General features: G+C 37.1%; 12 protein-coding genes across 17 annotated transcripts; 6 read left to right on the top strand and 6 right to left on the bottom strand.

Moving 5' to 3' along the window:
- Positions 1-5,997: 5,997 nt before the first annotated feature.
- Positions 5,998-28,963, top strand: LOC137387889 (uncharacterized). The gene is made up of 16 exons (XM_068074402.1): positions 5,998-6,142; positions 9,312-9,461; positions 13,499-13,604; positions 15,105-15,237; positions 17,332-17,464; positions 17,636-17,730; positions 17,989-18,929; positions 19,847-20,458; positions 21,128-21,279; positions 21,385-21,522; positions 24,466-24,660; positions 24,882-25,063; positions 25,318-25,524; positions 26,042-26,148; positions 28,066-28,204; positions 28,414-28,963. The coding sequence occupies exons 1-16, from the start codon at positions 6,105-6,107 to the stop codon at positions 28,605-28,607; spliced, it is 3,522 nt and encodes a 1,173-aa protein (XP_067930503.1). The 5' UTR covers positions 5,998-6,104; the 3' UTR covers positions 28,608-28,963.
- An 897-nt stretch (positions 28,964-29,860) lies between these two features.
- LOC137387890 (PR domain zinc finger protein 14-like) lies at positions 29,861-37,480 on the bottom strand. Its single transcript, XM_068074403.1, has 10 exons — positions 37,243-37,480; positions 37,013-37,093; positions 36,543-36,700; positions 36,300-36,416; positions 35,787-35,949; positions 35,479-35,611; positions 35,205-35,331; positions 31,644-31,754; positions 30,747-30,915; positions 29,861-30,066 (listed from the first exon to the last, which is right to left on the bottom strand). Exons 1-10 carry the CDS (start codon positions 37,478-37,480, stop codon positions 29,861-29,863), a joined length of 1,503 nt encoding a protein of 500 aa, XP_067930504.1.
- A 1,446-nt stretch (positions 37,481-38,926) lies between these two features.
- On the bottom strand, positions 38,927-47,940 carry LOC137388846 (protein SPMIP7-like). The gene is made up of 9 exons (XM_068075308.1): positions 47,512-47,940; positions 46,852-47,035; positions 43,016-43,056; positions 42,739-42,815; positions 42,229-42,438; positions 41,202-41,243; positions 40,842-40,949; positions 40,165-40,311; positions 38,927-39,523 (listed from the first exon to the last, which is right to left on the bottom strand). The coding sequence occupies exons 1-9, from the start codon at positions 47,854-47,856 to the stop codon at positions 39,394-39,396; spliced, it is 1,284 nt and encodes a 427-aa protein (XP_067931409.1). The 5' UTR covers positions 47,857-47,940; the 3' UTR covers positions 38,927-39,393.
- LOC137388848 (RWD domain-containing protein 4-like) lies at positions 41,980-187,005 on the top strand. Of its 2 annotated transcripts, XM_068075310.1 has the most exons (7): positions 178,325-178,436; positions 183,600-183,665; positions 183,781-183,861; positions 184,093-184,202; positions 184,596-184,641; positions 185,696-185,788; positions 186,320-187,005. In XM_068075310.1, exons 2-7 carry the CDS (start codon positions 183,642-183,644, stop codon positions 186,533-186,535), a joined length of 570 nt encoding a protein of 189 aa, XP_067931411.1. In that variant the 5' UTR covers positions 178,325-178,436; positions 183,600-183,641; the 3' UTR covers positions 186,536-187,005. The 2 variants fall into 2 exon arrangements, with proteins under 2 accessions (XP_067931412.1, XP_067931411.1); XM_068075311.1 differs by lacking the exons at positions 178,325-178,436; positions 183,600-183,665 and adding an exon at positions 41,980-42,038 and having other exon boundaries at positions 183,785-183,861.
- LOC137388620 (6-pyruvoyl tetrahydrobiopterin synthase-like) lies at positions 50,011-55,542 on the bottom strand. The gene is made up of 5 exons (XM_068075096.1): positions 55,450-55,542; positions 53,303-53,382; positions 51,562-51,641; positions 51,024-51,091; positions 50,011-50,499 (listed from the first exon to the last, which is right to left on the bottom strand). Exons 1-5 carry the CDS (start codon positions 55,527-55,529, stop codon positions 50,370-50,372), a joined length of 438 nt encoding a protein of 145 aa, XP_067931197.1. The 5' UTR covers positions 55,530-55,542; the 3' UTR covers positions 50,011-50,369.
- Positions 80,920-87,723, top strand: LOC137387651 (protein UXT homolog). The gene is made up of 4 exons (XM_068074132.1): positions 80,920-81,049; positions 83,610-83,765; positions 86,088-86,259; positions 87,160-87,723. The coding sequence occupies exons 1-4, from the start codon at positions 80,985-80,987 to the stop codon at positions 87,220-87,222; spliced, it is 456 nt and encodes a 151-aa protein (XP_067930233.1). The 5' UTR covers positions 80,920-80,984; the 3' UTR covers positions 87,223-87,723.
- Positions 112,539-116,037, top strand: LOC137387690 (50 kDa hatching enzyme-like). Of its 2 annotated transcripts, none has more exons than XM_068074178.1 (7): positions 112,539-112,594; positions 113,286-113,520; positions 113,922-114,048; positions 114,239-114,465; positions 114,568-114,772; positions 114,890-115,062; positions 115,226-116,037. In XM_068074178.1, exons 2-7 carry the CDS (start codon positions 113,287-113,289, stop codon positions 115,634-115,636), a joined length of 1,377 nt encoding a protein of 458 aa, XP_067930279.1. In that variant the 5' UTR covers positions 112,539-112,594; position 113,286; the 3' UTR covers positions 115,637-116,037. The 2 variants fall into 2 exon arrangements, with proteins under 2 accessions (XP_067930279.1, XP_067930278.1); XM_068074177.1 differs by lacking the exon at positions 112,539-112,594 and adding an exon at positions 112,954-113,092.
- Positions 120,059-157,856, bottom strand: LOC137386896 (replication factor C subunit 2-like). 2 transcript variants are annotated; one of them, XM_068073098.1, is made up of 7 exons: positions 157,734-157,856; positions 152,512-152,623; positions 150,266-150,372; positions 144,279-144,481; positions 139,933-140,090; positions 134,926-135,186; positions 120,059-120,463 (listed from the first exon to the last, which is right to left on the bottom strand). In XM_068073098.1, the coding sequence occupies exons 1-7, from the start codon at positions 157,787-157,789 to the stop codon at positions 120,362-120,364; spliced, it is 999 nt and encodes a 332-aa protein (XP_067929199.1). In that variant the 5' UTR covers positions 157,790-157,856; the 3' UTR covers positions 120,059-120,361. The 2 variants fall into 2 exon arrangements, with proteins under 2 accessions (XP_067929199.1, XP_067929200.1); XM_068073099.1 differs by having other exon boundaries at positions 157,747-157,849.
- On the bottom strand, positions 158,874-177,625 carry LOC137387325 (RUN domain-containing protein 3B-like). Of its 2 annotated transcripts, XM_068073705.1 has the most exons (11): positions 177,476-177,625; positions 176,556-176,671; positions 175,268-175,392; positions 173,812-173,897; positions 170,029-170,118; positions 166,471-166,551; positions 165,896-166,106; positions 164,930-165,087; positions 164,727-164,813; positions 161,607-161,758; positions 158,874-159,355 (listed from the first exon to the last, which is right to left on the bottom strand). In XM_068073705.1, exons 1-11 carry the CDS (start codon positions 177,541-177,543, stop codon positions 159,192-159,194), a joined length of 1,338 nt encoding a protein of 445 aa, XP_067929806.1. In that variant the 5' UTR covers positions 177,544-177,625; the 3' UTR covers positions 158,874-159,191. The 2 variants fall into 2 exon arrangements, with proteins under 2 accessions (XP_067929806.1, XP_067929807.1); XM_068073706.1 differs by lacking the exon at positions 161,607-161,758 and having other exon boundaries at positions 159,209-159,355.
- On the top strand, positions 178,327-215,846 carry LOC137388845 (nucleolar complex protein 2 homolog). 2 transcript variants are annotated; one of them, XM_068075306.1, is made up of 18 exons: positions 178,327-178,443; positions 194,589-194,834; positions 197,133-197,298; positions 197,656-197,841; positions 198,229-198,328; positions 199,254-199,411; positions 200,482-200,592; positions 201,209-201,322; positions 201,400-201,588; positions 203,580-203,719; positions 204,695-204,806; positions 210,048-210,161; positions 210,409-210,510; positions 211,552-211,695; positions 212,312-212,425; positions 213,185-213,315; positions 214,525-214,599; positions 214,769-215,846. In XM_068075306.1, exons 2-18 carry the CDS (start codon positions 194,596-194,598, stop codon positions 214,956-214,958), a joined length of 2,385 nt encoding a protein of 794 aa, XP_067931407.1. In that variant the 5' UTR covers positions 178,327-178,443; positions 194,589-194,595; the 3' UTR covers positions 214,959-215,846. The 2 variants fall into 2 exon arrangements, with proteins under 2 accessions (XP_067931407.1, XP_067931406.1); XM_068075305.1 differs by lacking the exon at positions 178,327-178,443 and adding an exon at positions 187,524-187,648.
- LOC137388847 (enkurin-like) lies at positions 187,177-189,010 on the bottom strand. The gene is made up of 5 exons (XM_068075309.1): positions 188,882-189,010; positions 188,524-188,669; positions 188,053-188,285; positions 187,793-187,892; positions 187,177-187,517 (listed from the first exon to the last, which is right to left on the bottom strand). Exons 1-5 carry the CDS (start codon positions 188,956-188,958, stop codon positions 187,300-187,302), a joined length of 774 nt encoding a protein of 257 aa, XP_067931410.1. The 5' UTR covers positions 188,959-189,010; the 3' UTR covers positions 187,177-187,299.
- A 9,035-nt stretch (positions 215,847-224,881) lies between the features above and the next one.
- On the top strand, positions 224,882-242,285 carry LOC137388706 (uncharacterized). The gene is made up of 10 exons (XM_068075161.1): positions 224,882-225,031; positions 226,117-226,173; positions 229,429-229,494; positions 230,729-230,865; positions 232,599-232,713; positions 234,006-234,108; positions 240,672-240,804; positions 241,004-241,199; positions 241,389-241,496; positions 242,000-242,285. Exons 1-10 carry the CDS (start codon positions 224,927-224,929, stop codon positions 242,258-242,260), a joined length of 1,281 nt encoding a protein of 426 aa, XP_067931262.1. The 5' UTR covers positions 224,882-224,926; the 3' UTR covers positions 242,261-242,285.
- Positions 242,286-288,358: the final 46,073 nt, after the last annotated feature.

Genomic DNA, 288,358 nt, shown 5'->3' on the forward strand with positions numbered 1-288,358 from the left:
CTACCTTACAATAATCATATTAATTTAATACAACTTACTCAATGCCCCGATCACGTGATGTGGCGAAAAAGATCCTATACTTGAGAGTGTTTGTACGATCTCTAGTACATTACAATCTTTATTGTATGCCAATTTCAAACCAAAAGCTGCAACCTTTCAAGAAATACTTTGGGTGGTGTGGAAATAGCACCCACATACTTCTACATTGGGTCCTGCTGCTTTTATTGCTTCGTGCAGACTGATCTCAAAGTCGCAAACAACCTCAAAGGCACTGAATTCTTCAGTGCCGTTTACTACCTTGAGCATCTACAAATGTATACAGTAAAGCCTTAATGCTTTATTATTTTTACTTGCCTTTTTATTTTAATTTGCAAAAAGAGAATGTTTTGAAAAACTCGACCTCATGTAATGTCATTACTTTGTGTGTTGAGACAAACACTTACTAAAAATTTCATGGTATGTTAAAGATATTGTACATAGCGGTGATGATAAACCTTATCTATGTAAAAACATTATTTTAAGAACTTAAACTTCTGACTTAAATTATTAAGTCAGACAATCAAACGGAGCAAATGTTTACGACTACATGTATATAAATGTGGCTGCAATAAGACACTTTTCTGACATACCCTCCAATAGCCTTAATTTTTATGAACACAAATAATAATGTCACAACATAACTTATGCTCAACTGCTGCTGGGCACAAGGAAAACTAAAAAAGTGAATAACAATTCTCAGGTTGATAAGCTGGCAGTTGTCAGTCCTGAATTAGTGCCCATATTCCCCCATAAGCCTGTTTTATTCTGCTGGCTACGTGTTCAGTGGGATGATTAGTATAGGTGCTTTTATAAAAACACCATAGGCATAAGAAAACGGCTATCTACAGCCATCTCCTTTCTCGGCGGTCCCTGATGATCAGACTCAGAGTTACAGAGCCTGAGTGAGTATGAGTTGGCTGAAACATACGACATATTTATTGTTGCTGCGAGCATAACCTTCTGATGTGAAATATGATCTTTCAGCTTTATGAACACCACCCAGGGAGCCTGCATAAGCAAAGTTGAATTAGAGTAGAATGACAAACAGGACTCCCTGAATAACTTACATTTATAATAGGCCTAACATCACATAAGCATAGGCCCCAAACATACTTGCTGGTAGTTGTAAGATAAACTGCACCTCTTTGGTCAGTTGCAAATTTTTCCAAAGCTGCTTAAAATGCGCTGTTGCTGGCTTGGTAGCAAGTAAACACAAATACATTATACATCGCTAAATTCAAAATTTCATCATTACTTGGAATACCTCATCACGCTATGGTTAGAATGCAATAAGATTGAATTTCCTGAACGTTCCCGAACCCAAGTTCCCAAAAGTTATTGATTAACTTGAGCATCATAAGGTTTCACCACAGGTTTCTGTATTCTAAAAGGAAAGAGTGTAAATGTATTACTCCAAAATTTGAGTCTTGAGGTCATTTATAAAGGCATGTTTTGTATAATGCCAGAAAAAAGGTTTTTTTTTGTATACAGTATACATAACTGAATTGTCAGTTTCAGCATGGCTCACCCCAGTGAGCAACAGCGAGTTGTTTTACGCGAGAACAAGCAAGAAAAATCCGACTGGGCAGAGCCAAACATAGGGTCACACACATAGGCAATTTTTTTTTACTTTTTTGTGATCATAATTTTCTGTCAATTAGTGAGTAAACATGTTCAGACATACAGAAACAAGAAAGTTTTTATAATGAAATAATCTCTCATGATGATATGGGGTATGCAAGTAGATTTTTCTGGTATGGTGTGTGACGGGCGGCACAATAGGTCATCTTTCTTAAAATTTTGCTATTCGTTCTGAAATAAATTTTGCTTTTCTTTTATAATCAATACAAAAGTAGATTTTTAGCTTAGGTGTTTTTTCCTAACAAATGCAACTTTTTTTTACCATTCGCGTGAGCAAAGAATAGCTTGTTCCGCGTGTCACAATTTTAGTGCATTTAGTTGCAGCCTGTTCTTCCTAAGCTATCTGAGGTAAAAATCTTTTATCTATAAAACGAGATTTGGCGAGAATTGGCGAGTTTGACCAGCCAAACTTGCTAATTAGCTGAAAATATAGCTAGTTTCGGTTTTATGGGCACATGGAAGTATTTGTGACACGCCGAACAATTTTAATAATATGACGATGTCTGCCTTTGTTTGAGATTTCATTTTGATACCTTGCATGGGAAAACATCGCTGGATATTCCAAGGCAAAAAAGCCAGTTTCTTTGAGAGAAATAAAAAATTAGAATTAATTTACGATGTTTCGAACTCAAAACATGGAGTTGGTCAATATTACCCTACTGATACAAACACTTGGCGTGATGCCCGTCAAATTGTGAGGTAATCTTTGAACTGAATGTGTGTTTTTAATGTATGATTACAAAAATCACATCGCATGGCGAAGGTGTAATAGATGGTATTGAGGAAAAGCATCAAACAACAGGTGCTAATGGCAGTGTACCGGAAAAAAGTATGTCGTAAACTCTGCAGTCATTTGCGAAAGCTGCAACAACAATAACTTCCAAATCAGCGAAACCAATAAAGATATTCTCTATCTCAAAAGATAAGATTACTGAAACTGCGCAAATGTGCAAAGAACCCTGGTCTATGGTGCCTTTAATTCATGGCATTTGCTCGTGCCATCACATTGCAATTAAAAAATAGTTATGTTGCTCTGATTGATTGATCCCACCTGGCAGCCAATTCCACACACACAGAGCAGCGAACATAATCAAGAAGTTACCACAAGAGATACTTCACAAACATTAATGGAGTTTTCACCACAAATGCTGGTCGCATTGGCCTATGACTCTGAAGTCAACACGGGAGAAATTCTCATTGCAAAGGCCAATGAAAGTAGCTGAACTATAAAGTACATGCACAGTGCACGCAAGAAGTTCATGCAGCCAAACCCCAACGACAAAAGAACCACCCAGATGAACTTTCCTCTTAAAGTATCTCCAGTTATTGTACCAGGGGTAACTATCAGGTCACTGTGGTACTTTTTACTAAAAAATGAGAAAATGATAACGGCAGAATATGACGATTTTAAGAAAAAATTGTTTACTGCATAAAAGTCTCACAATCTTTGAATCGTATGTGTCTTATAATTCACGGTTAAATAAAATAAGTATAATATATACTAATTTTAAATTATTAGTTGGTTGACCACATGTATATGGGTAGATGTTGTGACTCCAAATCATGACAATTTGTTGTCTAAATACTACAAAACGTAGAGAAATTCTGGATTTTTCGTAGTGTTATTTTTGTCCCACGCGTCACGGTACCGAGCGTCACAGTTCCGCACGTCACAGGTGGTAGTCTTCTTTCAAACCTCACAGAATCATTAAACTTGGTCATAAAAAACAAAACAGTACATATTTTAGTAGAAGGGTAGTAGAGATATGAGCTTGCTGAACAATAATGTCATGTGTCAAAAACTTCAGAAGATTTTTGCAATTGATCACAAATCAGTTTTTGATGTCAAATTATGGTTATCACACCAGGTTTGATATTTAATAATTTTTCAATCCATTACATGACAAGGATGAAACCTCATTCAGTGATAGTTGGTGCCAAGTGCTGCCTAAAGCAGCATAAATGATAGCAAAAGTTCACATCTAGGCTGTAAAGTATGCGAGGGAGCATTCCAATGTGCTGCGCCTCACAATCATGCCAAAAATGGCCGTGTCTGACTTTATGAGATCTTAAGAGCTTTATATGATCTAGCAAGACTAGCATGCAATATCAAGGAAAAACCTCGGCCATATGACTATTCATGATATAACAAAATGAAGAACACAGATCCTACTGATTGTATTTATATCAGGATTGAGTGACTAACATAGCCTCTTTGAGCATGTTCCGCATTACCAATTGAGGATTATAAGCCCAAACAATCGAGTGAGAAACCTAAGCCCAAGGGAGTATATTGCCCAATATGAAGTGAGGAATATAGGCCCTTTGAGTATATTGCGCAATCTTGAGTGAGGAACATAGACCCAAGTGAGTATAACATGCTCATTATGAAGTGAGGAGTATAGGCCCTTTGATTATATTGCGCAATCTTGAGTGAGGAACATAGACCCAAGCAAATGAAATATGCTCATTATGAAGTGAGGAATATAGGCCCTTTAATTATATTGCCCAATTTCGAGTGAGGAACATAGACCCAAGGGATTATAATATGCTCATTATGAAGTGAGGAGTATAGGCCCTTTGAGTATATTGCGCAATCTTGAGTGAGGAGCATAGACCCAAGCAAGTGTAGTATGCTCGTTATGGAGTTAGGAATTTAGGCCCTAGTGAATACCTATATCGTAATATCTCGAGTGAGGAACATAGGCTCAAGCGAGTACGTTGTACAATATCGAGTGAGGAACATAAGCCCTCATGATTATAATTATATTATAATTGAGTGAGGAACATAGGCCCTCATTATTATATTTATAATAAAATAGAGTGAGAAACAGAGACCTTCATGATTATATTTATATTATAATAGAATGAGGGACATATTATATTTATAATATAAATAACTATATATAGTTATGAGTGAGTAACTATATACGTAACTAGTAATAATATAACTAATTTAGGTAATAAAATATTAAAAATATAATATTGTTATAGTTATAATAAAATAGAGTGAGGAACATAGTCTTTCATTATTGTATTTATATTATAATTGAGCAAGGAACATAGGCCTTCATTATTATATTTATAACATGATGGAGTGAGGAACAGAGACCCTCATGATTACATTTATAATATAATAAAATGAAGAACATATTATTTTATAATATACATAACTATATACAGCTGATAATATAAATAATTTAGCTAATAAAATATATATAATACAACATTGTTACATTTATAATAAAATAGAGTGACGAACAAAAACTCTCATGATTATGTTTATATTATAATAAAATGAGAAACATATTATGTTTATAATATACGTAACTATACATAGCTAATAATATAAATAATTTAACTAATAAAATATTTATAATATAACATAATTATATTTATAATAAAGTATAGTGAGGAACATAGGCCTTTCACGGTTTTTATTTTTATGCTAATAGAATGAAGGACACAGGCCATCAGAGTTATCTTTATAACAGAGTGTAGACCATAGGCCATCACGATTATATTTATAATATATTAGGGTGATGAACATAGGCCCTCATGATTATATTTATAATATAATAGAGTTAAGAATATAGGCCCTTATTACTATATTTATAATATAATCGAATGAGAAACTTTGGCCCTAATGATTTTATTTATAATATAGTTGAGTGAGGAGTATAAACCTCATGATTATATTTATACAGTATTATAATTGAGTGAGGAACATAGCCTCATGATTATGTTTATTTACTATATCATTTAGTGTAGAGCATCGGTTTTCTTGGCATACAATATCATATGGTGGAACATTACGCCTAGAAGAAAAATTGTATAATATTACAGAGTACGTAACATAGGCTTACATGATTATGTTAATATTGTTATGGAGTGAGATATATAGAGTTTATGGCTTTTATAATTAGAAATGTAGGCTTACATGAACGCTTGTCTATAATTAAATAAAAAAAATGAAGTAGCCTTTGAATTTATCTATATTACTTTAAAATAAAAATGACTGAAAAAGATGGTTTTTTTTGCGTATTCTAATTTGATAATTCGTGTATTATCACTACTAATTTTTAGTGAACGTTCATTCGTCAGATCTTTTTATTTTCTCTCAAGTTCAGCAGAGCGGTTTGTATTTTCCCAACGGCGTGATTTCACAACGACGGTTTAAATTTAAACAGCAATAATTGCATTTGCTTTAGAAGTTGTCTGTCCTTTTCAGAAATTTTATCCGATTTTGCGGAAAAGTGCGGAACATAGGGCCTTGCGGAACATAGGGCGTGCGGAACATAGACCTGTCACCACCGCCACAGGTTGTGGGCGAGAGCAAATGTTTTTTAATTATCAAATGTTTTTGTTCAACATTTGAAAGGTTATTTTGTCAAAAAAAGTTATGCCTTGCAGATGTTAAGCGCATGTCTTTACTCACAGCCTTAAAATCGGGGGACCACGGGTAAGCTAAAAAGCTCCTTTAATACTTAAAACTAACCGCTGCTGTTGTTTTCAACTTGCATGTCATTTTGTCTATGTAACATGGACGAAATGACATGCAGGTTGAAAACAACAGCAGCGGTAACTTGGACCATGCCACCGTCTCATCATTAAAGGTTAAGGTGTGCAGTTTACATTATTTCAAATATTTTAGCGTAATGTGTGAAATGTGTTATGTCACATAACTTATGTACATTACTTGGCTAGTCAAAACAGTGATCAGAGTGTGAGAATCTGAAAACGAGGGGGTGTTGCGTTTCCATCTGTAGGCCTACCAAAATTTTATTTGTTAACCATAGCAAATAAAGTTTTATACAAAAGAGTAAGTTTAATTAAAAGATTATATCATTGTTTACTTTTTCTCAGAATTGTAGTAAAACATATTGGCCTAATATTATATTGTAAAGTAGTGATATGTATTACAATTATGCTCGCCTAAGTAGCTATGCTTTTTCAGATTGAATGGGGTTTTCTGTGGCAGCTTTTAATGTGGGCATATTATTTTTAAATGTTTTTATATGTGAACCTATTACACGTTTTCATAACTAGAAATATGTTGTCATGGATATGCATAACTATTTTCTCAGAGCTTTTATTTGTCCACTTTTTGTTTAAACAATACTCATATCAATCCTCAAGCTTGCTTTTTACATATTTTATGCATTCATTTCCAACATTATTATATTAGTTACACTATTCACTAGTTTTTTAATTAGATTATAGTTTCTTTGCATTTTTCTTTTTAATTTTTTGTTGTACACTGCTTGTTAGTTAGTTTACTTGTTGTGGTACCTTGTGGAAAACATGTTGTAAAATATGACTATTGATTACCACAATAAAGAGTGCTCATATATAACCTACTGTTGATTTTTTACGAAACTTTAAAATCTAGTTCTTTCGGCCTAATCACGTTACCAATGCTTTTGGCAGATTATCGCATCAATACCTAAACGTTTGTATTGCTAATAATAAAACGGGAGTAATTTAAGCTAGTGAGTTCTTAATACACTTACATTGTTTAAAATGGCAGAAGATTTATTTTCAGGCTTTGTTGTTCCGCAGTTCGAGGGCTGTTGTCGTATCATGCAAACAGTCTAAAAACTATGAACTTGCTTGTCACACAAAATAGACTGAACCTTGAGCATGAAGAGTAGTTAACGAACTGTTAAAAGCTAGCATGAAACTCGTGTTATGTACTGTAGCTAACTCGTGTTATGTACTGTAGCTAACTCGTGTTATGTACTGTAGCTAACTCGTGTTATGTACTGTAGCTAACTCGCGTTATGTACTGTAGCTAACTCGTGTTATGTACTGTAGCTAACTCGTGTTATGTACTGTAGCTAACTCGTGTTATGTACTGTAGCTAAAACATGGGCTAGCTTCAAAAGCCAAATCAGTATTAGCAAAGACTCCAATTATAGCCTATGTGGCTTTAATTGGACTCTTAACACTAAGTATTTTACTGTAAAGGCTTGAAAAACAGCATTTGTGTTCTTCCTCGGACTTTATTTTAGGTGACTACATGTATCGATAAACATAGTAATCTTAAACAGTTCTAATCTAATGTCCTTTTTACAAAAGAAGCCTATGTTCTTACATTGAGAGCGGGGTTTTTTCCACCTGCTGGCTAAAATTGAGTCTGTTACCCTGTTACTTTGTTGAGAAAATAAAATGGAAATTTTAGCTAATACTTAAAGGTTGACTTGCAACAAAATTCACATTACAGTTATTTGGTATCATAAGATTCACCGTGTTTTACTCTGTTGTATTGTAAGTGCAAAATATATGGGAATGTGATTACAAGCTCTTAAAAGCAAAAACGAACGTTTAATCGCATCCACATGAGACCGCCGTAGTTTGGATTCGCTTTCCAAAACGGCTCAAATGGGATGTAGTTATTACAGGATGGTTTCTGTTTACATTTTCATGCAACCTCATTCGTCGAAATAGTTTCACAAATATACTTCACGCATTCAATAAAATTATGTCTATTGTTTTTACGCGTCTATTTTATCGTCATTGTAATGCTGTCACTTTTAGCACTGATATCTTATAACTTACCGTGAAAAATCGTCAAACTTTTTAACCTTAGCTCGAAGGAGTACATATCATTGTCTGATAATCATGACGAGCCTGTTGGTCACCTGTGATAATCGAAAAGTGCTGCAAAACTTATTTGCGAAGTATTGGGTCACATGATCAGATTACGACTTGATGATTGAATAATGCCGAAACAAAACTGTAAAGTAGCAAGCATCTATATTTGATACGGAGTCTTCAGTAAAACCTGAAGTGTTTGTCATAAACAAGTGCTACGAGAAGTTTATACTGAGCTTTTTATTGGCCTTTCAATTCACGTGAGAACATCATGTGACAACACGATAACCAAACTGTAATGAATACGTCAGAAAAATAAAGAGATTCCAATCTATGGCTGCTTTTCGTTTTTGAGCTTTTAAGAGCTTGTAATCACCTTTCCACATATTTGGCACCTACAACAGAGTAAGACATAGTGAATCTTTTGATACCAAATAACTGTAATGTGAATTTTGTTGCAAGTCAACCTTTAAAATCTGAAATGTTTTAAGCATTTGTAGAAGGAACCAGTCAGGCGTCGCAAGGTAACAATATTACTTATACTAGTCAAAACTCTGTTACAATTGTCATTCAATGGGACTTGAAATCCTTTGTAATAAATTAATAATACAATAAATCTTAAATTAGCTGAAACCATGGCACTCGCCTACACAGGCTCCTCAGTATAGATAGAAAGATGTTATATGCATTCATTTGGCTCTTATCATGACTAGAAGCGTTATATGTAAATACCACCTAAGATAGATTAGCCTTATGACATACAGGTATGGACTAGTGGTAGTTGAAGACTTCAAGTTACCCTATGCAGTAGCAAAAATGTTCATTTGTTTACTTGTTCAAAACCTATATCCATCTCATTTTATAATATCTGAGAAGCTCAACTTGTTCATGCAGCCACCTGGTTAATGCGTGTGAAAGCAAAGGAAGGTGATTTGTATTAGGTGTTTTTTCTGAGAAAGGTAATTTTGTGAGAAGATCTATGCGAGTGTGGCGAGTTGGTTTATCTATAGTGATTAGTGACTATTCGATTGTAGACTCGTAGAGACGATTTGTGCGAGTGGGGCGAGTCCTAATGAGCTGGAAGATGGAGCCTCTCCCATGCACATCGTCGTTGGCTTGCACAGGAGTTACGCCAAGCAGTTGACTAAGATACTCCTTCAATATGGTGGCGATCCTAATGTCGAGTGAGTTTATGTGATAAGAATCATTTTGGGTCACAGTTTTTCCTCAGACAAATGAGCTCACTAATTTATTGTAATCGAATGCTGTTTTTCATTGCTATGTTATAATGAAGTGTGGCATTGCTTACAGTAACTGGTTATTTATTAGGCTGTTAAAATGAAGAGAAAATACAAGCATTGAAATCAGCATTGAAGCTCATAAACTCTGTAATCTTATGTATTTTTATTGTAATGTATTTGTAAGTTTTATAAAAACCTTTACCACTCCCAGTGGTAATGGCATCACATGGTTGGTTGTTATTATTTGCTCCCAACAGGCATGCATTTTATGGCAGCACTTGCACAATCAAATGTGATATTCTTTATATTGACAATATCGAAAATGGCTTTTTTGATCTAACAGCATTTATGCAATGATAGGGTTTCCTAGAGATAGCAACCGAAGGTCAGCCAAAGGTCAGTCTAAGCAATAAAGACTGTCCAGAGAGTTTGTTAGGCTTTAGTATTGCAACCATTGCATTGGCCTAGACAAGTGATATGTGTTGCGCGATTGGTCTACTTTTGGTCTTTGTGGTAGAATGAAGTATATATAATTCTATTATATTCTGTATAAATTTATATATTATGTAATAATATTATATAATAATATTATAATGTAATATATAATAATATTATATAATACTATTATCCAATTCTATATTGAACAGTTTTAAATAAACTGCAGTACTGGCAGGCTGAAATGGCTATGCAATAACATACCGTAAAACCTCTAATTGAACGCCATGGTGCTCTATTTTTTAACCTTTCCTCTATAATAGTGGCGATCAATTGGAGGCGGCGTTGAAATAGAGGCTGGCGGTCTATTTTTCAAATGGCTCGTCGGATATTTTGGAAGATAAATTTAGCCCTATTGTGGGCGAAGCGAATGTCGCCTATATTTTGCTCTTTTTTCGGTTGAGCAATATAAAACCTTTAGGGAGGCAGTAAATCTGCTAACTTTCCTCTAACTTGTCAAAAATCTCTTAATAAATGTGCATCGAGAAACCGAGAAATGTCTCTACCAGTTGATATCTATTGCTTGCAATTGACCTGCCTGCCAATATAATAGCCTGCGTCCTTCTTTGCAATTTGTTGACATTTTCAATATTTAATTCATTCTAAATTTGAAGACATATTTTTATTTTATATCTATATTTAATATTGTTGAATAAAGGCTCATTGCATTCACTGATATGTTTGCTACAGTTTATAGCCAAAACTAGCTTTTTATGTGCAAGAGAAGTGGAGTTATGAGCATAGATCCATTGTATGCCGTGTTAAGATAGCCGCAAAGATGCTATTAAATAACATGCTATAAATCTGCATATTTATAAGTCTATTTATAAGTCTGCACAATGATAATCTATTAAATGATACAAATATATATTGTTAGTTTACATGAACAAGTGACATAAACAAACTATACTTATATTACACGCAGAAATAAAAATGAACGTTTTAAAAGAAAAATATTTTCATCGTTTTCTCGGATAGCTGCGTTCTGATTGTTGCTTTCGATGGAACGAACATCTTCTAGTTGTCCAATATCTTCCACAAAATCTTCTGGCTTCAACTTTTCTTCTGCACTGCTAAACTAGTCGATATTAGCATCCAAGCAATTTTTGGCAGAGCAAAACCTTTACGCGCTGCATTTAGCACAATAAAAAAAGTAGGCTCTGTAAACGTCACCTTTGGTTCAAAACTTACGAACCAGTTTTTATATGCATCTCCTTCGAAGAATTAGGACCACATAAACAAGGAACTGCTATTAGCCTGAGACAGTTAGTAGTTATTTCTATGGCGTTGCTTTCAAAGTTCCATCTACCATCGTAAATTTAAACAGTTTTTATATATGTACATGTACTTCGAAGTATCAGAACCACATTAAACAAGCCGTTTTTTATATATGTATTCTACATCGAAGTAGAAAGACCTACTAGTAGAGAACTACTACTAGCCTGAGACTGTTATTGATTATTGCTATGGTGTTGCATTCGAAGTTTTAATGAAAAAAACAGAAAGCTCTGGAATTGGAGGAGAGAATTTATTGTTATTGAGGTAAACGATTCATTGTTAATACGATTTTGTGGACACGTTTCTACTGACTAGTTGATATTATGGGCTTGTAAAGATCAAATAATGTCAAAGTGGCTGTCAAATGGAGGTGGTGTTCAATTGGAGAGTGGCGGTCTATTTTTCAACCCTTCTCTAAGGGTGGTGGTCAGTTTAAAGTGGCGTTCAAATAGAGGTGGCGTTCAATTAGAGGTTTTATGGTATTAGAAGTAGATAGTTGTCAGAAAGCATTCATGGTTGCTATTGGTTATGTGATCAGCAGTACATGGCTTCACCTAGCGCGGGCTGATTCTTGGTGATTCTCTCGCATGCAGTCAGCTCAACTCAGTTTGTGTTTACACATTTAGTATTGTATCCATTAAGTTTTTTTTTGTGAAATCAACTCTTGTATTGTAATCTCCGATTGGTTGATGAACTTGATTTGCTGGGAAAGTTCATAGAAAGCTAATAAATAAGCTTATAATATTTCATCGACAGCTTGCAGCAGCATTACTTTGTTACACATTAGTGTTTACATTCATCGATGACAAGGGTTTCATAACGTCTCCTGCAGAGTACAAATTGCCTACTTTAAAATTTCTCCCACTCGATGAACAATCTTTGTCTTAAGAGGCTACTTTGACTAATTTACTAATTCCAACCGTCTGCTATTACACAAGTTTTTTTTATAACTATCAGTAAACCTGGCATTGCCCTAGGTTTCATTTGTCTTCAGATAGCCTGCAGGTGGTTGTTTAAAGGGCTGGTTCTCAGGAACCAGGTGGAATTTTGAAACCAAACATGTTTGGCGGCCTGACAGAAGGCACGGAGCGAGTTTAGGACAAAATCGGCCACAAAATGAGGAAATGCATAGCGATTACGCAGGCTAACAGACTCGTGCACACATAATTACGCAGGCCAACAGACTCGTGCACACATAATTACGCAGGCTAACAGACTCGTGCACACATACATGTAGTTACGCAGGCCAACAGACTCGTGCACACATAATTACAAAGTGCAGTTTATTGCTATTAATAATTGCTAATACTCTCAAGGCAAAAATGCATTGTATATACATATATACAGTATATCCTCAATGACATTGTATATACATATGTACAGTATATCTTCAACGACATCGTATCCATCATTTTTTTGATGTCATCACCCTGTTTGCACATGCGTTCGTCCACGAAAAAGCCGCCATCTTTGTAGAAAACGATCGTCATTCTCTTGATTTTTTGTACTTTTCGCTGTTGTTTTGATACTAAAATAAAAAATTTGCAAACAAAAGCAGTTTGCAATAATTAATTGCAGAAGCTTCGTGTTTTTAACGATAAAAGTTGTCCATAAAGATGGCAGACAGCAATAGAATGGTGTCACGAAAAAACGAAGGATATACATATGTACAGTATAGCCTCAACCACATTGTATATGCATATGTACAGCATATCCTCAATGACATTGTATATACATATGTACAGTATATCTTCAATGACATTGTATATACATATGTACAGTATATCCTCAATGACATTGTATATACATATATACAGTATATCCTCAATGACATTGTATATACATATGTACAGTATATCTTCAATGACATCGTATATACATTTGTACAGTATATCCTCAGCGACATTGTATATACATATGTACAGTATATCCTCAATGATATTTCATGGATGGAGGTAAAAATGAAAACTTCTCAAGGATTTTCAACAGTTGCACAAAACAGCGCTTGTACTCATCATAGTAAAGTTGAATTGAGTGAACTCAGCGCATGGTTAGCTGTTCTTAGGATTGCGTATTTTGTTATATTTGAATATATCTATAAAACCAGGCTTGTCAACTTCCAGGTCTCAGAAATTACCAGCATTCTCAGGTCTTAAACGAGGTTGAGATTCATCGTCTAGTTAAATGACAGTATTACTGTTCTGTAGGGATGAGGAAGGTCTTACGCCAGTGCATGTGAGTGTAATCAGAGGCAATGGCAGCATTCTTCACCTCCTCTTGAGGAATGGGGGAGACGCATCTAAGAGAGATGAGGTGATCTTGAGATATATATGGTCTATACATTGGGTATATAAGTAGATATAATCAGACCTCTGTATGCAAAGTTAATCCAATCCATTTCAAGAGTTTTCCATATTTCCAATTGTCGTATTTTGAACCAAATATTCACAGGATGCACTGTATTGCATTAAGTTGTCGAGCTAAAAATCTTAATTATACATATTATAGGTAATTGAATATAAATATTAAAGCCAATGCATTAAATTGAACCTATGCATGAAGCATAATGTAACAAATAAATTAGTTTATGTAAAAAAAACTAAGTTGATAAAGTAACGATCAATAAAAGCAGGTTTTATTGTGACTGTGCGCCAAGGACAGGCGAACGAATATGCAGCTTTGGTAATACAGGAGATGGAACTACTAGTTGTCCCTTGGTAATACAGGAGATGGAACTACTAGTTGTCGATTTAGTCAAGAGCCATAAGTTATATATTAAATTAATCCTCATATTGTTTCAAATATGTAAACCAAACAACTTTTGAATGATTGTGTACTTTTGAATGATTATGGCGCCTAAATTCTGAACACCTCAATTTTAATGGTTGAAGAGAAAAACCGTTACAGATATGATCCCATCACATGCACTTTTATTTGCCTATTTCAAGTCATATGCATGTATATGACTTGATTCCAGCAAATAACGATATAATAACCAAATATAACCAATTTTAGTTTTCCAACAAAGGGTCCAGTTTATTTTGTTCACCATTGTGTACTGGTTTACAAAAACGCACTGTTTTGAAAAACTTGAGGCATGTGTTGGTAATTACTTCTCATGTTTAGACAAACGTGCATTTATATTTAACACCGTACATGAAACAGTTGGTATGTTAAGATGTTCATAAGTTTGACTGTAGATCTGTATGCTACTCGCTCAGCCGCTATATAGTCCTAGTTATTCTACATGATGGTGCTTGTCCAATGTACACCGTGTAAATATATTGTATATGAGCTTAGGCACAGTTCAACAGGTTCACTTACCTAATTTATTGCCAATAATTACATAACACTATTGTTATAGTACTGGGCATTGTGAAGGCTCTACATACAGTATTTCATAGATTAGTGATAAATACCACTACTGAGTAGTCTGGTTAGTGACAGCGAGTGTGGGTGTCATCAGCGAGCGAGGCTGTCAGCGAGCGGCACTGTCAGTGGGTGGGCTATCAGTGAGCATGAATGCTAAAAAGAAGGATTTGCCTTCCTGCTCTTAGCGTATATTGACCATTTACCGGTAGCTTGCACAGTAATGACCGAATTATGAGTGAAAAATTGTGTTGTCATTATACAGCATGCTGTCACAGGGTCAGCGGGCTACATCCATTTGTGTAGGTATCACATTGACTCCAATGGTTATATTTGTGAAAGTTATGTGCCTGGTCCTTTGGCAGTTGATATTATGTTGCTGTTATGCAGGAGGGCAGGGATGCCTGGTCCTTAAGCAGTTGTTGTTATGTTGCTGTTACGCAGGAGGGCAGGGATGCCTGGGACTATGCCCTTAAATATGCTCGGAGGAGCTGTCAGCGGGTACTAAGGGAGTGCGCTGATGACACTACAGTGCACGAAACTGACAATGATCATGACAAATATGTCAGCATATTCCGTAAGTTTTTTTTAAAGATAAGTATTAATAGTTCTACTGTTGTATATTGAATTCGTATATGGATAACTCTGTGTGTGGCTTATAAGACTGCTCAAGTCTACTTGGGTGGTCTCGATAAGTGAATATGTCTGTTTAGTGGTGCACTGAGTCTGTCATAGAGATCAGAGTTTGGTCTTTTTTTACACTACCTATTGCTTTTACGCTGGATAGGTTAAGAAAAAATATTTTTAGAAGATGTGTATTCTTTTAGGCTATGTAAACCACCCAGATTATGAGGAAGTTGTCTTCTCTTCATTTATGTAATTTTTTATGGTAATATGAAGATTTGACGCGTCGACAATTGGGGTTTACTTTAATTGAATTCACATTCTTTAAAGATTGACTTGCAAAAAAATTCACATTACAGTTATTTGGTATCAAAAGATTCACTATGTCTTACTCTGCTGTGTTGTAGGTGCAAAATATGTGGGAATGTGATTACAAGCTCTTAAAAGCTAAAAATCGAACAGTTAATTGCGGCCACACGAGACCGCCGTAGTTTGGATTCTCTTTCCAAAGCGGCTCAAATGGGACGTAGTTGTACAAGATGGCTTCTGTTTACACTTTCACGCAACCTCATTCGTCGAAATATTTTCACAAATATACTTCACGCATTCAATAAAACCATGTCTATTGCCCTTATGCGTCTATTTCATCATCATTGTAATGCTGTCACTTTCAGCACTGATATATCTTATAACCTACCGTGAAACTTTTTTAATTTTTGAACCTTAGCTCGAAGAAGTGCATATCATCCTCTGATAAACATGACGAGCCTGTTGGTCACCTGTGATAATCAAAAAATGCTGCACAAATTATTCGCGCTGCTTGGCAGGAGGTACGGGTCACATGGTCAGATTACGACTAGACGATTAGACCAAGTCGAAACAAAACTGTAAACTAGAAAGCATCTATATTTGATACGGCTCTTCGGTAAAACCCGAAGTGTTCGTCATAAACTAGTGCTACGAGAAGTTTTATATTGAGCCTTTTATTTTACGTGAGAACATCACAAGTCAAAACAATAACCAAATGTAATGACTACGTCAGAGAAATAAACTGATTTCAATCTACGGTGGGTTTCATGATGGCGGCGATTAACTGTTCGTTTTTGAGCTTCTAAGAGCTTGTAATCACATTTCCACATATTTTGCACCTACAGCACAACAGAGTAAAACATGGTGAATCTTTTGATACCAAATAACTGTAATGTGAATTTTGTTGCGAGTCAACCTTTCACTGCATCAAAAATCACACTTACAGCAGCAGAATGACTTAGCTCTACAATGTGTACTTATTAATGTGACGGGTGTATCAAGTGTATATCATGCTACTTCATGTATTAAGGTATATCAGGTTACTTCATGTATGTACTTCATGACTTGTGTAAAAGCTGCAATGTCAATAACATCTGCCTGTTTGATGGTTTCATGGTAGTCGTCCCTCTTGTTTACCGCATTGGCTCTAGTCATAACCTTTAACTCTATTATCATTGCAATGAGCTATGCTGATAGGCCGTACTGCGATTTTAAATGATACTATAGTAGCTCTCTTTGTAAGTGGTCCCTACCATGGGTTTTATAGAATATGCTTAGACTGTGTGTAAAGCAACGGAATTCCAGAACTCTCAACTTTATTAGGGACAATGCTTCTTTTTCAGTGACTCACGCACGAGCTGCTGAAAATTAATTTTATTATAGTTATAATTCTTTTTGTGGAATAAAATCAAATATATTTTAGTGCCCTAAGACATCTGTTTTTGTTATAATCCTCTACCTAATGTTTAGCCATGTGTTGTAGATGCCATGTTTTCCTATTTGCACTTATCCATTGTTGGATTGATTTTAGCCAGATATCCTGTGAGAAAGCCGCTTGGGGTTTTTCAAATGGGTTTAACAGACTAGCCTGATTTACTGCAGGAGCGATTGCGGTTGGGTGGCCTTCCTGACACACCTATGATGCTTGTGCGACTCAGGCCACACACCTACTAATAATATGTCAGCACTTTGACCACTGAACTACGGCTGCTCCTTCTTACCTTTGCTCATATTGTAGATAAAGATATTCCACTGGCGGAGAAAGACGACTCTTTGTTGAGTAATAGAAGCAGTGAGCTAAACCGAGGCTTTATTCGGAGCTCATTCGGTTCAACTGAAGCTAGCACTAGGGCTAGTCCTAGCATTCTCAGGCATGTTATTCTTGCACATCTCTTCCAACATTCAATCATCTCTTAGCTCTCCCGTTTATCTTTTTTCATTTGCATTTTCATTTTAATTCGGTTTGTTGCCTTCTCTTACATGCACTCTGTTCTCCTGTAGCTTCATCTCATCATTATCATTGCGCATATTCTTTGTTGCAGTCCGGAAGATCTGCTACCGGAGAAGAGTCATCCCTTGGTCAATGCACCTCATCCCCAACCACCCCCTAGAAGGAGCAAATCAGTCAAATCTTCCTGTAGGTTATTCACTCTATTCTAGATAGCTCGCTCTTTAATATAGCTCAGCCATCAAACCAGCTCATATTACTGTGCCTACACTACACACTCCTTACTAGTACTCATTACCCACTATACTACACACTCCTTACTAGTACTTATTACCCGCTATACTACACACTCCTTACTAGTTCTTATTACCCTTATACTACACACTCCTTACTAGTACTCATTACCCGCTATACTACACACTCCTAGTTTGTGTTGGGATTTTTTAGATACGGGACAGTTTCCTCGTAGTATCAGTTTCTGCACCTCTGACCTACCGAAGCAAGAGTATTATTCACACCGCCCCATGTCATTGCCGACAGAAAGCAAACGTCGTAAGAATCTCTTCTCTGCCATTAGAAAATCTCTCTCACCCAGCAGTAAAACGAAAAGTTCACATCCACGTTCCCAGCACCATAGTCCTGTAACTGAACCAAAATCTCAATCGCCTCTGGCGTCTCTCCTCAAACCCTCCAGCAAGTACTCGCCTGGAGCTCGTGGTACCTCCTCCTTTAGCTCAGGGAATGTCAGATTTGATGTAGGCGATAGTCCGATGTACCATCGTTCCCAGTCAGTTTCTTGTAATCGGACAGAGTCAGATGAGAACTCGCTATATTATGATAGACCAGCATATATTGATGCTACGAGTCCTGACCACTGCATCATCTCTACTGAGAGAGTTTTTAGTTCAAGAAAGTGTCTAGACTTGGGCACAACTGGGAATGCTGCTAGCAAATACAGTCCTTCTAATTATAGCCAAACAGTTGTTAAGCCTGAAAAAGAGAAACGACTTGGCTCACCATTTGAGCAAAAGCACCGCAGGAAGAGCAGTAAAAGCCTATTTAAGAGGCTTGTTGGGTCTTCGAGCCCAAGCTGTTCCGCTGACACAGGGGCTTTGAATCTGGGAGTGGGCCAGACGATAAGGCTGAGCGAATGGAATCCGAATGACTCTGTTAGTCAGCTTAGTCTAGATGTTACAGCACCGAGTCGCTTGCCACCTGAAGGTCAGCGTACCCCATCGTCTAGTCATACGACTGTAATAAACTCAAAGGAGATGGCCGCTATAGAAGCTGGTAGAAAGGTATTTGATGTGACGAGCCCCGATCATTGTAAAGTAGTGGAGGTAGATCGTACCCTCTCAAGCCCTCTTGAAAGGACCGTAGTCTATGAGGTTTGTATGCCGAACCTAAGTCTGGGTATTTAGCGTCGAGTTCTGTTTTTGTAATATGTGCTAATACACATGTCTATCATATTTTTACATGCATATCAGGTGTGTTTCTAATATATGATAGAAACGCCTAATATCATATATTTTAGCTGTCTATCATATATATATGTATATATATTATATATATATATTATATATATATATGTGTGTGTGTGTGAAGTGGATATGAGTAGTCTGCTTGTAATGAGTATATATTAGTACATACAGCAAACATACAACAGACATACAGCAAACATACAGTAGACATACAGCAGACATACAGTAGATATACAGTAAACATACAGTGGAAGTACAGTAAACATACAGTAGACATACAGCAGACATACAGTAGATATACAGTAGACATACAGCAGACATACAGTAGACATACAGTAAACATACAGTAGACATACAGTAGACATACAGCAGACATACAGTAAATATACAGTAGACATACAGTAGACATACAGCAGACATACAGTAAATATACAGTAGACATACAGTAGACATACAGCAGACATACAGTAAACATACAATAAACACAGTAAACATACAATAAACACAAGGTCCGTCAACATGAGCGAGCATTAAGGAAGCCACATCAGCCAGGCTTTTTCTCAGAGCCTAAACAGATCTGGAAGTACAACTGTAACTGTCACTCTAGGTATTTTGATAAAATGATGTGATTGCTGCTGGTTGTGATTATGCATAGACTGTGATGTTGTCAATTGTAACTTACTTCAGAGAACTAAATTATGTGTTTAACAAAGTCTTCAGTGCAGCCAAGTAACAGTATCTCACTCTGGTTTTATCTAATGCAAACATTCAGCAGTTCGGCATGAGCGGATCACTTCTACTTTATTAGCCTTCTTATGTTATAGAGTCCTCCACCCAAACCTCAACGGCTCTTCCTAAAAGACTCGCCTTCTGAAGGTAGTTTAAGAGGTGACTCACGTCCAGGTCTCTCATCAGATGAACACAACTCCATCAATATGGCAGATTCACTTAGGAATAGCGCCGGAACCGGAGTGCTGCAGAAGGCTGGTCCTAGCAATCCACAGAGATACTCGGCCACCACAAGTGCTAGTACTTCTAGCGAACTTGTAACTACTAGTAGAGAGCGAGTGATGGAATTGAGAGGGAGTCTTACAGCGGAACTCGAGCACAAGTTCAAGACTATGCAAATGCCATTGACATCTCCAGAAACTAATGAGAGTGTGCCAAATGGTAGTTCTCTAAATCACAGATGGTCTGGCAAGGGCAAAGGGAAGCTAGTGAGACAACGTGGTACAGAGCCGATTCTTGCAGCTGACACCGATGTACGAGTCGTATTGTCAGATGAACCTGGATTTCAGGGTGACCATGTAGATGGTGTTTCCAAACTACAAGATGACAATTCGTACTCTCGTCCACTCGTAGAAGAGCAAAACAGACAACTCTCAGTCTCCCATTCTCCTAAGTCTGTCAGAATCCTTACTGATGATTCACGAGAGGTATGTTTTCTGCGTGTTTAGCACTAAAGGCTATCATTGCCTTGCAATATTATCGCACTTACTAACTTACAGTCTCAAACCTTTCTTTATGTTCCGTAGCATGAAACATTTTAGTCCTTTTTTCAGCATGTAAAGAAAACCATCATATTGTTGATGATTAGCGATGCCAATAAAAAGTTATACATTAGTTTGTTCATAATTATTGCCTTCATATTTGGGTAATTGTTTTTTTTCCATTATTTATTTCACAATGTGGGCATTTGAAATTATGGAGCTTGTAGTCTGATATATTATATTCACACTATCGGTAAGTTTGTAGTCTTGAAGGTCATGTTCTATGTAGTTGCTGGTGGCTACCTGGTTGCTGGTTTTATTTCACTTCCATTATAACTCCTACCCTTGAGATGATTTTAGCCAGGTTTTGCAGGATAACTGGCAGCGCTGTGCGCATGTCCATGAGATTAGAATTTGCATATACTAATTGGCTATCATCAGCCTGATAAAAAAAGTGCATAGATGTCACAAAACACATTGGAAATAAAATCTTTAATGCTGGAACCCTTGTGAAGTTACATTACGACTAATGCGGATGCACGCCCAGCTTCATGGTTAGGACTTTTTATATTATTGCCATCAGTTGGAAGTGCTTTAGGAACTCTTATGTTTTAGATTGTGACTGATCAATCAGCTCCTCGGGTAAGCGTTAGCAAAGACTCTGGGATTGAAAGCGCAGTGACATCACAAGTTAGAGGTCAAATGAGGGTCAGTGAGAGTGAAGACTCCTTTCACACTTGTCAAAGCGGACAACCACTTACTGAAAGGTGCTTTTTAATAATTTTCAGTCAGCTCTTCCTTTTCTGGTATTTTGCCAACACTGACCTCACACTTACACACTTCATTTTTTCCATTGTAAGCTTTATTTGCAGTGTTGAACTATCATCTTTGCTACCAACTGAGATGGATAGCCTGCAATCCAAGGTTCTGCGCATGAACCTTGATGAATTTACCCCTATTCATTCCGACAATGATTCTCACTCTACAGGAGACCTCAGCCAGTCTAAATAGTAAGTTGTGTTTTTATTTAAAACAGTGTATTAGATGGTCTCTTCTGTTGACTAGCACACAGAGTATCACAAGTATAACCTCGTCAGAGTAACAACTCATCACCAGACCGTTCGCATATCTCATATTCTCAATGTTCGCATCAGTGTTCCCGCAATTCTCCATGAAGCGATGTTAAGCCAAAGATACAGTACATGTCACGAAATAGTCAGTTCTCTGAATATTGTTCTCTTGACGTTATCATAGTTCTTTGATTGAGGTGTGACAATGAACTGAGGAAACTCGCTGATCAGATGAATCATAGTTCTTTGATTGAGGTGTGACAATGAACTGAGGAAACTCGCTGATCAGATGAACAAAGGGATATAAAAGAGATTTTCAAATGAACTTGTTAGCTCAACGATGGCCAAAATTGCCAGCCAGAGCTTCAAGGTCATAAATTAGTTTTTCCATTGGCCAAATTAAGTGACATGTTAACAAAAAGAATACCAGTAACTTATTGAGTTCTAATTGTAACCTTGAAGCATTGAAAGTTAGTAGAGACCTGTTATAAACAACTTAACAATCTAATTTAACATAAAAAATATGATTAAGGTTGCTCATATTTTGGTATAATATCTAGCATTGATTTAATGGAAAGCCTTGCCTACTTCCATTTTAAACCTATTATAATAATACTACTCATGCTAATTTATAGCAGTACAAAGCACAGATTAATACTATTCATAGAATAGGCCATAGAACCGGAATATGTGAAGGGAACCACATACATTATTCAAGCTTACAAAACTGTACTGTTTTCAAAAACTTCTGCCATCATAGTCTTGAAGCTGCTTGAATGTTAAAAACAAATATTCACTTAGATTTACCACTGAAACCACTCCACTGTCCATGAAACCACTCCACTGTCCATGAAACCACTCCACTGTCCATGAAACAACTCCACTGTCCATGAAACAACTCCACTGTCCATAAAACAACTCATAGGTTAGGGCGATCATTAGTCTGACTGTATGTCTATGCGCTACTCACTCAGATACAGTATATTCTAATTAAAGCAAATGAGTCCTTTTCACCAAGATGTACTAAGTGCCATAGACGAGCGATGTCAGCGATCTCACTAAAGCAACCATCGAAACAGTCTTTACCAACAAGGACTAACAAATATAACAGTTTCAGTTAATTCAATTCAGCTAAAAGTATTCTCATAGAGTAAAAGAACACTTCAGTGTTATATAGAATGAATGTGTGTAGATGTTATAGAGTTATCTTCCTTTCATTCTCACCAGCTTTTTATGTAACAAGAATAGTTAGAGCTTAACGAAAGACATCGAAATATCTGAATAGCAAATTTTGTCATAATGATTGCGGCCACGGCACGTTTGTGTTTAAACAATTCATAAACTTTTTGTGATGTATTTTTATATATGTTAATTGTGTTGTAGTATACCTTTAAAAGTTGGAAGAATTGTGGCCTTATAATAGTTTTTATGAAACTCTCACAATTGAAATATATTTTTCAACCATATTTTTGTGTGTTATTTGGCAAATTGAAATTTTATAAATTAAAAAAATTTTTGAAAAGATTATTAAGAAATATTTTTAAAAACTGCAACATAACCTTAAGGTATTTTGAAGCAGTATTCTCGAAGCTATTTAATAAAAGTGCTGCTTCTTTAAGTCACTGAATCTCTTATGGCAGCAGAAACCATTGTAATGGCAGTTCTCTTGTGGGATATGCCATGCTCTATAATGCACATCTAGTTGAAACTTTCATCGTACCAATCACCTGACACGTTTCTGCCATGCATGGGTCATTAGTGTGTGCAAACTTGTACTGGTTGACATCATGGCATGACCTAATCATTGACTTATAGTGGCCTCAAGAACATTTAAAGTGGACAACCCTTGGATGGTCTACAGTACACCCTTGTCATAGAGTAGACAACCCTTGGTTGTTCCATACCAGCTACTGTAGACACCAATTAACTCTAATTCGTGTTTTACCCATATTTATTGATATTATTTCCGTGAAATATATAATTCGCTGTAATATAATATCACCGTGAATTATTTTGGATAGTAAGTATTACAGTAATATATACAATATATATATAATTAATAATATTCACAGTAAATATATAAATTATTTTGTTTAACCTTACCATCTGTGTCACGTATTGTAGAAAATTGTACACTACGGTAGAGTTGCCTTCTCTCCCTTCCTCCATCCATTTTACAGCTCATCAATCGCCCATGATCTCTTTGCCTCTACCTTGCACTATCATTTACTGTAAACTAACAATCATACAGCTGCTATATCAATGGACTGTTTTAGTGCTGTTTTATGCAGTATGTATACAATACCATTCAAAACTGTCTTTATCAATAAGACAGTATGGCATCCTTTTCAACTGCCATTTCTCTTGCTCACATACAAATATAACTAGTGATGGGTAAGATTTACTGCGCTGTTCACCTTTGTTCTTCACACAGTACTACGGTGCTGTGTGAATAACAAAGGGTTGCTATTTCAACCTGGGGCAATCTGGTGCTGGCTGGTGTCATCTTGTCTCCTACTTGGTTTGATTTTAATTCTGTCAGTGGTTCACTTTAATTGTATCCTTTCTCAAGTCGTTACCTTTTCATTTCACTTCTAAATTGACGCAACAATCCTATTCTATCTAGAATGTCATATTCTAAACTAATCAGCAGCTAGAAAATTTATCAAAAACCTGTGAGCCTCTTTCTTTGTAACTCACAGCTCCCCCGTTATTGCTCTGCTTCAGTGAGTGCATGTATTAATCATCATTAGTGTGTGTTCTGCCCATTTCCGCCAGCATCGCAAGCAAAGATGCTAAGGTAAGCATGCCCGGTATGGCAAATATAATGCTCTATCTCCATCAAATACACTGGACACTATCTCTTACATTGCATCGTTTTAGTGTGACCGTGATGCCGGCATCGATATGTGCGAGTGATGGCTCCATAGCCGAGTACTTGCACACAGATTTAGACACGAATGTAACGCTGACTGAAGCCAGATGGCCAATAACTTGCGCAGCTACCAACCATTCTCGTCACAGCATAGACTGGAAAACTTTCAGCGAGCTCTCTGTATGCAGCACAATTAGTGCAAGGTTGGTTGTCTGCTGCTCTATGTGTAAAGTATTACGCTGAGTCATTTGATGGGATATATTCATGGGATCAGTACTGAAAGTATTTCGTTGACTGTCTGTATATATGAGCTCTTAAGTTCATGTATTGTCAGCAAGTGACATCACATTATAACATTATTCTACCATCTGATATGCTTTTTGTGTGGTTGTTCTTTGCAAAAAGATTAAGGGATTTTTTGTAGCGAACCTCCAGTGGTTGTTCCAAGAGATATTCATGATTTATCTGATACCTGTTTGCTGAGAGAGTTGCGAGACCTCGGCGACGTTCCAGGGCCTATAACAACATCGACCAGACGTATCTATCAACTGCGATTATTGAAACTCCGGAATAATCCACACCTTTGCACTCCTAATAAACTCTCTGGTCAGTTTCTTTGCAATGTTTCGTCTTCTCAGCCTTAATTCTGATAATGTAGCTGACGGCGATTGGTCACATTACTTACCATAAGATGCTTTCTTATATAACAGGCTAATGTACACTTGCGCTAGTTTGTGTTTCCCAGTCAACACTTCAATGCTGGGGAAAGATCATTAGTTGAAATTTATCAATCACTGTTTCTCATCGACCAATCGAACACTTCAGCTGATGATACATTCTGTGCTTTGTATATGCTCTAGGTTTCTCTCGAGAACTCCAACAGTACATGGCCTGTCACAGTAGCGTCTCATTGGTTGAGATCAACCAATTGGAACAAGAGATGATTAATCAGTTTGACGCTGGTAGTGGAAGAAAATGGAGAGAAGGCAACTCCAAGATGTCCTTTACTTATCTCCTTTTAGATCCCCGAACTACTAAAAACCTTCCGGCGAGACATCATTTGTTGGGTAGGGAATTATATGTGCTTCTGATATCCCCCGTGAACTTTGAAATGTATTTTGTTCTAAAAGCAGTATAAAAGGATTATTAGTGTAAATGTTCATGCTCCTAAATCGTATTATCTTACTTTGTGTCATATCATTAGACATTTTTGTTTGTCTGGTGGGCTGAATGCTGGAGAGCTGCAGGTAGCAGATGGTTTGATAGGCTATAGTATGCCAATTGAGGTAACAGATGTAGACGTTTCGAACAACTCCTTTAGGCAAAGACTGGTTCACCCTCACAAGCTCCATCCTATTGCGGGTTCATTTTGTTGTCTTGAAGTTTGATGATAGATCAATCTTTCAAAAAGGTTTGCACTTTTTAAAAGGTGAATTTCAATTGCTAGCTAATAGATTGGTGATTACCACCACTTTGCTAAGCTTTCACAGGATTGTCTTATCCGTTAATTCAGGCGAGTAACTGATACATAATCACCTGACTGATGTAACTATATATATGGTTGGTCAGTGATCTGCATTTTAGACTCAGATGAGAATGGTGAGGCCTTTAGAGTTTTTATATCATCAGTGTTCTACGTGGGAAAGGGAAAGAAAACCCGACCATATCAGCATTTCATCGATGCGATAAGAGTGAGTTGACGATGCTAGTCATATGTTATAAGATATGTTTATGCGCACTTTAAAGCACATAAATTACTTTTTTTTTATTATATATTTCAATACATCAAAGTCTTGGCTTTCGAATGAGCCTATATTCAATACACAAAGAATAATAGAACTATGAAAAACAGGGTGTCAAAAGTATGTCCTGCAAAAAAAAACACTTAGTTCAGGTTCTCAAAATGTGATGTCACAATTATTATTTAGCCTTAGGTAGTCGATCCCTTTCGCTGCCATTGAGGCTGCGCTTTTCTGTGACAATCGGTGCTGTTAAACCCAGAAAGCGCTAATAATAAACTAGGATTCTAGATAATCAACAATGAACGGGATCGTGCTAACGCCTGACCAATACAAACACATGTTCTGGGTTAATTAATTATGCTTCAATAAATGTACTGTCGTTGATGAAGGTAATGAAATCACATCGATTAAATTGTGGCCTGCGGTTGCGTAGCCCTAGGATTATATGTCAATCGCACTTTCGCGAGATCACGCAATGCTCGAAACTAATTAGTTTCAGTCGCGACCCTCAACATCGTAATAAAATGAGAGGGCTAGTGCATAATGTCATCGGGAAAGCATAGTATGGTGCTTGGAATCTGAGTTGTTTATCATAGAAATAAGCTGTACATGGAGAACTAATGACGCTGATTCCTTTGTCATCTTCATTGGTTCTCTGTAGTTGTCCTATCTTCGCCTGACACTAGCGTCATTATCGTAGTTGATAAATATAAGCGGTAAGCAATAAAATAGGCGGTAAGAGCACACAACACCGCATAAGAAAATTGTGACGTCACACTTTCCGAGACTATGCCAGTAAACATTTCTGCGGTAGAGCTCTGGGGAAATCCTTTAAACACCAGCCAATGTCTGTCTCACCATGGCAAACAATAGCTCATTCGAAAGCCAAGACTCTGATGTATTGAAATATACAATAAAAAAATTATGTAATTTATGTGCTTTAAGTACTTGAAGAGAAGTATGTTGACGATGCTAGTCATATGTTATAAGATATGTTTATGCGCACTTTAAGTACTTAGGGAGAAGTATGTTGACGATGCTAGTCATATGTTATAAAATATGTTTATGTGCACTTAAGTACTTGAAGAGAAGTATGTTGACGATGCTAGTCATATGTTATAAGATATGTTTATGCGCACTTTAAGTACTTGAAGAGAAGTATGTTGACGATGCTAGTCATATGTTATAAGATATGTTTATGCGCTTTAAGTACTTAGGGAGAAGTATGTTGACGATGCTAGTCATATGTTATAAGATATGTTTATGCGCACTTTAAGTACTTGAAGAGAAGTATGTTGACGATGCTAGTCATATGTTATAAGATATGTTTATGCGCTTTAAGTACTTAGGGAGAAGTATGTTGACGATGCTAGTCATATGTTATAAAATATGTTTATGCGCACTTTAAGTACTTAGGGAGAAGTATGTTGACGATGCTAGTCATATGTTATAAGATATGTTTATGCGCACTTTAAGTACTTAGGGAGAAGTATGTTGACGATGCTAGTCATATGTTATAAGATATGTTTATGCGCACTTTAAGTGCTTAGGGAGAAGTATGTCAATCTCTTTATTGAATAATGTGTTTGCCTTGCTGCCTGCACTCCTGATATCTTCTCTCGATATTAATCTCTCTGTATATTGTATTAATCTCTCTATATATTGTATTAATCTTTCTGTATAATTATTGTATTAGTCTCTCTGTATATTGTATTAATCTCTCTATATATTGTATTAATCTTTCTGTATATTGTATTAATCTCTCTGTATATTGTATTAATCTATCTATATATTGTATTAATCTTTCTGTATATTGTATTAATCTCTCTGTATATTGTATTAATCTCTTTGTGTGTTGCGCTCTAGAACAAGAATACTTCTAATAAAACAAAGCAGATTGTTGATATCTGGAAATCTGGACTTGGAGTTGTCTCCTTGCACTTATTTCATAACATCCTGGCCGTCGAGGCTTATACAAGGGAAGCCTGCATGGTGGATGCCATCGGTGAGCGGATGTCACTTTACTTTTGATAAATCTGAGATGTTCATCCGTTAATTCAATATGTGATATCCACTAGGAGACGCTGTGTACATCTTCATCGTAGGCACTAGGATTAATAATCGTAGAGTAACCCTTATAGACACAATAGTTGTGTCTAGTTATGTGGGTATATTTATTAGCTTATTCCCCTGTGCTTGATTCTTTCTTGGCAGGCCTGAAGAACCTGACAAATGTAGCAAAATGCAACTACTATGGGGTTGCCTCCACTTGGAACTCGAGAAAAAAGAGGCTGGTAGGTGCTGATCTACTACACAAGGCCTATAGTATCCTCCTAGTGGAGGGCGAACGTCAGATCAGACCTGCTGACATACGTGATGAGTCGGAGCTCCCAAGCTTTTTAGTCTAATATTTCTGTTCCTTCTTTAATATACCAATGATGGAGACTATCATTTGCCATGTATTGGCAACTCCCAAAATTTATTAATAGCTTTTTTGTAGCATAAATTTAATACTACGATGTTAATTCTTTTTAACTTTTTTAAATGGCAAAAATTGTTTTTATGCAACTTATGCATATATATTACAATATACTCAGTTTTTAGCTTTTTTATGAAACTATAAGTGTATTTCAAATACATCATATGGTTAACTTCTATTGGATGAAGGGCTTTACTCATTTTCCTTACATTCATTTTGTTAGACTAACTTACACTATTTGTACTTTCGTTTTTATTGTTGTCACATTTTTTGTAACAAGATTATTCCAATACACAAGTTGTTAACAATGTTTATTGTGTTTATTATTGTTTTGTCTCAGCGGATCGAGATAAAACAATGCAATAATTTCCAGCAGCCAAGTAGTCGAGTCAGTGTCCTCCCTGCAGGAGGTAGCTAAGTACAGCAATGTGAGGCATAATGATGCTTATAAAATGTTGTACTGTTAGCGCAAATGATTTGCATCAAGGTTTCTTTTATAGAAATTGGATTTGTTTTCTCACTCATAGTTCAAGTTGACTCATCGAAAATATTATTAATGATCATTCATATATTTCAATAGTTGTGGTTGATTAGTTTGTGTTTATTATTTATAGTATTGGTACGAGACTGCAGGCATCACTATTCTTATTGGAGTCATTTATCTTCGTTCAACCTTTGACGGAGTTATTTTTATTGGTTCAATTTTAGCTAGAATCATATCTAGCGGTTGACTTCTTATTGAGGTCATTTGCATGAGCTCTGACTATGTATGAGTTGTTTTTATTGGTTCAATGTCTGAGTTTTAAACTTCAAGTCGTGAGGCGAAGGCTGTTTTGCTGTCTAAGAGAGGGTGTGCGTGCTGATTTCAATGCATATGGCAAAAACATGAGCACAGTTTTATTACATAATTCTATATTTATATGTCTACTAGATGAGTGGGGTTTAAATAAACTAAATATAACAGTAGTTAACTGAAGAATTAGTGAACATCATCTCATATATAATGTTTTATGCTGTCAGCTATTTACACAGAAAAATAATATATATAAACTAAAACAAAATCATAGTTGACAATAATTTATAGAGAAAAAACTTAACAAAAACTGATTTCAAACATGCATGTAAGTACAAAGTTTAAATTTGAAAACCGTCTATTAAAAAAGATAATTAAGTCATGCAGGCTTATCCAACTACGTCAATCTCTTCCTTTTTAGCTGGAAACTGTCCTAGCTGTCCTAGAAAACATTCATCATCTGTAAGAGTTGAGTGGAAACTGCTATCGGGAGAAGCTTGTTGCGGAGAGGCCAAACAGAAGGTGCTGTGCAGATAGAGATCATACTGCGTGCTGAAGCACGAGCCACACACATCACACTCGACACAATGTTTGTCTGCAAGCAAAAAAATATAAACTTATGAAAATCATAATAAAAGTAAATAAAGTGATAATAAATAGAAAGTGTGCTTTAATTAAATAACACATATTCAACTTAGCGGGTGAATTCCTAACCAGCAGCAGTATTACAAACAGTTTGAAATAGATAAGATGAAACTGGGCTTGTTGTCTGCATGCAAGTAGGTCACAGCATCATCGTATTGCATCTAAACTGGTTTTTGTCTGCATGCAAGTAGGTCACAACAGCCGTGTACTGCATCTAAACTGGTTTGTTCTGCATGCAAGTAGGTCACAACAGTTCTTGTATTGCATCTAAACTGGCCTTTGTCTACATGCAAGTAGGTCACAACAGTTCTTGTATTCCATCTAAACTGAGCTGTCCAAATCAGCAAACTTATGATAAAGTTGAATAACATTTTTTTATTCATTCATTTGAATAGTTAAAAATAGTCAAATCTTCAAGGATTAAATGCTGTCTGATTGTAAAGGGTTTGTGAATGTCAGTCGTTTGGCGCATTATAAATTATGAGTATTTTTCATGGATATACATCACCATCTAAACAGTTAGACCTTGTGTAAGCTTTGTGACTCAGAATTACAAAATGCCATTTGTGACCTGAGGACCTGGCAACTGCTCATTTAGCATGATGTTCATAGTTTGAGTCTAGTTACTACCTTTGTGCTGTGACGTCATATGATAGGACAACTCCGCTCCCTTGTTAAAGGTCTGAGGGCAGAGTTTACACGTGAGAGAGTCCATGTCTGCCTTGTCCTTAGCATGTGTTCTCCTCACATGGCTATCATGAGCAGCATGGGACGCAAAAGCTTTCCCACAAAATTTACACTAAAATAGACATTGCAACAAAGTTAAAAAAGAATTTAAATAAATCCTAAAGCTGTTGTCTAGTTGCTATATACCTTGCTGTATAGTTGCTCTATACCTTGCTGTATAGCTGCTGTATATTTTGTTGTATAGTTGCTATATACCTTGCTGTATAGCTGCTGTATATTTTGTTGTATAGCTGCTATGTATCTTGCTGTATAGTTGCTATATAGTTTGCTGTATATTGCTATATAGCTTGTTGTATAGTTGCTATATACATTGCTGTATAGCTGCTGTATAGCTTGTTGTAGAGTTGCTATGTATCTTGCTGTATAGTTGCTATATAGCTTGCTGTTATAGCTATATAGCTTGCTGTATATTGTTATATTTGAATTGTTTATAAAACTTTTTACGTTGATAATAACTAATGCATGTACCTCCAAGAAACTCCCTTTTAGTTCAGCCCTTAAAGATGAGCATGATTGTTGAGGCAACTCCTTATTGATTTAAGCACTTTTAAATTTCCTGTTTTCTTTTGTTTTTTAGATGTTTCTAAGCTCTCTAACTTATTTCCCACTCAATAAACAAACTACTACTATTTGTTAATTTAAGCAAAGTTGGGTCTCACCCCTACCAAACCTGAATAAACCATCACACTAACCGGAATGCGCTACAGGAAGTGCCACGGCAGGTTGTCATAGATAAACTCTAAGATAACAACTCCAAAGTTTAGGAATAGGTAGACAAACCTTGAAAGGTTTTTCCCCTGAGTGTTGTCGGATATGAGTGCGGAGAATGCTTGATGCCGTGAATGCTTTATTACAGTAAACGCACTTGTAAGGTCTTTCTCCACTGTGAACCTGCAACACAACCATCGCATGCTACCCACCATATCTATGAACCTGCAACACAACCATCGCATGCTACCCACCATATCTATGAACCTGCAACACAACCATCGCATGCTACCCACCATATCTATGAACCTGCAGCACAACCATCACATGCTACCCACCATATCTATGAACCTGCAGCACAACCATCACATGCTACCCACCATATCTATGAACCTGCAACACAACCATCGCATGCTACCCACCATATCTATGAACCTGCAACACAACCATCGCATGCTACCCACCATATCTATGAACCTGCAACACAACCATCGCATGCTACCCACCATATCTATGAGCGAGACTGATTTTGTAAATTGTTTCAACCTTAAAGACCTTCACCGAAGATCACAGTGTATTGTTTAAAAGTTAAATTAGGTATCTTGTGTAAATTTCTGCCACTTATATCAAATTAAAACGTCTAAATTAAGATTGTATCAGTACACATGGTTTTGCATATTTTTTGAACTTAACAAGTCAAAATACTAACGAAGGCCAACGTAAAAACAATCACGTTTGTTTGATCAGCTAAGTTTCATCATAGATGACAATATCATCTATGACTTTGTCATAACATACATTAAATTTACCAGAAGCGATCATCTTCAGAACACATAACATCATATATATTCTATAGCTAAGTTGTTAGGTACTATAGAGCTGACTTATTTACGGCTAGTTACCAAAGACATCTTCAATTTTTTTTGAGTGAAATATTAATAAACCAACGCATTCCATCGTTCTGTAGATACTAATCTCTAATGGCATATTGATTCTCTATTTGTTGAAAAATCTTTAGACATGCTTTTTTTCTTAGCAAGCGATTCCATTCATGTAAGCAAAATTAGCTAGCTTGTTAGCAAATATAGCTAAATGTTTACAAGTGAGTCAATACAAGTTTATGATGAAGTTTGTACTGCACTCAGGAAGCCAAAGTGGTTTGTCTTAATGCATTTATCAAGATCCTTTGCAGCGTCTACCAAGAGTTCCTTGCATGTTACACATCCGCTGGTTTCAGAAAGGGGGAAAATAACAAGTAGTGGGGTTTTGAGCTACTAATTATTATGACACCAAAGTATGGCACAGTGTTTGACACCACCTTGCAAAGTATGTCACAGCATGCAAAAAGTGTCAAGAAAAGAGGCAATCAGATAAAAAATTTGTTTGACAAAAATGAGCAAGTGTCAGCAATGATCAAATACCTAGAGAGGAGATGTTTAATACCTATCACGTTATATTTATGCTGATATCATAAAAACAAAAAAAGGTGTTTTAAATATTATATGTAAAATCATTTATTTGACTTAATTGACTAACCGTTGCTCTTTTTTATTTTATGATTCTTGTAGGGCACAATTTATAAAACATTTCAGTTTGAAATGCAATTATTACCATAAAGCAATAGTATATACATATATGTATATCAAGTAATGCTCTAAAATTTATACCTGACCTGTTTTAATACCATTTTTAATGCAACAGAGTTTCTCGAAGATAAACCAGCTCTGTCATTCAAGTGATGATTATACAGTCTGCTCATTTATGCTAACACATGAGTTTAGTGTGCAGCTACAGAACAAGGCAAATGACTAGTTATCGCTATTTAGTTTATGACCATTTTTAACCTGCTATAATTACATAGAGCCACTTTTAGGCTAATTTAATACATCTACATATTATATTCAGAGTTATCTCTGCCTGCTATAAAGTAGGCTACGGATTGCTGATGTTCAAAAATTATGTCCATGAAATGTGACTTGTTCAAGATAATAAAACTGTTTTAAGTGAGACTTACAAATTTTCTACTTGCTAATGATTTAGTTGCGCAAGAGTAGTTATAACGGTAGCCCTAGTTTCCCCTCAGTTATAACGGTAGCCCTAGCTGCCCCTCAGTTATAACGGTAGCCCTAGCTGCCCCTCAGTTATTAGTGTCTTGCAGTTTGAGAGAATTACACAGAATATCACTCTATTCTTCAGGTAGACACCGCTCTACTGAGTGTGAATTTGTTAGATTCAATTCAAAATTATTCTAACGGAAAACTGCTAGGACGTCTGCCAACCAATTTGAAACAACAACAAAGCAGTACAAAAAACCAATGCTTTTCTAAACAAATTAACTTGTAATGCTACATGCTTAGCTAATACCGTGTGAAACAGTGAATGGCGCATATAGACACATACATCTGTACAGCGTGTAAGTAAATACACTAAGGTTTGTAGTAACAACTTCATCGAGGGTCTAAACAAACAAACACTGTTACCTCAAGTTAAGAAGAGATAGGTTAGGCGCCTGCTGCTTGAAGTTGGAACTTTAACAAAATGGGATGTTGAGAAAGTTGTCACACAATCCCAATTAAATGCTAACAATGCAGAATATTTTGAAGTTTGTCTTACAAACAATTAGCTTTTAAGACAATAATTTTTTAATTGTTACATTTGTTATTTTTATAAAATTATATATTAATAACAAAAAATGTTAATCAACAAATCCGCAAAACATTTTTAAGTAGCAAAAAAGTAGGGAAGGCAAGGGTATATTAGATAAAATACAGTAGCTAAAAAAAGGCTCATCTGTCTCTCACGAGCACAAGCCTCCTTCTATTATGCAGCAATGCTTAGTGCACCATTGTAAGCGGTGCTTCTTTGTGAGGCTCTTCACATGATGATATCGATTAACTTTGTTATTCTTTCACATAAAGCATAAACGTTAAACATGTACTTCTATTGAACAGCTTGTTATTTACACAAATAATATGCTGCTTCAGTCATTGACAACGGACCCTACGAAGGCCCACTAATCACAAACATAAAGACTTGTACATACAAACACAAGTTGCTAATGAAAAGGCTTGCTACATGGAAAATAATCTATTGTTATGACCTGTTAATTAATAATTTGTACCGGAGAACGGCATTCCGAGTGTATTATTATTTCCAGTGGCTAATTGTCATTATGACAGAGGATACCGTTAAACCGTTGTTCTCGAACAGTGTGCAAGTGTGCCGATATTTTCTTTCTGACATATGTCTGTTTATCTTTCTAGCAAATGTCTAATTACCCATAACAGATAAAAACATGACAGCCGGTAAGTGCGAATGCTCTATGGGGCGATTTTTTCAGGTGAGTCCAAATCAAATGTCACTGAATAGAATAATGATAACGGTAAATGTTACCAATCTTTATATTATACCTAAACCATGAATATCTGCATCAAATTTGGCAAGATTTATAATTGCAGACGATATTAAACTATTTGAGTTAATTTGCTGCTGTTTATACTTTGTGTATCACCGTGGTAACTGCGATAACTGCACACAGAGTTAATTATAGAATTATATAACCAGCTAAATAAATTGAAACATTGAGATGTCTGATGAAATTTCATGGCTCGTTACAATACTGCATTCACTCACCCGCATGTGCTTGTTGAGGCTGGAACTCTGGCTAAAGCATTTGTTACAGACACTGCATTTATGTGGCCTGTGTTTCTCGTGCACATGAAGGATATGAATTCTAAGTCTATCTCGTTTTTCAAACGATCTACAATACGCAAAACTTCCTGTAAACAAAAATGCAGCAAAGACTTTCAGAGTATATTTGGTTCTAATTTTAGCAAGATCTCAAGCTAATTCTTTAGCATGAGATCCTATCGTACAGCATTATACATATCGCATTGCAGAAGTTTACCTGGAGCAGAGGGTGCAGGGGAACTTCCGATCTCCCTGGTCTACACAACGCGTGTATTTAAGATGCTTATCTTTGTAGTATTTGTAGGCAAACACCTTGCCACATCTTTCACACGAGTAGCCATTTGAGTCATCTAAAACAGTCGTGAAAAATTGATACAAGTGCTTCATTATCACAAAACCTCACTTCTTTGGACAAGTCCTAAAACATGCCACGCTCAAATCACATGAGGTTGTTCATTAGGTATCTTGTTGGAGGGAGTAGATAACCTAAGCATCTAGGGTTGTTGAGACTGAGGTCCAACTTACTTGCGGCAGGGGTGCTGTTTAGCTTGAGTTCAGCGCTGTCTGGCTCTGACTTGAGAGAAACGGGTATGCCCATAAACAAGTTATATGTATCACCATACCAGACCAGCAACTCCTTCCCTTCTGCAATGTCTTTACTCGTTTGATAGTAGATCTCTTCACCAACCTGTAAGTACAGATGGGCTGACATCTGTTAGAAAGCTTAATATAAGCAATAACCTGGTCACCTCTGTAATAGATCTTTATAGACAAGGAAAATATGTGAAATTTTCTATTGCCAAAACTTAACAGCCAAAAAATGACATGTTCTATTGCAAAAGCTTCATAGACAAGCTAAATATATAACACATTCTATTGCCAGAACATTGTAGAGTTTTCAACTTCCTTATGCTTTGTAGCAGAGTTTCATGATAATTGGACTGGTTAGTGCTTTTGCAGATTTATTTAAGCTTCAATTGATTTCTTATTGTTACCAAGCAATACCGCATCTAATTACAGGAAGGCCCAACCACCCACCTGCACAGCGTTGAGATTCTGTTCCTGAGAATAGCGGGCGCAGTTGACATATGTCATCCAGTTGCCAGCGGAGCCTCGTCCATCGATAAAATACTTCAACTTGTTGTCTTTGAAAATCTAATAAAATAACAAATCATATAAACAGATAGATCAATGTATAATAGAAAATTAAAAGAAACACGAAGACTCCACGTTGTCGCTTATTGTGTGTCATGAAAGATAGAAATAGAAATCTCGACTGACCTCCCACATAGACGAGTTGCCGTCATTAGTCTTGATCTCACTTGTGTAGACAGGTTTCCCTTGAAATGGTCCAAACATGTGACCTTTCTCAAACAGACGGGTGGTGAAAGCGCTGGAGTGCTGAATACCCGCGAATGTGACTTGCTGTATTATCACCCCTGCAGTCAGATGGGATATTGAATTCTTAGCAACTAAATTAAATTTGTGTAAAATACATTAAAATAAAACAATATTTACCCTCTAAGCGCTCGCACTTAGAATTAACTAATATTCCTCAGCGCTGACTAATTTCCAATGCCAAGTTGACAAACATGATTAATTGATACACCGTGATGTACGCTAATTCTTTAAGAATATCTAAACAGAAAAAACTAAACACAAAGTTTTTTTGTGTACATTATTAAATAACAACAGAAATATAATTCAGTGAGTTGTTACTTCATTTCATGTATTGCTCTTAACAGGCGAACCTTCAGGAAGTGAGCTATCTTCGATCACAGTATTCTGATGTCGGCTTGACGCTTTGTTCATGTTCCCGATTTTTTCAAGTCCTACAATAAGGCCAAATCAAGGATATTAGAATACGATTAATAAGGTGATGGCCTACACAGTCTAGTTACACAGTCTGTAGGTAAAATGATGACCTGCAACGTGTAATTACACTTTAGGCTGGTCAACAATCATTTGTTACGTCTCCTACCACTTTTGGAATCGATGAGGTTGAGGCCAGAGAGAGCATGGCTTGAGCCAGGTATCCTGGACTTAGCGTAGCCGTAGAGCAGCATGTCCAGCTCTGATTGGCTATAGTGAGGGGCGTCTAACGACTTGGGTGCGAGAAATGTTGGGTTGGTAACAAGGCCGTCAAAGCCACCAATTTGCATGCCTGGAAACACTGGCAGTCCGGCATATATGGGAAACCTGTTACCCCCCGGAGCCATCATGGCTGGAAAACTACAAATCAGCAGTTCATATTTAAAAAGGATCTTGAAATATTTAACACGAGTTGTGAGCATGTTCATGGTGTTTCCAGTAACCCTTGAGTAGTCCTTTCACACTTATTATACATACTATATTTTGCAATATTGTTATCATATCATAAAATAAAGTCACAATAAATTGATTAAAATATACAGTTGATTTATAAAAAAAATATAGATACACTATACTCGGTATAGATATAATACATTCGGATATAGAATACACTAAGTTTATAAAATATAGATACACTATACTCGGTATAGATATAATACATTCGGATATAGAATACACTAAGAAAAATATAGATACACTATACTCGGTATAGATATAATACATTCGGATATAGAATACACTAAGTTTATAAAAATGCTACAAGCTAAGCAAGGCTAACGACCTCTAAAAAGCTCAACACAGCTATGCATATTTAATTAAATAATATTTTTGATAAATTGTTTGAAATATTGATTTTGCTGCCTTTATTATTTTGGGTTAAAATTTTAAAAATAAAATGCTTACCTGGGGATAGGCAGATTAGGGAATGCCTGTGGAAATGTTGACATGACGAATAGCAATGCTAAACTTGGTGAGAAAGAGAGCTGGAGAGAACGTTAATCGAAATGATGGTGCACTTAACCTCACTGTGAAATAAATAGCAACTCTTCATTGTCCATAGACATAAATGAAACAATCTAGATAGGGACAATTTGGTTATTCGTGCTTAACAACACGGTATTGACTAATACTGCGCAAGCTCATTTATCGGAGACCCGCGTATGATGAGTCCCATTGTCTCAGCAACAATAGATGCGAAGGAAGGGGGTACGAGTGACTGTAGATCATTTGTTCTATTATAATTGGGGAGTCTAGCAAGCTCTTAGCCATCATAATGTTAGGAAAAAATGTATGGACCAATCGATAGTTTTCATGATCGCGTCAAATAAAATAGCGAGAGGAATAGAGTTCATAACCTTTTGGAATGATCAGCAGGATGGTATTAATGATTTTTTGCTAGCAATTAGATGGTAGCCTTGACAGATCGATACGGCATTGTTAGCGGTGCAGTAATATAACAGCCATGTATCTAGCTAGAAGAATGATCGCATTGCAGCTGGCAAATTCTGCCCTCTCTATACTACTAATCTTTGGTAGGTTTATACGGACAGTGAGAGGAATGTTAGGTTTGAGCAGCATCATTCCAGCTATCAGCAACGCAGTTGACAAGCAGACACCAGGTTTTTAAACAAATCATAAATTATGTGATGAGAATAAGACAAGCCCCAGAGCTCTAACAGAGGAAGGGTAGGAAATGGTCTGTTGAAGTTATAGGAACTCCCATAATGCATCATTGAAACTTGATTAACTTATTAACTTTATTAGCTGAAACTTGTGAAACATTCTAGAACATTCTAGATAAACAAAAAGAGGTTTGCAGTAAACAATTGTGTTGTATTATACATAGCTGAGAGTAAGACACATGAAAAGTGTATAGAATAGCTAAGGCTTGAGCAGGTGAATTGCAGGAGCTAGCACAAACGCATTTAGTCTGATACAATCTCTTAGTGTACAAACAAGCTCTAGCTCTGTTAAGAGACTCTAAAAACACACATAATAAAGAAAGGGCATAGACTGACAATCATGACATGCATGCAATGAGACAAACCGAGATTAATTTGCTAAAAATAGTTGTTATAAAACTGCTAGGGTAGTAATTAATAGAGATAATCATATGTGCTAGAAAGCAGCTTTCAATATGATGATTCTAAAAAACTGCAACATTCCGTGCAATATTTAAGGAAAGAATTTAAATATTTTGGAGTCTTTATGCTGGAGAAAACAACTTTCTCTAACAACAGAAGACAACTCCTAATAATAACTAGACCTTCAGTTTTTGAGGCATTTTATCAATTTTATTGAAAGGGTTGCACGGAGGTACTGTAGTGATCATCTTAGACATGGTAGCATCCCTCTTGTGTGCCGCTGAAAAGGCATCAGCTGGCAGTGACCTAAAAGCAACAAATATGTTATGGTTTTTTCCTACCTGTCGAAAGTATATACCGGGTTACTACTACAAGCACCCGGTAACTTGAGATTGAAAAATTGCACAAGAATAAAATGAGGTCAATAAGCAAACTCCTAAGAAATGAGTGCTTACAAGGTCACTATGATCAAATATGATAAAAATCAAATATGATCATCCAATCGTAGCAGAGTTTACTAGTTGTTAATAAACTATAGAATAAAAAGGTGTTATGAGATACATGGAAATATTTGGAAAGTATCTAGTCAAAATTCTTTTGCATGCGAGCAAATCAGTGGTGGATAGCGACTGAAACAGCTGAGACCAGTAATACATAAAAGGTGTAACATCCGAGAATTAAGAAAACCTAAAAAGTTCTCTATTAACACCAGAGATATAGAAATGGCCTGAAAGGTTCTCTATTAACACCAGAGATATAGAAATGGCCTAAAAAGTTCTTTATTAACACCAGAGAGATAGAAATGGCCTAAAAAGTTCTCTATTAACACCAGAGAGATAGAAATGGCTTTCAAATCCTTAATCTAAATACAATGGCAATAGTTTCTCATATTATTACAAAATTCAAAGTTGTTGAATAACATAATATAATAGTCATCATCCACTTACTGGTGAACAGTGCCTGTTGTAGTCTGTGCTTTAGGTGTTGAGCTTTTTTCAGGGGTGTCACTAAATCTGACAGATGGTGCAGGTGCTGCTCCCATAGTTTTGCTTCTGTATAATGTACATCCGGCATAGCCAGGAATGTTGGGGCGGCTAAAAATATTGTCACTTTTATGAGCAATGATGATTGAAGTGCATTAAAAATATTGTTAAAGAAGCACCTGAGGCTATGTACATAATTAGCATAGAGTTAAATCTTTTTGAACCACATGCCTGACAAGATTATAACTATTGTCAACATAGATAATTAGCATAGAGTTAAATCTTTTTGAACCACATGCCTGACAAGATTGTAACTATTGTCAACATAAATTTTAAGTTGAAGATACTATATCTCCTTATCAGAAATCAGAAACAACTTCATGTCAAACGTTGTGGTGCTTTTGTGCCTAAATTTGACAAACTCAATGCTACATGTTAAGATAACTCCAAACCTAATGTGTTTTCCCACTACTGTGAATTCTGAACTTGATGTGTATTAAACGCTGTCAAACAAAGGTTAAAAACTAAAAAGTTTCAAATCAATTCCAGACAACAGTTACAAACCACATAAAAAAATAATACTTGGCCATCAAGCAGGCAGTCTACACTTGCATTAAATTTGCAACTAAAAATCAACTTACTGAGATGTTTCTGCCTCTCTAGGAATGTTAACTCTCTTTACAGTGTAAGGGTCAAACTTTACAGCCTGGTTGTCTATTCCATCCAAGTTGTCTGCACCTACACACCCGCTATAACAAGAGAACAACTCCAAATTAGCTAAAATGAATTTGGTTTACAATGGGCGTAAAAGGTTGACCAAGTGGAATAAATGAAACATATTCCGCCACTATAGGGTAAGGGTTGAAAAATCTAGCACCATGGTGCTCAAATAGAGGTTTTACGGTATTTATGTAATGCCTTGTACAAGTTTAAGGCTAAAAAAAGATGAAAAAGACTAGTAACTTAGTCACAGGAAGCATAAGGAAAAGCTAACAACTCACCCATATAGAGGGATATGCTGGGCACGAGGGCATGGACTTGTGCTGAAGTAGAAGAAGGAATGGTCTCAGATTCAACTGATGTACATTTCAATAAACACTATAAAATGCTGCTGAACATGTGAAACTTACTAAAATCTTGAAACCATAACTGCCATGAACAACTTTTATCGTATTTACTAGGTAAATCAGACACGCTGATTCTGATTTTGTAATCAAAATAAAGATTAGGCTACTAACTTTCAGAGTAATAAAGGATTTTTTATAGCGTTTTAATATCAGCCTCGAAAACAACACGATCGGCATAACAAGCTGCGCCCATAAATACTTGACGTAACCTAGCTTTTTAGGAACAGAAGTTACGTAGGGATGTTTAGACCGATTTAGAATAATGGAGATGGGTGTTTTAAAATCCATTAATATCTAAATTCAGCCTTAAAAATAATATCAGTCATTTCTGAAAGGTAGAAAAGCTATTTAGCATTGCATATTTAAAAAGCGCGATAACAACGCTAGCTCGTGATAAAACCGCGCTTTTTGAGCTCATTTTTCTCGGCGTCCAGCCCATTTAAAGTCATGTAACAAGCTGCGAGCAATTTTAAATAGTTTATATACTTTTCATAAAAAACTGAAACTATTTTACAGGCTGGATTTAGATAATAATGGGTTTTAAGACACCCATATCTATTATTCTAAATCGGACTAAACATTCCTAACTTCCGTTTCTGAAAAAGCTAGGTTTCGTCACATATTTATGGGCGGAGCTTGTAATACCGATTGTGTTGTTTTCGAAACGGATATTGAAACGCTTTAAAAAAGCCTAAATGACTTTGAAGATTAGTGGACTAATCTTTATTTTGAGTACAAAATCGGAATCAGCGTGTCTGATTTACCTAGTAAACACGATAAAAGTTGTTCGTGACAGTTATGGTTTAAATTTCACTAGAGCTCAAGAGAAGGTAACCGACGCTATCAGTATGCAGGCAGATGGACAGAGGTTACAGGGTGACTGAACCTGGGCGTAACTTACTAGTCAATCCACTGGGGATTCTTATAATATCCATTCCTAGTTTGGAACCAGTCCCAAGATCTGCCAACAAGCTGGTGTTCCTCTGATGTCGGTACATATCGCTTTAGTCGGTATCTCTGGTCTACCTGGTCTGGTTTCGGTTCCATAGTAGACACCGCAGAATTGATCTTAGGAGCCAACATGTTGTCCCATGGTACATCATGGTACTGTCTATCGTAAATGATCATACGAGTGTATAATATATATACAAAGAACTATTTTATCCGGACACAAGCATAACAGATTTAATCAATACAAGATTGGAGTTGTTTTGTCCATACGACAGCAAGTGTGAACAACTCCTCAAGAATATGTATGTCCGCTGCATCCTACATGGTTTCTAAAGCGGCTGTAACTAAAAAGGAGCACTTGGCTATGATGGTGTCCGAATGACTTTGAATCATAATTAACCGTAAGTAGAAACCTTCATAGCTGCTGATTGCAAGATTCCTGAGAATGTATTTAACTTACTGCTCTGTAGAAGACTTGTACATGTACTTCAGTGCCAATTTGTCCCTCAGTCCTTTGTCAACTGAGCCAGATTTGTTCTGCAATTAATCATGTGGCTTGCAGCATAAAAACGGTAATAACTTGCAATTTTGTTAAAACAACTCTTAAGCATTTTACATGTTGCTATCGTCAAACGGAAGGCTTATAATTTTTCGTCTATGCTGGTGATTTTTTAGAAGTTGAGTAAACAGCGCCGAAGAGGACTTTTCAACGTTATACTATTTAGTACTATACTTACAGCTTCCTCAGCTTTCCTTGGGTCTTCATCGCTTGTCCAGCCTAAAATGATGCCAACAATCTGTGTGTTTGTAAACAGCTAACTTGACAAATAAAACACTAGAACTGCCTTAACAAGACATTTTAAGAATTAGAAGATTTATTAATACTAATATTAATAATATATATATATACTAATATTAATATTTAATAATACTAATGTTATTGTAGCAGACATTACTTTGCTTATTACTGCTTATACTTCTCTCAGACAACCAACAAGTATCAAATTGGAGTCATCCATTCAAGATTGATACTGTTAAACAGACAACCATGTTTATCAACCATGAAGCTACTTTGACTGATATCTATTATTTAGCAGCAGACCTGAAGAGATAAATTAATAAGTTATTGAATTCCAATTATTATCTTGTTTTCAATTCGACATTGATTGGTCTTTACGTACCTCTTCTCTTAAAGAAACAAACGCCTTAAACAAAGTAGTTCAGCTGTTGTCTTATAGACACTCTGGTATTTTATGTAACTATCAGCGTTAAATGAGTTTATCATAAAGGAAATGCAGACAAAAAATGACCCCATCTCACTTGTTTCCCACTGCAAGATTGGTGAACCATGCATGATATAGCTGCAAAATATTTATATTCTGCATAAATGTGACATCTTTGTACCGGTGGTCTTCCTTAATTGTGGCTCTCCATTTTTTCCAAGAATAATAAATAACTCAAATTAAAAAATAAACTAAAAAAGTCATGTTGTTACAGATAATTGATATCTTACTGAAGAGAAGAAGTTACAAGCAAAACTCAAAAGAGTACTTCAAGTGGTGAGAACAACTGAGTCTTAAAGGGAAACCAGATTTTAGGGCTTCAGATGAACAGAAGGAAAACTTATGTTGTCAGAACTGATATAGTAGATAATATTATTTATAACAGATAAAATCTAATTTCGGAACCAACTATATGAACTGTAGAGACAACTATATGAACTGTAGAACCAACTATATGAACTGTAGGCACAACTATATGAACTGTAGAACCAACTATATGAACTGTAGAAACAACTATATGAACTGTAGAACAACTATATGAACTGTCGAAACAACTATATGAACTGTAGAACCAACCATATGAACTGTAGAAACAACTATATGAACTGTAGAAACAACTATATGAACTGTAGAAATGACTATATGAACTGTAGAAACAACTATATGAACTGTAGAACCAACTATATTAACTGTAGGCACAACTATATGAACTGTAGAACCAACTATATGAACTGTAGACACAACTATATGAACTGTAGAAACAACTATATGAACTGTCGAAACGACTATATGAACTGTCGAAACAACTATATGAACTGTAGAACCAACTATATGAACTGTCGAAACGACTATATGAACTGTCGAAACAACTATATGAACTGTAGAAACAACTATATGAACTGTAGAAACAACTATATGAACTGTAGAAACAACTATATGAACTGTAGAAACAACTATATGAACTGTCGAAACAACTATATGAACTGTAGAACCAACTATATGAACTGTAGACACAACTATATGAACTGTAGAAACAACTATATGAACTGTAGAAACAACTATATGAACTGTCGAAACAACTATATGAACTGTAGAACCAACTATATGAACTGTAGACACAACTATATGAACTGTAGAAACAACTATATGAACTGTAGAAACAACTATATGAACTGTAGAAACAATTATATGAACTGTAGAAACAACTATATGAACTGTAGAAACAATTATATGAACTGTAGAAACAATTATATGAACTGTAGAAACAACTATATGAACTGTAGAAACAACTATATGAACTGTAGAAACAACTATATGAACTGTAGAACCAACTATATGAACTGTAGAAACAACTATATGAACTGTAGAACCAACTATATGAACTGTACAAACAATTATATTAACTGTAGAAACAACCATATGAACTGTAGGCACAACCATATGAACTGTAGAAACAACTATATGAACTGTAGAAACAATTATATGAACTGTAGAAACAATTATATTAACTGTAGAAACAACTATATGAACTGTAGAAACAACTATATGAACTGTAGAAACCACTATATGAACTGTAGAACAACTACATGTTGTGTCCAGGAAGTGGAGCCTGATTGAAAATAATTTCCATTATGTTTAGCCTGATCTCTAACTGCAACAGAAAGAGATGGGTCACTCTGATATTGCACCATCTTAATCAGATAATGCTGGTGAGACAAGACTCACGGTCTAATTGAAGAGTATAATATTAATACATGTAAAATATCTCTCAATGTAAAACTTCATAGAGAGAATGATCGACAGCTGGGTTTCTATTGTATAATGGAATCCACAGAATTAGAAAGACACGGAATAAAAAGACTAGTAAATGAAACTTGTATAGCGTTAACTGTGGCCAACTCTCACGGTTAAAGACAAGTCTAATCAATATTCCTATTAACTCAGTGAGCCCCAGCGCTGGATCACATAATTAAATAGGATATTGTATCCGTGATTGTCCGGTGTTGACATGTGGAGTAAATAAAATCAGCAATGGAAAAGCACTGACACCGGCTGTCAGGCGCTCTACATCAGCCATTACTAGCTTCAAGTAGCCCGAAGAGATTTGATAGATTTGAGATATATTTAGAAGTTAGTGAAATATAGCATTATTGTGGCCTGATAACATCACTGTTACTGCTCTATTGTGGCCTTACACCACCACTGTTACTGCTCTATTGTGGCCTTACACCACCACTGTTACTGGTCTATTGTGGCCTGACAACATCACTGTTACTGCTCTATTGTGGCCTTACACCACCACTGTTACTGCTCTATTGTGGCCTTACACCACCACTGTTACTGCTCTATTGTGGCCTTACACCACCACTGTTACTGGTCTATTGTGGCCTGACAACATCACTGTTACTGCTCTATTGTGGCCTTACACCACCACTGTTACTGCTCTATTGTGGCCTTACACCACCACTGTTACTGGTCTATTGTGGCCTGACAACATCACTGTACTCTTTCATTTGGGTTATTATATTAATCAATGCTAAACAGGCAGCTACTTACAAGTGTTGGCAGCTACTTACAAGTGTTGGCAGCTACTTACAAGTGTTGGCAGCCACTTACAAGTGTTGGCAGGTAGATTCAGTCATTACTGACAGTTTAAACATTCATTTCTCAGAAGAGCATTTAGTATAAAAATATTGACATTTAAGAATGCTTAGCAATGTAAGCGCCGGAGTATTGTTTTCAATTATTAGTAAATAAGAAAAACAGACAGAGGAGAGTCTGAGTATTAAAATGATACCAAGCTTTCGTACTCTCGTCCTTTTTTAAAACAATTTACAGCTGGTTATGTGTCACAAAAAGTACTAAATTATTGCAGGCAGTCTAATCATACTTTTGCACATGACTGTACATGTGTTGGCTCAGCAATACATTTTAAGTATGCTCTGAAAGTAGAAGTGCAACTCAATATTACATAATTAACAACATCTACTACTTGCTGATAAATTTTTCTCTACATCTGTAATAATTTTGATGCCAGCTTTAGAAGCAGTTGTATATCATTCCGTAGATACTGATTGTATGATATTAGTTATTGTACAAATACTAGTTTTGGTGATTTCATTTCGACTGTCAGAGTGTATATATTAGACACCAAGACACTATTACAAGACAGGTAATCCGACATCGCGAAGGGTTAGACAATTCTATAAAGTTACCTTCGTGACAGTTTTTTGATGTCATGTCTCGAATGTCTAAAAATCAGGCCAACAGAGCTTTTGAAAGAAACTCACCTCCGACCTTCGCTCGGGTAGAGATATCCAATGTCTTTCTACTATTCCACAATGAAGGTGGAACATTGGCTTGCTTAGTTTCCCTTTGAAGCTCCTGTGGGGCTGAAGCAGCCATCCTGATAGATGTCCTCTGACGAGGCACATGGTGCTGGGGATTTTCTGACACGTGTATAAAGTTCTTCAGCTACAGTAGACAAACACCCCATAATCAGCAATGGTTTGATTAACCGAAGACACCTACCAACCATAGCAGCACTAAGCTGTAAGCTGAAGTCGGGAGGTTCACCCTATGTATCCATACCAGCCATAAATTCTGATGTTACACTGCATTAAACTTGATAAAGAAGATATGAGTCCTATACAGATTAGCAAACAGAGTTTTAAAAGTTAATTTCAACAGAGCAGGGAAGTGTGCCTGTCATATGAGATCTTTTATGTCAGACAAAAATACGGAGTATTACGCTATGAACTAATACAAAATTAAAAAATGTATTAACAAAAAATATAAAGCCTATGACATCAGGTACTAGTATCCCAACTACTAGGACATTATTAAAACTGCTATGAAATATGTGAAGGAATTGCTGCAGGCACATGGTTTCCAATTTTTTCAACTCCGACACACGCAGGAAGAATATGTAAAGGTAACAGACTACTGACCTTGGTAACTCCAGTATTTCTATGCACATCAGCCCCAGCGCTAAGGAATCCAGAAACAGGGTCAATTAAGTTGCCATAAAACCTGCTTGGTCCGGTAGACCGGTGATCTCCCTCATCGTTCCATTTAATAAAGCCAGGATCTGTGAGAGGTTTTTCCAAGCTCTTTGGCGTCTTTTGTCCACTCATAGAAGGAAACTTCAACTGACGAGCTCTGCGCTTGGCTTCAATCGCCTCAACCGCATCCAGCCCAGCATTTTGATCAGTTTGTATGTAAGACTTGAAGTGTGGTCTAGTCTTGAATGTAGAATCTGATAACGTTGGTCCTAACGAAACTATTTGAGCCATGGCTAGGCACTCAAGTGGTTATTAGTGACTCTTTATGCACGATTATAGACTACTAGCCTCATACAGAGTACGATTCGTAAATAGAAAAACTTGTAATCAAATAAAGAGCACCTGCCTACTTGTGGCCATTGTTGCCATGGTGAGCAGGAAACACCTGCACAGACTGGTCAATGAGGCCTTTAAATATATAGGCGCAATGAATGATTGATAACCCACGAACAAAGAATGCGGCGCGGCTTCATTGTGTGCATAATACGGCGGTTTATTGAAAGCATTATAAGAAGTATAGTTGAATACGGCCAGACAGTGAATAGGAACGCTAACGCTTTCAAAAGGCTACTGAAAAGATAACAGCAGTGGATGACAAAATTTACTCTTAAATCCCATGATAGATATTCTGCCAGACATATGTATCTAACAACATCAACAGTGTATAAAAATACAAAATAGAGAGATCTTTGCTGCCTATAGCAAAAAACTGTTTTAAAATATTTATCTATCATTATGTTGGCAAGACAGTCTAAATTTCAACAAAGCTATTATCTTCCTTTGAACCTACATCTGAAAGAAAAGACGACTCATAAAACTGTTTATCGCTTCTCTACTCTTAACATATCGTAACAAAAAGCTAACAATGAGATATTTGAAGCTAATTCTTTTGTGTCATTATTAGAGTAACAATTGCTATCAAAGGTAAAGTGTAACATCTATAATAGGTTGGCTCATCAGATTTGTAAGATTACAATCATAGAGAATGTCAGCGCTGACAAAGGCTGTAACCCAGTATGCAGTACTTGCTAATCAAGCTAGTAAGTTACAGACACAGTCAGTATGTCAGGGTTCAGTAGACTTGAGAGTGGTCTACTAATCAATGTTATCAGAACATTTGGCATTAGTTACATTTATATAGTGTCATCACCTGTATGCATTTAGAGCAAGGAAGCCTATTGCGACAGTGATGACCAAGGTGCATTAAGTCTACTAATAGTTGCTTGTGAAAGTTTGTCTAAACCTATGATCTCAGTCTAAGTAGACCGTAACCAGTTGGGCCTATAACTTAATGGTAGCTTGGGTCGAGTGAATGAAGCAATGCTTAAAGGTTGATTTGCAACAAAATTCACATTACAGTTATTTGGTATCAAGATTCACCATGTCTTACTCTGCTGTGTTGTATGTGCAAAATATGTGGAAATGTGATTACAAGCTCCTAAAAGCTCAAAAACGAACAGTTAATCGCAGCCACACGAGACCGCCGTAGGTTGGAATCCTTTTATTTCGATGACGTACTCAACTCAACGTAGTTATTGTTTTGACACGTGATGTTATCACGTGAAATTAAAGACCAATAAAAGGCTCAATACAAAATGTCTCGTAGTACTAGTTTATGACAAACACTTCGGGTTCTACCGGAAAGCCCTGATCAAATATAGATGCTCACTGGTCACTTCCGTCTGGTCTAATCATCTAGTCGTAATCTGATCATGTGGCCTATACTTTCTACCAAATGGCGCGAACAATTTTTGCAGCATTTTTCGACTATTACAGGGGACCAACAGGCTCCTCACGTTTATCAGAAGATGATATGCACTGGCGCTAAGGTTAAAAAATTACACAAATTTTTATGGTAGGTTTTGAGATGTCAGTGCTCAAAATGACAGCATTACAATGATAATGAAATAGATGCGTAAGGACAATAAACATGGTTTTATTGAATGCGTGAAGTATATTTGTGAAAATATTTTAACCAATGAGGTGGCATAAAAGTGTAAACAGAAGCCATCGTGTTCAACTACGTCTCACTTGAGCAGTTTTGAAAAGGGATTCCAACCTACTGCATTTTCGTGATGGCTGCGATTAACTGTTCGTTTTTGAGCTTCTAAGAGCTTGTAATCACATTTCCACATATTTTGCACCTACAACACAGCAGAGTAAGACATGGTAAATCTTTTGATACCAAATAACTGTAATGTGAATTTTGTTGCAAGGCAACCTTTAACATGCATCTTAGAACCACAGTGAACGCCCACGTATGCCTGAACAGTGTGAGTCATATGGTTAGCATATAGCTGTAGGATATGCTAAATGTCTTTCTAATAGCATCTGATAAAGAAAGCTTTTAATATCTCACGCCTCTATGGTGTATTATAACCTCTGAATGCAGGTATCTGTATTCTAGCAGTTATAAGCAATGAACACATAACATGAAAACAGGTTAAAAGTACAATGAAGAGGACTTTTATAACTGTAGGGTTGTATAGAATTACAATAAAAAATATCCCATTACAGTAGATAAAATTGCTGAAAAGTACAATAACAATGGTTTACTATAAATTAACTATAAAATACTATAAAATAACTACAAATACACAATAAAAATGTGGCGATTGCCTAACAACGCGAGCAGCTAGAAAACTATTGGAATGCAATGGTTGTCTTGAGATACAACATTCAACAAAGGCTTAGACAATACGAAATGCAAACGACACTCCACATATGTAATATCATTTTCAACTCTAGCCTCTATAGCTGGCCATGCTTAGCTCTGTCTCCCATACCTTGACCTTGTAAAGCAGCGAGTTATCGTGTAGCATTTCTGTCTCCTTTAGCCTCATCCACAAGTACATTGCGATATTCTCCACCGAGCTAGAATAGTGTACTGACAATCTGAGAACATAAGTGTTTGACTGACAGGTGGAGACAAGTGTATGACCGACAAGTGAGACACGTTTATGACTGACATGTGAAGACTCGTGTATGACTGGCATGTGAGACACATGTATGACTGGCAGGTGACACTCACATGTGACTGATAAGTGAAGACAATTGTTTGACTGGCAGGTGAGACACATGAATGACTGACAGACAGAGACACGTGTTTGACTGGCAGGTGAGACACATGAATGACTGACAGACAGAGACACGTGTTTGACTAGCAGGTGAAACACGTATGACTGAAAGGTGAGCCACTTGTATGACTGACAAGGAAGAAACATCTATGACTGACAGGTGGGGACGAGTATATGCCTGGCAGGTAGAGATGAGTGTATACCTGGCAGGTAGAGATGAGTGTATGCCTGGCAGGTGAAGACACATGTATGACAGGCCGGTGAGACATGTGTCTGACTGGCAGTTGAATAATTAAATACAGTTAACAAACGAAACAGTACCTGACTGCATCCTGAAAGTAGGCGATGTCCATATCAAGATTCTTATGATCTAGTTCTTCTAGAATAGTCTACAAATATGATTTACATGCTGTAAAAGTCAGAGACTGAAGGCCAACAACAAGTGTAAACAACCATGATAGATTTAGTAAGGCACTCAAGAAATTCCTTTTAATCATCATGGAGCAGACCTTCACAACCTACACTTTATATAACGGAATAGACATAGTGACGTACACTCTCAGAGATTAGAGCATTCTGCCACGAATAATGCCCTAACTTTTTATATATAAATTGTTTACGACTAAATGTGGCGAAAGAAATGAATATATTTTTCTTTGTGAAAATATATTGTAAATGTATATTTTAACACGTTACCAATATATTCTAACACAAATAAAACATTTCTATGTTATTTTGTTTTACCTGATTTTGAGATAATCTGATATGAGTTAATCATATCAGATTATGACCTAAGCTATTACTACAGCCGATAGCCTGAGGCTTCTAGGAGAGTGCATCGCAAGGAGCTATAGATTACCTTTAAGAGAACCTTCAGATCCGTAAGATTCGCAACCAGCCCTGTAGTGGGACTAACAGGTCCCTGCAAGGTGACCTTTACTGCAAAGGTAGAAATAGTGGCACTAGTTTTGTCTCGCTCTCCTTTTGTCATATTCTAGTTTGTACTCAAGAAGCTTGCCATTTGGACTGCTATTAGAAACTGTCAGACACTCGCATAGTTTAAAGTAAATTAACATTATATTAACTTTAATCAAGCAGTTATTGAGGAGTTTATCAATTATATACATGAATATACACATGTGTATATACATGTTTATACACATGTGTATACACATGTGTATATACATGTTTATACACATGTGTATACACATGTGTATATACATGTTTATACACATGTGTATAAACATATATATACACATGTGTATACACATGTGTATATACATGTATATATACATGTATATTCACATGTGTGTATATACATGTATATACACATGTGTATACGCATGTATATTCATGTGTATATACATGTATATATACATGAATATACACATGTGTATATACATGTATATACACATGTGTATACACATGTATATATACATGTGTGTACACATGTGTATACACATGTGTATATACATGTGTATACACATGTATATACACATGTGTATACACATGTTAATGCACATGTATATACACATGTATATATACATGAGTATATACACATGTGTATATACCTGTATATACACATGAATATACACATGTATATACGCATGTATATACCTGTGTATACACATGTGTATATACATGTATATACACATGTGTATACACACGTGTATACACATGTATATACACATGTGTATATACATGTATATACACATGTGTATATACATGTGTATACACATGTATATACACATGTGTATACACATGTGTATATACATGTGTATACACATGTATATACACATGTGTATACACATGTTTATGCACATGTATATACATGTATATACACATGTGTATGTACATGTGTATACACATGTATATACACATGTATATACACATGTGTATATACATGTATATACACATGTGTATATACATGTGTATACACATGTATATACACATGTGTATACACATGTTTATGCACATGTATATACACATGTATATATATACATGTGTATATACACATGTGTATATACCTGTATATACACATGAATATACACATGTATATACATGCGTATACACATGTGTATATACATGTATATACACATGTATATATACATGTATATATACATGTGTATACACATGTATATACACATGTATATACACTTACTGTTTCCTGTGATTATCCAATCCCACGGCACAATGAATATTCAACCTGAATATTGCATCTGACTATTAAATTAAAAACATACAAATAAGGATGTTTGGCACAACGACTACTAAATAAAAGAAATTTGCACAAAAAGAACAATTACTTTGGTAAATTTTAATGAGCAAATACAAGAGTTGGTAGCGAGCAACTGGCTTGTAAAAACAACCATTTTAATAAATAGAAAAATGTGAGCCTGTAAAAATTAAACAAAGCATTTTTCAGTTTAATAAAATAACAATAGTCACAAAGGGAATTCCTACAAGGTGATGATTTTACCTCAAGGTACAAAGTACAAATGTATCGAGCATTGAGTTTGGCTAGTAAAATGTCTACCTACTTTAATAGTTCTATACAAAAGTCTGTGAGTTGAATAAGGTCACCACTGACCTTATTGTACCTTTATAGTTGTGACCATGTCCATTGATACGATTACATTTTCCATATAATTCTTTGTTCTCTTCTTCAGAGAGATGTTTGCTATTAAAATAATAGATTAGACAGTAAAGTTAATAATAAAACGACTCACAGCGCTCTCTCCATTCTACAAAAGCTTAGCAGATAAGGGTACCTGTGATAAGGGTTATATGTAGGGCATCTGTGATAAGGGTTATATGTAGGGTACCTGTGATAAGGGTTATATGTAGGGCACCTGTGATAAGGGTTATATGTAGGGTACATGTGATAAGGGTTATATGTAGGGTACATGTGATAAGGGTTATATGTAGGGTACATGTGATAAGGGTTATATGTAGGGTACCTGTGATAAGGGTTATATGTAGGGTACCTGTGATAAGGGTTATATGTAGGGCACATGTACTAAGGGTTATATGTAGAGCACCTGTGATGAGGGTTATACGTAAGGTACCTGTGATAAGGGTTATATGTAGGGCACATGTAATAAGGGTTTTATGTAGGGCACCTGTGATAAGGGTTATATGTAGGGCACATGTAATAAGGGTTATATGTAGAGCACATGTGATGAGGGTTATACGTAAGGTACCTGTGATAAGGGTTATATGTAGGGTACCTGTGATAAGGGTCATATGTAGGGCACCTGTGATAAGGGTTATATGTAGGGTACCTGTGATGAAGGGTTATATGTAGGGTACCTGTGATAAGGGTTATATGTAGGGCATATGTAATAAGGGTTATATGTAGGGTATCTGTGATAAGGGTTATATGTAGGGTAACTGTGATAAGGGTTATATGTAGGGTACATGTGATAAGGGTTATATGTAGGGTACATGTGATAAGGGTTATATGTAGGGTACCTGTGATAAGGGTTATATGTAGGGCACATGTACTAAGGGTTATATGTAGAGCACCTGTGATGAGGGTTATACGTAAGGTACCTGTGATAAGGGTTATATGTAGGGCACATGTAATAAGGGTTTTATGTAGGGCACCTGTGATAAGGGTTATATGTAGGGCACATGTAATAAGGGTTATATGTAGAGCACCTGTGATGAGGGTTATACGTAAGGTACCTGTGATAAGGGTTATATGTAGGGTACCTGTGATAAGGGTTATATGTAGGGCATATGTAATAAGGGTTATATGTAGGGTACCTGTGATAAGGGTTATATGTAGGGCATATGTAATAAGGGTTATATGTAGGGTATCTGTGATGAAGGGTTATATGTAGGGCATATGTGATAAGGGTTATATGTAGGGCACATGTGATAAGGGTTATATGTAGGGTACCTGTGATGAAGGGTTATATGTAGGGTACCTGTGATGAAGGGTTATATGTAGGGTACTTGTGATAAGGGTTATATGTAGGGTACATGTGATAAGGGTTATATGTAGGGTACATGTGATAAGGGTTATATGTAGGGTACCTGTGATAAGGGTTATATGTAGGGCATATGTAATAAGGGTTATATGTAGGGTATCTGTGATGAAGGGTTATATGTAGGGCATATGTGATAAGGGTTATATGTAGGGCACATGTGATAAGGGTTATATGTAGGGTACCTGTGATAAGGGTTATATGTAGGGTAACTGTGATGAGGGTTATATGTAGGGTACCTGTAATAAGGGTTATATGTAGGGTACATATGATAAGGGCTATATGTAAGGTACCTGTGATAAGGGTTATATGTAGGGCACCTGTGATAAGGGTTATATGTAGGGCACATGTACTAAGGGTTATATGTAGAGCACCTGTGATGAGGGTTATACGTAAGGTACCTGTGATAAGGGTTATATGTAGGGCACATGTAATAAGGGTTTTATGTAGGGCACCTGTGATAAGGGTTATATGTAGGGCACATGTAATAAGGGTTATATGTAGAGCACCTGTGATGAGGGTTATACGTAAGGTACCTGTGATAAGGGCTATATGTAGGGTATATGTGATAAGGGTTATATGTAGGGCACCTGTGATAAGGGTTATATGTAGGGCACATGTAATAAGGGTTATATGTAGAGCACCTGTGATGAGGGTTATACGTAAGGTACCTGTGATAAGGGTTATATGTAGGGTACATGTGATAAGGGTTATATGTAGGGTACATGTGATAAGGGTTATATGTAAGGCACCTGTGAAGCCTGTGAGCAGCATTAAATGTCACAATCCGACTGATCCGCATGAGAGCGTCTGATGTAATCTTTTTCTCCATGTTTGGTAAAAATAAAACCTGCAAAACAAACCAAATCTGTATACTAAAAGGCAGACTAAACAGAGTTGCAATAAGTGCATCACTTTATGTGTTACAAAGGGCTAAAATTTGCACACTTTAGATTTTTATGCACTTTAGACTTACAAAATTTTATGCACTCTGATTTGTGCATAAAATGCCACTATTTTGTAGCAAAAAATACAAGGCAGTGACAGGCATGTTATCAGTATATTACTGTGTGATAACTTGAAACTTTTTGTGTTACAATACAATTACAGTAGACGTACAATTATAGCATAACGTATTACTTCCTATAACGTAAATTCCACATAACGTAAAAAATTTATGCAAAGTTTTTGCTTCGTACATCGTAAATTTTTTTATGTAACATGAAGTGTGAAGTCAGTGCAAGTTGTCGATTTTAATAACGAGTTTCTCGTATTTAAAATCGACTTGCTTTCCCTCTTGTCGCAGTTGAGAGAGGAAACCACGTATAGGTTTATCTCTATATACGGTATACTAGTACTCTGTCAGTCTAGTTCGACTATTCGGTGTAAGCGTTAGAGTAACGGTCTACTGATCTAACTATCATGAGTGGGAGTATCGTCAAACTCTATCTTTTATCATAACCTTGAACCTTGTCGATGAATAGACACCACTCTTATTTTAGTAAAGTTATATTTTTGTTTTACTTTATTTTAGACGCATAAAATATTTTTATTGCTTTCCTTTTACAAAACAAACTTTGATGTTTAGAATAAAAGAGAAACTCGAGGTAAATTGATTTCCTCAACTTATTGTAAAATTACTGCAATCATGAAACGAGTGAAAGTAATAAGAAAAAAGAGAAAAGTTGTGGAAACGAACCAAGAATAATACAGTTATGGTAAGTCATTACATAATAAGTTAAGTCTAATCTTTTTTTCTCTTTGAAGGACTAAAGAGTGAGTTTGGAAAGACCTTTGAACGGATTAGGCAATTTGCATGTATTTTACAGTAGCTATAACGTAAACTTTCCTGAAACGGATTGTTTACATTGTAGGAGCATCCACTGTAACGAAATTCAAGTCTCTAGAAGCAAAATGAGTAGATTTTGGGAACAAAATGGTAATTGCATTGACGGTTAGATATACACTGCTTTCATGATAAAAAATTGGTAGGAATGAATCCACCAGAGAACACTACACTTTAGAAGTTGAGAACCTTAACAAATTTGTTGAATCTGTATAAAACTGTTTTAATCATATGGGCTTGGTTATTATTAGTTGTTAGTCCATTTATGGTTAACTGGGTGCCAGGATCAGACCAGCTAAGTTACAATTGCTCCAGATCACATGAGAAAACAAAATTTCTTTTCTGTATATAATTACTATGAATTACATCACAATTGGATAAAAATCACCTATGTTCAACAGCGTAAATTATTCAACTCAAATTCCTCGGAGATATCCCAAGTCCACAGCATTAGTCTGAAACACATACTACACATACTAACAACACTCTTTATTGATATTAACGAGGCTTTACGTGCAAGCATCATTAGATTATCTACAAGCTATGGAGTTTCCACTATCAAGTATTATTCCCTGTGTGCATTTCACTACACTTACTGTTCACTACACTTACTGTAGGTGAGAGAAAAAGGAAGTAAATACATTGAACTCAAGTAAAAATAAGTCTGATATGTTCAGTTATGCTCCAATGTTCAGTTGCTAAGAAACATACAATATCGGAACTAAAACTAGAGATCACTGAAAATTTTTTTGTAACATCAGTTTAAGGGTTGTGTCATCCACAATCCTTGCGGATGACACAGGAGTGGATCACACACAATTGTGGGTGACCCTTGGTCACCCCCAATTGATTAAACGCTAAGCTGATTGTGACAGCCTAGTGCTTGGCACATGCTGATCTTAGCAAGTCATAAATGTATTTTATCTTTAAAACTCCTCTCATAAATTAACAAAATCTTGGCTTGAGTTGTTGCGCTTACATGATCTAGCTATGCACTAACTTAAAAACTTTTCCAACCAAAAGAGAGGTGAAACAAATAAATAAAAATTGCAAAAACAACCATAACAACTTCATTTATAAACAGTTACATCTATTTAAACCACTACTTATTGAGTAGGTCTGCAGGGATTAGTTACTGATGAAAATGCTTTTCTCAGCATTCACTTTACTGTAGAGTCTAGTGCAATCATGTTGTGCTCAGCTCGTTGAACAGATCCATATTCTACTATCAATTTTATATTTTTTTAAATACTTTCACTGTTATTTATGAACAAACTTGAAATCAAAACAAGATTGGTAGGTATATTTTTATAACAGATTATCACGAACGCTAAATTGGAGTTGCTCACTCACCCTACATTGTAACTATTACACCAATAAATTTACAGAAAAAAATTTATTTCATTCGATTATGATTTGCAAATCATACCATAGAACAGAATATTGCTTATACATATGAGTGATTGAGCATTGACACATTGATGTTGTGTCACTATTGGTTTCCTGCAAACATAATGGTCTGTCATAATGGTCATAACACCTGTTTTGTTTCGGACCACACCCTAAAGCCCAGTCACAATACAAGCTTGGCACATCACATGTTCCATGGGTAGAAAACACCATATATTCTGCAACAAGATCTACACTTTGACCAACACTTTGACATAAAAACTGAGAAAGCTAGTAAAACCTTAGGGCAATCAAATATATGCTTGGTGGCGCACTCAAAAACAGCCAACCGCTCGCATGCACCAGCCTATGTAGACTCATCATAGAGTATGCGAATACAATATGGGATCCTACCAACAAAGCTACGATAAACTCAATAGAAAGCGTACAGAGGAGAGCTATTAAAATCGTGAGCAGTCTAAAAATTCATAACAGTATCATCAAAGCATGGGAAAAGTTAGGTCTTCCGATTCTATCCAGGCAAAGGCAAAACCATAGGTTAGCTTTACTCACAAAAATCATCCAAGATGGGGATCAACAAAGTGTTCTCTCATCCAGTTATGGTATGGTAAAATACTCAAAAACAGATATAAAACAACAGTAGTCCTACGCACAGCTGCAAGGTTGTCCTACGCAAGGCCTGCACAGTTGGCAGGCCTGCTGCCAACCCAAGAGTGGGGCAATGCTTGAGATTAGGTTTGGGGCAATTGATGTATCAATGATAGTATATATAAAATTGTGAAAATTGGAGCAAAAAACTCACGCATTTCTCACTCATTTTCATTTTTTTTTGTGAGATTGCGTGAGTGTTGGCAGGCCTGTAATCTGGCATATAACAACTGGAGCACCGATGAGAGAATATCAAGTATGAAAAATCTGCTGAGTAGAATTACTTCGACAATTATAATATAAAAATGAATATACTAAAAAATCGTGGCTCACAAAAAATTACAGAAAATATTCTGTCTGCAAATAACTTCAAACGTTTCAATAAAGCAGCAGTTTAAGATCGCTGTCTACAAGTTATAGCTAATTAAAAATTTTGTTCTATAAATGCAGTAAACTGGATGGCTGTGTATAACCAACAGTTCGCGACTGCTTGCGGGTCTATTTTTGCAGCTCTCGTAATTTGATAGCGCGGAAAAAAGAATATCGCTATCGTTTCCAGTCTGGCGAAAAACACCATGCGCCGAATTTGAGACTGTACATTTGCTATCGCCGTAGTTTATTTTAAAAGTTGGTTCACAAATTAATAAATTTTCAGTATGCTATATGCTTGAACAATAATTTTGAGTACTTTACCAATGCGTCTAAAAATGCTTTCCCAGTAGTCAAATATATGTCCTAAGCGTCATTTGTTAAACTGAAAAGCTTCTTTTAGATAGAGATTCTTAAACTGGTTTATGCATTGTTGAAATTATTGGAGCTTTATATTGATTGCTTTATAGGGTCAATGCTTATTGAAACAGTTTAGCGCACGTTAAGGTCCGCCTAAATTGTTGTTTTAAGTTATGGAAGTCAGCGCTGACTAGCCACTTGCAAGCAGGCCTGCCAACCCAAGTGTGGGGCAATGCGTGAGATTTGGTTTTGGGGCAATTGATGTATCAATGCTAGTATATATAAAATTGTGGAAATTGGGGCAAAAATCTCACGCATTTTCATTTTTTCTTTGGGGTGATTGCGTGAGTCTCACGCCCAATGCGTGAGAGTTGGCAGGTATGCTTGCAAGTGGGTTCTGCGTACAGGTTGTCTTATACCGAATGAGTAGTAGTTCTCATGCACAACTGTATTTGTTGCAAGCAAGGTGATTGGTGAATGAGTATGGCTCTTTATTCACACAAGCTCTATAAGCATGAAAAGACAGAGCAATTAGATACAATTCACTGCAATCAAGCGTAATGCTGAATTGAGTTCACAAATAATAAATACTCAAACAGTTACTATTGTAAATGTAAGAATGTCAAGGCATATGTGTATACACAAAGCTGCACAGAGATAAGTTAATGTTACTATGCTGTTCTTAATGATTCGTAACTTTTCGTAATCCTCAGTCCTTCGTTTTGTCGTTTGTAGTCTGTATCACTTGCTCTGTGCTCTTTGTTCTCCCTCACTCAGGTATCTTCTCTTGTTGCATATCCTTACTCCTCCTGCTTAACACTGGAGCACCTTTGCTTATATAGCAAGGGCTGGGCGTTAATCCATGGGCTTTCTGCGCAAGCTGGCTTTTGGGCTAATCCGAGAATAGTTGAACAGTTATGATAATTAGAAAAAGCTCAGCTCAGTGAATTCATCACAGATAGCACCTCTGTGCCTAAAAACGCTTTTTTACGGATCGTGTCGGTCAAAGATCTAGATAGCTCTATTTTGGACCGTGATAGAAACTTGCCATGTAGCATCAAGCTAGTTATGTATATGATATGCAGTTTGTTATTTTTTTCATAAGCTCATTTTGACGGTGTCAAAGTTAGTATGTACAAGATGGCTCACATTTCTTGCCTTATCAGGACGATTATCATTGCCAAGTGGTCATTGTTAATTTATACAGGCAGATACAGTTAGGCTAATGGTGGATTAGAATTCACAACGTTTATTACGGCACAAAAAGTCTAATAGTGCCCTTCCACCGAAAGTCACATCTGTAGTATAAGCTTAACCTTAAAGGTTGGCTTGCAACAAAATTCACATTACAGTTATTTGGTATCAAAAAATTCACCATGTCTTACTCTGCTGGGTTGTAGGTGCAAAATATGTGGAAATGTGATTACATCTTAAAAGCTCAAAAACGAAAAGCCGCCGTAGATTGAAATCAGTTTATTTCTCTGACGTTGTTATTACATTTGGTTATTGTTTTGTCACGTGATGTTCTCACGTGAATTAAAAGGCCAATCAAAGGCTCAATATAAAACTTCTCATAGCACTAGTTTATGACAAACACTTCAGGTTTTACCGAAGACCCCGTATCAAATATAGATGCTCGCTACTTCACAGTTTTGTTTTGACTTGGTCTAACTGTCTAGTCGCTAGTCGTAATCTGATCATGTGACCCAATACTTGGCAAATAATTTCTGCAGCGATTTTCAATTATCACAAGTGACCAACAGGCTCGTCATGTTTATCAGACAATGATATGTACTTCTTCGAGCTAAGGTCAAGAAATTAAACGAATTTTTACGCCAAGTTATAAGATATCAGTGCTAAAAGTGACAGCATTACAATGACGATAAAATAGACGCGTAAGAACAATAGACATGGTTTTATTGAATGCGTGAAGTATATTTATGAAAATATTTCGACGAATGAGGTTGCGTGAAAGTGTAAACAAAAGTCATCTTGTACAACTACATCCCATTTGAGCCGTTTTGGAAAGAGATTCTAATCTACTGCGGCTTTGTGATGACGGCGATTAACTGTTCGTTTTTGAGCTTTTAGGAGCTTGTAATCGCATTTCCACATATTTTGCACCTACAACACAGCAGAGTAAGACATGGTGAATTTTTTGATACCAAATAACTGTAATGTGAATTTTGTTGCAAGTCAACCTTTAAGCTATATCTTAAATAGTAGAAGTCTTGTATAAGCCTACAAAGCACGTCTAGCAGACTCACCATCCTAGGCAAGAAATGCTTCGATATCTCCGTCAGTTATCGTCTAGCTTGGCCAGTACTTCGTGGCTTTTCGTTAGGGTCAATGCTGTTCTTACTATATCCTACACCTCCCTTTTAAGCCTCTTTCCAGGGTGCCATCACACCCTCTCTACAGCATAAATACAAACCCCCAGCAGTAACTTCTTTTTTATCTATATGTATATGTACAGCTCTATTTAGATGAACCTCCTCCTTGATCTTCCCATATTAATTACGTTCACTTTTCTTATTTCTCTGGCCCAGTCTCTCGTTATATATCTCGTTAGGTGAATACCATCCCTCAGCAGTTGTGGTTTGAATCCATATGTGTGGTTCCTTCTAGTGAAAATCCTATGCATATAGGGGGTTGCCATATTTCTAGCCATATTGAAATCAATGATTAGTCTGTTCTCAACCACAACCATTCTAGTATCCCGTTCATTGTCATTTCTTACACTTCTGTTCCTACCCCTTGCCCTTAAAGCTAGATGATTGTTATAACTGGCAAAGTCCATGGGATAGGTTGTACAAATAACTATAGTAATGTCATTTCTGAACATTCGTATCCTATAAGGTTCATATATCTCATCCAGAGTACCATTATTGGGTCTATCTAAATTACATTGTCGTAAACTACCCGAACAATTAATCCTACTGAACCTTGCAGGCCCTACATGAACATAGATAATAGAACTGCGAGACCTTCCAAAGTCTGATGTTATATATTGTAACGCCTCGCTCCACATCGGGCTGGGTATTGATATAGCCTCAAACGAGGAGTCCTCAAACTCCCTCACAATAGAGTTTCCTAGAACAAAAGTTTTCATGACTACAACAAATTATATCAGTTATATAACAACGCATTTACAACAATTTTTAAAACTCGAGGAACTATCAGGATAAACAGAAAATCAGATAACTATAAATCCAACTGCTCTGGAGGTTTCGATTGCCTTCCTGATTTTGTGACATATACTGGTTTGGGATCACTCTGTCGTTTACTAGATCTTCTTCCTCTAGTTGATGACTGTGTTTGGTGTTGTGGTTCCTTCTTTTCTTGCGGAGCTTGTTGTATCTGAAAAATTGGACTCTGCTGTCTTGATGTGCATCTATTTACTGGACTGTTTTGTGTCGGTAACTCATTATCCCGCCTGTTCTCACTAGTATATGCACTCGTTGTCCCCTGAGTAATTTTTCCATCATCCTCCTGTCTCCTTTTGTATGTTCTTTATGTACTGTCCTTGACTCATTGGGGCATCGTGCTTCTGTTTGCCCCCTTTCTTTGGGCAGTTCTGGAGAAGCCTGTACTTCTTTTGACTTCGTATTCACTTCACCTCTTCCTACTACATAAGCCCAATTCTCCCTAAAAAGTGTATCATTAGAACTTCTAGCTACTACTTTCCTTCCTCTAGTAGCAAGTACTCGAGCTGGAACGCTCCGACCTCCTGGATTATTTACAACCACTGGCTGATTTATAGTTAAATCTGATCATGGTTTTGTCACATATCATTTGTTATACCACGGGTTTCTTTTGGCTAAAATCTGTGCCTCTTTATTCTTCAGCATTTTCAAGTCAATTCTCTCTTCGGGCATAATGCCCATCGAATTCATCGATCTGTTGAACAATAACTGTGCTGGTGGATAACCATTTGACAGTGGTGTGTCTCTATACATACACAACGTTGCTTGCAAGTTGGTATTCTTGTTCATCAGAATTTTTACTGTTCTTACTGCCTTTTCGGCTTCGCCATTGCTTCGAGGATAACGTGGCGCACTCGTAATGTGTTCAATGTCCCATTTTCTGAATTTTTTTTCGTTTCTTCCAAAACAAACTGTAGGCCATTGTCACTGACCATGGTGTTCGGAATCCCTATGGTACAAAATAGTTTTTTCTGAATCGTTATGACTACAGATGAGCTGAACGAGTCCTTCAACTCGTGCACTGTAACCAATCTGCTAAAATAATCTATCACCAACATTTATTCTTTTTCATTCTTTTCAAATACATTCATTGCCAATCTCCACCAGGGTTCCTCTGGTTTCGGAGTAGTTACCAATGGCTCCTTTGGTTTCAACCGAAACTGTTTGCATTTGTCACAATTCTCGACCATTGTTCTGATTTCTGCTGTCATACTCGGCCACCAGACTATCTCTGTTGATCTTCTGATGCTTTTTGTTTCTCTTTGATGTCCCTTATGTATATTTTCTAACACTGCCTTTCTAGCAATGGAATAAATAAGTGATTGTTGTATAAAACCATACCATCAACGTATGTCAGAAAATCCCTAAACGTGTAACACTTTAGCTACTTCCGGCAATCTTATCAAGTTTAACCATCCATCTGCGATGTATTTACGTAACAGCACTCCTAATTCATCTTCTAGTAGTGTTGCTTTGATTCAGTTTAATCTGTTCGCGGCAGTTGGGATTGCTGCTATCATTTCTAATACCATCTCCGAGTCCTTCAACTCGTCTACATCTTTTCCTATCTCTTCCACTGGTGCCCTTGACAATGCATCAGCCAACACTAACTTTTTACCAGGTGTATATATAATCGAGTACCTATATGCCATCATTCGTAGTCGGAAATGCTGTACTCTAACTGGTAGCTTGGCCAGTTCCTTGTTACCTAGTACTGCTAGTAGTGGCTTGTGATCAGTTTTTTTGTAAAATCTTTTCCCATCACATAGTAGTTAAACTTGTCGCACACCCAGGCTATAACCAGGGCTTCCTTTTCTATTTGTGCAGTGTTTTTCTGCCGAAGTGAGGGACCCTCGAAGCATAAGTTACTGGTCTCCACTCTTCACCGACCTTTTGTAATACTGCTGTGCCCAATTCATAGGACGACGAGTCAGCACTGATAATTGTGTCAGCAGACAGAGAGTACGGAACCAATACTGGGGTATTTGTTAAAATCTCTGACATTTTTAAACTGTTCATCTTGTAGTTCTCCCCACACCCAATCACAGTCTTTGCCTAATAGCTGACGTAAATGATGAGTTTTATCTGCTAATAGCAGAGTAAATTTTCCCAAGTAGTTAACTATTCCAGAAAACTGTTTTAATTCTGTTCTATTGGATGGCTTCGGAAAATTTGTGACAGCTTTGGTTTTCTCCGGATCAGCTCCTATTCCCTTTTCATCAAGTATGTGGCCTATAAATTTAGTTTTGTTCACTTCAAACTCATATTTATTCGAATTAAATGTAATGCCTGCTTTTTGCAACCTATCGCGTACTTTCCTCAGTCTCGTATCATGTTCTTCATTAGAGCTGCCATGAATCAAGATGTCATCCATTTGACAAATAACCCATTCAAGACCCATTAATACCTTCTGCATTTTCTTTAGAATATTTTTGGGGCGGAACTTATTCCAAATAGCAATCTCTTACAAAAAATCTGCCGAACAGTGTAATAAATGTTGTCATCTTCTGTGATTCAGGGTGTGATTCTAACTGCCAATCACGATTGGCATCTAATTTCCCAACTTCCTAGCATCTAATTTCCATTCCTAACTCTGCCAGTATCTCCTTTGAAGTTGGAAGTGGGTGGTATTCTCTTCTTACTGCTCTGTTAAGGTTATTTAAATCTATACATACACAAAGCTTTCCATTTTTCTTGGGCACTGCGATGCAAGGGGCGCACCATTCTGTTGGCTTTTCAATTTTCTCAATTACTTCAAGTCATTCCGTCCTTCACAGTTCTTCTTCTAGTGGTTTTCCTTGCGCTGTTGCGACCCATTGAGAGATGCTCTGTATTAATGAGTCAATCTTTTCGTTTATTGATATTTTCACATTAGTGTCTAATGTTCCTAACCCTACAAACAGTTTAGAATACTCCATTTTTCAATCACTTTTACTTCTACTACAGTTCCTCCAAACTGTATTAACCCTAACTTTGTTATTGCTGGCTTTCCCAACAATGGTGAAACTAGATTGTCTACAAAGTACACAGTTTACTCAACTTGTCTACTTCCATTAGACAACTTTGCAACTGCCTGACCAGTAACAACCAATTCATGGTTTCTTGCTCCTCAGTTTTTTATTCGCGCATCTTGTATTTCTCACATATTTTCTAAATTCCAATGGAATGGCTATTACTGCTTTTCTGGTATCTATTTTGAATTTAATTGTTTGGGTATTTACCTTAACCCTTTCGCGGGCAAATTTTCAGGACTATATCAGATCCCCCTGGGCGAATTAATTTATCGGAAAATAAATTTCTCGTAAAAAGTTTATACAATCTTCTGTGCGTTATTATGTGCATATATCTATTTTTAAAGGTGCATGTGTATACATGTATATGTCCATATATATATATATATATATATATATATATATGTATATATATATTATAAAAGAATAAAAAGGTATAACAAAAATATTTATATATATGGATCTATCAAGATAAATATATTGTAAAGGTCTGGCCCCGGTAGCTGAACCAGCTTTACTGCACTAACAGGTGGACGCAGCTTAACTCTGGGTGTCCCCTTTGCTGGGCATGCCTGACACACTCGATGGTCAAATCAGTCCGTGACAACTACCCAATAGTCAGGCCTACTCCGAACCCAATGTAGCCTGCCCCCTGTGTCTCTATCGTTGGCTAGTCTAGGTCCCCGAGTAGCTCGCTCTAGGGCCTGCTCCCTTATGCTATTGCATATCCGATCAGGTCTAGTTAAAGCACAGACCAACCCCTAGCCTTCCTTAGATCCACCCAGGCAGTTCGGTCTGGAGTCAGATCAATCCTTGCCTTCTACCACCTTCAAGCCACCCAGGCAGGCATAAATGCAATCAGTCCTTTTCAGCATTCTTCGCCCTACTATTCGATTCGTGCCCATAAAAGGAGTGCGTAAGGATATTATGTAAAAGTACATAAGCGTATGCATGCGTAAAAGAATATATAAAGGATTATGTAATACAACAAAAAAAGGATATATAGGATTATGTAATACAACAAGAAGATTAGACGATCGTGCTATTCTAAGGATACAATATATATGTGTTGCCAGTAACGCGTGTATAATCTCAGTCCTTCACAATATAGATATTATATATCGCTTTATGATACAAGTGTACATTCAAATAAGCACATTCATATTTGTATGATTCAAGTAAACATTGCACAAGCTAATGCTTTTTATAATTGTCATGTTTACATATGATATTTTTGTACGTAATTAGACAATTTACGTGTGATGTAGGCCTTTGTAAAGCATTCTCCTTTACAAAGGCCTGCATCACAGTCTTTGTACCATGTACTTAATCGTGTCTTTTTGTAGCCATCACGGTGGTGTCTAGGTTTTGCGTACACAGCGCACTTTCGTCTCTTTTCATAGGGGACTTGTGTTAATAAATTGTTGCTGCGTTTTTTTGCTAGAGGAGATGTGACGCTAGGACGTCCCACTTGATTCCTCGGTTCATGGTAATCACCAATCAGTCCTTCCACTAAATGAATAATAAAATTGTAGTGGTCCTGTTTTTTACTTTGATGTTGTGGATTGTTCTTATAGCTGATAAATGCATTTGTAACAGCTCAAGTGAAACACCACATTTTCCTACAACTTTACGGTCCTGAATTCTCCAGAATATTGATCGATCATTTGATCACTAATTTGGTCAACTCCTCCCATTCCATTGTTGCTTGAGAAAAGTTTGACTTGTTTTCTGTCATGCCAGTTGACAGCGAGCAGATTCTGCTTCCTTGTCGCAATTAGATCACCTTTGTTTTTTTCATATCGGGAGAGAGTTGAACCCTGTTTGGCCTGACAGTACTTGTAACGTATGTGCTTTGCAGTAAAAAGTTCTCACAAAGTGGTACACTTGTATAGTAATTTTCAACGATTAGGTGATGGTGTTTACCTTGGTGCGGTGACATTAGCTTAACACAAACTTCATATGGTTGGCCGTGTGCACCTTTCGACATTTCCCTGACGTGGTATATAGTCTGAGAGCAATAACCCGTAGCATAGTCACACATTGTACTCTTTTGGGCCCCATAGATGATTTTTTTTATTTTAATGTAATTCACCAAATCATGCCTGCCTTTAAAGCCAACTATTGACTCATCAATAGAGATAGTGCACCCTAGATTGTATTCTTTTTCCCATGCTTTGTTGAAGTGCTCAAGCACAGGTCTAAACTTGAATATTTGGTCATAATTGCTTGAACCCTTGGCTGGCTCTGTATCCCTATCGCTAACACGGAAAAAGCGCATCAGCAGTTTGAATGTGCTCTGGGTAAACACATTTCTAAACATGGGAAAGTCTTGCGACCAATTAGTGCTGTTCCAGTAAGATGCAATGGTATGCTTTCTATTTATACCCATGTTCAGAAGAACTCCGATAAATGCCTTCATTTGTGGCACAGTAGCATTTTTTAATTGATGCACTTTCGAGTGAGGTTTTAGCAGCAGATTTTTCTTCAAGTAATACTTGTCGTACTTGTTAGTTTCTGTAACAAAGAGCTCCCACAAAGATGCACCTCCTGGATTGACAGACTCCAAAATCTTTTCAAAATACTCTACTGGTTGAGCATCTACTGAAGTAAATACTGGGCCTGTCACTGCTACAAACTGATGAATTGTAGATTTATCTCTCTTCATGTTGGTAATATTTTTTCAGGCGCTGGCATCACCCCACTCATATTCTCATCATTACTGCTATCAGCCTCTTCATTAATATCACTTCCAGATGTAAAAGCATTCCAATCACAATCCGAACCTGATTCACTGTCATCTCTGGCTACTAAATCTAAAAAGTCACTGTCAGCTCTGATTCTCTTAGTAATCCTGGTACTAGTACTTGCTGTATTAGAATAATCTCATGGAGTTCTCTTAGAAGTCGCCATGATGGTTAATAAAATTCAAACTCTCGAAGATTTTCGGTAAATAAAGGCTAAAGCAGAACCAAGAAGAATAAAAGTTGAAAAATTATTTAGAACAATTTTCTAATGTTTTTCGAAATTTTTATCTATTTATCACTGCTTAAAACGATTGTTTTCTTGCAAATAAAAAGTTCATTTTAGAGGCTAACCGAAGCCAACATATCGTAGCTTGCTATTGGTAAAAAAAGTAAACAAAGAACGGCATTTAGCTAACCAGAAACTGCAATAATAAAAATACGATACCGTGGCGACAAAAATGTCGTTCTGCTCATTTGCAGCTGTATCGCAAAGTGGCAAAAACGTCGCTCTGCTCGTAAAAGGGTTCGTATCTGCTAACCAAGCTTTTGACATTTCAGTTAGTGATTCAGACACTTCATCTAGTCATTCGGAGTCGTCCAAAAATTGACCTTCTAGCTCATCACACTCAACTTCTTCAGCTTTATTTTTGTAGCCTTCTTTACAGATCTTGGCCAATGTCCACGAACCTTGCACATGTGACAAATAAAGTTTCGGTTCGGGCATCTATCTTTTGGATGAACTGGTTTATTGCAAAAGTCACACTTGAGGTCTTTCTTTGCTTTTTCATTTTGTCTTTGTCTTTTCTGACTACTAAATCTATCCTGATGATAATCATCACTTGGCCTAGGTTGATATCCTGTCCTATATTGTCTAACAGCATCCAAGCTTTGGGACTGTTTGACTGCATCCAAATTCTCCGTACCCGTCTCCTGACTTGTCATCTTTGATGCCTGAGCATGGTGAGTTACATACTGTTTAGCTTTGGTTATGCATTTGAGGTCTAAGTCCTCTGCATCTATTAAATATTCCCTAGGTTTATCGTCAGCAACTCCTACAACTATCATATCCCTCACCATTTCATCACGAATTGTTCCATAGTCGTAGTTGTCTGCCTGTGACTGTATTTGTGTAATAAACTGATGGATAGGCTGAGTTCCTTGCTTGATACTGTTAAACTTGACTCGTTCAAAAATAACATTATTTATAGGTTCAAAATGCCGATCAAACATGGCTGTTACATTATCTAATGTCTTGGTTTTTCTGTAGCATGAAAGATGAATTGATTATATATCGGAACATTATCAGATCCCATCAAGAGTAGCAAATTGGTAATCTGTTGATCAGCCTCCATTTCTGAATATTTCTTAGCAATTTGCAATATCTCAAATTAAGCTTTAAAACCTTTCCAATTGAGCGCTAACCTTTCACCTTTAAAATTTCTTCTCTACACAAAAAGATCTTCTCTACTTTTAGCCATGTCAATTTTTTGCACAACCCTAATCAATATGATTTATAATTACCAAAGTTCCTACAAACTCTATAATCGAATTCTTACAAATTCACTACTAAGCACTTCAGCAGAAACAGTGGCAGAAACTCAATACAATGTACCAATGATAACAACAAGTTCCTACAAACTTTCTGATTATGATTTGTATCTTAAATATACCACGAATTTCTACAAATTCGCCAACTAGGCTTCTAATAGTTCACTTCTGACACCATGTAGTATAAGCTTAACCTTAAGATATACCTTAAATAGTAGAAGTCTTGTATAAGTCTCCAAAGCATGTCCAGTAGGCTCACCATTTCAGGCAAGACGCGCTTTGGGTATCTCCGTCAGTTATCGTCTAGCTTTTTCAGTACTTCGTGTCTTTCCGTTAGGGTCAATGCCGTTCGTACTATATCCTACAACATCGATATCCGGTTAATACAATAACACAACATCAAAATCTAATGGTTTTTTCATCTTCCCTTCTCGGGAAGATGGAAAAACCAAAAGGATTCAAAACAGTATACAACATTACGAATGATAAAACTATAGTAGCAATGAGTCCAACCCTAAATGTTTGTAAGGTGGAGCAGCTGTTTTACATGTCAAGAATACGATGCGGTTTTAGCTCCCGGCCAAAGCTCGATCGCTTTGGTGAAGCGTTTGATGTGGGGGAGCTCTACTAAATCAGATTGGTTAAGGCGGATAGTTCTGCCGGTATCATCTTGTACAATGAAATATTGTGGGGTACTTGCGGGTGTACGTGTGACTTCTGCATTGTGATGAAGATCTTTCACATAAACGGCAGTACCACATTTGATAAAAGACCTTTCTCTAGCACGGTGTCTAAGATCAAAGTTTATTGCACTTTTTACATGGATTGCTCTCTTCTTAGCAGCAATGTCCTTAGTATCGATAGCTACCGGCTGTAGCACAACGGGTAATCTGTCGGGGCGCCGTCGTACGGATACATCTCCCCATAAGCAGTTCAGAGGGTGACTTCCGTTTTTAAGCGGCAATGATCGGAAGGCCATTAGCCCAAGGTAAGAGTCGAGTTCCTTTTTGAGGATGGATTTTACTGTTTGAACTGCCCCGTTACTCTGTGGGCATTTGGGCAAGCTCGTAATGTGAGTGAGGTTTTAAATTCCTCGCAAGCGTCTTTTTCGGGCGTGTCGTGACAAGAAAATATGCTCTTCATGTGACGGATAACTTCGGCGCTAGCCAGTTCATTGAGCAGCGCTACTTCAATATAATACGAATAGTAATCTACCAGCAGGAAGTATGTTTTACTCTGGAACAGGTCGCTGTCTACTCTTTCATAATGTCTTTCTTGATAGTCCAAACGAAGTAACGGCTACGCATGGGTCTTAGAGAACATCCGACACGAAGTACAATTTTTGACAACATCTGCGGTTTGTTGCGACATTCTAGGCCACCAAACAGATTTTCTAGCTCTTTCGCGACATTTCGCTATGCCTAGGTGATCTTGGTGAACTTGATTCAACATTGTTAGTCGATTAATTTGAGGGATAATGATTTGACTGTCTAGGGCAGGGGTCGGGAACCTATGGCTCGCGAGCTATTTGTGGCTCTTTTGATGGCTGCATATGGCTCTCTCAGTCAAATAAGCAAGCAGTGAAATTGGCCAATCAAAACAAATCTAGCAGTCTTTTAATTTTACTTGCGCTCTCAGCCGCAGCCGCACTCACGAAGGCCTTGACTTCACTGCAGAGCTAGTTATAGACTTAGTCCTTAAAAGCAGTGAGTGTGCTACCCCCCGTGCTCCCATTGTGTTATATATCTAAATAGTTATTATTCGTAGGCAAAACCGGGACAATAAGCTAGTTACTCTTAGCTCCACCTACTAGCTAAAAGGTCAATGTTATTTTGTTGACTGGACAAAGCGTAATCCTGTCACAACTAGGGAAGCACGATTTGAATCTGGGATTTACTAATTGTTTTCGCAGACTTGGCATATGGGTTCAGATGTAAGTTTACAATCATTGTCCTACCTTTGTGTGAGCGACATTTTGCATGTCAATTTATATGTATTATTTATGATATAAAATAATAATAGATTAATTTTGGGCAAAAAAATAATATTGAAAATCTTTCTACAAATAAATCATAATAAAAATAAATTATGAAGAAAGTGACGTTAGACTCCTTTGCGTGTGTGCAAAAGGGTTCACATTATGGCTTGTTGTGGGGTCAAGACTTAAACCTGCCACGTTTTCTGGCGTTGTCAGCTAATTAATAACTTTGAAGCCCTTTTGAGAAGATGGCTAAAAGAAAAACAGGCAAGCAGTATCGTACTTTTCAACAGGAATGGACAGAGCAATTTGCCTTTGTGGAAAGAGCAGGCTCTGCAGTATGTCTAGTATGCAATGATAAAATTGCATCTATGAAACAATCTAATATGAAGCGATACTTTGACACGCATCATACTACATTTGCATTGAAATATCCTGAGGGGGGCAGCAGGAAGAAAGCATGTCAAGACCTATTATCAAGAGTGCAAGCCAGTCAACAGCAACTCTGCGTTTGGACCCAACAAGGTGACTGTAACTCGGCTAGCTTTGCTGGCGCCTTAGCAATTGTGCGAAATGGAAAGCCTTTCGCAGATCAGGAGTATGCCAAAGCATTCATGCTTGATGTTGTAAATGAACTTTTTGACGACTTTTCAGAAAAAGATAAGATAATTAAACGAATAAAAGACATGCCTCTGCCAGCAAGAACTGTTCACGATCGTACCATCATGCTGTCAAATCAAGTTGAAAGCAGAGTGAAAGACGTAAATGCGGCACAATTTTTTTCTCTTGCTGTGGATGAGTTAACAGATGTAAGCAATTTATCCTAGTTCAGCGTGATTGCAAGGTATGTTGTCGGTGGCACGCTGCATGAGGAAAGTCTTGCTGTTTTACTTATGAAAGGGACAACAAGAGGGGGGATTTATTCAAGTCCTTCAATGAGCTCTCTAAAGAAAAAAATTTACCGATGATGAAACTGGTTTCTGTGTGCACTGACGGTGCTCCGTGCAGGGTGGGGAAAATAGAGGATTTGTGACGCTTCTTCGTGAACATGAAAAGAGACGCATTTTAAGTTTTCACTGCATCCTACACCAGGAGGCGCTTTGTGCTCAGATACGTGGCGGGCCGCTTGGTGAGGTGATGTCGCTAGTCATTCAGGTGGTCAACTTTATTGTTGCCCGAGCTTTAAATGATCGCCAGTTTAAAACACTGCTGGATGAAATTGGGAATAATTATCCTGGTTTGCTTCTGCACAGCAACGTGCATTGGTTGTCAAGAGGAAAAATTCTCAGTCATATTGCGGCTTGTCTGAGCGAAATCCAGGCTTGCAATCTTGCAATGAAAAATGTTGAGCATCCTCAGTTAGCGGACACTGAGTGGCTCCTGAAGTTTTACTATCTCGTGGACATGACTGAACATCTAAACCAGCTCAATGTGAAAATGCAAGGCGTTGGAAATCCAATCTTATCTCTGCAACAAGCAGTGTTTGCATTTGAAAACAAGCTGGAAGTTTTCATCAGGGACATTGACACAGGTCGTCTACTACACTTTGAAAAACTAGGAGAATTTAGAGCTGTGTGCACAGCAAGAGATCCTGCTTAACATCTTGATCTTCAGCAGCTAGCAGGTTTTACATCTAATCTTCTGCAGTCATTCAAAGAGCTCTTTAGAGAATTTCGCGAGTGCAGTCATCTTTTTAAGTTCATCACCCATCCACACGAGTGTGCAGTGGACAGCACTGACCTGAGTTACATTCCTGGAGTCTCCGTCAGAGATTTTGAGCTACAAGCAGCTGACCTGAGGGCCTCAGACGTGTGGGTAAATAAGTTCAAGTCACTGAATGAAGATTGGGAAAGACTTGCGCGACATCAAGCAGAGTTGGCGAACCAGCACAAGTGGGCAGAAATGAAAAAACTTCAACCCGCAGACCAGCTGATTGTCAAAACTTGGAACACACTTCCTGTTACATACCACACACTTCATAGCGTTATTATTGCTGTACTGACAATGTTTGGCTCTTCGTATGCATGTGAGCAGTCTTTCTCACATCTAAAGAACATTAAGACCAACCTACGATCGCGTTTGAGGGATGGAAGTCTCAATGCCTGCATGAAGCTTAACCTCACTACATATAAACCAGACTACAAAGCCATCTGCAAATCCATGCAGCACCAAAAATCGCATTAATGTTGAGAAATACTCATTAGCAACATTATAGCAATATTATTAAACAGAATCCAGTGACATATTGTACTTTAAGGGTTGAAATTAATTAAAACGCACAATTTATTTGTGTTTTTAGTTGTAAACATATTGTATGGCTCTCACAATATTATATTTCAAAATATATGGTTTTTATGGCTCTCTCAGTCCAAAAGGTTCTTGACCCCTGGTCTAGGGCCAGCATCTTTTCTATCACAGACAGCTTTTCCTGATTCTCAAAGTACGGATGGAGGAGGATCTCGGTTGACGGAAAGTAAGCAGGCCACCCATTTTTAATACAGTGTATGACTCTTGCTAAGACATCATCTGCTGAAGTACGCTTAGATTGTGGAGGCGAGCAGCAGAAGCAGTCTAGTGTATTGCAGAAATAGCATGAAGTTCTACATCAGCAGTGAACGCATGATCCTCGTCAGAGGCAACAGCACAGGAATGGCAATGCGTCTGCAATTATATTATATTTCCCAGGGATATAGTCGATGTGATAATCAAACCTCATGAGTCTCATGCAAAATCTTTGGATGTGAGCAGGAAACTTATTTATCTCAATATTATTCAGGAGTGGTGTGAGAGGCTTGTGGTCAGTTTTAGTGTTACCTTAAGGCCTATTACATACTGCTTGAACGTTTTGCAAGCCCAGACGACCCCTAATGTCTCCTGCTCAGTTGCTGCGTAACGCTTCTTGGTGTCGCTCAATGCTCGGGAAGCGGCGCTTACCAGTCTCAAACTGCCATCATCTTGTTTCTGCAATAGAGCAGCTCCTATGCCTTCACAACACGCATCAGTCTGAATTATTGTTTCCTGACCCGGGTTGTATATGGCCAGTTTTACAGATTTCCGTAGCTCCTTGATTTGCTTAAATGACTGTTCTCGCAATTCGCCCTAGTACCATATGCAGTTTTTACGCAACAGCTTTTGTAGGGGAGGTACTAATACTTCCAAGCTGAGTCAAAAATTTACTAAGCTGGTTGCACATGCCGAGAAAGCTACAGACGTTTCTAGTGCATGTAGGCATGGCAAAACGTTTGATGCCTTGAAACGAATCTGGATTAGCTCGTATGCAAGTGGATGATATCACATGCCCTAAAAATGCTATCTAGCTACAGGAAAACTCACATTTAGAGGTGTTAAGGATCATGTTTGCGTTTGACATTCTTTCCAGCACTGCACGAACTCGGGCGTCGTGTTCTTCTACATCTTTTCCCCAAATACAAACATCGTCCATGTGACAGATAACTCCCTCCAAGCCATTTAGGACTTGGGAAACAATTTTGGAGTAAATTTCCGGGCTGGGTTGCAAGCCGAAAGGTAGGCGGTTGAACGCAGACCTCCTGAATTAGGTCAAGAATGTAGTCAGATACTTATTCTGCTCTTTGAGGGGAATTTGATAAATTCCCGAGTTGGCATCGAGTTTGGTGAAGATAGCGCCTGTACCCAACTTAGCTAAACTAGATTGAATGTGAGCCACTGGGTACACTTCCGGTCTCACTCGCTTGTTCAGTTCTGCAAATTCAACACAGATTCTAACTTTTTTGTTCTTTTTAGGTACTACTACCATAGGCGCGAACCAATCAGTTGGTTGATTTACGGGAAAGATAACTTTGTTAGAGATCATGTTCTATAACTCTGATTTAACGCTGTCCATTAGCGGATATGGGAATGTATGAGGTGTGTGAATGGCCAACGGTTTAGAGTTGTCACTCAACTCAATACATACACTATGCTCCATTTTACCTAGCCCTACAAAAAGCTTGGGAAATTCATGCTGAGAATGCGAATGTCTCGGGTTCGGGCCCCGTACTGGCCACCATATTAGTTTATACAGGCAGATACAGTTAGGTTAATGATGGATTAAAATTTACAACATTTATTATGGCACAAAAAGTCCCTGAGTGCCCTTCCGCCAAAAGTCACATTTATATCTGGTTAATATAATAACACAACAGTCATGTGATAATCAAGCTGACAAAAATGAAACATGATAGCTAATGTATATTATGCTGCAGTTGTATCTTTAGGTCTGCACCCAATTAAAATTTATTTTATAGGCAGTAGAAAACCCCATTTTTCACAACCACCTTCGGAGGCAATTTAAGACAGTGGGTACGTAGAATTCTAAAGGCCATAGCAGCCCGAGACATAACCTTTACTCTCTTTTGGCTTTTCTGTCTCATACATTTCTTAAGGAGGTATACAACCATTCTTTGCCTTGCTTTCTGGACCAATATTGGATTCACTCTCAGCATGTATTACTGCCACTACACGGGAGATCTAGGCTACCTTTTCCCGTGTTAAGATCATAATGACTGTAGCCTTTATTTTAGTTCTTGAAGTGTTGAAGATGGTGCTTTTTTAAGGCTCAACTGTCTCCAGCTGTGTCGCTTGCCTAATGAGGTCCAGTAACCTAAGCGTTCTCTATTGCTAGGTCTAGAAACGGCTCCCCCTCACTCCCTGTATCTAAAGATTTTAGCTTTTGCCATTATGCCATACTTTCTCTGAGGTCTCAATGAAATTATCCTCTCTTATGATATCACAAGTAACTCAGTATCAGCCTCACTTTTTTCTCAAACCAAAGCTGTTGGACTTTCCAACATTCTCTTTTCATCAAAAACACTAGACTCATTGATTGCCTTCTTGTGGAATCATGGTAGCTAGTTGTATCTCCCTCACTGTCACCTCTGCTGCAACTTAGTTTCTTTGGCCACAATCCTGGCAACAAAAAATTACAGCCAATAGTCAAGCTAAAAAAAGCAGCTTATTATCCTTGATTCAGTTGCTTTAATATGACTGTATGATTCATTTCCTTTTCTCTAGCTAGTTGAAACACTAAAATAAATTTTCTCATTTTCACCAAAGTGTTTCTTCAGCATAACCTTCAGCCCCTAAAAATTTGAAAGCATCGTCAAACTCTCTCCGCTTCCCATCTAAGCTTTCAGCATACAGGAAATCTCGTTCAGGCTGCTCGTCGTCGACTTTTGCTAGAGCATTTTAACTTTAGGAGGAAGCTGCCCTTCAAGCTCAGACAACCATAATTTCATTGGAAAAACTTGTCCATCTCTCACTATCAAACATCTTGACCATCGTGCAGTATAGGAAATCTTTCAATTGCAAAATTGCCAAGTACATAAGGGTTGTCCATTTTCAAAATTTAGCGGGTCAGTAATTTTCACCCCTTGTGTAGTTTGAACTCGTTTGAACATGTAATTGTTATTTTGTGCAGGGTTGTGCTCTCATTGTAAAGTTGAAAATAGTAATTAATTAAAAATTATTGCTTTCAAGACATAATCAGCTGGTTTAAAAATTTGCTTCAGTTATTGTTTGTACTGCTAACAGCTTTGAGCAACGAATGAAAGTTATTTTTTAAACTCCAATGCAATTACATATTCCTGTATGAATAGAATCTTAACTACATTTTGTACATCTAGACACTACATAGTCACTGTTGATAGCGGTACCCCAACATTTGCACTCTTTGCTTCAACAAAACTACACAATAAAAATGCAACACGCATAAATATTTTAAAATGCTCATCTCAGAATGGTTTTTTGCAACAAGATAAGTTTCGTCTCTAGAATATTCTATACTTTTTTTCTCATTTCTGATTAGCACACAAAATTTTCTTGCTCTCTGCACTAAGCAATCCTTTGTCCAAGCTTTAGTTGCTCTCAGCTCTTTTCTCTCCCTCCCTGCTTTCTTTTTTCCCCTACAGTAAAGGTTCCTATAACATACACTTCCCATAATGTAAATTTCACATAACTTAAAGAATTTATGTAGTTTTCAAGTTAAAATTCCACGTAACTTGAATTTTAGAGTCGGCGCAAGCTTTCAGATTCAATTTAACTCAAATTCAATTTAATATTCAGAGAATCTCAGTTACCCTTAAAATATCGCTCTCCCTCCCTCTCCCCCCCCCCCCTCTCCCCCCTCTCCTCCCTCTCCCCCCTCTCTCCCCTCTCCCCCCTCTCTCCCCCTCTCTCCCCCCTCTCTCCCCCCCTCTCCCCCCTCTCTCTTTCTTGCCACTTTTTAATAGAGAAAATGACTCATAGGCACATCTTTATTATATATACATTATATTATATACATTAGTACCCTGGTATATACAGTGAGTGCAGTGTACCCTTGGGTTACAATTTTAATCTGTTCTAGGGTTGGCATCGTATGGCAAAAAATCGAATGGAGGGTTATAGAAACCATAGTACAGTAGGTGGTCCTACAACGTAAATAATCCGTTCAAGGAACGATTGCGTTGTAGGGAATTTACGTTATAAAAACAGTAAAATACATGTAAATTGCCTAATTCCTTCCAAGATCTTTCCAAACTCACCCCTTCGACCATGGAAAAACAAAAACTTGACTTAACTCTTCTAGTTTGTAGGCTGTACTGTAACTTCAGTATTATTGGTTTGTATCAACAACTTTTCTCCTTTTTCTGATCAATCTCACTAGTTTTGTAGGCCATAATTGTTGTAGTGTTTACAATAAGGGGAACGCACATCTTCAACGTTCATTTACAACAATTTGCTTATTTTTTACAAACAGTTAAGTCTATTTTGCAAAGTAAAACTAATAACAAATATTTCATATGTCTACAATAAAGCAAAGCAACAAAATATTTTACTGTAAAAAGCGGTACCACCTGTTCATCGTCTATCTGTACCCAGAGGTCAAGGTTAGGATGAAAGAGAACTTTTGACGATACTCCAACTTGTCACATTTAGATTGGTAGACCGGTGCTGTAACACTTGCTCCAATCGCCTTTGTATTTTTGAACAATTGCGTAGCAACTGTTCTCTGTTTTGTCGAGACATCGGACGATCTTTCACGACGAAATAGAATGTTAGGAAAGTTTTATATATAATAGATATCACTCTATACGCAGCTAGCACTCTATCACTCTATATATCGTTTTTTATTTATCATTCATTTTTCGCAAGTGCGGCGAGATAGAGTAACATTCAAATCGAATTTGAGAACTCGCCTGACTTGGCACTTTATGTTATATAGAATTTTTTACGTAGTACTTGAAGCACATAAGTTACATAATTTTTTTATTATATATTTCAATACATCAGAGTTTTGGCTTTCGAATGAGCCTATATTCAATACACAAAGAATAACCGAACTATGAAAAACGGGATGTCAAAAGTACGTCCTGCAAGAATAAAAAACTTGGTTTAGGTACTCAAAATGTGGCGTCATAATTCTCATTTAGCCTTAGGTCGTGGATCCCTTTCGCTGCCATTGAGGCTGTGCTTTTCTGTGACATCCGGTGCTGTTAAACCCGGAGAGCGCTAATAATAAACTAAGATTCTAGATAATCAACAATGCCTGGGATCGTGCTAACGCCTGACCATTACAAACACATGTTCTGGGTTAATTAATTATGCTTCAATAAATGTGCTGTCGTTGATAAAGGTAATGAAATCACATCGATTAAATTGTGACCTGCGGTTGCGTGGCCCTAGGACTAAATGCCAATCGCACTTTCGTGAGATCACGCAATTCTTGAAATTAATTAGTCTCAGTCGTCACCCGTAACACCGTAACATCGCATTAAAAATAAAGAGCTAGTGCATAATATCATCGGGAAAATATAGTATGGTTCTTGGAGTCTGAGGTACTTAGCATAGAAATAATATGTACATAGAGAACTAATGACACCGATTCCTTTGTCATTTTCATTGGTTCTCTGGAGTTGTCCTACCTTCGCCTGCCACTAGCGTCATTATCGTCACTTTCGTAGTTGATAAATAAGCGGTAAGAGCACACAACAACGAATATGAGTATTGTGACGTCACAATTTTCGAGACTTTGCCAGTGAACATTTTCGCGGTAGAGCTCTGGGGAAATCCTATAAACTCCAACCAATGTCTGTCTCACCATGGCAAACAGTAGCTCATTCGAAAGCCAAGACTCTGATGTATTAAAATATACAATAAAAAATTATGTAATTTATGTGCTTTAAGACGCAAAAACCTCACAGAAATATTTTACGTTATTTGGAATTTACGTTATAGGAGGTATACATTATAGGTCTACTGTAATTATATAATGCAGACATTCTCTGGTAAAAATCATCAAAATTTTATATAAGTACTATACATATTAAAAATTAGTAACAAAATAGTACGTTAACCTTAGTAACTATAGTTACCTACAGCAACTTTAGTGTATTTATTGGTTATGATCTGCATTAAAATGTAACATGACAATGTGCTATGTTCAGTATGTACTGTAAAGAGTTCTTACCTTGGAGACAGAATTAAAATCGAATGACGAAAGTCCACTGTACTTTATTGCTTTAGCAATCTTTGCCTATAATTTAGTAGAATATTAAACAAGTTACAATGTATCTCCAACCTCCAGCTTTAATATATGAAGCAGACTCCGTAACGAGTCAATGTCCTATGTAGAGGTTCGAATATGCGCGCGAATGTATTATGATTGCTTCTATGACATTTTAATGCATGTACATGCAGCCTAGAATGTGTGCCTAATATTTATTCTTGGACTAAGTTCTAGAGTCAGTTTTATGTTAAACGCAATACCAGAGGAATCAGAAGCGCGTCACAGTCAATGGAGTTTTTTTAAGTTGGTGCCCCACTTGTGCTTCCATTGTCACTGACTATGATGCCCGAGGGGAAGATTATCAAGGGGTGTATAACCAAGCGCGCTTCATGACCTTGTCCACATTATGTCTTGTTTCTTCTTACACACCTGGTTACCTAGTTGAGTGCTTGTGAAGGGGGTAAACCCTTTTGTTAAGAGGATTTTTAAAAAAATAGTTTTTATGTGAAGATCAGGGCAGTCAGTATTTTACCAAAATTCAGGGTCTCCCTATATTGACATGTCCTGTTTATTTGTGGTCTTTTTCTCTCATAGCATTGCTCAAGCTAAAGCGACCTCTTCAAAAAGTGGTCATATATAGAAAGTCACCTCTCTCATAATGGCAGCAGATAAAATCAGAAAATTCGAGGAGTTTGTGAATGAGCGGCTGCGAGTAGACCTGGTGTATGTATAAATTTCATCTCATTTGTTGTTATAGTTTGTTTTACATCTACATTGTTACTGTGTTTCCATGCTGCGAATGTGTTCGGAGTCGCTTTCACTCTGAATCATAGAAATGGTAAACTCCGAATGAATTCAACGCCGTTTTGCTTCGTTAAATTAGTGTGAAGGCATTCGGTGTGAGAGTACTTTGACATCATAAGAACGCTCACTACTGATGAATTCATATTGATAATGCTCGGCTAAGATCACCCCAGCAATGGTAAAATATTTTTTGCACACTTCAGCACCCAACCGTGCGGGTTTTTTCTATGACAAAATTCTACTGCTAGTCACTACTGTTTCTGTTGGACTCTTTGCATTGACATTAACATTAGCAAACCAAGGATGTGTTGCTCCTTGCAACTTGACTGCGCATGAATTGAAAAGTGACAGTGACCCAAAAGCAAGTGGACTTTCGCAAGTTTTATTTTGAGGGATGCGTCGCGATTCTTGGAAAGATCTATAGTGTGACTCCAGATCATTGAATCATTATTGAATCTAATTCATCGGCAGCTGGCAACTCATTCCCTTACGAACCCATTCGAAGCATGGAAACGCAGTGATTGCTCTGTTGGATGAACGCTATGGAGGTATTTGCTTCATATGCTAATTTATGTTTATTTCCTCTGCTCTTGTTGTATATGGTATTTGTATCTCACTCTGTTCCTGGCAGTAACTTGCACAGTTTACAACTTTGTGTAGTATTCGCCTCTTGTTTGTATTTGGTACAAATGTTAAGTCATGCCTCTATAAAACTGACCAGTCACTGGCTTGGAAAAAACTGTTCGAGAATTTTTCTGCTAAACTTCTGTAATACAGCACGGGAAGTATTGGCGAGAATCATTGTAGCATATGTCAGCTGGTGTGATTTGTGTGTACAGTAGTTGCTCCTACAACATAAATAATCTATTCCAGGAACGTTTACATTATATAGGGATTTTATGTTATACAAACAGTAAAGTACATGTAAATTGCCTAATCTTTCCTATATCTCTCTAAACTCCCATCTTTGGTCATTCAAAAATGAAAAAACTAGACTCAATTTTTTAATTTAATGACTGTGCAGCATAGACCTATTAACTATTACTATTAACTATACTATTAACTATCAAGTATAGTTAATAGGTCTATGCTGTGCAGTGACTGTAGTATTATTGCTTTGTATTGACAAATTTTCTCTTTTTTCCTTTTACTTTCACTTGGTTTATGGTCTATGACTACAGTGATTTTGCAATAAACTTGTTAAGATGAGTGCTCACCATCAGTGTCAGTTCAAATCAATCTTATCTTTTTTTCTATTCTGGAAAGCATAAATATTAAAGAATATTTTATACGTCTAAAATAGAGTAAAACAAAAATATATCTTTTTTATATGTAATAAAATTGGTGTCTGCCTGACCGTCCATCTATCCTTCGTCAGGATTCGTGGTTAGGCTAAAAGATGCCTTTCGACGAGACTCCAACTCATGTCATTCAGCTTGGTACACCGACCCTCTAGCACCTGCACCAATCAATCGCTTTTAAGTACTTTTGAATAACTGCACAGCTACTGATTCTCTACACCTTATTCAAAATTACATTCCCAGGGTACTAGTACATGTATATATAACAGAGTCATTTTTATATGTCCCCCTATGTCATTATTCCTCTCGAGTGCGGCAAGAGGGAAAGCGATATTTTCAAGGCTAACTACGAGATTCTCCTTATTCAAATCAAATTTGAGAACTTTCACTGACTTGACACTTTACGTTATATGGAATTCTTTACATAATATGAAGCAAAAACACTACATAAATTCTCTAAAGATATGTTATAGGAGGTTCAAGTTACAGGAGCGCTACTGTATCCGTTACTGTATCCGTTACTGTATCCGTTACTGTATCCGTTACTGTATCCGTTACTGTATCCGTTACTGTATCCGTTACTGTATCCGTTACTGTATCCGTTACTGTATCCGTTACTGTATCCGTTACTGTATCCGCTACTGTATCCGTTACTGTATCCGTTACTGTATCCGTTACTGTATCCGTTACTGTATCCGTTACTGTATCCGTTACTGTATCCGTTACTGTATCCGTTACTGTATCCGTTACTGTATCCGCTACTGTATCCGTTACTGTATCCGTTACTGTATCCGTTACTGTATCCGTTACTGTATCCGTTACTGTATCCGTTACTGTATCCGCTACTGTATCCGTTACTGTATCCGCTACTGCATCCGTTACTGCATCCGTTACTGCATCCGTTACTGCATCCGTTACTGCATCCGTTACTGCATCCGTTACTGCATCCGTTACTGCATCCGTTACTGCATCCGTTACTGCATCCGTTACTGTATCCGATACTGTATCCGTTACTGTATCCGTTACTGTATCCGTATTTGTACTGTATTAATACTCATTGTTTATGATGTACAGCGTGTCTCTGCCTGATCTTGATGTCACGCACCCGATTGTCTTTGCTTCATCTGACCATTTGATTAGACACGCTAGCAGTCTATGTCTCTAAGCATTTGATGTAGAAAGGTGATGGAGTCGAGGGAGAAGGTGGCAGAGCAGCTGGCCCACTACCTTCAGTTAGAGGCTCTCATTGAACAGCTACAGATAAGCAATGTGCCTGGAGAGCCCCTTCGTACGCAGGTTGATCTTGGCTGTAACTTCTACGCACAGGCTAAGGTGTAAGTTGACCAATCACGCTATGAGCTTCAGTTTGGCTCCCGCCAGTATTAGCAAACTCCCAAGTACTTCTACAAGCCCTGTTCATGCATGCGAGGTGTTGTTTATGCGTATAGCGAGCATCTGACACCTTCTGACCGAAGACAATGCTTAAAGCAATTCTAAGGTAAAAAAGTTTCTTTTTTGTATCAATCGAATCACATAACAACCGTAGTGTTAGCCATCAGTTTTATAAGATGTTATAAGATGCAGGAAGCGCATGATCGCTCTTAGGGCTGTGAGATGTTCTTTTTATTGGAAGTTGAATATAACAACTATTAATGCTAGTGGTTTGAGTGTTAGCTACAGTTCGTGAAGTACGTAAGTCCTCATGCTCAAGCCGCGTGGCTTGTCGTTGGGCGCGGCTTTTTGTTCAAGGTCATAGACCGCGGCTTACGGCCATTCTTTTAAAACTTACGTGGGGCTTAGGGCGGCTTCTCGATAAATGCGGTCTCTGCTCAGCTCCCGCGCTATAACCATAGAATCGCATTCATGATACACTTTTATGTACGGGGGTTTTGGCGACCTACTCGTTTATTTTCAAGGTCATGTTTATGGAATACTTTAGACTAAAGAAGAATTTATCGCTCTAAGTCGAGATGAATTCGTGACACGAGTGAGAGACAAGTGGTTGGGAGCATGTTAATACCTGCTGACATCGAAGCAAAAACTATGGATCAAACTGACTGCAAAACAGTTTTTCTTATTCAAGAGGACGAGGGTATAGCGAAACCCGTCTCAACACTCTTGCTCCCGAAGGGGTCAAGGATGACAAAACCTCAGTCATTAGCCGCGGTCTGTGGGCATATGTGGCTTGTTGGTAAGGGCGGCTAGATACCACAGACGGCTTATTAGAGGGTTTTTTCCTTCGTGAGTCATCTGTTTGTGAGCACAAGCCGCGCGGCTTGAGCACGAGGACTTACGGTAAAGCCATTTCTTTGTATCATCATTTCAAGCAATACTTCATCTTTATGAACTAAAAGCAATTTAACTCTGTGCTGACTTTGGCAGGCAGCGCTTGACTTCTGGAGATTCTAGACCGCCGTATGTCGTAGCTTTCATCAACAAATCACACTCTATTCTTTATGAAATCAATAATACGCAAATCATAAATCACAAATCAATAAGTTGTTAATTTTAGTAATTAGTGTTTAGCTTGTCTGCCTTAGGCTAGCAGCGAGGGGACTGTTCCTCAAAAGTGAGATTTGCATCGTCACAAGCCCAGGAAATGAACAAAGCTGTCCAGTTTAACATACGTAATCGTTTGAACAGCAAATTCTATTGGATTGACCATGCTAGAAATTGCAGCTTTGAGTCACACCACACTTCTTGTAAAATAGCCAAAAACGCTATCATTTATGGTGAGCCTTGGGTGGTTGTCTTGTCTATGTGCCGACAACTCTAGTGCTGTACATAGGGTAGTTGATCCTCGATACTATATCAGTTGATACAATGTTTGAAGCAACATTTTTCCAACCTAAATTTATACAATCCAAAATATACAGAAATCTCCCTGCAGCGTAATATGGATGTAGGACCACACACATAGCAGTGCCAAAACAATCAGCAGTCTGCAAGGATGTATATTCTCATTGTAGTTCAAATTAATCATAAACTATTACACAGCAATTGTGCTGGCTTCATCGTTAATTATAAGATGGACTCTGCTCATAGTGGTCTCTAAAATCCAGAACTTTTGTGCCGGTAATGTCTAATCTAGCTTTATATCCTACTCATTTCCATTTACTTCCTTCACTTACCTGATTTGTTGAATTAGCAAATTTCAACAAATCACAACATTGAACAGCTAGCTGCAAATATTCTATTGTGTATATTTCACTGGCATCATTTTTATTTTGGCGCACGAGTCGCCTTAATGATGATAAACTAGCATTTCAAGGTGAAGCTTTATATTTATGGAGTTATGTTATCTTGCGTGGTCGCCATATTTCTTCCATTTAGCTTATCGTTTTATTCATTTGATCGTCTAAATAAATGAATAGATATGTTAATGTACACACTTCTTTAGATACGTGACGCAAAGACTAGTTAGTAGGGTTCCTCGCAGTTATAGGTATGTTTATAGGCTGGTTGCTGCTTACACCCGTACTCCTTTTTCCAGAATATGACCAAGTGTAGTTTATATAATGCTTACTAAGTATTATATAAACTACACCAGTTGAACCAATAAAAGGGTTTTATCTCATTTTCACTAGTCCCAGTCTTCAAGATTATGCATATGCGAGGTGGGCTGCTACTAACAGAGTTGCCTCACCTTTTTACAGGTCAGATCCTTCAAGAATATGCATATGCATAGGTATGGGCTACTACGTGGAGTTTACCCTGGCAGAGGCGCTCTTGCATATTGCACGGCGCAGGAAATCACTCAATCAGGCTGCGGATAAACTTGCGATGGAATCTGCGAAAATAAAGGCCCATATAAAGACAGTACTCGAGGTAGAGACCTACCTAACTAAATTATGGGTTTAGTAGAAGCATGAATTTACTTGTTCTATTTATAACCACTGATCATTTCGCGCTAGGTGCTGCCTACTGACATAAAAGTAGTTTTTCATTAACTCACCACTTTTTCAAATATCGATAATTGATGATTCCGAACATATGCATCGACATAATTTGTAGTGCCAACAGTTCCTATTTTTGATCAGGCAGGACTTCCATGTTTTCAAACTTGAAATTCTACAAGACGGGTGAATGTTATAATACGTTGTTTTTAAAAAACAGGTAACTGACATAATATACTATAATAACAAGACGAGTAACTGATATAATATACTATAGTAATAAGACATGTAACTGATATAATATACTATAATAATAAAACTTGTAACCGATATAATATACTATAATAATAAGACTTGTAACTGATATAATATACTATAATAATAAGACTTGTAACTGATATAATATACTATAGTAATAAGACTTGTAACTGATATAATATACTATAATAATAAGACATGTAACTGATATAATCTACTATAATAATAAGACTTGTAACTGATATAATATACTATAATAATAAGACATGTAACTGATATAATAGACTATAATAATAAGACTTGTAACTGATGTAATATACTATAATAATAAGACATGTAACTGATATAATATACTATAATTATAAGACATGTAACTGATATAATATACTATAATAATAAGACTTGTAACTGATATAATATACTATAATAATAAGACTTGTAACTGATATAATATACTATAATAATAAGACTTGTAACTGATATAATATACTATAATAATAAGACAAGTAACTGATATAATTATATAATATACTATAATGGTAAGTCAGGTTACCATACGTTGGTTTTGTTGCAGGGCTTAAGGGAAATGCAGAATATCAAATCTGAAGAACCTCAAGCTCACAGGTCCATCTGGTGACTCTCGCTTTTTCGCTCTGAAGGTTATCTTCTCTTGCTATGCCTTTCCTTGATCTCTGTCATGGACTATGGAATTTAACCAGCCCACCTATAAGTTGCTCAGTGATTGCCAGCCTCAGACTCGCAACCAGCCGATTGACTTGAAAATTTTGGACCAAAATTTATCAAGGGATTTAGATTTTTTGGATCACGGTCTTTTCTAAATTCTCTATAGTGGCACCATCCATTGTCACACAACCATCGTTATATCGATGATAAGGTACTCGTGTTTACATGCCTGTCATTAATGTCAAATTCTTTAATGGATCAAATGAACAGGTGATCATTATTGATAGGCTTTGAGAGGAAATATAAACATTCTTATCGGTGAGTGAGCTCGCTGGTCTAACAGATGTGTCCGGAGGAGCCGGCAACTACAGCCATTAAACAGCCAGTTAGGTTACGTGATAAGCTATAGGTGACAGCTGGACAAATGTAATCATTACATTTACCTGCCACTATTCTAACCATCCATGATAAATGTTGTCGCTCTGTGAAACATTTAGATGAAACAAATAAAATACCTTTGGAGTAATTTCCATCTCATTCAGCCCACAGTGTCTGAGTAATTGCCAACGATGGCATTGCATGGAATGATTGAACTTTTTTACGTCGTGGGAGGTGAAAATTAGAGCATGGCCTAGCCTTTGATCGGTTGAGAGAAGGAAAGTTAGGAACCAGTGATCGAGCTAATTGGAAGAGCATTATAAGAGTGTTAATTATGAATGCCTGTTAACGATATCTCAAAAGCCTCTGTTAGGATTTGGAGAACCCTAATAATACATTTTTTTTAAATAAATTCAACTGTCTGTGCAAAAGTGATTACATTTTCTGTAATCCACTGCACTATGCAACGTATTATGCATTGAATCATGCTCTCCTCTGCACACTTCTGTTACTGTCTTTACATACTTCAACTGTCCTCAAACCTTAATGTTTAGATTGAAAGGCATGAAGGGAAGGAGGTAGGGAGAGCCTTGATGGAATGGTTTATCAGCAGCGCCACGTCAGCGCGATGTCATCTAACCTGGTTGAGGGTCAAGAATGCATGGTTCTGAAGGTGTTTTTACATTTCCTCACAATGCTAGGAGCTGTTGCAGTCTCATAATATGTAGCAGAAACAATTTGCTGAGTCAGAGGGAGAGCAGCAAATGTGCAGCTGTCAATCACTCTGATGACTAGTTGTGGCGAGTGCTCCTGATTGCTCCGACGTATATCACATTGTATATCATTGGCTTATGCTATGAGGATGAGTCATTGACAAGTTAATGACGTGCAGTTTAATACCTCTAAACAACTAGACTGTGGTTGCTGATGTCTTCCTTGTTCAGCTTGGCATCTTCAGGAACGATGTTCTCTTAATCTACCTTGGAAGATTATCTTCCCAATGTTATCTCGGCGCTTATGCTAATTGGATACTTAGTGCACTCATAGTTGATTGTTCTGCACCTTGATGCTCTGCTATAATGCTTACTGTTGCTATCAAGAATTTTTGAAAAATTGTGTCTATGTAATGGATACCTCTTTCTCAGAGCTGCATGTATTGGGGGATGACTTCTATGGCCTCAGTAGATGCGTTTATGACAGTATTCGGTATAAGGTCAACCTGTTTGCCAAGACTAAATGCACAGCGCAGATTCGTACAAAAATATTGCGAAGGCTTAGCATTTTAAACTCTTTTGAGTTGAGTGTTCTAGTTTATGGCCAAGTACAACCACGAGCTATCAAAATTGTAATTTTGCACTACTAGTATCTTTTTTGTAGGAACACGTCCAACTAATGCCAATATCGGCGATTCTCACTTCTAGATATGGCTCTCAAATCTTGAAACTTAACCGTAAGACACTGTGTCCATAAGGAAACCATTAGATGGCGTGAAGGGCCATTTAAAGGTGATTATTAGATTTGGCAGACGGTTGCCAAGCAGGCTCTAGCCTACAAACGCATCGAACAATCGCGGCTGGCGATCCGGATCAAATACCACTTTCCTCCGTCAATTAAAATTAACTGGGTATAAGCCTTTCAAATACAGTCGTTTGATGAAATGGCGACCTTCCAGATCAGTTTCACATCATCGGCAGGCACAGTTGCTGCATAAAAGAGGAGTTTGCAAAAACCATATTCGGTACATGTATTCAGTGTTTTTAACTGCTGTGAACGTGATGATGATTAGTGGTTGCGAAGGATCGTTTGGCAGTGAGGGAAAGGATTATTGCTAGAGTTAACGTCATTCATAGCTATTTATGATTTATTATCGCTCTAGGACATGGGATTAATGTGAACTGCTGGCATCAAACCTCTCAAACACGTGTTTCACCTCATTACTCCGCGAGTATGTTCGTGTGTTCATCTATCAAATAATGCATTTATTATGTAACAATTAACATCGACGAGTTTGTTGAAACAACGATCTGTGTCTTTTGTCGTATGTATGTTAGCTTGGGTATCAAGCATGATATTCTTGTTTTGCTTAGGACAAACAAAGCCTAAGAACATATGTATGTGATAAGCATGTTTACTTGCGTCTCCGTCGAGTTGTGCCATTTCTGAGATGTGCAGTCTTTCTGTTTTTGATCTGATAAAGACAATATAAGAGCTTTGTACCTGGCATGGCAGGAAGGCACAGTTATGTATGGAGCAATAGAAGAACTCAGTCAATGAGTGCACGACTCCTGTGCTAATTTCTGAGCTGTTCGGGATAAAAATATGCATACCTGAGCTCCAAACATAGAGTATGTTACATCGTATATGCCTTGATTTTGCATGACTGGCCAAAAGGTTCCATGAGAAGACGATCGCCTGCTGTAAAAATCTTGCAGCGACCACCCTTCCTTAATTTGACAGACTGGAAATGTCTGATAATACCAAACCATTAAAAACTTGTTGCCAATGTTTTATTCTATGGTGCTGTCTATCCAATGTTAACAATTATTATTCATGATTTTGTATGAGATTCTCTACGATAAATACAATTATTTATGTAATATGGTCTGCTACAATGATTAAGGTTGCTATACAGCTGCAATTACGTTTGCACATTAGAGATTTGTGTCTGAATTATTGCCACAGTGGCAAGTTCTGCCCTACACAGGTTTTAATGAAAGCATGCTCTCACATACTAGTACTAAAGTCACTGAGCTTTTACTGGTGGAGACTGCTATTCTCAATAGAGGACAAGGCTGATAAATTACACACATCTAAAGTGTACTACTAGAAATGTCACTACTCCCAGCAGCCCTACCATCTTATCTTCAGCCGTACAGCCTACTCACTATGACATCTCCATACCACCAGGTGCTATAACAATTATTCCATCCCACTCAGCACTGCAGTGTCAGCCATTGTTTTAACTAATGAACTTTGCTTTGCGCTAGTTATATGAAGTAAAGAACGGTCTTTGATCACCACACAAGTACCATAACTTGATAGAGTACAGCTTTCAGATGATAACGATGGAGCAAAAGCCCAGCTTAGAACAGACTAGCTATCACATTTTACCAGAAAAAAAAATGATTACAGAAAAAAACACATAAAAAATGAGAAAACGGGAAAGCCTCCAACTTTTAATCATCTTCAACTACTGTGTCGATATACCTTCAATCAAACTTTAACTTACAGGTAAGTCTATCATAAAATGCTTTATTGTTTGTAGGACAAGTACAGAATGCAGTAGAACAGTCAGTACTTTCACTTTACCACCTCTCAGTGATAGTAAGTGTGTCCCCTGCCTGACACTTTAACCGATAAGCTCTGGGGAGCTGTCTCGCTTTATCTGCAATCATGTCATTGACACCAAATCCTCTCATCCTCATCAACTTCAGTATTACAATTACATCAATTGAAAAACAGAATGATGACCTCTACTCTTCATAATAAAATCGAAATAAACATCGCCTGAACAATGCTCTCTTAACATGGGAAACCTGATAGTGTGACTCCACATCAACCAACCTGAGCATATTGATCACTACTGATAATGCTTTCAGTTAAGTTTCATCCCTTGTCACTGAGCCGATCACTCGATTAAAACATGTTGATTTTGTCTGGTTGCTGATGCTAACAACAAGGCTTTGGTTAACCACCTTAGCAAATATCGTAGCTATTTTGGCTTTATATTTGAATGCGTCTACAGTTTGTATACTTTTGAATGTAAGAAGTCTGTACACTTGGACAGAATTATAATTACGCACGCTAACAGAATAACGTGTCATCAGCGGATTATGCAAAACAAGTTCCTTAATAATTACATGCTAGCTGTCTAGTGTTTTAACCAGAGAAAAAAATAAATGATGTAAATTTGTTACGCAATTTATCAAGGGAAGCTTTTTTGTGTTCTTTAGACAAACCTGTTGAGGTTTACCCTTGGCTACCATTTACCATACTTTGTCCTGCACTGGCTGGTTTTCACCATATGAGTGTGCTACCAGTCTGCCAGAAAACGAAGTGCTTTTGTCTACACCTATCAGTACAGCTAGCCTCAGAATTTCTGTCATCTGTACACCTAGTACAGCTCTCACCAAGCCTTAGCATCTCACTGGGCTTTTTATTTTAAAGCTGTCTTCTTATATTTTATTTGTTTTTGCGGAAAACTTGCGAAAGGTTTTTCTTTTCATTAGGTAATTGCTCCTCTGTCAAATTGGCTTTTCATCCGCTCACAGATACCTCATGAGTTGTCTTCCCTCGCGTTCACAAGCTAGCACCAACCACATTATGTCTAGAAGCAACATTTAAGCAAGCCTGACAACTGGAAATCATACAACAGAACAATGGTGCCATACCAAATAGTCATTTGGGAACCTTTTATCATGTTCGTGAGTTTTGGCAGACTAAACCAAATCTGTTTTATTGCAACATTCAGAGGCGACATGATGGTCTACGCGTTTCTTCAAACGAAATTGTTTCACCGTTATCCCGAGATAGCTTACATAAGTAACGAGTGTGAATGCCAACTCTATAACTTCAGAAATCTGTAAACTTGAGCCAACAGATCTTCCTTCAAGAGACGCGCTGAAAAAAACGCGCAGATGAAACACTTTTCGTGCATTTTTTTCAGCACGCCTGCTGTCTTGTATTTGTAGAGTTACTATTTTACGTTATTTATAAACCTGAGGATACGATGATTAGCTTGTTGCTCCGGTGCTTATAGTTTCTCATTGGACAAGATGGCTGACAGGAAGGCAGGACATTTATATGAGCCGTAAAACGTCTTGAGATAAGAAGAAGAAACAAGCAGGATATCGAAAGAGTTCTTGAAAGTAATTTCATAGCGATAAACATCAAAACCAAGTCGTGTTGAGCTACGCATTCATACAAACGCTATTTGATGTTTTTGGCAAAGGATTATCATGCAACAATCTACAGTATTAATCCTAGTTAATGGGTGTTACAACACAAGCGTTGTCTATCTGCACTCAATCTTTGGCTCTTTAGTCTTAAAAGGTAATAATGAGCTTATATCAATGGAAAAGCTATATGTAGCACTTTTGGTACCACCAAGTGTCTTGCACATATTTTCATAGTATAATTCTGATACTGGCAATACAACTACTGCAACTCCATAAGTAGACCAAGTTTTCTCCCTGCTTATGGTGAACTTTTTTATAAGCATTTAGTTTTAGAAAGAAATGGTCTACTAGGATTCCCTGTACTGAGGAGTACTCTTTTCTAGTAACTAGATCAGATGGCAAACCTGCCAATTGTCCTTGGCATTAGTATGAGAGAGATGAGGAGTACAGGTATGTTGATGAAGCTATATGATCAGCCATCTCTACTTGGGTTGTAAGAAGATGCAGATACAGCTACAGGTACAGATACAAGTACAGCAGATGCAGGCCATATGGTAGCCTATGCGTATCTACCATATGTTATATCTACCAAATAGCATATGGTAGATATGCTATTTGGTATATGGTATATCTACCATGTACTTATGAGCATATGAACGTATGAACTGCTTGAGAGCTTCTTTAAATCAATTTTAGAGCATTTATAAGTTAGACAATCAATTAATTAATAAAGTAATTATTTTATTCAAACTGACCCAATGAATAAATATTACTGTTTTTGTTTTAGTAGGCAGCTCGCTACACACCGCTGTAGAACAAAAATACTGAGGCTATCTGAAAACGTTCCCACTAAAATATAAAGATCCCTACTACTACTGACTGCTAACCCCTGCCTAGTAGTCAGTAGTAGCAGGAAACGTGCGACAAAGAAGAGGGAGAACAATGAGAAGTAACGGCTTAATAATCACTTTTTATGTTGCAGTATATAACAAGTATATCGTAAATGCATTTATGATAAGGATGCCTCCAGAAGAGTGGTAGGGTTATCATAAGGCAATTGGTTTTGTTGAATGGTTTTAAATGAACAACAGATACCTCCCTTTTACGTAGTGGCAATAAGAGGATGCTAGCAGTTGGGCAGAGAGGATGTGGGATCTGTCACAACCTCGACGGTTAACGTTTACCGCTCTTCGGCCTTGCGTCCTCCCACCCCTTCCTGCACACTTCAAGGAAGTTAGACTGACGAGTTGACACGACTCCGAGTGACTCCGGAATATCGTGATTTATATTTATAAGTTAGCTAAACACTTTCACATTAATAATATTTTGGCTGAAGTACAGAATTTGTTGCTAATTATAAACTTTCCATTTTGAACAACTTGACATGGTTTTTAGGTACTTCAGAAACTCCGGTTGAAGTGGCAATAAAGAAGAGTGTCCGGAAGAGCAACAAATACAAAGCGTAACAACTTTCATTGGCCAACTTTTAACCTCACGTCAAGAATTTCTTACAATCTTTACTATAATGAGAGCCGCGACCATCCAAAACCATAATTGAAAAAAAATTGCTTTCAACAGAATTTACACTCGCAACTTTCAACTTTGTTGACTGACTGTCTGCAAAACCGACTTGCCATATTGTGGAATAATTGTGCATTTAGTTATTACCCCTGATCATCTCCCATGGCGCAATAGACTGCCAGGGTACTAGTGTAGGACAAAACGCCCTTTCACAAAATGAGAGCTAGTAGAAAATCTATCGAAGAAACGTTTGAAGACAACAAAATTCATAGAGTTGATGAGCAGTGTTAAAGGACGTAAAGATTTTGTAAATATATCTAACGCAGAAATGGTTTGTCCTTGAATAAAAAAAATCGTTTTAAATGGTCGACTTTCATACGATTTTATACGATCAACATCCGAGTAAGGTTCTTATAGTTGTCCACAATCGAGGGTAAATGTAGCCTCATCTCCGGTAATCTCAATTGATCTCTTTAAGGACAGCAGGAATTACTGAAGATGATGAGTCAGACAGATTCGATATACTAACTCTTTGATTGCGGGTCTGAGAGAGCATCACATAGCCAGCAGTATTAGTCATTCCAATCAACGGGTTTGCATGCTTTTTGCAGTCCTATTAAACCTATTAGCTATGGCAATAAATTATTTCATCATTAGCAGATTTGCTCTGAGCTAAACTACAATATAAATTATATTTTTTGTTTTCTGTGACTATTATCTATAGTTGATGAGATTCCGGCTTCACAGCGTATGCCGTTGGCAGTGATGAGCCGGTGACATAATTATAATTGATAATAAGATTGTGACGTGAGTACATACGATTACACTGAATGACAGTTTTCAGTAGATTAGAGGTGCTTTAGTTATAAATAAAATTAATTTAAACTGATTTCAACTGTCTTTATTAAAGTTGGCTATAATCGGCCTATTTGAATATTTAATTATCTTATCGTCATTTTCTGCATATTTACTTATACATGCTTACCTACCCAGTTATATAATGAATCTTTACAGACAGTCATGCTTTGTAAGTTTATTCAGCATCATGTATGCATCTGTCCTGTACGCTGTATTTGCTACCAAAACAACCTCTCTGAATAAATGCCTGGCCCCCCAGGGTACTCTTGCCCCAGGGTAGTCCTGCTTCCAGGGTACTCTGGGTGCCAGTGTACACTCTTACCTGTCAGGATGGTTGCAGACCACACAGGTAGTGCAGCAATTCTGCCCGCTACCTGCTTGCATAACTGATAAGTCATAGCAAGTTCTCTCATAACTGCAGCAAAGAAATTGAGGCCTTTTAAGATATACGATATGTGTGCGCAGAATCACATTCTGGAACATAGTAAATGATAATTTGAAAATTTTGCAGCAAGACAAACAAGGGCTGTCCAAGTCAAGCGAGTTGAATATTCCTTTGTCTCTTCAAGTGTAGTACCTGCTCACCTTCGTCAAGTACCTCACGCTTGATATCAGCCGGTAGAGAGCTCTTTATCTCTTTCCGTGCACTCAACAGACTCAAGGTCAACTCTTGCAAACATTCTTTACTGAATATTATGTTAGCAGAGTGCCATCGTACGAGCATGAAAGGTGCAACTTTTTTATTACTGATGAAATTAGCGACAGGAAGTAAAAACCATTGTAGTTTACATTACCAGGGATGATCTCAAATAGGAAATGTCATTACATTATGTATGCACATAAACTATCTAAGCTATGACTTGTACAACTTATGTACACTTGTACTTGTGGGCACATTCAGCAGATACAGACTCCCTCCCTTGTTGACTAGAAATCGTCACGGAGACATCGATATCTTTTCTACCATTGGTGCTACCCTTCCCCTGTCTTGACCAGCAAATACCAGCGGATGCACCATTCTGCTTCACCAGACCGGCTTCCCACCAGACCTGCTGCTTCACCAGACCTGCTGCCCTGCTAACCTGCTGACCTGCTGCCCCGCTGACCTGCTGCTCTTGGTGCAGCAAAAATACAGATGATGAGCAAACAAACAGCAGACAACAACTTTTTTTACGTGCATATTTTCTACTTTTTAAATTTTGTGTTTTGCGGTAATTTGTAGTTTTGGTTTCAAAAATGTATCCTGTGTAATGCATTTTCCTTTTTTACCCGTTTTATTAACTTATTACCTGACTATTTAGTACAAAGAGATAATTAGCACATTCAAAAGTTATTGGATATTAAGGGTACATTAAGGGTACAAACGCAACATTTGAGCTGGATTTACACCCTACATCTCCTGTCCTTGAGTATACACCTGCAATGGCTAGTCAAAACTGATATAGATTGTAACTCGGACAGTGAGTGTACATGTATAAGTATACAATATACTAATATATATCTATATACTAGTTACGAAAAATAGTTGCACTTATCTGTACAGCTACTGGTAGTTTCATGACTCTGTCAATCTTCAGGCTGCCACTAAAATTCAAGATGGTGGCTTGAATTTTACGAGCAGCCTGAAGATTGACAGAGGAAGTCATGAACCTGCCAGTAGCTGCAAAGATAAGGGCAACTATTTTCCATAACTATTGCTATTTGCCCCAATTCCTTGTGGAGCTCTTCAATTTTAGTATTGTTTTACTGTATTATTTAATTATATATCTATATATATATTTCTCAAAGTTTGTGGGTCATTGTGTATGTCTAGCTATAGCTATTAAACTTAAAATTTAAAATTCCGCGCTATGATGAATTTGATCTCCCGAAGATTGCAACTGCAAAATTTCAATCCGCGGCGCATTACCACTACCACTGAGCTACGCAAGGCGTAGTGATCAAAGGCACTATCATATACGGTATACCGAATGCGCACGCTAAATGACGTATTATTTGAAGCTCTATTAATTCTATGAAACACGATGCTTTTTCGTGTTTTCTTGAACTTCTATTTTTGGTTTTTTGTAAAGTTCTATTGCTATATGAGCGGTCAAGGAAAATTCTTTTCACGTGTACAATTTTAGTATCTCCATAATAATAGCCTAAGGAGAATGATGCTAAATCGCGGTGAAGGTCAATACCTTTTACGGGGACTATTGTATTATCTCGAGTAGGAATGGCCTCTACATTCTCTCACCGCTCAGTCAGACAAAGACAGTACAATATCTCATTTTTACATTTGTACCAGTATCAAGAGGTACCAGTATCATCGTATTCAAAGTTTTGATGGATAGCTTCTTGTGGAACAGTAACATTTTTTTATACACACTTCTATGCAAGAATTGTTATTACTAGTTCAACATATTCAGAATTTTTATTTCGTTTTCTCAGTTCATATTAATTGTATCATTACCGAATCATATTTCATTGTAATTGCAGCAAAACAGATTTAATTTAGCTTTTACTTGCTAATTATTTCACATTTACATCTAAACCCTTTTATAATTGTTTTTTTTTAAAAATTCATTTGACCTGCACAAAACATTTTCCTCACGATATGAAGTTTGAAAGTTACAGTTGTTTGACAAAGTTTGAAAGTACAGTATATACAGTATATATATAATAGCTTAGCTGTACTACCCGGCGTTGCCTGGGTAATAAAAAAGTCTTTGGACAGAAAATTTATTTGTATTTCACATATAACAACATTTGCCATTCTAACGTTCAAACTACATATCATGAGAAAATTGTTTTCTGTAGTTGAAACAAATCAAGAGAAAAAATAAAAACAACTGTAATTGTTTTTAAACTTTGTCAAACAACTGTAACTTTTAAACTTCATATCACGAGGAAAAGTTTTTGTGCAGGTCAGAAAATTCAAAAAAATAAAACAACTATAAAAGGGTTTAGATGCAAATGGGAAATAATTAGCAAGTAGTAGCTAAATTAAGTCGGTTTTGCTACAATTACAATAAAATATGGTTCGGTAATGATACAATTAATACGAATTGAGAAAACAAAATAAAGATCTTGAATATGTTGAATTAATAATAACGATTTTTGCATAGAAATGTGTGTGTATAAAAAATGTTACTGTTCCACCAAAAGCTACCCATCAAAACTTTGATTACGACGATACTGGTACCTCGCGACACTGGTACAAATGTAAAAATGAATTATCGTAGTGTCTTTGACTGAATGGTGAGAAAATGTAGAGGCTTTTTTACGGAGATAATACAACTGTACGCATGAAAAGAATCGGCCTTGACCACGATTTAGCAATTGAACTTTACAAAAACCAAAAATAGAAATTGAAAAAAACACGAAAATCTTTGTGTTTCACAGAGTTAATAGAATTCATGGAGTTTCTAATAGTACGTAATTTAGCATGGGCGTAGTATGACAACTTCCATAGTATGACAACTTCCATAGTATGACAACTTCCATAGTATAACAACTTCCATCATTGCTCCTTGTATGGCTCAGAGCTAGAGCACTTAGATTTTAAACTTGCGGTAGCAATTTCCGTGGGTTCAGATCTATCAGAATGCAAAATTTTAATTCCAAGATTTTAATAGTTATAGATGCACATTACAACGACAGATACACGAATACACATACAGACGAGTTTTAAGTAATATATATTTAGATAAAAACCTGATTAGGATAAATCTCATTCAAAACTTTTTAAGATAATTTTTACAGAAAATTTCGTTTAAAATACTGAACACCGTAACCTAATAACAATGGGCCAATCTGTTTTATAGCGTGTTTTCGCTGTAGTCTATTCCTTCCATCTCTACAGATGAGCTGAGATAACAAAATATTTGTGTTTCAGTTCGGTATGAGAATCAATTAGCGACTTGGCAGGAGGTTCAAAACTGTTGCATTTATATGATGTTCCTGAATGTGCCTGACGGTAGCGATTCGGCAAATCAAAGAACCTTAAACGAGCTCTTTGTTGTCAGAGAGCAAATGGTGAATGCACGGAGTTAGTATGAGCATTGCAACTGGTGTCAGTCTTTGTTCTTTAGTATTTCACCTTCATAAACATTTAAGATCAATATCTTGAAACTCATAAAGATCTGCACTTGAAACTTTTTCTGTGGCCAGTTACGACGGATTTGTATGGATTAGTAATCCGGATTTCTTGAACCTTACAAGAAAAACACGGCAGGCTAATCGTATTGCATACGCATGTCCTACTTCAACTACATGGCAACATTATACATCAAATACATATGTACTAAGAATAACACTATATGATAAGACTCCTGTGTATAGTAACACAATATGATAAGACTACTGTGTATAGTAACACAACATGATAAGGCTACCTTGTATAGTAACACAATATGATAAGACTACTGTGTATAGTAGCACAATATGATAAGACTACTGTGTATAGTAACACAATATGATCAGACTACTGTGTATGGTAACACAATATGATCAGACTATTGTGTATAGTAACACAATATTATAAGACTACTGTGTATAGTAACACAACATGATAAGACTACTGTGTATGGTAACAAGCTATGCCATAAAAGAACATGAAAAAATTACAAGGCATCCCATTATTATGATCCCAGTGTTGGTAGAGGTTGCTGTTACAGAGTTCTTCAACAGAGCATATTTATCAGTAAAAGATAATTCGTGTTTATGTACCTGCATGCTGTTTAATCCTGTTATGTATTGACGGGTTTATATATCCATAATATATGCGTATGTTACCAAAACACACACACGTATATTCACTAGTGTAATAGGCTGTGTTTAGGCTAGTGAAGTTTATTTTCCCACAGAATGTGCTGACAGGCTGCTATATTATCAGCTATGAATAAACATTTGAACTTACCTTCATTACTGTATTATAAAACTACAATTCTTGTCTTACATCCCAACAAATTATAAATTAGTTGAATAGCATTATTTAAAGTTTAAGCAACATTCCAAAATTAATTATCTTCGTTTTATGATTCTATTTTATAAACTATTCTTATCCGATCTCTTTCATAAGAGAGAGGGAGATGAGAAGGTGAATTTAACACTGACAACTGTTTATCTTTCTCAACCATTCATAAAATTATATTTAGCAAGAAATATGTGTGCATATAAATCTATTTTCAAATTTTAAATTTTCAAAATGCTGTTACACTAAAATGTAGTTGGTAAGCATAAGAATTTCACTGAAACAACTTTGTCATACTAAATACAAAGTTGTTAACTGGATTCATGTTGCAGTATATTGAATATTAATGCATAATATTTATTAATCGACGAGGTACAGGCACACCCTCTAGTGCATGTTTGTTGTTTTACAGATGAAAGTAAAACAGACAAAAGGCTAACAACCTTTTAATGGAGGCTTGATTGTGTCGTAACTAATTAGTTTATGACATTGAGTTACGATGGCAAGTGTCAACAGGTAAACCTTTAAAAGGAAACAGATAATGACCGGGCACTGAGCTGAATTTCAAAGTTCACCTTTAAGCGCATCATAGTGTTTTTAATCCACTTAAAGTAAAACAAATTTAAGCCTGGCGGCTCGCCAACTTGGTAGGATATGACTAGAATTAGTGCAGTGAGTCAGCCACTAATCCTTAATACCTCCTACTACAGAGAGCTTAAACGAGTAAAGATTATAAGGCAGCTTTATCAACCGCCAACAAGATCTGTGTTTCCTTATTTTTATGCGTTAATAGACTTCACTGGTCACCAATCCTCACAAAATATTATGGCATAACACTTAGGTTATCAAATGCGTTCCTCGAATGGAGCCAGGAAACCCTCGGTTCAAGTATTAAGTGTACTGACATCAAGCTGTTCCTTCGGTATATTAAGTATATTAAGAGTAAAGCAAGAGCAGATAATCTCTTCTGAGACCTATTAATTAGTTTGTTAACAACGGTCATAACATCAATACTTCCTATTCAAAATGTTTATTCGTGAGAAATTATAATTTCAACATGAAACAACGATTAGCATGAGCAGATTGGCCTGTTTGAAAAGCATTCTCAAATGAAGTGTAAATAAGGGTCAGAGAGGCATCCTTACCTATAAATCACATTACCAAATTGAAAATAATTGATTACCAAATACAAAATAATTGATTACAAAATACAAAATAATTGATTACAAAATACAACATTTGTAGGTCTTGTCATCTATTGGCATGCAGTAAGAGGCACGTAGAGGTATACACTCTATAGAGGCACATACTGTATCTCACTATTGGATGGCATCTCTATGCTTGTTAGTAGTTGTTTTTGAAGAATTATGGCATTTTTGCTGCATTTTCAAAACTGAATTTTGTTACACTTATAGAAATATTGCTTAAAATTATTCTGAGCCCACCAACATGTTCAATATTAGTAATATGTGAATTTCGCCTCTTGCTGTTGATGTGCTACATAATAAAATAATTGTGGATATAGAGCGCATTAGAATAAAGAAGATACAATATCCCAACCGCTGTTGTACCTTGTATAGAAACAATAGCCCAACCGCTGTTGTACCTGGTATAGAAACAAGGTACAACAGCTGTTGTACCTTGTATAGAAACAATTCATATGAAATGGGGCTTTGTTTTTGTTAAGCAGGTTTTTAGATTTCTGATTTTTGCATCGTAAACAAGAAAATTTTACAACTTTTTGCAAGTATAAAATATACAGAGGATACCTCTTCTTCTATTCATAATAGGCTGCTTCTCATATCCATACATACATGTACATGTACATCTGAATCTATGTCTTTGGCTACACCTAAGACTAAACATATATTAATATGCATATCTATGTATCATATCAATGCGTAGTATATATACCCGTATTTGTGGTGACTTTAAACTAGCATTTTTTCCACATCTTACATTATTATTATTACTATTATTATACTCCACAAAAATTCTTTTTAGTACAGTTTGCTTTAGTAAGTGTTCAAGTATGTATGTACATACATATATACATGTGTATGTATATGTATGTATATAAATACCTGTACATATACATGTATGTAGATTTATATGTAATTATATATATTTATATATATATATGTAAATATATGTATATATATATATATATATATATACATATACATATATATATATATATATATATACATATATATATATATATATATATATATATATATATATATATATATATATATATATATATATATGTATATACATATATTTACATATATTTACATATATATATATATATATATATATATATCTATATATACATATATTTACATATATATACATATATATCTATATATATACATGTATGTATATATACCTGTATATATGTATATAAATACATTTATTGATATGTATGTATATAACTAGATACATTTATGTATACATAGGTACAATATGTATAAATAGGTAGTGTATGTATAAAATAAGTATACTGTATATAAATACATGTATAGATACATGTGTGTATATGTATGTATATATATACACATGTATATGCATGTATATACATGTATATATATGTACATATACACATGTGCATATGCATATATATACATGAAAATTTATGTATCTATACATGTATATATGCGTGTGTGTGGGTGTTTATGTACATATCTATATACCCACACCTGTATCTATACCTTTACCAATATAACAATATGCATCTATGACAGCGGGCGCTTGTTCACAGCTATGATGATTGCAGGCAGACATCTACTTTGCATAAACATTTATACCAAACTTCTGATTTGTGTGTGGCTGTGCTATCAAAATTGTTAGCATTTCAGCTTGTTTGCAAGCTATCTGTTGAGAAATGACAACTCCAAAAATGAGGCTCAACACCTAAAGTTTCAAGGTCTGTTTGAAATGTGTAAACAGTCTGATAGAATCACCTACAGCCATGAATCTTTGAATCAATTCCGTGAATTGAAAGGCCAATAAAAGGCTCAATATAAAACATCTCGTAGCACTAGTTTATGACAAACACTTCGGGTTTTACCGAAGAGCCTGTATCAAATATAGATGCACGCTACTTTCCAGTTTTGTTTCGGCTTAGTCTAATCGACTAGTTGTAATCTGATCATGTGACCCGTACTTCCTGTCAAACAGCGTGAACAATTTCTGCAGCATTTTTCGATTATCACAGGTGACCAACAAGCTCGTCAAGTTTATCAAATAATTATATATACTCCTTGGAGCTAAGGTTAAAAAATTAAACGAATTTTCACTGTAGGTTATAGGACATCAGTGCTGAAAGTGGCAGCATTACAATGACGATGAAATAGACACGTAAGAACAATAGACATGGTTTTATTGAATGCGCGAAGTATATTTGCGAAATTATTTCGACGAATGAGGTTGCATGAAAGTGTAAACAGAAGCCATCGTGTTCAACTACGTCCCATTTGAGCTGTTTTGGAGAGGGATTTCAACTTACTGTGTTTTCGTGATGGCTGCAATTAAATGTTTGTTTTTAAGCTTTTAAAAGTTCGTAATCACATTTCCACTTATTTTGCACCTACAACACAGCAGAGTAAAACATGGTGAATCTTTTGATACCAAATAACTGTAATATGAATTATGTTGCAAGTCAACCTTTAAGCCTTTTGAAGATGTGTCATCATCTACACGTTTGACTTTTGGGTGGAACTGTGAAGCCCTTACTATTCAGTTGCTGGCTCGGTTTCGATGGTTAAGTAATTACATACACTGGACACTGGTAATAGCAAGAGACTTTGGCAATGCATACACAAGACCCACGTCAAACCATTGTTCAGTCAAAACAACTTTGACATAAGCATGACCGAGACTCTATCCATAATTGCTAATGACTAATCAATAGGATTATTGAAAGGAAAATGCGCAATTTATTTAATTTACTGTAAATGTCAGTACAGCTGGCAGTCTTGGCACACGTCTCACCACACTTCCTGCAGCGGAACTACCAGATTCCAGTGGCTAATTACTTGACGACTCTATTGCAGCGGATTGAAAAACCTCCTGCCTCATTAGCTAGAGCAAACAGTTGCTGGCACCTCATTTGTCATCGCTAGGAATCCTTGGCTAAAGATCAGCAGGTGCAGAGACATTTTGTGAATATAATCCCTCTTTTTGAAATTCGTTTCTCACTGGTATTTTCTGTCATTTAATTTTGGGTCAGCGAATGTGGTTGAGCTCAGCTATGTTTGGGTAGCAGCAGATAAACGGCGATAAATCTTCAAAATTATTGTCTGATACACATAGGTCTTCCTTGTTTCGTGAGAGCTCATTAATATGACTTCACAATTGATGCTCTCGGCAGAGAAGATAACTCCATAGTTTAAAGATAGCTGACTTTTATCTAGACCGGGTTTTTGAAAATTTCTCGTTGTGCAGCACGATTAAAAACAAATACTCAACTCTATGTTTCTTATCGCAAGAAAATGAAAGTAGAAGAACGCAGCAGATGACTTAATGCTTTTCCTGAATTGTGAACTCAAGATGTGCATGGCAGCGTCTTTGGTACAATGATCAGCAACTTATCTGCTCTGTAAAAGCAGTCATGACAAAGCGCGCAAGATAACACCTTGTTGATGTTGCTGTATCGAATTACATGTAGACGGAAATCACAGAATTGGCATGATTTCTTCTAAAAGTGATTGCTCGTGTGCCAACACTTGAGTACTCTTTTAGAACATTGTTAAAAATACTGCGCGACTCGACGGTAGCCCTATTCTAGAATTAATCCACTAAAGAATTTACCCTTTTAAACAATCTTCAAAGCATAATTTCAAAGTTTTGAATTGTATTGGGCGTAGTTGGGTGTACCCAGATATATATATATATATATATAGCTTGTCACAGTTCCGTTGAGACCGATGGTCTGAAGATCCACTGGTGAGAAGTTGACACAACCGAGTGAGCTGATAGGTCATTGAGAGGGTACACCGAGTGCCTAAAGCTTACTCAGGCACTCTGTCTACGCTATCAAAGGCTAGCATATGCATTGCTTGAAACTAGTGATAATGCAGACCAACACACCATGTGGTGACATAATTTTTTAAAGACAAGAAAGTCTGTGCATGGCGAGGATGAGCAGGCGATAACTCTAACAGAAGTAGAACTTTCAAAAGATTTATAACGCAGACGTTTTAATTGCTGTTTTTTAATTCTAAAACTTATTACTAAGTTAAACTTACTACAAATAACACATATCATGAAATGTATTTTACTCCAGGCACTTGTCCATTGGTCTGCTATATATAATTTTTATACCTTGCTAGATAGCTGAACTGCATACCTTGTAACTTTGGCTTTACCAGGAAGGTGAGCTGATAACATCCAATTCCTAAACGCTAAGTCATCCACCGGTAAGACTTCCTACTTTCAATATGGATTATTGAACACACCATTAAGTTACAACTATGTGCTGTTGATCATGAGACTCATTCCTATCAAGTTGTTAGAGGGGTGGGGGGAAGTGGTGAGGAGAGAAAGAGGGAAAATGGAGGTGGAAAAGGTGAGGAAACGAGGGTAGGAAGGAAGAGGACATTCTGATTGTCTGTAAACCCCTATGATATAAGTCCTAAAATAACCTTCCTTTTTAAGTGTCAGCATCTCGGCATACTCTGCCAATCCTCTTCGCTTCACACTATCTTTATAAGCTACCGCACAGACTGCACTCTGTAGTTCTGAAAGTCATGCCTAGATCTGCCTACACTGAGTATAATGTAGGCCTGTAGCTTGTAACCCTTAGTTAAGTGAAACCATTGATACTTATGTTGTATATATACATGTAGCTTTATTAAGGGCTTCATTGCCTCATGCACTGCTAGTTGGAAATCCAACACAAAACATCAGCTGGAGGAGTTGTCAGGCACCAACTTGTAAGAAAGAAATATTTTCAAACATTGAGCTCAATGAAAATGACCATGGATTACACGAATCATTGCTCTTTTTAGAATTGGCAAAGGTGACAATTTTGTGGGCGACCTCGGATGCTTAACTTTCCGACTCATCAAATTTGGTGAAGGCTGACGTAAGACATTTGGAAAGGAGCCTTAGCCACTACAATGAGTGGATAATATGAATGGCTAGGAGGACAAAGAGAGCAGCCCTATATTGATGATGGATAGCTCTTACTCATCAGACATCCTCCCACTTATTCAACAGTCTGTTGTGTTTGAAGAAAGGTCTGGGCTCAAAGCTGCATCATGTCACATCACATCGCTCACTAAATACTAACACGCTGTTGCAGCATGTCTCAACAAGCATGTGTTTTTGATTTATTTTGTGATGACCAGAGAAAAGATGCTAGTAGTGAAAGTCACTTTTCCTTCAGCCCTGTTTAGTTGTAGCTGTCAGATGTTGAAGTCTAATAACTTCCTCATCTCTGGTCATTTGTTCTATAGTGTTATAGTTCCCTGGTCGTAGTCAAAGTGCACTCAGTGTTGATCATCTCTGGTCAATAGTCCTATAGTGTTATAGCTCCCTGGTCGTAGTCAAAGTGCACTCAGTGTTGATCATCTCTGGTCATTAGTCCTACAGTGTTATAGCTCCCTGGTCGTAGTCAAAGTGCACTCAGTGTTGATCATCTCTGGTCATTAGTCCTATAGTGTTATAGTTCTCTGGTCACTGTCAGAGTGCACGAAGTGTTGATCATCTCTGGTCATTAGTCCTATAGTGGTATAGTTTCCTGGTCGTAGTCAGAGTGCACGCAGTGTTGATCATCTCTGGTCATTAGTCCTATAGTGGTATAGTTCCCTGGTCACTGTCAGAGTGCACTCAGTGTTGATCAAGTTTAATTATACAGCTTATACATTTCTCCTTGCCAAAGGCCACTTATCATATTGTGCAAAATTAATCCATTAATCTAATATTATTCCAGTATTTAATGTAACTACATGTAACATTGTTGTTAAAATATAATTGATTAGCATTAGCCTTTTGTTTTGAACACTGCATATGATTGCTAGCAGTAAGTCTCAAGGGCGCTGGTTTGTGGCCAGAGTTAGATCAGATATGAGCCAGTAACCTGAGTGAATTGTAGAATGGCAAAACTGTTTCTTGCAAAACCACCTTTCTCAAAACCACCTTTTTCATAACTAACTTCATTTGTGTTAGATTATATCAAAAACTATATAACAGCTTTAACCAATTTCTTGAATTTTTAAATAAAATATTTTGTATAGATTTTGAGATGAGTGGTTTACAACGGGGCGTTTGTGCACAGATCAAATATTCCTACTATTATAGTAACAAGTGGAAATGCGCAAACACAGGCTAACTGAACACCTCTAGACCCAAATGCTATGTTACTATGTTACTAGACCTGAATGCTATTTTACTATGTTACTAAACCTGAATGCGATTACTTTGGGTGCCAGCAGCCAATTACAAATGGATTTGAAAACTATATGTAGAATTAAAAATGCCGTTACATGACCTCTGTAGCTTGTTGTGATGCAGAGCAAGCTATATTGCATTAGTTACTTATACGTCTATGATGTAGAGCAAGCTATATTGCATATATCTTCTAAAATCAGCCTAAACAGAACTACAAAAACTCAGAACTTACATTAATATTGAGAAGCTCAGATGAAGAGACCACAATATTTGTGTCAAATACAATGCTCCAAGACAGCAGATCATTTAAAATAATTATAACGATAATAACAATAATAATAATAATAACAATAATAACAATAATAACAATAATAATAATAATAACAATAATAATAATAATAATAATAACAATAATAACAATAATAAAAATAATAACAATAATAATAATAACAATAATAATAATAATAATAATAATAATAACAATAATAACAATAATAATAATAATAACAATAATAATAATAATAATAATAATAACAATAATAACAATAATAAAAATAATAACAATAATAATAATAACAATAATAATAATAACAATAATAACAATAATAATAATAATAACAATAATAATAACAATAATAATAACAATAATAACAATAATAACAATAATAATAATAACAATAATAATAACAATAATAACAATAATAATAATAACAATAATAATAATAATAATAATAACAATAATAATAATAACAATAATAACAATAATAATAATAACAATAATAATAACAATAATAATAATAACAATAATAACAATAATAACAATAATAATAATAACAATAATAATAACAATAATAACAATAATAATAATAACAATAATAATAATAATAACAATAATGATATGGTCCCCAATGAGTGGGGAACCATATCATACGCTTTTCTGTAGTCAATCCAGAAATTGACTACAGGATGGATTGACTACAGAAAAGCGTATGATATGGTTTCTCACTCATGGATAATCAAAGTAATGGATATGTTAGGGATCTCAGAAAACATCAAGAGGTTCATGACAGCAGGTATGAAACAATGGAAAACAGAGCTGGAAAGTGGAGGGAAAGAACTAGGAAAAGTATCGATCAGCCGAGGTATCTTTCAGGGGGACAGTCTTTCTCCTTTGATGTTTGTGATGTCAATGATACCCCTGACAACTGTACTGCGCAAAGTTAAACCAGCGTACCATCTCAAAAACAAATGTGCAGTTAACCATCTACTGTATATGGACGACCTGAAACTGTATGGGAAGAACAAGAATGAGATTGAGACACTGATACACACAGTGAGAATCTTCAGTGATGACATCGGTATGAAGTTTGGATTAGATAAGTGTGCTACCATCACCATGATAAGAGGGAAATTAACTGGCAGAGGAAATATCATGCTACCAAATGAAACAGAAATCCATGAACTAGAAGATAATGAAAGCTACAAATATTTAGGAGTTATGGAGGCAGATGATATAAAACAATCTGAAATGAAAGCTAAGATCAAGAAGGAATACATTCACAGGCTTATGAAAGTGCTGAAATCAAAGCTGACTGCTGGAAATCTCATTACCGCTATCAATACATGGGCTGTGTCCTTGTACAGATACGGAGCAGGGATTATTCAGTGGACGAAGGCTGAGTTACAGCAACTGGATAGAAGGACGCGGAAACTGATGACAATGCATAAAGGTCTTCATCCCAGATCTGATGTAGATAGAGTATATGTTGAAAGAGACCAAGGAGGAAGAGGATTAATGAGTGTTGAGGAAACTGTGAATTACGAATGTCACAGTCTGAAAAAGTACACAGAAGGCAGCCCAGTCGAATTTATAAGAATAGCCGGTAAGATCATAAATACCAACAGTGAAGATGGACGACAAGAGTATAGAAACCATCAGAAAACTGAACGAAAGCAAAACTGGCATGATAAGCCAATGAACGGACAACATCTAAGACAGACAGAAGATCAAGCAGCAAAGGAGACATGGCAATGGATGAAGAGGGGGTGTTTCAAACGAGAGACTGAAAGCCTGATCATTGCTGCCCAGGATCAAGCATTAAGAACCAACTATAGGAAGGCCAAGATAGAAAAGTCAACAAACGATCCAAAATGCAGATTGTGCAAACAGAAAGATGAAACAGTGTCCCACATAGTCAGCGAATGCAGTAAGATCGCACAGACAGAATATAAAAGGCGGCATGACAAAGTGGCAAGTGCAGTGCGCTGGAGCATATGCAAGAAACATGAGTTGCCCCACACAGAAAAATTGTACGACCACCGTGCAGAAGCTGTATTGGAGAACGAGAAAGTGAAGCTGCTATGGGACTTCAATGTGCAGACAGACAAGGTTATTGAAGCTAGAAGACCAGACCTGATACTAATAAATAAAGAAACCAAACAGTGTCAGGTCATAGACATAGCAATACCTGGAGACACAAGGGTAGTACAGAAGGAAGATGAGAAGATTGGTAAATACAAAGAGCTTGGGTTCAAGATAAACAGACTGTAGAAGGTGAAGACTGAAGTGATACCAATAGTAATTGGTGCACTCGAAACAATATCAATGAGGCATATAGCATACTTGGCGGAGGTGGGAGTGAACATGTCTTTTGAGACTATACAAAAGACGGCCATCTTAGGAACAGCTCACATATTGAGGAAGGTCCTCTCTTAGTGGAATTGAGGAAGATGTTGGATCCTTTGGCCTTTTGTTAAGACCCGGACTCAACATACTCTACAACCAGTCACCTACCACCACACGACTGTGAAGAAAAACTTTTACAACAATAGGAATAATAATAATAATAGTAATAATAATAATAATCTATTCAAAAATGAGTTAAAGTGAGAAGTAATGCTGATGGTCAGTGATAAAGTCTGTTGAACTTTTATAGATGTAAAGGTTTTCATGTTTTATCTCTTTTCAGCGCCATTATATTTACGTTCAAGTGATTTTCCTAAATAATAAATTTACCTTATCAATATGTGCGTCAATTAACTTGTAAATGGGGTCAAAAACTGGCAGGTCCATAAAACACCCATCACACGTTGTCAAAGTTCAATGGAAAGCTAACTAGGTTATATCTCAACTCCCTTCATAAATGTAACGGTAGTGATTAGGTCCATATGTAATAGTGGTACTTGGGCTCACATATAATAGTGTTGATTAGGTCTGCATAGAATGGTGGTGTATAGACCTTTATTCAATAGATACATGTATTTGTAAACACAACTATAAACTTGATTAGCAAAAGATACCACAGCCGATTCTATAACTAGCTTTGCCTCAGTAGGCCTACAGTACAAAATTGCAAAGCTAGGATAATATGACAACCGTAAAACTAAAATGCAGAAAGTTCATAAATACATAGAAAACAGATTATATACATGTATAATATAATTCAGTAGAAAAAATTAATTGCCAATGCAATAGATGAATATCATTTGTCACTGAGTACGATCCTTACTTTTGAATAATGATGTGCCACTTTACAGGCAGTTTGACCTATGACCTGCCTTCAGAACCATTCGACAGTGATTCGTAATATGTCTGTGATGAAGTACAGGGGTAGGTCCTGTTACTGCCATATATCATGTGACAACTGGGTTCCTGGTTTAGCTACTCTAAACGCTGGGTCTGGTAAAGATATCTTGTCAGAATATAGCAAAGGTCATACTAAGAGAATGGCAGCCAAGAGTGCAAACAGAATAAACTTCATAGCAGGTGAGTAGAAACTTAAATAATCTGAGATAGATTTTCCTGAATAAAATTGCTATGACAAAAACACTGCAAGTGTAAGCAGCATTGCTGTTCACGTGCTATGCTGAGCACCCCTAGAATAGTTGCAGCATCATATCTGTGCAACGAGTTGACCAATAGCAGACAGCAATTGCATTTTTCTCATTTTTAAGAGTTAGCTGTTAGAATTACGTTTACTTGTATTTTGGCTCATTAAAAACAAGGAGTAATTTAATATTATGATTGGGTGTTCAGTAATGAATCTTATTGGCTGACACCGCAGAAAAACAAACTATACAGTATAAACTACTGGCATGAATAGATGAATTGTAGCCAACTCAGATTGTAATTTAATTACAAAAATCATACATTCCACTCTTCGCCGGCGATGAGTTAACAAATAATGAGTCAAGTATGTTGATTTACTGGGTAATTCACAAACCCAAATCAGCAACTAAAATAATCACATAAACTTATATAAAAAGTGATTATCACCAGCAATCCACCTGCGTTGAGGTGAAGCAAACTCACCAACCGATTAACTAAATGCCGCAGAATTTAAACAGTTGAACATTTTGTTAGTTTCTTCTGCTTGAATGACCTCAAGTCATCATAGGTAAATTCTAAAGGAGCGATATGCAACCCTTGAGAGCATTGGAAGCTCCATATTGAACTCTGGCCAATAGTAAAAGTATGATATCAAATCGTCGACACTCACTCGTGAAATCTTACCAACTAGAAAAGCGATTTTCACAAATAATGCTTTGACAGAAACTGCCATGATGTTTGAAGCCATTGAAGAGTTGAACAGTTTGACAGCTCCAAACTTCCAAACGATGTCTTCGGTTTACTGTGCACCTAGTCAATAAGTAATTGCCAAGATAGGACAATGCTAACTTACGGCGACATAGAATGAACTAGCCTTTAGAAAGTGTTGTAGATCTACTGCTAGCTTCTTTATGGCTGACTAAATATCTCCTCATTATGAATGGATTGTCGAGTTTTCATACTTGTTCTGTTTGCTTATAAACCAGACCAGCTTACGGATGAAAATTTCCCGTAAGACTACCATAATAAAATGGGTTGCTATACATAAGGCTAGACAATGAGCTTGCAAAAGAGAAACAATATATTGACTAACCAATAGGACCTGCTTGCTAAACACAAACTTTCTGAACTATTTGAACTCTGCAGAACCGGTGAGGAAATTCTGGCACTTCGCCTCCTTCGAACTTCATGCCATCTGCTCATGAGATTTGTATCAATGAATGACATTTTCTAGTGTGACGCAGGGTTTTGATTACCTATTAGAAAAATGGTGTGTTGGTGTCTTGGCAGGAACCCTCTATCATTGACAATGGAGATGCGGTTGAATGAGTCAATGATTCAGAGTTGTGACTTGTATATAAAGGGAACTAAACATCTGCTGCGACAGAACAAGGTATTCAGTTTCACCGACTGCAGACCTGTTCCATACAGCGGACTACAGCAACTCGCACAACTGGAAATATCATTACACTGTATAAAAAAATAAGTATGTCTATTTACTATTTGTCAGTAGACAAAGGTTTGTAGTTGTACATTCGGGAGTAGTTAGTTATGCAATAATCCTCATTAAGAGAACTCTTATTTCAAAACTGAGTTGTAAATCATGTTTAAAATTGAGGGATGACATTTGATGAGCTTGTATTAATTGCTAAAATCGGGAGCTTCTGACGAGAGCTGATTAGCGAACAGGAGATATGATTGTGCCATAATTCGCTAATCTTGTGGAAGCACTTTTTTTAATCCCATCCGTCTTTAGGACCGGTTGCTTAGCTGCTGGAACCTCGAGCTATAGCCAAGGATTACAGATATATTTTATAGCAGAGGGTCTATCCCCTCAGTTCTCAACTCAACCTCGACGTGCGAACGTGTATGTGGTATTGGCACTGAGTCACTTTGACTTACCTAGACCATAGACACAATCACCTTCTTTAAAACACAATTTAGTTCAACTTTTAATTCTGTATCTTTCTTCAAAGACTCGAAGGTATGAAATTATTTTGAGCAGTTCATCACAGCTGTACATAATTGTATATATTGTAATTTAAGTATGTAGTATATATAATTCTTATGTAAGTATATACTTTACAAAATTATATACTTACATTTTAGCTCTATTATAAAGTGATAAGGACTTATAATGCTCAGATTGTCTTTGATGATATACATTTATATTTCAGCATGGCTGCCATCAAGTACAGTCCTGCAGCTATAGTACTACTTCTAATTGGACAAATATCTGCTGCTGTCATACTTCCGAGAGTTATTGAGCAAGAATCTGCCGAAACACAACCAACCAGCGTTACTTCTCCTGCTACAGACCTGCCAACTAATAAACTATTCGCAGAAGACAATAAAGTCAGCCGCTACCAAGAGGCCGTCAAATGGCTACGAGTATATAAATACATGCCACAAGTAATTATTTCCTTTTCTATTATTTTAGTGTAGATTATTATTATTCTAATTGGTCTGTTCTATTATTCAATTATATTATTTTATTCTATCATTTATATTCTGGATGCTTGAAGATCCTTTATAAAAATGATTATGATTAATTTTACATAGCTAACCTACTGAATAGAGTTGCAGTCTGTTTTTATATACAAACCTTTCATCTATTAAATACGCATCCGGTATATACAGAATTTAGCAAAAAAATTATGGTTACATTTAATATTTTACCTAATGAGGGGAAACGAATTTTTAACAATTTAGATACATACAAGTCAGAAAAGGTTAATATGCAATATTTTGTTGAAGGTTTTTGTTGCTTTACAAAAAAATTTTGTACAATTTTGCTTCTGCTCTTTGCGTAGGAAATTGATCACGGCTGCGAGAGTTGCCCTCCTGAGGAATGCCAAACAGATTGTTTAGAGATTCTACAAGAACTGGCACACGATGCGCTTATGGAGTTTCAAAAATTCTATAAGTTTGAGCAAACAGGTAAGCCGAAAGTCTTTAATCACTTTTTTACGTCAATGACAAGAGCTTTGTGAGCACTGACCATAATCCTTGATTAAGCTTGGTCTCTGTGTCTAGTGGCAATTAAATGAGACGGCCGTGTGAGGATTAATCCATCTTTCGAGCATGCTCATTGTGCGTCATAACTCATCAATTTATCTCTGCAATGCAGGACTCCTTAGTCTTGATGAGATCGTCCAAATGCGAAAACCTCGATGCGGTGATACTGATGAAAAACCAGATGCGGACTCGAAAACTGGTAGCAGATCAAAACGATGGGCGAAGCTAGGCAGCAATTTGTGGCCATCTGATATGATGCCTTTACAAATCAGCGTAGACAGAGGAATCCCTGGGTTTGATAAAACAACTGTTGAGAACATCGCTTTAGAGTGCGCAAAGGTGAGTCTCCATCAAAAAATTAAGTTATTGTTTAACATATTTAGCTAGTGTTTGTACACTTGGCTCTATGTTAGATGATCATAAATTTTTGTTTGTTTTTAGCTGTGGGCAGAGCCTACCAGCTTGTACTTCCAACTCGCTGCATTTGGGGTCAAGGGCAACATCGATATCACTTTTGAATACATTGATGGACAATGGGGAACTGTTGGTCTCGGGCTATCTCCGATTGTCTGGGGTGATCAATCGTCGTATCTCAAACTGGACACCCATGAGACCTGGAAACGAAATAGCAAAGAGAGTGGATTTGGTGAGTCTTTGGCTTGAGTCAATAACCAACTTCCTCAACAAGGTCAAATTCTGATTAACACTGCTTTTGACACTTCACTCAGCAATATCTTTTATTATAAGACAATGGGTGTTTCAGGAGTCTCCATGAAGTGGGCGATCTGTCATGAGATGGGACACAACCTTGGCCTCAGCCACTCTTCTGACAAGAATGCGATCATGTATCCATCTGGTATCGGACAAAATGAAGAAACTCTACCACGAGATGATTTCCGAGGAATCACGACCCTCTACCCTGGAAGGAATGGAAAGGTGCAGATAAAAATACATATGCATTTGAAATCATACAAATTTTGAATAATTTACATTTAAAAAAAAGGTTAGAAAATCAAAAAAAGTTATAAACATAGTTGATTGTTTAAATTTGCTCAACAACAATTGCACAGACACTCACACCTTTGTCTTCTGTTGATAGACTGTATTTGCACGAGGTGGAAGGCCCAGCCCAACTTCAAGACCTGCGCCACCAACAAGACGACCTACCGCAAGACGCTCCCCACCTACTAGGCGACCTACTACAAGACGACCAACTACCCAGTCACGAACAAGAGCTACAACTCAAGCTCCTTGGAGGAGACAGCGAACTAGACCAACAACGCGTGCCCCTCCTTCTCCTACAAGAGATTCAACGCCATATCGACGTTATAAACCGAATGGAACCAACTTCGCTCCACCTGGTCACCAGCCACGCTACAGGCCCACTAATTTGCAGCCTGTGCGCTTTGCTCACCCCCCAGCAACTCGAGCACCCGAACCGACGACGACGGCTGCTAACTACTGGTACTTTGACGCGTCGGAGAATCGATGGATCTATGGCACGGAGTAGATGAGCTTCATTTATTCTATGCGAATCTGCTCTTGTAAATTCTCAGGACAACTGCCGGTCGTCATGGCTTGCCCCTACCGATCCTTCATAGACAATACTTTATAATTTGTTTTACATACTGCCATTTGGCAAAATATATTTGGTGCTAAACATTGTTTTAATCATGGGCAGCGACAGTCAGCAAGCATACTGGTCTAAATTTTTAGCATGGCTGATAAACCGCTCTCTTTTCTTTTCCACATACATCATATCCTGTCTGATATTAATCATTTAATCTTTTATTCTTCTCTTGATACAAGCGAAATTATTTATTTACGTTCCAGTTGTGTTCGTAGTAAACGGAGTGATACCGCTACTCGTCTACCCATATTTAATGTAAAGAGATATTTTTCTACTCTAAACTATACACTCTGTATATTGTATTACAATAGATGTCAATGTGAAGAAGGTCCATTCAAATATTTTAACAGTGTCACAAACTGTAGCTTCAAGCATGATGGTCGCTCGCCCATGAGAGGGCTATTTATGAATGATAAGGCGGTGTCACCTGACGCAAAGGTATTTAGGTGTAGAGGCAATTACGAAGGGTGTGACTCATTCTCTGAGGAGATCAAGACTTCTCATAACAATTAAGAAGCCTGAGTGGTAAAAAATGATAAAGTAAGCCGTGCTAATCGCCCGATGCTGGTTGCTTGAGAAGAATTTGTTGAACTAAGCTCAAAATAATTTTTAAATCCACATTATCCTAAATTGCTTAAAGAGCAGCAGCCCTCTGTCTGGTGAAACCGCAGTATGTGAAGGTGAAAGCTCTGAGGCTATAGAAAAAGTGTATGGCTTGTTCTATAAAATAACACACTAAACTGAAAAGTTGATAAGCTAGCTCTCTGGTTATTTTGCACCCATTTGCTGAGCATAAAAGCCTTGGGAACTATAACTGCACGCTGCATTATGACCATAGCAGAGTGGCAACACGAATATAGCTTACTCTGTACTACAGGCAGAGAGCATAAAAATGAAACAGACAAGTTTTTGTTTTAAAAGATTATTAAAAAATTTATTTTTAGTTTGAAACTTCAAAAAAAATCTCAAAATAAACTAATTTTAATATTTATGTCTTTACTAATATTGATTATTTAATCACCGTACCTCCACCCTTCATTCCTTTCTTGTAAGTTCAAACTACATGTACTTAACTTTCACTCCGCTAACCTTTTAAGCACAAACAACAAACGAGTGTTAATCACGACATCAACTTTGTGGATAAACTTGGCTATTACTTGCCACATAAGCCCTGCCAGTCCATCTCTTCTACTCGCATCCCAACCCCTTGGCCCACTTTTATAAAACTAATTCCACTTTCATAGAACTAATCCAACACAGCTAAACCCCCACATTCATCTACCTAGCTAATATAGATCTGCAGCATTATACAGACAAAAAGGGAAAAAACCGTGTTGTAATATCAAGATTTATTTTCAGCGTAATCAGCTGTTGCTAGGCAATGTTGTCAGACTGTTAGTTTATCAGATGCCGATTTGAAACCTTTTAGCTGGACTTTAACTTCTTAATCATTTTATTCCTATTAGAGTCATGCTAGCCATATATCTCTGCGGGTTGAATTAGTGTTTTGACAAACACACATTGTCGGTTTCACAGTGAGATCTATTGGTCAATAAACAGCAATAAACAGATCCCCACAGTATAAACCACTTGTGTGAATAATTGAACCACAGGCTAACTTCAATAACAATGTTTTCAAAAAACTTGACTGCAAAAATCAGATCTCCAGTTTTACCCAAGATTTTACCCAACGCGATCATGAGAAATGTGTGAACCGATTATTTGGTGGAAAATCGAGATATCTCGAATCATTAGGGAGAAATGAGCCACGGCAGACATGCGTATCGCATACGCAGCAAACAGCCCTCTAAGTACTATTGTTTCGAAATAGCAACTCTAATCTGCTTTCTTTAACAGAAACCATAAAACGTTACATTTGATTGTATGTCATACACTTAAGACAAGATAATTATTATACATGCTGAGTGCGAATTGTATATTCAATAGTTGAATGTGACCATCTTCAAAGCTTCAAACTTGTTATATTTACTAAGGATGCCTTCCTCTATTGCTCCTAGTAGCCCAGTTGATATGATCAGCTTTCTTATAAAAAGTTGAGAAGTCCATTTTTAAATTTCTAATACCTTTAATATAATTTGCTGAGTTTATTTACATGCATGGTTATTATTTCACAAATAGCCAACTTTAGGTAGCCAGAAACATTTATAAGTAGCAATTTTTCTTATAAAAACATCATTTTAGTACCCAGTCTGAAAACAATAAAATGAAACAGTCTTTTTTATGAATATTTAACTTGCAGTTGTCAGCAACAGTGCTAGCCTGTGGTCTAACATTGTTTCAAGTGACCAGTTTATAACTGAGGAGAAATAAGGTGAAATCGCAAAAATTTTTTAGGTTGTTTTAAGAAACATTTAATGTTGTAAGTGCGTGAGCAGATGTCAGAACGGTTAATATTTTGTGAGTATTTAAAATTATTAGTGTAGTCAGCATAGTGAGGTCTTCCAGTTGCAGTAAACTATGTAATACCTGTTGAAGTGAAATAATGAAAATGTTCTGTAAGGATTCTCTATAAAAGGTCTGTTAAGTGAAGCCAATGAATTTTCTAAAAAGAGGCTAACCTGAGAGTCGGCCTCAAAGAACCCTGATGTTTGGGTTGTAGAGTTTCAATTGATGCGGTCGAAAGGCATAGCTGGAGAATCAATGGCGCAATTTAACAGCAGTTACTCATCAACTACCAATATGGCGGCGGAGAGACATTCTGTTGGAGAGCCTCCAGTTTGTATCAACTCATATGAGTTACATTTTGGAACAAGTAAAACACTGTTTTACTCGTATGTAATGTTGTAGCTTTCCTGAACCAGCTAATTCATGCCGTGTAGAATGACCTATCCCTTTTAGAAGAGCAGGCTCTGAAAAGGGTCAAACAATACAAAGGATACGCTACAGCAGCCCGGTGCCATGGGAGGGGGTGCCATGCACTTTCCTACTGATGCCTCTATCTTGACTCCTGTTTTCAAATTATTATCATTACATTATTAACATACCTATTCCTGTCATTGAAAAGTTGAAACATGTTTTAAAACTAATAAAAGTTGAGATTGCTAATTGTGATGCCACCGCCTTCCAATAGCAGCATTTTACCATCCACTATGTTTCTGGGAAAATAAAATAACAACAAAGGCTGTGGTCATTGCTGTAAAATGTTTCCTGCCAAACATGGATAAACCAAATGGATCACCTCGCCCAGACTTGATTGATCATTTCCCACTTGTGTTCAGAATGCCCCATTTATTCAATTTCTCAAAAGCTGGTAATAGTTGAAAACCAAATTTATAAAAGCCTGTTAGTTTGTTTGTAATGAATCGATTTATAATATTTTAGCGGTAGACTAAAGAGACCACCAGAGCTTATCCTAGCTAAGGAAATGGGGTCGCCATTGCCATAGACAGCCTATAAAAGACCAAACATAAATGTGGACTTCAATGTTTGATCTATAACGATAATGTTTGTAGAAGGTTCCAGCATAAAGATAGGTTTAAAGGAGCGGGAAGAAAAGAATGCTGGCGAGAGGTTAACATCTTGGCTAGTGAGCTATGCTGTAATAAGATTATACTTATTCGAAGTACAAAGCATACACATGGCACGATAATCTCCGGATACATTTGTCAAGATTTTACAAATTTAATGGCGTATAATTCATTGAAGATGTCAGAAAGTTTTCAATATAATTTAATGCGTGCGGAAAATATGTTAAGGCATCTAAGTGTGAGAGATTGAGACAGCTGTTTCATGCTTTCCATAGTTTGTCATGATGGACAGCTGCTATCCACTTAATTGCCGAGTTGTCAGCTCTACAACAATACTCCAGCATTTTATTATCCATTTAAGAACATTACTACGGACTGCTTGAAAAAATATAGCTAAGCCGATTGGAAAAAAATGAGGTTTTCTGCAAATCTGCTAAAATGACTATCATAATATCCATTGGCAGTTTCTGATGAAACAAACTTGATTCTTAACAACACAAAGATGGTGAGTATTGGTTTCAAATAGTGTGATACTTATGACATGAAAAAATTCAACATAGTTACAATAACTTGTTTAGATGCAAGTAATTATAACATTTAATTAAAATCACAAGACCTAGAAACAACTTAGTCATCATGAAAGCTACTCTCGCATTAACCAAACTTTGCAGCTCAAAGCTACAACCATGAAAAATAATTTTTTGAGTTTGCAGTCACAAAATGCTAATCATTAGGACGATGCTGAATTAATGGACTCGAATACACGATACAGGAGATGGTAAGCAGCAGAGTACCATCAAACATCACAGTTGCCTCTAGGTCAAATAACGACATTTATATCCATAAAATACAAAAAGACTCTTCATATGAAAATGATGCATTTATCAGACTGAAGCTTGCAGTGATAAGAAAAATGGATGACATACAAAACTTGTCAGCATCATTTAAAAAAAAACTTTGCAGTCAGGCGGGCCGACAAAACAGAAAAACTAACTTTCGGTAGAAATATGGCTATACGTAGAAGAATTCTTGTTGAAGAATAATGAAACGCTAACAGGACTGGAAGTAAGACCGAGATAAGGTCAAGGGCGAAGGTCAAGGTCAACACGTAAGCTCTCTACTCCAATATAGTCTTCCTACAGAGCCTGGCCAGCAGTCCGGAAAGTTGCAGCAATGTTGTGAGGCCGTCGAGGATTCTCATCTGCGTAAAGCCGATCTCCTGTCAGATGAAAAGAAACGCCAGGTGATGTTTGACAAGATGAGGAAAGACACTGTGTTGCAACAAAAGCGAGTTGTTATCCCCTAAGCACATTACGATTCACGCGATGAAACGTGTCATGAAATAAGGAAAGCAAAGAAAATAACAACAATCAATGGTAACTTAAGCTGGATCAGAGAGGAAAAAGATCGGCGGGTTTGAATATAAAGAGAGATGATTATGATAATCCGGGCCACAAGACAGCGTGTAGTCAAAACAGACATTCAATCAGACTAGAAATACCGGCGTTCCTTGACCCACAAAATACTGCCAGAGCCTGTAACAACGCTTAGCTAATGTTTTAAAGATACATTGAATTGTTAAACGCCGCGTCAACCTAATTAGCCTCCCATACTTGTCTCGGAGAAAATACCCATCAGTTGAAGAGCTATTTCCCTTTTAGTTGTGCCCTGCGGGTAGAGAAGGCGGAGACCGAGTTAAGTAACTCCGGTACATTGGGCTAAGATGTGGATTAGGAGCTAAACACAGCACTAAATCTTCAGCTCATCCAAAGAGAATTAGCGTCAGTTAATTATCTGTCAGGGGAAGAGAAATACAGATATGTTTTGTTTTCCTGGGAATATATAAACTGTAAAACGTCCTGCAGATAGTTTTTTTAATAATTAAAATGGGGAAATATTTTAACAGGTGTTTATACTATAAACAGCGAGAGGCATATTATTGTCTATCGATTAATACTTAATGATACAAGTATGGCAATACATCAAAGTGCTGCCTTAGAGTTAATGATAGGCCGATTACCAAGAAGCAAAGGTAAAAACATTGTTACAAATTTCAAAAACAGCTTTTGACGCAAGCGATGAAAGACACATCTGGCTGGTTTACAGAGAAGACCACTCAATACGCAGTAAGGGCATGTCTATCACATGATGCCCCTCACATGACACCTGTCACGCGATGACTGATACACAGACCAGGTGTTTGATGACTGTCACCTGTCGCGGGACATGAAAAGAAACCATTGGTTTTGACAAACTTTCTCGCCTTGCTTGACCCTGTGAACTTTTACGACATCACAATAGCATTTTGTAGGCATGGTTACATTGCAGTTACTAACCTACAATGAATGTTACAGTCAAACCTCAGTTTTTAACCAAAATCTGCTCCAAAAGGCTGTTTGAAAAGAGATTTGTTTAAAATCAAAAACTTTTTTATTATAGTTAATGTAAATAAATTTTATCTGTTCCAAGTTTAAAAACTACTTTTAAAGTCTTGTTTTGCTATTTTACACCATAAACTGTATACACATGTAATAAGAATGGAGGTAATGGGTAAAATACAGTGATTATCTTATAGAAATCTAATAATAGACTAGGTTAGGGAATGTACTGTACTGCTGTATCTGTAGCAAATCGCATCTAAGTAGTTTACTCAGAGTCTCGTGTACCGTGTGCTATACATACATAAAGTGTAAAAACAGACTGTGTTTTATTTTAATAAAACACATCCATCAAAATTCATGTTTCCCATGTTTTATTTTGACCAATTTTAACATAACAGTAAAGTAGCGAAGTTTAGCTTATGCTAAGGTTACAATCTCATAACGAAAGATACTATGAAAGATTGTGTAAAAAAGTGGCACACCAAAAACCTTTCTTATTCTTACCGATTACAATTGTAGTCCAGTAGTAACAGAGAGAAAGGTTAACTTTAACTTGGCTTCTTTCCATTTGGTCGAAAGCTGAATTTTTAGTCGAAGTCTGAGGCGTAAAAAACCATAAATTTTCTGGTCGAGTTCAAAAAAGTTTGAGAGCAAAGTTATGACTGTATTCTAAAGCTCAAATATATATGTACCTACAAAATGCGGTGAATATTTTATAAATTTAAATATTTTTATCTCTCGGTCTACCAAAACTTCACTGACTATGCCAAATGTTTAAAAGCACAGTACTATTGGTAAGGAGGTACATCTGACAAATTAGTATTCATATTGATCTAAAAATATCGCTCCATCGAATGATACAATCTACCTAGCTGTTTCTTATACACCATATATACCATTAAGTCATATATACCATATACAGTGCAGCCCCGAGTTATGGCGTCCCTGTTTTACGGTTTTTCGCCTTACAATGTGGAGCACGATGTTTTTCCATCACCTCGTTATGGCATCTTTTCGCCATACGACGTCAATAAAAATGTCTGCCTAAATTCAAATTCGGCAGTCGATGTGCTGCATACACCGGAGTCATGAATTAGAGTTTAGTAAAATACATACTAAAACCTAGCTTTAAGTATGTGTTTAGTAAGTTAAATTTATTTAAGTTAAATTCAACGTTTATGTTATATGTCTGTCTCGAAGGTAAGAACTCCGTTGCTATACATGTTACATTTTATTGCAGATCATAACCACTAAACAAACTAAAATTACTGTAGGTAACTATAGTTACTAAGGTTAATATACTTATTTGTTACTAATTTTAAAATGTACAGTACGAACATAAAATTTTAATGTTTTTCGCCAGGTGGTGTTTGCATTAAATAATTGCAATGGGTTTCCATACCCCTTTACATGACATTTTCGCCTCATGATGCCAACACTAAAACGAATTAATGTTGTATGGTGGGTCCACTGTATAGCATTACACCATATATACAATATATACCACAATACAATATATATACAATATTGTTAAGGTCAAGCGCCTTCCCTTAACTGGCTACTGCAATCTACCCCTGTTTCAGGCAGAGAAAGAGTGTATGAGTTCAAAGTGAATAAGTTTGTATTTGACTGTAAGCGCCACAATCAATGTACAACAGAGGCATTCACAACTCCCCTGAGAGCCTGGCCCATCTTGCCAAGTCACCCAATTTACTACCATATAAAAGGAAGGTGGATATGTACAAAAACAAGTAAAAACATAGCACACGGTCGAAACTGAATATAATAATAATATAAAAAGAAGTATAAGTATGATTAAATAATTATTGGCGTCGCCGATTAAAAACGTACAGAGTAATAAGAAATAAGCATATACAACAGACAGGGGAGACGAATCACGATATTTAAAAGGACAAGACAGTATAAGGCATATAGGAGTAAATAAAGTAAATGCAACGTCCGCCACAATATATACTGTAATACAATACATATATATATACATATACCACTATACGATATGTACCACGATATGATATATACCACTATACGGTATATACCACTATACAATATATACCACTATACGATATACACCATTATACTATATACATCACCATATAAAGTCATACCTCGACATACGAACTTAATGCGCTCCAGGACTAAGCTCATATGTCAAATCTCTCTCATCTTCAATTACCTTTTCCAATTTAAAATAGCTAAATACGAATTAATCCATTCTCATCCTTTAAAAACAAAACACCTAAAACAGAATATTACAATGAAAAAACATGTTTTCAATTGTTGCAATTCACTAACTACGCTCACAAAGTAACAACAATGATATACAGCCCAAAAGGATAGCCGACGGCTATCATATGGGCGTGGTTTAATTATGGAGCTCTATTAGGATTGTGCTAGCCTGGGTTTCAAAGCAAACACAACTCTCGCGGGGCGGTCGCGTTGCCTTGTTAGGTTTTAGAAAACACGAATCGCTGTTATCGTTTCATTAGATTATTCAGCCAGTAGACCCCGCGGGTCACAATAGCAAACATTGAATTTCTGCAATGTAGGGGTAATACCTAACCAAAATAATGTATCTAATCAAAATAAAACATTTCAAATTACCTATTTTTAGTAAATTTAAAATTAGTAAAGGTCGTAGTATATGCCTAAAGTTGAATATAATTACCCGAACAACGGCATTTTTTTTCTAGTTTTTGATTAATATTTTGCCACCCCTAATATAAAATGACAAAGTCTTTCATCGGTTTCACATTGTTTTACCTTGCCAATAAGATGGGACAGCAGGCAAAGCTGTGCAGTGTAGTTTTCATACTCAAAATCTAAATGCAAAACCGAATTTGAGCTATTTTACGATTGTGACTATTAATATCACGAATGCTTGTGAATGGCAACTGACTGATCATAACGGTGACAATATTGGGATACTATATTTATTTGACAACAAAATGAATTCAACAGATAAGTAAAATAACCACTATAGTTCATAATATTCGTAAATTTACAAGGTGCTTTATTCAGCATATTTGTTTGTTCGGGTGCCGTGTCCGGGTTAATCCTAACAGAGCTTCATAATTAAACCCCGCCCATATGAGCGCCGTCGGCTATCCTTTGGGGCTGTATATCATTGGTAACAAATACTTATTTAGTGGTTATGATTGGCAATAAAATGTAACATTATTATGTATAGTAACGGAGTTCTGTATGGTGTGAGAGTGACTTGATGGCAACACGTTTGGTTCGCTATACGTTTGGTTCGCTATACGTTTGGTTCGCTATACGTTTGGTTCGCTATACGTTTGGTTCGCTATACGTTTGGTTCGCTATACGTTTGGTTCGCTATACGTTTGGTTCGCTATACGTTTGGTTCGCTATACGTTTGGTTCGCTATACGTTTGGTTCGCTATACGTTTGTTCGCTATACGTTTGGTTCGCTATACGTTTGGTTCGCTATACGTTTGTTCGCTATACGTTTGGTTCGCTATACGTTTGGTTCGCTATACGTTTGGTTCGCTATACGTTTGTTCGCTATACGTTTGGTTCGCTATACGTTTGGTTCGCTATACGTTTGGTTCGCTATACGTTTGGTTCGCTATATGTTTGTTCGCTATACGTTTGGTTCGCTATACGTTTGGTTCGCTATACGTTTGGTTCGCTATACGTTTGTGGCACCAAGTAACATGGCATAAAATTTAACTTACATCAACTTAGCTCACTATAGAGACGTTAAAAATCAGTTTTAATCTTATTTTACACTGTTATTTAATTTTAATTTACTTTTTTTCTTAGGTTTGGCTCTTTGTGGCTCACTTTTTAACTCACTTTTACCTTGACCTTTTTAAAATTGATTCGGTGAGAAAGACCGAGTGATGCTGTTCCCATAAGCGACCTCTCGCATAATTCATAATTGGCCCCTCGCATATTCGGCCAGTTCACAGCCGCACCGAGAACCATGCTGTAGGCTCGTATCTAAAATTTGTATCGTACAATAAATGCTCCTATAACATAAATTCCAAATAACGTTAAGAATTTATGTAAAGTTTTTGCTTCGTACTACGTAAAAAATTTCATATAACGTAATGTGTCAAATCGGGCGAGTTTTCAAATTCAACTTGAACGGTAATCTATCTCGCCACACTTGCGAAAAACCGACGTGCGTATAGCGTTATAGCTCTTACATATGCATACAACTTTTGCAACATTCTAGTACGTCGTGATAGATTGTCAGATGTGTCGACAAAACAGAGAATAGGGTAGCTATTGTTAATAGGTGCAGATGTTACAGCGTTGGTCCAACAATCCGGATGTCACGAGTTGGAGTATCGTCAAGTTTTCTTTTGTTCCAACCTTGACCCCTGGATAGAGATAGATGACAAACAAGTGGGATCGCTTTTTTGTCAAATATTTTGTTGTTTTGCTCTTTTGTTGACGTATAAAATATTTGTTATTAGTTTTACTTTGCAGAATACACTTTGAGGTTTAGAAAAAAAAACAAATAGTTGTAAATGAACGTTGAAGATGTACGCTCTCCATCAACTTATTACCGCAATCATGGTCTATAAAACCAGTGAGATTGAGCAGAAAAAGGGGAAAAGTTGTGGTTGCCAACTAAAAATGCTACAGTTACGGTACAGCTCACAAATTAAAAAAGCCAATCAAGTTTTTCCTTTTTGTATGCCCAAAGGGGTGAGTTTGGAAAAATCTTGGACTGGATTAGGCAATTTACATGTATTTGTATTTACATGTATAAAATCCCTATAATGTTCCTGTAACGGATTATTTATGTTGTAGGAGCACCTCCTGTATCTCAAAGCAAAAACTTTCATGGAATTTTTTTCACATCTCAAAGTTAGATCGGGACACTAGTACGTATGTCTGTATGGAATGAAAATGTAAGTTATGTTTGTCAATTGAACATTTATGAATTTCAAACGATGAACCATTGGAAAGTTTTTCATCTAACAAATCTTGCGTTAACCCTGAGTTAAGGCGAAGTTTAAACTAGAGCTAAGACTTAGTAGTCACAAAAGGAACCTATGAGAATATGTAATTGTAACTTATAAATCGCAACAAAAATTTCTTGTCAAAATGCTTGAGACAGTTTTAACAATGCTCCTCCCTCTCATACAAAAGAACTTTGAGAGAATAACAGTGGCAGTGCATTTTACGGCCACATTTCCTTGCAGTGGCGTCAACCTTGAAAGTTACTTCATGTCACCATACTAATCTCAAGGGACCAAGGTTATCATAGCTAAAGCAATTTGGTGCCTTGGTAAATCTTAGTGAAACTGTACCCTATTGCCATGTAGACCCTATAATGTAGTGCAGCTATAGCGGCACACATGAACAAGATCAGTACATGAATGTTTAGTAATTTATACTTTTGCGAAAAATAATCCATCTGAAAAAAGCCACATGACAGAAAATTTTAAATGACAATTTTTGAACTATGATTAGAAACGAACATATTATTGTTGTGAGTACTTTGAACCGGCATATTAAATGCTACACGAGCAACAAATACAAAAATATGTTTCCTTTTATTTTTAGATGAAAAGTTGCTATGCGGTTTATAAGAAAACTTGTCATACATCATATGAAACAAAGTAATATATTATCACGACGCGCTGTCAGTTGATAAAATATGAATGATACACAATAAGCACCTAGATGATAAGATCTTTAAATAATCCAGTAATAACTAAGAAACTGAGATAACAATAACCTTTAAATAACCTTCAAAGGTCGACACGCGACTTAAATATGTCAATTGCACATCCTTTCGGTCTGTCATTATTTATTATCTTGTCCCATGTTAATAATATAGAGTAACTATTTAATCTAAGTGCATCATCTTCACCCCTGCCCTGGAAGACTGATGAAGCTTTCAGCTCTGATCGTGAGAAGCTGCCGAAGGTGTAACTAAGCGGTGCTTTTATCGCTGACCCATTGATCAAGGATATGAACGATAAAGAAATAAAAGTAACAAACAATTTGGCAATCTGTGATGCAAAGGGGTTCACTTTTGCGGAGGTCTGTGAATGAACTGTGGATTTAGAAGCATATATATTAGTTACATATGAAATGCTCACTCACTGGCCCTTTACAAGGTTCATAAAAACTTTTTAGCACACGCATACATTGGTAGCACATGAACACATTGGTAGCGCACGCATGCATTGGTCCCACTCGCACGCACTGGTAGCATGTGAAGACGCTGTATATTAAGTGCAAAGAACTCAAGGTATCACAGCTGTAGACCCGATTTGCTGTAATCACTAGTATTGTGTGGTCGAAGCCTTGACTAGCTGTGCCAGCTATGTGGGGAGGTTGGGGGGGGGGGGGGGGACAATATTCAGTCATATCCGCTATAAATATTTTTTATGATGGATTCAATAATTTTTCAACCTTGAGATTATTTGCGTACAGATATTAGCTCAGCTATTGCACAAAATAGACGCACAATTTTTGAAATCACTAATGAACGAAGATTTCATAATTTGATAAGCTATACCCTTGGAAATTTACGAAAGAACTCCTTGATCCATTATAATGCTACTTTTACACAGATGTGTTTTAAATAAATTATATATTTAGTAAAACACAAAAAACTGACCAAATAACTCAATAAACAAAAAATGACAACGCTTGAAAACTTTGCTTACACAAGCAAAAGTTTAACAACTTTCCACCTACGTGTATAACGTTTACAAACTTTGAGACTACCATAAACACTGCTATAGATAACAACATTATAATATAAAGGTTGTCGGTGTCGATGTCTAAAGGTACGGCCACACGTAACGATTTTTTCGTTCATTTTGACCAAAATCACAAAATTAACGAAAAATAAAAAATTATTCGGCCGAAATTCACAGAATTGTCTGAGCTGTGCATGCACACCGAAATCGTCGATGAAACGCTTTTAATTGGCTAAACATATTATTAGCGAGCACAGTTCTAGCAACTTTAATAATTTCTATAGTCCAAGAGACACAGTAAAAGTACCAGCGCACTTCTACATAGTACATACGATGCAACTGCCTAGATCGCGCTATTGTTGATTCTTTATCGTTCGGACACTATGGCTACAAATCGTTTTTTTTTAAATAATAACAATTTCTTTTTAGCAGCAAAAGTTGTGTTGTAGAAAAAGTTGCCATCTTTAGCGCAATCAAGTCCGTTGCATCATATTTACTATGGCGAATCGCGTTAGTAATTTATTGCGTGTCGCGTTATGTGTCTCGAACTAAATAAATTGTAAAAGCTGCTAGAATCGTGCTTGCTAATAATTTGTTTAGCCAATTAAAAGCGTTTCGTTGACGAATTCAGTTTGCATGCACAGCTCAGACGATTCTGTGATATTCGGCTGAATAATTCTGTGTTTTTCGTTCATTTCATGATTTCGGTCAGAATGAACGAAAAAATCGTTACATGTGGCCGTACCTTTAGGGACTATGTAAGCTGGGTACTAACTATGGTGGTCCTATTCTCACTGGTGGTAGACTGGTTGATTTAGTTACTTTCAAAGCTCAACTTTTTCAACTTTAGTTGCAAAAACAATTATGTATCTTGCAATCACTTGAAAAAATAAGAAAAATGTGGTCAATGATAACGGAATTAGCCAACAAGGTAAGATAAAGAGATAGCCTAAGGTCCTCCTGACAGTGATACCAGAACATATATACTAAACATGTGGCTGCTAAAAGAATCTAGTAAGTTGGTTTTGTAGAAAACTTAAAAACACTCTATTGTAACGATCTTTTATGGCTGAGGTAGATTTCCTTGGTTAACTCATCACTAATTTGTTTAATCCCTTCGAGTTACTTTGGATTTTATAAATCAGTCTGTGGTTTGTTATTGGTATAAGCTTTGTATAATAACATGTAACTGCATATGTTAGCATTATCTGCAATACCAGAGCTGTGGTAGTTTTTTACAAGCTCATTAGCAGAGCTTGGCCAGCATTAGAGACTAAATTAGTTTAGTTGTCTGGTCAAAATCTACGGTAATGTTCTTACCTAGATTTAGCTTTCAATCTTTTAATACCTAAAATGGACTGGTGGGAGTTTAGAAAACATGAGAATGTTTTCCAAGCAGCTCAGCATATCACCCGGAAGCTCTCTCTCTACGCTGTGACAACGATAAATGGTACGACCAACTTGTACTGCCATTGTATCAACTCATAGCGTACAACATCATAGTATTACTGCGATGTTGGCAAGACCAAATGAACGATACAGTAACATGTGTCAGAGGCGTTATAAAGACCGTAAAATGGTGAATAAGCAACAGCAGCGATAAGAAAACTGAAGGCGAGACAATTCCAGTTAAAACTACCACGGATCATTTCATATCTCAGCACATGGATATGTTCTGAAACCTTATCAAGATCTGAGGTAGTTTAGCTGTGATACCTAAATCTTAACAAGAAACTGTATGAAACCTTCACCAAGACCTCCATATTAGGGTTATAGAGTTGAAAGTCACTGGGTGATGGAAGGTTAAATAGTGTTGACAGTCACTGGGTGATGGAAGGTTATAGAGTCACTGGGTGATGGAAGGTTATAGAGTTGACAGTCACTGGGTGATGGAAGGTTATAGAGCCACTGGGTGATGGAAAGTTATAGAGTTGGCAGTCACTGGGTGGTGACACAGAGCAATAATGTTCAGACTTTGATAAGTTATTTATATAATATGACTGCAGTGGATACAAGAGCTTCAGTGCTATTCCTTACACCAAATAACTGATTAAACTTGTCAATAAAAGCAATTATTAATCTCAATGTAAGGAATCTAACTATGTTGCAAGGCTTCATAAAAAAAGAAAATTAAAAAACAAGATATTCACAATTAAAAGTTGACAATTGGGTGACATTTAACCGTTATTGGAGACAAACCACGATGAGATAGCGTTTATTCCTTATTATAGTTGGGACTCACTTTTGTGTTTATCAACTTAAACCACAACTTCAACAAGCTGCATGTATGTCTCGCCTTCAACAACACAATGCTTTAAAACACACCGAGGGAACATGTATAACATCCCTCTACGGATAAGAGATAATGCTGACACGCTTGAGTCGTCGTTTATTGACAAAAGCTATTACTATTTGGTAACCTAGATTGAAAAACGATGACAGAAATAGAACAAACTACGTTTCAGCAAATGAGCGAAGCAATGAAGAATTATGAAGTAAAACATCTGAAGGTGATCTGTACATCATCATAAGCACTGATGGCTTTAATGATGGTAAATGGTAGACTCAGAGATGAACAAAACAGGCGACTGAGGCTAAAGAAAAGGCAAATCATGATACAAATGTTTCCTTTTTACAGAAAATCTCAAATTAAGAACTACCTCAACCTTTCATTTTAATTCATTCTAAAGGGAAGAGATACATGTACATGTATACACACATGTATATACAATGGTACCCTGAGATAGGGACCACCGAAGGTACAATTTTTTTGCAATCCAAGACTGAACTTGAGCTGAAAATTTGTTTTAAAATTGAGCCAATTTCAAAACGCCAGCTTGACTCGCACGGAGGTTCAGAATTTACCCTCTACGTTACATAGACATTAGAAAGATAAAGCTGTATCTTTCTCGATTGATTTATGTTTATGAGCATCATTTGTTAATTGTACTCTACAATTGATCTAATATATAGAAAAGTCTTTGTGCCTGCAACGCTGGCCCCCAGGGCTGATACTATGAAAAAAACACCCACCTGGATAGGCCCAGACTTGGACATTGTACCCCCAATCACCTGGTTTTGTCAATTTGAATTTGGATATTGTACCCCCAATCACCTGGTTTTGTCAATTTGAATTTGGATATTGTACCCCCAATCACCTGGTTGATCAATTTGAAATACACCCCCTAAACACTGGGAGTTCCCTAGAGGGCGCCCAGGTTCCACGCCCCGCTAAACATCCAATATGATTCATGCATTAATAAAGAAAAAAAAGCTACGAACAAAATTTTCAACTTTATTTAAATACGTTTTTATTTTGGATTTTTCATTTGTTTAGTATTGCAAAAACGATCGTTTTTTCTTCTGCAAACGACTTATTTTTTTGTTGCTAACAGAGACAAACATATTGTAGTTGACTGTTGGTAAAAAAATTAAACAAAAAAGGCAATTAGCTAACCATAAATCAATTTATATAAACCGTTCGTGTGGCGACATAATAATTGCTCTGCCCACTAACGTCAGTATCGCAAAACGACAAAATGTCGCTATGCCTGCAAAAGGGTTAATAAAACTGATTCCAAACAACCATCAGATCATCATTTTCATTTACAAAGAAAAACATAATGAATATCAATGAAATAAATATCATTCATTCTGAATATATTGCTAAAGGGTTGCTAAGATGATGCAGTGTCGACTGTCTCTTTTCCCTTCCTTTCCTGTTAGCACGCAAGCAGCAGCAATCTGCTTTAAAATGAAGACTGGAATTTCGGTGCAATTTCTTGGTATTACTTTGGCTGAATAAAACCTTAATGAGCATGGGCCCTTTTACTGGCTTGCTTGTGGAAACACCCCCTAAAGTAGCAAATTCACTGACAGTGCCCCATGGTCTGAAAACCCCCTAAAACGTGATTTTGGGCCGAACCTAATGGGCCTTTTAGGGGGGAGTATCAGCCCTGGGCGCTGGCCCATATGATGGTTGACCTGTGATACTTGTCAATGATACTTGCCGGTTGCATTTCTGTAATATCCTAAAGAGCAGGCAAATGCAAAGCTTCTTGGATAAGATTTCTATTTGGATACTGATCATGAGTTAAAGCTCCGATGTCGATGATCTGGTCAAAAAGGAAAGTACTGTTCCGTTTTGGTTTTATCAACAAGCTCATTTATGAGTTATGATAATGAAGTGCAACTATAACTTTATTTTATAAATTGCAAATATAGCGCATAGCGTATAGAGAGCCGTTAGGCCTATGCCTAAATTTGTTATCGTCAATTACTCTTGCCTTCGGTCTTTCCTCCTCCACCATTCGTCAGCAAGCATAGTACGTAAGAATACATTATTTATTTTAGATTGTATTAGTGACTTATTTGTACTATTTCAGATGATAGTTACAAGTGCGCTTCACATTCAAATATACTGTACTGTGAGTACATAGACGTATAATAGTGATAGGAATTGTTATAAGAGAGAGGGGGAGTTAGGAGAGTTTTAAAGGGTTGGAACGGAGTAAGTTTATTCCTTTTAATTTAAACGGGAGACAATTATTACGAAAAGGAGTGTTTTTGGATTCCAACCTTGAGTCATGAATTAGACTCATATTTTAAGGTACCACTGCATGTATATACAGTGAAACACGGATAACTCAAACTTCAAGGGACCGAGCAAGAGTGTTCGAGTTATTAGAGCGTTCAAGTTATCAGGACAGTCTTAAGTGCATGTATTTATCAGTAGATACATGTACATATACAAACTATATATCAATCAAAAGCATAGATTGCTTGTTGCAAGTTAAAGGGTCTCTCGTGTGAAGTTTTAAATATTTTTAATCAGAAAGTAGCCTCTAGATATTTTTCTATCACTTGAGATTTGTTTGTTGCTTTAGGTGATGTGACTGCCAGGATGTTCTCAGATTAAAATTGGCAAAACTTGATCGCGGTTAAACCGCTCAGAAAAAATACATACGTATTTTTCTACCGAGCGTTTTAAGCAAGATCAATTTTGCAGTAAGTCAGTTATTACAAAACTGCTTTACTATTAAAAACCCATTATCAATTTTGCCGATATTACTTTAAAGTTATCCAAATTTTACCTCGCTTTTCTTGCTTTCGGAGGGCTTATCGCTAAACGGATGTTTGGTAAAATTTGATTTTTGCAAACCTTTAGAAAACTCGTTAATGAAAATGTTTGCCGATGTTGGTAATAACGAGGCCTAAGAACTACTAAAAGTCGATGTTTATTTCTATGGCTTGGAATAAAGTGATATTCTAAAGCGATAGTAACAACCGTCTCGGTAGCCGTTTGGCAAAAAACTGTTCGAGTTAATGGAGTTTCGGTCGAGTTATCTAATGCCATTTATCATTGTGTGGGAACGGAACAAGCAAATCCATTCGAGTTAACCATGTGTTCGATATATCCGAGGGCGATTTATCCGAGTTTCACTGTATATATATGTAGATATACCTCAAGTATATATACACCCAAACTATATACTATAGATGAATATGTATACTTGCAGTATATATATATATATATATATATATATATTGATGTGTTTGTATTTTTGAATATAATCTCATGTAATTTTCCCAGGCATTCCAGTGGCCAAGGTCAAGGAACAGGTAGGCGTATTTAACATGTACTTCTGAGACACGATTACTGCTAGAATACATAAAGTTCCCACAATAGAATTACTGTTACTTCGAAAGACACATATAGTTAGCAAATGTGCACTGCCTTAAAAATTCTATTACTTTAAAATAATTAATTTACTGCACCAGAAATTTATTAGCAAATGACTTTAATGTTCATGAGCTATGCTGGGAACTCTGTATGCGCCAACATCAATTATTCAAAACTGCTTTGGTAAGATTCTAATGAATTTCATAGATTTTAGCCAGTGTCAGACTCCAAATTATATAATCTACTTATAAATGAAAAAGTAAATAACCTATCGACTTAAAGTGTAAAAAATAACTATACAATACCCATTTACAGATGTAACAACTAACTGTACATAGTGTAAGTATGTAAGTGTAACAAATGAAAATAATTCATCTACATATAGATGCAACAAATTAATATATACTTCGACGGAATGAAAAAATACATATTACCATATAAACAGAGATAATAAATAACTATTTAAATCTATTTAGGTGTGAAAACTTGCTTTTTCTGGAAAAACCAGGTAAACTGAAACAATAAATAAAGGACTGTCGGCCCAATTTCTTAAGAGTCAGCTTGTACGGTCGTGGACAGAGAGAGTTGGCTTGTACAGTCGTGGACAGAAAGAGTCGACTTGTACAGTTGTGGACAGAAAGAGTCGGCTTGTACAGTTGTGGACAGAAAGAAATATTTTCATAAAGACCAATTAAATTTCAATGTAAAAAAGCACTAATGCAAGCGAGCCTTTGCTACAGAAAGGATCATTTATACAGTGTGTGATAAACGGAGCGCTAAACTAAACTTTCATATAGTAAACATAACGACAAAGAGCAGGTGGTGCAAGTTGAGATAGGAATATTATTTTTAGGCTCATAACCAGAAAGACATTCGCGGTGCGGTCAAGGAAACCAACCTGTATAAACTCGAGTCTCAAATACTCTGGCATCTCATGAATTTTAGTTATCCTGAATATAATGCCAATGATGTCTTCAGCGGCGTAACCGAGTCCCCATAGTTGGCTGATGATGGCGTAAGCTTTATCAAAGTCTTTGGCAATGCAGTGGTCGAGCATATCTTTGATGAGAAGAGGATGAGGTTCATCGCATACCTTGAAGACATTCTCGGAGGTGACATTCTGGAAGCCTTGAAATGTCGACTGCAGATTGTTCAGACCCTGAAAAGCATAAAAAGGAATGTCATTGATAACAGCAACCCTACAGAACTACAGCCCTACAAACCACAGGCTCCGGTAGTTATGATATAAGCTGGCACAGTCTTGGGAATGTGACTAACAGGGAAACAATAGAATAGAGTTTTTGACCAAACACGTCAATGAAGCTGCTTTCACTCAACAGGACAATAAAATCTTGGAAATGAGAATTCCCTGAGCATCAGTCTTGGTCAATCAGCTGAAAAGGAAACCAAAGAGTTTTGCAAAGGTTGGTGAGTAACGCATCCCTATGACGACAGTGTAACCTTTGGCTAGTGAGTCATTAGGTGATACGAGATTAACGCAGCGTCTATTGTTCTGCGCTGTGAGAAGTTTACCTAAATCCACTATGATGTTCGTTTCCACACAGATCTGTACCTCTTTGTACCAACAACGCCGTTGCAAGGAACATGCAATTAGGATTAACAGCAGTGGACTTATAAGCTAGGAAAAGACCATGGATGAGTATTGACTGCCAACTTCAATAAATCAGGCTCTGATGCAATAGTCCTTTGTTCCAAATAAGGCTACCTGGATTTCCTGAAATTTCACCAAGAACAAAATAAGCTGCCAATTAAGCTGTTTTCTCCAGAGGTGTTATTTGTTGCATCACAGAGGAGTGCTGAATGAACCAGCAAACAAACCATAAGCAATTGTCAAATCAGCCTTGACTGCATGAGTAATGCTCAACTGTTAACAGCCCCACTTTATTTAATGACTACCTGGTGTATTAACAACACAGAATCTGGAGTGTACGCTTCATCCGGCAGAAAAAACATGTGGCCAAAAAGAAGCCAAAGAAGATAACTAAACATCCGGTCTTAAGCCAATGATTATCTCAGGTAATCAGAGAAAAGAAAAAATGGAAACGAACTATCGGTTTTTGGAGCAGACAAGATTTGAGTAAAACGCCAAATACGAAACTGAGTCTAATTTGAAACAGATTTTTGATTTTGGCTACCCTTGACCCTTTGACCAACACGCGAGTTTATAGTTTAATAAACTCTTTTAGAATAAGCTACAGGTTATAGCATTAGCTCTTTGCCCATCACTACGAGCAATAATACATCGCTATGACAAAAGTACAAAAACCAGCAAACTTAAATTTTTGTTATATTCTCATCAAACTTGTATATTATAAAACAATGCTTACACAATCTCTAACTTTTACCTTAGCTGAAAATATAAAATTGGATCTTTTTTAAATTATCAGCTACAAATATAACAAGTGTTGACTAGTGTTATCAGGTGTTGCATAGATAACAGTGAAAATGCTTAGCCTGCAGCATCCGAGCCCACCACTATTTATAGCGGAGCCAGGGAGGCAACCATGGTAATTTGATTTTAAAATTTGAAACGGTTGTGTAAAGTTCTTGAAACACACTTCCTTTCAAGGTTAACTGAGAGCACCAACTTTATTGCGTTAACAGTAACAGCTAACATTGAAGGTTGGTGTTTGAATAAAATTTTTGTGGAATTTTAACCAAATACCAGGTTTTATTAACATTTTATGTCACAACAATGAACAGAAGATTCCTGATCGTTGCAAAATATCGCCCGGAAACCCTATACAATGATATTAAAATAACTCATTTTTTGAACTAAATTATCTAAAATTGACCATTCAAAATCCTCGATCGTAAAAACAAAGCGTGCGTTAACAGATCTTAAACATGACTTTTGAAAATAGCTAAATTTGAGGAACAATTTTTTTGATTTGCTGTTTGTGTGAAGGATTTCTTGCTAGCTTACCTCCACGTGATCTACGCACAAGCCCACTGGTGTAATTCTATAACCACCAGTCGAAAGTTAACGCGGGATGCCTAAATATGATGAAGACTTTCTCAGAATTTATGGAATCTGCTTTGACCTTGTGTTATATTTATTTTCTATTTTTGGTAACTGCAACACGCAGCGCAGTGACTACACGAGTAAATGTATTAGAATGGTGGCCAACAGAATCACTTTGTTTTGTGTTCATATATTGGCTAATCGTCGGCACTGACATCATATATCATACATCTATCTTTGGTTGAAAAAATGACCTTGTCACAGCTTGGAGCTTGCATCCATTCTTGCATCTGGATTTTTATTCTTCTAACATGAAAAATCATTGCTGACAAATTAACCATCATGATTACATTGGTATATATAAATAGATGCAATTCTAAAATGCTGTCAGTTAACATTTAAAGGTTGACTTGCAACAAAATTCACATTACAGTTATCTGGTATCAAAAGATTCACCATGTCTTACTCTGTTGTGTTGTAAGTGCCAAATATGTGGAAATGTGATAACAAGCTCTTAAAAGCTCAAAAATGAAAAGCGGCCATAGATTGGAATCTCTTTATTTCTGGTTATCGTCTTGTCACGTATGTTCTCACGTGAATTGAAAGGCCAATACAAAGCTCAATATAAAACTTATCGTAGTACTAGTTTATGACAAACATTTCGGGTTTTACCGAAGACCCCGCATCAAATATAGATGCTCACTACTTTACAGTTTTATTTAGGCGTTATTCAATCGTCAAGTCGTTCTCTGATCATGTGACCCAATACTTCGCAAATAATTTTTGCAGCACTTTTTGATTATCACAGGTGACTAACAAGCTCGTCATGATTACCAGACAATGATATGTACTCCTTCGAGCTAACGTTAAAAAGTTTAACGATTTTTTTACGGTAAGTTATAAGATATCAGTGCTAAAAGTGGCAGCATTACAATGACGATAAAACAGACGCGTAAGAACAATAGACATAGTTTTCTTGAATGCGTGAAGTATATTTGTGAAAATATTTCGACGAATAAGGTTGCAAGAAAGTGTAAACAGAAACCATCTCTCACAACTACATCACATTTGAGCCGTTTTGAAAAGGGAATCCAAACTACGGCGGTCTGGTGTGGCTGCGATTTTCTGTTCGTTTTTGAGCTTTTAAGAGCTTGTAATCACCTTTCCACATATTTTGCACCTACAACACAACAGAGTAAGACATGGTGAATCTTTTCATATCAAATAACGGTAATGTGAATTTTGTTGCAAGTCAACCTTTAAGAGATTACTCGCTAAGATGCTGATGCGGTGACTACACGAGTAAAGGTATTAGAATGGTGGCTAACAGAATCACTTTTGTTTTGTGTTCATGTATTGGCTAATCGTCGGCACTGACATCATATATTATACATCTATCTTTGGTCGAAAAAGTAATCTTGTCACAGCTTGGAGCTTGCATCTCGAGTGTTTTAGTCTCCAAAACTGGATTTTTATTCTTCTAACATGAAAAATCATTGCTGAAAAATTAACCATGATGATTACATCGGTATTTATAAATACAGTAGATGCAATTTTAAAATGCTGTCAGTTAACATTTAAGAGATTACTCGCTGAGATGCTGATGCGTGCTGACAGCATCAGAGCTTGATAAACTAGACATGATTAAACTGCCCCTTTCCAGTTCAGAATAACTCTAACGATGAATAAGTGTTCACATTACGCCTTGGTTCACCTAAGATAACATTGTTGACTCTACAGGTATTATAGAAGATGTGGCTTTTAAAACAGCCACACCTTCTTTAATACACCCAAGCATGCAGTGAATGCTGTGTTTATATGTGCTAATCTCTAAATGACTAAAAAATCTTTACTATAATAAAAGTTGGGTCTGTCCGAAGCCATAGTTGAGGATGGAGAAAAAAGATTTCATCATCTGAGATTTGAACTCGGAACATTCAGCTTGGTGCACCAACATTGTAACTACTGCACCAGTCGACCACTCATTGGCATTCGCGAATAATTTTAGGCCTGATGATCTCTTGCAGCATATTAGACTGGGAGGACACTAGTTCAAATAATATTTAGACAATGTTATTATATCACGAACAATGACTTTGTAAGTAATTGTAAACTTATCTTTACATTATAGTTATTATTATTGACACGGCTTGTCATTTAAAAACTGCATGTTGAACCATGACTTACGACTTTCAGACAAAATTTGAGCTAATATTCGCCATGACATACAAAATAACTTCCAACATATGATGTCCAGAATTTCTCTAAACGTCACATTTTGGAAGCAAAAGTGAAAAAGCTGGTATATATTAACACATCGTAAAAATGAGATATGCAACGTAAATAAAGGGATCCATATCGAGCGTAAGTTGAATAAGTCACTGAGAGCTCACTATCATCAACTTCCGACAACCTCTGCGTATTGCTGAGCTCACACTTTTTCCACAGGTCTCTAAGAAAAAGCAGTGATAAAGACCTCTTTTTACTGATTAATAATTTAGCTTTTACATATAATTTCAGTTTTTAGTACTTTTTACATTTTGTGTCTTACATAGTATTGTATTATACATTTATAATTTTACACGTAATCACTTGAAATATTTATCAGTTTGTTGGGGTCTAGTATGAATTAAACAGGAGACGATACATGTAGTTTTATATATGAATCCTTGCTCCACCTTATGATGGCTTCAATATACGAAGTAAATACCAAAGCTAATCAACTTTGTATTTCATGATTTCACTGCATTCAAACCTTGTCCCACAATACTGATAGATGACAAGTCATACTCTGTATATTTACTAGTGCACTACTGAAGAACAGCAAACATCACAGACCCCAAACCTGCGCTATTTCTAGTAAAACAAACTGGTACTCAGCACTAAATCTCTACCGTCTGCAGCTATCTTACGGCATACCTGTCTCATGTCACCCTCCGCAGTGAATATTATAGCCTCGAGACCGCTGTCATCATATTCCACTTTTTCCGACTCACACACCGACAACAGTCGGTCTAGCACCTCGGCGTCTGTGAGTCTTGTATAGCGGAGCATAGCACATCTCGACTGTATAGGCTCTGTGATATACAAGTTGGAGATGCGATGCAAATACGTAAATATCTTGAGAATATCACCATTCAACGTGTCATTAACTCACAACGTAACCTGCAGTCACGCAGAAGTGCTTGTTACCAATAAAATACAGAAAAATGTTCAAATTTATTATAAATCCTGACTCAAATGACCTTCAAAACAAATTGAAAATTCATTTGACGACATATGGATGAGTGTCCGAGACGAAGAAGGGTGCTTTAGACACTTAGGTTGATCCCGATGTCAATGCTGTACTCTGTGTTAAAAGCCCCAAGTTTTGTAGAACAAAAACGCTAAAACTATGCCGCGCATACGAGTTTTACCTCCAATAGAGAGATAAAACTTGTATTCGACTCGTAAAAACCAAGTCGACAATGTGTACAAAGTTGCCAAAAGCACATCAACCAGCCAACAAACTGGGAATTCATAAAAATGGTAGATGAACGATGATGCAACTGCATCTTTAATGTCTTACTAAACTAACAGATAACTAAAAAAGCGATGGTGATTATTGCTAAACCTGGATGAATTGCTAATTGTAGGTTTGAATATCAGCAGGATGATCAAATCAACTGCCCTTTTTGAAATCCTTCATTGTCTCAAGGTGGGTTTAACCGAATGATAAGATTAATCATTCCCATAATAGTGTCTCTGTTCACGAACAAATTATATAAAATAACTGCTTCGGCAAAAACGATTGTACAATAATGTTGATGAAAACATAACTGCTGATGAAACAACAAGATCAGTTGTCTGTGTGATAAACTACTTCAGAGACAGTGCAGACGGATCACAACCGACTATCACACGAGAAGTCGGATATCTCGAGAAACACTATTGACATCCCGGAATTTAAAAGCAAAGGATTTGAGATGCCCAAAACACAGCCTAGTGTAAGCTGATTGCAGCCATGTGATTTATGATGACAAGTAGTTTGAGAAAAAGATCAATGGGAAGATTTTAAGGCGAATCAAATGTCAAACTGTAGATGGGAAATTTAAGTAGTTTGTAAAGATATAGTGGATTATATTACTATTCACTTCAAATGATTAAATGAAAATAAACAAATTTGAATATTTTATAAAACGCTAATAAATATAAAATACACATTATATGTTCAGAATCATATTTTAAGAACATTAGAATATATTAGTTAGATGGAACTTTTGCGCAGTAAGGCATATCTATGTTAACACAAAACAAACATGTGTGAAGGGGCAGAACCAGACTATGGCTATAACAGCGGATTACCAGCTGGGCGCAGTCAAACCTAACACGACCATAAATAACGATTACGAGTCCAACAGGACATGCCCTCTGTGTAGAATTGTGTTGGCCCTGGTATGCTTGCTCAAACAACATCAACTAACAAGTTGTCAGGCAGTATTTAAAGATAAATTGCAAAACAGATAAACAATTGGCTTTCAGAAGGAATTATGAATAGCTACGTGTTCCGTCATGTAATGACAACTCCCGAATAATGGCTATGCGTGTTGCGATGAAAAATATATTTGACATTCAAAGTCAAGTTGCTATTACTTTTCCAACCACTATCACCTGTAAGGTTGCTGATTTACTGTCTTGCCTTAACGTGCAACTTCAACTATAAGCAAAGCTCTGACTGCTTGCTGATTGATGACTTCTTACAAAACATAATTTAGAAATTAGGCAGTTTGAACAGCTACAAATACGTGTGAAGGTTCGACTAAGGGCTTAGTTGACTCTATTCAAAGAATCTGTAACAATATAGTTAAAGGTAATGCATCGCCTTGTAACACCAACGACTCATCCCTGACGCCACTTCTAGCCATATGAGAGTGGCCTCAGGGATAGTTTACAACTGATAATTTACATCTGTAAACTTGAAAACACCAGTCGATTTACAATGCACTAAAGTCATTACGATGATAGACTTCTATGAGTTGATCTGGCGCTACTGATAATGCGAGGTAATTTTTAGAATGGCTATTTTTATCTCGATGGGTTGCCTTCTCTTGCCCTCTAGTAAACTTAATAATAACTCTGCCAGTGTAGACGTCAAGTTCAATTCTTAATCCCTTAAACTCGGCTACTATGATTAAAATAAAAGTGGAATAGAGTTTCTAAAATGCACAAAATGGCTGATATATCTAAAATAAAAATTGTTTAACCTTTTAAAATGATAAGAATCTTGCCATTTTTAAGTGCATTTTGGTGCGTGAATAGGTCTCAGCATAAAGAACGTTATACAATCTTATCGCTTCACATGAGTACAGAGTTTTTTTTAAAATAAAGAGCCATCCAACAGAGAGAATTGCATCAACATTTTAATTTCAATATAGAGCTAATGTATTAAAGTCGAGCTACCTTTACCTCATTGCTTTTGTTAAACATATAATTGAATTTATATTGAAATTCATAATAAAAAGCATATTAAAATTGGTTTAATATTTGCTATTTCAACAATAGTCAATGCGAGTAGAGCTTCAAAACATACTGCTTATCATCCATCACTTCAAACAAGAATGAAACAACTTATTGAGATCATAAAATGTTTAGGCTTTAACGTGAGTTCTAATGTAACATGTCATGTCAGTGCTATGATTGCGATAGAGTGGAAAGGACAGCGAAGTGCTGCTTCAAGAGTGCTGCTTTTGAAGTGCTGCTTCAGGCCACCGCTGCCTAGCAATACAGCGTATTGAGAGGAAGGATGATTGTTGTTAAAGAGTGTCTGACCCTCTACATCCCCTTTGCTATAACATCATTTTAAAAAAGTGGCTCTAATAGTTTTGAGAATACTTATATTATGAGGATGCACGCTTGAAATAACAGAGGCTAAGCCCTATCGAGCTGCCATGCCAACATAATAACTGTAAATGTACTGAAGTTCCCGTGTGTCTAAATCCAGTAATGTGTAATTTATGTGAGCAGGAAAGTGATGTCTATCACAGGCTCGCTGATAGAGTTCAACTAATATGGGGCCATATTAAGAGGGCCACTAATGGCCTGCTCGACTGCCCAACGAAAGACAGCTTTTAAACCAGCGGTGACAAATGCACCACAACAAATAAGATAATCCATGGAGCATGATAGAGCCATATAGACAACAAAACATTCAGGCTTCTTCTTGCTGAACTTAAACATAGGCAAGCGTCGAACAGAAGAGAATCGGTCAAGAATTGGGACTTGACTTTCAGATTCTTTGTGAAACACAGGTGATACAATGCTGCCTTTAGCGTGAATCTCTTGGCCACTAATTTATGGCTACCCAATCTTAAAGTCCAGAATTGGAAGTTGCCATGAGAATAGAATATTGAAACTACTGTATACCAAATCAGGCCTTTGAATATAACATTAGGACATTTTTGCGTACGTTCTACTTATTCAGACATATAAGGCTCTGTGACTGTTTCGTCGATGAGGTAAGTACAGATATTTGTGCTGTATAAAAGGGAGCGAGTGGTAATATTACTATATTTATCATCCTCTACCCTCACAATGAATCGATAGCAAAGCAATACAGACTATTGAATGTCACTTCATGTGGAAATGAAGGAAACTTTACATTTGGTAACTAGTAGTTTCCAATATATTGTTTACCATACAATTACATGAACGCACTAAAAAGGTGTTTGGTGAAAAAAACCGCACAATTTCCAAATAAGCGCAGAATCTAGAATATCGTTGTCTCAACCCTTACTATATGGCGTGTCCCAACCAGCCCGTTAGACCAGCTAGTAGTGAGACCGAACAACCAAAAACATAAATCTCTGTTGGTGGCTATAGGAAACGTCGAATCATGTGATGTGACAAATATTGTGTGTTATATAAGATGTTGCAGCGAGGTTTGGCCAGTTCACCAATAAGCCAAAGCCTCACTGCAGGTGTTGATTTAATACATTCTAAGCGTGACCTTGACCTTCTTGTAAACTGTAGATTGTCTCTTAAATTATATACATACAAACATCTGGCGAGGCAAACAGCTTTAATTACCAAATGCAGTTTCCTTTCCTCATTTCAGCTCTTTACCAAATTTCATCTCTATGTCAAGAAATAATTTTATGCATAGAATAACATAATTGATGATCATTTATCTGTCTACGGAAGCGAATCACGATCTCAACAACTCATCAAAGCTATAAAATACTACACAAACCGCTATAGAACGTGACTGAACACCTGAGAGAACTTACCAATGATCTTCTCGGAGGTATTACAAGCAAGAGCAAACCGAGTTGTCTTTGAGTAGATCTCCATGATGCGCCGCAAAGCCTGCTGAGCTGACTCTGTCATGCTGTCTGCCTCATCCAGTATAACAATTTTGTGTCGTCCTGCTGGAAGTGTTACTTTTTTTTGAGCAAATGACTTTATCCTATGTCTCACAGCGTCTATCCCCCTGAAGAGTAGTGCAAAATAACAGGTGAAACAGTGATTAAAAAGTTGCTTCCCCTGAATGGCACAACCTAAAAATAACTACAGAGAAGACAACTCTTCAAAAGCACTATGTTAGATAGATGAGACTGGTAAGACACTAGCCTGTCTTGCCAAACTGTTGTTTTTGTAGAGTTAACCCCCGTCCAGTGGGAGAGCAACACAACAGCTTGTCACAAGACGTACTGCACCTGACGCATCAGCTGTACTGAAAGGGAGTTGTTCTCTTCCGTCTATACGGCTTGGCTGCGATGTTATGGCGGTCGCTCCATTGGTAATCATAACGGATTTCGCGCAAAGATTTATGTAGAAAAAAATAAGATTACAACATTTAACCAAAGACCAGTTTCTTTTTAAACTTTAGTAGAACTTAAGAATAAAATAAATTGAAAATAAAATCCATAAGAACAAATAAAACTGACTGATACAAAAATAGAAATAAAACTGACTGAGCGCACAAATAACGACATGTGTAGTCGTTGTTGTTGTCTAAGTTCTCAAGTCCGACTAAAGTTTACCGCAGAGACTGGTCGCTGGTTAAACGTTGTAATCTTATTTTTTCTACATAAATTTTTGCGCGAAATTCGGTATGATTACCAATGGAACGACTGACATAACATCGCAATGAAGCCGCATAGACGGAAGAAAACAACTCCCTATAAGTGCAGCTGATGCATCAGGTGCAGTACGCTTTGTGACAAGCTGTTGTGTTGCTCGCCTGCTCGACGGGGGTACAACTCCGCAAAAACAACAGTTTGTCAAGACAGGCTAGTACAGTGGTTCCCAACTACCTTGGAGCCATGGACCCCCTGAGCTCTTTATCTCAAAGTCATGGACCCCTTTATAAACATCATAATATATGGTGTTTATAACGATGCATTTTAAATTGGCGTACATTATAAATTAGAATAATATACATGTAAGAGTCAATAGATTTGACATGTTTCTCTTTACTTACATAAAGCAATGCTATACTAAATTGCTTTGACTGTTAATTTTCAGTTTGTTAGTGATATAGACGAAAATACTTCTTGTTTTTCACCAAATTCTCAATCGTTGGGGAAATGGTTGACAAAGCGCATCGCGTGTCGTCTTCAAGTCCCAGTCTGTTTCATTGTTTCGATTTGAGAACAACCATGGAGGAGAAAGCTGACTCGCATAAGTATGTAGATACAAATGGGAGCAGAGTTCGAAGGGCGTGTTTGGCTGTCTGTGGATATGGATGAATCATTGAAGGCCAAAATTCTTCAATGGTTTTATCTTCATAAACATTTTTGGTTATTTTAACGATCTGCTGGTTTCATTTTGTTGTCAAATAAATATAGTTGCCAAATATTGTCCCAATTATGATCAGTCAGCTGCCATTAACAAGCATTCATCCCACGACCAAACGAGCGGAGCGAATGTATGAGAGTTTTATGATAAATGCATGTGCACACAACTCACGAAAATTATTCATCAACAACGTCGCAAATTATTGTACCAAAATCTCATCAACAAATTTAACCATTATTTTGTGTAGTCGTTTAAGTATAATAACAATACAAAACACATATAAACCTAGTTAAATATATTACCAAGTCTTTGAAAAGTGTCGACAGTATCTTAAAACTTACCCATCTGAACGGATTATACACAAATAGACAGATTAATTTGGCCGAAAATCGTTATTAAAACTTGCCAAGCCTTACTTTTATCAAAATTAAGACCGGCAATTGAAACGCCGAGCGACAGAGAATAGAACCATTAAGTTGTGCGAATTTCACGAAAAAATAACATGCACATTTCACCAGTCTATAGCATTGTCGTATTGCCGAAGGTTTCTGTAATTAGCGCAGAAGTCCTGAAATATAATCGTTTCTTTTTTGCCGATTTCAAAGTAACTGACATTTTAGACGCTTTTGAGTACTTTGGTATTTTAAGTGATGTCCAACACAGTCAAAGTAAAGGAAATGACGATGATATTTTTTTCTAACGATTCTTATGAGATTATTAAAATATTTAATTATAAGTTTGGATGACTATTGAAGTGTTATAGTCACACTAACAACATCGATGATGGGCAATATGTTACCGTTATTATTTTTTCTAAATAGCTTTGTTAAATAGATTTTCTACAAATATATATAGACATCACAACTTCTTGATATTGTTAGCTATGACGTTTTGAAATGTAAACAAAATTGTGCATTGGTTTTCTATTATTACTGTATTACTATATTACTAATATTGGTTATTCTAATAATATCAGTACATTTTACTTCTAATATTGTATTTCTCCTATTGCAAGGGGAGAGATATAAACATATAATCCTTTCCTTTCATTATTGCTGTTTGTTGTACATAATAACACCCACACCCAGTACGTTACAGCTACCATTGCAGTTATCCTATTGCAATGCAGTGCCATTTGACTGCGAATATATTGCGTTTCTCAACCATCAGTACCCTTTCTTTTTTCCAATATCATTTTGGTCGTGAGCTGTATGACAGGGAAATTTCTAGTGATATTAATAGTCGCCATTGTGAAATGACCCAAATTTGGTTTTACATTTAGATTTTGAGTATGAAAACTAAACTGCGCAGCTTTGCTGCTGTCCCATCTTATTGGCCAGGTCAAACAATGTGACAACGACAAAAAACTTTGCCATTTTATATTATATGTGTAAAAATGTTAATCAAAAACTACGGAAAAAAGGCCGTTGTTTGGACGATTTCGGGTAAATTATATTTAAATTTGAGCATATACTAAGACTCCTACCAATCTAAAAATTGGTAAAAATAAGTAAGTTGAAATGTTTTATTTTCCATGGATCTTAGTATATCGCTGAAATTGAAGAGGGAAAGAGAGAATTATGTGTTTGCTGGTTACAGGTTGTGTTGTTTTGTACTACTAACCGGAAATCAGGTACTATCCAGCGATTGACGCACATAGGTGATGAAAGTCTAGACCCAAAAACCTAACAAGACAACGCGACCACCCCGCGGGAATTGCATTAGCCCGGAAACCCAGGCTAGCACAATCCCAACAGACTTCGATCATTAAACCCCGCCCATATGATAGCCGTCGTCTATCCTTTTAGGGTTTTATATCATTGATCCAACCACTATGACAGAAATAGCTGTAAATATCTAGCTAGAAAAACCATTACTGGCTTCAGCCTGTGGACCCCTCAAAACTTCCTGTGGACCCCTAGGGGTCCATGGACCACCAGTTGGGAACCACTGGGCTAGTAAGACACATGTATAGCCACAGTTGATAAAGCTGCCCTTGAAAACCGATTACTTTCAGTTGTAATGAAGAGCAGTGAGCTGGGACATGAAGGGGGGTAATAATAAGTCTTCTTAGTTAGAGTTGGGCAGAATAACATAATCATAATGCTTACAGGGATAGACAAGTCTTGATGAAGTGCTCATTCTAAAGGAGTAGTGAAATACAATTTGTCTTTAAAATTTTTACCCTAGAATATTACAGTTACAGTGCACCCACACGATACGATTACCCTGATATACAATTTTTTTCACTTTCCGAAGTTGAACAAGATGATCTTTTTTACTTCACCAAATGAACCATATTTTACCATACAAATTCAACCAAATTTTTGCCCGAGTTCAAATTTGGCAGCCGGGGTGCTTATTACGTACGTCAAAATAACAACGACGCCGAAATGCTGCTCGCTGAAAACATTTTCACAACCCCCAAAGAGACACAATGACCAATTTCTCTCAGTTAAGCAATTCTCGTGTGTAAAACGATAATATTTTTCCTTTAGAACCATTAGCAAAGTTGGATTTACAATCCCTTGAAACAAGTCAGTGGTGAGACAACCTCTCGTAACCTGCCAACAAAACTCCACTTTATGACGAACACAGCATCGGTCGGAATTTCTCGCTGAAGTAGGTTGAAAAAGGTTTTAATGAAATCGGCTAAAACTATATTAAGAAAATAAAGCCAGGAACTAATAGGTGATAAAATTTTAGTGAAATTCGTTAAAATAATTAAAAATACATACTAAAACTTCGCTTCAAGTGTGTGTTTAGTAAGCTAAACTTAATTAAAATGAATTCAACGTTTAAGCTATACGCATATACAGCTATACGATATATATAGTACATATATAGATACACATATATAGCTATATATATCTTCTGTCTTCAAGGTAAGAACTCTCTCTGTGGTACGTTCCGCACATAGCATAATGCAACGTTACATTTTAATGCAGATCATAACCATTAAGTTACTGAAGCTAACTATAGTTACTAAGGTTAACATACTATTTTGTTACTAATTTTTAATATGTACAGTACTTGCATAAAATTTTAATGACTTTTACCAGAGAATGTTTGCATTATATAATTACTATGGTTTCTATAGCCTTCCATATGATTTTTTCACCATACGATGCCAACCCTGGAACGGATTAAAATCCTATCTTGAAGGTACAATGTACCAGACAACTAGCTAGTAACCCATGTTGTTTTACCAGCAGAGTTAAGGAAGATCTGCCATTTTATGATGACAATTCAAATTGATGACAGAATGAAATAGCTAGAATAATTCAGTGTTTAAAAGTATTATTTCTATAATATCAATGAAGACTAAACACCTTCACTCTAGCGCTTTATTAATACATATATGTGCTATACTCCTAGCGATTTGCTTAATTCGTCTGTGTCAGGAGTAATGATGCTAGGAGTTACTCTATCAAAGTCATATAGAGGACAACTCCCAATAATCCAACTGGTTGAAAACTGACGACTCTCTGCTTTGGGTGAAGTAGCTGACATTCTTTCTTATTAACTGGAGTAGTTTGTTGGTAAAAAAACTTACTAATAAAAGACACTTTTAAGAACAATCATTTGATTTTTGTGATGTGTAGAAATTACGAATAATTTTTCCAATCAGTAAAAAGCAACAAATAACAAGTAGTGATGGCTTAATTGAATCTCTAACCAGATAAATTCTTGCCGATTGCTGCTACAAACTTCAGGCTACTATTTTTAGAGCTTTGTGAAATCTTAACTTTGCATACAATGTGACACTTTACTGAGGAGTCAACAGAGTATCAGGTACTTCATTACAAAAGCAGAGCTGATCCGATCAGAGACAGCAAGTTTCACAGCATGAATGAAACTAACGAGCTGTGGATATAATTATTCCTATTGTCAGCCGATACAGTTCTCAACCCTGACTAATAAAGCCGACATCAGAGTTACAATACTTGAAGAAAACAACACATACCTGCACCAGCTAATTATAGAAAAGGCATACTTGAACAGGCTGGATGCTCAGACAATTCTATGGAACAGCGAAACAGAATGAATGCCTACATTAGCTGAAGGTAAGGGTAGAGTGGTGGGATGAGTGACAGAACTATCTAACTGAGCAGTACTACTGATAGCTAATAAGTACTCAATGCTTGTACTTGAAACGAGAGCAGTTTAAAAATGGAGACCATAGAGCATGTTTCTATTAGCCAATAGCTAAGGTTCAACAAATGACATCGTGACGTATATCCCTGCAGAACAATGATTTTGATACTCGTCTTTTAACCCATGGGCAACATTTGCAAAGTCTATTTTACTCATAATGCCTAATGCAATTTAATTGAATATGTAAGGCTGTTTCTATGTATAGACACGGAGCGATGCTCTTGCAGAATGCTAAACCTTGATCAAGAAAGAGCTATACCAATAAATGTACCGAGAGACTGAAAGCAAACCAACCGAGTTGGAATATTTCTCTCACCTCTCATTGGATGCATTCAGTTCGAGAACAGCCTCAGGCATGGCATCCCCGAGAAGACTCCGAGCCAGACAAAGGATACTCGTTGTCTTACCTGTTCCTGGGGGACCCTAAAATATCACACAGCCTACTTTAGACACATTATACTGACCCCATTGCTGCCACCAATGTAAATACAGAGATACCATCACTTAAAAATAGACCAGTTGCATTGCATAGTTCTCCTTGGTTATCGCAGCATGTGATCCAACTGAAACAAAGTGTAAAAGTGCTGATGGTACAATAAGTTAACAAATAGCTACAATTTACTGTCAGCACATTTCTACCGCACCAAATGACGATTGTAATAAAATGTACTAGACCATAGTACTGACCTGTATAACTACCACAGACTACAGTACTACCATGTTTTAAACAGGCACTATGACTGCCAACAAAATTCTGCAGACAAAATCATACAAGTTTATGACATGACAGAAAAGCTGACACACCAGCAATATAATGGCTGCTCACCTTCCTCTGCTTCAACAACGTCGATCACTATATTGACTACTAGATGAATGTCAGGCGTTGCATAGGCAATAAAAACAGCTTATAAACAGTGGCAGATAATGTAGTTACCATTGACTAAGTTGACTAATTATCGATGGCAAAATTAGCGAATTGGCTAATTTGAGTAACTTAAGCTAGTAACTTAAGCTTGTCTAAATCTTTACCATAATATGAGCCGTGAGGCCAACAGATTGTAATCATTACATCGTGTCATGATCTCTCATGCAATCATGATCTTTAAGCGGGCTAGTAGTAACCCAGAGCATTTTCGCAAGCGTTTCAAGCATGCGTATTTCAATCTATATAATGAGCGTGTGCACAATTATTCATTAGTATGGTCAGTTGGATACGTAGTCTGTTGAATATGTCTGTTTGCAGAACTGAAGGTGTAATTCCAGTGGAAAGCAGATTTTTTGTTCTTGAAACTTTATCGTTATAACTGGACATACGGATGACAAACATATAGATTTATATATCGTGAAACCTCTAATTGAATGTCATGGCGCTCTATTTTCAACCCTTCCTTTCTAGTGGCGGTCGATTGTAGATGGCGTTCAAATAGAGGCTGGCATTGTTTTTTCAAATGGCTTGACAGAATTTTGGGAAGATAAATTTAGCCCTTTTACGGGCAAAGCTAATGTCACCTATGTTTAGCACTCTTTTTTGGATAGAGATATTAAACCTTTTGGATGTAACAAATCTGCTAACAAACTCCAACTTGTCAACAATCTCTTAATAAATATGCATTGAGAAACCGAGAAATATCTCCACCAGTTGATCTAAATATGAAGACATTGTTATTTTATATCTATATTTAACAATTTTGAATAAAAGCTCATTGCACTTATTGATATGTTTGCTACAGTTTGCAGCCAGAACTGGCTTTTTATATGTAATATAAGAGAAGTTATGAGCGTCAATCTATTGTAAGATCAGATTACACCAATGATGTTATTGAATAATATGCTATAAGTCTGTAAATTGATAAGTTATACAATAATAATCTATCAAATGCTACAAATATATATTCATGATCAAGTGACAAAAACAAATCATACTTATATTACACGCAGAAACAAAAATTCACATTATTAAAACAAAAATATTTGCATCGGTTGCTCAGACAGCTGCGTTTTGATTGCTGCTTTCGATGAAACGAACATTTTCTGGTTGTCCAATACCTAGCACATTGTCTTCTGACCTTGACTCTTCTTCTGTACTGGTGAACTAGTCGCTATTAGTGTCCAAACAGTTTTTTTGGCATAGCAAAACCTTCACGCATTGCATTTAGCAGATGCAATGCGTACAAGCTTTGCTCGCTAAACGCAACCTTGACCCTAAAACTAGTCGTTCATCTATCATCGTAAATGTAAACCGTTTTAATATACGTGTACTTTGAAGTATCAAGACCGCATTAAACAAGGGGCTACTATTAGACGTAGACAGTTAGTAATTATTTCTACGGTGTTGCTTACAAAGTTTTGACGAAAAAATAGCTTTGGAGTTGGACAATGAGAGAATTGATTATTACTGATGTAAACGATTCATTATTAATATGATTTTGTGAACAATTTTCTACTGATCAATTGATATTATATGTTTACAAAGATTGTCAAAGTGGCGGTCAAATTGAGGTGATGTTAAAATAGAGGTGGCAATCAATTAGAGGTTTTACAGTATATATAGATAATACTCACTGCAATGACTATGTTGGGCACATTACCACTCTTTGCGAAAACAGCAAGTCTTTGTACAGTGCTCTGGTTGCCTACTATCTCCTCCATCTTTTGTGGTCTATACTTCTCCACCCTATGATAATTGTAGGCATATTGTTACAACAATAGTGTGTATCTTAAATTTACAATCAGGATACTTTTGAATCCTTTATAGAGCATAGCTAAACCAATCAGTAAATGTTTATAGCAACTATATTGCGATTCCAGAGACCGATGATAATGAGAAATAGACATGGGAAACTTTCATAGGTTTTGAATTAGAAGTCAGGAAATACTATAACGCTGTATTTTTTGTCTGTCTGCTCATGAACCCTTCTATACGACTCTATCTATTTGCCTCTACACTCATTGTTAGAAGTTTCCGGAAGCATCGCCATTGTGTTGGTGAATGTCAAGAAGCTGAAGGAAAAAAATGAAACTGAAAATCTAAAAAATGAAACTAAACAAAGTTAGTTTAACATTTACTCGAAATGCTTTCAAGTTACATAACTCTCTAACTAACTACGTATGAACCGATGATTTGCTGAGCCTAAACTTTCATTTGCATATCTCGAAGGATAAGCCTCTCTTTGCCGACTACTTACTTTTGTTTTATCTTGCTTTACATCTCGCTGCATTGGATTTATTCCATGCGCAATGTTCTGCAGCATTTATTAAGAAACTATCATAATCTTCAGAAGTGAGAAACAAACGACATTTCATGAACGACAGTGCATTTTTATGGAAATACTTCATTTAACATGTGCCTGTTTTAACATACAAATCAGGTTTTAAAACGAATTAAAATCGTATGTAAAAATTTGGCTGCATTTAAGAGTTTAAAACACAAATGACATTTATTAATTTGTGTATTACAATAACATCTGCATGTTGTGTAACAGGTTCATAAGGAACAGGGAAGTTGAGTAACAATTGCCAATTCTTACAAAGACAGGAACCAAGTAATGTGTGGGACTAATGGCTAATGTAGGTATGCGCAAAACCTATGGACGGATACTGTTAAGATTGGTGAAAACCTGTGAAGTTTGGCAAGTTATGAAATCAGGGGGTAACCAATCAGCCAAAAGCAGTGCAGAACTATGTACAAACTCTATGCAGACAGCCCATGGCATAAGTTTGCTGTAGATGTGGTAGGTCTAATGCCAAAGATATATAGGAAAAACGAATGAATCTCGCCGATTAGCAATAACTTTACAAAGTGCCCTTCCTATAAATGATGCCGCAGCTCCTGTAGTTGCAACCACACTAGATGAGAGTCTTCTGTTATTTTGCATTGCTCCAGGAACTACACTTAGATCGAGGGGCCCAACTCGAGTTCAAGCTTATGAAAGAACTGTGCAAATAATGGAAGTTAGATAAAACCAAGTTAAATTTTTTCTATTCACAAAGAAATGGGCTGGTTGAATGAAATAACAGGTCTTGATGTTGAGATTCATGAAGGCTATGAAACTCATGAAATACTCTGTGAAAAACAGATGGAAACCAAAAACAAAGGTAACAAAGAGCCTCCTTGTTTAAGTTTGACAACTTGGTTCTGTTGTCAAAGAAAAGGAGAGAAAGCCTCATAGTCCAGCTCCAATAAGACCATGTAATCACAAAATGCAATACCACCAACACATCAAATAAAGAATCGGACAACTCTCGATGCAGAATGAGCAATGGCTGAAGCTCTAAGACTGTTCTGAGACGGAAGGATGAGCCACAGCCACTAAAGAGCTGGCTACAAGGCCCAACATGCGATGTGCCACCAGAAAACAGAAAGAACCAGATGAAGATCTTATAAAATTGGTACCAACATTAGTATTGTCTAAGGAACAACCTGTTCATATCACCAACAAAAGGGCTGATACAAGACCTGATGGAAAAAATCAATTTGGAAGAAATGAGAAATAACATATAGGATGTGCTGCCTGACCAGCTGAGAAGCAGATTATCTGAACACTACACACGATACAGCAGTACCTGGTAATTACAACATAGCTTTAAGTGTGTGTTCAGCAAGCTAAATTAATTTAAGTTAAATTCAAAGTCTCTGTTACGCTGCATCACAAAAATCTTGTATACTGAACGTGTCGCGGTAAAATTTCTCTACCACCAAGGGTAGCCCCTACGTGCCTTGAAGGTAGGAACTCCATATGGTAGAGGTGGAACGAGACAGGTTTTTTAAGTTCGAGGCAAGACTCGAGACACTGTCTTGTAAAAAATCGAGACTCGAGACACGAAACAGTAAAATAATGTGCATTTGGCGATTTCACTACACAAAGACTAGCGTACTTAATATATAAAATTGATAAACCTCTTTTTAAATTGAATTTTCACCTGGTGTAAACGATTTAAATACAACAATTTAATTGCGATATGCATGTAATTTTTGTAAACAAAAGTGACACAAACAGCTCTAAAATAGCGAAGTTATATATTTCTAAGAATTTTTAGATTGATTGATACTAATTATTATAAACATATTGCTTTGTACATGTGTATTTGTTTTAAGTTTTGTTTGTGTATTAACTGCAGTATGTGAAACATATTTAAATTGTACTCATGAAATTATATGCATTACTGTATATATTCTTATATTGAACTAACGATAATGTCATTGTTACCCGAATACGGACTATGGTCGACACAGCCTTTAGTTTGTTTCTCCGTGTACGGGCAGGTTTTCCCCGCAATTGGTAGTATACAAAAGAGGACCAAATTTTATGAAGGGCAAATGGTTTGGACACGATAAAATGCAGATATTTTACCCGCAACAGTCTTGTTTATTAAATCGGATTATCCGGAGGGTAATTGGATACGACCCGGTATCTGTTTTCAGGACACATATCCGGACTACAATATATTAACAGGGCCGTTGTTCGAACTACATGGTTAGACTCGGCGGCCAACTTAATCAATAACAACAGGTAGTAACGAACCTGGTATAAGCAGTTGCTCGCAATCCATTACAATATATGGAGTTGTTGTTACCGCGAAAGCCATGTTTTAACAGCCATGCGCAGGCACTTTAGTTCTATTTCCTGTCTCGAGTTTGATAATAGTTAGGTCGAGACGAAACCGATATGAGACAGGTTGATACTCGAGATGTCTCGTGTCTCGTTCCACCTCTACCATATGGTACTGCACATAGTAATGCTACATTTTATTGCAGATCATAACCACTAAATAGGTATTTGTTACTTTGTGAGTGTAGGTAGTGACCTACAGCAATTACAAACACATTCTTTCATCCTGATATCCTGCTTTTAGGTAGTTTTTTACAGTATGAAAACAGATTACTCTGTATTTAGTTGATTTATACAGAAAATAGTGCCTTGAGATACAAAAAAATTGACATACGAGTTCAGTTACAGAACGCATCAAACTCGTATGCCGAGGTATGACCATACCTGCCAACTCTCACTCACGCATTGGGCGTGAGACTCACGCATTGGGAGTGAGACTCACGCATTGGGCGTGAGACTCACGCAATCACCCCAAAGAAAAAATGAAAATGCGTGAGAAATGCGTGAGATTTTTGCCTCAATTTCCACAATTTTATATATACTATCATTGATACATCAATTGCCCCAAAACCAAATCTCACGCATTGCCCCACTCTTGGGTTGGCAGGCCTGGGTATGACTGTTGGCCTAATATAAATCATGAATCCAGTCGACTATGTCATTCTAAAGATCTCTGATACCTCTGTTGGACTTTATAGAAACGTGTAAAAATGTACGACAACAGCATGTACACTTGACGACTCCCAGCAATGATATACAGCGCTCAAAGTGGGAGCTGTATATCATTGCGCCCAATCAGTGGCTTCCATGATGTCATGGATACTAGAAGCTGCACAAGATTTACGAGCAGAAATTTGGCTGAGCTGAAGTTTTATCATAGACTAGTTGCAAATGGTAAAGCTGACCAATAGAGTTCTTCGCTCTAACTATTGACCACATCAAAAAACATTTTTTCAACAGCATCTATCGCTCGCTACACAAAAACTCACGATTAATTCATTTCATGGTGCTGTTCTTGGTTCTTCTTGTTCTTGGTCAATCGAACCCTAAGACCTCGATCCCCGAGGAAAAAAAGGGCCATCATGTACGTATCTAGATCTAGTTCAAATGTTTTCAATAAAAGTCAAGTAATATTCGAAGTAAGTAAAATCATGACTATAAAAAGTGCGTTAAAAATTTCCTCGTAGGTCGCGAGAAGTTCTCGGTAAAAAACTGTTATGATAAAATGTTTTGCTGGCTGGAACAGCCCTAGGTACGTCATTGGATACCGATCTGGTATGATGTGAGTGTGTGTCATTGTGTATATTGTTAAAATTATTGATTAAAGACTCATGCACACTGCTGGAGAGAATTTTTATAAGTAAAACCATTCGAGCCGACTTCCGTCTGTTCTTAAGCAATTCCAACCCTAATTTGTCTCTGGCCACAGTTACGCTTTCCACCCCTTTAAGATCCGCAATAAAACGCACAGCGCGCCTCTGGACATTTTCCAGTTGTGTTTCATGTTTTACGAGGTATGGATCCCATACCTCACAAGCGAATTCCAAAACGGGCCTGCACAGACTAAGATATGCAATTTTTTTGACGTTTCTGGGTGCTCCGTGTAATACTCTCCTCAACATCCCTAACCTTTGATATGCTCTAGAGGTAATGTCATCTATGTGTATGTCCCATTTAAAGTCATTAGAGACATTCACTCCCAAGTATTTAAAAGATTCCACAATCTCCAAGTGTACGCCATAAAGGGTATACGATAAATTAACTTGGTTGATTGGTGGCTTCCAGCCAAACAAAACTACCTGGCATTTTTTAACATTAAACTCCATTTTCCATGTGTTAGCCCATCGCTCAAGAGATAAAAGATCTTGCTGAAATAAAAGCGTATCACTAGGCGTTGTAATTGGACAGTATAAGAGAGCATCATCAGCAAAAAGGCTTATAGAAGAATGTTGAAGAGAACTTCCAATATCATTAACATAAACTAAAAACACGAGTATGAACCATCGTTCAGCTGTTCACGAGTATGAACCATCGAATGTGACTATAAATAATCTACGATGTGCATTTAATTAATAAGAGTAATAATAGTCAATAGTATAATCCACTATAATGATTATCTGAGTTCAGTCAACAAGAACTTTCCATTGAGCATATGACTGCATCGACAATACAAACCATGGCTGCTCACGTTGAGTCTTTTGTTGGTTAGTTGACGACGATTCTGCTTCCATAGCCCCAAACCAATGAAGTGGTGAGAAAAAAACACCGATAAAATACAGTTGACGATAAATGAGAAGAAACCAACGTGAAGAAAAACAGCAACATTGAAGCGTGAGAAATCTCCCGCCGCATAAAAAACATCCCCTTTTTGGCGCTACCAAAAGTCCTAGGATAACGATAGTATATAAGACATCACCTTGTCATTAAGTTCGGAGTTACTTACTCCCATAGAGTTATCTCTATGCTGGGGAGATAACTCTATGCTTACTCCTACCAACAAACGTCTCAAAAAATGTAATAGCTACATCGGCCGACACGTAGTAGTACGTGTAATGATAAAATTAGCCTGTAAAACGCAACAAAATAATTCAGCCGAATTTGAATGATGTGTTTGTTGACTTGTTCATTAGAGGCCTTATGGTCCTCTGGACCCTGTACTCATGCCAGCAGTATAAATTCTCCAATGGGTTTATTCAGTCTGAACGCACACTTGCATACATGAACAGAGATGTTAAAAAAAGCTGATAACTTTAGTTTGTCAATTTATTCATAAAATACCAACATATTTAACTCTAATACAGCAAAATTGTTTTGGTGAAACCCTCATATTACTACACTGCACAAAGATGAACGATACTAATAACTACGCACGATTCAATAGCACTAATGACTAAATTTTTTACATTAGGTATGTATCTAGTCTATAGCAAATGAACTAGAGTTGGGCTTTCCTAACACTTGTTAAAGTTGTCACATTAGAGAACAAGCCATACAAATTGCTTTACTTTACAATTAGCTTGGAATCTAAAATATATTGCACAGGCGTAGCTCTACCAAAGTATCAACACAGAAGAATATGGTAGGCAGCAAAGGATGGATAGGAAGAAAAGTATAAGGTGAGCAAGTAACACAGCAGAAAACCAGAAGCGCTAGGATCGAAGGTTCATGCTCTTGAGACAGCTGCGACCAATGGACAAAACCGAGTAGCGGAAACAGGTGTGTGTAAAGAATACACTCAATAAAAAACACAGGTTAAGCTTTAAAGCAGCATAGAGTTCATTTTATAACAGTATAAACCACTAAAAAAAGGTAAGCTATTCAACCACTAAACATTTATTACATATATCACAACAAATTAAAAAAAAGGATATATGCTTTAGATTTAATCATCAACATAAAATAACAAAGATAAAAAATAAATGTCTAGCAATTATAAAACAAAATTTAAATACGAATAAATAGATTGTCAATTTAGAGTTTGGCCACGCAACAACACAATGATGCTGACATAAAACATTTTGGCCATCACTGGGAATGCATAGCCAGTCACGAGTGAATGAGCAAATGGTGTGACTAGATGTGGTAACTAATTCACGTAAATGGCTGAGTTGACGGAAGCTGCAGACATAATTATCAAGTCGATTTATCTTTAGCAACATTGTCAGCCGTTGTGTCCTGACTCAACTCAGAAGAAGCATGCATCCTTCTATGAAACTGACCTAAGGCGTCACCGGATAAATTCCTTGAAGAGGCACTGGGAGACCTTTCTAGAGAACTCAATTCAGCTGGATGAGCACCTGCACACATATGCCATATGGATATAGAGTTCGATGAGTACCTGAACACATATGCCATATGGCTAGCATTGGATGATTACCTGCCCACGAATGCCATATGACTAGAGTTGGAATAGTACATGCACACATAAGACTGACTATCAAGTTTCTGCATATTATATATGAATAGAAAATTTAAATAATATGAATTGGACACAGCAATGTAGACTGGGTCAGTATTTACCCAAATCAGCTACTGCTCTGCTATCATCCATGTGTGCATTATGTTGCCACATGTACACAAACTAATAGGTGTATATGGATGTACGTTTACATGCATATACAAATTCACATATATAGAGAACTGCAAAATCTCTCATGTACCTATGCATACATGCTCACATAGACATGCCACCACCAGTACTTATGCATTCACACCAAAGTGTACATGTAAACTTTGGTGTGAATGCATGTACGTACTGGCGGTGACATGTTCATACGCCTAAGTACCTGATGGGTTTTACAGGTTCTCTATATATGTGAACTTGTATGTACGCGCCTATGAGCCAAGTGCCTTTGTACAAGCAAATCATTCTCAACACATCGACATGGAAATACATCTATACGGAGTTTACTTGCACACATATATGCACAACCATACAAGCACACTTGCTAATGTGCATACATCCACGATTGTTTTTATGTACATATGCACCCAAATGTATACGGTCACCCATATGTATGCAAATACACAACTGAGGGAACACAGTCTAACCTCAGCTGCAAGGGAGGTTAAGAACATTCACTTTTACTAGTGAGTACAATTATTTTGCATCGTATGTTGTGACATTCAAGGTGAATAGAATGATGTGTACTACTTCATCTTTGAATATCTAATGTCAATGAGCTTTTCACCCTTGAATAGCGGAAGCAATAAGATCTTTATCATATATTTAAGCAAGCTTCAACAAAAAGGTTAAAATGGTTCATGCTGACCTACACATCAAGTGTAAGCTTGAAATAGACCATGCTCACTTTTAGTGAGTCCATTAGAGAGCTTTATACATTGTAAGAATAAGACATTCTATCCCAGAGACATATGCATATGATATCTATCATACACATTTACATATTCAGCTAAGTTAATAACAAACATCCTCTTCCTATGCAATGGATGCCATTTCAAATAAAAGCCCCAAATATGAGTAACAAATCACCCGCTAGCAAAAAGGATGAGTTCAACAATCAGGTCAATAGAGGTAGGAAAGGAGATTATATAAATATATAATAATTCATGAGTGTAGTAGTCTTCATTGTTAATGAATATAATTAACCTTTAACCTTTCACTCACAACGACAAAAACTTGCCTTAGACATCACAGTGGATGATTTATTAGGTAATGGATCAGATCTACCTAAACAAATTTACACTAAACATATTGTAACAATAAGGTACAAGAAAACATATGCATGATACAAAAAGAAAATGAAAGGGCCATACAGATGAATATAACAACAAGTTGATGACAAATACAGAAATCTCGGTCATAACCTCGAATACGTAAACAGTTGAGAATTAATGAGCAAATGGTGTGACTAGAAGTGATAACTATTTTGTACTATTGAAGGAGTTTAACCTTACAGAGAAGAGTTCAAAAGGTCATACAACAATGCGACAAGTGAGAAAATCAAAGGGTCATACACCAATGTGAAAAGAGACCAGAGGGTCATAAAACCAGCATTAAAAAAGGGATACCAAAAGGTCATATAACCCATGTGGAAAAAAGGGAGACCAAAGGGTCATATAACCAACACGAGAAAAGGAAGACCAAAGGGTCATATAACCAACACGAAAAAAGGGAGACCAAAGGGTCATATAAGCCATGTGGAAAAAAGGGAGACCAAAGGGTCATATAAGCCATGTGGAAAAAAGGGAGACCAAAGGGTCATATAAGCCATGTGGAAAAAAGGGAAATCAAAGGGTCATATAAGCCATGTGAAAAAAGGGAGACCAAAGGGTCATATAACCCACATGAAAAAAGGGAGATCAAAGGGTCATACAACCCATGTGAGAAAAGGTAAAGCAAATGGTCATATAACCCATTTGAAAAGAGGAAAAGCAAAGGGTTATATAACCCATTTGAAAAAGAAAAAGCAAAGGGTTATCTAACCCATGTGAAAAAAGGGAGTCCAAAGGGTTATATAATCCATGTGAAAAAAGAGTAGAAGGTTTATACAACTGATGATAGTTAATGAAAATCATCACACAAACCTCTCTCATAAGATGCCGTCAGGCTACCAGTATCCGACGCTAGGGAACCAGCCAATGGTTTCAAACTGGAATTGTCGTCCTTGAAGTTGAGATCATCCATAGAAAGGTTATCAGAATACATGCTGCTGCTGTCAGCTCTAGCTATTGCTGCTCTGTGGTAAAAAAAGCAAGTATAAACAGGGCTCAAATCATAGAAGATTTGTCAACCCTAATTATTGTGACGTACTGATACTTGTTCAGGTTGCAGAGGCCACCTGTTAATAAGATGACAGCCGTATTTAGAAGTCATGTGACACCTTATACCAAACAGTTGAACACTCTTTAGGCAACAGACCTGAATAATACTAACTTACACTACCCACAATGTTTACATGAAGGAGTTAACTCGCACATTTGCATCATTCACATTTAATGGAAACGTTAAAAACCTGCAAGTCAAGTGAGTTTTGTTACTTGGAAATTTTTATCCAATATTTCATGCTTGTGAAAGAGAGAAATCACACTTGCAAATGATGCGCGAGAAAAGCTGCACGAGCTAGTCTTTTTCAAGTTTTCCACTCTTCAGTTGTTCCTATTTCAAATGCGTACTAGTAAGTGAGGCAGGAGCCCCGCTATGATCTCTGGTGTAGAATTCCTTCATCATGTAACTCCGCAACACACAGATTTCCATTAAAACACTTACAACACTTACCACACTTATCGCATGGTAACTTAACGTGTGCACAACCCCACATCCGGATTATTCACACAATGGAAACATAGTTATTGCTACTTGAACTGGCATCAAGTGCCAGGTGCTCGTGTTGACTAACAACCGATCTCCTGCATTAAGTTAGAGACACCGTTCAGCTAATCCACTGGGCAAGTTTGCATGATAATTGTGTTCTAAATTTGCAAAACTGTCATGTCTTACAGATGAAGCCTTCGGCCTATAAACTAGATCGAGCCGATGCTCAGTAATGGATACCTTCTGCAACTGCGGGGCTATCCTAGAGATGAGCTGTAATAGTAATTCTTACAATACGCTGAGCAAAAAGGCTTCCAAGACACTCGAGATACAGAGAACTGTTTCAAGTTGAAGCAACTCCAACTCAGCGTAATAGATATATATTTTCGCTAAAGCTAAGCAATTTTATGAAATAACCTGATGACCATTTTATGGCATATACATATATCTATAAATCTCAGTGTGTTTCGTTTATCTGTTGGTGTGTCCAGTTATAGCACTAAAGTTTTAGGAACGAAAAATCCTGCTTTGCACTGGATTTCAGCTCGTAACCTTCAAGCCTACAGACAGGGGTGCTAAACCACAAGACTACATGTTCAATTGGCTGTTGCAATGAATAGTTGTGAACATACTTATGTACCTGACATTCTTTAATGGCTTCAGTAGCACGCTAAAAGATAATGATAGCATGAACTATCATGATGCAATCGTTTTTTTATTGCTGGCTTAGGTTATCTTAAGGACTCATATTGTGGTAAAGTTACTAGCTTGAGTTACTAAAATTTATTGGGTAAAAAAACTTGACCAATTAAAATAAATTTTCTATGCAAAAACCTTTTTACCCACGCAACGGCGGGCAGTCAACTAGTAGTATATAAACCAAAGTATAGAGTGACTAAATTTGCGTGACTTCATTGAGTGATTTTAATTGGGCTACAACATTGTTTCCCTTGGTTCACAATACAAATTAAAAGTACAACTTTGAATTCTACGCAAACCACACTCGTCAGGGGCCAAAACCATACCAAATTTTCTGTTGCATAGATTGGCTGGTAGCTGATCTATGCAACAAAAAGGTTCTACAGATGAAGTATAGATGTGAAAGTAAAGTCATTACGATTAAACTGGTTTTACATAGTATACTGTAAAACCTCTAATTGAACGCCACCTACATTTGACCACCAAGTTGACATTATTTGATCTTTAAAACCCATAATAAACTTTGATCAGTAGAAAAGTGTCTACAAAACTGTATTAAGAATGAATCGTTCACATCGACAACAACTCATTCTCTTGGTGTCTAATTACAAAGCTTTTCATTGTATTTTCGTTCATACTTTGAAAGCAACACTATAGCAATAATTAATAACTGCGAAGTACGTGCATTTAAAAACGGTTTACATTTAGATGGCACAAAGGTTACGTTTAGCAAGCAAAACTTCACACGTTGCGTTTGTGCTAAATCCAACGCGTAAAAGCTTTGCTCTGCCAAAAAGTTGTTTAGCATTATCAACTAGTCCAGTCAGCAATGCAGGGGAAGAGTTGAAGTCAGTAGACATCGTGGGAGGTACTATCAACCAAAAAATGTTCCTTCCATCGAAAGCAACAATCAAAACGCAGCTATCCGAGCAAATGTTGCAAATATTTTTGTTTTAAAGACGTTAATTTTTGTTTCTGCATGTAATATAAGTAGGATTTGTTTTTGTCACTTGATCATGAATACAACGTATATATATTTGTAGCATTTGATCGATTATTATTACATAACTTATGAATTTTCAGATTTATAGCATATTATTTAATAGCATCCTTGCAGTTATCTTAACATGGCTTACAATGGACTAACGCTCATAACTCCTCTTCTATTGCACATAAAAAACTAGTTTTGGTTGCAAACTGTAGCAAAGATATCAATGAGTGCAATGAGCCTTTATTTAACATTGTTAAATATAGATATAAAATAAAAATATGTCTTCAAATTTAGAATGAAATAAAAAATTTAAAGCTCTAATAAATTGCGAAGCAAGGCCGAGGCTATATCATCGCAGATTAATTGCAAGCAATAGATATCAACTGGTAGAGATATATCTCGGCTTCCCAATCCTTATTTTATTTAGAGATCTTTGAGAAGTTCGAGGTAAATTAGCAGATTTATTGCATCTAAAAGGAGTAACATCGCTCCACCAGAAAAAAAAGGCAAAATATAGGTGACATTCGCTTCGCCCGAAAAAGGGCTAAAATTATTTTCCCAAAGTTCTGACAAGAAATTTGAAAAATACAACGCCAGCCTCTACTTGAACGCCACCTCCAATTGACAATAGAAAGGAAGGGTTGAAAAATAAAGCACCATGGCATTCAATTAGAGGTTTCACGGTATATATATATATTCATACCTGTCATTAGCTTCAGTTCCATTCACTCTTTTATATAAGAGGGTTATAAGATTCTGCATCTCCTTGTTGTGACTCTTAGCTCTTGTTCTAGTAAACAGATTCATCGTATGGACAACTTTTAGTTGGAGGGATTAACAAACCAACAAAACACAAATATGTTCAATTTAGATCTCAAGCTTTTCATACAATACTACAGTACTTACAAGTCACCCTGCAACTCCAATACTATGCGCTCTAGCTGCTCTACATCCCCTTCAAGTTTAGAAATTTGTGAATCCTTGTTTTGAAGCATCTTCTCACGGTCAGCTTGTCTAGCAAGGATTTCCAGCTCAGATTTTTTAAGCATCTGCTCTAGATAGCCCTGTATAAGTATGAAAACTATTCAACATCTTTCATTTATTGAACGATTCGGTGACAAAGTTGACTCCAGATAATTCTGCCACTGCAAGAGACACGCGGCATTACAAACTATAATCATGCAACTCTCTTTGCCGACTTTCATCTTTAGAAGGAATGTAACTTTCTCAAATATTGACAACAATCTACATACAGTGAGTTGCAGACAAGCGCATTATTGGGAACGACTGAGATGTCGATGCGAGTGCTCAAACTCGCAGGTCTCTGTAGGCAGTAGACAAGCCTACCCAAGTTAAGTCTAGTGGAGGTTTGGTACAGCGAAAAGGTAGTTAGACTGAATACAGTGGTTGAGGCCAGTCTATAATATTTACTATAATAAGAGCCGTGTTCGTCCAAAAAGTTAAAAAAATTGCTTTCAACAGGATTTGTACCCACGACTTTCAGCCTTGTAGACTGACTGTCCGCCACATTGTGGAATAATTGTGCACGTAGTTTATACCCCTTATTATTATTATTAGAGACACAGAAATATATTACAGATTAATTGTATGTATAGTTATTACACCTAAAGGTATCTCATGGCATGCTAGGTTGCCAGTGTACTAGGGACATAACTAGCTGATGTATTCGCATTGTTCGCACTTCAGTTCACTCGAGTGTAAATAGCTGGACTTATCATGCAGCAGACATAACTAAATAGGAATATCTTTATAATCTTATACAGCCTATCTCTCCTATGAAAGGTCAAAGGTCATATAACAATAAATATAAAATCTAGTCAAAAATCCTTTTAGTGGTATAAGATGGGTGACCTTTTGTTCACTAGTCGTGCGAAATGATCTCTGCAAAGCGGCCAGCCTCTCCTTCACGTCTCTGTCAGCAATGGCTGACATGCTACCCTTGGGGTGCTGGAATGTTGGAGGATGAGGGAATTGACTAGCGGCAGTAGTGTGAACAGAGTTGTTAGGTGAAGTGAGGCCAGACTCCTGTATCTCTTGAAGGTCATTCTCAAGACCTTCTTTACTACAAACACAAAAAGTCAGATAAACTCTCTGCACCCTCGCAGCTATGGCCGTGTTTGAAACTCCCACGGTTGAATATAGACTTAACTATACTATAACGTCTGTCAACTAATGAAAAGTTTACAGAACAGGTTTCTTGTATCTGCAACTGTGAAGTCATACGAACAACATGCAATTAAAAAATGCCTAACTATGAGAACTTTTTTATGCATGTACAACTTTTGTTGTGGGAAGCAAACAAAAATGTAGAAACTGAGCTTCTTAGCATTCAGACATATTTGATTCTAGAGGTGAAATATAAAAAACCTTACACATGACCAGACCTTTCATTTAGAACAAGGTAAGAGGAGACAACTCTAACTTACCAGTGCACAAACTGCAAATATGGTGAGTAGTCGACCAGAATCCGTCCCTCTAGATTCATGTTTTTGCTTCTCAAACAAAAGCTTCAAATAGAATGACATGAAAAGCATTAAAAATGTCTGGTTTGCTCATCAGCATGCAGACTGTACAGCTGCTAAATAGTGTAGCAGTTATAGCTGTGTAGCAACTTCACAATATGTACATATTGTAAAGTACATACACATATACATGCGTATGCATGCATATACATACACATATATTTATGTATATAATTATATATAATGTATATATATTTATGTGTATATATGTATGCATATATAGGCCTACATACATATGTTATATATGTGAATGTATGCATATATACATACATTCATTTATGTGTACAATTATATAAATACATGTATATATACTATATATGTATTGTATGTATTATATACAGTATTATACATGTACTTATGTATTTATATATACAATGAGGGTCCAATGTACATATACGGTTAATACATGTATATATATATATATCTATACCTAGATAATATGCCTACAGATATACCTATATTAATAATATTACATATATTTTGGCCGATTTCATCCAAACTTTACACTAATATCCTCTGTTCCTTCTACCAGATCGCCAGAAATATTTAATTTTAAAACTCCGCTTGATTTCCGAGAACCAGTCACTTAAACAGCCACCTGTAGGATATCTGATTAAAAACAAGAGCTTCTGAGCATCGCTCACAAGGCTTACAGCTAATATGTGTGAATATAGCTTAAAGAATAGCTTGTGTTGAACTTACAGTTACTGTCAGTTTCACAAATGCGGTCTTTAGGATCACAGCCTGATAAGAGTAAGGACATGTATCCTTGAAACTGACAGTCGCTAAAAGCTAAGTACACACTATTCTTCCAACTACTTTTAGACTTGGCTCCATATTTTGTAAGCCGTCCTTATTAGCTAGACTTGGGTAATTATTCTTAAATTATTTTTTACTTCAGTAATATATGTAAGAACAGCTGTAATTCCAGTAATTATTGGAGATTTGGGTGCAATAACACCTGTACATCAAATATGGCTGGCCAAATAGTGGCAACTATCAACATAAGTGAGTTGCAGAAGGGAATTATTGGGAACGACTAAAAATTTGAGACGAGTGCTCAAACTCTCAGGCATCTGCTGAGAGACTCAAGCTTGAGTAGACATTAACACCCACCTAAGGGGTGAGGAAAAATTATACATACAGTAAAACTCGGAGAACTTGCCCTCGGATATCTTGAACACATGGTTAACTTGAACGGATTTGTTAGGTCTGCTCCCACGCGATGATAAATTGCTTTAGATAACTCGACCTTAACTTCGATAACTCGAACAGTTTTTTGCCCAACGGCTACCGAGACGGATGTTACCGCTTTAGAATATCACTTTATCCCAAGCCATAGAGATAAACAACAACTTTTAGTAGTTCTTAGGTGTCATTATTACCACTATCGGCAAAATATTTTCGTTAACGACTTTTCTAAAGGTTTGCAAAAAATCAAATTTTACCAAACATCTGCTTGGGGATAGCCCTCTGCAAGCAAGGAGAACCCAGGTAACCTTCAGATAAACTAAGAAAAATCGGCAAAACTGGTTTTTGTGAAAACGCTCAAAAGAAAAATATGTCTATTTTTTCTGAGAGTTTCAACCGCGATCAGGTTTTGCCTATTTTAATCTGAAAACATCCTGGCAGTCACATCACCTAAAACAAACAAACCTCAAGTAATAAACGGAAAATATTTATACTTTCTGATAACAATTGTTAAAACATTACATGAGAGGTCCCTTAACTTGCAACAAGCAATCAATGCTTTTGATTTATATATAGTTTGTATATGTACTGATAAATACATGCACTTGTGACAGTGTTCTCATAACTTGAACGCTCTGATAACTCAAACACTTTCTCTCGGTCCCGTGAAGGTCGAGTTAGTCGAGTTTCACTGTATCTATATATATATATATAGATATATATATATCTATATATTATACAGAGTCGCTAATCATGGCAGCCCAGGAGCAAGTGCTCCCAACAAGGTAACTCCAAACAAAAATCTATCACACTAGAGCCGATCCTAGATGCAGACTGTGCAAAGATGCACCTGAGACCATCCAACACATCATCCGTGGATGCAGGCAGCTAGCAGGAAACGCATACACTGAGCGGCATAATCATGTCGCAGGTATTGTGTATAGAAGTCTATGTGATGAGTATGGCCTTAATAAACCACAACACTGGTGGGAAGCTCCTGGTAAGGTGAATGAAAATGACCGCGCTAAGATCCTCTGGGACTTCTACATCCAAACTGACAAGCATGTCCTAGCAAACCAACCAGATATAGTGGTGGTAGACAAGGAGAACAAGAAGGCTACTATAATAGATATAGCAGTACCCAATGACTACAATATAGCCAGCAAAGAAAAAGAAAAGGTAGAGAAATATCTCCCTCTTGGAGAAAAAATTGAAAAATGCTGGAATGTAATAACAACTGTAATCCCAGTAGTCATTGGGGCACTGGGCGCAATAACACAGGCGCCTAAAATGTGGCTTGCCCAAATACCAACAACAATCAACTCAGGTGAGTTGCAGAAAAGTGCGCTATTGGGAACAGCTAAGATCTTGAGGCGAGTGCTCAAACTTCCAGGTCTCTGGTAGGAGACCCGAGTTAGAGCAGAATTTACCACCCATACGGGGTATCCGGGGTGAGGAAACAATTTTTTTATATATACATACATACATATATACATGAGTATATGCTCCCTCACTTCGGTTTGGTTGAGCGCTCTGTGAGAGGTGTGGCACTATTAGCCCTTGTGCAAAGCTCATCACTTTTGTGATTTGAGCACTCTGGTGTCAGCACATTGACTTTCTGAAAGTCTGCGAGGCAACTCAGTTGTTTCGTGGCAGGAAGTCAACTCTCATTGGTAATGGGATTTGTGTCCCTTGCCTAAGCTCTGAGCTGCACTGATGAGGCTTCAATAGCCGAAACAGTACTGTCTGTAGCATGTATATACATACATATATATACATACATATATATACACATGTATACACATATATACGCATACACATATATACAAACATATACATACTTATATATACACATATATACACATGTATACATACAAATATATACACATATATACATATACATACACATGTATATACACATATATACATATACATATATGTACATACATATATACTGTTATTAACAGTGAAGCAGTGAGTCGAGCAATCTATTTATAGAAACAAAACAAGAGAGACTTATCAGATGAGCAATGTGACCGAAAGCAGAGCCCCTTGACAAGAAATACACTCGCTGATAGTGCGAAACAATGCAATATCAACATAAGAGTCACTGTTCATTACATATAAACTAGATGTCTACGGAGTAGGGTATCTACAAGTCTCACAGCTATCTGACCAACAGATATTGCGGTAGTGCGCTGGTCATCCATACTCTGGAATACTCTGCAATATAACCAAATTGTCTGATTGATGTATGAAGGAACAACTCACTTGAGATCAACTGCCTCTAGGCCAATGAGGTCTGCAATGAGCAACTGCATCTCTTCACTTAAGATGATAGCACCGTCTGTGTAGTACTTTCTGCAGAAATCAAGACGTGAACTGATAATAGGTTGATTGGCAGTGCATTTATAATATTAAATGAAAGTGTAGTAGTCCTACTCAGCTGTTAATGTTGCAAAGTACTCTATATCTATATATTACAGTGCTGTCAGAAATTATGGGACCTAATAATTAACGCCTGTGTTATTTTGGCGACCTTGCTGGAGCCAAGTTAATCCCTTTAATTACCACATATTGCATTTCATTAGATGCAGAAATTTCTCCTTGTTTTAGTAAAATATAGCAGAGGTCTTTCAGTTTTATTGGATAGCAAATGTGATAGAATTTGTTACATCATGTCATCATCTTAATCCAGCCACTTTACACACTCTAACAGCCCTTTTAACGGCCACCAATTAATGCAAGTGTTGCTCAAATTATGTAACATTAGTATCTCATAATAATGTAGTTGAGAATACAATAAGCAAATAACTAGGCTATTTTTTGATTTGTGTCAAGGTCAATTTTTCATGTATTTTTCTCGAAAATAAATTAATTGCCAATTGCTGCCTAACTGGAGACTCGCACCATAGTAATCGATAGAAAATGCTGCTTCTAATAGTATATGATTTGTGGTGGTTTCTAGCAAACTTAGGCAGTAAATAATCGCTACCAGCAAATGTCTCTTAAAATGGAGGAAAGTGGTTTCATAATTTCTGACGTAACTGTGTGTGCTGAGTGGTACCCGCTATTCCTATCCAGATCTCCCACATTCGTAGAAGCTAAGCCACACCCATTTTATATGTGAAGACATTGCTATGGATTTCCTTTCATGATATGGTTTTAAAGATGGCACAACTTATGCATTTTGAACTAATTTTCTATTATTTATATAATATATGTAAATCTAAATTTGTACAACTTCCTTTTTTAAGAAAGAAAACATATCAAATACACAAGGGTTTCAAAGTGCATAAATGTAAAATGGCCAGCGGTTAACTACCTTGTAACGAAATACTATTATGGACCATCGGGCATGATAGTGTGAAAACACTGTCACTAACAGGTTTAGGCAGCAATCAAGTTGTGACCTGCGTTCCTAGTGGCATCATACATGAAGTGTAACGATATTAGTCTAGTTCTAGTCATACTTAAATAGGTGTAAGAAATTACTTTCTTCAAATTCACTAAAACGCTTTAGTTGACGCGGAGCACAAACTTTGCTATATATTGCGTTACTGGATCATACCGTTCAACTTTCAAACACACATTCCATTAAAGCGTTGAAAAACTGAGTGACAAAGTGATGAGTGCAAGTATTGACCAGAAAGTTTGAAAAGGGATGAGCTTATGAGAAATATACAAAAAGCAAGAATTACCTTCTCTCTACATTTAACTAAAAGATGAAAAATAGTGCCAAAAATTAATTTTTAAGCATTTGATACACAGTGAAACATGGATAACTCGCCCTCGGATATAGCGAACACATGGTTAACTCGAATGGATTTGCTTGGTCCGTTCCCACGCAATGATAAATGGCTCTATATAACTCGAATTCAACACTGCTATAACGAACTGTTTTTTGCCCAACGGCTACCGAAACGGTTGCTATCGCTTTAGAAAATCACTTTATTCCAAGCCATAGAGGTAAACCTCAACCTTTTGTAATTCATAAGCGTCGTTATTACCTCCATCGGCAAAATATTTTTGTCAACGACTTTTCTAAAGGTTTGGTGAAATTTGATTTATACTGCTATACGATGAATAGCACGGACTAGCCGGGTCACGCGCACAAGGATTTTCGCCACGCACATACAAAACAAAATCAGCATGTTGTTTTTGTTTTGTATTTGCGTGGCGAAAATCCTTGAGTGCGTGATCCGGCTAGCCCGTGATGAATAGTTTTCCGACATTGATTCCGTGTTGAATCAACGTCGGAATGTTGAATGTTTAAAACGTCTTAAAAATTGTTATAATTAAACGTATACGTTGTCTTAGCTAAAAAAACTATTCATCATTTGACCTAAACACAGAATACGTGTGTACATGCAATAAGTATCCATTCAAAAAGCGTGAGTGATATACAATGTACCGTAAAACCTCGTAAAACTTTTAATTGAACTGCCTCGGAGTGTTGCTCTTAACGAATCCCAGGTAAAGTAAGGTAATCTTTGCATAAACTTCAAGAAAAATCGGCAAAATTGATCGTGGGTAAAACGCTCAAAAGAAAAAGATGTCTTTTCTTTTGAGCATTTCAGCAACGATCAAGTTTTGCCAATGTCAATCTAAAAAACGTCCTGGCAATAACATCACCTCAAACAACAAACCAATCTCAAGTGATAGAAAAATCTCTATACTTTTTGATAAAAACGTTTTAAACTTTACATTAGAAGCATTTAATTTGAAACAAGCCATTTGTGCTTTTGGTTTATATTATAGTTTGTATATGTACATGTATCTACTAATAAATAAGTAAATACATGGACTTGTGACAGTGCTCTGATAACTTGAACGCTCTGATAATTCGAACACTTTTGCTCGGTCCCTTGAAGTTTGAGTTATCCGAGTTTCACTGTATATTGATAAAACAATGCAATGAATTTGTAACATGAACAATCACACTTGCATTGTTTCCATCATATCATATAATGGTACTAATCAATCATTATTTATGACCAGGATCAAATTACATGTTTTGAGAAAATGCCATCAATAACAACCAACTTCAACCTATCTGCTGAAGACCAAGTCTGAATGAATGACTAATTGCCTGGTTAGAGTTGCCTTCTCACTAAACTCAGTGGTTGGTTAATAGTTTGGTTTGTTTACACTAAATTACAGGTAGGGGTAGTTATCCTGCCTCAACAGGTCAAATGCTATACGTCTTAACTAACCAGTCATAATAGAATTATCAATCGCTTGCTTTACTGACTGAGCGGTTGTGATTGTTCAACGTTCATTGAAAGTTATCAGCAACTTATTTATGTTTTTCCTCAGCATTCAATGAAAAACAGTATGATGTCACCACTTAGTATTACAAAGTTTCCAGATATTGATAGTGTGATGACTCACACCCATATGGCGCTGTATGGAAAGTCGTGTTGCTCTCATTATGTCATGATTCATGGTTCGTGGTTTGGAAGCGTAACAACCCATGCGATGTGCCATTTTTGTACCATTGAAACGACCTTATCGACCAATGGCGCTACACTTGTGTGCGCATAGATCTTGTTTTCCGGTTGCTTCTTATGCCAAAATTTTTGATGTTGAAACGCTCCAACCTATCTGTTTTGCCCTTGACCTTTTAAAGATACAACCTCAACATAAGGCTTCACACAACCATCGCTCTAGAGTAGCGCCTTATGAAAACATGATCTGCTTGTCGGTCCAGAGTAGCGATTCATACTGGGCACCCAGGTGTTGCTACACTATCCCTGTATAGAAACGTAGTATATCTCAGCTATGCTAGGACTGGCCTCTGGTGACTTAGTGACAAATCACAGGCTTCCCTTAAATATTTCTCCAAAGTAGGAGGCAGAAGGAATTAGCAACCTTCACCGCCTGTGCACTTCTTGGTTCTGATTGAATCAAGATCAAATGAAGTGCAGTGTAAACTGAACCTTGCAAATGTTTCAGTTCGAGGTTTTCATCAACAAGACACTTGTTACATAATGTTATATAAACTCATAATAGGAATAACTAAAAGGGTTATGAAAATTCATCTAACCATACTTGAGGAGCTCAGGCTGAGCTATAGAATGCTTGAGGTAGGCGGCTAGCCTCTTCTCCATCAGAGCTAAACGCAGCCAACACCTGCCCTACAAACATTAGCAGCTAGTTCCATTAGCCTAATAAAGCAAATTCATGGGGCTGCATGAAATTGACTGCTAGACAGAAAAAACATCTATTACTGACCAGAGTGTAACAAGATCAAGTTTAGAGTTAACAGATGTTACCATTATCACTCGTGAACCGACAGCTTGATCGAAATACGTATTGCAATAATACTATCCTCTGTTTATAAAGAATAACTGCTGATGGTCCAATTTGCTAAAAGCCTAGTTTGCGCTTTAAAGTTGATCTATTTTGATAACGCAGCAGTCAGGGCGCAGAGGTCAGGGCGAGCCCACTACCTGATTAGAGTAGGATAGGCTGCTACCCTTTTCAACAGAGGCACAAAGAACTCAATAATAGCAAAGAAGCGTAGACCGAAGCCCTCCTCACAACCTAATACTGTATGAATATACACCAAGACATGTTATAAGGTCTCAACACAATACATAGTTACCCCAGCATGTGATGAGGGCTGCCCATATGTCATACCCTTGCATGATGTCAATAGGCGTGATAATATACCATGAAAGACTCATCATGGCATGTGATAAGCACTGATCACAGTGTGTCATGCGCTTTCACTGCATACGTCCATCATTAGCCAAGATGTACTCACCATAGCGTGTGATGAGTAGCCATCATGTGATAAGAATGAGAACGAATTCAAAAACAGAGAGCCTAAAGCCCATTTTTATCAAAGAGAGTTTTGCTAATCATATCTTCGATAACAGGATATCGCATTTACCCGTAAGCCTGGGTCTCTTTTATTTTCAATCAGATAGCCCTCAGGCGGGTGTTTAAAAGGCTGCTTCATGGCAAACAGACAGAGTTTTGAAATCAAATATTTTTAACGACCCGCCAGAAAGCGCAGAGCATATGCTATGAAGTTTAGAATCAACCAAAATATGCGGAACGCATTGCATTTACGCCACTAACGGGAGAGTGGGATTTACTGATCTAGATTCCTAGTCATCAGCTAATAAGTTAAGACATTAGTGAAAAATACATACTTATGACCATTTCAATGTACCAGATAGACTGCATCCAATTAGAAAGCTGTGCACAAATTTGAGCAATGATCTGTTGAAAATATTTAGAAAATAATATCTAAGGAAAAATATTGACTTTGTCTTTAATCTTCTCTTATAACTCGCTATTCGCAGTTAATCCTCCTGCTCTGTACTTCGTGTTGCTATTTCAAGACTTAATCCTTGTAGCAACTGCGCCTTGTTATTAGCAAGCACTTTTGTGTCATCCGATTAGACCAATCCTTCTGATGAAACAATCTATAAACTGCAGATATACACAAGCTACCAGCTGTTACCTAAGAAAACATAGAGAAGAACTAACTTACACGAGCGACACTGCTTTTCAGTGAATTCATCGCATAAACCTTGCTAATGCAGTTTTCAGCCATCTTTGCTGTGGCTTCTCTGATGAAATTCCAGAAGTTTCCATAGCCAGTGTTGAACATTGAAACTTTGCAATAACAAGAAAATACATTGCCACAATACTTTAGCAGTTAACATTTCAAGAAGAGACTAAATTAGTAACTGAATTATTAAAGGGCTACATGATGTCTAACATCCAGATAACATGATGTCTAACAACCAGATAAATTTCAACACTATTGTCATAATTTTTTAAACACATTGGAACAAGCCTCGACAACAACTAGACTACTGTAGCTGTTTTACCTGTCCGTATCTTGATCATACTGATGTCACACAATACCGCTAAACCTGTCTGTATCTTGATCATACTGATGTCACACAACACCGCTAAACCTGTCTGTATCTTGATCATACTGATGTCACACAACACCGCTAAACCTGTCTGTATCTTGATCATACTGATGTCACACAACACCGCTAAACCTGTCTGTATCTTGATCATACTGATGTCACACAACACCGCTAAACCTGTCTGTATCTTGATCATACTGATGTCACACAGCACCGCTAAATTATCATAAAAGTATAATTAATTAATTACTATCGTAAGAACTCCTCCAGACAACAGATTAAAGAAGCAGTATTAATAGTTGGAGAGTCGTTTACATAGTTCTGCTTTGGGTGCACAAAAGTGGTTCCACGATGATGATCTTTCAATGACAAAAATTTTCAAAAAGTTAAACTGGCAGACAGAGTGAATGTGAGACATTTAAACCAAAACTTTAAAGATAAGTGGTGTAGGAGTTGGAAGGGAGAGTTGGAGGGGAGAGCAGGAGAGGAGCTAGAAATGAGAAATGAGTAGTTAACACCCAATCAATTCACCCTTGTCAAATGTAGGAGCTTATTAAATTATTGTAAATCACAAAAATGCCACGAGTTACTTCCGTTTGGTCAGTACAACTTGGTGTACATTAAATATCTTGGCATATATAGTGTCTAGTATGATAAAAACATTATAGAATCAGTAAACTTTAATAAAAAGCTGCAATTATGATTTACAATTTCCCTGAAAACAGGTAACTAAAGATCTTGATAATTTATCCAGAAATAGAAGATGTTAATAAAAGTTAATAATACAGTATGCCTCTTGCAAACACTGATTGCTTTGGATTAGACCTGATGTATCAACTGTTGGTAACGCACTAGCCCCAACTTCTCAGCAATTATGACATTCGGAAACAAGCTCACCTCGAGCACGGTGATTCAGGATATGCTCAATAGTTGCTAGAAAATTCACAAGCTCGGGACAATCTTCTTCGATATCACCGATGCTTGCTTTGTCAATCACTGATTTGATGACAAACCTAGGTAATAGGAATAAGGGTTTTTCCAGAGTAAAAGCAAATGTGGGTAGCTAAGAATTAAAAGCAAGACAAGTGAACAACTAAAAAACAAAATTGACCAAGAAGTAGTGATAAGTTATATCGGCATCATATAGCTGCAAAGATATCTCTCAATTCACTAGTTCCAATGAGTGTTTGGTGACACAAAAGAGGAATTCTCAGACAATTACAAATAGCCTTTTTTGATGTACGTTTTTATGATTTTAAGCACAAAGCATGAGTTAAAATGGTTGGATGCCATGAGCTCAAATGTTTATTGTAGTTTCGAACACTTATCAACAATCTTGGTTTGTGAAGTAGTGAACTGTCTCAGCCCTTAAACATCCAGTAAACCTGATGATTTTTTTTCCAAAACAATAACATGTCAGGCTAATTTGCTAACAATCTACAGAGTGTTTGTGCTGTGCGCGTGTGTGTCCTTTCATGGCAAGCAGTTTAGCAACAAGCCCAACATGCCCAGATGCCTTATCATACGCCAATATGTAATTTTAAGGCTTTAAAGCCTACAAAAGATTTATAGTTCAACAAATTATCGTGTATAACTGCGGAGTAACATAGAGGGACATCAAATTATGGTATATTACGTTTAGTGAATGAAAGCTAAATAATTCCACTAAAGCAGCGCCAGCCGTTTTCATGAATACACATTTCATTTAACGACTGTTATTCTTTTTGCATAAACATAATCGTCGAAAGGCACAACCAGAAAAAGACCGCTAATTACCTATGTAATACATTCCAGAGATAGATTGCTTTGACACTCACCTGCAAACCAGTACAAGATTATGCTTTTCAACATAAAAGTTTCGGCTTTGTAGTGACTCTGAGCCCATTATTTTTAAACAAAGTTATGTTATATTAATTGCAAAAATTATCAGCATTGCTACTTCATATTTAATACGCAATGGCATGACATCTCACAATAATAGGTACACTCGCTAGTGATCCGGACAATGATTTAGTTAATGTTAGCGAGAGATCGTAATCATTCAAACGCTAACTGTTCAGGCACGTATCTGCCGTCTCGTGAAAAAGCGCTAGACCACATTTGACATTGAGACTTCCAGTCTCAATATCTTGATAAAAATTGACGATCCTATTTGTAACGTTTGTTTTAGTGAATACGCGAGTATGTACTGTATATGTAAACCATCGACAAATAATAGCGAGAATGAACGTCGTCAAAATCCAAATGAACGAACGTCGACCAATATCGACATACACGTACGAACTGAATTACTGCGCAGGCCACTTGTAGGTATTTAAATTTGAGAAAGGGTAGACGTTTTTCTCTATATGAAGTCGCCGCACATTTCGCTAACAACTTTGAAAACGCAGTCGGCGTGTTAAACAGTGAGACAAATTAATATATGACAAATGAAAGAGCAATATGTGTTTTAAAAAGACTGATATATGTATTCTGGCAAACAAAAAAATGTTACTAGAACAGTGTCGTAATAGGTCCACGTGTTAGAATACCTTGCTTGCCTTTCGTCTACAACTAACGACAAGTTATAATACACAAGCATTAGGTAATGGCTGGTGGTGAATATGGTTAAGTTAGGCCAGAGAGAACTATTATGCACGCACGATTTTCTTTTTCCCCTCTGACACTGTAAATACAGCTGTGGAAAGTGTACTGTTTCTGGGACAATTTATAATTCTTATGCAGGATATTTATAAACGGTTATTTGAGGCAAAACAGGGATCCCTGGAACGTTATTAGGTTAACAGTAAGCCTAATTACTTGGCCGTGTTGAATCAATAGTCCAAACGGTTAGGAGTTGCAGTGTAACGATAGTGTTCAAATCTATATATACTACATTAATTTGTTTATGACTTGTCATAAAGTGTTTTTAATTGTCTGATGTCCTTGGTATGTAGAGTTGCAACTCCTGTCTATGACTAGCACAAAAAGGCGGCAAGCTCGTTGTGCAAGTTGTTAAAATAGCAATCTTTTGTATGGCAACTCGGTTCAATCTCTATCTACCTCATTTTAATCTTAGCTCTCTCTAGCTCTAGTTTTTTCTCCCTCTTGTCCATTGACTCTCTCATGATGAATGGGAGACAGTTGATGTGTTTAACTGCTACTTGTCAAGACTGTAAATGTTACAGCTGTCAGAAAGCTTAACTACTATATCTTGGTCTGCAAATCTGCATCATTTATTCTTCACCGACATTGAATATGCATCGCTACTATCTTTTTTAATCTTCACCAACTATTTATCTAGTTATTAGTTTATACTAAGTAACTAAAGTATTTTGAATTATCAATTTGGGTCAATATTTTGATATCTATGGCGCCTTACAGTGCCTCGCATTGCATGTTCGGAACTCGAGTTGTACAACTCGAGTTGCCGAGTTGTACAACTCGGCCTGGGTTTTTGATGAACTCGAGTTGTGTTACGCAAAACTAACACGGGTTTGTAAAAAAAGCAAAGTGAGTAATTTGGGTGTCTCATTTACAGAACATTTACAGAAATTTAATAATAATAATTTAAATATATATATATACACATTTAAATTATATATATTGGCGATATTTGCGCTTATTTATTTCTATAAATATCACGAGACAAAAACAATTGTAGAATGTAAGAAGCACACTAAAAACAATCTATGTGGGAGCTGGGCCACTTCTTTTTCAAATGAAAAAAGAGTTATCTTTCTAGAACCTGACAAGAAACTGAATGAACACCGAAAATGAACATAGAAATTATTTTAACGGCGTTTAATGATGCACCAAAATAAATTCCATATAGAAAATATAACTAGAGAAAATGAATTGATGAGATGTTCTCAAGCTGAGTTGTTGAACTCGAGTTGCTGTTAAAAGAACTCGGCCTGGATTTTTTATGAACTCGAGTTGTGTAACTCGAGTTGTACAACTCGAGTTATATTTACAAACTCGAGTTGGTAAATATAACTCGAGTTGTACAACTCGAGTTGCAAACTCGGCACACTATAATTCGCCATTAGCTCTAGTTTTACAGTACATACATACATAGTTTAATTTCTATTAGCTAACGGGTGCCTATTGATGTACCATTGTTAATATAACCAGATCTACGGTTATGCTACCGTAATACCAATATATTGCACCTTACTTTTACAAAGTCGCGTTGCGTGTTCACAACTCGAGTTGTACAACTCGAGTTGAGAACACGCAACGCTAGGCACTGTAAGGCGCCATAGATATCAGTAGATGCAGCGCATTATATTCTTTTAAATTTGCTATTGAGTTTGAAAAATTGAGGAAACTTCTCATTCAGTCTTGTTTACCAGCAAATTTTTCAGCAAGATTCTGATTTGTTGATTTTGGATAGGTTTCTGGATCCCATTATGGTATCTGTCATCTAATTCTTCTTTGTATTTGATTTGCACAGTTCTGCTGTGCAAATCACAGAATGTGGATAATGAATGTACATAATGTTGAATAGTGTGCAAGTACCTTCCCAACGAAACATTGTAGAATAAGGCTGTCTGCGAGGTCCTCAACAGCTTTTATATCAAGCATTCCAAAAAGCAATGGCTTCACCATAAACTCATTAATCTTACATTGTCGTAATCTGTCAGCTCTTTCACCATTGTCATATTTTCATTGATCTTGACTCCTAGTAGTGTCTCACCATTACCATTACATAACACTTGAAAATTTTAGAGCAATATCACACTTAGCCTAGTTCCCATATCGATTGTGAGACTCCGGCGGTAATATTGCGCAGCAAAACACTTGTGACGCTTGGCTCGGCGGCTTATGTTCGCATAAGATGCATCGCTAATAATTGCATAAAAATGTTTGCTCGCCATGCTGTTTCGATAATGCTGACCTTCACCTGTACAGTGCATTTTGGGAAGGTTTTGCTTGCAGCTCCTCGCAAAATTTGAACAGTGCTATATTCTTGCATTGAATTTAGCATTGTCCAAGTTTAGAATTTGCTAAATTCTTGTGAACCTACGCACGGTTCCCTGCGCGTAGGTTCACATTTCACCTCTGATAGCCTGCGGTGCTGTCGACGGTGCTTTGCGATGTATATGAGAACCAGGCTTTATGCATCAGCATAATTTGAACTCTCAGACATCCTAAAACATCAAAAACTTGAAGACCCTTCTTGCTGGGCATGAGAAATGGTATCCAAAATAAGATGTGAGGCAGGCTGATTGGGGGGGGGGAGGGGCAGGGCTGACTTAAGGGCTGAAGTATTGTGATTATTGTGAGTATTGGGTTATATGCACTACAGGTTTTTGCTGTGTGGCATGAACCTAAATTTTTTTCATTAGTTGAAGCTTTTTTGTTACTCTCTTCTATGACCCGTTTCAATGTCTCCTCTTCCGAAATGAAAATTGATTGTCTACTATTCTAGCTAACAGCTCTCATCCTCAACTCTATTGTTTTTTTTTGCATATTGACACTTGACATTCAAATAGTAACAGGCTCTAATGACAGGTTTTTGACTCTGTTTGATTTATGCGCTACTGAAAATAACTTGTAATTACTGGTAGTGGAAATTGGATTAAATCATATATTAATGCATTAAAATAATCTCAAAATCTAAATATTCATAATAGCATTTTCAGTTGGATCTGTTATTGATGGTTGCTCGCATATTGTGTTCCAATTTTTTGTATAAGTACAGAAGTAATATGTTCGCCCGTCTCTCAGGACCCCTGCAAACCAAGATTTTACTGTTAAAGGTTGACTTGCAACAAAATTCTCATTACAGTTATTTAGTATCAAAAGATTCACCATGTCTTACTCTGTTGTGTTGTAGGTGCCAAATATGTGGAAATGTGATTACAAGCTCTTAAAAGCTCAAAAAACGAAAAGCCGCTGTAGATTGGAATCAGTTTATTTCTCTGACGTAGTCATGATGGCTTGGTTATTTTCTTGTCACGTGATGTTCTCACGTGAATTGAAAGGCCAATAAAAAGCTCAATATAAACTTATCGTAGCACTAGTTTATGACAAACACGTTGGGTTTTACCGAAGACCCCGTATCAAATATAGATGCTCGCTACTTTACAGTTTTGTTTCGGCTTGATCTAATCGTCAAGTCGTAATCTGATCAGGTGACCCAATACTTTGAAAATAATTTTTGCAGCGCTTTTCGATTATCACAGGTGACCAACAGGCTCGTCATGATTATTAGACAATGATATGCACTCCTTCGAGCTAAGGTTAAAAAGTTTAACGAATTTTTATGCTAAGTTATAAGATATCAGTGCTAAAAGTGACAGCATTACAATGACGATAAAATAGACGCGTAAGAACAATAGACATGGTTTTATTGAATGCGTGAAGTATATTTGTGAAAATATTTCGACGAATAAGGTTGTATGAAAGTGTAAACAGAAACCATCTACCACAACTACGTCACATTTGAGCCGTTTTGGAAAGAGAATCCAAACTACGGCGGTCTCGTGTGGCTGCAATTAACTGTTCGTTTTTGAGCTTTTAAAAGCTTGTAATCACATTTTTACATATTGTGCACCTACAACACAACAGAGTAAGACATGGCGAATCTTTTGATATCAAATAACTGTAATGTGAATTTTGTTGCAAGTCAACCTTTAACCAATGTTTTCTGTGAATCTGTCCATCCACAATCTACCTAACAGTTTTAATTGTAAATTTCAAATTGTTGTTTTAAAAAAACTATAGAATTATATGGTATGTCAATGCATAACCTATTCCATGTTTTTAGATTCAACTATTGCTTTTTCAGAATGATAACATTAAAAGTACACACACTTTTTTATTTGCGTTGTAGGCTCAACCCTAAAAATTCAATGCTCTAATCAAATATTTTGTTGCGTGGGATAACATCAGCTGCTGTTGCTTTGTGTTCGATCTTCTATACCTTGTTAATTTTTTGTATCATGAGATTGCAATGATTTTACAAAGCTTAATCACCATATATGAGTAAATTGTTTATCTTTCCTTCATACTAGTTTTTTGTAGATTTATAATCGGGCAATATATATACTGTATACTATTAGCCATTATTGATTATGACGACAATGGTGAAATGTAATTAATTTCAATGTTTACGTATGATAATGTCTTGGAAGACTGTTTCAGCTTACAGCTTCTGTTTAAATGTTTCTATTTTATGACACTAAGCTAGTAGTTCATTCAATTTTTTGTTGTTTGAGATAGCTTGATGGTATAGAGTCAAAACTGCATTTACATATCATTTATATATCGTGTGCATTTTTGTATCAGCTCAAGGTTTTGCCTCAACAAAAATTTTTACACTTACTTTACATCAGGAACCCCTGTGGAATATAAATTTTGATGTAAGTGAAATCCATGGAATTACATGTCTCTTATTGCATATCCTACATGTGACAATTTAGAAGCATTCAACAGACCATATGTTGTTGTATATTCCGAGCGCAGTCCGTAATGTCCATACAGTAAAGTTGAACCAATAGAGCTTGTTGATGATTAACAAATGTTTATTATATTTACTATAATATTGTTTTAGGTAAACCAAAAACATTATTTAACAAAAATGTACTACACCCTACTTTTGTTTTTCTTTCTCTTGCATTTTTTTTTATAAATTCTGCATGGAAGTTTTTGCATGTAAAGTAGTGAATGCTTCTTAAATTCTGCTTAGGTATTATCCATGTTACAAAGCTTATCAACACACAAACTGTATTCTATGTAAACTTAGAGTGGCTTGCTAAGTACGCAAATACACAGTTTCCTTTTCTGACAGCAAAACTATTTACAGGAAATTTAAGGAAGAAAAACTCTGGAAGGAAATTTATTTAATGCTTTACTTGAACTATTTGTTGCATTCCAGAAGTTAAATGCATGGAAAATGAGTAAACTTGTACAAACCTTAAAAATTATCAGTTGAAAAATCTGTTCATATAGTTAATCTTAGAAGACAAATAAAGGGAAGTTTCGTGTAACGAAATGAGCTGTCAAGAACAGCAGGAGGTGAGCATTTATACAAAGAATGAGTTGCTATTTGATCTTTTGCATGTACATTAAAGCGTGTCTGTATTTCTCTGAGTATTTCAAAAGTGCACTTGTTTGGATTTGATATTTCTAGGAAGAGCGAGAAGTTCTGCTTTCAATTTATGAAGGCGATGACGATTTCTTTGATATCACACCAACTCAGTACCAGTACAAGGTAAAGGAATAATTTCACATTTAATAGATTAAGATGAAGAATAGTTTCACATTTAATAGATTAAGATGAAGGAATAGTTTCACATTTAACAGATCACTTGGTAGTTAAGTCATGTATTATGTTAGTTAATAATAAAGATAAAAGATAAGAACATTTGTACTTGGTTTTTTTCTGTTGAAGTCTTACTCTGAATACTTAATTGTTTTAATTTATTTTGTTCATTCTTAACAGATCGGAGAGGATGGGGACAATAAGTCAGCCATTATTGAGGTATCTTGGGGAGAAAACTATCCTGAAGAATTACCCACAATTCATTTAGATGTGTTTTACAATAAACATCTGTAAGTTGGTCTACCATGTGTCACTTCCTGTTCACTATATACCTTTTTGTATTCTACTTCATCAATTCTAATCATCTGGAAAGTTTTGCTATTGTGCTAATTGTTTTTCATAAAGTCCACACAAACAACATAGGACTAGCTTTTCACAACTTCTGACTAAAGACCAATGATGTTACAAAGTTTTGTATGGTCTATTTTTTATTTGAGTCTCACTTTTATAACTCTTGTAGTAATCTAGACACTAGCTGCTCACTTGTATGCGACTACTAGGTTATCAAAAAGTCCCAAGTACCATAAATTCTGCTGCAATCCTTAGCTGTTGAATTTATAGAGATGGCCACTTTTAGTGTACGCTGTGTTCATATAAAGTGTAGAGTCCTGCTGATATTTTAGGTTGCAGGAAGTAAAAGATGCCATTAAGAGTGCCTTAACTACAGAGGTAAGGAACCATTTGGGTGTCTAACTAATATTCTTCTAGGTTGGGGCACTGCCTATCAAGTGTCACTAGTTCTAATGCCTCTCTGTGTACTGTAATTACGGGTCTTTACAAAAAATGTGCCTACCATGAACATTCTTACTTCCTTATAATTATACTCGTGTCTACCAGCAAGTCCTCAATCTGTAGGGAGTGTGCAACATTCTATTTGATCAGTAAATGAATACCAATAGCGAATACAGACGCAATTATATTCATTGATTTCAATCTATATAGTGTTCTGAACCAACCAATGATATTTGTCACAAAACAAATATATCTGATGTGTCTAGCCATGTAAAAATAAGAATAATTACCTATCTATTTGTTAAAGATTTACAAGGTTCGACACTCCAGTTTCTTTGTTTTTGGTTTTATAAAACCTCGTAATAATATTAGCCGACTTTTTATTGCAAACGTGTCAAGGGGACGAGCTAGTAAGAAAGTGTAAACTGCAGTCACTATTATTGAATATGGATTACCATTCTCAGACTCGTGAAGAGGACTGAAGTAACTAACAGAATACTATAATGATCAAATGTAGAGAATAGGATATACATATTTAATATGTAAATGCATCATAGCATGAAACTGTTTTGATTTTTACATGCAAATCGGCTCATAGCCTTGACTCCCTCGACCAAACCACAATGAGTCAATGTAATTTTGTTTCATAAACATTATTTGCATAATACTACTTAAAAACTTGTTTTTCTGTAATCGTTTGACAATCAATTATTGATAGCGGTTGAAGGTTTGAAGGTTGAAGGTTGCTCTCTTTGGACATACTTTATGATGGTGCTCTTCATATTCAACAAACCAGCTGTTTTGTCACAAATAGTTAGATATGAACAATGATACACCTTATTTACACAATACCCACTCAAAATTATCTTGCCTGTATTATAGCTGTGCATCTCCACATATCGCAGAGGATGCAAACAAGTCTCTGATATTCTGAGGAATGGGAAGGTAATGTTACTAGCATTTGGCATGTTGTTATGTGGTCGTGTTGCAGGCAGAGAACCTGCTGGGCTGTGGCAGCACCTACACGCTGTTTGAGTATGCCAAGGAGAATAAGGAAGACCTTATGCAGCTACAAACAGACAAGGTACTTGCTGTATCATGTCTCTGTTTTTCGATAGTATGACTTCAGTTTGAGCCTCGTACTACAATTAATGTTGACATTAATATTGCAGTTGGTGTTAACATCACTCTAGGCGTTAACACTGCTGTTTGTGTTAACACTGCTGTTTGTGTTAACACTGCTGTTTGTGTTAGCACTGCTCTTGGCGTTAACACTGCTGTTTGTGTTAACACTGCTGTTTGTGTTAGCACTGCTCTTGGTGTTAACACTGTTGTTTGTGTTAGCACCGATTTTGGTGTTAACACTGCTGTTTGTGTTAGCACTGCTTTTGCTGGTCCACTGTTGTCAGTGTTCCACTGATGTTGATGTAGACACTGTTCTTGGTGTTAACACTGCTGTTGGTATTAACGCTGATGTTGATGTCAAAAGGCTGTTTAGGCTAACACTGCTGATAATTCTATTTGTTGTTTAACACTTTGACCAAGCTCAAAGCTTTATAGCTAACACTAAGTACATGATTGGGTCCTTTACACATAGTAAAACATCTCTTGATAGGTTGTGATCGAAGAAGCTAAGCCAGAGCAAGCCATTGCTACTGAAACTGTAAAGGCGGGGAAACAAAAAAAGGAACAATTAAGTAAAAACCAGAAGCGTAGGCTGTATGACAAGTTTGGCACTCAGGGTATGATGGAGGGCAAACAGAGAGGCTGGAATTGGGTTGACCTTATTAGACACCTCAGCCAAACTGGCAGCAAGTTGGATGGGCAGTGAAATATTACACCCTACACATATGTGTTGCTCATTGGATCCTTGCTACAGGCAGTCTAGTCATTCCATATAGGGTTGCCTTTATTTTGAACTGCACTGTTGTAAAGAGAATTATGAGGTGTTATTGATTGACGCTTACAAATAGATGCACTCACACATCAGAAAAATGTAATTGAAATTGTTCGATGCTGTACAGACTTGTTTTTAAAAGTAATCCTTCTCAAGTGATTTGCTCTCTGGTGATTACATCAATGATGCTCTGTTTGGGAGAAGTCAACAATTAACTCTGTGGTGTATTCAAGTAATTTTATTAAAATACATTTGTACTTTTTTTAACAATTGGACCTCTTGTCGTATGTTGGACAATTTAGCTGATCCATAATGCTATTTAGTTATGCTATGTAGTTGCCTTTTTTGCTCCTTATATTATGGCCTTACAACATTGGTACATATAGCCGCCACAAACACTTTTCCCTTGAAGGAATTCATATTTGCATGAGTAGAAGCCATAGTTTTGGTAGTATTCTTTCACCACAGTATTCTAAAGAAACTTTATCTATAGCATTGGCACGCTTGCCATCTCCACATACACCATCTCGCAATGATACAGAGTTGAGCTTTAGAATATTACAGTAATTGCCAAAAGCACTTTGTATAAGAGTTTAGTATAAATAAGAAAACGTAAACATTTAATACATTTGCAATCTATCAAGCTCCACATGCTTTTTTTTCCTGTACAAGTTCCAAGAGTCCGGGAAAAGTGCACATTAGTTGGCTATGTAAACGGTATTGTGTTTCTCCATCATTTGAATGTCCCGTTCTAATTGTTTCATTTCATTCTCTAGCCTTTCCTTGCGGTGTTTCTTGGGTAGCGTATCGGTTACGACAGACAGGCCCTGATATTGGTGATACAAATCCTCCCAGTTAGTCTTAAGTCCTGATATTATAGAACTTCTTTCAGATTCAGACAACTGCTTCATCGCTCCTGCAACAAAGCAAGTAGTTCTGATGAGAATTGGGTAATTCGCAGACAATCTTTCATTTGCCTCTCACTCTTGACATGCCCATCCTTCACGCCTCATCAGAACAAGTTGTACAGTATAAAGATATATCAAGGTGCTGACATAATAAGTAATGTTTGGTGGCAAATGCCGTTTTATGGAGTTTATCTATTTTGCATCTACATGTAAAATATCTGAAAAAAGGTGTCTCCTTTCATGGCAATCATTTCATGGTGGTCATGCTGTGAATGATCCTTACCTTTTTTGAAGTTCTCAGCGATATAGGCATTGTATTCCTCTTGAGCTCTTGCCATCTCTTCTTGTCGTTTCTTCAGATAGCTTGGAACATCTCCGTATTCCTAATAAAATAAGTCAAATTTTGTACTTCTGTTTGTCATATATTGCAACGTCATCATAAGATAAGCATGAGCAACTTTGCGAGCTCTATTTGGTGAATGAAATGAGCCGCTATGATACAGAAAAACCGAATGAAAAGCTTCAGATGAAGCTATTACTCACCTTTTTGTGAACATATTTTGGCTCAAGACCAGAAGGTATCAAGTTGTGAGTATCTCCAATCCTGGTATCTGCATATTTTTTGTCCGGAATTCCTGGCACTGACATGATTGACTCTACAGCATTTTTTGTGATGAAATTTTTCGTTGTTTTTAGTCCTAGCAGCGGAGGCTCATCCTTGCTTGTTGGCACTGATGGTTTCTTTTTGTCAGCATCAGTGTATTCAAACTTTTTGCCTAGATAAACCAGATAGTAAATAATAATATCACATCCTAAAACTCATTTACATTTATCATTAATTTTATACCGCAATAGCAATAGTACTTTACAGCAAACTTCCGTCTTTCAATCTATCATTAACAATGACTAATTGCTTTGCAGTATGAGAATCTTTGAAAAGTGTAACATGCTAAAGTGCCTGTTTTTACAAAAATATGTTTTGTTGCAATTAAGCATAGATCCATGTAAACTTACGCTCAGGCAAAATTGGTTCCTTCTCATGTTTCTTTAAATATTTATCTGGTTGAGGCTTGACTACCTCAGCTGGCCCCATTGTTTTGGTTGGCTTCTTGTGAACTTTCTCCTCTACTTTAATAGATTCCTTGAACTTGGAAGTATGTCTACAAAAATATGTATTTGTTTTGTTATTAAGTTGGTGTACTTAAAAAATGCTTAAAACAAATAAATCAAGCTGGAATTAAAATAATAATGAAGTGCTTAAGCTGTAACGCATTACTCGTAATAACTGATATTATGTTGTTTTGTTAGAAAAAACGATACTCAGCAGTCTTCAAGAACGCATAATACAAATTAAAAGTCGTAGTGTGCTTACTTTTTTGGTTTTGGAACCTTCACTTCTTCCCTAGGTATGAGATTATATATGCTTTCAGTCATGATCATGGAATCCATGTTGGCAGATCCTACAAACGAAAATCGGGACGATTGAAACTCACTGAATGAAACGTTGTCAAGAGCTACTCGATGTTGTCTGGTTGCTATGCGTGTCTAGGAAATAGTATTTTTTAACATTTCGGAATCGTTTATTACTAGCATAAATAGTAATTTACAACTGTTTTATTAAAAATTACAATTTGGTAATTATATTAATTTAAAATTTATGCAAAATTAATCAAAATTTTATTTGGGCTTCGCATGCATTCATATGCGGAAGTAAACTAGCTTTTATTAGTATCCGTCAATATCCTCATGGATCCCAGAGCCGCATAGTTTTACAGTGAAGCTATACGACTCTGATGGGTGCTTAAAAATCGTGCCCACTCGTAGATATCAGATAACATTTTTACTTTTTTATGAATGTGCTAATACAATTGTAGACTAGGTTTATAGTCCGAAGCTCGACTGATTTGAAGCTCGACGAGTTTGTATATCGACAACGGTTGGTCCAATCTCTACAGCGGATTTGCTATTTTGCCATTAACTATTTTCATAGTAAATAAGCGATTTATATGTAAAAGATTCATTTGCGCAAAAATATCTTGTGATCCAATTGATGCAGCACTCTCCAGCTTATGTAGGCCTAGCAAGATTTTGCTCCACCTAAATATAGAACGCATGCTAAAAGAAGTAACAATAATAAATATGGTTAACTGTTATGCTAAGAGTATGTATTCATTAGAAATCTAAACTTCAGTGAGTAGCTTTGATTTTTATTTTTTGAAATGAGTATAGAACTGCGAAAGACATTTATTATTTGTTGAAGATTAGTGCGTGAGGGCACCAGAATAAAGGATTAAATTATTGTAAAACTGCACCAGCCTTTGTCGATTTCACACCTTGTCTAGGTTTGGACTTACCGATGTTGGGACTGTTTCCCGTAGAGTATTGCAGATAAACGAATTAGTATGTTACTCTTACTCATCTTTAGTACATAGGCTACTAGAGCTTGTGGCAAGCGGTATGCCTAAGTGTTTTAGGTTCTTAGCTAGCACAGTTATAATGTTTTTTGCTATTTTGGCAACTAGTTAGCCCTATGGAGCTTGGATATTAACTCATCTACAATTTTCGATAAAAAGCTGTTATAAAAAGTTGAAGTCTGCGTATACTGTAGGTGGTTGGCCTATAGTTGTAGCTCTGGTGTTTTGAGTGTTTTCAGTTTTCACTGTTTATCAATTCAATTCAGTTTTACGTTTTATTCAAAGCTGATAAAATGTGAATGATTTTCTTTCTTTGCCAGAAGTCTGTGCAGAAGGTTGTGTCTAATGCTGTAGTGCTTTTATGTTAGCGCTTCTGGATTTAGCGCTTGATGAGCGTTGGTTATTCTTTCTTTTCCTCTTACATTAGAAAGAAACTGTACAGCTGTTATTTTGCACGATTTCTATGTTGTACACCTTATACTGTGGGCATGGGCTGCACACTGCTACGCTATATAGCGTAGCAGTGTTCAGTCTGTGTAGACCGCATTATGGCTATATAGGGCCTAGTCATAATGCATTATGACTATATAGTCATAATGCGGTCTACACAGACTGAAGTAGGTCAGTAGTTCAGCCTGTTCTGAAGCATTGAACAAAGTATGTTTGAGTATACCAAGTTGGCGTATTGTTTTTGATATTTTATTGTCAATGTAAATTGTAAATTTTAAGTTGCTTGCAAGATAATTTCAAATACTTGGTCTCCTGCACAACTTCTAGTGTGGTATGTGATAGTGTGTAATTTGCTTGGAGTGATGTATGATTTGGATTGACAGCGAGGATAAAACATTTGTGTAAATTGAAAGACATGCACCAGGTTGAAGCCCCAGACTCTAAGGCATTGTTTTCTTGAAAAACCTGTTTGTCAGCGTGGTTATTTACCACTTGGTAGATGAAATTATCATCTGCAAATTGACTGATACCACAGTTAACACGAGTAGGTAAATCTTTGATGGAAGCTAAAAATAAAGTAGGTCCAAGAACAGAGCCATGTGAAACGGCAGATGTTACTGAGAGTTCTAGAGATGTTTGACCTTTAATAACTACTTTTTCTTTACAGTTACATAGGAAGCTGTGTATCCGCATCAGTATTTGGTGGCTGATTTTTGGTACTGTGGAGAGCTTTTGCATTACCAGTTTGTGAAGCACTTTTTCAAATGCTTTTGCAAAATGCAGTACTACAGCATGCGTAGAATTATCCTTGTCTACAGTCTTAGAAAGTTCATGAAAGGCACCACATAGTTGTGTCTTACAAGATAATCCTCGTCTGAATTCATGTTGGCGGTTATACAGTATTCCATCAAGAACAGCATTGAGCTCATGTAGAATTATAGGGAGCTTACAGGGGATACTTGTCAGAGAGATTGGCCAGAACTTATTGGGTTGGTCCGATGCACCACTTTTCTGCAGTGTTTCAACATGGGCTAACATCCATTCAGTTGGTAGTTTTGAAGCAGAGACTGACTCTTTGTATATGGTTGTAAGGCACTTACCAGTTAATATGGAATCAACCATTAGGTATTCTTTACGTATTTCGTCAGGTCTTGGTGAATTGCCACCCTTTAGCTTTTTAATAAGTTTAACATTCCCTCAAGTGAAATATCAAATTTCTTTGAGCATGTGCTATCATAGACATTTTTATGTGAGTTCTGCTGGTGTTCTGCCCAGAATTTTGCACTTAAAAAGTTATTCAACAAGTTGGCACATTTCTTGGGGTCTTCGCTATGGGCGCCATCGCCACGAACTGGTCTCGTGGGTAGTTCAGTTGTGACCTGCATCCATTTGAAATGTTGATAGAAGGGCCTGAAGCGGCTGTTGCCGCTTTCGACGTATTTGCATATTTTAGTGGTTAAATAGTGTTGCTTTATTTGACATAATTGTATTCTGTGTTTACGCCACTCTTCCTTGAACCTAGTTAAGTAGGATTCGTAGTTGATTGAAATAAGTTACATGTAGCATGTTAACATGTAGCATGTTAGCAGCATTATTAAACCATATAGGTTTGATGAAGTCCTTGCTTTTGATTTTGGGACAGATGCTTCGACAGCTATTTTTAGGTGTTGACTGCAGAGGTTCCACATGTCATCAATATTGTTCATCTCGTTTAGTTTTAACTGTACAGAGTAATGAATCTCTTGAAAAACTTTTCATGTTCATGTTATCATCATTTTCGATAGTGAACATCATCCTTCATATGAACTTAGGCGTTCCTCTGCTCATCTTGAGTGGTCTATAGTATTATGCCATGGCAATATTGACAGTTGCTTCATCTTCCATCCTACGGACATGCCCATAGTTAATAAAATGGAAGATTCATCTTCATGTTCTGCAAACAGCGTAAAGGTATCATCGCGGTTAATCATTATAGCACTAAGGAAAATGGCACTTCAAGTGTTGTATATGTTACACTACTTTGTCTGCAGTTACGTGTCATCAAAAATCTGTCATGTTCACTGCTCTTCATTAACGTTGATCAGTTGAATGAACAACTCTAATTCGACCAGATGGCAGGACAGAAAGGTGTAAGTAGATTTACTGTGCGGAACACTCAGGCAAAACATAATTTGCGAACTTTTTTAATAACTAGGCAAATTATAAAAAAGCGAGCGAATGGTCTGTAGACGATAGATAATCTGTCAAATTCTTGGAGAAGTGTGTTCTTCGATGGGATGTACACATTTTAATTTTTTGTTGTGCACACCGATTTTCTATTCTATGATTTTAGTTACCTTGTTTGGGCTTCATTGGTTTTCTAACTATTTTGATTAATAGATTTTAGGTTAGATTAGTAATGTACATCCACTTTTGAGCATATAGCAGAGATTGAGATTTTAAATTTTAGCATCTGATACAAGCTACTACTCGGACTAATAGTCGCTACTTTTTTCTGACGATTTGAGCCATGCGGCTTATATAAGGGTGCGGCTATTCTGTGGCTTTTTTTACCCCTAGGGCGCATTAACCAGAATCTCTGGTTAGTGCGCCTCTAGCGCTGAAAGAAAATACGAAACAATGCCTAACGGTACTGTTCCGTTAGACACTAGGTTAAAAAGCGTCGTTTTAAACAGCAAAGATGCTGCCGCGTTAAAAAGCACCGTCCTGAGTTCTGCGGCCTATACAAAGGTGCGACCTATGTATTGTTTTATTATCGGTTTTTTGGAAAATAAAGCAGATGCGGCTTATATAGGGGTGTGGTTTATAGTCCGAAAAGTATGGTAAATGAATTTAGCTTGAAATTGGGTTTAATCTCATGTTACACAAAGCCTAATGCTAATTTTAGTTATCATTTTCTTATTTTTACATTTTCTGTTTGTCTCTTTTTGCCTCCCTTTTTGACTCGCATTCGCCTTCACTTTTAGCCAACCTTATAAAAAATTTTCAATCTGATCCGATGAGAATGCCTGAGCAATTCTGTTCTCGGAAGCAGCCCTTTGCATACTCGACCACCTAGTAACCTCATTGAGAACCGTCCCGTGTGCTTATATGTCAAATTTGTCTTGTATCTCAAGGCAAAAAATTGGTTTTGAATTTCCTCGTGTCTCAAATCTTTCGTAAGTTTGAACACTTGTATGTTGAGGTATGACTTTATCTTTATTGTATATCATATATACATTATAATTGATGTGTATTAATTCTGAAAATTAATTTATAAAATTGTTTTATAAATCTGCAAATTTTCAGTATAGCTAATTTACCAACCTAGCTAATTTTCATTTTTCAAAGTGTAAATATTCATAGTTTTTAACTTTTTTCATGCTCCTTTAACATGTTTTTCGCATGGCATAACCATCCCTTGGGATAATTCAATGTTTGACACAGTCCGGCAATATCCGATATCAATATTCAATAACGTGCCTAGAAATGGAAAGCATCAATACTTGTACAATATTCGATATTTTTACTCATCACTGAATGTGGCAGGTTCCAATATTTAGTTTGAATACCCTTTACTGTGATAATTTCCAATAGACATATCAGATCTAATAATATTCGATAAATTGCCCAGTAGTAAAGGTAACAATTTAAATAGCATCGAATATTGAGGCTCAATAATGTTGAGCAATGTTATTTGACCGCAAGCTTACTTGTAATTATTTCATGATTTAAATTGATTGTACCTGCTATAAGTTTAAGTTTCGACGTGTGTTCAGTTTGGATGACAGAATAGCAACTGATTCTATCTCACCAGAGAAATAATGAATAGAAAAAATCTGTCAGAAAACCCAATGATTCAGCAAAATCATAAGGAAATTCTAACAGACATCAGTGTTTTAGTTAACATCTTCAACCAGATACATGTATAATACAACTATAACAGTGATGGGTTAGGAACGTTAAGAGACAATCTGTGTATAACTTGCGCTTCTGATCTTTGTTGTTCATGTATTGTTAAAGCCAATTACCTTGTTTTGTGAAGTGTTGTTTTTATTGTCAAGGGCCACAATTTGATGTGAACAAAAGCCTCCCTCATGGAAGCATCACCATTTGCAATGTTTGATCTCCTGGGCTTGTAGCACTATTCCGGCCTTATGTTAATTATCACAGCAATTTAGGTAATAACCTGATTCAACACAATAGGCGGTGTTGAACATCTAATGATGCTTTTAGTGGTGCCATGGAGCACATGGATGTGGATACATTCATGAGAGAGGGTCTACTAGATAAACCTGGATCGAATACAAAGACTGCCTCAAAACCTAAACGGAAAGGTCAAGGACAAAAACGCAGAGAGAAGCTGCAAAATCAACCAGTGACTAATAAGCTTTTAGTTAAAACTAAGAAAAGGGAGAAAGATAAACTCAAGTCAACTTCTAAAAGGAAATCTGAATCAAGTTTGACTACTGAGATACCTGGGTGTGTAGTTTAAACTACAACTGCCACGCACAACTTTTATCGATTTTTGTAGATAAACCAGATTTGCTAATTCCGATTTTGTACTCAAAATAAAGATTGGTCCACTAATTTTCAAGGTCATGAAGGTTTTTCGAAGCGTTTCAATATCCGTCTCCAAAACAACACAATCGGCACAACAAGCTCTGCCCATAAATATGTGACGTGGCCTAGCTTTTTAGGAATGGAAGTTAGGGATGTTTAGTCCGATTTAGAATGATAGAGATGGGTGTCTTAAAACCCATTATTTTCTAAATTCAGCCTGTAAAATAATCTGTCTTTAATGAACAGTTGACAAAATGATTTAAAATTGCTCGTAGTTTGTTACATGTTCTTTAATAGGCTGAACGCCGAGAAAAACTAGCTCAAAAAAGCGGAATTTTATCACAGGCTAACGTTATCGCGCCTTTTTGAGCTCATTTTTGACTATGCAATGTTAAATAGCTTATCTACCTTTCAGAATAGACTAAGATTATTTTAAAGGCTAAATTTAGATAATAATCGGTTTACGTCACCCATTTCCATCATTCTAAATGGGACTAAACATCTATAATTTTCGTTTCTAACAAGCGAGCGTACGTCACATATTTATGGGCAGAGCTTGTTGTGCCGATTGTGTTGTTTTGAAAACGGATATTGAAACGCTTCAAAAAAACCTTCATGACCTTGAAAATTAGTGGACCAATCTTTATTTTGAGATCTTTTTTGGCTGTTTTTGAGACCGATATTAAAATGCTGTTAAAAAGCTGTCATTACTCTGAAAGTTAATGTACCAATTTATATTTGGAGTACAAAATCGGAATCAGCGTGTCTGATTTACCTAGAAAATACGATAAAAGTTTTACGTGACAGTTATGGTTTAAAATATATTTCATATACAGTGAAACATGGATAACTCGTCCTCGGATATAGCGAACACATGGTTAACTCGACTGGATTTGCTTGGTCCGTTCCCACGCAATGATAAATGGCTCTATATAACTCGAATTCAACACTGTTATAACGAACTGTTTTTTGCCCAACGGCTACCGAAACTGTTGCTATCGCTTTAGAAAATCACTTTATTCCTAGCCATAGAGGTAAACCTCAACTTTTCGTAATTCATAAGCGTCGTTATTACCTCCATCGGCAAAATATTTTTGTCAACGACTGTTCTAAAGGTTTGGTGAAATTTGATTTATAATGCTATACGATGAATAGAACGGGCTAGCCGGGTCACGGGCGCAAAGATTTTCGCCACGCACATACAAAACAAAAACAGCATGTTGTTTTTGTTTTGTATTTGCGTGGCGAAAATCCTTGAGTGCGTGACCCGGCTAGCCCGTGATGAATAGTTTTCCGTGTTGAATTAACGTCGGAATGTTGAATGTTTAAAACGTCTTAAGAATTGTGGTAGTCAAACGTATACGTTGTCTTAGCTAAAAAAACTATTCATCGTTTGCCCTAAACACAAAATACGTGTGTACATTCAATAAGTATCCATTCAAAAAGCGTGAGTGATATACAATGTACCGTAAAACCTCGTAAAACTTTTAATTGAACTGCCTTGGAGTGTTGCTCTTAACGAATCCCAGGTAAAGTAAGGTAATCTTTCCATAAACTTCAAGAAAGATCGGCAAAATTGATCGTGGGTAAAACGCTCAGAAGAAAAAGATGTCTTTTCTTTTGAGCATTTCAGCAACGATCAAGTTTTGCCAATGTCAATCTAAAAACGTCCTGGCAATAACATCACCTCAAACAACAAACCAATCTCAAGTGATAGAAAAATCTCTATACTTTTTGATAAAAACGTTTTAAACTTTACATTAGAAGCATTTAATTTGAAACAAGCCATTTGTGCTTTTGATTTATATTATAGTTTGTATATGTTCATGTATCTACTAATAAATAAGTAAATACATGGACTTGTGACAGTGCTCTGATAACATGAACACTCTGATAATTCGAACACTTTTGCTCGGTCCCTTGAAGTTTGAGTTATCCGAGTTTCACTGTAATCTGATTTTGCAATTGCCCATCTTGTTTAGGGTGTATTTAAAGATTTATTGGGAAAATTAGAGACTTAAAGAAGTAGGCTATGTTTACATTACTTCACACTGATTCCATCAGTGTAGAGCCGAGACCAATAAGGTATCAGGAGAAACAGTTCCTTTTAGTCAGTTCTTGTAAACATTGTTAGTACATGACTAGTTTGAAACTAGTGACTAGAACATGCTATTATCGAATTATCATGTAGCATGAATGCAGCCATTACTGCTTCAGAGCCAGTGGGGTGACTCAACACAAGGCTGTTATTAGCTCATTGGCAGCCAGTGACCCGGAATTCTATCAATTTCTGCAGAAGGAAGATAAAGCCCTGTTGAATTTTGATGATTCATCGGATGAGGAAGACATTCATGAGATTCCAGAAACTCTGGAGACACGGGAGGTAAGGCTGTTCTCTTTATAACACATATAGATGTCTTTTGTCTTGGCTCCGCCCCCTGGCTAAGTATTTTTAAATACTAAATTCTGATCTAAGGCACCACACAACGACTGCTTTACTCTATGTCATGGCCTATTGCTGTATGGCAACTATGTCATATTTAATGCATTGTACGCTTCTGCAAGCTGTTTTAATTTGAGTGAGTATATTAATCTCTGACAGATGACCTCTTATGGATATAAATGTTTGCAGCTTTCTTCAGTATCATACTTCTTGCTGCACCGCAAACATGTTTCTCTCGTTGTATCCATTTGTTGTTAAGATGTTTATTTCATTCTGTTGGCAACTTTATCTTCACAGGGGCCTTCCGCGAAGGCTGCAATTAGTGACACTGAGAGTGAATCTGAAAATGATTCAGAGACAGACACAGACAATGAAGAGACAAAAACGGAAGGGACAAAATCTTCCTCAACCCATGTGCAACGCATTACATCTGCTCACGTAACAAAATGGAGTCGACAACTCCTAAAGAATCCTAGAATTGAGGTTTGTGTTTGGCAATTCATTGGTTAATAAGTTTATTTAGCAAAGCTAGACTGAGACTATTTTGAGTAATAATAACATAAGGACGCTACAGAAGGATGGGCATGGGATCAAAGATTCTTGGATAATGGTACCATCATTTAGGTTAAAAATTGAACTGACTCTTCAATTGCTGCTATGGCATACTAAATGTCATAAAGAAAACTTGCTTCGTTTGTAATTCTTTTTTAGAGAGATGTTTTAGAGTTTGGCTGCCCATATTTAACAAATTATCTGTTGAATTCTAAATACCACTATCCATTATTTGATGTACATAGGATTGTTTCCAGTTTTTATGCCAGCTGAGCTGAGAGTTTCCTGTTGTGCCAACTGTTTATGTTACTTACACAGGTTGTTGATAGTCTAGTGAAAGCATTGCATGCAGCAGTTGCCGAGGCGACCGGCGATCAACAGCAGACTGTGACAGCTGTAAGAGTCGAAGGCATCAATAGTAAGTTGGGTTTTTACTGGCATAGGGCAGGTGGCAGATACAGACCAGTATCATAGTATCTCTAGGCCATTATGCAGTGTTTTCTGTTGTGCTTTGTATTTAACACATGCTAGTGATGAAGTTGGTGCATTTATTTTATATGGAATAAATGATAAAAACTATTTATTTTGTTTCAAATAGTTTCAGTAAGAGTGGTTGGTGTAGTGTCATAACTGAATGGCTGACAAAATATGCATCTCATATTCGGCAATACTGCCTCCTAGAGTCTATCTAACAGGCGTCATGGTGGAGACTACTATTATATCACATGCTATGATGTTAGTACTTATTATAACAGTCATAATACTCGGTATACAGTATGATGTTAGTACTTATTATAACAGTCATAATACTCGGTATACAGTATGATGTTAGTACTTATTATAACAGTCATAATACTCGGTATACCGTATGATATTAGTACTTATTATAACAGTCATAATACTCGGTATACCGTATGATATTAGTACTTATTATAACAGTCATAATACTCGGTATACAGTATGATGTTAGTACTTATTATAACAGTCATAATACTCGGTATGCAGAATGATGTTAGTACTTGTTATAACAGTCATAATACTCGGTATACAGTATGATGTTAGTACTTATTATAACAGTCATAATACTCGGTATACAGTATGATGTTAGTACTTATTGTAATAGTCATTGTACTCGGTCTACAGTATGATGTTAGTACTTATTGTAATAGTCATTATACTCGGTCTACAGGATGATGTTAGCATATATTTATATGGCTATCACTTGCCAGATAGCATTAAGTAAAACTAATTTATAGTTAGAACTATTTAGGTTCAGTTACTTAACATTTTCTGTCTTGTTTACAATAGCAGCTGTTTATTTGAAGTAATTTTGTAATTTTTAGTGTTTAATGCTGTGATTCGAGCATGTTTAAGGAGTTTCCCATCTTCCTTCGCTAAGATCCTCGGCTACAATCCAAAGACGGGGTCACTTCCATCCAAGTGCAAGCGCTGGCCTGAATTGAAAATGGTGGTTAAGTCTTACCTGACTGCCCTGCTTGTGGTGAGAAACTTGTTCCGCTATTTGCCTTAATCACTACCCTTTGTAACTTGAACTCTTGATTAGAACTCTTGGTGGATCGATAAATCAATCATCAGAACTACACTCTGATTCGAAGTCCATCTTAAATACAATCCATTGTCTTCAGACTTGTCGATAACGCGATTTACAATCTCATGAAGACTAAGGCGATTTGATGAACTTTGAGAATACTCTTGTGTAACACCGTACGACGTAATGGTTTAGCCATTGTCATGACGTATCGTAGTTCGTTTTCTGACTCCAAAAGGTGTACAGTTGTACTTCAATGTAATTGAAAGACGGTTTAACAAAAATGCTGGGGCCGATGGCATTAATGCCACTCTGTCCGACGAAGAGTGCAAAATACAGGCAAGATTGGCATCACTTCGTCCATAAAAAGGTTAAATTTATCTTCCCAAAATTATGACAAGCTAGTCGAAAAATACAGCGCCACCCTCTATTTGAACGTCATCTCTAATAAAACGGCACTATGGGGGAAGGGTTGAAAAATAGAGCACCATGACGTTCAAATAGAGGTTTTACGGTATATTATCCTTGTGGCACACACCTACGCAACTGTAGATGAGTGAGTCACCACTTGTACTAAATGAAGCCTTTCAGTCATTAATATTATTCTATTCTTTGTCAGTGATTCATATTTTTGAATAATGGAAAGTCAATTCATGGTTTACGTCTCATCTCAGTTAGTAAGAATATCTTGCGAATAGTTTAGTTTATTGTTGGGTGCCATAATTTTCTGTGAATCAAAACAGTTCGGTTTAGAAATCCATTTCTTGATGAAACAAACTAAGCCGGTAAAAGGAGACTCATCAATCTTGTCACGAAGCGCTGGTGAGGTGTAGCTTTTGTCTCATATTCTCTTTTATAAAGAATATTGTGTACTCCACAGCATTTTATAAAGTTAGCCACGTCGAAAAATGCCAAAAACCTTAGCCCTGAGGCCTTCAACCTTTCGTTCCGCTCACCTTTATTTCATTTGACTAGTTAATAATCGTTTCTCTTGTGTTACTTTTTACCTTTATTTCATGCAGCTTCTGAAGAACCTCGCCAGTCCTGATGTGATAAATGCTGTGCTCAAGCACATCACCCTGCTCACAGGTTACATAGCCTGCATGCCTAAACAAACACGACTCTATGTAAAGGTAAGGCTAAAGTCTGTTCCAGAAGTCAGCCTGTTGACACTCACATTTTCACATTTACATGAGATTGTGCATTTCCTCTGATATGTTGCATCTGCCAAACAGTCTGAATTTGCCATTTGTACTCTCTCTTCACTGACAGGAAGTTATTATTATTTGTAGTTAGTAGGCCAAAGGAAACAAGTACCTATCTATAATTGAATTGGTAAAATATCTAACAGAAACTCAAAAGTAGGCATTTGTAAAACATGCCATTGTTTTGTAGTAAACATGCTATAATTGTTAACCTTCATAGGTTTGTTGTTATAGCTTAAACTAACACAATATTTCACATGTATCAAATTACCAAGGGCTTCGTTATAAATATAACTCAATGCTTAGATCATTGTTGCATTGACCTGTCAGGCTTATCAACTAAAATAGTGTCACAGATTTAGATGCATATATTTTATTCGAACAGTACTAGTTTAGTATGTTACTAGCGTTATATTTGATGTTAGTGTGAGACATGACGAGCGAAACTCAGGTGTGTGCCGTTCAACTATGAGTCAGAGGTTTTTCTTATAAGTTACCTTAGGTGTACCTTTGGTAATTTTAAGCCAACCAAGATATGTTGTAGGCTATGATTAGTATTTGGAGCACCGGGGAGGAGACCTCTAGAGTTCTTTCTTTTCTCTCCCTTCTACGTCTGCTGCGGCTCAAACAAGAAGATCTACTAGAGAAAACGTTAAAGGTACTTCCTTGCTTATCCTTACTACTCGTTTGATGGTCTTGTGCCTCCGTACTCTACCATTCCCCACTTGCTTGTAGGCGATGTACATGGCTTACGTGAGAAACTGCAAGTTCACCTCACCCACTCTGCTACCCATGATCAATTTTATGCAGCATTCCCTCATTGAGATTTTTCGACTTGATCCCCTCCTCGGCTACCAGTACACATTTGTCTACATTCGCCAACTCGCCATTCACCTCAGGAATGCCATGGCCAGCAAAAAGAAAGTACGGTTCAGTTCTTCCATCAACTGGTAACGTCTGCTTAGAGTTGGATGATTTCATTATAACTTATCATTTTTAACTGGAGAATGTAGCGACATCAGAAATATCAAAAATACTTTTGAATAGCCTTTCAGATATCATTTCATAATTAAAATATGTTGTCATGCTTTAGTGACTTGTCATGGTTTTCCTATTAACGCTAGTGACTGTCTTCAGAGTTTTGTACTGAGTTTTTGAATGTTTTTTGTTGTAATTAACCAACTCTCCTACCTGAAGAACTCCCTCTAACCAACCAACTTTCCCTGTCTGACCAACTCTCTCCATCTGACTGACTCTCTATCTGACCAACTCTCTCTATCTGATCAACTCTCTCTATCTGATCAACTCTTTGTATCTGGCCGACTCTCTCCGTCTGACCAACTCTCTCCGTCTGACCAAATCTCTCTATCTGATCAACTCTCTCCACCTGACCAACTCTCTCCGTCTGACCAAATTTCTCCATATGACCAACTCTCTCTATCTGACCAACTCTTTCTATCTGATCAACTCTCTCTATCTGATCAACTCTCTCCATCTGATCAACTCTCTCTGTCTGATCAACTCTCTCCATCTGACCAACTCTCTCCGTCTGACCAAATCTCTCCATATGACCAACTCTCTCTATCTGACCAACTCTCTCTATCTGACCAACTCTCTCTATCTGATCAACTCTCTCTATCTGATCAACTCTCTCCATCTGATCAACTCTCTCTGTCTGATCAACTCTCTCCATCTGACCAACTCTCTCTATCTGACCAACTCTCTCTATCTGACCAACTCTCTCTATCTGATCAACTCTCTCTATCTGACCAACTCTCTCTATCTGATCAACTCTCTCTGTCTGATCAACTCTCTCCATCTGACCAACTCTCTCTATCTGACCAACTCTCTCTATCTGATCAACTCTCTCCATCTGACCAACTCTCTCTATCTGACCAACTCTCTCTATCTGATCAACTCTCTCTATCTGATCAACTCTCTCCATCTGATCAACTCTCTCTGTCTGATCAACTCTCTCCATCTGACCAACTCTCTCTATCTGACCAACTCTCTCTATCTGACCAACTCTCTCTATCTGATCAACTCTCTCTATCTGATCAACTCTCTCTGTCTGATCAACTCTCTCCATCTGACCAACTCTCTCTATCTGACCAACTCTCTCTATCTGATCAACTCTCTCTATCTGACCAACTCTCTCTATCTGACCAACTCTCTCTATCTGACCAACTCTTTCTATCTGACCAACTCTCTCTATCTGATCAACTCTCTCTATCTGACCAACTCTCTCTATCTGATCAACTCTTTCCATCTGATCAACTCTCTCCATCTGATCAACTCTCTCCGTCTGACCAACTCTTTCCATCTGATCAACTCTCGCCATCTGACCAACTCTCTCTATCTGACCAATTCTCTCCATCTGACCAACTCTCTCCGTCTGATCAACTCTTTCTATCTGACCAACTCTCTCTATCTGACCAACTCTCTCTATCTGATCAACTCTTTCCATCTGATCAACTCTCTCCGTCTGATCAACTCTCTCCGTCTGACCAACTCTCTCCATCTGATCAACTTTCTCCGTCTGACCAACTTATGGCTTGAGACTATTCTATTATATTATACTATAAACTATACCATCAAACTATAATAGTTTGATGGTATTCAATTGTTCAGATACACAATAATGCATAGTAAAGCTTCTTAACAGGAGTTTAGTAACAACAAGTAACATTGTAAAGTGCTGCTGTTTAGTACAAAGTACCCATGAGTAGCAGGCAAGATCATGATTCTTTAGAGTCACGTCGCTTCTGTAGGAGGTCCTTGTTACAGCTCACATCCTTTGAACCTGAGCTTTAAACCGATTCTACATAATATTTTTTGATGAACTATTTTCCTCTTTTACAGATAATGTGATATTTACCTGCTTTTTATGTGCATATCTATTTTTGCGAATACAGGAAGCGTACCAGGCAGTCTACAATTGGCAGTTCATCCACAGCTGCTCTCTGTATGCCCGACTGGTTTCCGCCATGAATACGGATGAAAATGTCTCTCAACTCAAATTTCCTCTCATACAGATCATCATTGGAGTTATCAGGTGCGTTGCATTATTGCAAGCATAGTCAGTCAACTTTTGTGGCAGATTATTGGAGTTGTGTTATCTATCATGAAATTATTTTTGCTATAAATGAGCACGAGTGACAACTATTCACTCTACCACTGCTGTATGGCTACAATGCTAACATTTACTTATGTTGTTCCCTGTTATTTTCTAAAGAAATTGTTAATATCTTAGTCGACAGATTTGAGCATTTTAGAAATTAGAGACAACTTTTAATGTAGAATATATTCTAGTTGCTTGATGCTCACTTTATATCAAATCTATTTTCAATTGAAAGTGCTTCAAGGGCAATAATTGCAATTATTGTTGGTACAGCTTCAAGAAAATTACTGACCTTTGTAACAATAAAAAACTAGGTGCATGAAAATTTGTTTTCCAGTTTTTTGATGAACGTTATTTCATCAAAAGAAATATTTGCTGTAATTGTAACAGTTATTGATAATTATTTTGTCATAAGTGTCTGTAAAGAGGCATTATATGCTTGCACAAGGATAAGCAAAACAGTCTTGTAAGATACATGTACCTAAGCATTTGTCACCATCCCCTTCATTTACATACCAGTCCAAGTAACTCTTACTCCTAGTATACATACCAGTCCAAGTAATTCTAACTCCTAGTATACATACCAGTCCAAGTTAGTCTAACTCCTAGTATACATACCAGTCCAGGTAATTCTAACTCCTAGTATACATACCAGTCCAAGTAACTCTTACTCCTAGTATACATACCAGTCCAAGTAACTCTTACTCCTAGTATACATACCAGTCCAAGTTAGTCTAACTCCTAGTATACATACCAGTCCAGGTAATTCTAACTCCTAGTATACATACCAGTCCAAGTAACTCTAACTCCTAGTATACATACCAGTCCAAGTAACTCTAACTCCTAGTATACATACCAGTCCAAGTAACTCTAACCCCTAGTATACATGCAATTTGACATTTTTTGAAGATTAATTCCTACAGCGAGATTCTATCCTCTGCGGTTTCAATGCATACGCATGTTGAACCTCATTTCCCTCAAGACTGGCACTTACATACCTACACTAACCCATACCTTAGAGGTAAGTACACGTATCTTGTCTCTTACAATACAGAAGCGCTTGAGCAAACCGACTAATTTATTCAACGGACATAAACCTGAGCAGGTCGAGGTCTCTATATGGTTTCTTGACGAAAAATTCAAGTCCATGATGTGGTATCTGCTACCTGTAATGTGTTTATGTACTTTAGGCTTCAACGTTAAGTTGCAGTTTGCAAGTTAAAAGCACTTTTAGTAGCAGAGAACATTACAAATTGGGAACAGTATCATTTTTGACAGTCTCAAAAATCCGCGATCAAAACCACAAAATTTATAACCATCAGCCGAACGGAACCGGGTCGCAATGTAAATGCATTAACAGTGCTCGATGTTCAGATAGATTATCTAAAAGCTGTTTGATCAAATCCCTCGTTTATGAAAGCAGAGCACACAATGATAAGTCGTAAGAACCACCTTGGCTGAGTAGCAGACTTGACCTTGAGTAGTTGACCTTGAGTAGCAGTTTGACAGACAAGTTTTCTATTTCTCTTATTGAGGAAGAAGTGAGTTTATTGATCGCTTACTACAGAAGATAACACTCTCCAGCCGATTGGAGTAATTTTATTGCCACCATGCCGAGGCAAATGTCTGATGTACGATTACCGATCATTACTCTTTTTAGTAGCCGACTTTATACTGGTCGACTCCCTAAAGCCTGGTTCCCATATCGATTGCTAGACTCCGGCGGTAACATGCGCAGGAAAACGCTTGCGACGCTAGGCTCTGCGGGATATGTTCACATAAAGCCACATCGTTAATAATATCGTAAACATAATTGTGCAATCAAATAAAATGTTCGCTCGCCATGCTGTTCCTATAATGGTGACCTTTACAAGTACAGTGCATTTCGGGAAGGTTTTGCCTGCGGCCGTTTGCGAAATTTGAACAGCGCTAAACTATTGCGATGCCGCCGGCAACCACCGGCGGTCCTCGGCGGCACTCGGCGCATACGTTCCTATTTCATCGCTAATAGCCTGCGGTGTGTCGCCGGTGCTTTGCGACGTATATGGGAACCCGGCTTAAGCGGCCTGTCCTAACTTTGTGCGATATTTGATGACACTAGAAAGCAGGTCATAATTTTGTTGTACGCTACAACGGTGATATTGGAATAACATGTGTTGCTTTGAAATCCACAAATATATTAAAGGTTGACTTGCAACCAAATTCACATTACAGTTATTTGGTATCAAAAGATTCACCATGTCGTACTCTGCTGTGTTGTAGGTGCCAAATATGTGGCAATGCGATTGCAAGCTCCTAAAAGCTCAAAAACGAACAGTTAAACGCCGCCATCACAAAATCGCCGTAGATTAGAATCTCTTTCCAAACCGGCTCAAATGAGACGTAATTGTACAAGATGGCTTTTGTTTACACTTTCATGCAACCTCATTCGTCAAAATATTTTCACAAATATACTTCACGCATTCAAGAAAACCATGTCTATTGTTCCTACGCGTCTATTTGATCGTCATTGTAATGCTGTCACTTTTAGCACTGATATCTTATAACTTACCGTAAAAATTTGTTTAATTTTTTGACCTTAGCTCGAAGGAGTACATATCATTGTCTGATAAACATGACGAGCCTGTTAGTCACCTGTGATGATCGAAAAATGCTGCAAAAATTATTCGCGCGGTTTGGCAGGAAGTATGGGTCACTTGATCAGATTATGACTAGATGATTAGATCAAGTCGAAACAAAACTGTAAAGTAGCGAGCATCTATATTTGATACAGGATCTTCGGTAAAACCTGAAGTGTTTGTCATAAACTAGTGCTACGATAAGTTTTATATCGAGCCTTTTATTGGCATTTCAATTCATGTGAGAACATCTCGTGACAAAACAATAACTAAATGTAATGATAATGTCAGAGAAATAAACTGATTCCAATCTACGGCGGCTTTTCGTTTATGAGCTTTTAAGAGCTTGTAATCACATTTCCACATTTTTTGCGCCTACAACACAGCACAGTAAGACATGGTGACTCTTTTGGTACCAAATAACTGTAATATGAATTTTGTTGCGAGTCAACCTTTAAGCAAAATTGCTATTTATTACTATTTCAGTACTTGGCCCATCCAAGTCTTTATGCATGGTATGCTGCTCATTCACGACGTCAAGACGCTAAAATTTCATAGTCTGTCAGTTCATTCAGTGATGTAATAAAGCAAATAGTGGCTTCAATCTATATATATAAATATTGATGTTTGTCTTTCCCTCGTCTGTCTGTCCGATTACGATGATAAACTTTTAGCAACAAAAAATCGCTCTCGTACTGGATTTAAACCCGCAGCATTCAAATCGCAAGTTTACTAATGAGCGTGTATGCTAAGCCGTTCTTACCATACCCATCGCTATTACTGTATATTGTACATCCTTTTCGCGATCGCGCACGCTAAATTATTAATCAGAACAGTGCGCCCTCGGGTTGCGATGTTCCTGTTATAAGAGTTTTTGCACTTATTTTTCCATTTTTTATTATACGGAACACGAGGTTCTGTTGTCTTCACCATACGAGTACGAAATCTTTTCGCCTTTTTTCCGTCAAATGATATCAACAAAATTTTTTCTCGAAGTTAAAATTGCAGTCGGTGTACTGATTAAGACGAAATAACGAAAATGCTGATATATCAGCATTTTTGTTTCACTTAAAAGCATTTTCGTTTCATCAGCATATGCTATTCACCGAAATCTCTCACACAATACCTGAAAGAGACACGACGCTCACTTGCTCTCTATCTCAGTTCAGCATTATTCGTTAAAAGTTATAGTAAAACAAAACCAAAAACATATAAGTGATAAAATTTGAACCGATGACAAATTTGAAGTGAAGTAAAATAATTAAAAAAAAAAAAATAAAAATTAAAAAAATTAAAAAATACTTTAAAATACTAAAACTTAGCTTTAACTTTAATTTAACTTCAAGTATTTAAGTTCAGTAAGCTAAATTCTTTTTCAAGTTAAATTTAACGTTTATGTTATACGTACGTCTGTCTCGAAGGTAAGAACTCTCAATGGTACATACTGCACATCGTACGTTGTAATGTTACATTTTATCGCAGATTCTAACCACTCAATACACTAAAGTTATTGTAGTTAACTATAGTTACTAAGGTTAACATATTATTTTGTTACTAATTTTTAATATGTACAGTATGTGAATAAAATTTTGATGATTTTTACCAGATGGTGTTTGTTTAGGTAATTACTATGGGTTTCTATACTCTTCTACACGCCATTCTCACCTTTCGATGAAAACACTGAAACGAATTAAAATCATATAATTCTTGTAATACCAAATAATTTCTCTTCGTGATCGTAGCAAAACAGACTTTATTTAGCCATTACTTGCTGATTATTTTACATTTAAAAAACTTTACTGTTGTTTTATTTTTTTTCCTAATTTATTTCAGCTGCACAAAACACTTTTTTCGTGATATGAAATTTAAAAGTTACAGTTTGATAATGTTTGAAAACAACGCCGAGTAGCACAGCTAGTATATATATAGTGTAGAATGATAAAAGTTGTATACATTCATTAAAAATACATTTTGGCACTAAAAATTTTTTATTACCCGTGCAACGGCGGGCATTCTTCTAATATTTTTTATCCCACGACCAAACACGAGCGAAGTGAGTGTTTGGGAGCTTTATGGTTAATGCATATGCGCACACAAGTTCCGAAAATTATTCATCAACCCCGTTCCCAAACCCTTTTACAGAAATCTCATCAACAAATTTAACCATTTTTGTTTGGAGTCCTTAAAGTGTAATAACGATACAAAACACATATAAACCTATTTAAATATGTTACCAAGTCTTTGAAAATTCTCGAAAATATCCTAAAACTTACCCATCTGATCGGATAATACATAACTAGACAGATTAATTTGGCCTAAAATCGCCATTAAAACCTGACAGGTCTTTTTTAATCAAAATTAAGACCGGCCTACGAAACGCCGATAAAGCCGTGCGACAGAGAGTAGAACCATTAAGTCGTGCGCATTTCATGAGAAAAACGTGCACATTTCACCAGTCTATGGCATTGTCCAATTGCCAAAGGTTTCTGTAATTAACGTAAAAGTACTGCAAAGTAATCGTTTCTTTGTTGCCGATTTTAAAATTAAATCTGACATTTTGAACACTTATGAGTACTTTGGTATTCCAACTGATGTCCAAAGCAGTGAAAGTAAAGGAAATGATGATATTTTTTTAATGATTCTTATAAGATTATTACAATATTTAATTATAAGAATAATTATTCGATTTTATAAGATTATTGTAAAATTTAGTTATAAGAATAATCATTCGAATTTACAAAATCGAAGTATATAGTGACCGATGGTGGGCAATATGTTACTGGTATTATTTTTCTAAAGATTTTGTTGATGAAGCTATGGTTGTGCCCAATATCGCAGTGCTGCCAAGCCGTTTTTAATATCTGCAAAATTAAGTTATAGGCCTACACTTTCTTATAGACATACATCTATTTCTATGACAACCAACTAAAATCTGTTTAGATTTTTAAATTCAGCATAATTTTTTGCATATAAATACAAAAATCTAGATAAATATCACAACTTCTTGATATTGTTTGCTATGACGTTTTAAAATGTAAACAAAATTGTGCATTGGTTTTCGTTTCTCAAACTTTAACACCAGTTTTCTCAAAACTATGTTTTCGCACTAATGGTAAACATGCATTCAGTTTATTGACCATAGACTCTGCTGTAATTAAGCTGGAATCAAATCTTTTTTGCAAAATAACTGAGAAGTTTCTCCTTCTGCTAGTGTAGATAGCTCTAAATCTCACACACCCTACTTGACCATGGTTTCTGGGACATGACCCATTTCTTCACTTTGGTTACAGATCGCTGTCAAAACCATTCTACATTCAACACAACCAACTTTCAAACTATGTATATTACACAGCAGCTTGCCATTTTACTTCTAATATTGCATTTCTCCTATTGCAGGGGAGAGATATAAACATATAATCTTTTCCTTTCATTATTGCTGTTTGTTGTACATAATAACACCCAGTACATCGCATCTACCACTGCAGTTCTCCTATTGCACTGTAGTGCCATTTGACTGCTAATATTGCATTTCTCAACCAGCAGTACCCTTTCTTTTTTCCAATATCACTTTGGTCGTGGGCTGTATGACGGGGGAACTTCTGGTAAATATCAAAGCATCACTTTTTTGTTTGTTACTCTGTTAGGTTATAGAGATTACAGACCTGCAGAAGAAGATGTCACGAATGAACACAAGACCAATTGACTTTTCTTGCACTCTTAAACTATCTAAGAGTCAGACCCAGGATCGCGCGTTCAAGGTAGCCCTGCAAGTTCTCTATATCATGCATTAAAAACTGATGCTAACCCCTTCAACATGTAACCATACACTTGAGCGTAACTATTGTAGTGGTTGATGCATTTGATCCCTTGCAGCTGTATGGTTTGGTTAAATTACAATCATCTATTCAATCTCATGCCCTACATGATTGCTGCGAAACAGTTGCCAGCATTTAGTCTTGGCTATTACGACTAATATGGTGAAGAGATGTTTTTATCTGACTGCAGGATGGGTTAATGGACCAGGTGTATGAGCTCACCTTTGATTCACTTATTCCCTTCTCTCACACACTCAGCTTCCCTGAGCTCGTTATTCCTGTCATTCACCAGGTAAGATCTAAGCAGCTCTAAGAACTAAATACCATATATCATTGCATCAAAACCGATTCGAGAATTCTTAAATCTTTTTACAAATTTTAGAGGTCCGGCTTATAAACGCGTAACTCTGATTGAAAGCAGACGAAATGGCATTATGCTAACTTAATTTTAACAACTACTACTCACACCTTTAGTAACTCAATTTTATTAATGGGAGTAAAACATAATAATAGTTACCACTATAATTAACTTTTTCGCTACAAAATAAATTTCAATGGAAACAAATATTCGGTAAACTAAATATTTGACATTGGGGCATATCAGTTGTCATAACATTTTACCAAATTAATTAGCATAAAATTGTACATCATCCAATGCCATCCATAAAAAGGCCACAAGTATGTTGCAGAATCAGTTCGGACACTTGTTTATCCTCTTTGTACTATCATGTTAGACAAGTTAGCATCTTCCGACTAGGATGAATTATCACTATTATTATAGCTTAAGGCATTATTATTACTATTAAAAGTACATACTCACTGTCACTACTACTATAGCCCAATAGGTAATCATCAGAAGACCGTTGATCAAGAATTTGAGAAAACTACTCAGCTGTAATGCTTCTGATCACGGCTTAGAACGAGTATGTAGCTATAAAAATGTGCTTTTGTGAAAAAAATGTAAAATGTTAAAATGTGAAAAACGAAGCAAAGGTCAGCGTAAGATGCAAACATGTTTTCCATTGGCCCGATCTAAACAGATGATTGTTTCTTTTCTATTAAGCGGAGACACGGTAGGCTAATTATGCAACTACTCACCAATCAGAAATGTTATGTACTAAGCCTGCAAAAGCCACTCTTTTTCCGGAACCTTTTACTCTGATAGATACACGCCGCGGCATGTTACTATTCGTAAGGTCGACTTATATGTGAGTTCTTATAACTTCCATGATTTCAGGGCTGATTTGCGGGGATATATATGCAGGGGTATATGTTACTCGCATTCTCCTTTATTGTTGTCTAACCTAGCCATTTCCTTCTCTCTGTACATCAGATGAAGCAGTTTGTGAAGACATGCAAGATAGCCAACTTCAACAAGCTTTTCAAGCAGCTCATCGCAAAGACTGAGGAGACGAGTGACTACATTAAAAAAATAAGACGGTCAACTGTGATTGATTTGTCTCTACCTGATAATGTGGTTAGTTTTACCCAGACTCCTCAGTATTCCTTTTTCCTCTCTCGATTCATCATTTGCATTGAAGAAAAGTTCATAATGCCTTTCCTCAATGTTGGCTCTGGCTCAATATTTTGGTGAGAATTATTAGTATTGTACTTTTCGGACTATTAGCCGCTGCTTTTTCTGATGTTTTGAGCGATGCGGCTTATATAAGGGTGCGGCTATTCTGCGGTTTTTTCTTTCACCGATAGGGCGCATTAACCAGAATCTCCGATTAGTGCGCCTCTAGTGGTGAAAGAAAAAACGAAACAATGCCTAACGGTACTGTTCCGTTAAGCACTAGGTTAAAAAGCGTCAGCTAATACGGAGCAGTGCCTAACGGCACTTCCGTTTTAACCAGCAAAAATGTTGCCGTGTTAAAAAGCACTGTCATGAGTTCTGCGGTTTATACAAAAGGTGCGGCCTATGTATTGTTTTATTATTGTTGTTTTAAAAATAAAGCAGATGTGGCTTGTATTAATAGGGGTGCGGTTAGTAGTCCGAAAAGTATGGAATGTGCTTGTTGAGCCTTCAGCTTGTATCTAAGCATAGTTTAACTTCATTTGGGGCTGATATTGAGTGTTTGAAACTTGCTTAGAGAGAATGGGAAAGAAAAACAAAGAGTGAAGGAACACCCCTCATGGCCTACTATAAACAATATCGATTGTTAAGAGATCGTGAGCTGCAAATGGAAATTGCTGGCAAGGAAACGGTAAGTTTAACCTAAACTTATTGTAAGTAGTTTTACTAAAACCTTCTATATTTTTTACCGAATTATAACATGAGCCATGTTATTATTAATAATATTGATATTATCTTAAATGTGTATTATCTTTAATGGCCTTGTATGTTTTAGTATGTGTGGCCTTTTATTTTTAGTATGAGATTGGAATGTCTTATTGTATTTGAGTAACAAGCGCATAAATGAAGATTTGACTTGTGGTAAAGTAGTAGGGTTTTCATCAGTGATGGTGAATAGTTGCTTGCGGATGTGTAATACTCTACTGCTGGTTGTCATTGCAGATTTTAAATTAATTGTTTAGCTAAATATCTTCACCAACAATTAGACAATTTTAAAAGTTTTTATATCTGTCGAGTCGACAGTGTCGACATAGACTGGGTGCTTGACACGCATAAATAGTTTTAGGAACAGGTATTGCGATACCACATTTAACCATGACAAAATTTTCTTTAAGTACCTAACATTTTTTTCTCACACTGATAAGAGATACTCATGTTGGACCGGGCTTCCTCTGCCACATGCTTATTAGCCACTCATAAACAGTGACGTCTTGTTAGTCTTTCTTCTTATGACGCATACATGTTAAAAATTAGCGCATCCAGCTTTCATGCTGCCACAATTGAACGCTGCCATACTGAGCTGACTAAGTGCCTCTCAGTATTTTCTTCTGTTCCGTGCTACTTATGCTTGTCTGCTGAGCGCTATGAATTGCTGTGCGCTTCTTTGCAGATGGAGGTAGGTGACCGCACCCCTATCATCCCGACTGGTCAGAGAAAAGCCACGGAAACGGAGAGATTGCAATTTGGGGAACTTTTCGAAGATGAAGACTCTGCTAGTGACAGTGAGGAAGATGGCGGAAGGTTGGTCAATTATTCATTTCTTGAGTTGACTTGACGATCTACCATCCAAACTAGATGACTTGATGCCAGGTTTACAAGTGACAAAACATTGTTTTTTGATTGAATATGAAGCTTTCATATAAAATTTACTATTTACTGTAACGAATTACCAATTTGGTGTGTATTTATGAGAGCTGACCTCATAAATGCTTGACAATTTAAATCTTGGCATAAACTAATGTCTACACTAAATGAAGTCCTAGCTATCATTGAGCCATAAACTTTGGTCCGCATCATTTGATTGGCTCACCAAGAAACCAATAAGGTACAAGGCAAGCTACACGTTATACGATTTGGTTTCTTCCTGTCTAGATGCTAATAAGTGGAAGCCTTTGGAACTTTAACTATAATACTATAACTGTTACTAGTTATAGTAACTGTATCTAGTTAACTTTTTCAGTGTTATTTTAGCGATCTAACCTCACTCTAGAGCGCTTTTATCGTAAGTGAGCAATCAGCATGCTGTATGTTTCTGATCAGCATTTTCTGTTGAAGTTATAATTTCTGCTGCACAATCAAAGGTGAAAAATCTAACATATGGTTCTAAAGCGGCTATCATTATACTTTCGTGAACCAACCTTATCCTAATATAATCGAGAAAACAATTTTTCATAAGAATAGACAATGTACAACGATAACATGCAATCAGTGTACAACATGAAATATCTTAACTTTGTAAGGGAATTTCACAAACATTTCTACATTGCATGATTCTGACTAGAAACAAAGTTCGATGTGAATTGATTAAGTTTTTAGAGATGGTCAGACGGTTTACAGCATAGTCTATTATAATGTAAGTTGTAACAAATTATCAATTTGAATTTTTGACTTGATTTTTAAAAGAATTGAAACTATGTTGAGATACGTTTCGTGTGTAGTCAGTCTTTGTCCACATTTTGAGATCTTCACCGTTTGTCTAACTAGCTGATTGAATTTGTATTTATTTGTCAACACTTGTGGAGTTGTGTTTCCTACTGATAATTCTTGTCACCTTGGCTAAAAAGGTTTAGCAGCCAATCCGCTGTTGATTGCCTGTACTATCAATTAGTGAGTCCAGGTATTACTAGTGTTATATACACAACTCTAAATAGTGTAAACTGTATTCTGTTCCAACATCTTGCTCAATGAGTTACTATAAGTAGCAATGTTATTGTTAATCTAATCTTACAGATTTGAAATCAAGACTCACCAAAATCGGGGACAAAAGAAGAAGAAAGATTTAGAATGTGATTCCGATGATGTTAGGTATGCTACTAGTTGGCTATTATATTTAAACTGGATTTCCCGTTTGGCTGTCTGGTGATTGGTGGTGATTGGATAAGCCACATAAATATTCTTAGTATGCGGTAGACTAAATATTATCAGCATATATATTAGTTGAATTCTAAATCATCACAATCTGCTTTCATTGCAGCTCACTAAACAGTGAGGAATATGCAATGTTGGACAAGGATGTCGATGATGATACTTCTGGCAGTGACCTTGATATTAATGCTCACTCTGAGGCTAGCGATCAAGCAGATTCTAATGGAGAAAATGACCTTGATAATCTCGAGGGTGATGACATTGTTGAAGATTTACAGCTATCTGATATGGAAGAATGAAGGTCATGAGCGATGTATACTTTATCCTTGACACTTGTATTGGACTTTAATAAACTTTGGGTTTGTTTTCAGATTTGATTTGTAATCTACTTCACTCGGCTGCAGTGTACTAATCTAGGTTTATAAATAGTACCTTTACCATCAGTAGTATAGTTGTCAGATATGATGAATTTAGAAGGATATCAGAGTATTTGAAAACAGATTGATACATAGCTAGTCCTTTGTTAATCAATCTATTCAAATTAGAATTGATTGATATAGAATTGAATAACAATAGGCCTAGCCTCTACATGTATTCGAAAAGTAGTCTACTTTGTTTATTATTTTTACCAATGTTAGATTTTGGATAGATTCCAGTTGTTATGCATTGACTCCAGTTGTTAGGCATTGATTCCAGTTGTTTGGCATTGGCTCCAGTTGTTAGGCATTGACTCAAGTTGCTAGGCATTGACTCCAGTTGTTTGGCATTGGCTCCAGTTGTTAGGCATTGACTCAAGTTGCTAGGCATTGGCTCCAGTTGCTAGGCATTGACTCCAGTTGCTAGGCATTGACTGGAATAAACAACTAACTGTCCGGGATCTTATAATACTGATAATAAAAATACTATGACAATAAACTGTAAGTACATGTAGTTGCTGGATTGTGATATCACTTTCTCACAATTATTATCTGTTAATCAATTGTTCTCGTAGAAGATGATATGATACAAAAGTATAATATGAAGTTGATCTATTTTTGTTGTATGCCAGTACTTGGTATAATAACATTTGATTTTATGCAAATGGAGGTTGATCATTTTACCTAGTAACTCACTCATGTGGCATTCTAGTCACACGTGTTATGTGTTTAAAGTGTTTATGGATTATAAATATATAACCAGTACATAAAGTGTTGATAGATTATAAATATATAACCTGTACTTAAAGTGTTGATAAACTATAAGTATATAACCAGTACTTAAAGTGTTGATAAACTATAAGCATATAACCAATACATACAGTGTTGATAGATTATAAATATATACCCAGTACTGGCTTCAGGCTGACCTCCATCGGGGCGGAAGTCAGCCTGAAGGGCAACACCTTCCATTTTCATAGGCCAGACCTGGTAGAAAAAACTGATTTTTCTTGTCCGTCTGCATCCAGCGGCATTTGCCAATACCCGCTGATCAGATTGAGCGTGCTAAATTATCGGTTGCCTGACAGAGCGTCCAGACTATCATCTATATCTATCTTGGGGAAGGGGTACATGTCTTGCTCGGTACAGTCGATACAGAAACGCCACTTCTCATCCTTTTTACCAATACCACAAAGGAGTTCCAAGCTCTGCTGGCTGCTTCATTAAGGCCCTTCTTTAGCAGATCCCACACCTGTCCCTCTGCCTCTGTTTCTAGCCTTAGTCTGTGAAGGGGTTGTCGGATCGGTCAAGTTCCTGCCTTGAGAAGTATTGAGTGTTGTACTTCGGAGGTCCTTCCTCCGTTCTTGTCACCTGTGCTAAACACAGTTGCATAACAGTTCAGCAGTGCGGCCAGCCTCGTTGCTTGGCCTGCTTCTACGCAGTTTGGTTGAGCCGCTTGGAACAACTCCTCAAGGTCAGCTGGCACTCCATTGGTTAGAGTAGAATCGGCTGTCCACAATAAGGAATCGTCTTCCTCGACCTGCATAGTGTCCACCCCGGTATACATGCCAATGATGGCACCGGACTTAGGAGTTAGCGGTTGTCTCGTAGTGTTCAGGCATCTGGCTATGACCTGGCCTTTGGGCCCAGGTGGTTTCAAGCTGCTTTCCACCAGGGGTTGTCGGATAACCCTTCAATCAGTCCCATCGGACAATACTTCCGCGTGGTGATACAGCAGTGCAGTGCCATCTCTGTCCGAGCTGGCACCCCTACCTCTCTGATTACTTGCACTATGCTTTGGGGCAATCGTCCATGTCTGTCGGTGCATACTAGCGGCTTTCTGTCCACTCGGATTTCTCTAAATCAAATCGGCAGCCAAATAATCCTGTAGAACGGAAGTCTTGTTCCATCAGCTAACAGACATGGCTGTCACTTTCTTCAAGCCGTTCTTGCATGGCTCAACCCATACCCAGTAGGAACTGTATGGGCCAACCCTCCAATCTTCCGGGTAGGAAGTAACTAGTTGAGTGAGGTCAGCTGAGGGCTTGCGCCATAGTCGGATCCCCCTGTCATTTGCACGAAAGGTCATAGACCGGGGATGGATTAAAGCTGGCCTCGCTCAAGAACTATTAGTAGTTTCCACAGGTTAATCCTGTGCACGCAATTCCCTCGGCTGAGTCCTTGCTGAGCGAGGCCATATGTCAGTGTCTCCTGGGTACAAAGTAACTTTGTCTAGTTTCCGGGAATATTTGTCCTTAGCATAGTCAGCAGCCGGAGCTACTGCTGCGGCCTTTCATCGTTTCCCGAAGCCGGTTTTCTGTGACTAGGGCAATTTTTGCAGACGTGTCCTTGCTTACCCTTGCTTTGGTAGGTCTCCGTATGCAAGTGCACCAACCTCTTCACTTCCATTTGCACCCGACTAATTTCCTGGCGATTAGCCCCAAATACCGCTCATTTTTCAGAAAGTTGCCACAATTCAAATTATTACTACAGAAAACAGATTTGAGATAATTTACTCATTCAAGTTGCAAAAGAAGCCAGTTAAGTCTCCTCTTTCAAATGGTATTAAATTCATATAGACAGCTCATAGTCCTTTTATGTAGATCTTTGTCTCAAAGAAGGTAGTTTCAGAAAACTTCCGATTTTGAAAAAATTGTTATTTGCCGAAACAAAGTTAGACTTGCGCCATAAAAATTGCAAAATATACAAAGTTTGACTAAAATTACTTAATTATTACATACAATACACAGTTATGAATATTATTTATACATATACAGTTAGTCAGGAGCATGAAAATTATAAAACTCTAATTTCGAATTTTTCTTCGCGAGTTTCATCTTTCAAACCGAAACATAGCTGATCTGCATGCCTATATAACTCAAATAAACTGTCATAAACATGTTTCGAATAACAAAAATATGTTCAATAACTCTGTTCTTGACTTTTCAGACTTCACATATAGCTCTAAGAACCAACATGATGCTATCGAAAGTGAATGACAACTTTAGGCTGACTGCGGCTGACAGCCTAAAAGGTGTATTTTAGACGAGCATAACAATTAAAATTGGCAAAATTGAAAGTTAATAAAAACTTTGCAACATTAAAAATGTTTGATTTGATATATGCAGTCTTTCACTGTCTTACCACTTCTAAATCTGCATATTTCTGGAGCCGAACATTTTTGATCACGAACGATAAAACTTCAAGTCGCCATGATTATTTCCGGCTTAGGTAGATGTTGACATGGGTATACTATTTTGGTCATAACTTTTGCCAGAAACATCATTGAGACATGTTTGTACATTTTTTAGATTGGTCAGAAGTTTTTCTTTCTAACCAATCAAAAATCATATTCTATAATTTAAAAATAGCGATACAATGAGTAGGAATATTTCAGAGGCGAGATAACTCGCGTTGGGTGCATAGCAATGTTATAATTACGCGAGATAGCTCACGTCAGGTGCGAATGAGTTAACAGAGACTCGCAGTGAATGCTCTGCACTGTCTAAATCTGGATAAAGTTCATATTATTCAACAATAGCCTCTAAAATTTCCCATAGATTGGTTAACTTTTCAGCATTATGAGTGAAATGAAATGCATGCTAATTCCGTAGCAAAAGAAATCAACATTCAAACACAAATTCAAACCAATGCACTGGAGGACGAAATCTGTGCACTTGAGAGGAAATAACAAGGTGAAATAGAGCAAAAACGTTGCGAAATAGCTCAAATAAAGGCTCAAGCCAGGTTGCAAGCGGAACAAAAAACAACAAGTATACATGAAAGCATTAGAACGAGAAGATCAAGTAGAAAGGAGCAGTCTGTTTATGTACTAAACACCACGCTCCTCTCCACCAATACCTGTTGCTAAATGCAAGGCAATTTCAGCATCAAGAGAGTCAAGGAAAGGAAGCTCGTGCACTGAATGCAGCAATCGATGCACAATGAATGTGCAAAAATCATTTAATAAAACCGGGTTTTTAAATATGAGCACAGAAGCAACGAGTGGCAGCACTTTGGCAAACTTAATTGCCTCAGCCTTTAGCCTTTCTAGACTTTCTCCACCTGAACCACTGGTATTTTCTGGGAACCTCACACAGTACACAGACTGGGAATTGACCTTCGACACGCTTATTGACAAGCAAAACTGCACTTCAAATGAACAGTTACACAACCTGAAACGGTATATAGCTGGAGAATGCAAAAGAAACCATCAAAGGATATTTCATGCTGAAAACAAGTGACACCTAAAGAACCGCAAAAGTGACACTAAAGAACCAATTTGGTCATGCATATACGGTAGCAGAAGCTTTCCGAGAAGATCTTGAGCAATGGTTGATGATTGGTAGTAAAGATTGTGCTGGACTCCGTAAATTTTGTGACTTTTTACAACAATGTCTTGCAGCCATGCCCACTATGCCTTAGCTAAGTTTTTTTTATGACAGCAGAGAGAACAAGACTTTGATGCAGAAACTTCTAGAGTGGTTAGCTAATAGATGAATCTGAGAGATTATTGCAAAACAGAAAACAGGACAATTCCCAAGCTTTCAAGAATTTGTCAAGTTTGTCGCTGATGAAGCCAAAATATTTTGCAACCCATTTCATGCCCCACCTCCAAAACGACCAGAGAAATACAAAAAAAGTCATAACAGCAGTTTCAATTTTTTCAAAGACAAAAGAGTGACATTTCAAACACAAGGAAGAGAAAATAATCAACCAGACTCGTATAGGTATTGCAAACTATGCAGCCACAAAACAGCGGAATGTTGCAGTTTGGAAAAATTAGAAGGTGAGAGACAAGTGGAATTTGTGACCTCAAATTTTTTATGTTTTAGATGCTTGAAGCCAAATCACAAGTCTAAAGACTGCTTAGCTAAAGCAACAAGGAAAAGGTGTGAGAAAAAGCACCCTACTACATTCCACAGAGAACGAAAAACAATGGTCACAAAACCAATCGGGCACATGAGCCGACTGAAGCAAATCATCAAAGGTCTGAAGGCCAAGCAAGCACACTAAAATGTGTCAAAGATCAAAAAGACCAAGAAAAACACATAACACACAGCACTCAAAGCAAAGAAAGAGGTTTCAAAGCACTTGCTATGACTGTTCCTGTCTGGATGTCAAGCTCCATCTATCCAAAGAAGAGATACTAGTATATGCTAGACTCGCAATCTGATACATCGTTTATTGTAAAAGGGATCGCAAATGAAATTATGGCACTGATGTCAGAAGCCACACTTAATCTGACAACCATGACATCTGACAATGTTGCGCAAACTTGTCGGAAGGCTGAATGAATCATCATTAGAGGCTATAACGAAAGAGCAGCAATAGCTCTGCTTTCCTTGTATACAAGGCAAAGCATACCGGCAATCAGAAGCCACATAGCCATCATGAATTCTGGAACAAAGTGAAACCACCTGCAAAAAATCTCAGAGCAAATGCTGCCAGAGTCTGATGTACCTGTAGCACTACTCCTTGGGTATGACTGTCCTCAGCTATTTATACCATGCAAGTGCATCTCAAGAAGCCGCAATGAGCCATTCACTGTCAAAACAGATCTTGTTTGGTTCATGATGGGTCTTAGTTACGCTGACCAGCCAACAGCTATAGCCAACAGCTATAGCCAACAAGTTTTATGAGACAGAGACTTTACCTCATAAATTTCTGCAAGTAGTAGGAGCTTCGCGAACCCCAAGTAAAGGCTTATGTAAAATGGGTCAACTAATCCAATGCCTAAATAAAGACTTTGAACAAAAAGAGAAAGAAGAATGCGCCGTATCGCAAGATGACAAAATGTTTTTTGATCTGATGGAAAGAGGCATACATACAGACCAAAATGGATACGCTATGATGTCGTTGCCATTCAAAAGGAAACCTGTTAATGTAAATTCAAAAACCATGGCTTGGCATAAATTTGTTTTACTTGAGAAATCTTTTACAGGATGCAGGATATATGGAAAAATACCACACGGTCATGAAAGAAGTAGGGGACAAGGGAAAGACAGCTTGTTCCTGCCAATGAAGTTGAGTATGAAGATTTTTGGTACATACCCAATTTTGGTGTCTTTCATTCCAAAAAGCCTCCAAAGATCAGAGTGGTTTTTGATAGAAGCGCCAAAATAAACGGACTAGGCTTTAATGGTTGTTTACTGAAAGGGCTCGACTAGATCAATAACCTTACCGAAATTCTGATGAGACTTCGCAATGAGTACGTAGCAGTGATATCGGACATTGAAAGAATGTGCCACCAGTTTAAAGTGGCTCCTTCTTGCCGAGATTGTCTCCGGTTTTTCTGCTATGACAATGAAGGCTTGGTACAAGTCTATCGGATGACTGTGCTAATAATTGGTGCCAGATCCTCACCAGCATGTCCTACCTATGAATTGAGATACCTGGCTGAAGAAATCAGCTTATGAAATCCTGCTGCAAAAGAAGCCGTCAAGTTCATAAAGGAGATCTTTTATGTAGATGATTGCCTCATTAGTATTGAAGTCACAGCCACAGCGAAGACAGTTAATAGAGAAACGCGAAAACCTTGCGCTTAAGGAAACTTCTGACTTCCCAAATTTGTCTCTAATGACACATTACTGCTGGAAGATATTTCTCAAGAGTGAAAAAGCAGATAAGTGTGTTCCATGTCGAAAAACAAGAGCAAGTCCAAAGCAACAGCAAATAGCACCACTGCCAAAAGACCGAGTCGAAGCAAGTCCTTTTTCATACTGCAGGTGTGACTGCTTTGGACATTTCTTCGTGAAAAAAGAATGGAAAGAGCTCAAAAGATGCGGCCTCATTTTTACATGTATGGCATCTAGGGCTGTCTATGTTGAGCTGCTGAATGATATGACCAGCGACTCATTCATAAATGCTGATGTGTGGCAATAAGAAGTCCCATCAGACAAATATAATGTGACAGAGGCTCGAAATTTGTTGGAGCTGTGTCTGAATTAGACAAAACATAAGCAGAAACAGCAGAAAAATATTGATCAATGAACATTGAGTTCATGTTCAATCCGCCCCATGCAAGCGACATGGGAGGTGTTTGGAACACCAAATACGTTCAAAACGAACTGCTCTCACAGGCTTGCCAAAGCGGCATGGTGGGAGGTTTGATACTACAAAATGACGAACCTTGTTCTACAAAACAATGGCAATAGTTAATTCTTGGCCTCTGAATAGTGTAGAACATGAAATGATGCCATTGACCCCAAATATGTTGTTTACAATGAAAATAGACATCATCCTTCCTCCCTTAGCAAGTTTGAAGAAACTGACATGTATAGCCATAAGTCGTGGCGTTAACTGCAACACATGGCCAATGATTTCTGGGTTCGATGGAAACGTGAATATGTGAGCAAGCTGTAATCATGACAAAAATGGGTTCAATAAACCCCAAAAGTGAATGTAGGTGATGTAGTCATTGTAATTGAAAGTGATGTGGTAAGAAACTAATGGAAAATCGCAAATTTGTTGAACAAATCAAGTCACGTGTTGGTTTGGTCAAAACAGTCAAATTGTTAGCTGAAAATCATAGGTATCCAAACAAGTCAGACAAAACACAATACATCGTTATGCCTATAGCAAAGGTTGTGGTGTTAGTAGTCTCAACTAGGTAAGGATGAAAAAGTGACTAAATGTGGTAAAAAAATCAATAGATTTCAAGTAGGATTTAACTTAAGTAAACAAACTCTCATTTACCTTGCGTTATGAGATAACGCGATAATCGATCGCATGAGATAATCATCCCATTAACGACAATATAATAGTTTAGTTAGTGATGCTTGTTTGTTTGCATGTAGATTGCACTGATGCTGCTGCCTGTGAATCAAATTGACTATTTTAATCCTTTTTTGTGTCTTTTTAGCTAAGCTAGAGAGATTCATAGCTCTTGCACTACCATTTTGCGATATTTGTATTTTTGTTTATATTATAGCCGACAGTATATAAACGCTGCTGATTTGTATTAAGCCAATTTACACCAAGCTACTCTGCTAGTCAACAGCATTTAGTTTTTAATCTTTACGCTTTATCAACAGTCATAGCTTGACATACGAGTGATCAAGTCTTTTTACTGCCTTACCTGGGTAGAAGGCTGAAGAGGTAAGCAATTTATATTATTAGCAATCATTCATGTAATTGTTGTAGAATTTGCATATTATAGAACTTATATATTTTATTGATTTTATATTGCTTGGAATTTTGCAAACTGCCTACTGATGTAAGATTCTATAAACATATGCCAAAATGTTTTATGTCATTATGCTACGCTTTTATTTTAGTTTTCTGGGTTCCAAATAAACAATATGAACCTAAATCATCTGGACTAAGTTCTTTAACCCTGTAAGGAGATGTGTTACTGAGACTAAGCTCATTTGGCTGCCCATCCCTACACAGCCACCCCTACAAAAGCTCGGAATCATAGTGGCCTCGGTCTAGCCCGATAGAAAAAGGCAAATGGAGCGATATATCAGCGGCAGTACCTGAGACCATGTGGAAGTCGCGCCGAGAGAGCTAGGCACTTGTGGCATCTATATCGTCTTGAAGAATGGACACAGGAGTAGGCAACATGTGATACAGCGCTTTGCCCTGTACGTTCATCCCTGCCGTTATCAGCATATATTGAAATATGTATAGAAATACGTAAAATTTCAATTTTTAGTAACTTTGAAAGAGAAATCAGGAATCTACATGTAAACCTAAATTAACCAAGACCAGCCTACTGAAATGATGAATGTTATTTAGATTGCCGAGTTATTCCAACTTCGCCTCGACTAGCTGAAGTGCTACCGTGCATGTGAGCCTCATCATACCTCCTTATGTGAACATTAAGCATTCATTTTTTCATTCAATCAATATTTTAACTATGTTTATGTAATATGTAATGTAATATTTTTACTAATAAAGGAAATAAAACACATGCACACATATAAGCAAGCACGCACATGACATTGTTTCATTAAAAATGAACACTCTGTTGATGAGTCCACGTGAATACTCAAATGATGGGTCTATTTGCAGCAATATCTCCTAACAAGCCAACTATGTTGGGAGTAAACACCTGTTGTTTGACTGGTTTATTTACAAAAGAAACAAATGCTAACCTGGTAGCTGCTCATAAAGGTGACGGAGGCAAATGGTGTATGGAATCCTTCCCAGTATTATGGATAAATTTTATTCCAGTTCAAACAAACCTTTTATCACTCTGTGCTCTCTGAACACTGGTTTATAAAAATGGGTATTTTCAAGTCAGCAGCAGTTGACAGCTGCCGATTCATGAATCTTAGTGAATAGTTGTAACGTGGGGTGGCAAATATAAAGACATGTACATGTATACAGTACATGTATTGTATACAGTACATGTATTGTATACGTGTACATGTATATAATACATGTGTTATTAGTCAGCACAGAAATTAAAGTTCACTGAGCTACCACAGTATACATGAGTGTGAATAGCAGCCTGAGGTTTAGAACTTCAACTTTGTACTAACCATCTCATCCTATTTCATTTTACACATTTGAGTGGATGCCTTCGATAGAATCTCAGGCTATTGTGACGCAGCATGAACTAGGCCTCAGTCATAAAGCAATCTTAAAGAGGACAGTCCCGCTTACCATCAGTACAGGGTTTTAACTATGCCCTGTATTGTCTCCTTAGGTGAGCCGCGTGCAAGGAAATGTATTAATGAAAAGGATTTATTACCCTATATGCACAGCCAATCATTGATCTGGACAAAACTAGGCTGTGAAGCATGGCAACACTGTTAGCAACAAGTTGCTTATGGCTAAATGGCTAACATGTACTAATAGCGCTGCTATCATATTGAACTCTACTTTGCATATATGGAACCATGTCAAATAAGAAGATATTCTTTGCCGGTGGTGGAGTTTTTTTATTGTGTATGGTCTGGTATTCTAGACCATTGTCAAGGAGAATTGTTCCTCAAGCTATACAGGTTAGTGCTAAAAATACATACACTAGTTTCACTAGGTGACTGACTCGCAGTAGTTGATTCCTATTTATAAGAGCTGATGCCAATGGATGACAGGTGTTGACTGATGGAGACACGTGTCTGTCACAAGCAGGTCATTTATGAAAGCAGGTAGTAATGCAACAAGCAGTGGCAGACGTGAGAAGTAGCTGAAGAATTGAAAGACAAAAGAAGGTAATTGATAATAGTGATGTATGTAAGGGCATTGATGAGTAGATATTCTTACAAAATAATAACTCGTCAAACTTCCAACTTGTGTGCCAATTGATTTATTCCTTGAAAAATGCAAATATTTATCATCACTTGTCTACAGTTATCATATAAAAAAGGTCCTTCTGGCACAACCATTTATTCTGCCAGAGCTTCTCATTATGGTTCTTTTGAAAATTATTAATTGTACAATTATTATTGTGTGGCTGTTGATTGTGACCTGTATTTCATGTACGCTGTCAACATTATGTTTTATGAAAATGCTTAGAGTCATGGGGTAGTGGACTGTGTCTTGTCCTGTGTAGCTAGATCCACTTTAGCTACAATCCCATAATTATAGCATTTGAGGTCTACCAAACATTATTAAAAATAAATTCTATTACAACTACTGAAACTCTTTAAAACACGGTTTGTCAAGTTTGACGGTTGCAGTGGTGAAGAGGACAACTCTAAACATGCTCAAAGGTTACACCTGCAAAGCTCAATATAGAATGTTATGGTTGCTTGCTGACAACTAAACAAGGCTGGTGCCATAACTCGCTGTTTTGCTATTGGTTACATTTCTTTCCATTACTTCATAAACTGGAGACTGAACCTAGCCAGTTTATAACCAAAGTGTGTTGACTTATTTTTCAAAAACTATTACCATACAATATTTAGATTATGAAATGGTTTACATAATTTATCAAATTTGAATTTTACGGGAGTCTAGCAAATCATTTTAGGGAAATAAAACTGTATGAAAGCATAAAATAGAAATATGCAAAAAAGCTTTTTATTAGAATTTTGCAACGAACTATATTGAAACAGAACATACTAATCCCTTTGTTTGTTTCTAGTCCATTCCATCGGTCAATGCCTATCAGGGTGAGCAGAGAGAGACTGCAGTGTCTCAGGTATTTCTTTCTATTAATGACTCTGTATACATAGTACTCTTTGTATACTTAGTGTTTGCTAATCTTGTATATTTGAAAGCTAAACAGCAACTGACTTAATACATAAGTGAGACAAGAGAGCAAAAGGATTATTACATAAGAATTACATAACAGATGAGTGAGTCAATATGAACAAAGAGTATGACAAAGGCTATATACAAATACAAGATAATGACTGCGGTCAATGTCAACAACTAGTACATATTCAACACTCCGACATAGTTTTGACATGCAAACTTATTAATCTGTTAGCCCCATGTTCTGCCGATGTGGGTACCTACTACAAAACGGTCTCTGCATAGGGGTTTAGTTAAGATATCCGGCAGTCATATCAGCAGATGGACAGTATTTAATAAGAATGTTATGGTTGCTGGCTGATAACTAAACAAGGTCCTTGCTATAACTAGCTGCTTTGCTACTGGTTACATCACTTTCCATTACTTCATAAACTGGAGACTGAATCTAGCCTGTTTATAACCAAAGTGAGTTGACTCATTTGTCAAGAACTATTATCATACAATATCTAGATTATGAAATGGTTTACATAATTTATCTAATTTGAATATTACGGAAGTCTAGAAAATCATTTTGGGAAGTAAAACTGTATGAAAGCGTAAAAATGAAATTATGGAAAAACAATTTAGTAGTATTTTGCTATGAACTGTATTAAAACAGAACATAATAATCCCTTTGTTTCTTGCTAGTACATTCCACCGGCAAATGTCTATCAGGGTGAGAGGAAAGAGACTGAAGTGTCTCAAGTATTTCTGTCTATTAATGACTCTGTATACATAATACTCTTTGTATACTTAGTATTTTATAACAATTATTACACTTATTTTAGTCCGACAGCTAACTATCACTTTGGCATACAGACTCTTTGATGTTGGCATAAGGTTCTAGCAAATATTTACATCGAAATCCAAAGTAAATTCTGATATATGAAGACATTCAAAGCTTGTAATACGCACTACTTTGTATATCAGTAGACATATAAGCCATGCAGTTGTTGGTTTGCTCTAATAATATTAAACAGTATTTCATAAATTCCATTTCGGTCTTTCAAATCATTGACTCTAAAAAGACCAGTGTGAGAAGTAGTAGTAGTGAACAAAGTTATTTGTTTCCGTTATTACTTCTATTTTTCTGTTATTTCTAAAAAGGCAATGATCTCTTTAGAAATAAAAAAAGACAGTACAAAACAACATAAGCCAACATCATCATGTCATTTTTTTGAAAACTCTTTAAAGCTGTCTTGTAGTTATTGTAAGAACGAAGCAAAAGTGATTTAACAGCAAGTAAGTAATTAAAAGTACTAAGTAACTAAACATAAAATATTATTCATTTACTAGAAGTAACTGCACTGACTGTGAATCAAAAGACTGATTACTAATTATTGACAATTATTGATTAACTTACTCAATTAAGAGAATACTGCTGACAATGGTCCTATTGTTATTTAGAGAGAATACATGTGGACTTTACTGCCAAAACAGATCTCATTGTCATTATTTCTTATTGTTCTTATTCTCACTGATTATTGTATATGAAATAATAATAATAATGGCCATGAAAGTCCTTGTTTTATGGCAGGGATATTAAGATAGGGGTACCATGTAGATTCAGCAATGTATATCCTGGTTGAGCATTGTGGTGATGTTTCCTTCGAGAGTGCTTTACAATTGCTGGCTGTTTGTAATAATAATTACACTGGTTGCATAGCCGCCAAAGAAGTCATTCATTCAGCATGATTTTCAATAATACCTTAACAAAATAGCAAAAAAGGCCTTACTACTTACAAAATTAACAAGAAAACTTGCACCGTGCCTGAAAATTTAAAACAAGGACCAGCAGGCGGCAGCAAAATTCTTTGTAGCTTCATGTAGTGTAGTTATATACATTTCCTAAGTTAGTATAACATGGCCATTTACATCTTCTTCTTAATAGCCCTAGTTCATCATAAGAGCACACCGATATTAATACATCTTATGACATATTAATAAATATTGAAGACAATTACTGTGGCAAAGCTATATGAAGCACTTGTACTGTTATATGATGAGCACATGTTATCTAACTAATCTGTCCTATCTGCTTAACTGCAGCCTACTCTACAAGTATAGTATAATTATTGCTCAATGTCTGGTGAAGAATTGAAGGTGGATAGCGATGAGAGTAGAGGGTGTTGGTAATGAGAGTAGACAGTGCTAGTGATGAGAGTATACAGTGCTAGTGATGAGAGTAGACAGTGCTAGTGATGGGAGTAGACAGAGCTAGTAATGAGAGTAGACAGAGCTAGGAATGAGAGTAGACAGTGTTAGTGATGAGAGTAGACAGTGCAAGTGATGGGAGGAGACAGAGCTAGTAATGAGAGTAGACAGTGCTAGTGATGAGAGTAGACAGTGTTAGTGATGAGAGTAAACAGTGCTAGTGATGAGAGTATACAGTGCTAGTGATGAGAGTAGACAGTGCTAGTAATGAAAGTAGACAGTGCAAGTGATGATAGTAGACAGTGCTAGTGATCACAGTAAACAGTGCTAGTAATGAGAGTAGACAGGGCTAGTAATTAGAGTGGACAATGCTAGTGATGAGAGTATGCAGTGCTAGTAATAAGAGTAGACAGCGCTAGTGATGACAGTAGACAGTGCTAGTGATGAGAGTAGGCAGCGCTAGTGATGACAGTAGACAGTGCTAGTGATGAGAGTAGACAGTGCTAGTGCTGATAGTAGACAGTGCTAGTGATGAGAGTAAACAGTGCTAGTGATGACAGTATACAGTGTTAGTGATGAGAGTAGACAGTGTTAGTAATGAGAGCATACAGTGCTAGTGATGATAGTATACAGTGGTAGTTATGAGGGTAGACAGTGTTAGTAATGAGAGTATACAGTGCTAGTGATGGGAGTAAACAGTGCTAATGATGATAGTAGACAGTGCTAGTGATGATAGTAGACAGTGCTAGTGATGAGAGTAGACAGTGCTAGTGATTGGAGTAAGCAGTGCTAGTGATGAGAGTATACAGTGCTAGTAATCAGAGTATAAAATCCTAGTTATGACAGTATACTATAATTTTTATTAAATATTGGTTATGTTGGATTGTATCTAAGCAGGACTGCATTAGGAAACTTGACTATTTACAAGTCTGGTTGGTTATAATACCAAAAGGAGCTGAGTACTATTCAATAATATTCACCCTAACAGTTGAGTATCTTCTTTCAGCCTTCACCAACCAAAGCAGCAAAAGGAAAGTCTATTGAGTTGACAACAACCCCGACTGCTATACAGGTAAGAGCCAAATCGGTCTGCTATAATGATTCTTATGTATTATGCCCAAAGCTATGGTGGGGGATTGCGGTCATAAAGAAATCTCGTAATCTCGACCCGAAATGTTCATAATCTCGAGCCGAGAATTTACCGAGGAGGTGTGGGGCCTAATCTAAAGCGCAAAGGTTTAGTTGGTGAGAAATTGAGTCAGTAATTTTTTGTAATGTTTAACAAAATAAAACATGCATTTTTTAAGGCAAGTGTTTCATTAAAAATATGAGATCTTTCATGAAAATAACATAACGTATTTGCATAGCTGTTTATCGTAGTTTTTTTGTGTTAAGAAGAAATGGTAACATGCTCACGAAACGGAAAAAATCTTCTCAAAAATACACCATTAATTTTTCTGTATTTGTTTATATATGATAAATATCCTACATACATTGTAATATTATTGCACTTTTGTAACGCAGTATTACATAAAATATTGACTCGTTACGATCATGATCTGAATAAAAAAATGCACATTAAAAAACTTGTCCACTTTGTTACCGTTTTGAGATCTTGAGAAGATTGTATTTCATTTTATTGTAACTATTTATGTTACCGTCTCGTGAGACATTGATTGGGATAAGGAAAACAACAGAGAACATCTCATATTTTTAATTAAATATTCGCCTTAAAAATGCATATGTTTTATTTTGTTAAACAAAACAAAAAGATTACTGACTCAATTTCTCACCAACTAAACCTTTGCACTTTCGGATTAAGTCCCACCCCTCCTCGGTAAATTCTCGATCCCAGATTATGAACATCTCGGATCGAGGTTACGAGATTTCTAAATGGCCGCAATTAGCTAACATACAAAACCCTTCTTTACTGTTTATTTCTCATCTGTTAGGATAACCTCTTATAATGGAGTAATTAGCTTTGATTTAGTATTAATTAACTCAAAATGTTGGTGATTTGCTCCACTCTATTTTGTTCAGTTCTTTTCATTTAATCTCCAAATTTCGTGTTATGTATATGAAAAGCTGCAAACTAATTTAAGAATGACTTAAATTTAAGAACTAAGTTTAAGAATTTAAGATTTAAAACTGACATTTTCAGTTTATTGGACTCTCTGAAAGTCAAATCCTGCTGTAGGCCTTTAATAATAGAGACAAAATAAGAGGTATTATAGAATGCTGGAACTAGATTTACGCTCTACTGTCACCGCAGGATTACTTTCTCTAAACAAGAGGCACATTTGTAGGTAGCTTACAGAGACTTATCAGGCTGCCCTCCTAAACCTACATACCTACCAGAATATAGAGCGCATTGCTGGGGAATATGCCTAGCTGGAAAAAACTGCAGTGAGCCTGTAGGCATGAAAGACATCAACTCAGCCAGGTATATTATTGCTGACAAGAGGTATATTTATTCAAATCTCTGTATTTCCTCAAGACCAATCAAAAGTATTATGTTTTTGTATGAACCAAAGAGAATTTTATCATAAAGTTGAAATAACTGTTTGAGTTGGTGAAAAGGATTCACGGTCAGCTACCTCGGTGGGAAACGTCAAGAGACTTTTTTAAAAGTTAGTAAGAGGAGATACTTAAGAGTGAGTAACAGGCAGCAGAGATATTTCTCTGTATCTTGTGGATTGTTCTAGACATTTCTATTTCTAAATAGAGTTGACAGTCAGTTCTCTATAATCAACTAAATTAAAATTAGCTATGAAACTGGAAATACTTTGCTGCTACGAGAGTCTTAAGTCCTTTGTGTTGTGTAATTACATCACCATACAGCTGATTTACTCTCAACTACCGGGTATTAACTACAGGAGGTATGGATTACATAACAGTGTGAAAACTGTTTTGTTTTTCAATTAATTCAGGCCAGTTAGATTCTGTCTCTTGCTAGGAAAAGTTATAGTAAATTTTTTGAGGTCATTGCGGTTGCCAGCCATGACTAAAGCCTGGCTCCTATATACGCTGAAAACACCGGTGGCAGGATTGCAAGGCTATCTGTGGTGAAATGAGAATTTGCGTGCCAGGTACGCCGGTAGTTACTGATGATCAACGCATGAGTTTACCGCTGTTCAACTTTTGCAAGGAGCCGCAGGAAAAAACTTCGCGAAATGCACTGTACGAGTTAAGGTCGGCAGTTTTGAAACGATATGGCGAGTGGCTAATTTTGTGCGATCATCAGCGACGCAGCTTTATGTGAACGTAAGCCGCCGAGTCTAGCACCGCAAGACAGTATTTTCCGGCGCGAGATTACCGCCGGTTTCGTCATAATAATTAAAACATTTGGTTCAATTATTTTGCTGTTTTTATAATATTTGAAACAGATTATGTTAACAAAAGATCATTTTCCCTATAATTATCCATTATCAGTGATGAGCTGGACAGTGCAAAATAATCAGTACATTTGCTAAAAAACTTCCCCGTATGAAACAGTCAACAAAATGCAAAGCCTGACTCACTAAATAGCACTAGTTAAAGTTATTTGACCCTGAAAACAAAAGCTGCGAAATTGCCCAATTGTTATTCAAATTCAGCCTGGTGCGAATGAAAAAAACCGGGCCGATAACTCCCATAAAATGGTCCAGAGATTGGCCACAAAATCTAGGTTCTGATTCGGCTGGTGCAAACACAGCTCGAGACTGGAAGGCTGATGTCATATTTCAGCTGTTCAAAAAGATTCTACGATGCGCTATTCAAAGTGTAAGAGATTTGTAGTTGACCAATATATTTCGTTCTTATCTATCGTGAAAACGAAATAGTCAGTACTTTGACATTGCTTAAAACAACAGAACAGTGAGGTAATCAGTTATTGATATTTTAATGGAAGATGTGAAATATAATTTGGCCATTTTTATAGTTAACGTAGAAACCGCTCAATTCCAGCCTTCCTAGTGGCATTTGAGGGCAAGTACTCCATGGTGAGGTTCCAAACTTAATACCCAGTGGATCATATACAGCTATCTAGCTAGTTTAAACTGCTTTAAGTGTATTTCAAGCGTGTCACCACCAAAGCAAATGATTTATATTAACCATCACCAATAAATGGCTTTAGAATTTGGCATTTGGAGAATATGTACATCAATGTAAGATATCCCAAGAAAAAATCTGTTGTAGAGCGAAGATTTATTGCGCACCCAACCTCAATCTTATAGGAATCAGAAAATCGGGAACATCAGACTTCTGTAGCATATGGATGCGTGGCATAGCCAGCGTTGTGAGGGAACACCAGGTAGTAGCGAAAGATGAATGTTTATCAGAATAAAGTGCATTGTATATAGATTATTGCAAAAGCGTTGTGGAAATAATGAGCTTTCCACTTCACTGACATGTAGTTCTCACTGAATAGATGGTACAATCGTGAATAATAGCTTTAGAATAAGTGTTATAATGTGCTAGTAAAGGCACCAAGTCTTATGACAGGAAGTGCTAGTAATGACGAGAAGTGCTAGTAACGACAGGAAGTGCTAGTAATGACAAGAAGTGGTAGTAATGACAGGAAGTGCTAGTAATTACAGGAAGTGCTTGTGATGAGAGGAAGTGCTAATAATGGCTGGAAATGTTAGTAATGGCAGGCCGTGCTAGCAATGACAGCAAGTGCCAGTAATGTCAGGAAGAGTTAGTAATGGCAAAAAGTGCTAGTACTGGGAGCAAGTGCTAGTAATGGCAGGAAGTGCTAGTAATGGCAGGAATGCTAGTAATGACCAGATGTGATAGTAGTTGCAGGATGTGTTAATAATGACAGGAAGTGGTAGTAATGGCAGGAAGTACTAGTAATGACAGGAAGTGCTAGTAATGGCAGGAAGTACTAGTAATGACAGGAAGAGCTTGCAGTGGCAGGAAGGGCTAGTAATTACTAAAAGTGCCAATAATGGCCGGGTATATTGTTGCTGTGAATAACAAGGAGAGCTGTTTTCTAACAACAGTAAGAATTGGTCTTTATTAAGATTATTAGGAATAGTTTTGGCGGGGTATAACAGAAGGTATTCTTCACCAGTAATAGCTGAAAAGCTCCATGTCAGTAGTAGTAGTAGCAGCAGTAGCAGCAGTTGTAGCAGTAGCAGCGGCAGTAGTTGTAGCAGTAGCAGCGGCAGCAGTAGTAGAAGTAGCAGCGGCAGCAGTAGTAGAAGTAGCAGCAGCAGTAGTGGCAGCAGTAGCGGCACTAGTAGCAGTAATAGTAGCAGTAGCAGCAGCAGCAATAGTAGCAGGATCAGCAGCAGTAGTAGCAGTAGTAGAAGCAGTAGCAGCAGCAGTAGTAGAAGCAGTAGCAGCAGTAGCATTAGTGCAAACAGGTAAGACTTGAAGAATGTGAGAATTATTTACAGCGGTCCTTTAACATGAAACCCATTAAGTATATAAATGGAAACATGCAGTTGCTGTTATATGCTGAATTTCCCAACAGAAGGAAACTATTTGTAGATAGATAATGATGGTCTTGTTGCTTTGTAAAACGCAACTTGAAAGGAAGAAAGGAATGATCACTGTCTTTTACCATTTTATCATAATCACAAAATGTTTTTTTAGGATTACTGGCCTTCTACTACAGCGTGTCCAACTGAGTATTTCACTAAAACAGCTATGGCAATACCCAAAAAATTGAATGGAAACTTCTTCAATGGAGGACCAGGTAACCACAGATGTGCTAGTAATACTTCACCTAATCTGCAGCCTTCCATGGCCATTTTGTAAACTATAAAAAGCATTTAGGAGATAAAAAAATTGTTGTGTGCTGCATTGCTTTTTGCATGAGACATACAGTCGATGTGAACACATACTTACATCTAAGCATAGCCTGTGGATGTAACAGCCCTGAGAGCCAGTAGAAGTATTTTCATATTAAATGGCATTAGGCCGTGAAAGGTGCGATGTACGCAGTGCGCAGATGTATGAAATTGTAGATATGTCTTAGTGAATTTGCCCAGCAGCTTAGCTTCATTGTCTAAAGGAAGCTGCGTTGCTCTTCTACTCGCTCCAAATGACTCAAACCACTTGAGTACATGGCAATAAGTATATATATATTTCTCAAATATATATGGATACTATTTAAGATGCAAGCAATGCATGTTAAATAATGCAAACAAACAATAAACTGCATGATGCGAGACTTCCAGGTGCTTGGCCTTCTTTGCTCATCCACTCTTTTTATATTCTTTTCTGGCTGGTAAGCGCCGCCCCCTTCAAGCTTAGACTCGGTAATATTAACGATAATGTGCCTGGCTTTCACCGAGCCGGTTATAGCGTTGTTAAGCCTGGTTCCTATATCGATTGCTAGACTTCGGCGGTAACTTGCACAGCAAAACGCTTGCGACGCCAGGCTCGCCGCTTCTGTTCACATAAAGCTGCATCGCTAATAAATGCATAAAAAATGTCTGCTTGCCATACCATTTTGATAATGCTGACCTTCATCTGTGTTACGTGTTAGATGTTTACGATATAATTACGCGTTCATAATTAACAGCTATTCATGTTCACTTAGCAATTAGCACACCGGAACTCGAGTGGCCGTGTATTAATGCCGATATCATATTATGCAAATAATGCATAAAAAACAATATATGGGTAGCAATAGAGATGAAAGTAGGCAGTGCTAGTGATTAGAGTAGACAGTGCTAAGGATTAGAGTAGACAGTGCAAGTGATGAGAGTAGACAGTGTTAGTGATTATAATAGACAGGGCTAGTGATGAGAATAGACAGTGCTAGTAATGAGAGTAGACAGTGCTAGTGATGAGAGTAGACAGTGCTGGTAATGAGAGTAGACAGTGCTAGTGATGAGAATTGACAGTGCTAGTGAGAGGGCTAGACAGTGCTAGTGATTAGAGTAGACAATGGTAGTGATGAGAATAGACAGTGTTAGTGATTAGAATAGACAGTGCTAGTGATGAGAGTATACAGTGCTAGTGTTGAGAGTAAACAGATAATTGCGGAACAAACACATAATGTACTAAGAGCAGATAACACTGCGTTAAGTAAGCGATGAGTATAACGTATAAGCAAACTAGCAATGAGTATCAAATATACGTAAACTAATATGAGTGTTTACACGATTGTTATTGGCTATAGATACTAAATATCCCTCCATTCTCTGTGATTGTGTGTCTATAACATTATTTTGTAACATAATCGTTTAGCCAACTTGGAGGGTTCCTGATACGTTGAGAGCGACGGATGTATGGTTACCCGACATGATTAGTGTTATACTGTCAACGGAGTTGGTTTCAATGGTAGGCTGCAGTTGATCATCCATAGTTACTGGATGTACCGCAGGAATGTCTTTCCTGTTGTGGAGTATCACATCGTTCTCTATATGTAGCGAGTAAGACCTATCGCTGAGTTGTTTTTCAACAAAGCTTTCTCTCTCTGGCCACGGTGATTCTGCCAATCACATACAAGCACTGGTTGTCCCTTGCTCAATTGCGGCAGATGTTTGGCCGTTTTATTGTAGTGTTTGTGCACTCTTTGTTCCTGTTCCTGTTTTTGGCTCCACGCTGACCCCTTGGATGGTATCGACTGTTGCTGTAGGATAATCGATCGTGATGCCTTGCCAATGAGTTGTCGCATTGGGCTAGCATACTTGCACTCTCTAGGAGTGTTCAGGTATTCTAGTAGTGCGAGTTCTGGCTCCGGGCATCTGCGTAAAATGCGCTTTGCTATTTTAACGGCGGATTTGGCTTCACCGTTTGACTGCGGAATTGTGGTGAGCTGGTGACATGATGAATATTCTAGTCCTTGCTAAATGTTGTGAACTGGTGAGATGTAAACTGCAGGCCATTGTCTGTCGTGACCGTGTTCGGTATCCCTAGGTGACTGAAGCGATTTTTTAGGGTGCTGAGAACTGGCTGTGTTGTTTGGTTAGTGAGTCGCTCAAACTTCATGTAGTCCGTGGTGTAATCAACAATTACTATGTAATGTGTATCTTTCAACTCGAATGGGTCTGCGCCAACCTTTGTGCATGGGTCTTTAGGTACTGCATGACTTTGTAGGGTTTCCTTTTGCTGTTTTGGGGTGTATGGGTTGGCAGAGGGAGCAGTTTTTGATTTTGTTTTTGATGTCGGTTGTCAAGTTTAACCAGAACACTGTATGACGTGCACGGCGTAGGGTTGATTTGATTGCGCTGTGAGATTTATGGAGTAGTTCGAGAAGTCTCTTTTGCATGCTCTTAGGTACCACGATACGAGTGCCTTTGTATACAATGCCTCTTCCTTAAAATGTTTGTCTTTTGTATATGATTGCATAGTTGCTTTCTCCCAATGGTTTCGTATAAGAAATGTCTAGTCCTGTAGTTCAGCATCTCAGGTAGTTGCTGAACAGAAATCTTTCAACATGATGTCTGGTAATGGTAAGTCATCGTTGTAGTCAAGAGTAGCAGACAGATGTTTTGGTGATTGTTGGTACTGTGGGGAATTGAAGTATAAAGTCTCAAGAAAATAAATCTGCTGTGTGCTGGTCAGATTCCTTCTGCCAACTGACTTTTATGTTGGAATATCTCTGTAAAAGTAACAACAGCTCAGAGTCGTCGTGACACTTTATATATTGTATAAAATGACACTTTATATATGTATCATTACATTTTGGTGTTCAAGTATGAACCGATCAAAACGCTCAGCTGCAAAGATGATGGTTAGGCAATCCAGCTAAGGGTACATAATGTAATTTTGTTCACATTGTGTAAGGCTTCATGAAGCATACACAACGGGTTTTCTGTGTTGTAAGAGTGCTGTTCCGATACCAACTGTAAATGTGTCAGTTTGTATAACAATGGGCTGCATTATGTCAAAGTATTGTAATATGCTAGAGTCAATCAGTAAAGTCTTAAGTCTGTCGAGGGCATTGGTTTGGTCTTGGCCCCACTCAAATGTGTGTCCTTGCATTAGTCCTCTTCTTAAAGGTTCGGCTTCAGCTGACAGAATGCTAACAAATTGTGACATGTAGGTGATATGTCCCAGAAAGCGTTTTACTTTTTGCTGGGTTTAGGGTGGTTTCATCTATAGAGTGTATCTTTTTAGGGTCGGGTCTGACACCATCTGAAATGAGTAAATAACTAATGTACGGCAGTTGGTCTTGTAAGAATTTACATTTGTCTTGATTGAATTTGAGGCCTGTTACAGTAGTTCTAAGGCCTATAGTAGCACGCTCTAATAGTGCGCACAGGTTATTGTCATGTTGTTGTCGAATAGTGCCATAAACCAGCAAGTCATCAGCTACCACAGTCACTCCAGTCAGTTCAACAAGTCCTTCAGTAGGCCTTCTTTGAAACTCCACTGGCACGGAAGAGATACCAAAGAGCATCCGTAAATACTTGTACTTGCCTAGGGTGTACAAAAGGTGGTAAGCTCTGTAGAGGCATCTTCTAGTGACACCTGATAGTATCCTTCCTTTGCGTCACACAAGGAGAAGTCTTTAGCTTTGTTGAGTTCTGGTAGTGCATCAACAAGTTTGAGGAGAACTGTGTGATTTTGCTTGATGACTTTGTTGAGATTCTGCGGGTCAATACAAATTCGGAGTTTTCCCATTTGGCTACTGAACTGGTTGCATGTGGCTTATCCAATCTGTAGGCTTGACAACTTTGGTGATTATGCCACAGCTTTCTAGTTTCTTTATTTTGTCAATAAGCTCGTCTTTCATGGATAGTGGCACCTTCCTTGGTCTGACTTATATCAGTTGATTGTTTGTCACCAGTTCTATTTTATAGTCACAACAAAGTCTTTCTAGCCCAGTGAAAACGTCAATGAAGTCAGTCAGTAGTTTGTCGATGGGGTCGTCGCTTGTCGTAATGGCGCATTTTGTTTGTTTAATTGTAGTAAGTTCATTTCTTGACATGTTTGCCATGAGAGTAAGCTGTGCGGTATGGTGTGAATGACCAAGAACTTGCATACTGTATAGGTTTTGTCTATCCCGAATACTGCTATCTGGGTTCATCCGCAGTGAGTATATGTGCTCTGATCATATAACGTGAGGGTCGTTTTGGTTTTTGTCATTTGGGGTTGTCCTAGTTTGGTGTAGTCACTCATGTTCAAAGTGTTGTATGTTGCAGCTCTGTCTAACTGAAAATCAATAGCCTTGTGAAGGTAATTTCTGTCCATTACAGTCACTGTGGCGAGTTACTTTCTGTCTATAACTGTTGCGCTTATATAGTTCACTTGTTCATTGTGTCATTCTTCGTCCCTTGAGTGGTTCTAACGTACCTGATTTGTGGCTTCACCACCTTTGGGTTTTCACTTGGACCGGCAAACGTGACTATAGTAGTTAAATTGGGCACAATTAGTGCATTGGCAACCATAGGCTAGGCACATTCTTGGTCCATGATTGCCACCACAGTTGCCACAGGTCGAGGTTGAGTTGGATTCAGTCTTAGGGTCACTGGATTTAAATCTTGGTTTATAAGGGGCTTTGTGTCGTAAACTGTTTGTTTGCTCTTTTTTGATTTGACCGTTTATATTTTGGTAGTCCTTAGTTGTCGTCTCATTTTATCTTCATAGTTCGATAGCTTTTGATGAGTCTATGTCCAGCTGTTCAAAAGGTTTTTTTCTAGTTCTGTCATCGCCTATTACCAATATAAGGGCCTGCAGCACTATTCGGTCATACACCGCTTTAGAATTTTACGGACCAGCATTGGTGTGTAGCTCTGTAATGTATTTGTCAAGGGTTTTATTTCCCTGTTTGTTGGTAAGCAGCGCATGTGTTTTCACTATTATATTCGCACGAGGCTTACAATAATTATGAAACTTGTCAGTTGTCTCCATCAGAGTACCATGTAAATAAATCATATATCTGATTGCCTCTTTTGCCTATTGTTCGTAGCCTCAGCGCTGCTTTCACTTTAGCATTTGCGTCGTCCTTCAAAGTCGCTACTAAAAAAAGCTCAAAATCTCGAAATTCTTCCATTGATTGGGTAAATAAAGTCTATCTGATATTGGTTTAGGTGCTAGAAGTTGCTCCATGAATGAATGGTTCGTTTCTATTCAACAAATCACTCGGGGCATCATCTTACGTGTTAGATGTTTATGATATAATTCTGGGTTCATGACAATGAACACGGCAATGCTAGTGATGAAAGTAGACAGTGCTAGTGATGAGAGTAGACAGTGCTAATAATGAGAGTAGACAATGCTAGTGATGAAAGTAGACAGTGCTAGTGGTTAGAATAGACAATGCTAGTGATGAGAGTAGACAGTGCTAGTGATGAGAGTAGACAGTGATAGTGATGAGAGTAAACAGTGCTAGTGATGAGAGTAGAGAGTGATAGTGATGAGAGTAGACAGTGCTAGTGATGAGAGTAAACAGTGATAGTGATGAAAGTAGACAGTGTTAGTGATTAGAATAGACAATGCTAGTGATGAGAGTAGACAGTGCTAGTGATGATAATAAACAGTGCTAATAATGAGAGTAGGCAGTGTTAGTGATGAGAGTTAACAGTGCTAGTGATGAGAGTAGGCGGTCCTAGTGATGAGAGTAGACAGTGCTTGTGATGAGAGTAGAAAGCGCTAGTGATGAAAGTATACAGCGCTAGTAATGAGAATAGACAGTGCTAGTGATGAAAGTAGACATTGCTAGTGAGGAGAGTATACAGTGCTAGTGATGAGAGTAAACAGATAATTGTGGAACAAACACCTAATCTACTAAAGACATATAACTCCGTGTTAAGCAAGCAATGAATATAAAGTATAAGCAAACAAGCAATGAGCAACAAATATACATAAACTAATACGAGTGTTTATACGATTGTTATTGGCTATAGATACTAAACAACCTGTACAGTGCACTTCGGGAAGGTTTTGCCTGCGGATCTTCACGAAAGTTGAACAGCGCTGAACTCTTGCATTGACCGCCGGCAACTAACGGCGGTACTCGGCCTGTAGGTTCATATTTCACCGATGATAACCCTGCGGTACTGTTGCCGGTGCTTGCGGCATATATGGAAAGCAGGCTTTAGCCGGCTGACTATGTGCTAGTGTTTTGCTGGCTTCTACCTTAATTGGAACTTCGTGCTGACTAAAAGGCTATCAGTTTAAAATAGTCTGAGAATATTTCTCTTCAGCACTCACTAATGCAACCATTAAAGTTAAATAAGAACTCTCATAACCAATGTTATATTCTACCATCATATGGGATCATTTGATAAATCCTTCCATCATTGACTAGCTACGTACATTCAAAGGATTACATGTTGAAATTAAAAATCCTTGCTTTAGGCGTTCTCTTGACAAACTCGAAGGTGAATAAGAATGCTACGCATCTAAAGGTTGTCTCCGCTATGCAGTTTTTAGGCTACATGGCAACTCCTGCTACTAGATTTTACCTCCAACTAAGGAACCCAACAGACAGGTATGACTAGCCAGAGATATCTAAAAGATTAATCAACTCGGTTTGTGAAAATTAAATAGATTGTAAACAGATATACAGGGTTATCTGGTAACAAAAAAAGTGCATACTTATACTCTTACTGTGCTCCTTTGAAATAGATTTCACTGTCAGACCATACCATACACTGCTGTGTAAAAAAAATCTACTGTGTATGTTTCAGAGCTATCTCCTATCTATTTCACTGGCAGAAAAAGGAGAAAATCCGTCAATTTAGAGACATGCCAACGAGTGAATTTACTTCGGAATTCGTCGACAATCTGCTGCGAAAGCTACTAAATGATTTGCAGAAGTGTTTGACAGTAAATGGAGAAGTGGCTTGCATCTTTCTGCCGGACTCTCACCCTGGAGATTTAGGTGTAAGAGTCTGTATTCTTTTGTTAAGATCACATCTAGGAATATAATCCTTGTGCTCATGTCCCTTTCCTATCATTGTCATTATTTCCTATCCTATCTCGTTCATGGCAACTATAATAAACCATTGGCTCTTTATGTTTTGGAGATATTAAAATACTGCGTTTAACGGGCATGAACCTGGTATATTGCAGTCGTTGTTAACACACAGTCTATATGTCGTATTTCTGGAGGAAGCTTTCAAATTTGTTCCCTCCGAGCAAGTGCTAGTAAAGACTATGGAGGAATACAGTAATGATAGGGTAAGTCAGCAGTTCACCACCGGCTTATAATAGCCTGAGAACCTTGTCTAGTGTTGAACACAATATATTAGGGTTAAGTAAAGCGCTGTCAGATATAGATCACTGAGTTATAATTGACTGAGCTCTGTTACTGCTATTGATGACAGCAATAGGTTGAAGTCTATCTCGATTTTTGAACATTAGCTATTTTAGACTAAGGTCCATGACAGATGTTGAATACTGACCTATCATAGACTAAGTTTCTGATGGGCCATGTTACCCTTATGTTTATGAGCTAAAATAAATCAAGGCACCTTTAAGTTTTACAATAAACATTTTTTTATTGTAGCCTGCTGTTTTTTTAGTAGCCTAAGGCCCTTTTTAAATGATTACAATGGGGATCAGACTGAGTCTCCAATTGAATTGTCAAACACTATGATAGACTGAGAATGTATTTCTTGTCTTATCTAGTGCACAACTCTTGTACACTTGGTTAGCAGTGACTAGCTTGTACCTTATTGCAGGTAGACGTTGTAACTGATGTCATAAAGAACTTTTTTGGCGTTGAAATTTTGTCTGAAGTCTTTGAAGCTCGAGAAAATGGTCAAGTAATAAATAAAGGCAAAAAGAATCCGGTATGGAGGTCAACACTGGAAATGTTGGACAACTTCTTTGCTCCGTACAACAGAAGACTTTCAGAACTCCTTGGTGATGAGAAATGGCTGTTCACAAAGTCAAGAGAAGACGAACTCTGTAATAGTTCATGTAATGCACAACTGACATGAAAACTATAAGGTTGTTTGCAATAAACCAGGCGCTGTTTGCAATTTTGTTATAAGAAAAAATCTTGAATAAAGGCAGATAAAAACATGAGTTACAAATGAAAGGAACTCCTGTAAAGTAGTAAAAAAGATGAGGGCTGTGTCAGTAAATTCTATTTGATAAAATGCAAGTAATTTTAGTTCTTTGCGTAACTGAATGGACCAGATATGATCTTTAGGGTCATTGAATAAACGAGGTGAATAGTTTAATAAAATGAAAATCTAGAAATAGAGGCTTATAGTGTAAAGGTTTTGTGGGACCTTTACTTTTCCTCCACTAGTACAAGACTCGGTGGATGGGTTTATACATTTATTTCTGCTTAGTTCATAATTTGTACAAGAATGATCAAGTAACAGGCGGTGAACAGGCCCAGAACAGCTCTGCTCTTCTACACAAATGTTCGAGCTTATATAGCTAGTAAGCTCCGCCTCCGTTCTACTTGGCTAGACCAGGCACAGCTCGGCCCGACTCGGCTCGGCTCGGCTCGGCTCGGTCTTGACTCAGCACGGCTCTGACTTGGCTTTGGTTTGGCTAAACGTAAGGAGACGCCATCCACTACAATAGTCTTTTTTATTTGTTCAACATAGTCTCCATGTGACAACGCGGACTTTCAACATAATCTTCATGTAATAAGGCAGACTTTCAACGTAGTCTCCATGTAATGACTCACACTTTCAACATAGTCTCCATGTAATGAGGCAGACTTTCAACATAGTCTCCATGTATTGAGGCAGACTTTCAACATAGTCTCCATGTATTGAGGCAGACTTTCAACATAATCATATACCTGCTATACTGCATGTGTACACCTGTTATCTATCTCATTTCAGCATTATTTGCTATATTGAAAACAAAACCAAAAACATATATGTGATAAAATTTTAATCTATGATAAAGTTGAAGTTTAGTTTAGTAAAATACATAAAATTTAATATTTATAGTTGTTTTACTTTTTCTCCTAATTTATATCAGCTGCACAAAACACTGTTTTCATGATATGAAACTTAAAAGTTACAAAAAAAGTGTGAAAACGTTTGAAAGCCTTTACAGTTATAACAAATAGTAGAACAGTAAAATACATGTAAATTGTCTAATCCTTTCCAAGAGTTTTTCCAACTTTCCCTAAAGGCCATGCAAAAAAGAAAACTTTACTTAACTTTTTAATTTGTAGACTGTACCGTAACTGCAGTATTATTGGCTTGCCTCGACAACTTTCTTTCTCTTTTTTATTAATCTCACAGGTTTTATAGACCACATGTGGCAATTTTATAGACCACGTGTGACAGTTTTATAAACCATGTGTGACAGTTTTATAGACCACGTGTGGCAATTTTATAGACCACATGTGGCAGTTTTATAGACCACGTGTGACAGTTTTATAGACCACGTGTGACAGTTTTATAAACCATGTGTGACAGTTTTATAGACCACGTGTGGCAATTTTATAGACCACATGTGGCAGTTTTATAGACCACGTGTGGCAATTTTATAGACCACATGTGACAGTTTTATAAACCATGTGTGACAGTTTTATAGACCACGTGTGGCAATTTTATAGACCACATGTGGCAGTTTTATAGACCACGTGTGACAGTTTTATAGACCACGTGTGACAGTTTTATAGACCACATGTGGCAGTTTTATAGACCACGTGTGACAGTTTTATAGACCACGTGTGACAGTTTTATAGACCACGTGTGACAGTTTTATAGACCACGTGTGACAGTTTTATAGACCACGTGTGACAGTTTTATAGACCACGTGTGGCAGTTTTATAGACCACGTGTGACAGTTTTATAGACCACGTCTGACAGTTTTATAGAACATGTGACAGTTTTATAAACCATGTGTGACAGTTTTATAGACCACGTGTGGCAATTTTATAGACCACGTGTGGCAGTTTTATAGACCACGTGTAACAGTTTTATAGACCACGTGTGACAGTTTTATAGACCACATGTGGCAGTTTTATAGACCACGTGTGACAGTTTTATAGACCACGTGTGACAGTTTTATAGACCACGTGTGACAGTTTTATAGACCACGTGTGACAGTTTTATAGACCACGCGTGACAGTTTTACAATAAATTTATGGGGAGCGCACATATTCGACATTCATTTTCAGCATTTTGCTTATTCATTATAAACAAATAAAGTCTATTCTGCAAAGTAAAACTAATAGCAAATTTTTATATGTCTACAATAAAGCAAAATTACAAAATATTTTTATTACAAAAAGGCGGTACTACCGGTTCGTCGCCGATTTGTACCCATGGATCAAGGTTAGGAGAAACGAGAACTTTTGACAATACTCCAATTCATGACATTCAGATTGGTGGGCCGACGCTGTAACACCTGCACCAATCACCTTTAAATATTTATGAACAATTGCGCAGCGAACTACAAACAAAAACTACGAAACTATCACTACGGACTAGAATATCAGAGAAGTTGTATATATAATAGTTATAATGCTATACGCGCGTCGTTTTTTCTCTCGAAAACGTGGCGAGATAGATTAATATTCAAATCAAATTTGACACTCATCCGACTTGACACTTTCCGCTATATAAATTTTTTTGTGTAGTACGAAGCAAAAAATTCACAAAACCTTTTAACGTTATCTAGAATTTATGTTATAAGACGTATACGTTAAAGGAGTAGGGTATATGTATAAATGTAACTATTCGTTATTTTGTGGGTCTGTCGTATGTCCAGTTATAGTGATAAAGTACAGAATGAAAAACCATTTTATACTGGAATTAAACTCAGAAATGTCTGTTCTGGAAATATGTGCACTTACCATTACGCCACGCTGCCACGCCAGGCATTCTGCTATTATTTCTCATATCAAAGACATCACGCATTTGTTTGTTTGTTACTCTGTTAGGTTATAGATTACAGACCTACAGAAGAAGATGTCACGAATGAACACAAGACCAATTGACTCTTTTTGCACTCTTAAACTATCCAAGAGTCAGACCCAGGACCGCGCGTTCAAGTAGCCCTGCAAGTTCTCTATATCACGCATTACAAACTGATGCAAACCCCTTCAACATGTAACCATACACTTGAGCGTAACTATTGTAGTGGTTGATGCATTTGATTCCTTGCAGCTATATGGTTTGGTTAAATTAAAATCATCCATTCAATCGCATGCACTACATGAGTGCTGTGAAACAGTTGCCAGCATTTAGTCTTGGCTATTACGACTAATATGGTGAAGAGATGTTTTTATCTGACTGCAGGATGGGTTAATGGACCAGGTGTATGAGCTCACCTTTGATTCACTTATTCCTTTCTTTCACACACTCAGCTTCCCTGAGCTCGTTATTCCTGTCATTCACCAAGTAAGATCTAAACAGCTCTAAGAACTAAATACCGTATATCACCGCATCAAAACCGATTCAAGAATTCAAAGATCTTTTTACAAAATTTACAGATCTGGCTTATAAACGCGTAACTCTGATTGAAAGCAGACGAAATGGCATTATGCTAACTTAATTTTAACAACTACTACTCACACCACACTTTTAATAATTCAATTTTATTAATAAAAGTGAAACATAATAAAAATAGTTACCACTATACTTAACTTTTTCGCTACAAAATAAACTTCCTTGGAAACAAATATCCGGTAAACTAAATATTTGACATTGGGGCATATCAGTTGTCATAACATTTTACCAAATTAATTAGCATAAAATTGTACATCATCCAATGCCATCCATAAAAAGGCCACAAATATGTTGCAGAATCAGTTCGGACACTTGTTTATCCTCTTCGTACTATCATGTTAGACAAGTTAGCATCTTCCGACTAGGAGGAGTTATCACTATTATTATAGCTTAAGGCATTATTATTACTATTAAAAGTACATACTCACTGTCACTACTACTATAGCCCAATAGGCAATCATTGGAAGACCGTTGATCTACAATTTGAGAAAACTACTCAGCTGTAATGCTTCTGATCATGGCTTAGAACGAGTATGTAGCTATAAAAATGTGCTTTAGTGAAAAAAATGTAAAATGTTAAAATGTGAAAAACGAAGCAAAGGTCAGCGTAAGATGCAAACATGTTTTCCATTGGCCCGATCCAAACAGATGATTGTTTCCTTTCTATTAAGCGGAGACACGGTAGGCTAATTATGCAACTACTCACTAATCAGAAATGTTATGTACTAAGCCTGCAAAAGCTGCTCCATTTCCGCAACCTTTTACTCTGATAGATACGTATGCTATAAAAATCAGTAATCCGCCATTAACGAATGGCTGCATAGCATCCAAGGAAGAATTTCCGCCATTAATGCACAAGAACAAACTCTATGAAAGGAGTGGTGGCCATGAAAAAGACCGTGGGGGAATAACTCCGAAGAATTGTCTAATTTGGATGCTATCGGTCCCATGGACGTCAGGCTCATTAAGGCGCTTCGGAAACCCGGCGCAGAAAAGCATAATAGACCGATAAAAGGAAAAGGTGACTTAGGCGATATATATAGAGAAGGGACTTCTGAGACATGGGTTGACCTAGAAAATATAAGCGGCGCCATGTATTAAGATTTTTACGCAGTGAACAATCTTCTATAATTTATTTCTTACCGTTCACTCATTGGAAGACATTTTTTATGTTCATGGTTACATGTCAGCATATTCTAAGTTTCTGTTATAATTAATCGTTAGTGGTTTAAGATTACTTAAACAATATTGTTTCCGTTTTTGTTCTACGTTTTCTCGAGATAAGATTTTGTAATTAGCACTTTTCGTTATCGAAACATGTCTTATTGTTTTTTACAATTACTGTTCGCTACCCAGTATATGTAGAATTTTCTGGGCTTTTTGTTAGTGTTTAGATTGTTCCGCTACAATGGCTCATTGTCTAGCAATAACTTTTTATTGTTCCGTATGTGAAAGTTCTTAGAAACTCGGCAGTCAGCAAGACTATATGATTGGTCGGTTTGAATAATAACAGTCAATCTCTAGACCAGTCGCTTAGGTAACATAAATACTGCCACTAATTTTTAAGCAGTTCAGCTTGAGTTTGACTCTTGAATTAGACGCATGATTAGTATTACTATAATAATTTCGTTATTGATGGAGAAATATCATTTATAATCGTCACTAACAACAAGCTCACACAAAATTACTACAACTAAATTGGATAATTAAATACTTAGCCTTACAAGAGTTGTGTTCCCTCCTGTTGGTTTCAGCAGGTTGTACAGTCAGCAGCGTTGGTTTCAGCGCACTCTGTTGTTTTCAGCATAACACAAGCGAGTTGGGTTCAGCTCCCTCCTGTTGGTTTTAGCAGGTTGTACAGTCAGAAGCGTTGGTTTCAGCGCACTCTGTTGGTTTCAGCATAACACAAGCGAGTTGGGTTCAGCTCCCTCCTGTTGGTTTCAGCAGGTTGTACAGTCGGCAGCGTTGGGTTCAGTGCACTCTGTTGGGTTCAGCAGAGCACAAGTGACTTGGTTTCAGCTCCCTCTGTTGGACTCAGCAGGTTGTATCGACGGCAGCGTTGATTACAGCACAATAAATAAAAATAAGAGTTGTCTCCACCCCACTCTTGCGAGTTTTTTACACTGGTGGCAGCGGTGGGATATTCTGGTCCAAAATCAGAACGAACATGGAGGATAGCACACCTGTAGCACCCTATGCGACAAACTTAAATGATGCAGAGGCTGGGATGGCTGCTCAGAAGGGTGCAGCCATGCGGCGCCCAGTCATGCGCCCTCAAAATGATGACATGAGGCATATGATGAATGAAGTCAGAGGCATGACTGAATTAGTGCGTACTAGGCATGCACCTGCAATTGCTCCACCTGTTTTTGATGGCTCTACAGATGTGCAAGATTTTCTGGAGCTATTTGAGAACATAGCCATGCATAATGGGTGGTCTGTTGGAGAAATGGCTATCCGTCTACAACTGTCAGTGATGGGCTCAGCCGGTATAAATTTACATTTACATAAATTTGGGAAGATGGTGCAAAAAAGGCTGCTTTCACCACACGATCAGGATTATGGGAGTGGCAAGTCCTCCCGTTTGGTTTGACCTTAGCTCCGTCTATCTTTGAAAGACTGATGGAGACTGTGTTAAGAGGATTGCATGGGAAGACACTATTAATCTACCTTGATGACATTATTGTGTTCTCCAAGGATTTAGATAGCCATTTGGAGCGTCTAAAAGAGGTGTTTGTAAAGCTGCAAGAAGCTGGGCTAAAGCTAAAGCCAGCAAAGTGCAGATCATTTGCTGATAGAGTCCACTACCTAGGGCATGTAGTACGTGCTAGCGGGGTGGAGACTGAAGAGAGCAAGGTTACTGCTGTAAGGGAATGGCCAGTACCTCATCACAAAAAGGACGTGAGGGTCTTTTTGGGCACTTGCGGATACTATCGGAGGTTTATCCACAATTACTCTGACATCAGCCAACCATTGAGCCAGGTCAGTTTGAAACATGCAAGGTTTGAATGGACAGAGAAATGTAAGCTGGCGTTCCAAGAGCTTAAGGAGAGACTCACCTCCGCACCCATCCTTGCCTACCCGAAACATTCACTGCCTTTCATCTTGGACACAGATGCCAGTGGGGTTGGCACCGGAGCAGTTCTGTTGCAAATCCAAGATGGCCATGAGCGAGTCATTGCCTATTTTTCTAAAATGTATACTAAAGAGCAAAAAAACTACTGTGTCACTCGTCAGGAGCTTCTGGCCATCATTAACGCTGTGAAGCATTTCCGTCCTCTTTTGTTTGGAAGGGAATTCCCCATTTGTATCGACCATGCCTCACTACCCTGGCTTCTCTGTATGCCTAATTCTGCAAGTCAGTTAGCACGGTGGCTGGAGATATTGACGGAGTATAACTTCCAACTGCTGCACTGCAAAGGTTTGAAACACTGCAATGCCGATGGACTCAGACGACAGGTCTGCCATGATTGCCAGCAGTGCCAAAGAATGTTCCCTGATCAAAAACCGACGATACAACTACAGGTTGACAGCCAACCTTTGGACTGCTCCATAGCTGCGTGTGCTACTCAGGGGAGGAGTGATGTCGTTGAGATTGCTCAGGCGCAGAAGCTAGATGAGCAAATCGAAGATGCTTATCAAGCTATGAGGGAACAGGCTGCCATTTCCGGTAGAGAGCTTGGTAGGCATGCACAAAAGCTGCTCAGGCTTTGGGAGCATTTGAGGTTAACTGAAGAGGGTATGCTACAGGTAAATCTGCCTCAGAGGAGCTCGCGGACGTTAGTTGGCTGAAGTTATACAGGCCACACATGCAGAAGCTCATCTAGGTTTCAACAAAACGCTGGCGGTAGTGCATCAAAGGTGGTATTGGCCAGGCAAAATGTTGCTTGCTAAATGTTGTGAGCTGTGGAATTGTGACAAGACGCAGTCTGCTCCATACCATCCTCAAGGAAACTTTGTGGTCGAGAGGTTGAACCGAACAATGGGAAACTCTCTGAGAGCTATGCTCGCTGAATCAGAACACTTGGAATGGGATCAACTGGTTCCCCAGATTATGCGTGCAGTGCGTGCTACCCCCTATTCGAGTACTAGTGAGACTCCAAACTACCTCATGCTTGGTAGAGAGACACGCCTGCACCATGATTTACTCCTCAACTATCCAACTGGTGTAGACTGCTCTGAAAATGAGTATGCAGTTCATCTGCAGAATGATCTGCAGACAGTGTATGAGAGACTACGACAGCAACAATTCCGCGCCCCTAAAACTGATGACAATGAGGAAGAGTCCAAGTTTGTAATTGGCGATAGAGTCTGGCTCAAGTCACATTTTAAAGGAAAGGGTCGAGAAGCTAAGTTACAGCCTAAATATGTCGGGCCATATTCCATAACTAAAGTACTCCCATTCCAGACCCACCAGATAGAACGAAGAGGCAAACTGACAGTTCAGCATGAGGGCAGGATTAAGCTTTATCGAGGGGACTTGAATGAGCCAGTGTCGGGATCAGTGCAAGACAACCAGGATCCTCTACCAGAGGAGAGTGACCCTCCAGTAACGATAGAAAAAGGGGCAACTTTGGCCGCACGTCCATCTGGCCGGAATGTCAAACAGCCTGCACATCTCTCTGGTTATTGGCAAAATAGGATAAAGCGTGTTTCACCACCAGATAGACCGATTCTGGGACAGAATCAAGACTTAGGGGGGAGTGGTGTTATAAAAATTAGTAATCCGCCATTAACGAATGGCTACATAGCATCCGAGGAAGACTTCTCGCCATTAATGCACAAGTACAAACTCTATGAAAGGAGTGGTGGCCATGAAAAAGATTGTGGGGGAATAACTCCACAGAATTGTCTTATTCGGATGCTATCAGTTCCATGGACGTCAGGCTCATCAAGGCGCTTTGGAAACCCGGCGCAGAAAAGCATAATAGACCGATAAAAGGAAAAGGTGACTCAAAACAGCGCACTCTGTTGGTTTCAGCAGAACACATGCGAGTTGGGTTCAGCTCCTTCCTGTTGGTTTCTGCAGGTCGTACAGTCGGCAGCGTTGGGTTCAGCGCACTCTGTTGCGTTCAGCAGAGCACAAGTGAGTTGGTTTCAGCTCCCTCTTGTTGGGTTCAGCACGTTGTATTGACGGCAGCGTTGGTTACAGTGCAATACATAAAAATAAGAGTTGTCTTCACCCCACTCATGCGAGTTTTCTACACGTATGGCATGTTACTATTTATAAGGTCGACTTATATGCGAGTTCTTATAACTTCCATGATTTCAGGGCTGATTTGTGGGGATATATATGCAGAGGTATATGTTACTCGCATTCTCCTTTATTCTTGTCTAACCTAGCCATTTCCTTCTCTCTGTACATCAGATGAAGCAGTTTGTGAAGAGATGCAAGGTAGCCAACTTCAACAAGCTTTTCAAGCAGCTCATCGCAAAGACTGAGGAGACAAGTGACTACAGAAAAAAAATAAGACGCTCAACTGTGATTGATTTGTCTCTATCTGATAATGTGTTGAGTTTTACTCAGACTCCTCAGTATGCCCTTTTCCTCTCTCGATTCATCATTTGCATTGAAGAAAAGATCATAATTCCTTTCCTCAATGTTGGCTCTGGCTCAATATTTTGGTGAGAACTATTAGTACCGTACTTTTCGAACTATTAGCCGCTACTTTTTTACTGATGTTTTGAGCCATGCGGCTTATATAAGGGTGCGACTATTCTGTAGTTTTTTCTTTCATCGCTAGGGCGCATTAACCAGAATCTCCGGTTAGTGCACCTCTAGCGGTGAAAGAAAAAACAAAACAATGCCTAACAGTACTGTTCCATTAAGCACTAAGTTAAAAAGCGTCAGCTAATACGGAGCAGTGCCTAACGGCACTTCCGTTTTAACCTGCAAAAATGCTGCCGTGTTAAAAAGCCCTGTCATGAGTTCTGCGGTCTATACAAAAGGTGCGGCCTATGTACTGTTTTATTATTGTTGTTCTAAAAATAAAGCAAATGTGGCTTGTATTAGTAGGGGTGCGGTTAGTAGTCCGAAAAGTATGGTACCTGTGTGCTTGTTGCGCCTTCAGCTTGTATCTAAGCATAGTTTAACTTTATTTGGGGCTGATATTGAATGTTTGAAACTTGCTTAGAGAGAATGGGAAAGAAAAAGAAAGAGTGAAGGAACACCCCTCATGGCGTACTATAAACAATATCAATTGTTAAGAGATCGTGAGCTGCAAATGGAAATTGCTGGCAAGGAAACGGTACGTTTAACCTAAACTTATTGTACATGTAAGTAGCTTTGCTAGAATTTTCTACACTTTTTGCCAAATAATAACATGCGCCATGTTAAAATTATTAAAATGTTTAATCCTTCAGATGCAGCTTTCAATATGGCTGCTTTTTGCTTCTTCACTGAACCAATATATGAAAACATGAACAATATAGACTAATTACAGACCAGCCCATATTAGCTGAATCATTGTGTGATTGAACTATTGTCTCAGTATTGATAATTATTATTATTGTTAAATTCGTGTTAGATATATCTACACTACCCACTTCTTTTTTAGTTTATGTTCAAGTCTGCAGACACATATCAGCTCTGAAATTGTAACACCACCAGACTTTCTGCTAGCAAGAACCAAATCAGGCATGATTGTATCAATCATTCAAAGCCCGCATTGCCAATGTGTGGCCTTGTATGTTTTAGTATGTGTGGCCTTTTATTTTTAGTATGAGATTGGAATGTCTTATTGTATTTGAGTAACAAGCGCATAAATGAAGATTTAACTTGTGGTAAAGTAGTAGGGTTTTCATCAGTGATGGTATTGGATAGTTGCTTGCAGATGTGTAATACTGAGCTGACTAAGTTGAAAGACTGAAAAAACTGTGCGTCTCTTTAGTGTTTTCTTCTGTTCCGTGCTACTTATGCCTTCCTGCTGAGCACAATGAATTGCTATGCGCTTCTTTGCAAATGGAGGTAGGTAACCGCACCCCTATCATTCCGACTGGTCAGAGAAAAACCACGAAAATGGAGAGATTGCAATTTGGAGAGCTTTTCGAAGATGAAGACTCTGCGAGTGACAGTGAAGAAGATGGCGGAAGGTTTGTCAATTATTCATTTTTTTGAGTTGACTTGACGATCTACCATCCAAACTAGATGATTTAATGCCAGGTTTACAAGTGACAAAATGTTGTTTTTTGATTGAATATGAAGCTTTCATATAAAATTTACAATTTATTGTAACGAATTACCAATTTTGCGTGTATTTATGAGAGCTGACCTCATAGATGCTTGACAGTTTAAATCGTGGAAAAAACTAATGCTACACTAAATGAAGTCCTAGCTATCATTTAGCCATAAACTTCATCATTAGCCATAAGCATCATTTGATTGGCTCACCAAGAAACCAATAAGGTACAAGGCAAGCTACACGTTATACGATTTGGTTTCTTCCTGTCTAGATGCTAATAAGCAGAAGCCTTTGGAACTTTAATTATAATACTATAACTGTCACTAGTTATAGTAACTATATCTAGTTAACATTTTCAGTGTTATTTTAGTGATCTAACTACACTCTAGAGCGATTTTATCATAAATGACCAATCAGCATGCTGTATGTTTCTGATCAGCATTTTTTGTTGAAGTTGTAATTTCTGCTGCACAATCAAAGGTGAAAAATCTAACATATGGTTCTAAAGCGGCTATCATTATACTTTCATGAACCATCCTTATCCTAATACAATCGAGAAAACAATTTTTCATAAGAATAGACAGGCTACAACGATAACATGCGATCAGTGTACAACATGAAATATCTTAACTTTGTAAGGGAATTTCACAAACATTTCTACGTTGCATGATTCTGACTAGAAAAAAAGTTCGATGTGAATTGATTGATTCTCCATTGGAGGTCGTGCAGGACACATTCCAAAAGTCTCTGGAAAGTGGCCGGGCGGAGGCCAGCCTGAAGGGCAACACCTTCCATTTCCATAGGCCAGACCTGGTAGAGAAAACTGATTTTTCTTGTGCGTCTGCATCCAGAGGCATTTTCCAATACCCGCTGATCAAATTGAGCATACTACAATATTGGTTGCCTGACAGGGCGTCCGGACTATTATCAATCTTGGGGAAGGGGTACATGTCTTGCTCAGTAATGGCGTTTAGTCGCAGGTAGTCGATACAGAAACGCCACTTCCCATCCTTCTTTTTACCCATACCACAAGCGAGCTCTAAGTTCTGCTGGCTGGTTCATTAAAGCCCTTCTTTAGCAGATCTCGTAACTGTCGCTCGACCTCCACCTCCTTTTCTGGCCCTAGTCTGTGAAGGGGTTGTCGAATTGGTCGAGCTCCTCCCTTAAGAGGTATTGAGTCTTGTACTTTGGAAGTCCTTCCTATGTCCTTTTCACCTGTGCTAAACACAGTTGCATAACGGTTCATCAGTGCGGCCAGCTTCATTGCTTGGCCTGCTTTTACCTAGTTTAGCTGAGCCGCTTTGAAAAACTCCTCAAGATCAGCTGGCACTCCATTGGTTAGAGTAGAACCGGCTGTCCACAATAAGGAATCATCCTCTTCGACCTGCAGAGTGTCCACCCCGGTATACGTGCCAATGATGGCACCGGACTTGGGAGTCAGCGGTGTTCCCGTAGTGTTCAGGCATCTGGCTATGACCTGCCTTTAAGCTCAGGCTAGTTCAAGCTCCTTGCCACCGGAGGTTTGTCAAATAACCCTTCAATCAGTCCCATCGGACAATAGTTCCGCGTGGTTATACAGCAGTGCAGTGCCATCTCTGTCCGAGCTGGCACCACTACCTCCCTGATCACTTGCACCATGCTTTGGAGCAATCGTCCGTGTCTGTCGGTCCATACTAACGGCTTTCCGTATACTCAGACTTCCTTCAATCAAATCGGCAGCCGAATAATCCCGAAAAACAGAAGTCTGGTTCTATCAGCTAACAGACCATGACTGTCACTTTCTTCAAGCTCTTTTTGCATGGCTCAAGGCAATCGGTCAAACACTTGTTTGTTCAACAGGTTGGTTGTGCAACCCGTATTCAGTAGGAACTTTATGAGTCAACCCTCCAATCTTCCGGGAAGGAAGTAACTAGTTGAGTGGGGTCGGCTGAGGGTTTGCGCCATAGTCGGGTCCCCCAGGACCCTCCAGAGGGGTTTGCGATTCCCTCCTTTTGCAGCGGGGCAAAGCTGGTTCCTGGAGTCATCCGGTTTCTGGAGTCGACCTGTTGTTCTATCGAGTGAGGTTCTTGAGGCGGAGGGGTGTCGGCCCTGTTGCTTTCAAGGCAGCCTTCCAACCGTGCCGCTTGATAGGTGTTGCTTCGATAGTTCTTGGTGTCTTGGGCAGGGAGGATTTGTTGGTCACTCCCTACACTTCCGACTACGTCCCTGTCATTCGCACGAAAGGGCATAGGCCGTGTCCGAGACCGGGGAAGGATTAAGGTTAGCCTCGCTCAAAAACTATTAGTAGTTTCGTGTCTCCACCAGTTAATTCTGTGCATGAAATTCCCTCGACTTAGTCCTTGCTGGGTAAAACCATTTGTCAGTGTCTCCTGGGTCCCGGGTAACTTTGTCTGGTGTCCGGCAGTATTTGGCCTTAGGACAGTCAGCAGCCAGAGCTACTGCTGTGGTCGTTCATCATTTCCCAAAGCCGGTTTTGGGTGACTAGGGCAGTTTTTGCAGGCGTACTCTTGCTTGCCACATTTCCAGCAAAGGGTGGCTTGTGGGTCCTTCCCTTCCTATTGAAGTTGGACTTACTCCTGGAATTGCTCCACCTTTGCTTTGAGAAATTGGACCAATCTGGCTGACTGGCCAATAACCTCAGTTTCGGCCGAGTTTACTTGGCTAGGAGCCCCTCTTCCATAGCTCAGACAGAAGAGCCTGCAAGCTAACACTCTCCCTCTTGTATCTGGAAGGAGTTGTTTTCGCCCCGTACGACATCAACTAGCATGGGTGTGGGTAACGCCAAACGGTGTCACTGAAAATGGTGTCGCTGAAAACGGTGTCGCTCCCAGTAAGCTACAGATCACTTCCATCGCCATGTTGTTTCTGTGAGGGTTTGGTAGGTCTCCGTACGCAATGCATACCAACCTCTCCACTTCTATTTGTGCACGACTAATCTCCTGGCGATTAGCCCAAAATACTGCTCATTTTTCAGAAAGTTGCCATAATTTAAGTTACTACTACAGGAAACAGATTTGAGATAATTTACTCAGTTAATGTAAGTTGCAAAAATAACCAGCTAAGTCTCTTTTTTCAAATGGTATTATATTCATATAGACAACTCATAACCCTTTTATGTAGATCTTTGTCTCAAAGAAGGTAGTTTTAGAAACTTTCCGATTTTGAAAAAAGTTGTTATTTGTAAAATATACCAAGTTTGACTAAAATTGCTTATTTATTACATGCAATACACAGTTATGAATATTATTTATACAAATACAATTAGTCATGAGCATGAACATTATGAAACTCTAATTTCAAACTTGTCTTCACAAGTGTCATCCTTCAAACCAAAACACAACTAATCTACATGCCAATATAGCTCAAATAAACTGTTATAAACATGTACTAAATAAAAAATATGTTCAATAGCTCTGTTCTTGATTTTTCAGACTTCATATACAGCTATAAAAAACCAATATGGTGCTATTGAATGTGAATGAAAATTTTAGGCTGACTAAGGCTGACAGCCTAAAAGGTGTATTTTATTTGAGCATAACAAATCAAAATGGCAAAATTAAAAGTTAGTAAAAACTTTGCAACATTAAAAATAATGTTTGATTTTATTTATGCAGTCTTTCACTGTATTAGCACTTCTGAATCTGCATATTTACGTATTTACTAATAGTCGAAAAAAATTTATCGTGAACGATAAAAGTTCGTCACCATGATGATTTCCGGTTTAGGTAGATGTCGACATGGGTGTACTATTTTGATCATAACTTTTGCCAGAAACATCATTGAGACATAATTGTACATTTGTTAAACTGGTCAGAAGTTTTTCTTGCTAACGAATCAAAAACCATATTCTATAATTTAAAAATAGCGATACAATGAGTAGGTAAATTTCAGAAACGAGATAACTCGTGTTGGGTGCATAGTAATGTTATAAATACACGAGTTGACTCGTGTCGGGTGCAAATGAGTTAATAGAAACTTGCAGTGAACACTCTGCACTGTCTGAATCTGAAAAAAGTTCATATTCTTCAAAAATAGGTTTTAAAACTTCTCAAAAATTTGTTAACTTTTCAGCATTATGACTGAAATGAAATACATGCCAATTCCGTAGCAGAAGAAATCAATATTCAAACGCAAATTCAAACCAATGCACTGGAGGACGAAATCTGTGCACTTGAGAGGAAACAACAAGGTGAAATAGAGCAAAAACGTCACGAAATAGCTCAAATAAAGGCTCAAGCCAGGTTGCAAGTGGAACAAGACAAACAACAAGTATACATGAAAGCATTAGAACGAAAAGATCAAGTAGAAAGGAGCAGTCTGTTTATGTACCAAACACCACGCTCCTCTCCACCAATACCTGTTGCTAAATGCAAGGCAATTTCAGCATCAAGAGAGTCAAGGAAAGGAAGCTCGTGCACTGAATGCAGCAATCGATGCACAATGAATGTGCAAAAATCATTTAATAAAACCGGGTTTTTAAATATGAGCACAGAAGCAACGAGTGGCAGCCCTTTGGCAAACTTAATTGCTTCAGCCTTTAGCCTTTCTAGACTTCCTCCACCTGAACCACTGGTATTTTCGGGGAACCTCACACAGTACACAGACTGGGAATTGACCTTCGACACGCTTATTGACAAGCAAAACTGCACTTCAAATGAACAGTTACACAACCTGAATTGGTATATAGCTGGAGCATGCAAAAGAAACCATCAAAGGATATTTCATGCTGAAAACAAGTGACACCTAAAGAGCCGCAAAAGTGACACTAAAGAATCGATTTGGTCATGCATATACGGTAGCAGAAGCTTTCCGAGAAAATCTTGAGCAATGGTTGATGATTGGTAGTAAAGATTGTGTTGGACTCCGTAAATTTGGTGACTTTTTACAACAATGTCTTGCAGCCATGCCCACTATGCCTTAGGTAAGTTTTTTTTTATGACAGCAGAGAGAATAAGACTTTGATGCAGAAACTTCTAGAGTGGTTAGCTAATCGATGAATCTGAGAGATTACTGCAAAACAGAAAACAGGACAATTCCCAAGCTTTCAAGAATTTGTCAAGTTTGTCGCTGATGAAGCCAAAATATTTTGCAACCCATTTCATGCCCCACCTCCAAAACGACCAGAGAAATACAAAAGAAGTCATAACAGCAGTTTCAATTTTTTCAAAGACAAAAGAGTGACATTTCAAACACAAGGAAGAGAAAATAATCAACCAAACTCGTATAGGTATTGCAAACTATGCAGCCACAAAACAGAGGAATGTTGCAGTTTGGAAAAAAATGGAAGAAGAGAGACAAGTAGAATTTGTGACCTCAAATTTTTTGTTTAGATGTTTGAAGCCGAATCACAAGTCTAAAGACTGCTTAGCTAAAGCAACAAGGAAAAGGTGTGAGAAAAAGCACCCTACTACATTCCACAGAGAACGAAAAACAATGGTCACAAAACCGTACTTGAAGCATTAGAATGAGAAGATCAAGTAGAACAGAGCAGTCTGTTTACGTACCAAACACCACGCCCCTCTCCACCAATACCTGTTGCTAAATGCAAGCCAGTTCCAGTACCAAGAGAGTCAAGGAAAGGAAGCCTGTTCACTGAATGCAGAAATCAAAGCACAATGAACGAGCAAAAACCATTTAACGAAACCGGGTTTTTAAATACGAGCACAGAAGCAACGATTGGCAGCACTTTGGCAAACTCAATTGCCTCAGCCTTTAACCTTTCTAGACTTCTTCCACCTGAACCACTGGTATTTTCTGGGAACCTCAGGCAGTACACAGGCTGGGAAGTGGCCTTCGACACGGTCATTGACAAACAAAACTGCACTTTAAGTGAAAAGTTACACTACGTGAAACGGTACGTAGCTGGAGCAGCAAAAGAAGCCCTCGGAGGCTATTTTATGCTGAAAACAAGTGACACCTACAAAACTGCAACAGCGACACTAAAGAACCGATTTAGTAATGCATATACGGTAGCAGAGGTTTTCCGAGAAAAACTTGAGCAATGGTTGAAGATTAGCAGTAAAGATGGTGTTGGACTTCGTAAATTTGGTGACTTTTGACAACAATGTCTTGCAGCCATGCCCACTGTGCCTGAGCTAAGTTTTTTTATGACAGCAAAGAAAAAGAAAGCTGAAGCAAAAACTTCCAGAATGGTTAGTTAATAGATGGATCCGAGAGATTACTGCAAAACAGGAAAAGGGCAACTCTCAAGCTTTCAAGAGTTTGCCAAGTTTGTCGCTGATGAAGGCGAGATATCTTGCAATCCTTTTCATGCCCCACCTTGAAAACCACCGGAGAAATACAAAAGAAGTCATAACAACAGTTTCTCTTTTGTCAAAGATGAAAGAGTGACATTTCAAACACAAGGAAGAGAAAATATTCAACCAGACTCATGTAGGTATTGCAAACTATGCAACCACAAAACAGTGGAATGTTGCAGTTTGGAAAAAGTGGAAGGTAAGCAACAAGTGGAAATTGTGAAGTCAAAATTTCCATGTTTTAGATGCCTAAGGCCGAATCATAAGTCTAAAGACTGCTTAGCTAAAGCAACAACAAAAGGTGTGAGCAAAAGCACCCTACTACATTCCACAGAGAACAAAAAACAACGGTCACAAAAGCCAATCGGGCACAAGAACCGGCTGAAGCAAATCACCAAAAGTCTGTAGGCCAAGCCAGCACACTAGAATGTAGCAAAGATCAAAAAGACTAAGAAAAACACATAACACACAGTGCACAAAGCAAAGAAAGAGGTTTCAAAGCACTTACTATGACTGTTCCATTCTGGATGTCAAGCTCCACCTATTAAAAAAAGATGCTAGACTATGCTAGGCTCTCATTCCGATACATCATTTATTGTAAAAGAGATCGCAAATGAAATTATGGCACCAATGTCAGAAGCCACACCTAATCTGACAACCATGACATCTGACAATGTTGTGCAAACTTGTCAGAAGGCTGAAAGAATCATCGTTAGAGGCTATAACGAAAGAGCAGCAATAGCCCTGCCTTCCCTGTATACAAGGAAAAGCACACTGGCAATCGGAAGCCACATAGCCACCGTCAATTCTGGAACAAAGTGGAACCATCTGAAAAAAATCTCACAGCAACTGTTGCCAGAGTCTGATGTACCTGTGGCACTACTCCTTGGGTACGACTGTCGTCAGCTATTTACACCATGAAAGTGCATCTCAAGAAACCGAAATAAGCCATTCACTGTCAAAACAGAGCTTTTTTGGTTCATGATGGGTTTTAGTGACACTGATCAGCTAACAGCCATAACCAACAAGTTTAATGCGACAGAGACTTTACCTCATAAACTTCTGCAAAAAGAGGAGTCTCGCAAACCCGAAGAAAAGGTTTATGTAAAATGGATCAACTAATCTAATGCCTAAATAGAGACTTTGAACAAAAAGAGAAAGAAGAATGCACCGTATCAAAAGATGACAAAAGGTTTTTTGATTTGATGGAAGGAGGAATACATACAGACCAAAACGGATATGCTATGATGTCGTTGCCATTCAAAAGGAAACCTGCTAAAGTAAATTCAAAAAACATGGCTTGGCATAGAGTTGTTTAATTTGAGAAAATTTTTTACATGATACTAGGAGAAATACCACACGTTCATGAAAGAGGTAGTGGACAAGGAAAAGGCTGAGCTTGTTCCTACCAATGAAGTTGAGAATGCAGACCTTTGGTACATATTTCATGTTGGTGTTTTTCATCCCAAAAAGCCTCAAAAGATCAGAGTGGTTTTTGATGGAAGCGCCAAAATAAACGGAATAGGCCTTAATGAATGTTTATTGAAAGGGCTCGACCATATCAATAACTTTACAGGAATTCTGATGAGACTTCGCACCGAGTATGTAGCAGTGGTAGGTGACATTGAAAGAATGTTCCACCAATTTAAGGAGGCTTCTTCTTGCCGAGATTGTCTCTAGTTTTTCTGCCATAAAAATGAAGACTCGGTACTGGTCTATCGGATGACTGTGCAAATACTTGGTGCCAGATCCTCACCAGCATGTGCTATCTATAGATTGAGATACCTAGCTGCAAAAAGTGACTCACGAAATCCTGCTGCGAGCGAAGCCGTCAAGTTCATAAAGGAGAATTTTTATGTAGATGATGGCCTCATTATCATTGAAAACACAGCCACAATGAAGGCAGTTAATAGAAAAAATGCGAAAACCTTGCACTTAAGGAAACCTCTGACGTCAAAAGTTTGTCTCTAATGACACATTACTGCTGGAAGATATTTTTCAAAGTGAAAGAGCAGATAAGTATGTTCCATGTTGAAAAGCAAAAGTAAGTCCAAAGCAACAGCAAATAGCAAAAAGACCACTGCTAAAAGACCGAGTAGAAGCAAGTCCTCCTTTCTCATACTGCAGGTGTGGCTGCTTTGGACATTTCTTAGTGAAAAAAGAAAGGAAAGAGCTCAAAAGATGCGGCCTCATTTTTACATGCATTGCATCTAGAGCTGTCTATGTTAAGCTGCTGAATGATATGACTAGCGACTCATTCATAACTGCCTTACGTGTGGCAATAAGAAGTCTCATCAGACAAATACGATGTGACAGAGGCTCAAATTTTATTGGAGCTGTGTCTGAATTAGACAAAACATAAGCAAAAACAGCAGAAAAATATTTATCAATGAACATTGAGTTTATGTTGAATCCGCCCCGTGCAAGCCACAAGGGAGGTGCTTGGAACACCAAATACGTTCAATACGAACTGCTCTCACAGGCTTGACAAAGCGGTATGATGGGAGGTTTGATACTGTCAAATTACGAACCTTTTTCTACGAAAAAATGGCAATAGTTAATTCTAGGTCTCTGAGTAGTGTAGAACATGAAATGATGCCATTGACCCCAAATATGTTGTTTACAATGAAAATAGACATCATCCTCCTTCCCCCTGGCAAGTTTGAAGAAACTGACATGTATAGCCGTAAGTGGTGGCGTTAACTGCAGCACATGGCCAATGAATTCTTGGTTCGATGAAAACGTGAATATGTGAGCAAGCGGCAATCATGACAAAAATGGGCTCAATGAACCGCAAAAGTGAGTGTAGGTGATGTAGTTATTGTAAAAGAAAGTGATGTGGTAAGAAACTAATGGAAAATCGCAAATTTGTTGAACAAATCAAGTCACGTGATGGTTTGGTCAGAACAGTCAAACTGTTAGCTAGAAACCATATGTATCCAAACAAGTCAAACAAAGCCAATAAATCATTATGCTTATAGCGAAGGTTGTGGTGTTAGTAGAGTCTCAACTAGGTAAGGAGGAAAAAGTGAACTAAACGTGGTAGTAAAATCAACAGATTTCAGATAGGATTTAACTTAAGTAAACAAACTCTCATTCACCTAGCGCCTATGGAATAGCCATGATATCACCATCGCATTAACGACAATATATAATAGTTTAGTTAGTGATGCTTGTTTGTATAACCCGTGCATATAGAGAGCACTGATGCTGCCTGTGAATCAAATTGGCTATTTTAATCCTTTTTTGTGTCTTTTTAGCTAAGCTAGGGAGATTCATAGCTCTTGCACTACCATTTAGCAATAATTTCTATTTTTGTTTAGCTTATAGCCAACAGTATATAAACGCTGCTGATTTCTATTAAGCCAATTTACACCAAGCTACTCCATTACTCGACAGCATTTAGTTTTTAATCTTTACGCTTTATCAACAGCCATAGCGTGACATACGAGTGATCAAGTCTTTTTACTGCCTTGCTTGGGTAGAAGACCAAAGAAGTATGCGATTTATATCATTAGCAATCATTCATGTAATTGCTCTAGCATTTGCATATTATAGAACTTAAATATATCTTATTGATTTTGTATTGCTTAGAATTTTGCAAACTGTCTACAGATATAAGCTTCTGTAAACATATGCCAAAATGTTTTATGTCATTATGTTACGCTTTTATTTTAGTTTTCACGGTTTGGGTTCCAAATAAGCAATATGAACCTGCATCATCTGGACTCAGTTCTTTAACCCTAAGACTAAGCTCGTTTGGTTGCTCGCCCCTACACAGCCACCCCTATGAAAGCTCAGAATCATACTGGCCTCGTTCCAGGCAGAAAGAAAAAGGCCGTGCAAATGGAGCGATATATCAGCGGCAGTACCTGAGACCATGTGGAAGTCGCGCTGAGAAAGCTAGGCACTTGTGGCATCTATATCGTCTTGAAGAGTGGACACAGGAGTAGGCAACATGTGGTACAGCGCTTTGCCCTGTACGTCCACCCTTGTCATTATCAGCATATATCAAGGAACCAGCTTATGGCTAATAGGAAGGCCCACTGAATATCTAGTGCGAGAGAGCAATGTACCTGGTCAACCTTGCTTGCTAGCGGCTCTTTCTGAGTGCCAGAGGGTGGTTGGTTGACCTGGAGATGTTGCCCTGCCAACCGACGCTGACCGGGACTGACTGCCCCTCTAGGGATCAAACGGCCAGGTCTCCTACCAACAGGATGACAGGGAAACAGCTCCAACGCTCTTTTTCTTCTATTCATTGGAAAGTTGAATTTAAAAAGCTCGTAATGATTGGGATAAAAACTATCCATTTGATGCAAAACTTACACAAAAAAGCTTGGATTCAGGTAGCCAATAAGCTTCAAGAATTCTCTGAGTTTATTCAAACTAAAAAAATATATCTGAACGTACTGGCAATAAAATGAAGGTATTCATTTCATGTATGAAATATATAAAATGAAATATTCATGAAGGCGTGCTTTCCAGATTATGCTGGGAGTGTCACCAAAGCTCAGGATTCAGTCGCACTGGTTGTTAGAAGAAACAAGATTTTGGAAGATTGGCTGTGTTGTTTTGTTTATGTTATGTTTTTTGTTTCTGACAACAGTTTTCTGGTATAGAGGAGAAATGGCATGACCCTTGTTATAAAATTACTGCATTTTGAGATCTTTTTCAATTTCTTTCACAACTTTGTAAAATATTTACAAGAGAAACAAGTAAAATTTCAAATTTTAATACCTTTGAAAGGAAAATCAGGACTCTACTGGTAAACCTAAATTAACCAAGACCAGCCTACTGAAATGATGAATGTTATTTAGATTGTCGAGTTATGCCAACTTTGCCTCGACTAGCTGAAGTGCTACGGTGCATGTGAGCCTCATCCTACCTCCTTTATGTGAAAATTATACTTTCATTTTTTTAATTCAATCAATATTTGCTGTTTGCAGCAATATCTCCTAACAAGCCAATGTAAGCCTATGCTAGGAGTAAAACCTGTTGTTTGACTGGTTTATTTACACAAAAACTAAATGCTAACTTGGTAGCTGCTCATTAAGGTGATGGAAGCAAATGGTGTATGGAAGCCTCCCCAACATTATAGATAACTTTAATTCTAGTTCAAACAACCTTTTTAGCACTCTGTACTCTCTGAACACTGGTTTATAAAAAAGGGGTATTTTCAAGTCAGCAGCAATTGACAGCTGCCGATTCATGAATCTTAGAGAATAGTTTACCCATGTAGCAGCAAATGTAAATACATGTACATGAATTGTATATATGTACCTGTATTATATGTGACGGCGGGGTGACGGCTCTTATCATTTTCAATACAAACGCAGCATTTCATATAGCGCATAATAGGCTCTCAAAGTGAAACTTGTCCATGCGGCTTAGACTTTTGTATTTTCAGGTCATGGACTTTTTAGGGCGATAATTGGTCAGAATGTAATTTCTGAGGTGTTTGATTGGCTAGGATGCTTTATTAGGCTGTTTTGCAGACTTTTGCTAAGGACGATAAAACTGGTGATTTTTAACTTCCGGTTATTCAGTCCGCGTATCACTATTTAAACCATAACTGTCACGAACAACTTTTATCGTACTAACTAGGTAAATAAGACACGCTGATTCCGATTTTGTACTCAAAATAAAGATTATTCCACTAACCTTCAAAGTCATTTAGGCTTTTTTAAAGCGTTTCAATGTCCGTTTCGAAAACAACACAATCGGCATTACAAGCTCCGCCCATAAATATGTGACGAAACCTAGCTTTTTCAGAAACGGAAGTTAGGAATGTTTAGTCCGATTTAGAATAATAGAGATGGGTGTCTTAAAACCCATTATTGTCTAAATCCAGCCTGTAAAATAATTTCAGTTTTTTATGAAAGGGATATAAACTATTTAAAATTGCTCGCAGCTTGTTACATGATGTTTAAATGGGCTGGACGCCGAGAAAAATGAGCTCAAAAAGCGCGGTTTTATCACGAACTAGCGTTGTTATCGCGCTTTTTGAAAATGCAATGCTAAATAGCTTATCTACCTTTCTGAAAAGACTGATATTATTTTTAAGGCTGAATTTAGATATTAATGGATTTTAAAACACCCATCTCTATTATTCTAAATCGGTCTAAACATACCTACGTAACTTCTGTTCCTAAAAAGCTAGGTTACGTCACGTATTTATGGGCGGAGCTTGTTATGCCGATCGTGTTGTTTTCGAGACCGATATTAAAACGCTATAAAAAATCCTTCATTACTATGAAAGTTAGTGGCCTAATCTATATTTTGATTACAAAATCGGAATCAGTGTCTGATTTACCAAGTAAATACCATAAAAGTTGTTCGTGGCAGTTATGGTTTAAAATGTCTTACCGCGATGTCGATGGTGGTGATTTTTGAAAAGATTTTGAGATAGATTTAGATTTACAGTGTAGAGAAGAAAGTGATAGTGATTTTTGAAGCAGTGAGATTGATTTAGATTTTGAGAATGATGGGTTAGAGGGGAATTTGCAGCCGAGTTTTACGGATAACAGTCGTAATTTAGAGACATCTACAAATAATGCTGCAGCTCAGCCGTGCCCAGATGATACAGGTACAGCTTTGCCAGCAGGTGTAGAGTTTCATCTCAGTGATGATGAGTAACTACTGCAAGCAGATAGGTGTAGTCTAACAAAGTATTGCGCGTATTATTATGAGTATTATTTTATTATGTATTATTTTATTAGTAGGCCTATTATTATGTAGTATTATTATCTTCTTCCACAGTTTGGTTTACACGACCAACTTCTCTTTCCCTTACCAATCTAACACTCAGTGTGATACTTGTACTGTATTTAGTGTCATGAATTCATATTTAACTCAAATCAGGTAGCACTATCAATGACCCAACTGATAATTGTTAAGCTTATGAGTTGTTTTTGTTTTTACGGATGTAAACTGACATGTGGCTGTATCGCACGATTTGAAGTGTCAAAGATACGCCTGATCCGCGCAGTCAATCAATCACTAGCCAAGGAGAGCAGAGATCTTATCATTCTTGGGAATATTTCAGCCATAATTGACATGTCAGAGACAACTGGCAAAAAGCACAAACACAAGGAAATGCAGCGAGAGAGCGAGACCGAGACCGCTACAACTTTGCTCATGAAGGTAGGATGTTTTTGATGCGTTACTATAGAAAATCTGTGATCGAAAGCTGTTATTGCGATTACACACCGCTACCTAATGCTTTCTGGTATGTAGGTCAGAAAATATGCCGTGAAACATTTCTTTTTCTCAAAGGATTTGGGAAAAACACGTTTCAAACACTGAAGTGACGCTATAGATTGGAGGGAGCTGTACCAAGGAGCTTCAATTACCAATGTATAAATGAGAGGGCTGTCACATCAGATGATAGTAAGAGCATTGCAGACCTCTTAGACCACATCGCCTCTATTAACCCTCTTGACCTTCCAGGCCGAGTTTCAGGTAAGCCAACTATGTTTTGAAATTTCAAAAAAAAATGCTTTTAAAGCTTAATTACAGTTATTTTATTTTTATTTTGCAATTAGTTAACCTGAGTTATTTATGGTGTCAGTGCTATGTTGAACATTATTCATCAAAAACATCCCAATAGGGTTTCGACGTGAGGAACTAAAGATTCTGCCTAGTAGCTTCACAGTCGAGTCAATATATGAGCTCTATAAGCAAAAGTGTCAGGAGGCTATGCTTAACTTCAAGTGTAAGTCGACATTCAGAGCAATCTGGAAGGAGCTTCGGCCATACTTTATCATCACCAAACCAAGTACAGATCTTTGTTGGCTCTGCCAGAAAAACAACATGGCATACTTGAGGTATGTGCGTTTACAGTTACAGTTTACAGAGTCCCAGTAATATTTGAGCACTTTCGATATTCTGGCAAGTGTTCTTTGCACACTGCCCATTAACCTTCCGTTATCATTTGTCACAACAGCTCTGCAAACCAACCGTTAGATAAACGAGCTGCAGAGATCAATCAGCAGCGGATTCACCTTGAACTTGCTAGACGGGTACGTGAATCCCTTAATGAGTGCATTCTGTCGTCACGACTATATCTAATACAAGGTTTGAAGCTCGGTGCCAACACTCCTCTTACTGGAACTCCCATTGCTCACTACGGATTTGATTATGCACAGCAGGTAGGTCAAAAACATTTTTTAAAACATTTTTTGTTGCTTGTTACAAAACGCAAATCTTATTTTATATTTTCGTCAAAAACACACACAGCCCAAAATATAACAATAATTACTTGACTATTACAAGGTTGTAAGGCTATGAATGTAGTGTTTTAAGTTTAAACATTACTGAGTTTTAGCAATTGGCAATTAGCAATTGGCAATTAGCAATTGCAAATGCTAAATAAGACTTATAAAAACAATCAAATTTATAAATAAAAATATACATTTAAAAATAAAATAGTAAATATACAGTGAACTTGCAAGCCTATAAAGAACAACAAATATTCTTTTTGTTTAATTCTTAGGTTCACTTCCCCGCCGACCCACAGCAACCTGGGCCACTCTATTTCAAAACCCCTCGGAAGTGTGCGCTATTGGGAGTGATCTGTGACACCTTCCCTGCACAAGTGAATTATCTGAAAGATGAGGCTGCTTGTGCGACAAAAGGAGCCAACAGCGTCATATCTTATATTCATCACTATTTAGAGACATATGGCCTTGGTGAAGAGAGGGCTTTGTTCCACGCTGACAACTGTTGGTATGCAAACTACAACCAATGTTTTGAAGTTTCATGTTTGTATTGAAAATATATTGATACAATTATGTATGTTGAACCCTTTTTTAGTGGCAAGAATAAGAACAATGCAGTGATACAATACTTGGCTTGGCCCGTTGCAAACGAGCTGCACACGGAGATTGAACTGAATTTTCTTGTCGAGGGTCACACAAAGGTCAGCTGCGATTACTGCTTTGGCCTGCTAAAAAGAAATACAGAACTATCAGAGTTTCCTCTTTTTCCGATATACCCTAGGACACTTACGTATGTATTCGCCTCATCTAACTTTCGCGTTTTTGCGGAGTCATCCTCTCGCGAAAATTTCATGTGCGAAACTATCATAACGAACGAGCGAAAACGCAAAATTAAATAGCTTTGTTGATTGATAGTCCAAGAAACAAATGGCAGCAAGCGATCAAGTTGCATTATCGACCTCGTCCACATCATTCTAGCAGCGGTTTACAATTACAAACTAGTCTCAAATTGAAATTTTTTTCTTATCGGTGAACCAGGCCCGTATTCCCTGGGGCGGCTGGCCGGCTGAGCCGTCCCAACCTTTTAGGAACTTTCCGCGGCTAAGTACAGTCAAACTCTGATAACTCGCCCTTGGATAAAATGTAACATTTCATTTCAAACACAAGGCTAACTCGAACGGATTTGTTTGGTCCGTTCCCACGCAATGATTAATTGCTTCATATAACTCGACATCAACATCATTTATTCGAAAAGTTATTTGCCCAATGGCTATGGAGACGGCTTTTATCGCTGTAGAATATCACTTTATTCGAAGCCATAGAGACAAACATCAACTTTTAGTAGTTTTTAGGCGTCATTGTTATCATCATCAGTGGCAAAATATTCTTGTAAACGACCTTTATAAAGGTTTGCAAAATATCAAATTTTACCAAACAACTCAAAATAAAATCGGCAAAATTGATCTTTGTTAAAACGCTCAAAAGAAAAAGATGTCTTTTTTCTGAGCGTTTTAACTGCAGTCAAGTTTTGCTTATTTTAATTTAAAAACGTCTCGTCAGCCACATCACCTAAAACAAAACAAATCTCAAAAAATTGAAAAATGTTGATACTTTCCGATAACATTTTTTAAAACTTCACACGAGAGGCCCGGCTGAGGCCCTACATAAGAAAAACCTGTTGGGGGGCTTACACCGCCCCCCTCAACACCCCCAGGTGTTCATAGCTAGTCGCCTAGCATTAGCCGCCCCAACTTGCAACCAGTGAATACAGGCCTATGGTGAACTGAACCTGAGGAATCTAATTATGTTTGTTCCACTGCATTTATTTTCACATCACTATTTTTTCGCACTCATCAGAGCTGCGAAATTAAGTTGCAGTGAAATTTTACTCTGTATGCTACTCACGAAACTAAATACTAGCGAAATATAAGTGTCCTAGGGTAGCTGAGGTATGTTTCTCATTTTGTCAATTAGTGAAATAATAATTTGCAAATCTTGCATGCGCTATTTATACACAAACTATCTAAAGGTTCTCGGTTAGCTAATCTGAGTTTTATTTAATTAGGTAGTGAATGGCTCGGCTCCGCATAAATCATGCCCAGCTTGTCATGGACGATCATGGCAATGCGCTGGTTCCAATAAAGGACTGGAGTGGGTTTCTTCATTCAAAGAGCAAAAGGATCAGCCAAATTAAGAGCTACCACCAGTTTATCTTGTCGGTGGAAAGATTAGTTATACTTTGTTTTGTATTCTTGACCATCCTAAATTTTGTCTTTGAAAGTACAACATAGAGAAATTTTTACAATTAATATAATACTAATAGACAGTGTGTGCAGTAATTGTTGTTTTGCTGCAGACAGTGTCCGAGTAAAAAAGCATACTAATAGCTTGAAGAATGAAGATATACAGCTTATGTCTGCAGAGTCAGCCAGGTCTGAGTGTGGAACATCAGCAATATCTTTTCAAAGAAATCAGAAAGTTCTGTTATGAGAGCCAAAGAGATATTGTGTGCCCAGTGCCCATTCAACAGCCATCACAGCTCAATATGTCTGCTGCAACGATTGCAGAATCCAAAAAGGCTACTAAAAAGTCTACTAAGGCTAGCTCTACCCGATACCCGATACAAAAACGTAAATGTCAATCATAGACAGTAGCAGCAGTGCTATTAGTTTATTTTTTTATTTATATTATATTATTATATTATATTCATGTTGTTTTGATAATATTTTAATCTAATTTAACTTACTTTAACTTGAACTTAATTTACCTACCAAACAGGTAACATTCATCTCAAATTGTCTCCCCGGGCTCAGCGGCCCTGAATGACCTACCCTAACGACGCTAACTCATTCATCTCAGTAAAAGTTCTGCGAGTGCATTGGGTAATTATTCTAATACTAATACATTTGCATCAATGTTATGCTCAGAATAATCAGTTCAATGTGCAACACAATTTGGTAGTAGCTCCTTTACTGTGTATTAATGTGTTCTTTTCCAATGACACAACATGTGACCTTGACCTTCCTGTTTCATGTATTCGAGTTTGTGTGACGTCATTGGAACCCATTTCATATCGTTCGCCATGTTCTCTTCCCTATTGATCTCAATATTTATGAAAACGTAATGTCTAGCGTGCAGTTGCTATGACCTTCCAAAATGTCAATAAATACATGTAATACTGTTTAAAATTCAATCCATCAACTTTAAAGACAAATTTCTCAGTTTGTGGCGTCGATCATATTGACATACACCTTCTTCGATAAAAACCTGTATCTCAGGTTAAATTGCTTCGATTTCAATTCTGAAAACAGTTTTGAAAAGCTGATAAGTTTCTTTATTACTTCGAGCTAAAAACAATTTTGTGATCTGACCTCATTTGTATTGAAAATGACACGACCTGTCACATATACATGTACTGTATAAATGTACATGTATACAGTGCATGTATACATGCACTGTATTGTATACATATACATGTATATGCTATAGTTGATTTGGGCGACATTGAACAAATAATTATTATTAGAATTACATTACATGGATTATATTGTCGATATACATCTCTTGTTGATGGTTCTTATAGTTGCTGTCTGTTCTCTAACTTTCTATCTATAAAATAAAACTAGAAACTCCCCTGTCATACAGCCCACGACCAAAGTGATATGGGAAAAAAGAAAGGGTACTGATGGTTGAAAAATGCAATATTAGCAGTCAAATGGCACTGCAGCGCAATAGGATAACTGCAATGGTAGCTGTAATGTACTGGGTGTGGGTGTTATTATATACAACAAACAGCAATAATGAAAGGAAAAGATTATATGTTTATATCTCTCCTTCTGCAATAGGAAAAATGCAATATTGGCCAATATTAGAAGTGAAATGCACTGATATTATTAGAATAACCAATATTATTAATCCAACGACCAAACGAGCGGAGCGAATGTTTGAGAGTTTTTATGATAAATGCATGTACACACAACTCACGAAAATTATTCATCAACATTGTCGCAAACCCTTGTAACGAAATCTCATCAACAAATTTAACCATTTTTCTGTGAAGTCGTTTAAGTATAATAACTAGAGCTGCACAATGATTATAGAAATTAATCGCGATTAATAACTGGTCTGAACCAGTTAATCTTCGATTAATCTTAGAATTAATGTAGCAAAAACCTGCATATTCGAAAACAAATAATAAACAAGAAGCTACATATAAATTAATTATGTTTAAGACAAGTATTGTTAACAGGAGTACATGTTGTGTACAATGTACATAAGTTACAACGTATTAATTATTATGAGTATGAAAATAGCCCATGAAAGTCTATAATTAAGCCAGCCAAAAGTTGAGGTAGTACAGTTTATTCACATTATCTGAATGAAGAGATGTCTTCTTCCTACATACAATATTGCCAGCTTTAGAGAATAGTCGTTCACAGTGGACAGTAGTGGCGGAAGTTAGGAGTAGTAGTGTCAGGGTTTGAAACGATAGATGACCAATAAGTCAAAAGAAATAATAAATTATGGTATCACGGAACACCACAACTGCTGCAAAACATTGCACTAAGCACTACGATACATCAACAAGCAAACATAAAAATCTAGGGCAATTGCTATGCTGCTAGAACTATCAAGCATGTGAGTTGTCCAAGCATCACAGCTGATGCAATGTGAATATATGGGACATCAGTTGGATTGGGAGTTGTCTGATCATTATAATAAAAAGCTTATGAATGAAAAACAGCACAAAATTGCTACCAAATCATGATTATTATTGACCAACACCACCTAATACGAAAGAGACTAACTGGCTACAACAATTACTGATGGCTATTCAGTGAAGCAAACAACTCTACAAAGAGTCAAGCACAAGGAGAGGTATATCACCAATATTACAGGCGCCAGCTAGATTTATGACTTGTTGGAGCAAAGTAGCAGTCAGCATACACCAGATCAGCAACCAGTCATCAGCGAGACAATTATTTACAACACTTTATTTAGTATATTTAGATATAGCTTATAGCATCATTTTGGTCTAGAAAATGTTCGATTGTATAGCAGTAGAAAAATATAGCATAATTTTTCATTAACTAAGATATTGTATTTTATGCAAAAATATTGACGAAATGGCTGTGAAAAAAATGGCATAAAATGATAACATGTTTTTTGCTTCATATAAATTAGCTAACTAGTAGCGTCTTAGAATGAGGATTACTGCAAAATTAATTTCACAATGCTACTCCTATTAGTTTTTGAGTTATGGCCAGTTTTGTACAATTTGTTGCTGGACTTAAAATATTTTTTGCTTGTCGTCATGGGATTCCAAGAACAGTAAGGAATTTTAGCTCACCACAGAGAATCTGAAACGGAAATAATGCAAGAAATGATGCAAAAACCACAAGCAAAACACAACCAACCAATGACATGTGGCAATGACTCAAGGACAAGTATAAAAAAGGGGCAAAATCGACGATAAAGCAGCGAGAAGCCGGCAGCGAGCCAGGCAGCAGCGGGGAGCTGGCAGCGAGCCAGGCAGCAGAAGGGAAGCACAAGAAAGGAGCCAAGACAGGAGAAGACTAACAGAAGCCCAAGATAGCTAAGGAGCCGGCAGCAAACAGCTTGCCAAGGAAATACATAGCAGATACGATTCACCCAAAGAGGTGGCAAGCCAGGAAGCCATAAAGCCCTGAGAAGAGAGTTTATCCAGCCCCCCTGACAGCAAGAGCTACAGCTGCACGCCTAATAGATGAAAACATTAGGTACTCATTGAACCTAGTAAGGCCATAACAAATAGGGCTAAGTATACAAGCATATTGTTATTTTTGCTTGAGCTAGTAAGCCTTGACAGAATAATTGTTGTTTTGACCTTTGAAAGAAAATAGAGTTCACAGACACTTAGAAACAAACCACTGGCGTGTTATTGTCTATTATAAGATAATTACCTGCAGACAGTTGCCTACAAGAGATAGTAGGCCTCGCAATCTCAATATACTTGATACTTGGGCTCATCCTTACAGCAGCGCCTTACTGTCAAAACAAATCGCAAGGATAACTATAGTAGCGCCCATTTCCATTGATTGAGTTGTTATTTCAATTTTGCTTTATAGCAACAGTCTGAATTTTTTGTGGGGCAGAAGTGCCACTTTGTTTGCGGTCAAAATTTGTCTTGGGAGAAATTGAACTGAAAGTCCAGAGGCTAACCATTACACATAGAACCATAGAACCATTGTAGTATTTCACTCAAAGGAAACTCACAAAACAATACATTTTATATTACTATTTAAGTATCAAATAATCATTACAACAATTATTATAACAAAAAACAAATCTATTCATATATTAATTATTAATTCAATTTTAAATATTCATTTATTAAATAATAAAATTTCTCCCTTGACAGTAGTTGTTGTTTGCGACAGCTGGTGATGAATTCGGAGCGGTATGATGAGAATTAGTTAAATGATATCTTAATGATGATGTGCTGTGATTGTAGGCAAATTCTTTCTGGCATATATTGCACTTCACTTTCTTGTTTATGCTTCCAACAACGGCTGTAAATGCGTCAGCTAGTAAGGAGGACATTTTTCTGCTTTTATGTTCCAATAAAGTGTCAATCTCATTTTACTATTATTTTAAAGCTGAAATATGATTGGGATTTTTTTGAAAAATTAAAATACATCTATAATTTACCTAAAAAAGTTTTCAAATTTAAACAAAAAATATACTGTAAGATATTAAATAATACCAAAATTGCTGTTGTTGCTATTACCTAGAAACATGTTCAAACAACTAATAACATGACCGTTTACGAATAGATTGACACGGCACTTTTTTCATTGTATAGGCTAAACAAGTTTTACGTTAGAGACTCACTTAATGTTTTCATAGTTGAGTGCAAAATACTTGTGGTTGTATTTAATTGGTAAAAAAGTGTTGCTTGTCATAGACCACCTCGGTTGTATTTTATTTGAAGATTAATTGGCTCAACTCAGTTAATCGTGTATATGTATTGATCCCGTTAATCGTTTAATTAACGCGATCATTGTGCAGCTCTAATAATAACGATACAAAACATATTTAAATATGTTACCAAGTCTTTGAAAATTGTCGACATATTCCTAAACCTTACCCATCTGATCGGATTATATACAAATAGACAGATTAATTTGGCCGAAAATCGTTATTAAAACTTGCTAAGCCTTACTTTTATCAAAATGAAGACCGGCAATTGAAACGCCGAGCGACAGAGAATAGAACCATTAAGTCGTGCACATTTCACGAAAAAATAACGTGCACATTTCACCAGTCTATAGCATTGTCGAATTGCCGAAGGTTTCTGTAATTAACGTAGGAGTACTGAAATCGTTTCTTTTTTGCCGATTTCAAAGTACATGTAACTGACATTTGGGAAACTTTTGAATACTTTGGCATTCTAACTGATGTCCAAAGCAGTGCAAGTACAGGAAATGACGATGCTATTTTTTTCTAACGATTCTTATGAGATTATTACAATATTTAATTATAAGTTTGGATGACTATTGAAGTGTTATAGTCACACTAACAACATCGATGATGGGCAATATATTACTGTTATTATTTTTTCTAAATAGTTTTGTTAAATAGATTTTCTAAAAATCTATATAAATATCACAACTTCTTGATATTGTTAGCTAAGACGTTTTGAAATGTAAACAAAATTGTGCATTGGTTTTCCAATGCATGGGTTTTCCAAAATTATGTATAATCCGATCAGATGGGTAAGTTTTAAGATACTGTCGACACTTTTCAAAGACTTGGTAATATATTTAAATAGGTTTATATGTGTTTTGTATCTATAATATAAAACTAGAAATTCCCCTGTCTACAGCCCACAACCAAAGTGATATTGGAAAAAAGAAAGGGTATAACAAACAGCAATAATGAAAGGAAAAGATTATATGTTTATATCTCTCCCCGTGCAATAGGAGAAATGCAATACTGGCCAATATTAGAAGTAAAATGCACTGATATTATTAGAATAACCAATATTATTAATATAGTAATAATAGAAAACCAATGCACACTTTTGTTTACATTTCAAAACGTCATAGCTAACAATATCAAGAAGTTGTGATATTTATATAGATTTTTAGAAAATCTATTTAAAAAAGTGTTTGGTCATGACAAACAGCAATAATGAAAGGAAAAGATTATATGTTTATATCTCTCCCCTGCAATAGGAAAAATGCAATATTAGAAGTAAAAGGCACTGATATTATTAGAATAACCAATATTATTAATATAGTAATACAGTAATAATAGAAAACCAATGCACAATTTTGTTTACATTTCAAAACGTCATAGCTAACAATATCAAGAAGTTGTGATATTTACATAGATTTTTAGAAAATCTATTTAACAAAACTATTTAGAAAAAATAATAACAGTAACACATTGCCCATCATCGATGTTGCTAGTGTGACTATAACACTTCAATAGTCATCCAAACTTATAATTAAATATTGTAATAATCTCATAAGAATCGTTAGAAAAAACTGGCATCGTCATTTCCTTTACTTACACTGCTTTGGACATCAGTTAGAATGCCAAAGTATTCAAAAGTTTCCCAAATGTCAGTTACATGTACTTTGAAATCGGCAAAAAAGAAACGATTTCAGTACTCCTACGTTAATTACAGAAACCTTCGGTAATTCGACAATGCTATAGACTGGTGAAATGTGCACGTTATTTTTTCGTGAAATGTGCACGACTTAATGGTTCTATTCTCTGTCGCTCGGCGTTTCAATTGCCGGTCTTCATTTTGATAAAAGTAAGGCTTACCAAGTTTAGATAACGATTTTCGGCCAAATTAATCTGTCTATTTGTATATAATCCGATCAGATGGGTAAGGTTTAGGAATATGTCGACAATTTTCAAAGACTTGGTAACATATTTAAATATGTTTTTGTGTTTGGTATCGTTATTATACTTAAACGACATCACAGAAAAAAGGTTAAATTTGTTGATGAGATTTCGTTACAAGGGTTTGCGACGTTGTTGATGAATAATTTTTGTGAGTTGTGTGCACATGCATTTATCATAAAAACTCTCAAACATTCGCTCCGCTCGTTTGGTCGTGGGACTATTTGATGCTTTTTTATTAGTCAGCACAGAAATTAAAGTTTACTGAGCTACCACAGGATACATGAGTGTGAATAGCAGCCTGAGGTTTAGAGCTTCAACTTTGTACTAACCATCCCATCCTATTTCATTTTACACATTTGAGTGGATGCCTTCGATAGAATCTCAGGCTATTCTGATGCAGCATGAACTAGGCCTCAGTCATAAAACAATCTTAAAGAGGACAGCCCCGCTTACCATCAGCACAAAGTTTTAACTATGCTCCCCTGTCTTGTTTCCCTCGGTGAGCCGTGTGCAAGGAATTGTATTGATGAAAAGGATAGATTACCCTATATGCGCAGCCAATCATCGATCTGAACAACACTAGGCTATGAAGCATGTCAACACTGTTAGCAACAAGTGGCTTATGGCTACATGACTAACATGTACTAATAGCGATGCTAACAGATTGAAATCTACTTTGCGTATAAGAAACCATGCAAAGCAGGAAGATATTCTTTACCGGTGCTGGAGTTTTTTTATTGTTATGTGTGGTTTGGTATTCTAGACCATCCTTAAAAAGAATTGTTCCTCAAGCTATACAGGTTAGTGCTAAAATACACTAGTTTCACTAGGTGACTGACTCACCGTAGTTGATCACTATTTATAAGCGCTGATGCCAATGGATGGCAAGTGTTGACTAATGGAAACAGGTGTCTGTCACAAGCAGGTCATTTATGAAAGCAGGTAGTAATGCAACAAGCAGTAGCAGACATGAGAAGTAGCTGAAGAATTGATAGACAAAAGAAGGTAGTTGATAATAGTGCTGTGTGTACGGGGCATCGATGAGTAGATATTCTTACAAAATAATAACTCATCAAACTTCCAACTTGTGCGCCAATTCATTTATTCCTTGAAACCTATAAATATTTACCATCACTTGTCTTCAGTTATCATAAAAAAGCTCCTTGTTCTGGCACAACCATTGCTTCTGCCAGAGCTTTTTATTATAAATCTTTTAAACATTACTAACTGTACAATTATTATTGTGTGGCTGCTGATTGTGACCTGTATCTCATGTACGCTGCCACATTATGTTCTATGAGAATGCTTTGAGTCATGAGGTAGTAGACTGTGTCTTGTCATGTGTAGCTATACTCACTTTACTTACAATCCCATAATTATAGAATATGAGGTCTACCAAACTTTATTAAAAATAAACTCTATTACAACTACTGAAACTCCTTATAACAGGATTTGCCCAGTTCGACTGTTGCAGTGGCGGAGAGGGCAACTCTAAACTTGTTCAAAGGTTGTACCTGCAAAGCTCAATGTAGAATGTTATGTTTGTTGGCTGATAACTAAACAAGGTCCTTGCCATAACTAGCTGCTTTGCTATTGGTTAGCCTACATCACTTTCCATTACTTCATAAACTGGAGACTAAACCTAATCTGTTTATAACCAAAGTGTGTTGACTCATTTGTCAAGAACTATTACCATACAATATTTAGATTATGAAATGGTTTACATAGTTTATCTAATTTGAACTTTATGGAAATCTAGAAAATCATCTTAGGGAAATAAACTGTATGAAAGCATAACATGAAATTATGGAAAAACAATTTATTAGTATTTTGCAACGAACTATAAACAGAACATACTAATCCCTTTGTTTCTTTCTAGTCCATTCCACCGGCGAATGTCTATCAGAGTGAGCGGGGAGAGACTGAAGTGTCTCAGGTATGTCTGTCTATTAATGACTCTGTATACATAGTACACTTTGTATACTTAGTGTTTTATAGCAGTTATTACACTTAGTGTAGTCCGACAGCTATCACTTTGGCATACAAAGTCTTTGATGTTGGTATAAGATTCTAGCAAATGTTTACCTCGACATCCAAAGTAAATTCTGATATATGAAGACATTCAAAGCTTGTAATACGCACTAGTTTTGTAAATCAGTAGACATGTAAGCCAGGCAGTTGTTGGTTTGCTCTAATTATATTAAACAACAATTCATACCTTCAATTTTGGTCTTACAAATCATTGACCGTAAAAAGACTAGCGTGGCTAGTAGGAGTGGTGAATAAAAGAAGAAATCAATTCTTTTCTTTGAATGGAAACAAAGGTATTTGTCTTCACAATTGCTTCCATTCTTCTGCTATTTCTAAAGAGAGCATTGCTCTCTTTAGAAATAGCAGAAGAATGGAGAAAGTGACCACTGCTCTCATTTGTTTCTAAAGGGAGCAATGCTCTCCTTAGAAATGAAAATGACATATAGAATAACATACATGTACATTAGCATCATTATGTTAAGTTTTGAAATCTCTCCTAAGCTGTCTTGTAGTTATTGTAAGAATGTAAGCAAAAGTGATTTGAAAACAAGCGAAAGTAGACATTATAATTTGTGCTAAACAGTATAAAATATAAACTATAAAAACGAATAAACATATTTAGGTCATTACAAATTAAGTGGCATTACAAATTACAATAAGTGGCCATTGCCTACAACTTATCCACAAAAGTTACTGTTTGTTAGTAGCCAGCATGGTAAATTTGCCTGGCTACTAAGTAACTAAACATAAAATATTATTCATTTACTAGAAGTAACTGCACTGACTGCGAATCAAAGAACTGATTACTACTTATTGTCAATTATTGATTAACTTACTCAATTCAGAGAATACTGCTGACAATGGTCCTATTGTTATTTAGATAGAATACATGTAGACTTTACTGCCAAAACAGATCTCATTGTCATTATTTCTTATTGTTCGTATTCTTATTGTTATTCTCACTGATTATTGTATATGGAAATAGCTGCATTACCCGTGTTCGGGAACAGATTTACGTCAAGCAATAGTTTTATTAAGAGTTGTCTTTCATACTGTTAAACAACTCCAAATATGCAATCTACTGAAATTTTTGTGCTGATCAGACTGCATACACCTATGCAGTCATACATGTCAATAATGTTGTAGAGAACAATGGAAATATACAATGTGTTTTACAGCAAGTCTACAATGCACCAACTAGCCTGGGCATGGCTCTCGTGGGGGATTGGGAGAGAGAGCCTGGGACACATAGCGAAAAAAAGGAAAGACAACTTCTGCAAAACGAGCGACATATGTTACATATGACGCTCGGACTGATACTAATAGAAGCGTGTCGTTAGATTCGGATCTCATGATGTATTAGATGTTGCGCGTTTAAAAGCCTATTGTCACAGTCACGTGACTTGATCTAGTAAAAAGCCTTATATTTTTGATAGGCTGGGTGGTTACGTAACATCCCGTTTGATAATAAAACGATAAGAACCATAGGTTACTATTCTCTTGCGTTTTCACGTTAGCAGTTTCATTTCCTATACTGATAAAAAATGGAGCGATTCAAAAATTACTATCAAAGCTAGGCATAGTCACACTGAGACCAGAACAGTTTCAAACTTTACAACATATTATCGCAGGTTTTGACCAATTTATAGTTCTTCCTACTGGCTTCGAAAAGAGTATCTGCTGTCAGATGGCACCGTTTTGCAGTGGTAGGTCCGAGTTGTTCATAATAACTGTCACGAGTAATCATAATACTCGCGAGTAAAATAAAACTGAGATTACTTTTTACTAGATAAACCTTTTTTTACTAGCAGCGTGCGATTCATTTTTGTTGTTCTATTGCTATTCGTTTGCTATGTTTGTATTGTTGTTGTGATTTTTTATTAAATCAATTTAATTTTTTATTATAATTAAATCAAAACATAATGAATTGAACATATGAAATAAGATAACTCTCGTGGTTGATTTATTATGCAACTAACATTTCATACTTACTAACCAGCGTTTGTTTGCTGTCAATTCAGATTAAAAATACATGTAATACAAAATACTCGCGTAGATCATAAATAAGACCGTCACATGATACTCCTTCGGAAATAACGATTGTGATATCAGCGACTTCAGAAGTCGACTTTTAGAGTTGTCTTCCCCGTGTGTTGCTATGTGTCCCAGGCTCTCTCTTCCAATCCCCTACGAAAGCCATGCCCAGGCTAACCCCTAATGCATCAGTCTCAAACCACTCAAATCGGAGTTGTCCTAATTTTGTACACAGAACTGGTAATGAAATTGACATTGCTAGGCAAACTGAAGTTCTTCAAACTGGCAGTATTGAAAAGTTTTACATATTTTAAGAAATTCTAGGAAATATTTTGCTATTGCACTGCTAAGCTATCGCCAGCATTTATTGAATTGAGACTTCTACATGCTTCAAGTGAAAGTAAACACATAATTTTAACATTGTTTTATATGATTGCTAATGCATCATACTATGTTAATTGAATAACAAAACAAAATTTTAGCAGACATTTCTACTAGTTTAGCAAGTTCAAAGTTGAAAATATATTTTGGTGCATTTACGTCAGACGATCATTGAATCCTAATAAAGCCGTTTTCGGTAAAGATTTCGTTAATTATTCGTTAGTAATTCAACTTACTTTATTTTGTTTAACCACAGTCAGTTAATTACGATGGGTAGATGTCTCTTTGCTAGTTGTGAATCTGACACTAAAAATCGTAGCATAACCTTTTTTAGAGTTCCTGTCTCTCAGTCGCCAAATTTAGCAAAACTATGGCTGTCTAAGGCAAAGCGTGCCAATTTAACTTTTCGCTAGCGCGGTAATGTGCATTAGGCACATCCATAACAGCCAGCTTTATTTGGAGCAATTTGGGACAACTACAAGATTAAGAGTGGGAGAGGTTCCATTCCTAATGGTGTTGTACCATACAGCAAGAGAGCATCGCCAGCCAGGAAAACCTCAACCGTAAGTAATTCATGAAGAATTTTAAATAAATATTAATAACAAATATAGTTATTTTACAATATAAATTAATGAATATAGTAAGTCAAAATATGTAGTACTGTACATAAGTACAAAGAAATGATTTGATATGACTGGGTGACAATGAGACTCAGGCTGAGTTGCATAGGCTACGTTTGATGTTAACCTGATTCACTTGAATTAATTTGGTTAACCGAGTAAAAGTTAGTAACGGAATTTAAATTTTCTGTTCGGTCTGAATTGTCAGAAATGCTCTAATTGTTCACAAAATATATGACTAATATCACAAAATTATCATTTATCACAAAATTTGGATTCCATTATTATTTATGATTCATGCTACCATTACCAGTATAGGCTTTACAGATCACTTGAAGCAATTAGCCCACATGATTATATTTGTAGTATTTGCGTTGTTTTGTAACATTGTTTCATTAAAAGAAAACCTAATTTTTACAATCTAATTATATAATAATGAATTGCAGATTTAAATTAGGCCTCAGTTTGTATTTGTTTGTGTTGGCATTTATTTTTTCCTCTATACTTTTGACAATCATCCCATGCAAGTATACAAACCATGTCGCTAATATTCACAAGAGCTTTCCAGGACATAACAAGCTCATCCAGTGCTTTCATGAACCAATTGATCCGTGAGTGATGAAAAAATATATTATTTATACCCAATGTTGGCATGAAAGCTGTATGCTGAATCTAATAATATATTCAGAAATATCAAAGCATAGGGAGATGTGTAATATAATAATTTATATATCACTTAGAATGCCTTTGGTTTGTGATATAAGAATATGTAGTCATTTGTTGCATAATAGTAAACAGAAATTGTACAAATGGTTAAATATTATGCAACTGGTTGACATTTGAATAAACAAAAACTTTGCAGATTTATAATATCTTAAAAGATAACAACGAATAATTTGATGTTTACAGAGAAACGGAAAGAAAGGTGAAATGGTTAATTCTAGGAAGTGTAGGGCACAAAGTCCTTTGTGATGCGTTAGGACAAGTGAGACTGCTAAACACATTGCATCTGTTGAACCATGATCAACACACGGGTGCTTTAGAAAACCTCTACAGCCTCATTAGAAAACTTCTACAGCCTGTGCAACATTCTGAAATTACTATGATGGTGTAATATACAAATATTTGAATTACAGGACAGAGCATGCAGCTCCACTTTCAAAATATCTTATAAAACCAGATGGTAACACAGCGAAAGAAATACATATGTCAAGATTTACATAAAAGTTAAACTCAATCCCTAGTTTTATGTGAGATATTTTTTGATAAAATTAATATAACAGGCTATTCAAATTATAAATATTATGCAGTTCTTTGTATAACACCATTTAGATTTATGTAACGTAAGCTGTTAAATGTGGTGTTGTGATGTCTGGGCGCAAGTCAAATGATTGAAATATAATTATTTATCAAACCATACACTATTCACTTATTCACTGTACAAGTCATGAAGATCAGCTAAGTAACGTTTCTGTCAGATTCAGTTAAAAGATTCGTAAAACCATATTTTACTCAACTGAACTTACATTAATTTCCTTCATCCATAATATAAAGCTCCACTTCATCTGCGTCATTCTGATCTTCATCTTTCGATTCCACATTTTTGAAGCCTACATAACTCCCATTCGGATCAGGCCACATTGTGCGAATGTAAGCAACAACGCATGAAGGAATAGCTTTCCGGTTTCTTCTTCCAAGGTACCCGTAGATGAAATCTATATAGTTTCTATAAGCATGGTATCTGTAGTTTAAATTAGTTATGTTAGTAAACAGAAAAGCATCCCCTCTGAAGCCAAGATACCTTTGATGCTTGAACCATGAGAGTTGTATGGCAACTTTCCCCAATATCTGATGTATTAGTAAATTAGACTGCAGTATGCAGCTATTTATACCGGAAATATACTGATACTCCTGAAAGTTTGTATTAGCCAAATTTTCAGTGTAGCAACATACTTTTTCAATAGCTGTCGGCAAATCAGAACAATTGCCACACCTGCAAAATTTATCTGGAGTTGGTAAGACGTCAGTGGAGGTAGTTGTAGGCGAAGCAATTCTAGTTGAAGCAGTGGTAGTAATAGTAGTGCTTGTGGTCGTTGCTATACGAATCGTTGTTGAACATGACGATGATGAACCTGACTGTCTGTTTCACTTGCGCTCATTGAATAGTTCACCACTGATATATTTATATCTTTGCCCATCTTCAACTTCGTCATCAATTGGGTAGCTTCTATAAGGAGTGGTTGTTTTAGCTGTGAGTCTTTTAGCCAATGTATTGTGAACGTAATAAAACAGCGACAGAAATAAATTTATGTTGAAATATTTTAGCGATAAGTGTATTAGCAACGACGGTCAAAGGCGTGCTCTAAATGTGCACTTGTTTCCGGATTGTCACAATTGCGAGAGACATGCGATGTCCCTCACATTAGATCACGATTCAAGTCAAACGCTACGTGTCTCGTGATTGGATGAATGATTAGGATTCAGTGTTCCCAATGGCGAGTCCGTTTCACACTCATTTTCGCAATGGCGTTATCTATCCGATTTTTGCAAAATATGCGATTGAAAAAAGACTCTGTACTCAGTTATATGTGAATGCCACGGCATTTTTGTTTTTAAAATATTATTCTGAATATTTATCTGCTGTAATAAATAATTTATATTTTGCTAAACGTAGTAGATTACACAAAGCAAATTGGGTAAACGTTGGCCTTCATCAGTAAATTGTGTTTACTTTCCCTTTAAAACACTAATCATGACTCACCAGTTCTTCGTTTATAGCCTGTGTTTTGACACGGTACAATACTATACAAACTACACAGCAGTAACATGGTTGTGTTGATAAAATTTATTATCAGTAAAATCCACTATATAAACTACATATATGGCCTCTCACTTTTCCAACGTAAGGCATTACATCTGGAGCATTTTTGGACATTCGTCTCATAGAAAAATTTGGCCCTATACTGTGTTGCAGAACTGTAGTCAAGTGCGAAGTTTTCTGCCCATACACGGCGCCTGGTAGCAGCTGCTGTAGTTAGTGCATCTCGCTGTTGTCGCCGTTTCATCTGCTCTGAAAATTCAGCTCGCCAAGCAGTTGTTGTAGCTAGTGCATCATGTTCTTGTCGCCGCTGCATCTGCTCAAAGGTTTTTGCACGTCTGGCCGATGTAGCGGCTACTCTGAGCCGTTTGAGTCGCTGCTGGGTCGGCTCAGCAGTCTCTGCACTTCTAGCAGCTGCAGCATTTATTCTGGCCTGCTCTCGATGTACCTGTGTTTGCTCTGCAGTTTCTGCACTTTTAGCAGATGCAGTAGCTATTCCGTTTCATTGTAAGCGGAGCTGTGTATGCTCTGCAGTTTCTGCACTTCTATAGCAGCTGCAATAGCAGTTCTGTTTTGTTGTGGGCGTAGCTGTGTTTGCTCTGCAGTTTCTGCTCATCTAGCTGCTGCTTTACTTTGTGAATTTGGTCCCTTTCTTTACGGGAATCAATCTGTTCTTGCGTTTGGGCAGTAGGCTTTTTGGGAGGCATTGTACTGCTTCAAGCGTTTCTAAAAGTGAATGAAATGGTGTGCTTTTTTGTAATATATGCTGCTCGCATTTTTCTCACCGTCGCCTATCGCAACACTCGCAGTGCTCATGCAAGTTCTGTAGTAGCTGTAGTTCTGTAGTACTCATAGCTGGAAAAAAATAAAAGTAACTCAGCTGCGGAAGGAAATGAACATGTTTACTATCACAAACAGTGGCAAATCCAACGTTTTTAACCCTTTCACTGAAGTAGACTCACTCATGCAGTTTCTATGGTCGACCGCCGTATACACATTTTTGCGACTTTCCCAGCAATTGCTAGTAACTGAACTTTATTATTCGTTGATAACCTAACCAACGATCTTTAAGACTTTTATGGTAGTGACAGTGTTGTCTAAAGATTTCTCTATAAAACTTGCCTAAAATTAAATTTTAAATTTTTGTTTGAGAATTTCCAACTTAAAAACAACTATTTTTTGTGTAAGTTTAGAAAACGCCACCGAATTAGAAAACAATTACTTATGTTGATGACATTATAGCCGATTCATATTTTTTGATTACGCAGATAATTAAAAGGCACAAAGTATAGATACAATGAATCCTTTGCGTAGCAGTGCTGGTTAACATGTTGGCAAAATAAAATATATAACCTAAACAAATGTTCTAGATAGAGTTTCAAATTGAAAAAATATCATGAAGCAATATCGGCAAAATGGCTGGCAGTAGGCCGATAGCTAAATTTGTACATGGACGTTAGTGAAAGGGTTATGTATTGGAAGTGTGGCAATTCATAGACAATACAACATTGAATAAGAAGTACTTACCTTTTTGATGTGGAAATTTAGTAGGTGAGAACTGCGTTTTTTCCAGTGACCGCAAGAAACAAACGCTTACGTGACCCTCTCGGTACACGTTGGCAGTAAATATTAAATTACTACTCAATAATTTATTTAATTTAATGAGTATTACATTTGTATAGCTGCATAGACACCTTTGTATAGCTGCATAGACACCTTTGTATAGCTGCATAGGCACCTTTGTATAGGCCGCAGAACTCAAGACGGTGCTTTTTAACACGGCAGCAACTTTGCTGTTTAAAACGGAACAGTGCGGTTGGGTACTGTAGAGAGGCGCGCTATCCAGAGATCATGGGATTTTTGTGTAAAAACGATGAATAGGCTATGTATAGAGGTGCACTAACCAGATATTCCCGTTATTGCGCCCTAGATATATAGTAGCGGCTAATAATCCGAAAAGTACGGTACTCTATAAGGCAGACACGTACACAGACAGACAGACAATGATTGCCGTTTATATAGGAGATAATGGCTATGAAGGTCCTTTTTTAATGGGAGTGATATTAAGAAAAGGGATACCATACAGATTCAGCACCGTGTATGCTGGTTGAGCATTGTGGTGATGCTTCCTATCAGAGTGCTTTACAATTGCTGGCTGTTTGTAATAATAGATTAACTACACTGGTTGCATAGCGGCCAAATAAGTCATTCATGCAGCATGATTTTCAATAATACCTTAACAGAATGCCAAAAAATGCTTCACTACTTACAAAATTAACAAAAAAACTTGCACCGTGCCTAAGAACTTACAACAAGCACCAGGACCAGTATGGGGCAGCAACATTCTGTGTAGCGTCATGTAGTGTAGTTATACATTTCATAAGTTAGTATAGCATGGCCATCTTCTTCTTCTTAATAGCCCTAGTTCATTATAAGCGCACACCAATATTAATACATCTTACGGTATGACATATTAATAAATACTGAAGATAATTAGTGGAAAAGCTATATGAAGCACTTGTGCTGTTATATGATGAGCACCTGTTATGTAACTAATCTGTCCTATCTGTCGAAGTACATCCTACTCTACAAGTATAGTATAATTATAGCTCAATGTCTGGTGAAGAATTGGAGGTAGATAGCGATGAGAATAAAGGGGTTAGTAATGAGAGTATACAGTGCTGATGATGAGAGCAGACAGTGCTAGTGATGACTGTAAACATTGCTAGTGATGAGTGTAGACAGTGTTAGTAATGAGAGTATACAGTGCTAGTGATAAGTGTATACAGTGCTAGTGATGAGAGTAGACAGTGCTAGTGATGAAAGTAGACAGTGCTAGTGATGAGAGTGTAGAGTGCTAGCAATAAGAGTAGACAGGGCTAGTGATGAAATTAGACTGTGATAGTGATGAGAGTAGAGAGTGCTAGTGATGAGAGTAGAGAGTGCTAGTGATGAGAGTATAAAATGCTAATGATGAGAGTAGACAGTGCTAGTGATGACAATAGACACTGCTAGTACAGAGAGTAAACAGTGCTAGTGATGAGAGTAGACATTGCTAGTGATGACAGCAGACAGTGTTAGTAATGAGAGTATACAGTGGTAGTGATGGGAATAAACAATGCTAATGATGATAGTAGACAGCGCTAGTGATGATAGTAGACAGTGCTAGTGATGAGAGTAGATGGCGCTAGTGATTAGAATAGACAGTGCAAGTGATGATAGTACACAGTGCTAGTGATGACAGTAGAAAGTGCTACTGATGAGAGCATACAGTGATAGTGATGAGAGTAAACAGTGTTACTGATGAGATTAGACAGTGCTAGTGATGAGAGTAGACAATGCTAAAAATGAGAGTAGACAGTGCTAGTGATGAGAGTAGACAGTGCTAGTGATGAGAGTAGACAGTGCTAAGAATGAGAGTATACAGTGCTAGTGATGGGAGTAGACAGTGTTAGTGATGAGAGTAGACAGTGTTAGTAATGAGAGTAGACAGTGTTAGTAATGAGGGTATACAGTGCTAGTGATGAGAGTATACAGTGCTAGTGATGAGAGTATACAGTGTTAGTAATGAGAGTAGACAGTGTTAGTAATGAGGGTATACAGTGCTAGTGATGAGAGTATACAGTGCTAGTGATGGGAGTAGACAGTGCGAGTGATGAGAGTAACAAGTGCTAGTGATGAAAGTATACAGTGCTAGTGAGGAGAGTAGACAGTGCTAGTGATGAGAGTAGACAGTGCTAGCAATCAGAGTATAAAATCCTAGGTATGATAGTATATAATCCTGTTTATTAAATATTGGTTATGATGGATTGTATCTAAGCAGGACTGCATTAGGAAACTTGACTATTTACAAGTCTCCTAATTGGTTATAATACCAAAGAGACCTGAGTGCTATTCAATAATATTCACCCTAACAGTTGAGTATCTCCTTTCAGCCTTCACCAACCAACGCAGCAAAAGGAAAGTCTAATGAGTTCACAACAACCCCAACTGCTATACAGGTAGGAGCCAGATCGGTCTGCTATAATGATTCCTAAGTATTATGCCCAAAACTATGGTGGCTGATCGCAATCATAAAGAAATCTCGTAATCCCGACCCGAAATGTTCATATTCTTGAGTCGAGAATTCACCGAGGAGGGGTGGGGCCTAATCCGGAA

Source organism: Watersipora subatra, chromosome 2, assembly GCF_963576615.1.
Source record: "Watersipora subatra chromosome 2, tzWatSuba1.1, whole genome shotgun sequence".
Lineage (NCBI taxonomy): Eukaryota > Metazoa > Bryozoa > Gymnolaemata > Cheilostomatida > Watersiporidae > Watersipora > Watersipora subatra.

Excerpts from the sequence above, each read along its gene's own strand:
- LOC137388620 (XM_068075096.1), bottom strand. The coding sequence starts at position 55,529 with ATGGAGAAAAAGATTACATCAGACGCTCTCATGCGGATCAGTCGGATT. Across the intron at positions 51,642-53,302 it reads ACATGGTCACAACTATAAAG|TAAAGGTCACCTTGCAGGGA; the intron begins GTACAATAAGGT and ends CTACCTTTGCAG. Across the intron at positions 50,500-51,023 it reads TACTTTCAGGATGCAGTCAG|CTCGGTGGAGAATATCGCAA; the intron begins GTACTGTTTCGT and ends ACACTATTCTAG.
- LOC137388845 (XM_068075305.1), top strand. The coding sequence starts at position 187,593 with ATGCCCATCCTTCACGCCTCATCAGAACAAGTTGTACAGTATAAAGAT. Across the intron at positions 187,649-194,588 it reads CAGTATAAAGATATATCAAG|TGGTGCCATGGAGCACATGG; the intron begins GTGCTGACATAA and ends TGATGCTTTTAG. Across the intron at positions 199,412-200,481 it reads ACCTGACTGCCCTGCTTGTG|CTTCTGAAGAACCTCGCCAG; the intron begins GTGAGAAACTTG and ends TATTTCATGCAG.
- LOC137388847 (XM_068075309.1), bottom strand. The coding sequence starts at position 188,958 with ATGGATTCCATGATCATGACTGAAAGCATATATAATCTCATACCTAGG. Across the intron at positions 187,893-188,052 it reads CAAAATATGTTCACAAAAAG|GAATACGGAGATGTTCCAAG; the intron begins GTGAGTAATAGC and ends TTATTTTATTAG. Across the intron at positions 187,518-187,792 it reads CGCTGAGAACTTCAAAAAAG|GAGCGATGAAGCAGTTGTCT; the intron begins GTAAGGATCATT and ends GCTTTGTTGCAG.
- LOC137386896 (XM_068073098.1), bottom strand. The coding sequence starts at position 157,789 with ATGGAAGCAGAATCGTCGTCAACTAACCAACAAAAGACTCAACGTGAG. Across the intron at positions 152,624-157,733 it reads ACTCAACGTGAGCAGCCATG|GGTGGAGAAGTATAGACCAC; the intron begins GTTTGTATTGTC and ends CAATTATCATAG. Across the intron at positions 135,187-139,932 it reads CGGAGGGTGACATGAGACAG|GGTCTGAACAATCTGCAGTC; the intron begins GTATGCCGTAAG and ends TATGCTTTTCAG.
- LOC137387690 (XM_068074178.1), top strand. The coding sequence starts at position 113,287 with ATGGCTGCCATCAAGTACAGTCCTGCAGCTATAGTACTACTTCTAATT. Across the intron at positions 113,521-113,921 it reads TATATAAATACATGCCACAA|GAAATTGATCACGGCTGCGA; the intron begins GTAATTATTTCC and ends CTCTTTGCGTAG. Across the intron at positions 114,466-114,567 it reads TCGCTTTAGAGTGCGCAAAG|CTGTGGGCAGAGCCTACCAG; the intron begins GTGAGTCTCCAT and ends GTTTGTTTTTAG.
- LOC137387890 (XM_068074403.1), bottom strand. The coding sequence starts at position 37,480 with ATGGCTCCGGGGGGTAACAGGTTTCCCATATATGCCGGACTGCCAGTG. Across the intron at positions 37,094-37,242 it reads CCTCATCGATTCCAAAAGTG|GACTTGAAAAAATCGGGAAC; the intron begins GTAGGAGACGTA and ends GCCTTATTGTAG. Across the intron at positions 36,417-36,542 it reads GCAACTCGTCTATGTGGGAG|ATTTTCAAAGACAACAAGTT; the intron begins GTCAGTCGAGAT and ends TTATTTTATTAG.
- LOC137387889 (XM_068074402.1), top strand. The coding sequence starts at position 6,105 with ATGTCTTTACTCACAGCCTTAAAATCGGGGGACCACGG. Across the intron at positions 21,523-24,465 it reads GACCTCAGCCAGTCTAAATA|TGTGACCGTGATGCCGGCAT; the intron begins GTAAGTTGTGTT and ends GCATCGTTTTAG. Across the intron at positions 25,525-26,041 it reads GGCGAGACATCATTTGTTGG|ACTCAGATGAGAATGGTGAG; the intron begins GTAGGGAATTAT and ends TCTGCATTTTAG.
- LOC137388846 (XM_068075308.1), bottom strand. The coding sequence starts at position 47,856 with ATGGCTCAAATAGTTTCGTTAGGACCAACGTTATCAGATTCTACATTC. Across the intron at positions 43,057-46,851 it reads TACCCGAGCGAAGGTCGGAG|GCTGGACAAGCGATGAAGAC; the intron begins GTGAGTTTCTTT and ends GCATCATTTTAG. Across the intron at positions 39,524-40,164 it reads ACAACAGGCACTGTTCACCA|GTCACTGCCAGCTGATGCCT; the intron begins GTAAGTGGATGA and ends TGTTGCTTTTAG.
- LOC137387325 (XM_068073705.1), bottom strand. The coding sequence starts at position 177,543 with ATGGGCTCAGAGTCACTACAAAGCCGAAACTTTTATGTTGAAAAGCAT. Across the intron at positions 175,393-176,555 it reads CCTGAATCACCGTGCTCGAG|TTTCAATGTTCAACACTGGC; the intron begins GTGAGCTTGTTT and ends GTTATTGCAAAG. Across the intron at positions 165,088-165,895 it reads GCACGACTAGTGAACAAAAG|GGCTATCTAGAGCAGATGCT; the intron begins GTCACCCATCTT and ends ATACTTATACAG.
- LOC137387651 (XM_068074132.1), top strand. The coding sequence starts at position 80,985 with ATGGCAGCAGATAAAATCAGAAAATTCGAGGAGTTTGTGAATGAGCGG. Across the intron at positions 83,766-86,087 it reads TTCTACGCACAGGCTAAGGT|GTCAGATCCTTCAAGAATAT; the intron begins GTAAGTTGACCA and ends ACCTTTTTACAG. Across the intron at positions 86,260-87,159 it reads ATATAAAGACAGTACTCGAG|GGCTTAAGGGAAATGCAGAA; the intron begins GTAGAGACCTAC and ends GTTTTGTTGCAG.
- LOC137388706 (XM_068075161.1), top strand. The coding sequence starts at position 224,927 with ATGTCAAATAAGAAGATATTCTTTGCCGGTGGTGGAGTTTTTTTATTG. Across the intron at positions 229,495-230,728 it reads CAACCCCGACTGCTATACAG|GTAGCTTACAGAGACTTATC; the intron begins GTAAGAGCCAAA and ends GCACATTTGTAG. Across the intron at positions 240,805-241,003 it reads CTAAGGAACCCAACAGACAG|AGCTATCTCCTATCTATTTC; the intron begins GTATGACTAGCC and ends TGTATGTTTCAG.
- LOC137388848 (XM_068075310.1), top strand. The coding sequence starts at position 183,642 with ATGAGCTGTCAAGAACAGCAGGAG. Across the intron at positions 184,642-185,695 it reads AGAGTGCCTTAACTACAGAG|GCAGAGAACCTGCTGGGCTG; the intron begins GTAAGGAACCAT and ends GTCGTGTTGCAG. Across the intron at positions 185,789-186,319 it reads TGCAGCTACAAACAGACAAG|GTTGTGATCGAAGAAGCTAA; the intron begins GTACTTGCTGTA and ends ATCTCTTGATAG.